The 245,858-nt window shown below is 38.5% G+C and overlaps 1 protein-coding gene across 1 annotated transcript; it reads left to right on the top strand.

The window, feature by feature from the left end:
* The first annotated feature begins 20,306 nt into the window (after nucleotides 1-20,306).
* Nucleotides 20,307-178,634, top strand: CHSY3 (chondroitin sulfate synthase 3). The gene is made up of 3 exons (XM_074166608.1): nucleotides 20,307-21,021; nucleotides 22,584-22,867; nucleotides 177,069-178,634. Exons 1-3 carry the CDS (start codon nucleotides 20,307-20,309, stop codon nucleotides 178,632-178,634), a joined length of 2,565 nt encoding a protein of 854 aa, XP_074022709.1.
* The last annotated feature ends 67,224 nt before the right edge of the window (nucleotides 178,635-245,858 follow it).

Raw genomic sequence — 245,858 nt, 5'->3', positions numbered from 1 at the left:
CATGTCTCTCCAGGTGCTTTCTTCCAGAGGCTTACAGTGTGGCTGTGGTCCCTGCCTACAGTGTAAAGCACGTTTTTCACATCTTGTCCTGTCTGGACTGGCCCAAGTATTACTGCATGAACTAGCTCCCATTAATTTGTTCAAAGGCTTGCTGCTGCCCTGATGGGATGCACCCACAAGTGCTGGGGGAGCTGGTGGATGTTATTGCAAAGCTGCTCTCCATCATCTTTGAGAGGTCATGGAGAACAGGAGGAGGTGCCTGAGGACTGGAGGAAAGCTAATGTCACGCCAGTCTTCAGAAAGGGCAAGAAGGAGCAACCAGGAGAAGCTTCTCTTTATCCCTCTTAGGAGAAGATTCTTTATCCCTTACTGAACAAGTTGATTTCTGCTTCCATTGCTTCAACTACAGGGGCAACTGATACAGTTGAGGGCTGGGTCTCTGGTTTAGCCATAACGTCTGTTGCTATGTTTTCAGATCCAGAGAACCTCTCTTCTCTTTGAGGGTGCTGAATAGTATTCATCCGTTTGGTAGCTGCAGGACAGCCCCCAGCACGGTGCAGTAAGTTGTGCCTCTTTGGAATAGCCACGCCAATATTTTTTTTCAAACAGTCTAGAAATTCACTGGGACCCTGCTCTGGTTCAGGAGTGAAGTTCCAGACCATTGGAAGTGTGATGCTTTCTAGACACTTGCACATATTCTCCCACATGCCATGCCACCCATATCCACACTGCCATGGGGCCTGGGTCATATTTCTAAATAGCTTGTTAACCTTAGAAAAAGTCAAAACAGGTATTAGGTATTTCCTAAGAAATACCAATAGAAGTATTTTGATTACCCAAGGATGTTGAAGACACTGAAGATTTATTGTAATGAGGGAGGAAACATCATAGAAGCAGGTGGTGAGGGAGCCATTCTGTATTTCCTCCACAAAAAAAAGCCTCTCAGAGCAGGAAGTGCAATTGTTAATTGACTCCATGAGCTGGTACCTAAATTACTATAATGGTTTCAGTAGAGACCCCAAATACCAGATTAAGCTCAAGGCCAGTGTTTTAATAATAAGTCTCCCAGGCAAAACATCGCTGAGCTCTACAGCACACAGGCAACTGCAAAAGTCAAACCCAGTTTTTAACATGTACAGCACAAAAAAAGTAGCATGGTACAGATCAGAGAAACTAATACCAAGAACAGACTAAACAATATCGTGACCAGCACCTGTGAAGAGATATAAATTCCTTCAAATACGCTCTGGTCAAATCTGTTATCATCTCAAATGGTTCAAGACACAAGTTTAGTGCCAAAAACAATTATCATGGTTTAACCCCAACCTACAACTAAGCATCATTCAGCCACTCACTCACTCCCCTCTAGTGGGATGGGGGCAAAATAGGATGGGTAAAAATGAGAAACACATGGGTTAAGATAAAAACAGTTTAATAATTAAGAAGAAATATATTTTTTTAAAAATTGTAAGGAGAAGAGAAAAAAAAACATCAGTGAAGTAAAACCCAAGAAAGACAAGTGATGCAAATGAAAACAATCGCTTGCCACCAACTGACCTATGCTCAGCCTGTCCCTGAGCACCATCCCCCCCACCAACCTCCCCACCCAGTTTTTTTGCTGAGCATGATGTAATATGATATAGAATATTCCTTTGGCCAGTTGGGATCAGTTATCCCAACAGTGTTACTTCCCAACTTTTTTTGCACTTCTGTCCAACTTATTGGCATGGTAGTGTGAGGAATAGAAGGCGTTGGTGCTCCATAAGCCCTGCTCAGCAGTGACTAAAACATCAGAGTACCAACACTTTTTTCAGCACAAATCCAAAATATAGTCCATACAAGCTACTATGAAGAAATGTAACTCTATCCCAGTCAAAACCAATACATCAGGAATGAAAGTTATTGGTAGCCCACATCTTCCCTTGGCAGCCCCTTCACAACCTCCACCAACACCAGGGCTCTGCACTTGCCTAGCCACTCAATGGTTCCAATACCCTCTTGTTTTAGCCAGAGCCCAGATCTGCCACCTGCCCACCCTCCCTTAGCCCCCTCACCACCACCACCACTTAAGCCATAAACAACAGTGGGGGTTATGATGGCTGCACCTGGTTTACACAGGACTTTGGAGGATGGATGACAATGTGGTATCCAAACGCTCTCTGGAACAGGGACCCAGATGTCTCACTGGTATGCAAATATGACTATAGGTCAACCATCTTACTCTATAAATAGTTGACAGCTCGGGGATTGTTGAGGTCTCCTGAATGACAGTGGGATGCATCCCAGGATCTCCCCTTGAGTAGGGATGCATTTCAAGGTTATGTCTTGAGGCTGAGATCTTCCTCGCTGCAACACATTCTCAGTAGGTGATTAATTGCATGCTAAATTTTGAAATCTTAGATATGTGATATAAAGGATAGACATAAACCATTGACCAAGTCTGGGACTAGGATTAGATCCAGCTGCACCTAGACTCCACTCTGAAGGAGTTCAGAAGGCAAGGGGCTTCTCTCTAAACCTTGACTCAATGGGAGGGTTTCCCTGACAGTTTTGACTGACCATCCTCTGTGCAGTAAATAACAAAGTGAACCTTACCATTGAATCCTGTTAGACCACTGTTGCATTTACTATCAAAATTTGTTAAATCATTGTTTTATATCAGTAAATGTATTACCACTTCTCCGCTGCAACTGAAGTGCATCACTACCTCCATGAGATTGTTTGGACCATTAAGTAGGTAGGGAAGCACAGAACCCCAGGGTTGGCGGTACGGTGAAAGCACTGCAAAGGAACAGTGAGGGCAAGCAACAGCTTTCACATTCTGTGTGGGATAAATCACTGGACACTTTAAATTTTTGAGCCCAGCTATGGCAAGAGGGATGGAGAGTTTTGGGACCATTAAGTTGTTATGTAAGAGCAGAGCCCCACAGCTGCTGGGGATGTGAAAGTGCTGCTGAGGGACAGTGAGAACAAGCAACAGCTTTCCCTCCTGGCACCTTTGGTGTAGGACCAATCACTGGATGTTTGCAACTTTTGAGCTTGGCTCTGACAAGAGCAAGAAATGTTGTTTTGAGGATTAAGTCACCAGAAAAATGTGGAGCCCCGATATTTTTGGGGCTCTGAAAGCACCGCCAGTGGATAGTGTTGGTAAGCAACAGCTTTTGGTCCTGGCAGCTTTCATGTGGGTGCAATTGTGAGACGATTTTAGTTTAGGAGCTGTGCCGTTGCAAGAGTAAGAAATACTGTTTTGACCCTTAAGGCACTAGACGAGCACAGAACACAGTGTTTATTGGCTCTGAAAGTGCTGCCAAGGGATAGTGATGGAGAGCAACAGCTTTCTGTAATGGCACCTTTTTTTTTGTGGGAGCAATCATTGTACATTTCCAATTTCAGAGCTGGGCTCTGAGGAGAGCGAGAAGTGTTGTTTTTACCGTTAAAGTGATAGGCAAACACGGAGGCCCAATGTTTGTGGGGCTGTGAAAACGTTGTCAAGGGATAGCCATCACAGCATTACTCATGTTCTTCATTCTGCTTTGTCCTTACAGCTCTTTCTGCAGCGTACCCCCATGACTTTCATCAGAACTGCGTCTTCTACCACGGTGCTCTGTAGCGCTGTTTTCCTAACACGGAGGCTTTCTTTCAGCAGGCATTATAATGCCAGTTCACATTTCCAAAAGAGTTTAATGTTCATATTGTACCCATATTCTTTCCCCAGAAGGATGAAATCTGCCCAGAGTGTACAGCCAGGCTCCCTTACTGCACTGCAGAGGTTTGCCAGAAAAAGAAAAAATGTTTCACATGCAATTTTACAAATGATTCTATAGTATTGCAAATGATAACTCTGGAAGGGGGCCTGTGTGGTAACTAACTGAAAATGAAAGCCAACTTCTGATCTAGCTTGTGCTTTACAGAGAGAAAAGAGAAATGTCACTGAGCTGCTGAGCTAGGACTCAAATTGGGTGTCAAGACCAAAACGCAGGGAAACACATTAGACCCATCACTTTGAAATCCACAATCGAAAGCAACTCCTTGAATAGTGATATCCAGGTGCATGACAACTGGCAGGAGAAGAAAAAGGCCCCTTCTTGGACTGTGCAAGACTATGATAGACACTGGCTGCACTCTTAACTTAGCCAGCCACAAAATGGTAACGCCCTGTTGCACCACGTTTGCACAAAGTGAATCACTATGAGCACTGTGTGTGTGTGTGTGCATATGAACCACTGTGAAGCCTGTTTGGTTCTTTTGTGGGATTCCAGAAGTAAATAATGATATATTTTCTGCCACAGACATGACACTAACATGAATCTGATCTGGAAAAGAAGTTTATGTATCTGGCTAGACTCCAGAAATTTCAGTTCTGCAGAACACCACCTCTGTGACTAGAGAAAGTCTTAAACTGCAGTACCCTGCTGCTCAGCTTCCCCATTTATATAGAGAAGAAGTATAAACGATGCTCACTTTGGTAACTGTTCATCAGTAACATCATCATTCTGTTATCAAATAACACACATTTTCTCAGCCTCATCCACACTATGCAGGATCCTGCCTGCTTGTGGGTTGGCACAAATTAGTTTTATAGTTGGTTTTATTTTTTTCATGCTGTTCCCTTTTTTGGAAAGAGACTCAGATCTGTGCTTATAAAGTGACATCTCTTCTTGAGAAGACAACATGTTTTCTTTTTTTTTTTTTTTTTTTTTTTAATCACATTTCAATGGCTGATGTCTTACATTTGGTTCCTAGCTGAAAAGTGTGGTTTCAGTTTTCCCTAGTGGAACATTTGCAGCACCTGGCAAGTAGCACAATCTATGTTGAAGTGAAAGTATCTTGTATTTGTGTTGTAATGTCTTAAATTCCTTAATCACTCTCTGATGATAGTCAAAATACATCTGGCTATGTTCTAATGATTTTTTGTGCAAGAGAGAGGCATTTTCTGATTTTTCTTTTAGGAAAATCCTAATGATCTACAGTTCTGGATGAGGGATATTTATACTCCCGGGTATGATACCTTGTTAAAAAAGAAAGGGAAAGGAAAAAAAGTATTCCAAATGTTGCCGAACCATCCTGCTCATTGTACTAGCTATTTGCATCCTGATTACCATAGTCAAGCTCAGCATTTTACTTGCTTAGGACAGCCAAATGACATTGATGGGAACTTTTTCAATAAATATTTTAATTAAGTTATTCCCGTCCATTTTTTTATTTGAATGCCAAATTTTGTCACAAATACATTTTGTTTGACATCACTATTTTACAATGTTCCTGTCCAGAATAAGGAATTGATCCTGAAAAGAGACAAATATTCTAAGCACAGCAGAATGTCTTTTTTTAAAATGTAATTAAAAAATAAAACTGTAAATATGCTACTTTTATTAGTGCCTTATTCTTTGGACTAGTGATTTGGGTCAGAATGTGTGGTATATCTGTACATATAGTATGTACAGATAACCAGCTGACTATTGGTTCTAATAAACGCCTACCATCCTCTTATGAAAGCTATTATTAAAATATAGAAAAGTGTGATAAAGATGCATTCAAGATCCCAAAGAATTCTAAAACCAAAATTTATGCATTACTTGGTGACTGAATGCATTACTGCAATGATGTAGCAGTTAGTGAAAATCTAGCCTAAATGCATAAATATTTTCTAATACTTTTTTTTTCAGAGAGAAAAATAAAAAAAAAATAGACCACTGAGCTTCTATCAAAAGAATTCCCTGAGACAGGGTTTCTTCATCCCTGTATCATGTTCTTTGAACATGTGGCATCTCTGTCTCTGCCTCTGGAGGCAACTCCAAAAGCTGGAGTACCAATATTTTTTTAATCTGACACACCAAAACCTGGAGCAAAATTGGTGAAGTACTGAACTGGAATTAGAACACACCTTAAAGAGATTAAAGTTATATAGCCAATCTGTGAAAAAGGGTCTTCGTAAATCGTGGGACCAAAATTAAGTTAAGAGCACCCAGACAATTAAGTGCATACACCTCAGAATAGTTCAGAAGAATGAAAACATGAAAGAAAATGACAAAATAAAAAGTGAGTGAACAGAGAGAGAAGAGCTTAAATTATTTATTTCCTTTCTGAAAAATTCTCTGAGTGCTACACACCTGTTTTATTTCTGTATGAGGGCAAGGACCTATGAATACTACTGAGATGAGGATCTCCCTCACACAAGAGAATCTAACAGATGCACGAAAGCTGGAAGGTTGGGGTTATACCAGGTCTAACCCTTTTCACACAAAAAATGCATTGAAATAGGCTAGGAATAGGACCGAGGCATGACCCCTCAGAATTCTAGCATGTGCCCTACTGACAGCAGCTTTGCAGTGCTTTAAATCAGGTCAGGATGGACTCGTTTTCAGCTACAGTGTTACAGTAAGATAAGTGCGTTTAATTCCTTCCTTCCTCACCCGGACCTCATTTGAATCTCGTTTGTTCCATAACTACTTGGGTCGTGGTCTAGCTAGCGATTTTTTAAACTTCCCGCTGGGGCTGCCGCGATGCGGGTTCCTTTGCTGACCCCTCGTGGCGGAGCCCGGCGGGCGGAGGGACCCGCGGCGCCGGCGGCAGAGCCCGCCTCCTGCATCCGCAGGTGCGCACGGATGCGGGTGGGCTGAAGGCTGGCAGGGAGGGAGAGGTCCCTTCGTTCCTTCCTTCTCTGCGGGAGCGCCTGCCTGGCCTGCTGCTGCTGCAGTCGCTGGGGGAGAGCCCGTTGCCTGCCTAAATGTGAGAAAATAAACAAAAATGGAATACTGCGAGGGGGCTGGGGGAGTGGAGAGAGAGGAGAGGAACCCAACAAATTGAGAAACAAAGACCTGTCTTCAAGGGACAGTGGTGGACCCTCGGGTCCTTTGTGCGATGTGCTTAGTCTAAAAAAAATTAGAGACACCCCTCCTTTAACCACTTGACACGATTTTACGTTACGGGTGTTGTACAAGAAAATTTTTAGGTTTTGGGTGGTAAGATTGCTTTGTGTTGCTGTTTTTACCATGTAATTTATCTTTTTCTTCATAATTTGGTTTTTTTTGGAATTCACTAGTGACAGGGACTGGAGAAGAAAAGTCATCACGTAACATTTATAAACTACAGTCAGTATTAGAGTTTGGAGAAGAGAATGTTTAGTGTATTCCAAAAGTGTTTTTAAAAATGGAGGAATAAAACAACTCTGCTAGGTAATGACATTAAACTGGGACATACGGTATTTTTGCCATGGTAAGTAATCTGCAAGATGTACATTCATTGACCTGGCCTGAGAGAATGCTTACACATACATTTCTTTTTGACTTCAGTAGGATATAAGCAGTTGCTTAAAGCCAGGAAAGTAGTAAAATTTGAATCATAACAGAAACAAATCTTGGCATAGGTTTAAATTTTTTATTCCAATGGTAATAAGATCAAATGGCAGGAAGTGTCCTGCTTGATAGTCAGTACAAACTCTAACGTATCACACCAAGTTGATACATTGATAACCTATCAGCACATACTCATAAGTTGTAGACCAAGGATATAGCTGCAGCAGAATACTAGCTTTGACTGGGAAAACCAGCATTTGCAGTGAGATGTAGCAGGAATTTGCTCTTAAAAACTGTACAGCTGCAACTTGGATGCAAATAAAGGCACTTATTTGTGAAGATTCTGCCAACTTAAAATTGTGCTGGAAGTTGCTGTATTTCACAAGTGATTTTAGAAAAATTAACTTCCTTCTCAAAACTATCTAAATGATTGAACTTCACTTTTTATTGCCTTTTAGTACAACTGCTCTTCCAAATCACTAGAGCATCTTGGAAAATTCTGATGAAGAAATTCTCAACCTTCCTCTTCCTTTGCTACACTGTTCCTTTCCCAAAAGTGTCCATAAATACACTACTGAGTTCTCCTGTTATTTACTGTTAGCCTGTGAAGTTCCTGAACACAGGCTCCGGCTTGACTCTGGCACTCTAACAGCTGCTGTTAGGGGAAATTACACTTACTGCTCTACTTCAGTAAAGTACAGGGCTGACACATTGCAAGGATCTTGGAGGGCTTCTTGCTTTAGCAGGCTACATGTTTCCACACTTTCCAGCTTGATTTCTTTTTTTTCTTCTGCCAATGCACTCATTGAACAAGGCAGGGTCTAAAAGAGGAAAAGGAGCAGGAAAGAGACATTTCTGACTTTGTCATGGGTAAAGTTACCTTGGTCACATCAGGATTTGAAAAAGAAAGTTGTAACGTGAGTTGTGAGATGTCTATGGGCAGGGCAGAAGTTACTCGTTCATTTTTGATGTTCTGGTATGTGAGTGTTGAATTAATATTTATTTGAACAATAAAGAACTGCAACAGCAGAACCTGTGGGGATGCTAAACGTCTCTGCTAACTATTACTCAGGAAGCTCCCTGAGTGACAAATTGCCCTACTCAAGGATAATATACCATGGGTTAGTTCAGAGATACTTTGGAGCAGATCAGGCTACAGAGTCCGCTCTAAGGACCTGGCTCTGCATGGTTATGCTCTTGTAAATGGAATAATTCCCTGAAATACAAATTTCCCTATCCCTTCCCCTTTCTCATTCCCCTTCCTCTTTCCTTTTCTCTTCCCCTCTCCCCTTCCCCTTCCTTGTTTTCCCTTTCCCTTGAGCTAATCTCAAACCATAAGCTTACTAAGCTAAATCTTGAAAAAGGCCAGCTGCCTACGTTTGCAGGTGCTCAGCTTCTCTGGACATGTCCAGTTGCAAACAGCAATGGATGGTGGTTGCAGCTATCCACATACAATCATCACAGGACTGCCTCTAGATGGATACTTCCTGAACACAAAAACAACCCAGGCAGATTTCTTCTGGAGAACAGATGTAGTTCAAGTTTGAATTGAGGTGATGCACACAGGGTTTAGGTAAAGTGCTTTTGACCAGATTCCCCAGATGGTGTGACACTGACTTCTCCCTTTTGGGGCTGCTTTTCAGCGGGCTTTTGCCTGGGAGCAGCCAGTCTGGTCAGTGGTGGTGGTGCATACTGACCAGCAACCCTCTTCCTGATGGAGGGACTTGTCAGGATTTTCTAGTCGTGGAGGCTGAGTGCGTGAATCTCTGCAGCTGGTCACATTTTGCAATGATCCTGATACTACTCTAATGCTGACCACGACACAGTGAATCCAAGAGTCAGAATATTTAGCTATGAATGACATATTGTTAAGTTTTTTTTTTTAACTCATCAGACCTAATATAAGTCATCTGATTGTGGAAAACAAACACTGGACATTCTGTCCTCAGAGATACTATGTTTTATTGAGGCAACCCAGCAACTAAATTCCTGTACACAGTCATGTTTTCAATGCACTACTGAAACAAGCTGGCAGACAGTTTTTGTATTACACTGAGGTAGGGGAATAGTTAATTCATAGCAGTATGACATGCTGTATTTACAGGAGAACACGCAAATCCTGAGTTGGTGTGCGTATTTTTTCCACCCACATACTTAGCTTCACAGGCAACCCAGCATATGAACCAGCCTTCCCTAAGAGTGCTTATTTCCCTCTGGGGTTTCCTCTGTGCAGATTGTGCTCATCTTGGAAATTCTCCAAAAAGCCACTTTCAGCTCAGAAACCAATTTGTTGCAGCTGCTGCAGTAAATTGAAACTCTTGTAGTTGTGAGTTAATCTGTGAGGATTCTCATTGCATGTGGTAAGGTTAATCTTGTAGGAGGTGAGCGGTGTGGAGCTTAAGGTGGAAGGCAGAGACTTTCATGACAGCACATAGTTGCTGTAACACACACAGCACAAACCTACTGTATCAGTTATCAAGATTATTTGCTTCAAATTTGGTACTTCTCTTTATTAATACCTGTGGGGGGGGTGGTATACGAAGTAAATGTTTAGCCTTTATATCTTCTTCTTTCTAGGCACAACTGAATAGTGAAAACACACATATAAACATACAGGCTGAAGCAGTGTTTTGTGTTCAGCTGTTTGGGTCTCTCTTATAAACAACTTGGTGCTTTCTCAGAAAGGGAAGTGATAAAAATGATCCATAGCGAAGATGACAAAGGATGATTTTGCTGTGAAAGAAGCTGTAAGTGAATAATGTTTTGTATGTCACTAGTTAGTGGTAAATTGTTAAGGGAAAGACTGCATGCCTTATAAAAGTAGCTGCTAGGCTAAAATAAGCACAGGGCCTTCAGTCTTTAAATTTGCATCAGTTATCTTTCGTTTTAATGAGCAATGTCATAAATGCTGTCTCATCTCAACGAGAAGTGAGCTAAAACAAGTATTTGTAAATTGGCATGTGGGTAATCTACATAGTCAGGTGCCAAAAGTGCTGTTTCTTTTTTTAATTACCTTTGATTTTAAGGCTGTTTCTTAAGAGTAAATGTGCTGAATTTCAGAACCATTTATGTCAGGTACATGGGGAAAATGTCAAATCGGGAATCAGAAAGCTCTATTTTGCTCTAAAATGGTCTGTACTGCTCTAAAGGTCTGACAAGTTATTGTATCTTCATTGCACCCCATAAAAACTTCTGTGATGCCTGCAATATTGAATTACCATATAGCACAGTTTTCAATACATTATAATGTAAAAGAACTTTTTAATCAGACCATTAAAAAAAATAAATTAAGAGAAAGGAAAGGGGAAGCCTCCTAATTTGTTAAGATTAAGCTGAGGATAAAGAGACAGCCATGACATTAAATCAGGCTTTGTCCCTGGTTGAAATGTGACACAGAAAGTGATCTATACTTAGAACAAGAATAAATCCTGAACAAGGCATTTAGAATTGAATGAGCTGATAGAACAGCAGCTCTGGTTTTGTGCATATGAGTAAAAATATAAATATAAAACATTATAAGTAATTAGGGCTGAAGTACGAGATTATGGAAAGCTCAAAGCCAGAGAAGAATGGGCTCTCCTAGCAAATGGAGTAAAGATACTGTTTGCAGCTGGGATGCCAGTGCATTAAATTGTCAAAGCCCTAGGCGATAGCAAACAAATGAATAAAATCTAGTGTTTCTAGCAGTAATGTTTTGTGGAAATGAATGTTGCAATACATAACAAATTGCCAAGGGACAGAAGAACTTGCTAAGAAGCTAAATGTATGATGTATGTCTGACCTCAAAGTGAGAAATAAGCTTCCTCGGGATTTTCTTGAAAAAGAAAAAAAAAAAAGGTGCGGGATAGTAGGATCTATAAAGTGACGGCCATTAAATTTTACCTTACTGACTATGTTTAACTGTATGTACCTTGGTCAGATACTTTCCCTAATGCTGTGTCCATACACCTGTGACAAGCAAGGAGTCAGTGCCATGGTTTTCTTAAGATAACTACCACCAAAACACTTACCTGCTACAGAAGTTGGTTCTCATTAGAATTCTTGATATTTTGCTCTCTTAATATTTTAGTACAATTCTTTATATTCTTAATTCAAACTTAGAAATTCATCTCTAGGATCGGGACGGAAAAGTTACATAATATACAAACTAAAGCTGTTTTTTTCTAGATTTATATAACAATTGCAAAACAATGTTATTGCAATATTTAATGCAAAGAGTGAGTGTTTTAAGAATCATTTGTCCTTCAGCCAGATGTTTCAAGTTGCAGACTAGAAGGACATTCCATTAGGTGACTTTGATGCCAAGTCTGAGGAAAAGTGATATTTAAGTAAAATTCCTAGTTAATTTGGAAGAAACTTCATTTTGTTATAAACTTGGTAATATCCTCTTCAACAATTCTTAAAAAAGGACTGCATCAAAGAAAACATTGTAGGAAATTCACCAAACCAACATGCCCGGGATCTGTAAAAAGCCTGTTTAAAATAATTTTGGGACCACAGTTCTCTCTTAATTTTTCCTTTTAAGATGTCACGTGGTTCGGTGACACTAAATGTTGTGTGTATGTGTTTATTGGCACTTTTGTTTTGGCTGATTTATAGTGGAAGATAACTATTTAATTTCTCTTCTGGGACTAGTAGCTACTTACTTCTATAAGCATCCTGCTGTTTCCTTTCTAGAGATTTCTTCTAAGTATTTGGTTTGTGTTTAGTTTTTTGGAGGGTTTTTGTTTGATTGGTTTGGTTTTTGTGTTTTTTGGGTTTTTGTTTGTTTGTTTGGGGTTTTGTTAGTTTGTTTTTCTTGTTTTATTTTGTTTTTTAAATTTAATTTAAATGTTTCTTTCCTCTGGCAGATTTTTCTTTTCAAATGGCTTGAACAAACTTCAGAGTTTTTGGCATCCACTTCTCAAGCAATGCCCTCTGCTTTCATAAAACAACACAATAAAGTGTATGCCATGCAGCTTCCTTGCATGCGTTGATTCAGCCTGCAGATTAACCAGCAATGTATCTGTGTACAGAGGATATGACTATTGCTATTAGAAATTAATCTTGTATTTTACCTTCTTCTGTTTCTTTTGTTTCTAAGGAAAAAAAAAAGACTTCTCATGGACAGGTTGATCAAACGGTGGTGTTACCTTTGGTATTACAACAAGAACATTTTCTGCCTTATGAATATATTTTTAAATTTTGGAAGAAAGCACTACACAGATTTTTTTCCTACTGTAGTTATTGTAGGGAGGTTACGTTAAGCAAGAAATGTTTTTTCTTTCAACCTCAATCTTACTGTGTACAGTCAGTTCTCAGAGTACACTGAACCAAATGTTTCTACTGAGGTCTTAAAAAGTGAGAGTTTCTGTTAAGCTCCTTATGATTGTAGCTACCTCTTTACGAGGATTGATGTATTTGACTTTCTGTCTCTCCTAAGCGCATATGGAGATGCAGCATATTGCTGATTTTCTTTTAAAGGGCAGAAATTACTCTGCTTAATCCTTCTTTCTGCCACTAGAAGACTAGGCAAAAAGTGTTATGTTTGACAAAAGTGTTAATACAGCAAACACCACTGCATCCTCTAGTATCAGAAATGCAAGAACCTATGAAAAACAGATTCCTTCTACCAACAGTTTCCCTGGGATGAACAGGTCCTCAATTCCTCTGAAATGTTCTCCAGATTCCCCTGCTTGGGATTCTTTCAGGTAAATTATCCTAATTGACCCAATAAGGCCAAAATACATTTCTTGGGACAACAGTAGCAGAACATGCTCCAAATTGGCTAGCTTCCAGGTTTTGCAGGATTTTGGAAAAGTCATTTTGCCTACAGCCTCTACCAGTGCATCCATACTGTGGCTCCAGACAGTGCTTCCTTGCTTCCAGGTAGGACTGTCTCTGTTCGTACAAGAGTTGCCCATGCACTGTACCATCTAATCCTGTGGCTTCAAAGGAGAAGATGCTCTACTACGGACTGGAAGGATGCCACAGTGCCCTCCAGCCACGTGCCTGATCTGGTGTTAGGATCAAAGCCTGTGCAGTGTGTTACAAAACATGCCTGCATTACAGGTTAGATGGCATGAGAGTCCACCTTTCCTAACCCATCTGAGTATTTCCTATGGAGGTCAGCACCTGTGGGGAGAAATTATATACAATCTCTCAAACCCATTGAAACTACTTGAGACTATGCCTTCTGTACAAGTCCACAGCTACTGCGGCATCTGAGAAGGAAAGACTGCTGTCCACTACATGGGACTGTTGCATCTATCCCACATGTAGGTGGGAGATGTTTATGGATGTCTCCTATTCCTAAGAGAGAGTGATTTAGTCTCGTTTGTTTGTATTCTAAGATGAAAGGGAAAACTACTACAAAATATAGAAAAATTAAGCTGTTTGTAAGTTTGAAAAATAAAATATGTTAAATAAAATTTACATACAAATTGCCAGTGCACACTTAGGTGTCATAATAATTCTTCATAAATAAATGTCAAAAATGTTAAATCTGAGAGGATTTTCGTAAGTATGGACTTCACAGCCTAGCCTATCACTCATATTATTTCAATTTGGCGTTAATTCAAAAATAAATTGCAGGAGTATGGAGTTCTACATTTATCTTTCATTAAATTGCAGATCAGGTACATTCATTTCATAAGTAATAGATGGTCTTGGTAATAGCTGATATTGCAAACTCATTTTGAATCTAAAATTCAAGTTACTGCTGCATTTTCAGAACTCCATATAATTCTGGAAGATACAAAGGTTTTGCTCTCAGTAATGCCTGTTACACTTCACTGATCTCAATCTGGAGTGAGACTGAGTACAAGGAGCTCCACAAATGGCTCTGTGGTCAGTAGCGAAGAAGTAAGGTATTGCAGTTGAATTCCTGCCCCAGTAGGAGTCATTGCTCTTCAAGGAAATGGTGGTAAGATGGTAAGTGCGTGGATATGGCTGAATATACATAACGAGATGATCTCCCTTGAAAGAAAGGGCCATATTTATCCAAGATTTGGCTGGGTCCAGTGCCCAGTAAAATCAACAAAATAGGCTTTAATCAAATTCAGTCAAATGGCTATGAGGTTTAGTAGGTTGGACCTGTAATTACTTTCTGAAATCAACTTGTATGGAGAAATGCAAACGGTGATAGAGTCAGGTGTTCCAGTAACACAGGCACCATGTGATAATGCCAAGTTCAGTGTAAACATCTTGGAGTTTTAGAACATAAGAGTAAAAATAAAGCCAATAGAACTATTTCTTAGTTAACATACCATTAATGCATGTGACTACCCAGACGTATCAATAAATAAATATTTGCTTATGAAAATGTTAAAGGATAGTTGGCAGTTACAACTTCTCTGTAAGTGATGTATATATGCCTCCACAATAATACTGAATGCACAAAGGGATTTTCAAGCTTCATGTTTTCAAAGTTTGCTCTACAAGACAATTTAAATGTTTTGTGTTTCGCAGGTGGCAGTGCTAGCTCTTTTTTTGTGGGGTGGACACATTACGGTCTATCACGTAGAGCCAAATGCTATAAATTTTTTGTAACCTCATACACTTAAAAGGGTTTTTCTGCTTCAAGGTGATATTTTAAAGAATGAAAAACAGTGAAAAAAATTTTGTTTTGGCTTCAAAGACTGAAACTGTACTGCAAAATTTTGAGACCTGTCTGACTAGCAATACTAACAGCTTCAGTACTTTCAGTAATGAATATGTCAGTCTTGAGTGCCTTCTTTCTTGTGTCAAGTAGATCCATTTGTCACCATTTTTTTCCAGGCTTATTTGTTGTGTTTGAAAATGGCATTCATCTCCATCCCTCTTTCTTAACTTCCTAACAGAATTTGAGTTGATTATAGCGGCTGCTACAACATAAATTGAAGCCATCCCTAAGGCTGCTTTTTGAATTCACACAATATGTTACCAAGATCTTCTGGAAAAGAACACAAAACAGATATCTGAAATTGTTTTCCATCTCCGAAATTCTCTAAACTTGTCCTTAATACCTCAAAATCTAAACAGAGAACGTAATTATTTGTTAAAGTTGATTTTGGTCTCCCCTGGGGGAAACATACATTGTATGACTTCCATACCAACGTACATAGAAACAAAACTCATATGGAAAGCTGAGACACTTATTGTACTGGCAATCCCAAGTGGTAATTGCTGGAATGGCACTAAGCTGCTTTATACCATAACAGCTACTCAATTTTTGATATGTGTGCCTGTATTTGTGTCTATATTTAATCTTACTATTCCATAAAGCTCTCTTTAGAGCAAAACCTGGCACAATTAAGGGTCAGGAGTTCTATCTGAAGTAACAGCTCTACTACAACTGGAGCAATTAATTTCTCCTCCCAGTTGTGCTTCAGTTTTCTTTTACAGCTGGCATGTTGCAACAAGTTTAGCAACTGGTTACTAATGCAGAAAAGAAATATTGCTGTTCTAACTTACCTGTTTGTTTGTGCAGGATATCTGGGGTTGAGTGGAATAAATCTGCACCAGAATTCAATTCAGTGGGCTCCTTTCTGACAGTGGAATCAACTCAAATGCTTTTTCTTCCCTTTTCAGCCCTAATGTGCTCTGGGGCTTGCTCTGTCTCAGCTCATCAGCCTATAATGTTAAAGCTTATTTCTTGAGATGACTGACACAGGACATGGGAGCAGCAGGATAAAAGACTGTGCCCAAAGACACAGTTTCATAGCTTTGCCTCAGCCTCACTTAAAGTGCAGCTAGCTTATTCAGTGCTTTTCACCTACGGCTGCTGTGAAGAGATTGTGAGTGGTGTTAGCATTATCTTGGTTTAGATGCCCCTTACACAATAGGTACCATCTCTAAACTGCAGCTCAAGTGTCAGCATCATATTCAGACATCTCAGCAAGCCAGTTGAGTGAAAACATCCAAGAATGCACTTGAGATTTATCTTCCTTTATTTTCTGTCCAGTGTTAAATTTGAAGCCTACTGGTAATTCCTAACAATCTGTCACTGGTAGCTTTGGACTTCAACCAAAGGAAAAGTAGTAAGACTACTACTAAAGGACAGGATAAAAAGTTTGGGAAAAAACAGTTCTGTTCCTCTCTGACACTGCAGATATGTTAACTGCCCCTTCAGTCCAAGGCTTTGTGCCTGTAGAATACAGAATGACTGGGTTCTGTGTGGCCAGAATGACTTTCAAAAAAGTAAAGTGGGAATGTGAAGTTGATAACCAGCCACTTGAACTCAGGCTTCTGCTGGGATCATTGTGTAAGAAAGATTGGCAACTCCTTTTAGAGCTCAAAAAAACAACTTATTTTAGTTTTAAAGTATTACTAAGGACAAGGATACCCTTATGTTTCTGTTGTTCTTTTGTTAAAGGCCATGTGTTGATCAGAGGCCGTAGAACTACCGTGGTGAAATGGGAGATTGCATTTTCCACATTTTTTACAAGAGAAAACCCAAAATGTTAAGAGTGTCCCCAAAGATTATAGTTAGAAACACATGTTACAGTGCACAGAAGGTGGATTTTCTAATTTCAAATGCAATTTTTGTTATAAAATTATCTTTCTAGTGTTTGAAGCTATCACCTGGCCCCAGCCCCTCCCATTCCCCCCAATACATTCAGCGTGACATTATTGTAATATTGTTATCAAATGTCTTATAACATGTAAAAATCCATGTATACATGAACTCACAATACACATCTTAACAAGTTGTTATATCAAGTATTTATGTTAACTGCAGAGGCACCCTGGGTTTCATGCCTTTTCCAAACACAGAGGACTGTTATTATTAACCACTAGGTGCCACCGTTGCTCCTAGAGAAGCAGCCCAGTGCGTGTCTTGGTCTGTCCATAGAAACCCACAAACCTTCAACAGATTTCCCCACAGTGTATGGAAATACTGGTAGAGCAATGAACTAAAAATATAAATGCAGGTACACGCTTGTAGTATTTCTGCTCTAAATATCCTTATACTCAATCCCTTTATAAACTATCTTGATAACATACAACACCTTAGGGTCCATTACACACAAGGTGTGTAAAAGGCTTTATGGCCACCTCTCACAGGTCTCCTGTTGGGTTTTTTTTTGACAAAAATAAGCACTGTCAGACCTGAGGAGTCAGCCCAGCTGACACTGACTGGAGTCATTTCAGCGTATGCATAAGCAATGGAAGTAGCTTAGTGTCATACATCGTACCTCTGCAACCCCATAGCAGTCAGTTGTCTGAAAATTTGGGACACTGTGATGATTGGGTTTGGCATAAAGGAGCCATTACTACTGGAGGTCATTCTGCACATGACTTTCTGGGACCCAGCAAACCCTGACTATTTGTGGGGGGTTGGGGGGAAAGAGTGAGAGTATTTTTAAGTGGAAGTCTCCTATGGAAAGCTGAGACACTCATAATACTGATAATCCCTAATGACATGGTAAGAGATTTCTGAAGGACAGCCTTCCCCTTAGCTTGTTGCCTGTTAGTAGCTTGATAGTAGCTTGATAGCCTGTTAGTAGCTTGATAGACCCAGGTTCTGCCACCTTGACGCTCACAGGACATCTTGGGTGGTATTTTTGTGCCCAAACACATTGCTTGGGCTGTTTTTAGTGGCGACAGCAGAATGAATACACATATTTGCTTGCTACATAATGCCTTGCTGCTTGGCAATATAGATGCTCCAGCCTGTGTGTACGTAGAGAGGAAATGAATGACAGGCTGCTTTGGAAAGGATGCTCAGCCCTAGGGAAGCTAGCGGGTATGTTTCCTGAGCTTGATGCTCACACATCTCAAAACCACAAAGAGCACACAGCCTGCTCACTGCATAGGGACAGGGAAAATCTGATCATTATTTCAATAAGTGACCTCTTTGTAGCTAAAGATTATGCAGAGTAGGCTTTTTTCTTCATTAGGTGGGCGAAGGAGTTTCTGTCTCTTCAGAAAAAGGCTTGAAATTTTACTCTCGCATCTGTTCCATTAATTTTGCCAGCAACACACAATACCAGCTTCCATACTCCTTGCCTGTGCCTGACAATTGATAGTCACATGAAATGACAGGCAATCCCATGGCCTTAGATACAAAAATAGGTGGGTTTGCTGACCAACAATTAAACATATGCTACTGGATCTGAACTAACTAGCATGTATTTCAGTGCAAGGACAAATGGATGTGAGGAACAATTTATGGCTTTTGCTGGAGATAACCATCTTGCACAATGAAATTAGGAATGCGCCTAGATAGATAGATAGATACATAGATAGATAGATAGATAAAGGGTCACAACAATCCCATGCAGCATTACAAGCTCTGGGAAGAGTGGCTGGAGAGCTGCCTGGCAGAAAGGGACCAGAAAGTGTTGGTTGACAGCCAACTGAACATGAGCCAGCAGTGTGCCCAGGTGGCCAAGAAGGCCAACAGCATCCTGACCTGTGTCAAGAACAGTGGGGTGAGTAGGACTAGGAAAGTGATCATCCCTGTGTACTTGGCACTGGTGAGGCCCCACCTCCAGTACTGTATCTGGTTTTCAGCCCTTCACTACAAGAAAGACGTTGAGGTGCTGGAGCGTGTCCAGAGAAGGGCAACAAAGCTGGTGAGGGGTCTAGAGAACAAGTCTTACAAGGTGCAGCTGAAGGAGCTGGGATTGTTTAGGCTAGAGAAAAGGAGGCTGAGGAGAGACCTTATCACTTCCTACAACTACCTGAAAGGAGGTTGTAGAGAGGTGGGGGTCAGTCTCTTCTCCCAAGTAACAGGTGACAGGACAAGAGGAAACGGCCTCAAGTTGCACCAGGAGAGGTTCAGACTGGATATTAGGAAAAATCTTTACACTGAAAGGGTTATTAAGCATTGGAACAGGCTGCCCAGGGAAGTGGTTGAGTTACTGTCCCTGGAGGTATTTAAAAGACGCAAAGACGTAGTGCTTAGAGTTTAGTGATGACTTTTGTCAGTGTTAGGTTGATGGTTGGACTAGATGATCTGAAATGTCCCTTCCAACCTGGGCAATTCTATGATTCTATATGGGGGATATGAGGGTGATCTTAAACTTCAGAATTAAAGCTGTCTCTGCAGGCACAGTGGCCTGGATGTTTTATTCCTGCTGTCAGTCTGGGCTGTGGACAGTGGAGTTACCCTGAGGTCAGGAGGATGAGGAGGCAATGCCCCAGCATCTTTGAGCTCGTGATACTAATAATAATATATTTGGGCTGCAGGAATAGGCCATAGGAAAAGACATGGCCAGGGAGGGCTATAGTTCTCGGCTGGGAAGTTGTTAACTGGGGCCGGGGAGCACAGGGTAGAGCAGTGGCAGAGGAGACGGCTTCCCTCCTCCTGAAACTACACCCCTGGCTTACCCCTCTACGACCACCCTTCGGGCGACAAACCAGGGCAGGACGGTCCTACCCTGCGTCCCGTGGCCGCCCCTGGACGATGAGAAGCTGCAGCCGCAGATGAGCCCCTAGCCTCCCCTGACGCGGCGGCGGGAGCGGGCGGCGGGAGCGGGACCGGCGCCAAGCGGAGCGGCCGGGGTACCCCCGCCCGGCAGGCGGCCGACCCCGGCCCCGGCGAGCGGAGGGGACGGCGGAGGGCGGCGGGACCGGGCTGGGTGGCGGGGCCACGGCGCGGGGGAGTCGGGAGCGGCACCTATAAAAAATGGTTTCCTTCCGGAGCGGTGGTGGCGGCCGCCGCTTCCCCGGCGCGGCTCGGGCACCGGCGGCGCCCTCCGGCGTGAGGCGCTCGGAAGCCGCGGAGGAAGGCGGCTGAGCATCCAGCGCGCCGCGGGGCCGCCGCCGCCGCGTGGAGGAGGCTGAGCGGTGGGAGGGGCGGGGAGGGACCAGCCGCCGCGGTGACAAGGTGCCAGCAAAGCGGAGGGGCCGCCGCCCTCCCACCCGGGGAAGTTTGACTCGGGAGCAGCGCAGCCGCCCGGGCCACCGCGCCGGGGCGGGGAGCCGCGGCGGGAGTCGCCTCGCCCGGCGCGGCCGCGGGAGCGGGGTCGCTTCCAGCGGGAGGCGGCGGAGAGACGCCGGCAGCGGCGATAGCGGCGCTCCGGGAGCCGCCCCGCTCTCGCCATGGCAGCGCGGACCCGGAGACCCTGGCTGAGCGTGGTGCTGGGGCTAGTGCTGGGCTTCACCACCGCCTCCTGGCTCATCGCTCCCAAAGTGGTCGAGCTGAGCGAGAAGAAGAGGCACGGCGCCAGCCTCTGCTCCTACTACGGCCGCTTGGCCGGGCCGGGGGCGGCCGGGGGCGCGGCGGCGCCGGGAGGGCAGCAGGCGCCGCCGGAGGCAGCGGCGGTGCTGGGCGGCACGAGTTTCAGGAGCAGCCCCTGGGAGCTGCCGCCGGCGGCGGCGGAGGGCACGGTCTCCAGCCTTGCCGCCGGCGGGGAAGGGGAGCAGGAGGAGGAAGAGGAAGGCGGCGAGAAGCGGAGCGGCCGGCCCGGCGGCAGCCGCAACGGGAGCGGGGACTGGGGTGGGGGGGCGGACTGCGCCAAGCCCCGCAACTTCCTCTACGTGGGGGTGATGACGGCCCAGAAGTACCTGGGCAGCCGGGCGGTGGCGGCGCAGCGGACGTGGGCGTCCTCGGTGCCGGGCCGCGTGGAGTTCTTCTCCAGCCAGGGCTCCGCCGCGCCCCCCGGCCTGCCCCCGCTGCCCGTCGTCGCCCTGCCCGGCGTGGACGACTCCTACCCGCCGCAGAAGAAGTCTTTCATGATGATCAAGTACATGTACGACCACTACCTGGACAAGTACGAGTGGTTCATGCGGGCGGACGACGACGTCTACATTAAAGGTGATTGGGACTCGTCTCGCCGGTGGAAGGGAGGGCAGCGGAGACCCGGGGTCCCGGCGGGGTCCCGCGGGGGGTGGGAGACTTGGTTCCCGCCCGCGGGGGGGAGCGCAAGGGGTACTGCGACCCACTTTGCTTCCAGCCCCCCGAGTGCGGGGCGTGGGGTGGCGTCCCGGCCCCGAGGTCCTGGTGGGAACCCCGAGGTGCCCCCGCGGGGTCTGACCGGGCCGCCCCTCGGGAGGCCGCGGCGCCGCGGCGCGTTGGAGGGCTAATGCGGCGGGCTGGACCGAGGCAAGCGCAGTGAGTGGTCCCTGCGTGAGCGTGGGATTCCGGTGCCGCGGCCCACGCGCTTGCTGCGGCCCTGCCCCGCCCGAGGGCTTCGACTCGTCACTCCTCGGCAATGATGTTTTCAGCACAAGCAAAAGTTCTCCACTGGCTCACTGACGCTTCGGCTGAGCAAATGCAGCCTCTGGAGGCTGCTTGTAAAGCTGGTGTTCTCGTTGGCGGCGTGCGTCTCTGAAAAGCGCCCGCTCTCTTTCCGGGCGAGTTTGATGGCACCATTAGAAAACGATGTTCTGCAGCCCGCTTCCTTTTGGTCTGTGCTTATTGCTGCTGTTCTTCGTGCAGTGTCCAGCTCATGGGGAAGAAAGAGCAGCACCCGAGGTTGTTAAGCGTAAGCCACGGTTGTGAGTGTGGTGTAAGCATTACACTGTTGAAAGCACTGTTGAAAGTTAATTGGAGGTAACTGTATACTTCCCAATTTGTCACTTGATTTTGTGTGAGTGTTTTAATGGGCTGCCTGCTTGTTGGCTGTCATTCATCTGTGAAATACTCGCACATGCACACGTAGATATGTGTATATATTTGGTGGCAGACAAAAAAGTTGCCACTGGTTTCTTTGGGCTCACTTGTAACGAACCTGTCTTTAATTGGTTCCAAGGTTCCTAGTTTAACCTATTCAGAAACTTTTTATTTCAAGTAAGCATGAATTCACAATTTCTTAAAAGAAATAGGTTTGAAGGATAAGTGTGCAGACATTGTAGCACTGGAAATATTTTGGAAGGAGACTGGGTTTTACATTGTTCTGACAATTACCCTGTAATCAAATATAATTATCTAGGTTAATTTAGGTTTGCTCTGGTTTTCTCAAAAATTAATCCTACTAAAATAATACCTGGCATTTCCCCTTCCCTTCCTCCCCAGCGTGGAACTACATAGGGAAATTGTCCTGCTTTAGAGACTTTTGTACTAGCGAGGGAGTGCTTTCCATCAGTACCAGTTGAACAGAACAAGGTTTACTGGTAAAATTAAGTTTTGATGGTATTCTGGCTTTTGGCTGAATAGATGTCATTGTAATGTTAATTCATTAAAAAAAAAAAAAAGTCTATGAAAGGAAAGCTTGTCCAAGGATATTTTCAATTAGGAAGTGATTGAAAGTGCTTTCGAAGTGATTTCTTGTGACAGTCTCAGGTGCCTGTTACATTTTTAAAGAAGCCTGATGTACAGGAAAAGAGACGACTGGCAGACTAGGCAGAGAAATAACCGTAATCTATTCTCCTTTACAGGTGAAAAATTGGAGGAGTTTCTTCGCTCACTGAACAGCAGTAAACCTCTGTATTTGGGACAGACTGGTCTGGGTAATAATGAAGAACTCGGAAAACTCGGGCTGGAGCCTGGAGAGAATTTCTGCATGGGGGGGCCGGGAATGATCTTCAGCCGGGAGGTTCTCAGGAGGATGGTGCCACATATAGGTGAATGCCTTCGAGAAATGTACACCACTCATGAGGATGTGGAGGTGGGCAGGTGTGTCCGAAGGTTTGGAGGAACTCAGTGTGTTTGGTCATATGAGGTAAGTGACAGCGTGAATTGCAATGTGCTGTTTGTTTACAGAGTTTTACATTTTGCAAATTAAGGAGCTGTATCCACAATCTCTTTGCACCATAATTATGTTTTAATGCATTCATCAGAATGTAAACTCCAGAGTGTAAGGAAGAGAGGAAAACATTCACAGTGTGTTGCTGCAAGCATGTTTATTTCTACTCGTGTCTTTCAACTTGCATCGGTGACAATTACTGCAGCCATGTTGTAAGTAATTCTATGCAGTAAGTTGCTAAAGTATTACCTTGCAGGTTTCTAGATACAATTCTTGACAGGATGCTGCTGTATTTGATGTATGCTCTTCAGCTTGGGTCTTTTTAAGAACTTGTTTTTGGATAAGCATGTGGTGTATCTAGAGATTTGGTCTGCATCGCAGGTTCTTAAAATATGTTGTGGCATTTGAAGAATTGTCTGTATTTTCTGTATTACTCACATGTATTTTAATGGAGTTCATTAGTGGCAAAAGCAGAAATAGGGAATAGGGTTGGTTTTTTGTTGTAGAGAAAATGAAGTTTGTTACAGTGCCTGTGGCAATGACACACTTTTAACAGTGTTTTTCTTAGTGTAAAACAGTGTTAAAAATCTATTAAGGACACGCACAGTGCAACAAACCTTCCTATGCTGAAGTCATTTTAGGAGCAAATGACTTTGTTCTGCAGTAGCATTTTCTAAAGTAAAAAAGATGTGTTGCAGTAGCCAAAAAGTTTGTTTGCAACACCATAACTAAAATTCAGACTGATTTCTCTGGAAATACTGTGGTTAGAGGCAAGACTATCTTTGTAGATAAAAATAGATACTAGCTTTGTAGATAAAAAGCGTCCAACTGCCCAAAAGGGTAAAGGGTGATAGCTAATATGATGAGTATGATTTTAGTTATTTTGACTGGTTCTTTAATATTTACATATGCTTGCCCTCGTGGCACTCCTGTGTTAAGTGGGAAAACTCATTTAAATGGGCTACTGAAAGATGTTATGTGCTATTAATGACAAAAAGACAGGAAAAATAATTAATTTTGTGGAAAAGTGGTTTTCTGAATGACCTGGGGAAAGGTGGCCATTTAAAAATGTCTTTGTTAGGCTACAGTGCATGTAAACAGATGAGCAAAAGTAAATTTTTGACTAGTTGATACTAACTAGGTAGAAATCTTAGAGGTGGAAATCCTACCTTTTACTTCACAAATATAAAGGTTCTTTTAGAGACTATTTCAATAAATGTTGTAAATGTAAATGTAAAATAACGCACCTATTGCACTAGTAGAGCAGGGAAGGCATTTATCGTGCAGATGGATATCGATGGAGGACTGGTGGTTCTTAATCAACTTCCAAACAGCATGCTACATGGGCAGCTTAATCTTATACTCTGATGTGTTTAGGCTATATCTCTACAAGGTTGTTGTTAAATCCTTACGGGTCTGTGATGCCTGCTGGTTTGTATCAGATAGCAGAATTATGATTCTGCCTTGACAGTTGTATCTTGGAAGGGGTTTTGCGTTTGTTTTCCTGGTTTATCTTCTTCGGAAGAGAAAAAAAAAACTGGTAATAGATGACATTATCATTATGGTTATCATTTATTTTGATGTTGAATGTCAGGAAATTTTGGCTCCAGACACTAAGCCTAAGTGAGACGGAGTGAAAAAATATATTTGACTTTCATCAGTTTTGGAAACTGAGCTATATGACTGCCCAGAAGCTCAGCTTTTCATGGTAGGATTGGGGCCTGGAAACATAAACTTTTTGGAAAAAATGTGTGTCTTGTGGGATCTGGCATAGGGTGAGACCAGTCTTGACTGTCAGTGGCTCTTGAAGTCCCTAGATCTATATCATAAGAGATGGAAAAAGAAAAATATCTGTTAGGCATTGCAATAGCAGGTGGCATTTCTGATCATTATTTCCGTCTGTTAGAAGAATCTTTGACATTGTTGCTGGTATAGGAGGTGCTCCAGAAGGTGCAGATGATTAAGACAAAGCTGCTTAGGATGCTGTCCCAGCATTAAATCTGTGTCGAAGGAAAGGAGCGAAATAGGGTGTCCAGAAAGAGAGAAGTTGCATTTGTGCTTTGGCATAGTTTGTGCTCTGTAGCCTGTTGTTTCAAGCAGTCTGATACTGCACCTGAATGGTACCTGGCATGTTGCAGGTTGGTAAATTAATGGGTGACCAAAATCGCTTTTTTCCTAGGACACTGGAACTTTTGCTGTGTGCTTTTTCATTCCTGCCTTAGATCTGTCACACCCTTTGTATGCTAGAACAGGAATTATTGTCTCAGATACACATGTGCAAAACCCAAGATTGGGACCAGGAATTTCTGCATAGCCAGTTGCGCTTTTGTCCCAAAGTCCTCTTGTTGTATGTAAGTATTAAACTGGGTCCTGTTGTGCTGCAAGATTTTTATGAACTTCACTGCTTTGACACTCTCCTGCCCTTTCATTCCTGGCTGAAGGTCACCATCTCTTTCTTCTGGTGCTCTACTGATTCAGCTGAAGCAAAGACATGCTCAGGTTCAGGTTTCAAGTGTCTCGCCCCTCCCTGCTCCAGCTCACCAGAGGGCTGCACAAGTCCTGCAGAACAGAACAGCAACCAAAAGGAGTGACGACACTTCATTGACAGGTGCATAATTTATTTAGTATGTGCTACTGAAGACTAATATAAACTGGAAACCATTCCTTTAAAATAAAATTCATACAAGCAGAAAAGCTCTAGAAGAGTTGAATCACTGTTACATCATTTTTTACTAGATTTCTTTTCTAAGAACTGGAATATAAGTCTCTTTGTGGATCAAAAAGATCAAGAGAAAGCCTGAAATGCTTGTCTTTACCGGGTGGCTTAACTGGTGTGGGTATGACTGACTGCCTGTCAGGGTTTATTCTGCTACCATTTAGAGTTAGCTGGTAAGCTGTGCTAGTTTATATGCATACTATGCTTACTGGCAAGGAGAGGGTTACGACTTATATATTTTTTTTTAATTTTCTTTTTCTTTGTCTTTCATAATGAATAAGAAAAGAAGAGGTGTACAAGCCTGCAATGAGCCACCCTTACTCCTGGGGCTTTCTAGAGTTTCATTCTTGTTCTGCTAGATTTGAAGCCAGGGCTGAAGGCTGTGTCTCCCACATACCAAACGACTAACGGCTAAGGTGATTGTGTCTCTCTGTCTCTGCTGATGGAGCTCCTCACTCTAAATAAAGAATCAGTCATCAGACTGTTGAGGGTGAGTCTAATAACAGGGTCTTTAGGGCACTTGTACAGAATGGAGGAGACAAAAACCTGCCCTCGGGCTGTAATTTGACAGTTGCTCTAAGCCGACACAAATAAGGGCTTTCAATGAAGTGTGGTCACTCCTTTTGGTTACTGTTCTATTCTGCAGGACTTGTGCAGCCCTCTGGTGAGCTGGAGCAGGGAGGGGCGAGACACTTGAAACCTGAACCTGAGCATGTCTTTGCTTCAGCTGAATCAGTAGAGCACCAGAAGAAAGAGATGGCGACCCTCAGCCAGGAATGAAAGGGCAGGAGAGTGTCAAACTGCCCTTCTTGGCAGCAGCTGATACTCAGATTGGCTGGAAGCAACAGATGAACTGCAGCCTAAGTCTTGTACATTTCCTTGCTACATGAGGAAGTATCAGCTAGAGGTGCTGTGTTTTGGATGGGTCATTTTCTTTCTACAGAAAGTCCACCCTTGTTCTGATATATTTGTCAACTGTATCGTAATTTGTACTCCAGTTTTGATGAGGCTGTAATGATTAAGGTATGATAAACTTGACAAATTTGTCTAAAATGTCTCTGTAAAAAGCCTTTTTGTTTTTATTAGAAGTTAGCAACTTCTGCTTCCCCAAATCAATACCAGTAGAGATTAAAAAGGGCCTTTTGCTTTTGTGCTTTCAGAATCTGCATTTCAAGCTGGCATTTTCTTTTCCACTGATTTTGAAGCCTTGAAATGTTTTTCTTTAAATGAATGAAGAGATTAGCTTGATTTTAGTGACTCATGGTTGTTTTATTCTTCAGAAACAAAAATACAGTTAAAAAACAGAGATGCTATGTTTTTCTGCATTTTGTTGTTTAGGAGGGACTTGACTACAGAGGGCCTTTTGGAAAAAGGCTTTATTGCTGCCTCTTCCCCCCTCCCTCTCCCCCCCCACCCCCTGCCTTTTTGTTAATGATGTTTGTGGTTTCAAAATACTATTTTGTAATTTTTAACCTAAGTTTATAATAGATCAAATAGTGTCGTTCCACAACAATTCAAGCAGAAATCAACCATTATCAGGCTATAAACACTGACTATCAGAGAAGGGTTTTCTTCAGGAAATGAAAAATTAAAAATGCAACATAAAAAGATTTAAAGACTATTCATCAGTGTATTTGTGACATTTATTCTAATGTTAAGTTTGTAAGGCTTTTCTTTTTGTAGCCTGTTTTTCCCATTCTGTGGGAGAAAATATCACAGGATCATAGACTATCTCAAGTTAGAAAGGACTCATATGGATCGTCAAGTCCAGTGCTGGCTATATTAATTTTAAGCTTAAAAACTACATTCATACAAAGCACCCCATATACTTTTGATCTTTTGGTAGTGTGTACATTGATATTGAAAGAACATATTGTACTTTGCACAATACAAGCAGTCCACATTAATAATTGTATCTGTTTTTCCATTTTTTTTTTTCCTTTTACAAATTTCTATGGCAAACAGAATACAGTCTCATTACTACAACTTTTTTTTTAATAATACAACTCTCTAATATTCTATTTGTTGTTGATTCCCAGTAGTTACAGTAAATATTTCAGTAAATATCCTGGGAAAATACCTATTCGGATCAAACTACACTTTCAAAAAGGTTCCCTATGCAGTGCACTGGTATTGTGACTGTCTTCTGAGATGCTGGAACCTTTGTAAGTCATCTTCTGTCTTCATGTAAAAATAATCTATCTTTTCCTTTTTGATGCTAGTTTTTCTTTCTGTTGTATTTTAATTTTTCATTTGAGGCTTTTTCTCTCTCCTTGGTGAGATGTTGGTGGATCACAACTCAGCTTTGAGTTCAGCAGTACACCAAACAGAAGCATTAGATGTGTATTTGCCTTTGATGATAAGAAGATGATATTTTGCTCATTCAGGTACTGGAATGATCAGTCTTGAAGCTGCAGTACTCACCTCCATTTAAGCTATTGCTTTTGGGCAGCTTCATTAGGTAGTTACATAAATGTAGCCATCGTATTAAAAAAACCATACAGTGAGCTATCAGTGACCCTAGGATAGAAATGCATGGAAGTCCGGATAACTAGAGCTGTAGCGGGGGCTCTGAGGTTATATGGGGTGGAACAAGATGACTGCAGAGGCCTCAGAACTGTTCGAATAAATGGCTGATGACTGGTACAGAATTGTGTATGTGTTCTCTTAGCTATTTGTTATTAATAGCTATCTGATTACAGCAATGTAAAAGGTAGTTACCAAGCTTTTTTACTTTATTGTGATTCTCACCTGGATGCAAGAGTGAGTTATATTTCCATACCATTGTAATAGAGTGTTTCTGTGTGTACACGATACTGAAAAAAATGCAAATCATTAAATGCGTATCCTGTTGCAGTAACTGTGGTGCTAAAATTGGGTCCTAAAATTCTGGTCCTTATTTGGGCCACCTGCCCCTCTTGTGCTATGCAGACTCCCTGCTCTTCTTCTGGCTTTGTAAGTAATCTGCTGTCATTCATTTGCTTTTTTACCTGGGGAATTTGAGGAGACTGCCTGGTGTCTGCATCTCTTGGGTTCACATACCATGGGGACTCCCTGTCGTCTTGCCCCTTTTTGATCCTGCAAGATCAGCTTGGCTGGGATTTGGGGAAGTTCACAGTGAAAAAAAAGAGTCGTCCCTGGTACTTGCATGTGATTGAGGGTCTTAAGAGTTTCCCCATGTGTCTCAGCAGGAGTGCAAGAGTTGGAGATACTTTTTTGGGAGGTCTTTATTGTGAAGGATTCAGATGGTATTCCCACAGCTACTGTGCAGGTATATGCCAGCACACACAAGCCCACAGCTGCGGTCCACTTTATGATGGCTTTTTAGCTGTGAAGCCAAGAGCTAAAGTGGCTCTTTCTCAGCTTGGTTGGGCGCTAGCTTTTTTCAGATTTCTGCCTTGTTTGCACATGGGGTGTCCTATCTTTTCTGCTGTGCCCTGAGAGGAAATACTGCTGTGTAATTCTGACTCCTGATACTGAGTTACCAAGGTGCTGGAGGACTCTGGGAGTGTGTTTTCCTGTCCATGATATGAAAAAAGCATGGATACACCTTCCTCTTACTGTGTTTTCTTTCAAGATGGCAGTAGCTATCTATGTGCAGGACTATGTGGTCTAGCTAACAGCTTCTTAGTCTGTTTTGAATGTTTGTATTTTCTTAAAGCAAATATTTCAAAAGTTTTCCTCTTTAAGAATAAGCTCTTGTTTGAATTATCAAAGCATCCCACAGACAAGCAAAAGAAAAGCATTAGGTTAGGAGAAATTCTTACATGATTGAAAATGTGTCTTTAGTTCTGCAAATGGGTATCCTGAACCATCTCTCAACCTGTATAGAAATTTAAACCTAAACACATTCAACTTTTTTCTCGTTTGCTCTGAAAGTGTTTTCTCAAGACTTCTGTGCAATTTGCGTATTTGAGGTGGCATTTCCAGAGAAGTCTGGTGCAGAAGGCTAGTGAGCTGTTGAAGTGTGTTTAAAAATAGTATTTGACATGAAACAATGCAATTGTGGCACAGCTGTTGTAAGACTCATCTCATTTAAACCCATCACATCATCACTCTTGGCAGTGCCTGTCACATTATAGAAGGAATAAGCTTGATTTTTAAATAGAGGCTTACTGATGAAGAACTTTACTGCTTTAGGGCCAACAGTGGATTCAGTGCTTTAAGTGGATCCATGAAAGGAAGCACAATGAAACCCTGATGTTTTTTACTTTTTACCTGGAAATAATTTTCTGTACTTTACCTTAAAATCAAGTAAACCAAACCACATGGGAAGCATTAGTTTCTATAGATAGCATGAGAATTATCTTTTTTGTTCAAAATTTTGTATTTCCTAGGTGTTCTGAAATAAATTTCCCTTTCACAAGTACATATTTAATCATGGTTATTGGTCATACTTTGACAAAGAGTTTTGTTAAACTCTTCTGCTTGAGCCTTTTTGAAGATGACGTGTGTGTTGCAGATTGCCAGGTTAATCAAATTGGATAGAGTTGCTCAAAGTGTCTATAATCTTCTCAAAGGCACTGATAGTCCACAGGTTGTTTCCTCCGGCTCCCTCCCAAGCCCCAGAGTTGATGGGTTTTGTATCTTTTTTTGATTTGTTCTTGGTATCTCTTCATGTCCTGACTTAGAAAATCTCCCAGAGGTAACTTTCACTTTCCAATTTCACATCTTTTGATGAGATCAAAAGACGTGCTTCTACTGAAAGAAAATGCTCACAAAGAGAGAAGCTGGAAGTTGTAAACAAGGAGAGTTAGAGAAATTGTTTGAAATAAGCATTAATTAAGTGTACTTATATTTACCTTGGTGTTTCATTAGGTATCAAAAATAGAGTATGTTTCCTTTTTTAGAAGAATAAACTTTCAAGCTATTCTTCCAGTTCTGTATGTTTCTTGGGAGTTTTCTGCAAGTAGACAAATAGTTATAAAGTGTAGCTGCATCATTTTAAGTCTTCAGACTTTATTTGATCTGTGGTTCTCATTACCAAAGTGGTTTTCACCTATTTTCAGTTCTTATGTGAGAAGGTATGTATTAAGTCATTGTCTGTATATGCTGCTGTAACATACACATACAGATGATCTCTATGGTCCCTTCCAACTCTAAAAAAAATTCAGTGAAAAAAATTCAGTGAAATACACGCTCAAATACGCTTTCATTTAATTATTTGATTTCATTATATAGTATTAAATATTCAAAGAATGCATACATTAATTTAAAGTGGAGTAAGAACTGAAACATTTTGAGGAGTTTATTCCATCTGAACAGTGCTGGCTAATGAGTTAAGCTCAAGATGAGTGCACAGGACGGTTACTCTTTATAACATATTTGGAACTGGGCAGCAAGTAAATGTGTAGTTCCATCCTGGCTGCAATAATTTTGGCTTCCTGGGTATTACACTAAGGAAAAATTTTTGGCTTGCTTTAAAGAATTCTTTTAAAACATACATATACTTTAGGAAACAAAGACCATCTAAATTAGAGGTGTAATTTTAGGAAATTCTGGATGAGGATAAGCAACCTGGTAACTGACACAGGTTTCTTGAATGCAGTGTTATGTATGATTTAGTCTTGAAATGAACCTAGGAAAAGGAAGGTTACTTTTTCATATATTTTTTATTTAGTGCTTTCGAGACATATTTTCCACATTTGCTGAAGTATTAGCTTTAGTAAACTAACCTTTGTGAACATTTAAAAATGAAAAAAGAACTCTAAAATTAGTTTCTTTTGGAATGTGCTGCTTTAACCAGGCAGTTAGAATACTGAAGATTAAAACCTGAGTTACTGACCAGACAGATTTTTTTTTTTTTTTTATTTTTAGTTTGTGTTAAAATATTTGATTTAGAAACTTGGAAGTATTTCTTTTAATAATTTTCAAATAGGATTGTCATTTTGTGCTTTCTTTTTTTGTGCACTTGATACTTCGATGGATTTTATATTTTCAAGGTTGTTTTAAAGTGCATTTGAATTCCTAAATGTTTTTGCTTTTTGTTTCCTTATTTTTTAATTTTTTTTTTTTTTTACAGCCATTCAAGGACTATAATTTCATCACCAATGACAATGCTCCTTTTGACTCACTTGCTGGTATCAGGGAGGTGTTTGTTCACGGAGCCCTTCCTGAGTGTGGCATGTGTGAACAAGCTCCTCATGGCACGAAAGCAGATGCACTAAAGAAATGCAGCATTTCTTTAGTTGTACACATGGCTGCAGTGCGGTGAAAATATGCGTGGCCTTAACTACTACGTGAGGCATACACTGTAAATCTGTGTGCATGGAAATGTGCATTTGTATGTACATATGCATATATATAACACTTACGCATAACAAAGTTGCTAACAAAGCTCCCAGAGGCATAAGTGAAGGTCCTTTGGAGCTTTTAAGCTGTGCTTCTAGGTCTTTATTGCACTCTCTCTAATGTAAAGCTTAAGAACTTAGCCTTCAGCTTGTTTTTCATTTATCTTATGTTATGCCCTTCTGTTCTGTATATACACATATTTTGGCTTCCAGCTTCAATTTAATGTAGCTTTTTGGCTTTCCATTTTCCTTGTAAGCTTTTTCTTTTCAACTACAGAGTGTAGCACACCTATTATCATAAAAACTTTTCAACACCAACGAGGACTTTCTTATGGACCACCTCTTGTCCTGCCAGAATTGCACAGCTTCCTGTTGTTGATCATGATAAAACACAGTGACTTTTTCTGTCACTTTTTATCAATTTTGAGCAAAATTTTCTGAAGTGCATGAGTCTCAGTTCCAGAAGTAAGGGAATTTAACTAGAACAGACATAGCTGATGACAAAGCTTTCAGGAAAGTGCTTAACTCAGCAAATGAAATAGTTTTGTTAGGTGCTTTTGATATTTCTAATTGTTGTTTTCAAATAAATTGTTAGATATAAATCTATCCTGCTAGAACGAATGAAAGCAGTTGGTAGTATTTTGGGTTCTTCTTCTACTCTAAATTTTTGTGGATGAAGATATTTTTCATCATGTGGTAGGGGGAAATAATTGCACCTAAGTGGAAGTAACTGACTGTAATAGAAAGCCTTGTGAAACAGTAAAAAGTATTTTTTCTTAATGTTTGGCTGTAGTAATTTTTGGAAATGTAGTTTTAGTGTATCCAAGAGTGTCATCCAAATATATGTATTTCTTTTGTAACATTTGATGCCTGAGGTTTTCTTAGAGTTTTAGAGCATGTCAGATACATCTTTGCAAAAATTGATTATTGTTTGTACCTTCAAGAAGAAATTCTGTATTGGAGCTGTGTATTGGGCATTCCTCCATGCTGGCCATGGTAAGGTGGTGCTCACTTCCTCCTTCCAAATCTGTTAGCCTTACTTTTTATTGTACTAAACCCAAGAATAAACCTACCTTCAGACTCTCTTCTTAAATTACTATGCATGCTGTGCTGTTGGCATGTATACTTGAAGGTGATGACTCTGTCATGGGAGGGAGATGTAAGAGCCCTGTGGTCTTTATGAAGCAGATAGACTTGAATGAATAAGGGCTAGTCTTCTTTCTTGCATGCTTATCAACTATCCCAGCCCAGCCTGATAATCCTAACTTGTCTCTGGAAAAATATTTTGAATAGCAGTGGCTTTATTATTTTAGCTGCACATAATACCAAAAGAGGAGAGGAAGAAGGTAGGTTGAAATAACTGACATCCCGTTGTTGAGTTTGGTGTGTTAGAAGACAGCTACTATGAATCAGCTGCTCATGATTGGGAATTGCATTGTCACAAATACAACTCAAATAATGAGTTTTTGTCTTAAAATAGGATGTGGTGCTGGTGTTCTCTGTGTGTAGGTCTGTATAAATGTGTGTGTATGTAAATTTTTAATAATCACGCAGTGTATTGCCATTTGTGTTTTTGCTCCACTTTGAACATAGGATAATCATAAAGATGATTAAATTTTATGTCATTTAGCTTGTTACCAGCTATTTCTGGAGACTGATGATTATGATAACAATTGTGCCTAGGACTATCTGTAGTTGTAGGAGCCTCACTCACATGTGAGAATCCACTGTCACAATATTGTTTTGTTTCTATTAAACATGCGAGTTATCTTTTATAGTACTCACCCACTGACTGTGTTTTGCTAGTGCACTGAGGGATGCAGAAGCACTTATGCTCCCACATTTATCTGAGTAGGACTTCCGTTAACTGTGGACGCTGTTCATAAAATGCTGATAAAAGTTCATTAGTTCAGAAGGGTAAAAAAAGTCTGAAGCCCTCAGAACAACTGTGTTAAAATACATCGCAGATGAAGGTTAGTTATTGACCTGATTAAATTGGAGCTTTCAAATTTTTCATGTTTCTGAATACTGGTGATATCTACTTTGGCACTTCAGTAGTAGCAGTCCTGAAGGTAAGTCCAGAACAGCAGGAGCTTCCCACTCACCTCAATTTAAAAGAACTTTGCTATTGCTAATTGGAATGTTTAGTTTAGTACTAAACTCATAATTTTAGTAAATAACTTAATTGTTAATTTTTCATTGCTAAACATCATTTGGAGAGCTACTGTTTTCCTTGGAAATGGACTTTGAAAATATTTACTTTGAGGTTCTGCCATAAATCTGTGGACTGGCCAATGGAAACAAATTAGCTGATGGTTTTACCGGTTTCCAAATCCATGTTACCTCCAGTGTAGGTACACTTTGTGTTCTTTCAGACTTGAAAGAAAATAAAATCATAGAATGGTTTGGGTTGGAAGGGATCTTAAAGATCACCCAGTTTGAACCTCCCTCTTCCATTGGCAGGGGCATCTCCCACTAGACCAGGCTGCTCAAAGCCCCATCCAGCCTGGTCTTGAACACTTCCAGGTATGGGGCATCCACAACTTCTGCGGGCAACCTGTTCCAGTGCCTCACCGCCCTCATAGTGAAAAATTTCTTCCTGATATCAAATGCAAATCTACCATCTTCTGGCTTGAAGGCATTATCCCTCATCTTATCATTACAGGCCCTTGTAAAAAGTCCTTCTCCAGCTTTCTTGTAGGTCCCCTTAGGATACTGGAAAGCTCTTATAAAGTCTCTCTGGAGCCTTCTCTTCTCCAGGCTGACCAACCCCAACTCTCTCAGCCTACCTTCATAGGAGAGGTGCTCCAGCCCTTTGATCATCTTCATGGCCCTTCTCTGGACCCCCTCCAACAGGTCCATGTCCTTGTGTTGAGGATTCCAGATCTGGATGTGGTACTCCAGGTGGGGTCTCACCAGAGCAGAGTAAAGGGGCAGAATCACCTCCCTCAACCTGCTGGTCACACTTCTTTTGATGCAACCCAGGATATGGTTGGCCTTCTGGGTTGCAAGTAAAGATTGCCAGATCATGTTGAGCTTCTCAACATTTTTCCCTTGGTAGAAGAGAGGAAAGGCTGTTGATGTGGTTTACCTGGACTTGAGTAATGCCTTTGATATGGTTTCCCACAGCATTCTGCTAGAGAAACTGGCTGTCCATGGCTTGGACACTTGGACTGGTGTACTTTTGCTGGGTAAAAACCTGGCTGGAGGGCCAGGCTCAAAAAGTGGTGGTGAATGGAGTTAAATCCTGTTGATGGCTGGTCACAAGTGGTGTTCCCCAGGGCTCGGTACTGGAGTCAGTTCTCATTAATATCTTTATCAATGATCTGGATTAGGGGATTGAGCGCACCCTCAGTAAGTTTACTGATGACACCAAGTTAGGTGGGAGTTTTTGCCTGACTTCCTCTTTGTCGGTGTGCATTGCTCCTGAGCTTGGAGAATGTGGTCCTTGAATATTAGCCAGCTTTCTTGGACTCCTCTTCCCCTCAGTGCTTTATCCCATTGTACTCCACCAAGCAGATCCCTGAAAAGGCCTGAGTGTGCTCTCGTGAAGTCCAGGTTAGCAAGCTTACTGTGCACCCTCCATCCATATCAATATCCATCCATATTGATAAACGCTACTAAGCTTTTATTTGGCAAGGTACAAGAATCCATGCTTTCTGTTCTTCTTGTTCTCTTAATCACCCTTCCTCTTATTTGCCTCGGTCCCTCCCCCTCCCTCCCCCTCCCTCCCTCTCCCTCCCTTTCCCTCTTTTTAAATGTGTGATCATTACTAGGTGTGGTACTGTATATGGGAACTCATCTGTAACTTCTACAGTGGCGCTCAATGTTCAGCTTCACTACTGCAGCTCAGAATTACATTTACAATTTCTACATCACACTGTAAATTTATCACCCTTTTGTTGTTGGTTTATACTACTAGGTAAGTGTCATCTTTGGCCACTTTCACCTATTGAACTTCCGACTGGCAGAATATTTCACTTCAAATTTACTAGCATAATAGTTGCATGACTAATCCTGTTGCTATTGGAAAACTGTGTTGTCCTAAACATGGTATCACAGTATCAGGTAAAAATTTACTTTTCCCACGTAAAGGGAACATGCCTGGTTAGCACGGTGTCCTCCACAGGAAGGGAAGATGCTGTGGTAGTAAGAGAGGGAATGCACTGTATTGCATGATCATATCCCATGTGAAAAATGCTAGCCATCGTTCCAAGTCTGCTGTACCACCTAGCAGACAAATGATTAGTGAATAGGAAAAAATTCATCTCACAAAGAGCTTAGTCATGCATGATGTTAATGGTTAAGGGCTTTCATTACAGCTAAAGGAGGCAATTCAGTGCATCTTAGAGGCAAGTTGCCTTTTGGTCTTTCAACTTTATAGTCTGTGATTTGCCATTTTCTCTTTGGATGTTGTTCATTGTGAAATTACTGCAAATAAACATGTAAAACATGAGAAAACCCCAAAGGAGCTCAAAGGACTGTCTTTGAACACTGGACTTTCTTTTTCAAGTCAGTTACTTGAATCCAGAGTTAAACATCTGTGGAAGACAAACATAGAGTAGTTTCCAGTTTTGCTCTACAGCCATTGTAGCCAGCACAAATACTGAATGAATGCTGGAGTCTGCTAGGAGAGTTGATGTTTCTGGTTGGAATATGTTGACCATGTACTGCAGATCTTTTTATGCCATGACTTCATACCTACTGTGGAAAAAATAGAAATCCTGTGTGTACTGCTTCTGAATGCTTTAATTCAGGAAGAATTGAAGTGGAAGACTCCAATTAATTGTTTAAGGAACTAAAGCTTGAAGAAGTGTGTATGCATATGTGTACAAATACACATGTAGGTATGTACGTGTGTGTGTGTATATATAGAAATGCTAGGAGAGCATGCCAGTACTTTTTAACGTGGCAGCTTGAGGCAATTTCCTTGAAATATCTACAATAAAACACAGACTTTTAAAAGAGGGTTTTGGATAGGCTGGAAAATATGTTCTCATGAAAAGCAGGCTTGCATAAATGCAAGAATTATTTCCAGTGTTAATAATTCTTCAGAGCCTTTCAGCTTCAGTAATAAGTAATAAATATATGTGTGTTAAATCTCATGTGTACCTATACTTGGTAGGCAGTTTAGATCATGCCTTGATCATGTGTCTTGAGGTTGGCACCAGTCCTGCAACTGATACAAAACAAACAGCTCAGTCTTCGCAGTGTACAAGTAGTCTGCTCCTGCAGGCTCTGGGAGTTTTCTTGGAAGAGAGATGTCAACTTTTGCAGAACTCATTCCTAAGTAAATAAATTAATGCAAGTTGTAGGCCTAAAACTGCCTCTGGAGTCTCCTTCCAGTGACCTGAGTGACATGCTGCTACATCTTTATGTATGAAAAAAAATCTGTTTTCGGTTCGAATGATGAGAAGAGCCAAAAAACTCTTGAGGAAGCTCTGGGGAGCCATAGCCCATGCAGGTGTTAAAGTTACTGTCCATGATAGATAGTGTGGGCTGAGGTGGAATCAGTCCACCTTCTCTCTATGCTTGGATCAAGATCCCTATCTTTTTATATCCTTTTCTTATAGCTGTAATGGGAAACCTGTGGCTTGTAGGGGAGATGCAGCACTTAAGTTTGTCATAGGCTGTAGTGGATTTTTTGTGGTTTGCTTTTGACTAACACAAAGCAAACTGTGTGGTAGCAGGAAACTTTACCAAAGTGTTTGGTTAAGTGCAGTCAGTCCTCACCCAGGGAAAGTTTTTCTCCTCTCCTACCTTACTTCACTTGCTGTCTTTATACAAGGAGAGAACAGCATTCATTCCTACTTCTAATCTCTTCAGCCTACTTTCTGGGAAGTCTTTTCAATTTAAAGTTCAACTAAATGTACGTTGCATACTGAATATAGTGACTTACTTTCTGCCATGAAATTGCCTTTTTGCTTACAGATCACACTCCTTCCATTCTCTGTCCTTTTCTGGGGCTTCGACCTTCATGTTTTGTGGCCACCTTGTTTCATTTGTAGTAAATTTTTTGCTCTGGCTCTTGTCTCGGCTCTTGAAGTAACATGAAAACCTATAGAACCATAAAGGATTGCTCCATGTTACTGTGGGAATGAAACTGTTGATAAAAACTACGATCTGTCTGTAAAAAGAAAAAATCTTGGTAATGAAATAAATGTGCACGTCAAACATTAAAGGAATGATGTGGGCTGTTAGAGTTTCACTGGTGTTTTGAACATATCTAGAAAGGGGAGATGTCATTTTCAGTGCATGAAGGATTAATAACTTTTGGAGGTTATAGAGGAGGAAGTACATTTTTTCTAGTTATTTTTTAATTATTTTTTTTTCTGAAGTCCCAGAAGAGTAGCTCTACTTTCCTGTGCTTGCTTAAATCAAGAAATACATGCATAGACACTTCTCAGCTACATTTTCTTCATCAAATCTTCTGTTGAAAAAGCTTTTTTTTAACCAATATGCACATTTTCCTAAGAATAAGGCTTCTATAGTCTTAAGTTTCCAGAGAAAGTCTTACTGTTTTTTAAAGGGTTTTTAGTTTTTGCCATTGCAGGAAGGTGTCATCTGATCTGGGATGTAGTTATCTGAGGTTGGGTGGGGAAAAGGTTACTGCTATGTTTATCTCTGGTGCAGTCCATCCTGGAATGGAAGAGTGCGAGTCACCACGTTTGTGTTTCTCACACAGTGATGAAAGCATCGACAATAGTGCTCTTCTTTTTCCTTCTGCATTACCTTGTAGTGCTGAGCAGCTGAGCGCTGTTGCCTGAAGTTGTGCTTTGACACCAGACATATTTTAAGATAAAACTCAGTTTCCATGGGGCTTCCTGTACACCTCTATGTCTTGAGTGTTTTTTTATTAGTAGCTTTTCTTCAGTACGATAGTTCTGTTGCACAGTAATACGAACTACTGCTGAACTCTTAAGGCCACATTGTTCATAATCACCCTTTCTGTTCACTCATTATCAAAAGTTCTTTGGCTATTAAATATTCATGATACATAGCATTCTTTGTCACAAATTTCCAAAAACTGAAGAATGTGATCATCATGGGGCACGTCTTCAACGTTTTGCCTAAACTGCGGGAAGAAATAGCTTTTAGAAAGTATTTTTAATGTTTAATAATTTCATACACATTGATACTCTAGTGTTCTCTAGATAATGAAATCTCCCAGCGATAAAAATGCTTTCAATGCGGTGATGTGTATTTGCATAGAGTTTTTCCTGGAGTGCCTGCAGCCATGTTCTGTGTTCTAAATCTTGCAGATTTAATCAGTTAAATGTGGTTAGTTCTCAGCATTATTTGGATGAGAGACTTATGAAGGATCTTAGGTATTTGAAAGAAATTGTCTTGGCAATACCTGGTACAGCTCTCACTTTCCTGAATCCACACTCAGTGAATGCCTCTAGTCTGTAGTGAAGAGTGGAGCTTCTGGGGTAGTGCTTGTTGAGATGCTGCCTCTATAAAAGATAGCAAGTTGTGGTCCTGGCAGCTAATGACCCAAAGAGATCCCATCTTAATCTACTTGACAGCCTTTGTCTAACTTTTGTGATTTATGGTCAGCGTATATAAATCTCTTTGCAAATTGTTACAGTACTGCCATGTGTTATTAGCTCATTATTGTTCGTTTGTTAGCCAGATGAATTCTTGCCTGGTAGAAGAGTTGAACCCCTTGGACTTCTATGAAATACAAAGGATTATAAAATCTTTTGGTGTTCAAATAGTTTACAACCTTCATGCAGGTTACTTGTCTTTCACTACATGTGTGCTCAGTGAGCAGTTTAAGCAATTGATGATACACAAAGCTGAACAGGTTGTTTGGATTGTGAACTGCTAGTGCATGCCAGTGGGTTGGCTGCAGAGTTTCTGTAACAGTATTGTAAAGTGTTCCTGAAACGTAGTTGCAGAAAAAAATACATAAACCTTTATTTTAAAGCTTTAAGAGTATGTACTCTCTCAAGGGATGAACAAACACAATTAAGTGCTTTTGAATGAAGATCATATTTTAGTACATGTAAATGTATGTATATACACATAAATAAACTCTTCTTGAGAAAATATTGAATAAAGAATATTTAAAGTAAACTTGTATGCTAAAGCCTATGCGGTACATAATTAAATAATTAATTATTTTACCAAACTGGTAAGCTTAGAAATAGTCATCAAACTGACAGGCACTGTCATTTGGGTGATTTAGAAGCTTGTACAGGAATTATAGTCTTCAGACCAAAACCTGTCTTTACATTTGTATTTACTGCTAGTAGAGGTTATTCTCTAAGCTGCTGAAAAATTGCATTGTAGCTGGGATGAAAGGAGTGCTGTTGTTTCCCAAGAGTTCACAAGACAAGACCCCGACCCAGTGGGTGACTCAATGCTAGCAAAGTCCTGCAGCAATGAACAGCTGGAAGGGGTGGGAACATCATGTCTGCAGCTTGTGCATCTTCATGACCAGTGCTGAAGACAGAAGGTGAGAAGATAGAAGGCAAGATTGTGGGATGTTGTTAGCAGGCAGAATGACGATACCCGAGTAGATGCCCACTTTGAAAGTTTTCTACAAGGTCTTGAGAGACAAAAAGGACAACTCCGTGCAACAGTCTCACCATCTTCTCCCATGTAGGAGAAGAAAGATGTGGCAAAGTGAAAGCTTGAAAGAGAAAAGCAGAGAGTAAGGTAAAAATACGGTAATCTAGGAACAGATTAAAACAAGTATGTCTATCTAGTCTAGGGTGACATGTGTAGCTTTTGGGCAGGTCCTTGAAGTTGAGACCTTTCAACCAAATGCTGTTAGAACTGGAAACAGAGGAAGGCTTTCTGTGACTGTGAATTACTTGTTTCCAGCAAAGGCAATCCATCTGGGGCTCCTGTATGAAGTTAAAAGGATAAATTGGAAGAACTACTAAATGCTTATAAGGTCAAAAGGCAGCTAGTTTAAAACATAATGGTAATGGTGATGGGATGTTCTGAGGGAAATTAGAATTTCACTAGTTAAGACATGACAGATAATTGGCAGAAGCAGCTAATGTGCTGTCTCTTATTCTTTAGAGTCAGCTCATTAAGGGTTTATACCTAACATAAATGAAACTTGAATGATGGGTTTAGTCAATTGTAGTTTTAATAACAAAAAAGTAAGTCATATCAGAGTCGGTATGGTAGGCTGATGATGTTATTCATCTTCATTTTCAGAATACACGTGTATCTTGTTTACTTGTTGAGTGCTGTATCGAAACACTGAGTTGTAGCACCTGGTTGCTTCATCGGTTAGATCAGACAGGACTGAGGGTGTCCGTCCTACTAGATCTGCCTCTGGTTAGGAACTAAATTTTTTCTTGTGTGAAAATTCGTAGTATGGGTCTAGTTTAAATGTGACACTGGGGGAAAAACAAGAACAAAATTGCAGGTGGCTCCTAATCAATTTATAGTAACTATTTCTAGGTAGAAGTTCTACTGTGTGGCCCCCTTTAAATACTTGGTAGGCTCATGTTTTCCTCCAGTTGTTGCTTTTTAGGCATTGGATAAAAAACTATCTCTTTTTCCATAGTCCAAATGCACAGTCCAAGTCAAGAGCATCTCTTTGTCCAGAGGCTCTGGTTCCTGCCATTTCAAACAGGCTTCCCAGGCTACATGGACCAATATGGGATTTGAACCTTGGATTTTCAAATTCGTGGGGCTTTTTTGCTCTCTACTCATTGGATGCTTCCAATCTTGCATCAAATAGTTTTTTGGTTTTTTCTCTTCCTATGGAAAATTAAGATAGAAAGATAAAAGGAGTGGAATATGTATTCCTGTTTATTCTGTCAATTTTACTATTTTGCCTCATGGGCAGTCTCATTATCAAACTTTGGTCAATTTTTCATTCTACACAGTGATTTTTTTGGACACTGTGTCTTATTTGTAAGCCAGTATATATTTTATGCTGCATACTATCCTTTTATGCAGATTATCAGTTGAGAATGTATACTTTGACTTCACTTCTGTCAACAGTTATCTTCAGTAAGCTTACTGCGAAGCAGCTCAGACTTCTATATACTGCAGTGTAGAGCAACTTCTGCAAGTGTGAGCTAAAGGTAAAATTCCGTCATCCTGGCAAATTGTCAAGTTTTGCAGACTGTGCCCTGTGCAGTACAGAAGTAGAAAAGCAAACTAACTTCAGAACAGTTATTGTGTAAAAATAGATTAATAGCAACATAGTTGATCTCTGTCCCAGCACAGTTTACAGACTTGCAGGGTTTTTAGTGACTTACCTAAAGACAGTAGCTTCATATAGTGTGTAAATTGTGTAGTGGTTTATCTTAATCAGTTTTAGGAATTCTGCTTTGCTTACAGGTAATAAAATGTTATTTCTTTCAAATGTTTGCTAGCCAGCTGGTGTAATTTGTCTGTTTTCCCTCCCAACACATTTCAAGGGAGTTCTACTGAAGATGGGAATCCAACATGAAAGCAAATGACCATCTCATAAAATAAAGCCTGTAAGGAAAGGGGAGATAAATTAATTCTGAGTGTTCTGATTCTTCTCTTTTGCTATAGTCCACAGCACTTCCATTACCACTGTCATCTATCAAAAAAAGCTCTTTGTGAGGATGCACTGTGAGAAAATTCTCCAATAGTGCATTTGTTAGTGTGAGAAAGTGGTGGGAGACACACAGAGGGGGTGATGAAATAGTGCCATGATCAGTTGGCTGAGGAATGCAAAAGAAAAAGCATGAGCTTTCCGCTTGGCAGCCAGAGAGGGGCAGGAACGAGTTTTGCCTTTCTGGGTGCAACCAGCCAGGAACTGGTATATAGAAGGTACAATTCAGGTAGTCTTTCTTCCCTGCATCCCCCTTATCAGCATCCTCTGAGACCCTCCATATGCATGGGAGGGTCTTCACATTCTGGATGGTCCTTCACTTGCAATAACGTAGGAGAAAAATAATGTGTCCCTGTGTGAAGGGAGTGGGGAGGACCATAAAATAGGGGCATTTCTGAAAGCAGTTCTCTTTATTCTCTGACTTTTCCCACTCCCAAGATTTGTTCCATAACAAAAAGGCAGATTTGAGATGGTGCGATTTGCCATGTGAATTGCCAGCTGTATAAGAATTAGGATTTTTTTTTTAATTCTAAATTTTAATCTCTTAATATTTTAAAGCATCTAAGATGTAGATGACACAACATGGCCATGCTGCCCCTAACTGACTTTCAAATGAATATTTTTACAGACACTCATTGCGCCTTTTTGTTCCACAAAGTTTAAAAGAATGAATCTTTTCTTGTCTTTAATTGAGTTTGTTTCTGGTGCACTGAGTTCATAATCGGTAAGTACCACATGTCTTTTTTCCTCTGCATTCTCTGAAAGATTTGGTGTTATTATGACAGTGTTCTCTAAAAAAGGCTGGCAAGCAAAACTATTTTCTTACTATTGTGACTTACAGAATCAAATGTAGTTGAATAAAAAAGATGGATAGAAAATAACAACCTATTTAAGAAACGTGTTGTGTATGATTCTATCTACTCTGGGCTTCTCACTTTCCTGATAACTCATTATACTCATGTGAAACATGCTGTTCGATGCAGATGCTTATGTTCTTCTGTTTGCAAGCCCTTATGTTGTATGAGCTCTGCTTCCTCTTATTAGTTATGTTACAGCTGTGCAAAGAAAACCACTTTTTAATGAGTATTTTTTAAGTGAAGAAATACTTAAATGCATGCACTTTTGATATATTTCTAGTTCGTTTATGTTATTGCTGCAGAAGATGGAAATACTATATGACAATTCCAAAAGAGTTAACAAAATTTTGGGAAGATCTCCAATACAGACTGAAAGTGTCCTTTATGTTAATATTCACTGTGTTCAGAAAGTAATTACGAGCGCAAATAATTTGCTTTCTCTATATCAGGGGAAAAAAAAAAAAGCACAGACCAAAGCGGGGGAGAAGCCCTCTTTCTTCCCAAAAGTCAGTTAATGTTTCAATTGGTTTCAAAGCATGTTATTTGTAATATCTTCCAGGCTCTTGCATTAAACATTATATCTGTTTGCATTCATTTGCATATAGAAAGTGAGTTTTATTTCAGTCCATTGGTATGGCACAAGAGCAGAATATATCAGAAAAAAATGCTTTAAATATTTGTTTTGAAGTGAGACAATTCTTATTGCAGGAAATACAGTAAAACCCCATGACAAAAACATCAGGAAGGACAATCTGTGCATTATGAGTTTTCTCCTAGTGTTGAAATAATGTCAGGTGATGCTAATACAGACTGCAAAAACTGCTTTTCCATTTTAAGTTCTGAAAAAAGGCAGTTTTATAAAATTTTTTTTACATAATTCTATTAATTTGTCCCTCTTGCAAATTTAGTTTTGTTGATATTTTGGGTTTTTTGATTTATTTATTAATTAACTGCTTATGCCTTATTTAAATGGCATCAGTAGCTCAAGTAATGAAAATGCCATTGTAATGAGCACACATTCAGAAAGATGTGATCAACATTCTAGTAATAATCTTTGATTTTTATCCTCTTTGTCTTATCCTCAAATCATTAGCTTCTTTGAAAATGTGCCTGAAGTTTTTTCCCTTGAGAAGTTCTTTCTCCTTTCCATTAGTCTTAAATAGTTTTTTGTGGCTTTGAGTAGTCTTTTTTGCTTATGTACTAGGTTTAGATGTGCTAAATATAAAAGGTACAAAAAAAGGGAGATGACTGAATTTACAAAGGTGTGCATGGCAGGAAGGAGTTCTCCAGTTGTGTTGGGATGAGCAGGTGTTATGCACTACTCAGACAGTCAAATCCTCAGGCATAACTGCAATACATTCCCTACAACAGGCAAACAGCAAGGCAAACAAGCAAAGGGAAGGAAAGTAATCAAGACGAGTTAATGTTATTGAGGCAAGCAATGCTTGACCAGCCTTATTGCCTCTATGATGAAATGTCAAACTTTGTGGATAAGGGGAGAGTGGTGGACTGAGTATACTTTCACTTTAGAAGACTTTGATGCTCCCATGTTACTCTCATTTGTAAACTGAAGAAGTATAAGCTGGATGAACAGAGTACTAGTTAGGCAGAAAAACACCTGGACTGCTGGACCTAATGGGTATAACTGATGATTCAATGTCCGGTTAATGTCTGGTGAAAAGTGGTGTACCCTTGGGGTCCAGTTCTGGGTGCACTATTGTTCAGTATCTCTATCAAGAGCCTGGTCGCTGAGATGGAAAGGAAGACCATACCCTCAGCAAGTCTGCAGAAAGTGTTAAACTGGGGAAGTGACACAGATGGAAGAGCTGAGGTGCAGTATGGAGAGACCTTTAGACACCTGAGGAGTGGGCCTTCAGAAACCTCGTGAGTTAAAGAAGAAATATTGGAAAGTTCTGCAGATGGGGTGACATAGCCCCATGCTCTGTATAGTCTGGGAGGGGACTGGCTGAGGAGCAGATGTGCTGAAAAGAACTTGGAGTTTCCAGTGGATGCCAAGTTGTAAAAGTCGAAAAAGTGTGCTCACACTACAAATAAAGCAAGCCTCATATTGGTCTGCATTAGGAAGAGCATGGTCAGTAGACTGAGGGAGGAGCTGTTACCTTCTGTTCTCTGCTTGGAAAGATTATGCTCAATTCTAAGGGAAATGTTATAGTGTCGTTTTAAAAATACTGGGACAGTTAAAAAGGTGATACAGCTGAGATCTTCTCAATAAATCTAGACAGTATACAAAGGGGACAGTTGTTGCAAGTTGTGGCTTGGGAGGTTCATGTTGCACATTAGGAACTTTTGCACAAGGAAAGCAGGGCAGTAGAGGGACAGGTTTCCCAGGGGGATTGTTCAGTCTCTGTGAAGAAGGTTTGGAGGCTGCATTCCAAGCCAGAGGCTGGATTGGGTGATCCCCTAGACCTCTGCAAATCAATGTGTCTCCGAAGAGAGGATGGTCTGAAGAATGAAGAAGAAACAGGACATCTTGGATGATGGTGGGATCTCAGCAAAGCTCGCTTGGGGTCCAAGTCTGTAACACAGCACACTTAAGGTAGCTCTGAAGTGGAACATAGTGGTCTTTTAGCCAGTTCTGCTTCTGTAGTATCTAAAGTAGTTAGTGTCTAAAGAAAAGAGTGACTATGAGATGCATTAAAAATTGCAGGCTTGTTTTTATATTTGCTGACATAAAAGAATAACAACTTCATTATACATCTGCAAAATTGGAGCAGAAGCTAATCCAAACACGTAATAGAGTCTCAGTGCATCAGTACAATGAGATGGCTTCTTTTTCACTGAAATTTTGTGTTAGGAAAATGCGAACCTAATTTTTTAATAAAACCCTGTCTTAATACTGATTTTCTCTCAGTACTAAAATACTGATTGTTAATATCAATTTGAAATTAAACTTCAGGCTAGAAACAAGTGTGGAAATATGACAACAGAATGGAAAGAGGTCATGATAACTCTTAGTTTCTAAGAATTTTTTTCTTTTATTTTTCAAGCCAAAGGTGACTTTTTTGTTAGTGCTTGACAAAGCTTACTTGCTTGATATCTTCTCGAAGTTTTGAACTGCCTAATTAATTGCAAGTATTTTTAGAATATTCTTTGTGTTATTAATATGTTGGGCTTGTGTTTCATGAGCTGTCAAGCTACAGCAGATTATACAGTTCACATGGAAGCATGATGCTAATTTATAGTTTACATTCTTTGAATAAGAATTGTAATGTTTGTATTTGATGAGGATAATGTAATGTGGTTCCTCTGCATTTCCAGGAAGCAAGTTTCTTCTGAAATCTCTGCTAAAAATGGTTTTGATATTGTAATGGCAATTTCTAGTCTCTGACAAATATCTAAAGAAAGATGGATTTATTTGGCCAGTGGATTTCCACATGGTAATTGAGGTCTGTATGCAGAAGGCAACTAATCCAATGCACTGTCTGTTACTTTCCTTGACCACAAAATGGCAGTAAAAATCTTCTCAGGTTAGTCAAGGGATCAGGGCTTGGTGAAGGCTCTGCAGGTCTGGTTGGTCTACAGAGGCAAAATGTTGAAATGGAAACAAATGTGTTACGGTTGTCAGCTTGTATCCTGAGTATTGGTATGGCTGTAGGGAGTAAATTAATCTTGTAAAAAGTGGTTTTGGCTGCACATGAAAGTAGGCTTGGTCCATGTGCTATCTGAAGTAGGTGAATGGGGAGAACAACAAAATAGTAAGAAAAAAGGGGAGGAAGCAAAAATATGTACTTTTTTTTTTTCTTCATAGAAGATACTAAATAGATGGAAAAGCCTATTCTATGGGTTGCAAATGCGGGCTTGGTATTTACTATTTAACCAGTAAAAAAATGGGAACTGAGTATTGTAGGTCACTGATGGTTTTTTTTCATAGTCTCTGGTTACCAGCTCTTTTTATTCCTTGACAGAGGAAAGACATCTGCTCTGCTTGATTACTTACTGGCCTAATAACCTGTATTTCTCTGTTTTATTTACTGTGACAAGACCTTTAGGGAAGGCATATTAAATATTTTATATTTGTAATTTGAACAATTTGATACAAATCCTTTCTAATAGTTTTAATTATTTGATAATAAAAAGAATATAACAGCTTTTTTCTCTTCTTTTAAATATTACTAGCAGTGATCTAGTACATCTGTACATCTCAGCAGAACATTGTCACCTCTACGATGTGTTCATTTATTCTTGTTTTTTTTTTTTTTTAATTTGATGTCATGTCGGTTTCTAGTTTTAGAATTTGTGTGATTATGTTGACTGGACAACAGACTGTATGTAGGAAATAATTTGGTTTATACCAAAAGGACACCAAGATGCTGACCCTTGCCAGTAATTAGTCTGTGATGCTGTATCGTACTAGGGAGATCTATCCAAGTTATGAACTGTTTGAGTGAAGTGTTATCACACCAATTTCATCTTTTGCAAGTTTGGATGACTTCGCTCTACAAATACAGCAAGCTATAGAAATGTCTGTGCAGTAGTAGGCATGTTTCCTTAAGTACATTTACCCTTGTGAAAAATAACTGTGGACCAAGAGAGGAATTTATTTGAAGAGAAAATAGCGGGGAAAAATGACTTTAGCACTTATAACAATAAAGTTATGGCACTAGAGTCTTCCAAGATTTGGCATTCATATGCCAAAAGTAGAGAGAAAAAAAAAGTGACTTAAGCTTGAGGAAGGCAGAATGATACAAGTCAATAGCTTAAATATTATTTTTAATCAGAGTGGAACCTTGTAAAACCACTGGAAAATGTCTAACTTTCCATGACAGTTTTAAATGGCATACATTTTTTGGTTGTATTGATTGGCCATTTCATTTTAATTTTCATAAACTTGGTTCAGGCATAAAGTGGGATTATCGTACCTTTCCAATGCTTGTATACCCCACTGAGACTCCTTGTTTCGTATTTGTACATCAAATTTTGCTAATTTTAGCTCAGTAAAAAGTAATGTTAGTTGTATAAACTCTTTGACTTGCACACTTTGATAATAAGCAAATTGTAGTAATATTCTGTCTTTAAGAAGCTGAACAAGGACTTTTCTTTGTCAGATTGGCCTTAAGTCACAGAGAGTTGGTGGAGTCACTTTTCTGCCCTTTGAAAATCTTTTTTTCCTCATAATGTACAGAAGAGGCTTATTTAATTTATGAGATTATTAGGACAGAACATGTTATATAATAACTTACAATTAGCAAAAAAAAAGTCAATGCATGCAGCAAACCCAACTGTATAAAAATATGAAAATGCACAGTTGTCATCAGAATTAAATTCTTTCTGTAGTGACAGCTGGTAGTAACGCGTTGACAGTAAAGGTTTGTGGTCTTGTAGTACTGATGACCACAAATTTGGCTAATAGCTATTGTCTCTTTTTTTAAAGACGTGAGCTTTTCTTTTCTGCTGATTGCACCAGAGTTGAGGTTAGTCAAAGAAAGTGATCCAGAAGACTCGACTGCATTTAAAACAAGAAAAAACCAAACTCACTATTTTATAATACAAGTAGTTATCCTTCCTTTCTTGCTTTCCTTTCCTTTTATAAGAAGGATAACTCTTAACAGTTTTGTTAAGTACAAAAAAACCCACGGCAAACATTACGTTATCTTAGTCGAGAATCGTAATCCACTTTTAAAGCTGATCTCAGGAGAATTTTGGATTGTGTCATTGTCCGTGTCTCTCCCCCTTACTACTCAGAGAGAAATAATAATATTGCTTATGTAAGTGAAAGATTCAAGAAACGTGCCTGCCTATTTATAATTGTATCTAGTGCATAATATGAATAAACAAAAATGTGTGAACAGGATGGTTCAACAGAAAAATATTTTTCATGTTACAGGAGCAAAATCTCCAAACATTAAATACGGTGCACACCTTGTTCTATAATATATATTGAAAAACCTCACTTGCCTATTCTGCTTCTCCTAAGGTAGTTGGTTTTCCTCTTTGAAGGAGAGGGGGAAAAGAACAAAAAGACATAACCAGGAAACTGTTTTTTAGGCATAATTTATAGTAATAATGTATTGTGTAAGTTGAAATCTGTTACAGCTTGATTTCAGACATAGGTCTTGTGAGGGGTGAGTGAGCAAGAAAGCTGATTATAGATGAGTCAGATTGCCTTTTTATGGAAATTTCTGTGTTATTTAAATTTAGTTATGCATTTTACAAATTAGTCTGAGGAAGCAAAGACTAAGAAGGGTTTTAAATACAGAAACCAGCAATTTTTCTGAAAATAAATTATGTGTATTTAGTATGTTGCTAGAAAATATGAATTAGTGGGAATCGAATTACTGCAAAAGCTTATGCTTGAGGCTCTTTCAAGGAGCACATCAAACCAGGTTTATCTTTCTCACAGCTGAACCCCTCTTAATTTGTTTGAAGCTGCTTATCTGTTATAGACATTGATGTATGCCCCAGGTGGATACTGCAAATTCTAGCTGTTGCTTTTTAAGTACAGACGGGTGATCCAACTTCTTCACCATAGGAAATTTATCAAAGTTACTGAATGCTTTGAGTAATACATTGTCTTTTGAAAATTCTCTAGTTTTTTTTATAAATCTTCATATTGTCCTTTGTTGTTCTTTGGTGACTGGTTAGCTGCCTGGGACTTGTATGAACAAAGATGCTGACCTGTTCGGTCTCTGTGCAGTGAGATGATGGCCATCATCAGCTGGTGCCAAAGTCCTTGGTATGGGCCTGATTCAGAGGTCTGGTCAGGTTCTGCTCAGTATGAGGGTAACATCTTTGTCTTATGCCTTTGTAGAAATTTTAGTCTGGCAAAAAACTGAATGTCCTCAGAACAAAAAAGAGTAGCAATACTGGACTCTTTTTAAAAATAAAATAAATGTAACTGTATGTATATGTAGTATTGATTATAAATTACTATCTATATGAAACTTAGAATAAGTAGTGCTGCCTAAGTGTAAGCACACACAGGAGCAGAGATATGATTCTTGTACTTAGTGCTGCCATATATTTCAAACTTACAGAAGTTTTAACACTCAAATGTTTTAAGAGCTGACTTTACTGAAGCAACTTAATATTTTTTGAAGCTTCTCACAAATTGGAAGTTCTTTGGAAGTGCTTGAAAGTTGTTCTATCCATCCTGATCGCTTTCTCAGCAAAAATGCAAAAATATGTTTCAATAAAATAGTATTTTTAATTGTTTCAAAAAGGATATAGTAGTCTGTTACAACCCCCCTGTAGATTAAATATAGTTACTGAGTATTACTGTGGTTAATTCTATTTTTGTTAGATCTGCTATACAACAGGGATATAGGTAATCTCCAGAAGTAAAGCAGAAAATACAACAGCTGTACAAACTACAGTAGCTGTAGTGGTAACCTCTCTGTAGAGTGTGGTGAGACAGAAGAATAAAATGGAGACCCTGATGTGAAACAATACACTTCTGAGGCCAGTGAAAAAATTAAGAGATTTCTCTCCCTTGTTATGGATTGCCTCTCCTTGTATATAATTCAATTAAAATAATCCTTCAGCATAAACTGAATTTAAAAAAAAAAGACCATTTAATGAAATGTGGTCAAGTAACATGACATCATAAGAGTTATCTGAGGTGAAAACAAAAAAGCAATGTAAAAATATTTCAAAACTTGGAGTAGCTTATTTTTACATTTGTGTATTTTATAATAAAATCTGGAACCTTTTTAGGAGAGGTACATCCTCCAGTATCCTGTTTAAAAAAACTGCCATTTGCCATTAAGCAAGCCAATTATATGTCACTTTATGGATCTGGAAGAGTAGTGGGGTGATGTGGCTGAAAGAGGAATTCAGAATTCAAGATATGATAAATCTTACTACCATGATCCTGCTCAGGGTTAGATAGTCCTGTCGCCTGCTGATAAAAATCTAGAGATGACTTCCATGATGGTGTTTTGCTCCCTGTTGGCAATGTTAGGTTTCTACCAATGCCTGGGACAAATCTGTGTGACAAGGCTTGTATTGGGTTGTATTTTGTTTTGTTTTGGCTTGTGGTATTTGTTTTTTTTAAACTCTCACTAGATTCAGTTATGGTATGTTTTGAAATTGCTGTCAGTACTGTGAAAGGAAACACCTGCGTGTACTTAACTGGACATCCTTCTGAAATCGTGTGGTGAAACTTGATTCTGGAAGCTGCTGAATTAGTTTTCTTTCCACAATGATTTTCCATTTAACAGTGAATTAAAAGCCTGCGTACAAAGCAAAGTGCTTTGTCAAGCACTTAAAACCTGAAGTACCAGGATGTAATTTAAGTGCATCTTGCTTGTGTTAAAATAGAATTTCTAATTACAGGCTTGTATGTAGGTGTTCTTTCAGTGGGTAAATGTAAAATTTTGCTTCAGAGAGTCTTCCCAAAATCATAACAGGTGGAGTATTCATTGCTGTACAGTAGCGTATAGTGACCTTGATAAGGTGGCAGATCATCATTTCTCATCTCTGATACACCTCTCATCACAAATGACAACAATCCTGTAAATGAGATAGTATAATGAATAATGGATTCTTCTTTCTAATGTGTATTCCTAATTCTTATGAATATGTTTTGTAGACTATAAAAACATGCTTTAAAGACATAACTATGCACTCCAGTTTACATTTTATGCACAAGAGAGCAAATAATAGGTAAGGCAGCCTTGTGCTCCATTTCAGTATGTGTATAAAGTCAAAGGTGTGTCTCAATTTGGCAGCATACTTGACAGTTTCATAGTTTTTAGTTATATGAATGGATGCATTTCTTCCTGTTCCCCCGCCATGTTGTGACATAAACTTTCTCTTAAGACTGATTTTGAAAGTCCTTAAATTCTTTTTAATGAAACATTAGTAAAAGGAATAAAGGAACAGGAGAGGTAAAATGTGGTATGGGTCATTTTAGTGAAAATGTTTGCCATAATGAAGTTTGGTACTGCGCTATTTCAAAACTTACTGTGATGCGGTACTATATAATAATACTCCAGCCCAAAGGGGTATTATTTTAGAAAATGGTATGGCACTGAAACTTTAACAAGACTTCATAATGAGAAAACAAAGTACTCTAGATGCAATTTTTATATCAGTAATACATCTTCACTGGACAAAACTATATTACAATGAATAGTGAATTCCAGAGTAGAAGATAGTATACACGGTAAGAAAGGTTATGAGAGCTGCGCGCAGAGGTGTGTCTGCACTGGCATCCCCTAGTTCCTTGTATAGCTAGTGCAGTTAGCAAGTGGGATGTGGCTCCATGCTTTTTGTGTGGTCTGATATGTTAGATGGTCATGGATGATCTTGGACAAAATTGATATTGCTCTGACTGAGAGTAGCTAGCCAGCTTAACAAAGCACACTAATGAATATGTAGAGACTTCCTAAGGTGGATTTGAGAAGCTCAGGATGACTCTGAGAGGAGGACCTTGTGGTAGTAGAGAAAAGTCATCTAAAGAGTACTTCTTCTGATATAGTGTAAACACAGCCACAATTTTGGATCAGTACTAGTAGGTAGTGGCTGATGATGCTTTGTGTTTGATGCCTTCTGAATAGGTTTGAGTAACTTAAAAGTCCGTTTGTGTATGAAAGAGTTCCCACTTCCCATCTATTTACTATAAGGAGGTCTTAGCGAGGTGGGTGTCGGTCTCTTCTCCCAAGTAACAAGCGATACAAGTGGGAATGGCCTCAAGTTGTGCTAGGGGAGGTTTAGATTGGATATGACAAAAAATTCTTTCACTGAAAGGGTTGTCAAGCATTGGAACAGGCTGCCAAGAGAAGTGGTTGAGTCACTGTCCCTGGAGGTATTTAAAAGATATATAGATATGGCACTCAGGAACATGGTTTGGTGGTTTTGGCAGTGTTGGGTTAACGGTTGGACTTGATGATCTTAAGGGTCTTTTCCAACCTAAATGATTCTGTGATTCTATATCTAGCCTTCAATGATGTTGGAAATGGGAGAAATTTAGACCCATCAGCCCTGTTTTCTGGACCATCAGTTATTTTGTAGTCAAGTGCATCTTTAAACAAAACAGAAAATTTGTGTAGTATTATCTAAATGTATCTTGTTAATTGCCTGTTCATTTAATTTGTCATGTGGTGAATCTGCATATTATATATATCTTGGCTTTGAACTTTGAAAAACAGCTTTGACAGGTTGATAAATCTAAAATTACTGTTACAGGAGTGTAACAGGCAAACCTTGCTGGCAGTGTAAAACTGAAGTTCTGCTGGTCTCTCCATCTCAAAGACATCTGACTACAATCTGCTTTGTCATTTCTATTTACCTTCAGTTACTACTGAGTTCCACTTCTGATAATGCTTCATAAGTTAGAGGAAAATAAGCACTGGTTATGACAGTACAGTTTCTCAAAGAGCTGGAACCATCCATTCAAATACTAGTGTCAATTTATTTTATTTAACTTCAAAGATCTGTTTATGTCCAATCTGGAACTATAAAATGATAAACTTTCTGATTGAGGTTATAAGAGAAGCATTACCCAGAAGTGTTCAACAAGACGAAAATATGTTCTTCTGTTTCCTTGCATGTGAGGTAAATTTAAAGATAGTTGACAAGGTTAGAGTTTTATTTCATCCTGGTTTTAAGAGATATTCTTAGCAACATTTAAAAACATGCAATGCTAGAAGAGAAAATTGCTGTTATTAACACTCTTTTGTGGAGGACTCTACAACGACTTTTCCACCTGGCTTATTTGACATGTGTTGCAATGTTAAAAGATGTAGAAACAGATAGCCATCCATAGGGTATTTGTGAGGATTTAATAATTTACTGGATGGTAGTTTAAGTATGGATCTGTCATTTAAGTAAGTGTCCTCTTCAGTACACCTGAGTTACTTGCTTTGGTTGTATTTGGACTGCAGCAGCAGGGGCAGCTGGGCACTTGCCTGAGCATGGTAGTGTTGACTGCCAAGATGAGCTTGGTGTTCTTGGCTCCCGAGAAGCGCTGGGTGCAGGAGCCTGCTGGGAGGTAGCATTGGAGGGCCCTGGAGCTGCACTGTGCCTCTGTGCTTTGTCAGTCCCTGCAGGCCTGCTTCTGCTAGCCCAGGGTTGGTCATTAGTGGGCCGTTTGCCCAGGCTGCAGCTCCACTGCAGGGACTGACTGCAGGCCCGCTCCATGGCCATCCTCTGGCCCAAGCTGGGAAGCAAGCTGATCAATCTACTCATAGCTGTGGTCCCCTTGCACCAAGTGCAGAAGCTGCTCCAAAGGCAGACTATCTATCTGCCTTTTCATTTTTTTCTGTTTCTCGCTATTCCATCCACTCCCTCCCTGCTCCCTATTAAATCTTGTGAGCTGGCCTTATCCTGTAACTTCTTCCAGATCTACTTGAATACAAACTCCTTTTGTTCCTGTATTTGGGATGAGTAAAACTTGAATCTAACTATCATGACTGCACACTGCTGAGTACCTCACTGATACCCAGTCTTTGTCTGCAGCTGTGGTCCTAGCTTGTTATAGAACCCGGTTTTGTGATGTGTTGCAAACCCATTACAAATATATTAATCTTAACACACTTTTTGTTGGGATATCTAGTAACAGGTTAGAGCTAGAAGTTCTTAATACATTACAATTTTAAAAATAAATTTTTACATACTCCCCCCTCTCACAGTGAGTAATGTTAATCTGTCAGTTGGTCATTTTTGTGATTCACAGGGAGTGTTTTCTGCTATGTATCAATGTTGTTGGCACTAGCACCATCCTGTGTATCTTCAAAGCAAGTCTTCATATTATAAAAGTAGCCATCATTTCTTCAATGCTGCTGATAATAAATAACTGAATTAGGTATAAACTCACTTGTGAGAGATTTCTTCTTGAATTTATTAACTGATACCATTTTATGATGCTTACTTTCTGCCAACCATTGCTAGTCTTCAGTTGACATAAAAATCTTCTATTTATTAGGACAAGCCAAATGTATTTGGTGTTCCTTAGCAAAAGGTTATTGATTGTCATTAAGACAGAATTACAGTAGAGACCTTTTAAGTCTTTATCTGCATCTCATTAGCTGGTTTGTGATTTTCTAGAGTGGCTATTAATTATACACAAGAAACTGGGTGAATATAAAGGATGATTCAAAGACATGCTGTCTTGACAGCTGGTTTTGTCCTTAGGCATTGCACGTTTTTGCTGACAGGTCTTAATTAAACTGAATGTTTAGATTTTGCTATGATAAAAGCCTAAAGGGTCACACCCAAGATCGTTGCCTGTATTTGGAATCCTTTTAATTTAGTCCGTTGTGAAGTCATTTATCCTAAAATCTTTGTTGGAAGCTTCTGATAACTGGAAAGCAGCAAATAGAGCTCAGGGTGAATAAAACTGACAAGAGAGATCCTTCTTAACGTGAAACCCTATCCCAAGCTGTAAATGATGATGACAGGCTGTTAAAAAGTGCCACTGTAAGTGATACTGTAATGTTACTGTGCTGTAAAGGCATGCAGTTCAGGATATAATTACAAGTTTTATGAAGATGTGTCAATGAGTATGCTGTGCCTTGTTAACCACATCATTTATGAGAAATTTTCTATTTTGTACTTGCTATCATTATATAGTTAAACTTGGCTATGACTACATGCTTTAAAAAGGAAACAAGGTGTTTTTTCAACAACCTAATAATGAAATCAGTGAAAAATTCGACTGTAACTTAGAGGAACCATCTGTTAAAGGCAGTTTTTCCTTTGCATGGGGAAATACTGAGTGATGGGATCACCACACTACAAACCTCATGGAAGGCTCAAAACTTCAGGTGGTATGGTGTAAGGGGAGAGAGGTGAAAGATTTAAAACAGGGGCAAAGGTAGCTTGCTACTGATTGGAAGCACTAACAAAAAATACTCTTACTGAAGGCCTTGACATTCTAATGCTGGTGTGTTTGAGGAGAGATTGGAGGAGATGTGAAATAAAGTGGACTGCAATACTAAAGAGAGAATGAATTAGTTTAAATTGTAGGCAAACTAGTTCTGTTGAAGACAAATGAAACAACAGTGTGGTCTACTAAAACGCAGTAAGGTTCTAATTAGTTATGCCCTGACTAAAGAAGTTGGGGAACTCACTATGTAGTGGATGATTCGCTACCCCTAAGCTTGAAAGAACATTTGCTAATGTTTTTGAAAGTTCCTATTGTACTAAGGATAAAAATGAGAAAAGTAAAAGAACAAAAAAAAAGTAGTAGTAGAAGAGAGTACACCCCTCCTTTTCCCTCCCATGTTATATTTTTTTAAATTAAATGAGGAGTGGTTGAAGGAACTCTTCTTCCTGCTTCATTTCTATATCTTGAATCATTATCAAGAATGTAATCATTTATATTACTTAAAAAAAAGAGGAATTAATGTTTTGGAAGAAAAGTAATAATGAGAATACCCCTAAGCAAAGTTCCCTTTTAAAAATCCTTTTGTATTTTAATCTATGGAGAATTCTGGCTCTTTGTGTGTGATTAGACATGTTATTTGCATTTAGTAATAGTCCTAAAGTTGGGCGGGGCAAGCGTAAGTCAGAACTTGGAGTTTCACCCAGTTTCTCAGTTATTTCTGGTTGTGCCCGGCCGTTGTTTTTCAGTTGCACATGCTCCTGCTAGGATCACCATTTTTCTGCTTTGAATTAGGATAGAAGCCCAAAAGCGTTAGTGTAGAGGTTGGGAATGCCAGCACTTTCTGTAATACAGAAGCTGTATCTGCCTGAACGACCACCATACCATGTGGTCTGAAAAGTTAGCAGAGAACTCTGGAAGGAATGACAGGATGGAGAAGTGGGCCACTGATTTTAAGGGCCTTGAATTTTCTGGAAGAAATAAATTTTTGACCCAGAATATTTGAGTGGATTTCATAAATGTTGCTAAATCAGTAACAGATTTTAATATTTATGGTAATTCCTGAGATGGAAAGTGTCTATCTCAGCTCTAAACCTAGCCTAATTTTCAGTACTTTCAGTTAGGAAAGCTTTTTGTCTACCATCTGAGCAGATTTTAGATGGAATCTGTGAGACAAGGTAAATAGTGAATACCCAAATGCTTTTTCTAGAGTCGTCTTTTGGAACTTATTTTTTTTTCCAAGACATATGTCTCTTAGAGGATTGCAATCTAAATTTTTATTTTTTTAATAATCATAATCCCGATTCACATGGTCTTCAATTTGCGAAGTCAATACAGAGTTTAGAAATTACTTCTGGAGTAAGGCTGATTTGGCTTTTGATGTTGCAGAAATTGTTTCAGTGGGCAGAATTATGTAATTTCTGTAGTTTCAGTTTGTGTGTATATCTCATTCATATCCATGAATAGAAAGAAAAAAAAAAAAACAAATCAAGTGATCTCTTTACAGTTGATGAATACCTACCTGGGAAATATAACTGATGAAAACTTAATGAAATGCATCATTGCATCACAATCACAATCTGAAAACATCTGTATGAACTCAGAAATCAAATAAGATCTAAAATTATGCCCAAAAAGAGGAAAACCAAAACATTTTAACCACTTGCCTAGCAGCCAGTATATTATTTTAATCAAAACTAGATCTTTTTCTATTAAATAATACCTATAAGCATATGACTACACACAGCAATTGAAATCAAGATTCCAATAAAGTTTTCTTATCCGACATTGTACAAAAGATCAGATTACTATAATACTTTTTTTGATGCTGTTACAGTTGTGATAGTGGCAGTCATAATGCTGCATTAGGGAGTTCAAGTAATAGTGTTAGTTTTGTTTCCATGAAGATTAAATGTATTCCCTGTGTACTGTATCTATGTATTTTCATGCTTCCTCTACATCAGTACATAATGTCTTCAAGATGTGCTTTCCAAAACTTTTAAGTGCAGTAACAGAGCAAATGTTCTTCTCCAAGTCAGTAGGAGATACGTTGATTTTCTGTATCAAAAATCTTGTATTTTTTCACTGCATATATGTGCGTGAGTACTCAAGCCATGACTGTTGTTACATAAACACATATACTTTGTAGTGTTTATGTTGTAACTGACCACAGAATTGTCCAGTGTAATTTTGTAATTGACCAAAGCAATTAGTTGTCTTTCTCAGGAGGACAGTTGCAGAGAATGACTTTTTTGGAGGTCTGTTCAAGACTAACCGTTTCCATTAGCATAAAAACTGGAATGTTACGCTCCAGTGCTCTAATGCAGTTCTCACTTGACAGTGAACAAAGTTTTAGAAGATAGAGTTTGGAGCCCATTCATTTTTTCTTAGTGTTCCTGTGTGAATGCTTAAATGCTTTACTTAGGTGCAAGTAAATGGGTGGAAGCTTTTAATCTGCTATATCACAGAATCACAGAATCTTCATTGTTGGAAGGGACCTTTGGGATCATCGAGTCCAACCGCAAAAAAACCCTAAAAAACAAACAAAAAACCCCACCAAAACCCACCAAAAACCAACACAAAACACCACACACCACACCCACCCACAAACAGACACAAACCAACAATCTCGGGCACTAGAGCATGCTCTGAAGTGCCATGTCTACACGTTTCTTAGATACCTCCAGGGATGGCAACTCCACCACCTCCCTGGGCAGGCTGTTCCAGTGCCTGACCACTCTCTCAGTAAAGGAATTCTTTCTAATATCTAATCTAAATCTCCCCTGCCGTAACTTCAGACCATTTCCTCTGGTTCTGTCATTATTCCCTTGGGAGAAGAGTCCAACACCCACCTCTCTACAACCTCCTTTCAAGTAGTTGTAGAGGCCAATGAGGTCCCCCCTCAGCCTCCTCTTCTCCAAACTAAACATTCCCATATGATACTAATGATAGTCATGTTAACTTGCTGGTGTTTGTAGCATATGAAAGTGTGCCCTGTCAAACAAGTCAAACAAGTTGAAAAAAAGCTTGGTAAAGCCCTGTTTGATAAAGCAAGTTAATTAAAAGCAGTCAAGGATAAAATATAAAAACACAGCCCCCAAAAAACAAAAGGTGACCATAGTGGAATACATGCTTGCTATCCCAAAAAAGTACATGAAGTGAATAGGGAGTGTACCTGCAGTTCAGGCCCTTGAGAAAAGCAGTAAAGTGCTGATACCCACACAGTCTGTGTCTCGCAGGCTTCAGCTTTATATGAAGTCCTGTGTTGCACTGACATATAAAACTTCTTATTTACAATAATGATTGTATTCCCTCTTCTCCGTTACCCTTGAGGAAAAGCACTGGTAGCCTGTGATTTAATGTAAGTAGCCTACAGAAATAAAGGCATATGGTGGTACCTCTTCCATGACATGTGCGTGACATGTTTACTCTAACTTGTGGTAGCCTACGCAGTGGTTCACAGAAACATTGCAGAGTTGAGTTTGTTGACTGAGAGAGGTGGATTAATGTTTCAGGCTTCTGAAATAAATCCAGATGTTGCTGTGGAGAAAAGCAGAGTACGTTTTATCCTTGATATGAGTTGGAGAATCTAGGGGTCTCTTTCAGCAATATCAGAGTGAAAACCAGAGATAAGATGTTCGAAATACATACAAAATACAAGATAGACTGTTAGTGTTGTGTTTGTCACAATGAAACAAAGTAATATTTTTAAAGCTTTTCTGGTACTGATTTTGACAGTTAAAGTATAACCTAGATGAAGCTGTTAATTTTATTTTTTTTTTTAATTATTTTTTTATTTTGGAAGAACATAGAGAACTTCTACAAAGTTGTTTTTAAGTCTCCAATCCTATTTTGCTAAGGAATATATAAAAATTTTGCTAAGGAATATAAAAGTATGTCCCCATTAAGGTGGAAGTACCTTTCCCTAGCTTGACTCTTTTCATTCCTGATAGCTAGTCTAGTCACTGACTCCTCAGATTTTGTAGTTTATTTGAATTTCCCTAAGCTTTTAAAGATGACTGCTCCAGCTTTGCTTTGCTTCTTTTCCCTAACAGTGAAGTAAGTGTTGTGTGTTTAGCATATTGTGTGTTTGATCCCATGGAAATTATTGTTCCCTATCCAAAAACTGATAAAGCATTAGACACACTTTTCTATCAGAGACAATGTCATCAGGCTGAGTAGAACATGACATTTTACACTGGGAAAAGCAGGTGTAACTGTGACAAGTATGCAGTGCTCATAAAAGCCAAGTACATAAGATCTGGGATTTTGTTGAACTGTATGCCTATAGGAGAGGGTGAGGTTTGAATCTTCATGGGATTAAACTTTCCTTTAGAAATGACTGTGAGAAAAAAACCCAGTCATCAAACTCGTTCCCTGAGCAGCTACAAGATGAAATGACTGGCATTTTGTTTGCAAGCACTGGCTTTAGACAGAAAGGTTATCCTGTATAGCTGAAAATAGTTGCTTCCTCTGCATTATCCTTGATGGGAAATTTACCTTTTGCTACTGACTGCAGAGGAAAGTAAATTAATCCCTGTAAGTATCTATGAGCTTGTGCCCGTTCTGAGGAGAGCAGCTTGCTACTGCAGTTGAACTAATGTGTCTCAACAAATCTATCTTTTGTGTATCTGTGGTTGCTATCCAGTGCTTGGTGCCAATTTGGTTTTCAGCAAGAAGAGCAAGACTAAAGAAAAGAACTAAAGATTTTTCTCTAAAGAAAAATCTAAGAAAAAGGAACACTATACTTTTATTGTTTTATTGCTGAGTTGTAAGGCATAGTCACTACCTTGTCACCTGCATCAAAATTAACGTAAACTGGTAACAAGTAGCAAACTTTCATAGCTGATGACAAGAGAAAGTTTCCTGGAGAGGATGGGAATGAGCATGTTACTGATCTTGACTAACAGGGATTTATTGCAAAATACTATCGAGTGCTCTGCTTTAAATGGTAAAAAGTATAACTGCAAGTTGTGGTTTACTAACCATGATTAATGACTGACTACAGAGGGAGTAACAGTGACATCTTTCAGGAGGGTGTAGCAGTGTTGGATGCCAAAGGATCTGGGTGCTCTAATTATGATGGCAGGAAAAGATTCCACTTTTTTGCATGAAAATAAGATAGTCAGATTTAAACAACTATGCTTGTAAGATTCTGAGGAGCTGTTTTAAAGATAATTTTATGTAGTCATTTATATCTAAAATTCTGTAGATTTTCTTTCATCTCTAGTCTACTGACTTTAATGAGCAGATGTACATTAAGGAAGTAATAATACTTGGGTACTGAAAAAAAAATGGCTCCTGTAACATACTTTAAAAATACTGCAAGTGTTTGTGACACTAGTGTTCTGTCCTGACAACCCTGAAGTGGTAGTTAAACCCCCAAATAATTATTGGAAAACTGAGCAACTGCCTGATCTTTCAAGTTTTGCCTACCTGTATGCTGACTGATTGTTAAGAGTTTTGCTTCTGTGCTTTTAGATAAGTGTTTCTGAACTTAGTTTTACTATTACTTCTATGAAGCACCTCCAGTTGCTGGTGACTGGCTCTGTATTTGACAGGATGAGAAAGAGCACTCACCACAGATAGGATATGTAAAACCTCAGGATTATACAGGGAGAAATGGAAGCAGGTATATTGTTGAAATTTTATACTGATTGTAGTACAATTATGTTTCAAGCTTATGTCTGCTCTTAAAAGCTTGGGGACTTTCCCCTAAATGCCAATCACAGAATATTTTTTGGTTGGATGGGACCTTTGAGATCATCGAGTCCAACCAACAAAAAAAACCCAACAAACAAACAAACAAAAAACCCAAAAAAACCCCCACCAAACAAAAAAAACCCCACACCCCAAAAAATCCCAGAACACCAACACCAAAACCAAACCTTTCTTGCTCTTAGCTGGAATGATCTGTGCTCACTGGTTTGTAAATCAATTTTAAATCCATTGTAATTTGGGAAGTAGAATTATCTAATCCCTTACATAATTTGGGTATATTCAGGAAGCACATCAATGAAAGATCTTTAAACCTTTAGAAATCACTGTGCAAAAGACAGCAGTAATTGTGTGAATCATCCATATGTTATCTTTTAAAGTGCATTTGTTATTTTTTAAGTGCAGATGTACTGTGACAGTTAGCTGCTTACACTATCAATGACAGCTTGGTACATTACCGCTTCACCATCAGTCCTTTGGGAACGACATCATATGTTGTTTTTTTGTGGGCTTTTGTGAAGTTATGCAGCACCTTCTAGGCAATGTGAACCTTAAAACACGGGTATAGTAAAGCTTTATGAAAAATTGGAAGTCAGTGTACCTTAATCCAAAAGTTTCAGTTAGCACATGCTGTTCCCTCCTATTCAAGTTGTGTCACAGGTCAGTTTACTGAACGAAGTACGTGGGGTGTAGTAATCAGAACCCAACTTGAATCTTTTCACTGCAATATTTAGCTTTGATATCATAATGTGGAATACTAAGAGGTTGATATTTTGAAACATTTAGTCCTGAGTTAGGCAAATGTATGAACTAAAGGAGGGAAAAAATATGTAATCAACTAGTCATATGATTCTTGGTATCTTGTCAAATCACAATTGCTCTTCCAGTGTTCATTCCAGAATGTTCATATTTGGTTTTATTTCTTATTTGTGAATTTTTTTATGCTTTTCTTGCGTATATGCAGAATAACATTGTGGCACATTCTTCTTTGTTGCTTTTTACAGAAACAAAACAGAATCTCTACACATATTGCAGAGATTTTGTTCTGATGATGTCTGCCCAGGATAAACAAAACAATGTTTTTATTTTGAAATCCTTGGCCTTTTACAGTTATTCAAGGCTTGTCTGACAACAGATACATCACAGCTGTTGGTTTCTTTTTGACAGACCTCAACACCAAACATTGACTCTCTGACTTACAGCAAATAAAACTAAGGTTCAGATTCACTGTGGGATGAACTTAGATGCTGAAGACTGAGATGTGCATTCTCATCTATCCTCCAAGGTCAGCAGAACACTGTAAGCACCTGGTATCCACGGCTTTATTGTTATTTATGTCCAGAACCATTTATTTCGGCAGACCTTAGCAGAGGTCATTTGTATCTGATGCTTTTTGGATTTAACAGTGTATTTTAACACCACAAATTTTACATTAGTTCTAATGCCAAGCTGGTTACAGAAGCACAGTTAGAGCTAACATCTCTATCTACTCAAGTAGGTATCTCCATCCCCTGGGAAACCACAGGCCAGTCAGTCTCACCTCTGTGCCTGGCAAGATCATGGAGCAAATCCTCCTGGCAACTCTGCTAGGGCACATGGAAAATAAGGAGGTGATTGGTGACAGCCAACATGGCTTCACCAAGGGCAAGTCATGCCTGACAAATCTACATGATGACCTTCTACAATGGGGTTACAGTGTTGGTGGATAAGGCAAGAGCAACTGATGTTATCTACCTGGACTTGTGCAAAGCATTTGACATTGTCCCACACAACATTCTTGTCTCTAAATTGGAGAGACATGGATTTGATGGATGGACCACTCAGGGGATAAGAAACTAGCTGGATGGTCGCACTCAAAGGGTCAATGGCTCCATGTCCAAGTGGATGCCAGTGACGAGTGTTGTTCCTCAGGTGTTGGTACTGGGACCGGTGCTGTTTAACATCTTTGTTGGTGACGTGGATGTTGGGATTGAGTGCATCCTCTGCAAGTTTGCCGACGACACCAAGCTGTGTGGAGTGGTTGACACACTGGAGGGAAGGGATGCCATCCAGAGGGACCTGGATAGGCTTGAGAGGTGGGCCTGCGAGAACCTCATGAAGTTCAACAAAACCAAGTGCAAAGTCCTGGACTTGGGTTGGAACAATCCCATGCACAAATACAGGCTGGGCAGAGAATGGCTTGAGAGCAGCCCTGAGGAGAAGGTGTTGGTGGATGAGAGGCTCAGCATGATTCAGCAATGCACACTTCCGGCCCAGAAGGCCAACCATATCCTGGGCTGCATCAAAAGAAGCGTAGCCAACAGTTCGAGGGAGGCAATTCTGCTATACTCTGCTCCGGTGAGACCCCACCTGGAGTAGTGTGTCCAGCTTTGGAGTCCTCAGCACAGGAAGGACATGGACCTGTTGGAACCAGTCAAGAAGAGGGCAATGAAGGTGATGAGAGGGCTGGAAAACCTTTCCTGTGAAGACAGTCTGAGGGTTGGGATTATTCAGCCTGGAGAAGCGAAGGCTCTGGGGAGACCTTATTGTGTCCTTCCGGTACCTTAAGGTGGCCTACAGAAAAGATGGGGACAAACTTTTTATCAGGGCCTGTTGTGATAGAACAAGGGTAATGGTTTTAAATTAAAAGAAGGTAGAATTAGACTAGATATAAGGAAGAAATTTTTCCTATGAGGGTGGTGAGGCACTGGAACAGGTTGCCCAGGGAAGCTGTGGATTTCCCATCCCTGGAAGTGTTCAAAGCCAGGCTGGATGGGGCCTTGAGCAACCTGGTCTAGTGGTTGGTGTCCCTACCCACGGCAGTGGTGTTGGAACTAGATGAGGTTTAAGATCTCTTCCAACATAAACCATGCTACGATTCTGTGATTCTGTGATCACAGGTATGGAGCTGTGATCCTTTTCTGTTCTTACCAGTTTTCTATTGTTTTTTTTTACAATGACACCTCACTTGCAGATCAAAGTCCTGGGAAACAGTAAGATTTCAGGCATATCCCTCTCTTAGGTGCTTCATTTGGCTGACTTAATCAGCATACTGATGCAGGAGGAGAGCAGAGATATTTTAGATATGGCTTTTTTTTTTTTTTGCGTTGTTTTTTTTTCCCCTTAAGCTCTGTTCCCTTCTGATGAATTACGCAGGGAACTTAACAAGGTAATTTGCAAAAACTTGTACTTTATGATGGCAGAAGCCCAAGAGCACCTCTGTGCTCAGTATCATTGTGTGTTAATATTATTTTTTGTATCTCATTCTGAAAGTGTATTTCTGGAAACTTGGTGACTAAAGCCTGATGTCAAAAGTATGTCCCTTGTCTTTCTTGTGTACGATATTAGTTGGCATAGTCTTCTGTACAGTTATGTTGTCCAAGAGTAAGTGATAACTGAGATCACAGGTGACAGCTTCTGGCATTGGAATGCAAGTCATAAAGGTGAGAAAAGAGGAAGACAAAGGGTAGGAAACAGTGTAACAACCTTCTTTCTACAAGGTGTAAGGCAGAAGACTCTTGGGTAGTGTTCCCGATAGGATAAGATACCGAGGAGTTATTTGAAATGACAAGATGAGTGTGCAAATTCAGCATGACATGTCTTTTAAACCTGGGCCTTGATGCTGTTCATCAAGTCTTGCAGAAGTCACATTTGTTTCTAACATATTTGGTTTTTCTCCAAAACTTCTAGCAGTGTGTTTTAGTCTGTTGCTTGCTCTCTAAATCGTGTAGTTGTTATGATTTTAATCGCTTTGGGTATCACTAATCGCTTCCTGAAGATTGTGAAACATACACCTTTGGTTTTCTAGATTTGCAGCTACTCCTGGTGGTCCTTCCACACTTAGTGTTGTGTTTTGTTGGGAAGACTTATATTTCTGGTGTGAACCTCTTCCATGGTGCATTTGATGGAGTTCTTACTATCTGGGTGTGTCACCTAGATACAACCTTTCAGGTTAAGCAGGCTCTAAAGCAATGACGTTTTAAGTGGCAGTCTTATGGCTATGTCTTGTGACTGGTGTGACTACTGATTGCTTGTATGATTTTACTAAGTAGTATGTGTATATCAGAAGTGCAGGCAAAAAAAAAAAAAAATTGCAAGGCAGAACATTAAAGTTGGTTCATGATGCTTGAAGGCAACTGTTGAGTGACAGTGAGTTAAGAGTGTCAAATTTTAGTTGTTCCTAAACTGTAAGTGTAGAAAAACTAACACAAGGGAAAGGAGTATCAAATGAAAGGTGTTTCTTCTATGTTGATGGCCGCTTCCTGGATGTGGTGTCTTGATTTTGCGCAGAAATATTAAGAAATTTTTTATTAAATAAGAAATTTTTTTTTTACTCCTTGAAATTTTAACTGCCATATGATTTTTTTTTTATTTTTTTTTTTTTCCCTTGAAGCCTTGTGCTTGCACAGGATTAATTTCTTTTAACATATGTCCTGTGTTCTCACTCTCTGGATGACATTGGGTATCACTAAACAGTGGAGGGCTTTTGCCAGGAGAAGACCATGAAGTCTGGACAGAAAACACAGGTCCAAAGCAGACTATTTTCCAAAAGTCCATGAGATCCTTGGAAAAAGGATAGAGGAAATTCACATAGGCCAAAATAATTTCCTTCTTGAACACTGGAGACACTTTGAACTAGAGAAGACACTTTGAATTGGAAAAATAAAATATTTTTTCCTTTACTAAGTAGCATTTGCCTTGATGATAAAATAGAAATCGTTTCAGTGTGATTTCATAATCACAGTAGTGCAATACAGTGCATAACTACTACTCAATTAAACTTTTAAACTATTCAATTAAACTGTTAAAAAAATCATCATGGAAGGGTATTTAGAAATGTAGATTTTTCTATTGCCTTTAATTTTCATCCATGCTAGAGAGTAGGCTATTAGAGCACAGAAATTTTAAGTCCAGCTGAAGACCTTGGCAAATTAGATTAGTATACAGTAATGGCAGATGAAAAATGAAATTTTCATTCAGGTCAAGAAAATAAAAATTCAGACCTTGAATTGTACTCGGCTTTATTAGCTTAGTATTAATTTTATTTTTTTTTTTAATAAGACTTACTAAGTTAACTTCTGTTTTAATTAAAGATAAATATATTTAATGGAGATTCAGGAGCTCTTTGAGTTTTTATGTAGGTGTATGATTTATTTTTTTTTTGAACAGGAGTAACAGTAACACTTTTCTACTTGGATCATAGCTGCATCTACGTGCATCATAGCTGTTGACGTAAAGGAAACACAAGTCTGATCCTCCTCTACGCTTTTCCACAGCATGTGATGTAATTTTAATTCAATATGTTGTTCTGTCTTGTGATAGAAGAACAAATTAACAATAATTGTCAATTTTTCAGACTTCTGCTTGACTTTTTAAATCAAGATTTAATTTCCAGAATACAACCTTTTTCCAGACTTCGAGTGCAAGTAGAAGAAATTACTGAGGTTGTAGTTTGAGTGAAGACATTGCTGAGTGGTAGCTTCTGCATCCTCTATTTAGTGCTTTTATCCATGTAAGAAACACTGCAATGTGGCTATTGAGAATATTAGAAAAAATTAAAATGTTGGGGTTTTAAACTATGTTAGAAATATAGTTTATTGAATCAGAATATAGATGTGAATTGATTTGCAAAATAGGTTTTCTTATTTTAGTTCTCATCCTGGCTTGTGGTTTTCATAGAAATATGAGTTTAACTGTCCAAGATGAAAGAATAAAATCATAAATAGAAGATATTTGAATATTTGTCTGACAGCAAACTCCCACTGAAAAGACTGGTACTAAGTCTGTCTAGCATTCTTCAGAATTTGTCAAGCCACTTCCTTTAGCTGTCCCTGATGTAAGTACAGGTTTTCTAATTCCCACTTTGGTAAATAGAAAGTTTTGTTTAGGTCCTAAGAGTAATATTGAGTATCACAGGAACTGCTGTTTGGTCTGTTTCAAAATTTCGTTGTTTGCTTTCCCTTGAACTTTATTTTGTAATTATAATCTTGCCTTCTGCCATTGTTGTATAAACAATTATGCTACAGCTATGCCTATGGCATTTCTCACACGAGCAGTGTGTTCGTATTATCTGTCCTGAGACAAACTGTCCTTGCTTTACTCGTACAAATACTCGTACAAATACTTATATGGAAATAGAATGGTTAACTGTTATTAAGCATTTCCTTGCTTGAAATAATTTCCCTTTTATTCTAATTACTCATTACATTCATTGAGGGATTGCTCTGAATTTTAGCAAACATTAGTAACATTTGTAGGAAATTTTATTACTAAAAGTTGTGTGAATGATTGCAGCATTTATTAAAAATGTGAAAAATAGCATCATTTTTCAAAAGCATAAACCACATTAGTAATAGGTTCCATCATTTCACATAGTCGATTTATATGAATAATGTCTTTGTGGTGCTGATTTAATCTTTTTTTTTTTTTTTAATATATACGTTTTAATTCATAGAATCATAGCATTGTAGAATGGTTAGAGTTGGAAGGGACCTTCAAGATCATTGAGTTCCAACCCCCCTGCCGTGGGCAGGGACACCTCCACTAGACCAGGTTGCTCAAAGCCCCATCCAGCCTGGCCTTAAACACTTCCAGGGATGGGGCATCCACAGCTTCCCTGGGCAACCTGTTCCAGTGCCTCACCACCCTCACAGTAAAGAATTTCCTCCCAATATCTGATCTAAATCTCCCCTCTTCCAATTTAAAACCATTACCCCTTGTCCTGTCACTACATCTCCTGACAAAGAGTCCCTCTCCGGCTCTCCTGTAGGCTCCCTTCAGATATTGGAAGGCTGCTATGAGGTCTCCCCGGAGCCTTCTCTTCTCCGGGCTGAACAACCCCAGCTCTCTCAGCCTGTCTTCATAGGAGAGGTGCTCCAGCCCTCTGATCATCTTCGTGGCCCTCCACTGGACCCATTCCAACAAGTCCATGTCCTTCCTGTGTTGAGGACTCCAAAGCTGGACAGAGTATTCCAGGTGGGGTCTTACGAGTGCAGAGTAGAGGGGTAGAATCACCTCCTGCGACCTGCTGGTCACGCTTCTCTTGATGCAGCCCAGGATATGGTTGGCTTTCTGGGCTGCCAGTGCACATTGCCGGCTCATGTTGAGCTTCTCATCCACCAACACCCCCAAGTCCTTCTCCTCAGAGCTGCTCTCCAGCCATTCTCAACCCAACCTGTAACTGTGCCTGGGATTGCCATGACCCAGGTGCAGGACCCTGCACTTGACCTGGTTGAACTTCATGCAATTTGCACGAACCCACCTCTCAAGCCTGTCCAGGTCCCTCTGGATGGCATGCCTTCCCTCCAGCGTGTCGACCGCATCACCGAGCTTGGTGTCGTCGGCAAACTTGCTGAGGGTGCGCTCTATCCCACTGTCCATGTCTCCAACAAAGATGTTGAACAGCACTGGTCCCAGTACTGACCCCTGAGGAACTCCACTCATCACTGGCCACCAATTGGACATTGAACCATTGACCACAACCCTTTGAGTGTGGCCATCCAGCCAGTTCTTTATCCACTGAGTGGTCCATCCATCGAACCCGTGAGTTTCCAATTTTGAGACCAGGATGTCTTGCGGGACAGTGTCAAACGCTTTGCATAAGTCCAGGTAGATGACGTCTGTTGCTCTGTCCTTGTCCGCCAAGCCTGTGGCAGTATTGTAAAAGGCCACCAAATTTGTCAGATTACTAATTACTAGATATAAGCCAGTTTAGCATTTCTGCATTTGGAGAAGAAAAAATGGAAATTGATAGGACTGAAGACTAACCAGAATTAATTCTATTACATTCTTTTTTGTATAGTAGTATAGGGTATAAAGGCTGGTGACATGTCAGTTTTCTTTGCTATTTATTTATTTCCCTTTTCACTGTTGTGTCATGCTAAAGAATAGTTAGTGTTGTTTTTTTTTTTCTGTGATGTTATATCCTTTTGGGTGGGGTTGGATTGGATTATGAGGAAGTTTGTGGGGTTTTTTGTGGGTTGTTTGTTTGTTGTTTGTTGGTTTTTGGTTTTTGGTTTTTTTAAATTTTATTTTATTATTTATTACACATTATTCTCAGTTATTTGGAAGATTATTTTAAATGACTGTAATGAGTTTATTGCAAAGGATCCCCAGCAGTGGCAGCTCACTGTACACCAGTAGTCTACTTGTTTGGAAGGTAATGAAAAGGTTAGCATTCTGCAAGGTCCCTAGGCAGTGCTTGAAAGTAGGTACTGAAGAGGTGAATTCCTATGTTACTCTTGATTTTGCTGTCTGGACAGCAACCTGAGTAAAGAGGTTGGTATCTACACCTCCTAGACTTAACTCTCTGATCTTGTGCTCCCTGTTTTTTCAGCCTTCTGACTCTCCATTCCTTTCTCTCTTGCATTATCTTTCTTGAGGGAATCAGGTTAAAAAGAGGTCTGTGGCTTCCTCCAGCCTGCTGTGTCTCAGTTATAGATACAGGACTCTTTAAAGAAGGAACTTCAGCCCTCATCTGGCCTGTGCATAGCTATGGTGGGTAGCTTACGGTGTAGCACTGGTCACTGTGTTCAGGAGAATGCAATATATCTTTCAGTCAGTACACTAACTTAATCTTAATTTCTTCTGTTCTCTTCCCCTGTGTAGAAATTAATCAGTTGCTTTTATCTTCATGAGCTGTTAAATTTTAACTGCGTGTTGTACTTAGAGTGGGGAACAAGTGAATATTCCCTGAATATTTATGTATTTATGTTTATTAAGTAGCTGCTGCTAGTTCCTGAAAGGAACTAGACCTTCCCAGCATCTTAATATCACCAGTTGGTCACTGGGTTTCCATTTTCAGTTGTCTCATGGATTAACTGATTCTGTAGGTGAGTAGTCTTTCTTAAAGATCAAGAGGTACAGATTTTTTTTTCATCTGTTTTTGAGTTTCTCTCTTTCAGCTGCTTTTCCTTTTTTTCCCCTTATGATTGGCCCAGCACCTGGAGTGCCTGAGTTGACTCTCTAAAATTTGGTCAGATGTCTTTTGGGACTGGGAGTCTGGGAGGATATTATCTGAATAGTCTTCACACTTATTCCATTAGATGCATAAATGAAGTTTCTTTTGAGACTCCATTGTGCATATTTGGCACAGACACTTGGATTTTGCAAACTCTGTCTGTTTTATTTTCAGGCATCTTAAGTATGTCTGTGCTGCTCTTATTCATCTGGGATGTGAGCATCTGCTGCTGCAGAAGAATGGTATTCTCCTTTCCCTTTAATGGTCTTTCACAGATTCCCCTGTGATTGTTATCTGCAGTCTTCTATCTTCAGAGTTATCCCATTTTAAATTATATCAAGGGAACATGTTGCCTCTGTTGGTTTTCCAAATTAATAAGGGTAAAGATGTTGCACATTTTCATTAGTAGTAATATAGTAAATATTAGAAGTTATTTCTCTGTTGTTTTTTGTTTGTTTTTCTGTTTGTTTGTTTGTTTCCATTTTGAATTTCCTTTGAATGCTCACTAGTTGGGTTAAAGACTGTGGTTATTTTAGCCCATCAGCAAATAGTTTATTTTAACAGTGTTTCATAATTTTGAAATATTATTTTTTGAATATTAGTGGCTTAATTCCTATTTGGGTAACTCTAAAGTAATTCTCTTATTTAATCTTACTGCAGGTTAAATATGGGTTAGAGTTCTGTTCTGACACAATTCTATAATTGCTATTTTTTGAGCATCTGAGGATTTAAATCAGTGCAAAAGTGTATTTCTTGCAAAGCAGTATAATATATATTGCAAAATTATGGTAATGACATTCATGTTCCATTCAAATGCATTGGTATATGGTTTTTTTCTGTACTGGAGACTTCAGGATAATATAGAGCTAGATGAGGTAGCTTAGGTAACAGAGGTGCAGAAGGCATGGCAACATGTTTGGGGGTAGCATAGTATAAAAGTAGAGTTATAGTAAACTGCAGTAAGAACTTGAGCCCTTGAGAAAAAAGAAGGTAGCTATTTTTTATTTTCATATCATTAGTGATCATTAGTATTTAGCTCCTATCATCTTCTTTCATGGCCAGTTCCAGGGCAGGGAGGAGAAGGAATTAAGATTCCTTCTTCTTTCCCCTTGGTTGCCAGCAGTAGTGAAAAGCATAGTAAACTACAATTTACAAGCAGTTAAGTCTGTAATTATACTGGTCCGTCTATAATGAAGGCATGAAACTCATTGTCTTCACATCTGATTTAGAAACAGTCCTGATAATTCTTATGGAGGAGTCACTGACAAAGGATCCCCCCCAATTTGTTTTGCTGCAGGGCATGCAGTTACAGTTGCACAGAAATGCGTAATGATGATTTATCTCCAAAACTATATTAGATCCAGGGCAAGATTAGACTTTATTAACTTACTACAAGTAGTGTGAAGTTTTAATCCTGGTAACAAGTTCTTCAGGTGTAATGTTACTGTTCAGAATTCAAGTGTAATGTTTGCATAGGCTTTTTAAGTTCATCTTTGATGATGGAAGTCATCATCACTTGAGTCCTTTTGTCCTCAAGAAGCTGCTGGTAGCCTCTAAACCTTGCTAACTTTTTTCTCAGTAGGATCATGTTGGAAAGGGGGTATCGCATCTTACAAGCATTTTCTGTTCCATCAAGACTCGACAACGTGAGGCATGTGTCATTAGCACTTTGTATGTTTCTTTTTCCTTGAGCGAGTTTAATGTTTTTTTACCTCACTGAACTCATCTATCACTTTCTGAAGTGGTAGTTCAGTGTAATGTTTTTGGAAACAGAAGACTTCAGAAAAGCCTTAGTACTAAGAACTGGCAGTCTGATCTATTTCTGCTTCCCCTAAATAATATGTAACATAGATTGGAGCTTCTGTATCTGAAACTGATACTTTAGTCTGTCGGTTCTGTAATTGCTTCTAGAAGATGAAGTTTAAAACTGCAGGCTATCAGTATCTTCTTCAGTGCCTTTTTACTGACTGACTGGAATTTAATCCTTTTAAACATGTACTGTCAGCATAGCACAACAGTATTTTCTGCTTAAACTCAGTAACAATTACCTCTTGGAACCTCATTCATTATTGGATAAACAATATACCATTAAACATGACTAACTAGATGTTTAAGTCTCTCCTTTATGATGTTCACTGAACATAAAATGCATTTTTCTGTAGTATATTTCCCTGCCAATCATCTAAGTTGCCTGTATTTATTCCAAATGTATTTCACTCAGAAGGGAAAAATGTTTGGTAGCATTACTTTGCCCTCTTTTGAGTCAAAATCCTAAAACATGGGAAATAAGGAATATAATAATAAATAATAAATTCATGTAATATGAATGGTAAGACCAGAAAAGTTTTCTAGTTAAGCATAAAATTATGAACATTATTTTTCAACCTTTTCAACCAAATTGATTAAAATATTTCTTCTTGTTCATATAAGCTCATATGGACTTTGGAGGCTTAATTTACTTCAAAATAAAATAGGTAGTTTCTTTATTTGTAGTTATGTCTTTCTCTAATTCACTGTGTGAAAAAACAGATATCTGTATACTTTATATAATAGGGAAAGGGTGAAGTGTATGATGGTGCTTCTTACAGGAAAATATTATTTACAGAATTAGATTTGATACCTTTTGAGACCTTCAGGAGATGTAGTTTAGTCTGTAATACATTGATTTACTATTTGAGAGCAGAGACAGAGTTATGATTTCTCCCCTTGAGACAGAATTTTCTAACATATCAAATCTAGGGAATTTTGTTCTGTTCAGTGTATTAATTTCATGCAAATATTTTTGTTCAAATTGCTTTTAAATTGTTTGGATGTTTAAGTGCTTGTTTTATCAAGTAGCTTTTGGAGCCAATAAGATGATCTTGTATCTGAAGACTTTGCATCAAAAGTAGTTCATTAAACTATGTGAGGATGCTCTTTTAAGTGACCTTCCACAGATCATTCAGTGGTCAGTGTAATCTCCAGGGAGAGAAAAAACAGTTTTTCCAGGTACATGCTACAGAACCGTTTAAAGGAGACCATGTCACTGTTAGAAAACTTGCAGCACTTCAGAGTGTTCTCATACAGTGTTCCCATATTGAACGGGGTGTTTGGCACTTGAGATCTTATTCTTCTCTTGTAGTGTACCTCTTTGTGGCAAAAGCTTTGTTCTATAGTGAAAAAATTTTCTATAGGAAAAATAGTGGAAGGTAAATGCTTTTTTACAGCTGCTCTTTTTCACTGAAAATGCTGAAGAACCATTCATTTTATTCTTATTTCTTTAGTAATGTGTGTTACTAAAAAGAATCAAGAATTCATTCTACAGAAATTGTTGGCAAAGTCAAGGGAAAAAAAAAATGTTGATAGCTATGGCATGATGTAAAGTCTTTGTAGTACTATTACTGTGACACCTAGTCTTCCGATATTCATAGATGGCTAAATTATTGACCAGCCTGCCGATGTCAGAGACAGGATTATGTGACCCTGTGATGTAAACCAGAAGAGCTTCTGCAAGGAGTAGATTGGAGTAGATCAAATCAAAGATGGTTCAAGGATTGGAGCATCTCCCTTATGAGGAAAGGCTGAGAGAGCTGGGACTCTTTAGCCTGGAGTAGAGAAGGCTGAGGGGAGACCTTATCAATGCTTATAAGTATCTAAAGGGTGGGTTGAAGGAGGAGGGAGCCAGACTCTTTTCAGTGGTTGCTAGTGGGAGGACGAGGGGCAACGGGCACAAGTTGGAACGTAGGAGATTCCACTCAAATATGAGAAAAAACTTCTTCACGGCGAGGGTGACAGAGCCCTGGAAGTGGGAGTCCCCGTCTCTGGAGATTTTCAAGACCCGCCTGGATGCAGTCCTGAGTAACATGCTCTAACATGCTTTAGGCAATCCTGCTTCAGCAGGGGAGTTGGACTAGATGATCTCTATGGTCCCTTCCAACTCTAAAAAAAAATTCAGTGAAATTCAGTGAAATGCTGCACTGTACTACCATAAAAGTAAGTTAATCGGAAGACAGATAAGTAAATAAAGGCCTCGTCTGCTAAGATCTGGGATAGTAGTCAGATATTCTGAACAGAGCAGAAACTGTGAAGGTTGTGTGAAGCTTGGCCCTTTTTGCTTGAAAAACTACTTACAAGAATGGCTACATTTGTTGCTGTTGATGTGATAAGGCGCAGAAAGCAGTACAAGATTTCAAGCAAGCGTGGAAGCCTGGGAGTAGTTTATAATTATCTGACCTTTATGAAGTAGAGGAATACTGAATAATGTGACATGAGGAAATACAGGTACTTCTGCGTCGAAAAGCCTATGGACTTAAGCTTTCAAGGCTCTTCATATCTTTGAGGAATCCCGCTGGTGTCAGTTAAGGCCAAAGACTAGCATTCTGTTTTTATACATTCTGCCGTTACAGATATCCAGCCATTTGTTTGAGTTTTTTAGGCAAAAATGGGATTTTCTTTATGTGAAAAGGCCAGCCTCTCCTTTAACATTACATGTAACTAATGCATATTTTATTTATCAAAACCTAAAATAGCTGAAATGCAAAATCACCCAAACACTGCTGTGTTAGTTAAGGATGCTGAATTTAACAGTGTAGTGATTTATATATTTAATCACTCGTAAATTAAGTCTAAATCTCTCAAACTAGAATTGCAGAGCTAGTGCATACATAGGATCTTAATCTATTCTTATTCCTTCATTTGTTAAAGTGGAAAAAACTTGCAGGTTTGTTCTGAGAGGGAGAAAGGTATTAATGTTTGTGAGACATTGACTGTAGCTATGATCATTGCAGAAAAACATATGAAAAACTAATCATTGTTACTTAAGAGCATAATTAAAGTGTTACACAGTAAGACCTTTGGAGAAAAAAGGCGTAGTGAATAGTTTTTCATTACATTGTGTGCCTTCATGAAAGTGTCAACCCTTTAGAAGAGATGTAAAACCACGATTGTGTACAAATACATGTGATACAAACTAAGGGTGCATTAGGAACTACATACTGGTATTTTTGCACTTTTGGAATGTTGGACTTTGCAACTGCAGTCACTTAAATGTTATATAAAATGTGTTGTCTTTTAATAGGGCTGTTTTGCACAATTTTTCTAAAAGGATAGCAAAAAGCAAAATCTCTTTCACTCAGTTTCTGCCATATTTCAAGTATCTGCTTTCTGCTTGCAACTTTGCCAGAACAGTTTTCAAGAATTTTGGGATGATCAAAGGGTGTTTTGTTTAGTTGGCATGACCTTGTCTTGCCTCCCTCCTTTCTTCCCCAGAAAACAACATTTATCCTGAGGTAGACATCAACAATTTATGTGCTGAAACTTGGTGGTAAGAGCTTGATAAAGTTATATTCCAAGGGAGGAAGGAGTGGGCAACCCCCCCTAATTGCTTATTAGTATTATTTGGTAATAAATGTGACTGGTCAAGTGGCATGACAGCAGCCAGGTGGCTGTATTGGCCTTTTGTCCACAACAAAACAGCATGAACCACAATATGCAATTCACAAATGTATTTCTAAACTATTGTGTAGCCTCAGCATCCAGGCAACATCCACAGTCAGCACTGTGCCCTTGTGGTGTGCTGGGCTGCATGAGGATTCGTCTTACCCGAGAACCTTGCAAGCCCACCTGGAACTGAAACTAGTGAGGGATGCCAAAGGCAACAAGAAGGGCTTCCCTAAATCCACAACTGGCAAAGAGAACACTAGAGAAAATGGGGGCCCGTTGCTGAATGAGTCAGGAGACCTGGTGATGCAGTACATGGAAAAGGCTAAGATACTGAATGCCTTCTTTGTCTAGGTCATTATGAGCAAGACCAGCCATGAGAAATCCCAGGTTCCAGAGATTGGGGGAAAGTCTGGAGCAAGGAAGATACACCCTTGGTGGAAGAGGATTGGCTCAGAGACTACTTAAGCAAACCAGACATACCTAAGTCCACTGGCCCAGAGTGGATGCACTCGCAAGTGCTGAGGGAGATGGCTGATGTCACTGCGAGGCTGCTCTCAGTAATCTTTAAACAGTCATGGCAGTTGAGAGTGCCAGCCAGGCAATCTGCAATATTAATACAGACTGGGGAATGAATTGATTGAGAGCAGCCCTGATGAAAAATTAGACATGAGCTGGCAATGTGCACTTCAGCCCATAAAGCAAATCATACCCTGGGCAGCATAAAAGGCAGCATGGCCATCAGGTCAGAGGATGTGATTGTCTCCCTCTACCTCATTCTCGTGTGACCCTACCTGGAGTCCTGCATCCAGTTCTGCAGTCCCCAGCACAAGAAAGACATGGACCTGTTAGAGCAGGTCCAGAGGAGGGCCACAAAAATGATGAGAAAGCTGGAACACCTCTCCTGTGAAGACAGGCTGGGGTTGTTCAGCCTGAAGAGAGGAAGGCTCTGAGGAGACCGTATTATGCCCTTTTAATACGTAAAGGACTTAGAAGAAAGACGGAGAGAGACTTCTTTAAATTGTTTGCCATGAATATGGAGGTTGTTTTGGTCCTACACACTTAATCAACCCGACTAAGAACTGAGGTAAGAAAAGGGGCGGCTCAAACATTCAAATCCCAGACAGCAGAGCTGCTAATTATACACATATTTTAAGGAATTTTTATGAAGCATGTTCATTTACATACTCACAGTATTTTTGATTATTTGTCTATTAAAAATGCTAGATTCTTACTGTAATTTCTCCAAAATATAAAGAAATGTCACACTAATATCAAAGTAGAGTGAGAAACAGAATATTACAGTTTAGCAACCTTTAAGTATCTCACTTACCTCTATTGATTAGAAGCAAATATAAACAAGCAATATTGTTCAGGGAGTCATAGATGTAGCAGATTCCTCGCATACCAGCTGCCGCTGTGTTCCACCCTGGAAATATTTCCATTTTATACCTTTCCTTAATGTGTGAACAATGCTATATATTTTTAATAAAAATTATATTTTAGGAGTTATTCCACACAGTGAAAAATACAGCAAAGGTTTCCAAAGGTGCAACAGCTTCCAGAAGCTGCGCTGTCAGAAGACCACTTTCTGGTTTCATTTATTTAGGATAGGGTAGAATAGGAGAGGAGAGAGTAGAATAGAAAAGTTTGAGTTGGAACGGACCTACAACAATCATCTAGTCAAGCTGCTTGGCCACTCCAGGACTGACCAAAAGTAAAGCCTATTATGAAGGGCATTGTCCAAATGCCTCTTTTTAAGGCACTGCCAGGCATGGGGCATTGACCATCTCTCTGGGGTCAGACACCTGTTCTAGTGACTGAACGACCACCCTCTCAGTAAAGAACAGTTTCCTAATGTCAAGTTTGAACCTCCCCTGAGACAGCTTTAAACCATTGCCATGTGACCCGTTGCTGGATCCCAGGGAGAAGAGATCAGGAGCTCCCTCTCTGTTCCCCTCCTCAGGAAGCCGTAGAGAGCGATGAAGTCACCTCTCATCCTCCTTTTCTCCAAACTAGACAAACCCATAGTCCTCAGGTCAGGGAAGATGGAGGAACTTGATGGGGGTCTTCACTGCTGCTGACATCCCCTGCATGCTCCTTGCACCCATGGTCCTGGGACAGGTGCTAATGGGAGCTGCAGCACCGTGCAGCCAGGACGAGGGAAGAGGAGTGCTGGAACGGGCTGCCTTTGTGCAGTGCCCAGACCTGATTTTCTCCCCCACGCCAAAGCTGGCAGAGCAAGCTGAAGGTCCTGATGGAGCTTTCACACCTTGTGTGTGCACCTCCAGGAACCCTGGACAAAATGCAGGGGGACAGAGGCTGTGACTGCTGAAAAACAGCAAGGTCAGGTGCTGTCACAGCCATTCCCCAGAGACATTAGAGGGGTGTCAGGGGCTGCCCCCAGCACCTGCCCAGCCAAAGGGGGAAAGCGTTTTCCAAAAGATATTTGCCACCTTCTCATTGCCTGGCAGGCAGTTTTTAAGCTCAGGCCTGTTGGGTTGTGTCGTAAGAGGCTGGTGCCTTGAGCACAAAGACCCAATAATGGGCAGCTCTGCAGATAAGGGGGGAGCCCTGGTGATCTTCTCGGTGCCAGTGGAGCAACCCAGCTTGTCTCCTGCAGGGACCATCATGGGAGAAGAACGCACCCCTTATTGCCAGAGGGAAAGACCCCAAGATGAGAGAGTGATTGAAGTTGGAAGGGATCTATGGAGGTCATGTGGTCCAATGTGCTGGCTCAGGCAGGCTCACGTAGAGCACATCACCTAGAACCACGTCTGGACGGCTTTAAAGATCTCCAAGAATTGAGACTCCACCAGCTTTCTGGGCAGCATGTGCGCTGTACTCAGTCACCCTCAAAGTAAAAAAGTCTTTCCTGATGCTGGGGAGGAACTTCTCTCCCATGTTTCAGTTTGTATACACTGATCCTGTCCTTGGGAACCACTGGAAATAGCCTGGTGATGTCATCTGCGCACCCTCCTTTCAGATATCTGTACAGCTTCATGAGATCTGCCCTGAGCCTTCTCTCCTCCAGGCTAAAACAGAGTGAATTCTCTCCACCTTTCCTCTTATGGGAGATACTCCAGTCTTATTCCAACACTTGGCTGGACCCTCTCCAGTAGCTCCATTTTCTGTCTTGTACTGGAAAGTTCAAATCCAGACACAGTACTCGAAGTGTGACCTCAGCAGTAGTGCTCAGTAGAGGGGAAGGGCCACCTCCCTCGACCTGCTGACAACACTTTTCTAATGCAACCCAGGATACCAGTAGCCATCTTTGCCACAAGGGTATGGTCTTGGCTCATGTTCAACTTGATGTCCACCATCAAGTGAACCAAGAGTTCCTGCTTAGGGGGAGGAATTTGCACTTCTCCTTATTGAAACTTCAGAGGTTCCCATCAGCCCTTTTCTCCAGCATGTTGAATTGCCTCTGGATGGCACAACAATGCTCTGTTGTATTAGCCACTCCTCTCAATATTGTATGTTTGGCAGACTTGCTGTGAGTGTACTCTGCCCCATCATCAAGATCATTAACAAAGATGTTGAACAGGATTGCACCCAGTAGTGGCCACTAGTTACTGACCTCCAACTAGACTTTGCCTCACTAATTGCTGCCCTCTGAGCCCAGATATTCAGCCAGTTTTCAGCCTTCCTCACTGTGTTCTCACTCAACCCATACTTTATCAGCTTCTCTATGGGGATCTTTCTATGGGGTGGCTGTCTCAAAAGTCTTGCTGAAGTCCAGGTAAACAATACCCGCTGCTCTCCCCTTGTCTCCAGTCATTGTATTTTAGAAGATTATAAAGTTGATCAAGCATGAATTCCCCTTAGTGAATCCATGCTGACTACTCCTGATCACCTTCTTGTCCTTTATGTGCCTGCAAATGGCTCCCAGGATTAGCTGCTCCATCACATTCTCAAGGATCAAGATAAGGCTGACTGGTCTGTAGTTCCTGTGGTCTTCCTTCTTGCCCCTCTTGAAGATATGAGTAGAATTTGCCTTCCTTGAATTCTCAAGCACCTCTCCTAGTTACCATGATTATTCCAAGATTTATCAAGAGTGGCCTCACAATGACATCAGCAACTCCTGAGTTGTTTTAGAGTCATTGTTAAAGGTATGATAACATTATTTCTTTAAGTTTCTTTAGGTTAAAGAGTTTAAGTTTGCTTTTCCTTTGAAAATGGAGGGAAACTCTATTCCTCTCTGTTTTCAACTAGAATTAAGTTGAAGCATTTAAAACGGTCTTGTGCTTTATACCATTACAGACCAAATGTTTGGTTGCACATTTGCACAGCTTCAATTAAAAGGTCAGCCCTCTGCCACCCTAGCAGGACAGCAGTCCAATACCCTCCTGGTCCAGTTCATGCTCCCCTGAGCCAGAAGCTGCATCTGCTCACTGAAGCAGCAATGACCCCAGAAACATTAATATTTTGAAATGGCTTAGTGCAGTTCAGTTGGCTTACCGTCTGCTTGAAACGACGTCAAACTTAGGCCAATATAAGCAGTGGGTATACACAATCAATAGGTGAGAGTGAGTCATAGAGGGAAAAGGAGAGAAAGAGCTCTTATGTTTGATGGCAGAAAACTGTTAATTCAGTTCAGTAGCACTGAAAAACTGTTCTCTAATAAATGAGTCTGAACAGGGACAGAATCGAAGCAGTTAAATTTAGGAAGTAAGAAGAATATGTAATGATTCAGAGAAGAAACAGAAGTTTTAAAGTCAGTAAGTTAATTATAGTTACAGTTCTTTTGATATCTTTAAAGTGATTTGTGTCTTAATAAGGCAAGTATGTGAGTAAGTACAGTAATAGTTTCAGGTATATTTCAGTTATTTTTGATGGTAAGTCTATATTTAATTTTATTTTGACAATGTTTAAACATTGCTGAGAGATGTTACAATGGTATAGTTTACTATATAATGAAGATTAAATAATTAAGGAGTTTTGTTTAATATTAACCCAGTTTTCAGGATTACTGCTTTAAAAGCAGCTTGTTTACTATATACACAGTGCAACGTAAATTACTGGCACATTTTGGATATGCAAATCTTCATGGTTGTGCATCAGAATTTGAAGTAGCAGCTCTCTTGCAAGTATCCTGGTTTTGTAATGAGGTGTTGGTTCACTTCGTTGTAGCTCAGTTTTACAGAGCATTGCTTTGTTCATTCAGCAGTTTAGTGTCTTGCCTGCCAAGATCCTGATGAGTTCCAGTTTTCCTTTTGAAGAACAGAAGCACTTCCAACACTGCAAAACAAACGTGCTTTCAAAAAACTACCACTAACTGCTGGCAGGATGTCTGTCTTCCTTTGTCTGATTCACTGCAAAATAGAGTGTGTTTATACAGAAGGCTTTCTATGGTAACTTTCTTAGTATCAAAGATGCAGGTAATATTTAATAAATGGATTCTCTACTTCACCATACCTGTGAACTTCTGTTTTGAAGAGAGGAGTGGTCATTTCTATCAGAGCACTGTCATCTCAGACAGTATTTCAGTATTCTGCAGCTTATAGAACACACATATAGCGCTGAAGATTCTCAGTTCTAACAGTCCAAAATCATCGTATTGGTTGGTAGTCATGAAGATTCATACTTTTTGTATTGTCGTGTTGCTGGAGAGGACTTTACAAAACACAAGGTTACATAATGAGACAAACTGTGAAGTTCAGACTTTGGCAATTGCAAGACAATGTTTCGTTTGTATTACTGCTTTACCACCTATCGAAGTTTTATATAAATGAGCAGTAAACACAGTACTTGTTGTTCTTAAAGGTGACTGAGGCAGTGCAAGCATTAGGCAAATATATGTAAAGGTCAGCGTAACATTAGTTTAAATGAACCTTATTTTGCAGTCCTTTATGTTATTTGAGCAGGCCACACTTACTTTCTTAGTTGTGTGTTATGCAGGAGCATTCAATTTATGAAGGGTTTTAATATTTTGATTCTATTAGGCACACTGGGATTCTTTTGTTTGTATACTGTCAAAAGGAGCCAGCCCTAGATAAGAAAATAGGCAGAACAAACTACAATTATATAAACAATGGTGCAAGGTTTTTTTCTATTTCTCCAAACTAAAATTGTAGGGAATTTTTAACATTACTTTATGGTGACTTTTTTGACCATAGTGCTTCCAGCTGTTCCTTTAGAAAGGAATGTGGGAACCACTTTAGTCTCACAGTACATTAATCACTAACACAGGGACCTTTTTCTCCACGATATCACAAACAGAAATATGGTTCTATTCCTGGAGGCAACACTGTATTTTGAAAACAAGATATTTGTGCATTCCCTTGGAGAAAAATGCAATTGTGTATGAAATTATTATGGCAAATATATTGCAGTTCGTTTTCAGCATTGAGTTTCTTGCTAATGCTGTTTTCCATATCACCTGTAGAAGCATGTATTATGACTTTAATTTCATCACTGTGGGATATCATGTGCAACAAGAAAAAGAAAACCAAGTCTTTTAATGTCTAAGTAATGTCTGTTGTGTTTTGTTCTTTCAAATGGTATTTAAAATAGCCATATTCTTAAGCACAAATTTGTGGTAGTTTTGCAATTCTGCAAGAGGTGCCTGCTATTTATTTGTAATGGTAAATGATCTAATTAAATTGATAATGCTTTATCCTTTGAATCTATGCTTTTATTCTTTTTCTGTGCATTATATTTATTTCAGTCTGCTCATCTATTAACATTTCTGCCTGAGAGAGGCCACCACTTTTGTTTCTGTAACATATGTGCTCTCTTCATCCTTTCTGTCATGTAAGCTAAGTGCTTTTCTCTTACCTATTAACTTTTTCTAACCCTTTCCTTTTTTTGTGTATGTTCAGCTGCAGTAGAATATCTGTTGTGACTTCTGATACTATTCTCTTTTTTAACATATTTGGAAGTCTCTTTAGTTCCTCCATGTATCCTTCTTTACATTCTAGTTCTGTCGGTTGCTTTCAGACTTTCTACCCTTCCCCCCCTCAATGTTGTTCATCAAGTCATACTTCCTACCCATCTCTAAATTATATCTACTTTACATCATTGTTTTACAATTATGGATATTTTTATCTATCATTGCTTTCTTCTGTGTAAAAAACATAACCTTTTTTTTTTTTTATTCTCATTTGGAGAAAAGAATCCTTTTCCTCGACCTTTTTTTTTGATACTGCATTTGTCACATTATATTGTTTTTATCAGAGATTGATGTCTGGGAAGAGCTGTTCAAAGTTGTTTTTCAGGTGTCCTTTCTCCAGTTACTTTCCCTGTTGTTCTGTTTATTTTTATCTTTCACTGTTATTTTCTCATTATTCTTGTTAAAAACTTGTCAATATTTGGTGTCTTCTGAGTTGTCCTCTCAATTCTCTTTATCTTGTGGTTTAGTATATTTTCTTTCTTTTGAGTTAAAAAATTGCCATTTTATATACTCTGTTTGTGGTGGTTTGCGTCAGCGCACATTCTGCTGGGATCACATTCTAGAATGGTGTTAGTCTTCTCTGATGGTGTACATATATAAACCTCTCCAATTCTAAGCTGGGGAGCAAAACCAGAAGAAAGACCTGTTCCATTTGTGATTTTTTCCTTTCTTTTTTCCCTGTTTTATAAAAAGGGAGGAAGATTTTCAATAACTATGTAACACATTCCTCATTCTGTACACTGACCACTGACTGAGACTACCTATATTCTTAGGCTATTTTTTCTTCCATGTTTTCCTAAATCCTGTGTACTCTCAACAGTCTTCTTTCTTTTCATTTCATATTGGTTGAGTCCTTTCTGTAATCACAGGCTATTTTCTCTTCCTTCTGTTATGTCCTGGAAAGTGTGTGCGTTTTTTTGATAGTTGTCCTTTAATATGTGTACTTAAGTGCTTTTTTGACTTGCTATGTCTAGGAAGACATTTCTTTTCTTTTCTTTTTTTTTTTTTTTTTTTTTTTTTTCCCTTTTCTGGGAGAGTAACCTTTCAACTAAGTCTTCTTCTGTGTTTTGTCCACTCTACTAATATTCCTTCCATAAAGTTAATGGGATCAGGAAGTGATCATAGATTTTTCACGTCTCTTGTGAATCTCTAATATTTTATGTATTGTGCAACACTGACTTGAGATTTGGTAACATGTTTGAACCAAAATTCTGATCACTGGTTGTTTATTCATGTTCTTGTTCCAACAGGATCTGGAATTTCAGTTAAGGCTCTGCAGCAGGTTGTTGCAGGGCTGCTTCTTTTTGGGTTTTGTTTTGTTGTTTCTTTTTTATTTGTTATTTTTTCAGCTGTATTTCATATATAATAGGAATTCCAAGTGTTGAATGTTTTTCTTTTTGTTGTCTTCCATGTGGTGATTATCACTGTTGGTTGCAATCACTATTTTGCTGTATATGAAGTGTTTGTTTGTGCAAAAGCGTAAATTACAATGAAATGGTATACCCATAATATATTTTTATTTAAAAAAAAAATATCCCTACAGTTCACACTGTGGCTATTTAGGTGTTTTGAGTTGGTGTGATTTTTTTCTAAATCTTAGCTCTGACTCATCAGAAAAATATCATCTGGCTGGCTGTTTCCTTGAAAATGTAGCTATGAGACTATTCCTAGCATTGTGCATATGTGAGAAACAGAGTGATTTAGTTTTCAGGCTGCCTCATTAAACATTCCTTTCCACCCCTTCTTCTGAGTTGTCCCTTTAATCGACTCTGCCATACTGCTACTTGTGGGAACTGAATCACAAAAATGTTGGCAATTTTTCTTCCAGTGGCTTAATCAGGGTCATGTTCTTCCCAACTAGCTGATGTCAGAGTGACCAAACAAGAAATTTAACAAAGATTATGCTCAAAGTTGGTTGCCCAGATGTTTATCAAACAAGACCATTCATGAGGATTTTAAAGGAGCTCTGAAGCCTATCAGTCTGAGCAACACACAACGGGAAAGTCATGGTTTTTTAAGAGCAGTTTCTGAATGTTCAAATAAGTTGTTGACAATGATTCTACAGATTCTTAACAGAGTCTTCTATCATACATGACCTAGTTTATTGCCCTGTGCAAGACACAAAAAATCTGTGACTAATTATAGAGAAGAAAAAAAAAAAAGTTAAGTATAAAAATAAAATATGTTGCTAATAATCTGAGGTTTATTCAGAACTGTAGGAAATCAGAACTGCTTAAAACTTTGTGGATGTGACCAAAAAGCAAATGTTTCCTACTGTTTCATCTCCTATTCTCTCCAGCAAGTTTGGATTGATAAAATATTGTGATAGTTAATGCAGTGCATAACATAATATTATATTGCTCAGTATTGTTTAAGTAGAAAAAATAAACAAGATTATAAAGATAGTGTTGAAATATCTTTAGTTAGAAATGTATTAAAGACTTCAATGTTCCACCGAAATATTTTGAATTTTATGTAATAGAATTCAGGGAAAGCAATATTATAAAAGTTTTTTTAAAGAGATTTTATTTTCGTTTTTAAATGTTTTCTCTAATTGCTAATAGCCTCAAATCTTAGCAGCAAAGTGCTTTATATTAAGCACTTTTATTGAGTGGAAAAAAGTCTCACAGAATGTATTTTAGGAAGAATTTTTGTAAAGCCTACTTTGTATGTATGTTTTACACAAATGTAAATTTGAATGCCATGTGGAGTGAAAGTTGGATTTTTACTTAATTTTCATTGCTGGAAATTAAGCTACAGCTAGATTTATTTTTTTCTTCCCACTATATTTGGTTGTTTGGTTATTTTATATGATTATTGTAGAGTAGATTCGTTGGCAGCAGAAAGGTGTGAGATGGCAGGCCTGAGGGTCAGCACTAAAACAAGCACCAGGTTGTTCAGGTCAGTGATCACCATGAAGGGAGATGCCTGCTCAGAATTTTCCTTAAACAGTGTGTAATTCACTTCATGGAGTTGTGAGAGGAGCCTCTAAGTTAGGTTGTGGTGCTGCTCAATAGCTGCAGTTAGTCATTTAATCCAGTTCTAAATCTTAAGAAAGGTTATGTATAACGTAAACCTAACGAACTGTTTCTGCTGAAGAGTTTCCTGAAAAATATATGCCAACATTTGTATTTGTACCTATTCTAAAATTTGTGGTGCTTGACGATTCTGTGTTTCCTGTTTTGACTATCAGAGCAGAGGGGACACTGCAATTACTGTTTGATTATGGAAAACATCTAGGCTTTTGTCTTGAATTTCAAGCTATGCTTATACCTTGAAAAAACAAATAAATAGTGAGAAGTATCTTACTCATGCTTCTTTCATTTTTTGTTCTTCTTTTTCTTTTAAAATTTCAATGTATCTTTCAAATCATAGGACAGAAAGAGGAAACAGAGGAGTAGAAAATGTTTTAGAACAAATGACATATCTGCTTGAATCCAGAATAAATAATTTTGTATGTTAAGAATGCTCTGCTTAAAAATGGGATATTTCAGAAAAAAAAAAATTCTCACTAAAGTAGTTTGTTGGAAACATTGAAACAGAGGTGTTTTTGTTGTTTTGATACAATTTGATAAAATCCTGATGAAGTCAGAAACTGACTGCCTCAGGTTTTCTAATTTTTAATTCCTGAAATAGTTTTAGTTTGAAATTTCATGTGTTCTGCTGAAAGTCAAAGGCTCTTCCTTGGTTTACATTTCTTGACTGGGAGCTTTGTTGAAACAAATCCACATTTTTGATAAATGTATTGAAATGTCCTCTAATAGTTGTTTGCCTCATGTGGACTCCGGTATTACTTCTGAAGTAATTCTCTTTTCTGAAGATTTTTAATTTCTCACACTATTTTGATAAATTATTGCAGGATTTTTTGAAATTTTTTTCAAGTACGTGTTACTAGAGATGAATTGAGTTTTTTGGTTTAGCCTGATGCATTCTGAGAACCAGTTTGGCTCTTTACATGGGTCACAACATTAGAAGGTTGAGGTCTGGGCCCTCTTTCATATCTCCTTTTGTCTAGAGTATTGCTTTAGTCAGATCATCTCATCTCTTCTAATTAATGTATTTCCTCTCTGGAGAATTATGTTGCATTGTAAAGGGTTTCAAATTTTCTCTCTGTATAAAATATTTGAAGTATGACTATTTTTACCACTTACTCTTTCTGCCCTCTTTGCTTGATATGTCTGTATTTTTTGCAGAGAGAAGATTTATTTATCCTGTTTTTCATCACTGTCAGGTTAGCTACAAGATACGGCAACTCAGTTTTGTAGCTATCTCTTTTGCAATCTTCAAGTGGTTTGTTTTTGTTTTTGTTTTTTTTTTTTTTTAATCTGGAACTAAATGGGGTTTCATTCATTATTTATTTATTCTGAAAGGCAGTCTGTAGATTGAGTCATTTCTTAAATACATGTCAACCCTCATCAAATTAAAGGAAAACTTCCTGTGGCTTAGTTGGGCATTTGGTGAACCTTAAAAGTATTAATAAGTACTTCAGATTTTTACATCTTGTTTAAGACTGTATTAGCACACAAAAGACACACCTGAGATTTTATGGCAGCTATAGGTAAAATTACTGTAACGTTCTCCTGATAAACGAATATGCAAGCAGCAGAGTTAAAAGAGCTGGCTGGAGAAGGAGAATGATTCATTCATCTGACTGTTGGATTGAATTTTACAACTAAGAAGTTGTAAAGTGAAGAACTTAGTGTTTTCATTTTCAGGCTTTTTCAATCTAATTTCAGCTTTTCTAAATGTATGTCCTTAGGGTACCCGTTTGCCTTCTTCCCCTCTATTTTCTCTTGGTTTTGTTTGTTTTAGTTTTTGTTTTTCCTGTTATGGAAAAAAAAAAACCACCAAACTTTTAAATGTTGTCCCTAAAAAACTGAAAGAAATATACTTAGTTATTAGCTGAAACGGAATATTATTTTTTTATTTTGCTTTGTCATTTGTTTTTCCAGGTGTTGTGGTTGAAGAATGTCAGAGGCAAAAGTTTTTACTACTTTTCAGTGAAATTACTGATTAGAAAGAGCGCTATTGCCAGTGCTATTGCCCTCAATTTGTGGCAGGACAGAAGTATCACACATTAAACTTTTGTTACTCTTCACTGTACCTGGCATTTTACTATAATATTTAAATATCCTAGAATGAAAAGTGATTTTACATGAGTCAAATGTCTTGTAGTAAAATCAAAAATGACACATGTACTATGTACTGTGAACTTATCTCCTCGGGAGTGTTCTGCTTGATCTTTAAATTTTGATTTAATCTTTATGGTATTTAATAATTTGGATTTCCTTTGCATCTTAAGTCAGTGTTTTAGTTCCAAAACACACAGGGCTTGAAAGCGTAGCTTTGCAGGAAGTTTGTATTTTTAGTTCATAGTTCTTGGAATACACGTAATATTACCAGTAAGAAAATACTGAAACTTGAAACTTAATATGCAATTTTGAATTGCAATTCAAATATTCATATGCAATATGAAACTTAATATGCTAATATTTGGTGTTGCATACTTACCCCAATTCTATTGTATTGATGGAATATACCCGTTGGGGTGAAACTTCTTGCATGGTTGAGTGATAAGCTTTCAAGAAGAATATGATTGTGCGACTGAAGTCCTTGATAACAGGACTATGAAGCCAGAACCTATGTTGTTGCTGGAAGTCAATGTTAAATAGAAGTGTTAACTGTACTCTGTGCTGGAAAAATATATATGAAATTCATTATTTGGAATAGTTTTCTATCCATCAGCAATCTGTTTTTAATACTAATATCAATCAATCCGTTTCTAATACTGGATCTTGTTCTGTGCAGTCAGTCTTACACAAACAAGACCAACCAACCAAAAGCTAGTTTATAGTTGATCTATGAAAACAATTACAAAATCTTCAAATGAAATATGTGATGTAATAAAGGTAATCTCTACAGAGATTATAGAAGAAGATGCATTTTGCCAAATCATTTATTTAATTTTTCTTTGCCAATATACTGTACCCTGCATAGATTTGACAGCAATTAGTGCTTCATAGCCTTTCATTGCATACTACAGCATGCCTTTATTTGTTGATGGTCAGCTGTAGAACTATTTCTGCTTTGTATTAATGTGTCAAAATGTCATATATTTCGTAATTTAGACTTAGTTTGGAGAAATTAACTCCTCTTCAGGAAAACTAAAGTTTTGTAATAGTTGAATGACTGTGAATGTGATTTAAAAACCATCAAGTTTTGCATCTGTATTCATTTAAGGTATAAAATAAGCAGCTAGTGCTACCATTTGTATTTTGGTGTACTCTTTAGGAATGCAACGTTTAACGCAGAGGGCATTGGTTGACAGGCTATGCAGATATTTAGGGTTTCCACTATTTCTCATTTCCATACAGGCAATTATGCACAAAATCGATTTAAGGACAAAATATTCAGAGACACATCCAAAATCCAATGAAGTGGATAAAATACATTGACCTCCTTTCTCAGATCCAAATTAAATTAGGAATATTAGACAAGAAGGAAATAACTTCACAGTACTTCTTTTTCATATCATCTATTAGTTTGTCTGGTATATTAAATAAAAACAGTTTATAAAGCACTCGGATCTCTGTTACTGCTTGGTTCTGGTCTTTTGAAGAGTAATAGGCACAGCTACCTAAATTTGATTCAGAGCAACTAAACAAGTCTGTTAAGTGTTGTTTCATGCTTTGAAAATGTTCTGAAATTTCAATATAAATACACTTCTCAGAAGAAACAAGGAAAAGTGATTCCTTTGCTTTTGACATAATTATTACAATTCATATTTTTAGGTTTTTTCAAGTTAATAACTATTCAGATAAGAAAATGCTTGCCTATTCTTTCTCCTATCAGACAGTTTATTTTTGTTACAGTCAACTTCCCTCCAGTTTCCACTGTCACTTTTGCTGGTTTTGGCATGTGATGATATCTGAAACCATTTCTTCATGTCATTATGTGAAAATAATTTTAAAATTTGTATTAAGATTTCTGTAACTATTTTTCAAATGCAGCCTGCTACTTTGGTCAAACAATTATTTAAATTGTGATTACAAGCCTGTGACTGAATTCACTTTAACACTGAGGAAACCTTAATGAATAGCAAGTCATTGACCCTGAGAAGCTTAATGTTAGCTGCGTATTGCTTCTTTCCACAGGAAATGTCCTCAGCAAACAGCTGTTCTTTCTGTCCTAATTGTGACCAGAATTAAGTTATTAACTTAAAAATAGGTGATTGGTTTTGCGAAGGCAAAACTGATTCAATTTATTGAACAGTTCTGTTTAAAAGGCTGGGATGGAGCAAAAACCTATTAAATGTACATGTCCTCTGAATCAGTATTGCTATACTGTTAACGAGAAATGAACCCTGACTTGGAAAAAATCTGGCTTCATATCAAAGATGTCAATAAATAGGAAGTTTCTCCATGTGAAGCTCTCTAATTATTGTCTTACTATCCTTAAAAAAATAGTAGACATAAAAACCTTTTGACCATATCTCTTATAACACAAAGCTCTTATTCAATGATACTTGTAGCTTAATTTTGTTTTGGGTTGTAGAAGCTTAGTCCTTCATGTTAACTGTGTGGAAGACACAGTAAAGTAAGAATTTACGTTTTCATCTTATCAAAATGTATGTATTTTGTAGATCAGAGTTGGAACTCTGGACAGTGTTTGAGTGGGAAGGGGAAGGAGCATCTGCTAGCTGCTTAAGCAGTATGTGTAGCCCCAGGGTTTAAGAGACACTTTATCGTGATTGTCTCCAGACAATATGTCAGGAAACATATACAAGAAATTTTTAAAAATGTTATAATTTATTTACTTGCCTGGATTCTTTTTTCCCCTTGAAAATTGTAGTTGGCCTCCTGAGCTCTGCAAATCAACTTGGCAGACTCTTTACACTGACAGAGTTTCATAAGATACATAGCTGCATTTATTGAATTATATTATACCTTCCAAATGTTTCTGGTAGGTTTTTTGGGGCAGCACAGATTTTTGAGTTTGGGTTTGGGTTTTTTTCAGTGTGGATGGAATTTCAGAACATTATCTCTGAAATAGTTTCTTTAAGTTCCTTTAGGAGTTGGGCTGCACATTTTGCATTTGTATTGTACTTGAACTCTTTATTCTGCAGAAGACTAAGCACAAGTTTAAAAGTTCCTGTGCATAATACTGTGTTCTTTGATGATTTTGCCGGTTTCATTTCGAAACATAGATATGACTCCTAATTGACAGCATCTGTAAAAACCTTAAAGATGATGGAAGACAGTGCATCTGCTAATGAAATCCTAGAAAAGCAATGCAGTAAGAAATGAGTATACTCAGAATCAGATGATAAGGACTAAAGTAGATACATAGATATATATTGTATATTAACCTGCCTTGAGTCTCACTATCTATTCATACTCGCATCTGCTTCCAGTTCTGGAAAAATTTATTACTACATTAAAAAATTAGCCCTGGTTGTTTTAGAATTGGGCATGACCACATTAACGGCAGTATTTTCTGCTGAACTTTCTATACATAAAAAGCTAAAAAGGAAACTCTGAACAATTAATTTAAATTTGCCTTTTTATATTTTAATTTTTTCCTTGATACAGTACTAGTTTAGAAGATTAGGTGATGTGTATTTAGTCATCCCAACAGTAAATAAACTTTAAACTTTATAATTCTGACTTGAGTTTGACAGAGTTCCAGGTAAATGCAAATCAACAGTTTCACTTTTAACAGAGGAAAAGAAGCTCTTCTCTGACTCATGTTTCTGAAATTGAACACCAGATTTGCTTAGCTATTTCTGACCTTGTTCAAAATTCCAGAGCTGGACTTCATCTTGCTTGTGAAAAATGTATGTGGAAGAACTGTGAGTTAGGTAATGCTGACTTCATTAAGCTGTCTTTGGGAAAAGAATAGGGGCATACATTATCTGTGTATATGGCAAGTGTACAGGGTTGCCCTGAGGAGAGGGGAACTTGGTAGTGGTGGTAGCTGAAATTATGGTTGCCATTTGTTGTCCTGACAAGTGCTGTACACCACCCTTCCTTTTTTTTTTTTCTCTCCTTTTTTTTCCTCCTTTTTTTCTTGCTGTGCATGGAATTTCTGACTATGGATACTTTAAACAACACATTATCTCTGAAACTTTTTAAACCTCTTGTACACACCACAACCTTTTGCTGTGGCAAAGGCAAACCCCAGCACAGTGAGCAGAGAGATGGGTGGCCCATCTGGAGATGTCGTGACTACACTGGGCCCTGGTTTTCGCTCTCAGTTGCCTTGCAGAACATGGGATACCACCAGTCCACCACTGTTCTGGTGGGTGCTCTTAAAATTTTAAGGAAATATAACTCGGTTTTGTGAAGAAATGGGTGAGCCAGAAAATACTATAGAATAAAATTATTTATGGTGCAGCCATTTTGAAGTACACAGATCAATTTAAATGGTCAAGGCATAACCTGTCCCCCCGCCCAGCATCGGCTCCATAAAGAAAGTAACATTAAAATGTTAAATTCTTTCTCCCATAGGCCAAAGGAGAGAAAAATATGTTTTTTTTGTTAAATACTTCTTAGGTGCCCTTGTAGATGCTCAGCGGGCATACAGGTATATTGGTTCAAAGTTCTTGCAATGTCTACATTGTGCACTGTCTTTTAAACATTGTCTTTATTCAGCAGCGAAAGTGTCTTCCTGTTCCTGACAGGAACCAAAACATTTCCATTCCTATTTCTATTTTATTTAAGGGTATTTTAATATTAATGCCAGTGTTTTTTATTCAAACCATGTTTTATTTTTAAGAGTGGGCTGCATTTTTTTCAGTAATCTGGTCTGGTCACACTTTTCTTTCCCACAGACTAGCTGAATGTGGAGACTGAATGGAATCTTCTTAAAAAATATTCATAACTGTGGAAATGAGTTGAAAAATCAAAATGAAAGAAAAAGGAAAGGAACTAAAACATTAAGATACTAGGGGAAAAACAAAAGTTTAAAATAAAAGAAAGAAAGAAAGGAACAACACACCCCAACCCAGTATTCAACTAAGGAGAATTAAATTTTTTCTTAGGATGAGTTTTGATGGTTAAAAACAAAGTGCTAAGAAAAAATAGAAGAATTTATGTTATTTTGTTCTAAAGGGGTAATTGAGTGTTAATTTGGATCTTCATAGCAGTTGTCTTTTTCAAATGAGTACAATTTTTTTTTATAATTATACATATGCCAGCTATAGATATCAGTATAAGATGATTTGTTCATAAGAGCTTTGAGAATAACTAATCTATATATTTTTCTTAGTCTATAACTTATTTTAGGAAAAAATGCTCTTTTTTAAAAGTATTTTTTGTTTCAGTTTGATTGACTTGAATAACTTAGCTACTTCAGACTAACTGAAAAGCAGAAAGAAAGTTTATTCTGTGAAGGAGGCTTTAGGAATCAGCAAGAAGCTGAAGCAAGGCTTTGATTCTATCAAACAATCTGGACGATGTTGCTCAGGACTATTTTTGGGAAGGAGCTGGCATCCAGCATTTGGCGGGGAAGAAAAAAAAAAAAGCCTTGACAGCAACCCTTCAAAAGTTACTTCTACAGAGAAAGAAAATTTTTATTTTGGATCTTGAACTTTTATCTTTTCCAGGAAGAAGGCAATTTCTGCCTTATATTTTTGGCCAACGTTCACAGAGTCAAACAGTACAGCAGGTTCTTTCTGCTTCTTTCTGTCACTGTAGCTATCACAGACAGAGTTCCCACTTCTACAGAACTATAAAGGCTTTAAAATATGTGTAGGAGTATGTAATAAATAGGATTTTAAAATAGTTTTTACAAATGTAATGGAATACGTTAGGTTTTTATTTTTGTGGTTTTTTGGGTTTGTTTTAAAAATCATTCAAGTTTCCTGAATCAGCATTGTCTTGTTGTAGAGGGACTCAACAATAAGGGAATGTGTGAAAAATAGAGAGATTTAAAACTTCCATCTTCAGTCAGAGAAATCACATTTAGAAAAGCTTTCCTTGTTTTATCTAAGTACTGATGGTCATTACCAGTCCCTGTGTTGAGATCTGCTAGAAAAATGGAATTTTATTTCAAAATTTACACTTTGTTAGTAATGCTTTGTTCTGCAGTTTTTACAAGGAAGAACCTTAAAAAAACCTCAATTATAATATTAAAACACTAGGTTTTTTTAGAAATAGTATTTCTAACCATGGACTTCAAAAGACACTTAGCAGATATTTCTGGTTTAATGCTGGAATAAAAAAAAATCAGGTTCTGTGTTTTCTTATTGCCAATGACGCTCTATCGTTCCTGAAAGGTGTTATAATATAGAGCAGAGTCACAACAAAAGAAGTATAGCAATACAGTAGAAGTGTATGCACTCTATTGTGATATCAGTGATATCTTGAAATTTTAATCTACCTCTCTTCAAAACTTATATTTGGGGATCAACAAGCTTTTGCAGCTTTGACAGATCCCTCCTTTTATTTCCAGCTTAGAAACATTGAAATTTTATTTCCAACTTTATAAATATTTGTATTTGAAATGCTCTACAATGCTGGTTTCTAAGGTTTGTTCAGCTCCTAGAATGTCTTATTCTGTAATACTCTAAATGATTTGGAAGCAAGCTTGTGAAGATTATCAAGATATACTTAATTTTCATCTGATGACCTGCTTACTATAATTAAAAAGTGCAAGATTTAAGTAGTCTTGTTTTTGCATTTATATGGTTTTTACTTTTTTCTTATTTTTGAGGAATCCAGCTGAATATTTATCAATAAAGGTGGATTTTTATGAAGTGACTTAACAATAACTGTGAAAAAAATCATGACTTCCAGTGTTTTTGGACAGTGCCCAGTTCAGTGGGGATCCAATCTTCAAGGAGATCTCTAGGTGTTACCAAAAATTACACAGTCACAGGTATATACTTCAGGGTATATGGGGGTGCTTTACAGAACTGCTGGCTGCAGTGAAGTTTCAATGAGTGTGGGTAGTAATAAAAAGGGAGGAGGGTGGCATCTGTTAGCCTGCATATGTTTTAAAAAGTGTGATGCCTCAGTAAGGGTAAGAAAATCCAAGGAGTAGATTTTTTTTTAACCTTATTTTGGAAATTCTGGTTAGCTGGAAAATGAACAGGCTCCTTTATCTTAGCTGTCAACAGCCAGACTGGGAAATAAAGCTTTCGATTGCATGCTTTGTTGAGGGATTGCTTAAAGTGAGACAGAAAGGATTTAGGTATGAGGACAGTTATTAGAGTCAGGTGTGAAAGGAACAAAGGGATTTCTTAAAGTCCAAGGAGGGAGGCCTGTCAGGCAAGGGTAGAATCCACATTTAGATGTGACAGTAAGTCAGAAGAATGAAGTTACAGAAACTAAATCAAACCTGAAGGTTTTGACCATGCCATGTCATATTATTAGTGTTCGTTCAGCAGAGTACCAATTTCAGTTTTCTAGGATATGGAATCATAAAATATATTCCATCCTAACTGACCTCAGCCATTCATATTATCAGTATGCAAGACTTAACCTGTCTTTTATACTTTAATCTCGCTCAATTTTATCCCCAGAAGTTAATATTTTTTCCTTCTTACTTTCAGGGAACGCTGTTGTTCATTTACATTTTTAAATCTTTATTTTCTGATTTACAATAAAACTTTTAATTTTATTTTTGGCTCAAGACTGATTCAGTGAACAAAGTGTGAAGAATGTATTCGTATACATACTGTGCATGTATCTATGTATATAAATGTAGTAGTTTACCACTTTCTAGAATGAAGTCGGTTATTAGTGTATCACACATATTTAGGACAGGAAATGGAAAAACAACTTTTCAGTTAAAAGGTAAAGGCTGATGCCACAGCATGTGTTGATTCAACTTGGAGTTGGGATTGGAGTACTACTGAGGTTTTTTACATTTAAAGGGGGGAGGGCATGAAAGGAGAGAATCTGTCTTTTAATTAAATCTGCTATGTAGTTGGATTAGACACACTGCCAATATACAGGCATACAAAATGTAGAAATTGAGTGGTAGAATTTGGTCTGAACATAACATCGAATGATGCTTACTGCTGATATGATTTGGTCAGACTTTAGTGGCAGCCTTAATTCCTGACTTTGACATCTATTTATAGAAAATACGCGATTTCAACATTTTTCTGTTGTAGCCATTTTTTGCCAAACAAGCATTAACTGAAGGAGGCTTGAGGGTGAGAAGGAATCCTTATATTGTACGTACATGTATGTCCTTATCCTCTTACTAAAAACGCTTTGAAGTTTCCTTCAGAAAAAGTGGGATTTTCAAGATTCAGATTTAGGTTCAGAGTTAGTAACGCAATGAGAGAAGCAGCAAAGTGGGGTTCTCTGAAGAACTATTTATAATATTGTGTGTACATCTGTGCATATATATATACACACATATAATTAATTTAAATATCTAAAAGTTTTTTGTAACATGTCCAAGCCAACGCATGCATCTTAAAACTGATTCTTGGATTCCTTGTTGCATACTTGCTTATTGTTTAAAAAAGGAAATAATTATTCAATTTTTGCCTTTTAATATCATTTGTAGGTGAAGATATGATGCTTACATATGAAATATTTAGCACTGAAATTTGCTGGTGTGGAAGGAGTGTAGGCAATGACTTCCTCTCGAAGCAAGAACCTATGTTCAACGAAGCTAAGTCTTGGGCTTCATCATTGTTAAAAAGAAAACCAGAAGTAGTTCTTTCTCTTTCAAACACGTACCTGATGTGTGTCAATGAGAAAAGATCATTAGCAGAGAAAATTCACAGTTAGATTGTTTTTGTTAATGGTAGATTGAAGATTCTTGCAGGCGTGCCTGTTAACATGGCCCCACAGAGCTGACTGTGAAACTAACCTTGCAAGTCAGGCGAACAGGATGGATACTGAGCAATTTCTGTGAAGCTCAGATGCATCAGGCAACACAATAATAGTGTTCTTGTCCATAGCTTCTGTTGAGCCATTCTGTAGAGATTCATGCAAAGTATACACAGTTTTATTAAATTTGATGGGTGTTTACAGAACAGAATGGTGTGGAAATGTAGTTTCCTATTAAGTTGAATATGAGTGTTCTGTAAGGAAAAGCAGTTTGCATAAAATGTAGGCTGGAGTTAACTGTGCATCTTAGAGAATAATCTGCCAGATCTTTCCTCTGAGGGGCAGTACACAGGGCTGTGAGTGTGTCAAATCAGTACTGGTTATACGTTAGCTTGTGACAAAAACGCTTTGCAGTCTGCCTTAAAATACTAAAGCTTTTGCTGTTTTTCTGGCCCTCTGAAGAACCGCGGTTGGCCTCTGCTGTTTTTCCAGAAAAGCAAGTGCCTGCCTGTGTCCCCCACTGTAGTTAATGCCCCATGAATTGTTCATCCTGAGATGCAGAGCCAGATTGGCACTGCTGGTCTCTCAGCAATGTGAGGGAGTTATGGAAACCCGCTGCCATACCAAGTGAGGTGTGCAGCCCTGGCAGCAGCGTTTTCTGCCTCTAGCTTCAGGAAGTAGTACCAAAGTAAGCACAAACCCACCTCCTTCAGATAAGTGGTAGCATTTCTTCTATATATCAACTGGATCTCATGGGCACGTGTGCAACAGAGTGGAAGAGAGGGAATATAAGATCCCTGTTAACTGGCCATTGATTAGAAATAGGCAGCGTATGAGTTTGTGGTGTTAATTCTTTCTTTAGAGTCTTTACATAGTCATCTGTCCAATTGTACTGTACCATTACATTTTAAATATCTGTGGTTACTACATTCTGTGAAACTGATTGTGAACCAGCAAATTTTTAGTATCTCAGATGTTGAAGTTTTGGTATATATTTGCAAATGGTAACTTTTATTAAGTTGCTTTCTACCTAGCTACGTTGTGTACTTAGCGTGATGCTTTGGATTGGGACAAGACTGTCTACCCTTCACTAGATTTAGCACCTGCTCTAAACTTTATTTGCAAAAATGTAATTAACACCTGCTATGGTAATCTTGTGATAGGGTTTTTTGTGTTTTATTTTGTATTTGTGTAATAATGATATGTTATTTTGTGAAAATTGCCAAGAGAATTCTGAAAATGCTTCCTCCACCTCTACTGTGTCTCCTCCTGAAGAATCCTACTTAAAGGCAGGAGATGGTCTGGACAATGAGATTACCAATGAGTGGGTAGTGGAGATGAACATCTTCATATTTGAAAATATTTCTAGTAAAGGGAAACTGAACATGCGGAGGTCTTTCCTCCTCATTATTTCCCAATTACCATTATGTTAAGAAGACACAGAAGATACCAACTTGACTGGTACCAAGGAAATTAAAAGCTTTTTCTCATGTAACTCAGTTCACCTGATTTGTAATTTTTAAAATCAACAGAGTACTACAACTAGCTTACAAACATAGCATAGTGCTTTTAGGTGGAATTAATCAAGGATAAGGATACCTTAAATGTATTAAGAATTAAAAAGAATACCTTAAAGAGAATGAAAGTAAATCAACTGAAGTTCCAAGTGAAGTCAATTTAAAATAACAGAATGAAAATATCCAGGGTTTTGCTAAATGTTCATTATTTCTCTACTTGTCTACAAAAATGTTCTTAATGTAAAAGGAAAATGGAAATGCTACCTTGCATGAAGTCGTGACCAGTAATTGTAAAATTACAAACGAGCTGGTTCATATGGTATTCATTTACAGGCTTCTACAATTCTGAAAGGCACAGGCTGAAGTAAGAATAAATAAAAATCATGCATTTCTTCCTATTTTATTTCTGCTTTTTCAATCTGCATCTGAGTTAGATGTGTAATTTCTGCTCCACTCAGTTAAATTGCTGCGCTCCGGGAGGAATTTTGATGATGCATAAGTAACAGGGGTTTTTTTGGTAGCAAACTGGGAAGAGTTTTTCTTGAAATATTAGTTGAAATTCATGCAGAGGGTCTACTATATTGCATAATAATTTCATTCTATATTAAAATTATTTGTGAGCCTCATATTCATGCACTTGCTATATTAAAATTGTATTTTGAAATCTGTAAGTGCACAACTGTGTAGAACTCCTTAGATGCTCCATGAATAGGTGTCTTAATTCAGCACATTTCTGCATACTACCCTAGAACAGATTTTAAAAAAAATCATTATGAATGTATGTTTTCTTGAGCCCAATAACATTTGGTTTGAGTTTATTGCAAAGACTTGCAATAAATTTAATAGATTTCAGGTTGATTGCTTTTGCAGTTTTCCTTAAATTGGATAGGCTTTTGCTTTTTAAATTTATAAATGCCAAAAACCAGCCTCACAGATTGTGCTCAGTTTGATTTTTAGGAACCAGATATGAGAAGGTGCTCTCTGTAAGAATTCTAATTTTCAAAGTTACATTTTTCACAATTCTAGGAAAGCATTAACAGGACATACATTTTATACTTTATACATTTTCTTCTGTGATTAGCAAACAGGTTTATGTGACGTTTAGATTTATTACTATTTCTTTTTCTTAGTGAAAGCAAGTGATTTTTTTTTTTACTTTTTTTTTTTTTATACTTTAAAAGACCTGAAAGCAAATCTTTATGTTTCCTAGAAGTATTATTTTTACATCTGTAGAAGAAAAAACATTCAGACGTAATTAGGGTAAGATAAAGGTAATTTTGATTGAAGCACACTAGATGAAATGCAAAATAACTTTTGAGACATCGATTTACAAAGCTATTAACTCCACCCATTCAGGATATTGCAGAGTAACATACACTTTTATTCTCAACCTCAGTCTATAATCAGACTTGAGTTTTAAATGGTACTGCTTCTGATGGAGATTACAAGGAGCAATACAAGTACAGAAGCTGCTAACAAGATACTTGCTACACCATATATAATATACTTAATGCATTTAATGAATCTTGTGTAGTATTTCAGGTATTATATGATAATTATTTATTTTTGAGTGACTGTTAGTCTTTTTTAGTAGTTTCCTTTACCAACACTCAGTGATAGATCAAAACAATAAACTAGTGTTTCTGTGTTTCTTCCTACACTGTCTAGATGGTTGCAAAGATTCCTCTGATAATTTTTTAAAAAATTGTATTTTGTTGTTGTTGTATTACATATTGGCTATAAGAAAATTCTTTATGGAAAAGTAAGTGCACATACAAGAAGAAAACATGCAACATTGCAATGAGTTTTTGAGCATTTATAATACCTATCCTTTTTTCTTGTAGAATCTGTCACACCATCTTTATATACTTATTACTTAAATAATATTTATCTGTGCACTACATTGGAAAAAGGGAAAGGGAAGATGAGTTCGGAAACTTTGTGTAAGAAACCTGTGCACAAACGTTCATTATTCATGTAATAATATTTGCTACTTGAAGCTTTTCTGTTATAGTTAACTAATAGAGCTCAACATCCTATATTTCTCAGAGACAAATATACATCAGCACTAGTAGTTTGAATAATCAGCTTCATGTCATGCTTAAAACTCTACATTGCTTTAATGGAGAGTGTAGGTTTTTTTTAAAATGTAATCAGAGCACATGCGTAAAATCCTTATCTGGAATTGTAGGAGTGGAATTCTGGTCCGGCTGTGGAGCTGAGAGCAAAACTTCAACTCAGTCCAAGGCAGAATTTAATCGTAAATGCCAAAGACTTGCACTCAGTAGGCTTTTTAATACTCTTAGGTGTGACCATATAAACACTGCTGGCAGGCCTGTTCACATGCTTGAAGTTGGACATTTTAATTATTTGAAGGCTTTTGTGTTTTTTAGAAGGACAGAAGGAAACATTATAGAGGATTTTAAATGTATTTTGGTGTCAACTGCTATTGTGTGTCCAATAATAATAAGTGATATTAAGTACAATGATACAGGTTGCAACTTTTGCTGGTTTTTTTTTTTAAGTGTATGTAAAAATTTTCCTTATTGAAATACACCATATTATTTAATAATTTCCCTCCAAAACTTAACTATAGTCTTATATTTGTGAGATACCGTCCCTGTGGTCAGACTAGTAAAGAAAGAAGTGAAACAGATCCTTTGGTAAGACTTGCTCTGAAGCTCTTCTTGCCATATTACTCTATCTCCTAGCTCTTCTGAAGTGAGAATCAGTCTAAGCACGAAATATTGGTGAATTAGGTCAATATTTTGACTAATTGCATTAGGTCAAAAGTTGCCATTTGAAAACTTTTCTTTACGCTTTGTAAGACCTTACTGGACTGTTATCTTTGTGCTGAGATGTGTTGCCATCTCGAAAATCCTGTGCTTTTGTTTTATTTCTGTGCACATCCTAGCTTCACCGCAGTAAATACAGCTCATTGACCCAAAAAACCTTTGACGGCAGCTACTGGGCTCTTTAAGCAAACGGTCTGGCTGCACCGGTTAAAGCTGTGCCCCATCAAAGATGAGAGAGAAAAGCCTGACAGTATGGCGTTCATGCAAAGATAAAGGATAAAAGATAGCACTGTGTTGCTTTCTGTGTTAAGGCTTCTTTCCTGCCTCTTTTTTTCCACAGATGTTTTTACTAATGTGTTTGACTTAGGCTATTAGCATAACAAAAACAAACACTCTTTCATACAAGGAATTACTTTGTGCTTTTAAAGTGACACAGACTGATAAACATCTGTGCTTAATATTTTGTAAGATTATTTAAATGACTACATAACAACAAAATAGTATTAATGATCACAGAAAAGCATACCTGTTGTCTTTTGCCTGTGGAAATTAATCTTACCATATTAGTATTAGAAACCTGAGCTCCCCCTTCATGGCAACCCCATCTCCCAGACACCCAAAGTAATATTTTTTCTAATTATTATATTGTACCTTAATAATGAACCGCTAAAGGCTTGATTCCACCACTATACGTACTCTAAGTACTCTATGGAAAAGCATACTCTCCAGTAATTTCAACTGAACTAAGCATGGGTTTGTGGAATGCACTTCTACTTGCACTTAGGTTTCAGCTTCTCAGTGTCTGTTTACTTTGTTTACAATACCGATTTATTTTTTTTTAATCATTAATTAAGTACCCACAATTGTTAAAAATATAAATAAAAGTGATGGTATAGCAGAAACTTTACACTTCCATACCACAGCTTCAGCCCTGGGCTACATGATAGTGAAGCTTCTGGGTTCTTGTACTTGTCCATGTTTTCTCTGTGCAGCTTCTGTAAGATTGGAATATACTGATTTTAAAAGGAACATTGAGATTTTTATAAATATGCAGGCTAAAGGCTATCACTTCCTATTGCCACTGTCATTCCAGGGAAGGTCACTTTTCTTTGCAACTGTTGTCCCTGGAATTGCACCCTGTCCTGTTCAGAATCACACACAGAATCACCTAGGCTGGAAGGGACCTTTAAGATCATCTAGTCCAACCTTAAAAAAAAAAAAACAAAACCAAAAAAAACCCCAACAACACTAAACCATATTCCCAAGTACAATGTCAACTCGTCTTTTGAATATCTCCAGGGATGGTGCCTCAACCGCTTCCCTGGGCAGCCCATTCCAATCCTTGATAACCCTTTCAGTGAAGAATTTTTTCCTAATATCCAATCTGAACCTCCCCTGGCGCAATTTGAGGCCATTTCCTCTTGTCCTGTCACCTGTGACTTGGGAGAAGAGACTGACCCCCACCTCCCTACAACCTCCTTTCAGGTAGTTGTACAGAGCAATAAGGTCTCCCCTCAGCCTCCTCTTCTCTAGACTGAACAACCCCAGCTCCCTCAGCCCCTCCTCATAAGACTTATTCTGCAGACCCCTCACCAGCTTCATTGCCCTTCTCTGGACCTGCTCCAGCACCTCAATGTCTTTTTAGTGGTAAGGGGCTCAAAATTGGACACAGTACTCAAGGCCTCACCAGTGCCGAGTACAGGGGGATGATCACCTCTCGGGTCCTACTCACCATACTGTTCCTGATACCGGCTAGGATGCTGTTGGCCTTCTTGGCCACCTGGGCACACTGCTGGCTCATGTTCAGCTGACAGTCGACCAAAACCCCCAGGTCCTTTTCTGCCAGGCAGCTCTCCAACCACTCTGCCCCAAGCCTGTAGCGCTGCCTGGGGTTGTTGTGGCCCAAGTGCAGGACCCGGCACTTGGCCTTATTGAACCTCATCCCGTTGGTCTCAGCCCATCGATCCAGCCTGTCTAGATCCCTCTGCAAGACCTTTCTACCCTCCAGCAGGTCAACACTCCCACCCAACTTGGTGTCATCTGCAAATTTACTGAGGGTGCACTCGATGCACCATCCAGATCATTGATAAAGAGAACTGGCCCCAGTACGGAGCCCTGTGGGACACCACTCGTGACCGGCCGCCAACTGGATTTAACTCCATTCACCACTACTCTCTGGGCCCGGCCCTCCAGCCAGTTTTTAACCCAGTGGAGAGTATTCTCATCTAAGCCATGGGCAGTCAGTTTCTCCGGAAGGATACTGTGGGACACTGTATTGAAGGCCTTGCTAACGTCCAGGTGTTCTGATGATAATTGACTGGATTCACTTCTACATTAGTTTAAATTAAGTAGCCTGACTGATAAATCAAGGGGCCAGAAGTCTCTGGGAGCTTTGAAGTGGTATTGCTGTCCTGTCTGCTGGAAGAACTACCCCTTTAGGGGAGTCTGTGGTCCAACCATAAGATGGCTGTTAGCTTTGTCAGTCACAAATACTTGACATAAAAATCACAAGAAATAGTTATACTTAGTTATACTTTTTTACAGGGTGAAACTGCTTATCAGATACTGATTTTCCTTTTGCTAGACAATGTGTAAACATTAAAAGTTTGTGCTTTCTTGAAGCTAGTAATACTGTAGCTGCTAATTTCTTCAGGTCAGAGCAGATAAAGTGAAGACTTTCATTCTCTAAGCAATCCTGCTTCAGCAGGGGAGTTGGACTAGATGATCTATATGGTCCCTTCCAACTCTAAAAAAATTCAGTGAAAATTCAGTGAAATTCAGTGAAATGGCCTCAAGTTGCGCCAGAGGAGGTTCATATTGGATATTAGGAAAAAATTCTTCACTGAAAGGGTTATTAAGCATTGGAATGGGCTGCCCAGGGCAGTGGTTGAGGCACCATCCCTGGAGATATTTAAAAGATGGTTTGGCATAGCTCTTAGTGACATGGTTTAGTAATGGGTTTTTTTAGGTTGATGGTTGGACTCGATGATCTTAAAGGTCCCTTCCAACCTAGACAATTCTATGATTCTATGATTCTATGACTTTGAGACTCTCTTAAAGCTCATTTAACCTATAAGCACTTTTGTGGACTGTAGCATTGAATAATTTTTTTGGAGAGACATTACATGTAGCTTGAGGTCTCTCATTTAGAAACAGGTCTCTAGGAAACCTGGCCATTTGGGGCTAGCAATAAGCATTTTAAATGTAGAAGCAACTGTAGTCTTCTTCCTTAGCCAGGAGCTATAAGGCAACTTGAAAAATTAACATGGGAAGTTAGAAATAACAAGCAGGACACTTGATGAGTTCCTAATTGCAATGAAGCCAGCTTTCCGTGAGTAGTAGATAAACACATGGTTCTTTTTGCCGTAAGCATCCATTAGTATTTATTTCTTAATATTACAAAGGTACTTCAGCATCTCCTTGTTTAGTTCTCAAATTATTAATTTAAAATCTCTATGTAATTTAATCCTTAACAACTGTCAGCTTGGATGTAGTCCTATACATTACTTATGATAAAAAATATTGTTGGGAATTACACAATATCTGTATTTGACAACTAGGTTGGATGGTAATTCTGGTCATGAATGTCTGTGGATTCTGATATATGGGTGTAAAATATGCTTCAAGAACTTGTCTGGAGTGGGGGGAAATCCCTTAACTCCTGCTGTTTGTGTGTATCTGTATTTCTTTTGCACTGTTTTAATCTAGTTCCAAAGTATTTCAGTTGAAATGAGAGTATTATTCATATATGTATACATGCCTGTGTATAATTATATAAAAATTGAGTTAGAACAACTCTTGCTTTCTAAATTCTATTTAATTCAATAGACTTGCGTAGGCAGGCTTTTATATATGTCCTAAACTGGGAATTCCTTCTTCAATGGAGAGGATCTGGTCAGTGTTAGCAATATGCCATTTTTATTAATTATTTGGCTTTATAGCGTGGCAATTATAAGAAGTGCAAAAATATTTTTGTGTTTTATGTTATTACTCTTCTGCTTTGTTTGAAATAGCATACACCGTTTTTATGTCCAAATAGCAAGAACATTGGCGCGAGTTTTGAATGTGGTTTATAAAACTACAAGATCTCAAAAGGTAGTATTTTCTGTTATTGCTTTCTTGAATTCTTTTGCAAACAATATGCAGATCCTGCTCAAGTACATTTTATTTCTAAAATATTTCATTTTAGATCTTACCAGCAGCCTAATTCAGTAAAAATCCATGGCTTCTTCAGTACAGAGCTATAGCTATGCTGGCAGACATTGCTCTGAAAAGGTGGTTCACTTTTAGGAAATGGCTTTACAAATGGAGTTCTTCTCATAAATGTTTTCATAGTCACCATCAATTCTAAGAAAAATTAAAGAGTCTGGGTTAATTTTAATAAAAGCAATTAGGAAGAGGCTGTATATGTTTAATAGTGGTATTACAAAGGCTTCAGGAATTCAACACAGATTATGTAATGAAACAGTGTCGTAATTTAAAAGCAGTAAAGTATTTAAAGAAATAACAAAAATAAATTGCAACCAATGTCTTTATGAACCACTTGGTTACTACTGTCTTCATCAGTATGATATCCTTGCTGTTTTTTTAAACTTGGAATGTAGCATAATTAACCAAAATGACAAAAAGCAGCAGTTGTTATCATCTCTACTGTAACAGCTAGTTTATCCTCTTGATGTGTAAGCTGCACATTTAGAACATAAAGAGCAAAAGCTGAGTAGATTGACCTCGCTGGGTAAATGATTAATCTTAAAATATTCTTAGAACTTCCTAACATAATTAATTTCTGGGTTTGATGCATAATTCATCACCCTGGCCCCAGTAATCTTGTAGCATTAAATTAAGGTTGTATTTTTATACTCTTGAGAAGAGTTGCTGGAGTCAAATGCCTTTCACATTAGGATAGATAGGCAAGTTTGGGATATTTTTTTTCTACCTAATAGCTCTTTCTTAAAGACCTACAAAGTAGTTAACTGCAAACAAACTAATTTGTTATGATGTATTAAAAACTAACATCTTTTCTACATTAAGACCTGTCAGTTTTTCCCTCTGCCTATATGAAAATATTCATAATAATGATAAGCTATTGTAAAGATATTACTCCTTGTTCATCCAGAAGTATGGATAGCTTGAGCTGTTTTTACAATAGAAAGAAAAGGAAAGTGAGAAAGATGAGGGTCACACACACCACAGCTTTATTATTTATTTTTCCTTCTGTAATATTAGTGAAAAAGAGACAGTAGGAGCACCAAGGCTGCAATTGTTTACCTCGTTGTTTTAATATTCATTTGAGTTAAATTGAAATGTACCAATTAAACTCCTAGGAAAAATCTTGATTGTCATTCAGAGGGCTTTGTTTTTAATTTCACGGTGACTCTTGTATAATGGAAATATACTGAAAATGTGTTCTCGGGATGAAATGAATATAAATGCCTGTGCTCCTACCATGCAGATTGGCAAATGATTTTGCAGTAATATTGGCTCTTTTTGAAGTTTTTGCTTAATTACAGACCTTACAGTCTAAGCAACTGCAGGCAGCAGAAGATAATTTATTAGCAGGTGGTGTAAACAAGGATGTGTATACCTTCTATTTCTCATAAACCAAGGAACATTGTGCAGATATGCTATGCAACTTTTTTCATTTTTGATTGATTTTCTTACAATGTGTTCTAAATATAACTTGATTTGTGTAACTTTTTTTGGTTAGCACAGCTTCAGTATTTGGCTGAAAACCATATATGTGCATTCCTCAGAATAAATGTGTTCTTCTTTGCATAATTTTTTTTTTTTTTGGCTTTAAGCATATTAAGATGAATATTATTTGTTTGTGAACTACAAGCTATTCTGTTATTGGCTGAGCAGCCTAGGAAATGTGTTTAGTTTATATCTGCTATGTTTCTTGTAAAATGCTTTTACTTGCAATCTTGGAATTCTACTTACTAAAAGTAAATGAACCATGAAAAAACACTAAAAGTAAAAAAACATAAAAAATAATAATAAAAAATAATCGTGACAACAATGACTTAAAATTGAGCAATTAAAGATGTTGAACGCATCCCTTTTTTGGGATACAACCTTGTTATGTATGCAGTTGAAATTAGTGAAAAAATATTTTATTTGAATCCAAAGTGAGTTAAGTGTTCCACCTTTTTTCTGTGCTGGTATGTATAAGAAAAGTTAACTATATTTTCCAGCTGCAGAGCCATTTATTCCAGTCATTGTTTCTTGAACCATTTTGTCCTTAGACTTAAAACATGTTGTATGTTGCCTGAACTTTACATCCCAGCCATGCCATATCCCCACACATGGGATAATTTTGTCAGATTTAGGTATCTTTGCATTTAGCCTTCACATCACAATTCTTTGATGCTTTGTTACTTTCCTTTTTGCTTCAGAGTTCATTTTTGTAAGAAATTCTTATTTATAAAATGGCAAGAAATATTTCATTTACATCACTGTTTAATAAGGGATGTTAATGTAACTGATGTTGCTGTAACTTCTGTTGCATTATTACTCCATGGAAGGACTGACTAAATTTTGACTTCTAGAAGTGAATGTTATAAAGTTTGGCTATTGAGAAATTTAGAATTCTTTGCCAAGATTTCTATGGTAATATTATATTACCTTTGCTTCACATGCATTCTACTAAATTTTAGGTTGATGATGTCTAGGTAAGTAGAGTGTCAAAGAAAACACATGAACCTAGGGTAGGGGTTTCAAAAGCTAAGAAACAGCACGTTACACAGAATTAAAGGAATAATCCTGGCATTGTATTCTGACTTGGATAACATACTCTCTCTATGGAATGGTACCTTAAAACATTAGGGTCCTATAAACTACACTTTTTAACATTCTGCAGAAACAGATCATTGCACAGGAAAGCTTCCAGCAATTGTAGCATACAATGGCCACATTTTGCCGGTACTTTGCCTAATCCTGCTGTGACTGAGTACAGGGGGAGGATCGCTTCCCTAGTCCTGCTGGCACACTGCTGGCTTGTATTCAGCAGGCTGTCGACCAATTTTCCCAGGTCCTTTTCTGCCAGGCAGCTCTCCAGCCACTCTTCCCCAAGCCTGTAGTGCTGCATGGGCTTGGTGTGACCAAAGTGTGGGATGTGGTACTTGGCCTTGTTGAACCTCATACAATTGGCCTCAGCCCATTTATGCAGGCTACAAATCCCTCTGTAGAGCCTTCCAACCCTCAAGCAGATCAACAATCCTGCCCAACTTGGTGTCATCTGCAAACTTCCTGAGGGTACACTCAATCCTCTTGTCCAGGTTGTTGATAAATACATTAAACAGAACTGGTCCCAGTACTGAGCCCTGTTGAACACCACTTGTGACTGGCCACCAACTGGATTTAACTCTATTCCCGACCACTCTTTGGGCCTGGCCATCCAGCCTGTTTTTTACCCAGAGAAGTGTGTGCCCATCTAAGCAATGAGCAGCCAGTTTCTCCAGGAGAATGCTGGAGAACAGTGTCAAAGGCTTTACTAAAGTCCAGGTAAACAAAATTCACACCTTTCCCTCATCCACTAAGCAGGTCACTTTGTCATACAAAGTCAGGTTTGTCAAGCAGGACAAACTGAGGTCAGACTGAAGGACCTGCAGTTCCCCAGATCCTCCTTCCAGCCCTCCTTGTGGATGGGTGCCACATTTGCTAACCTCCAGAAACTTCAGAGCCATAAAGCTTCCAATGGTACAATGCAGCTACTGCTACCAAAGAAAGACCTGCAAAAGAAATTGCAAAAATTTGGTTTTATTGATAATGGTGAGTCACAAGTTTGCCAAGTCTTATAGCCTTGTAAGAATCTTAAGAAGCGTTGTGTCTGGGGTATTTAGAGGGGAAACTTACAAGGCAGTCTTTTTTCAGAGATAATGGAAGTGGTAACAAAGCTTAAGAACCATTTTTACAATTTATATTTAAGAAAGTTCAGTTCTTCTGGACTAGTTATTTCTACAGAAATAGAGAGTTCAGATAATTGCTTTATGAGCAGATTTCTCTGTATAGGCAAAGCACTTCATCCGCTGTCACATTTTAGGCAGCAGATACAGCCCCTCATGTCTGTTCTTTTTGCAGCTTTGAATGACTGTTTCATGTGGGAAGGGACTGAAACCTTCTTGTTCTTAAGACAGAGATAAAAGTAATGAAGTTAACAATGTCACACAGGGAGGAATACATCAGATATTACAAAACAGATGTTTTTTTGAGTCTTAATGATAAATAATATAAACCTGTAGCATTTAATACACTACAAATTATCCTTAATAAATTCACATTTGACAAGATTATACTTTCTCTAAAGAACATCATCTTTCTAGTGGGTTTCTTAAATGGAAGCTATAAATTCTTTTAGTAAAAAGAATTCTTACTTAGATTCTTACTTGGAAGTAATGAAAATATTGAAAAAAATCCTTTCATAAAAAAAAAAAAATCCTTCATAAAATCAGATGGAAGGTTGTATTACATCAGTTGTTACTTTAAAGTTTTATCCATAGCCTTTCAGACTTGTGGCAGGGAAATACACAGAGAATACTGACTATTCCCTATCTCACTAAGAGGTCTGCTTTTCTGTGCAAGTCTGTCAACATTTGGTCTTAAAACACCTTGTAGAAAGAAAGTGGAGGAGCGTGAATTTTCCTTTTTTTTAGTGTTATGTATGCCAAGTAAAAAGAAACATATATCTGTAGGATGTCAGTTACCTTGTTTCATTTTGTAGTGTTTTTGAATTGATACGCTTGAAAGCTGTTGGAGGGAGATAGTTTCACCTGCATGCTGGCTGTTCTTGAACATGTTTAATGCCTAGAGTTGTTAACATTAGGTGTGGAAAAAGGATGGCATTGCTTTGCTTTTCAGTCTTTTCACTGGTTAAGAAACCTGAAATGTTAGTTTAAAAGTACTGTATTTGTCTTCTTGTTTGGGTGGAGAGAAAAGATGTAATAGGGAGAGTTCATGTTGGTTTTTGCTTATGAGAAATACCAGATATACCAGAAATACCATCTTTATTTGCCAATAATTTCAGTGAAACTCTGGAATTATTAAAATAGGATGTCATGAGACTCTGAAACTTGCCAATATAAGGAGGAAGAAAATTATAAGACTATTTTAAAAAAGGAATTTTGTTCACCACCTGTTTAACCTTACTGCTTTTTAAAATTGACCATTGTGCTTGAGCATACTCTAACATGAAGCATTTTGAATAGTATAGCTGTATCTTTTCATTTCTATAATGTTAGATAATAAGTTCAGAGTACTTTCGGTAGCTGTTTTTGAGAGGCCTTTGTTAAAGGTTTGTCTGAAAGGAACTAGATGAAATTATCCTTAATGCTTTTATATTCCAGATGATTCTATATTTTTATTGTAAAATACGAATACGCCTAACAAAAGGAAGTCCTTAAGCATATTTCAGAGCACTGTTACAAATCTCAAATACCTTCTTTTCTTCACTGCATCTATAAAGGAAGCAGTCAAGAGGAAACTGGTTTATAATTAAGTTACAGATGCTTATTGTTGAATTGTATTGGCACGGTTTTTCATCTATAAGCAATGCAAATGTATAATATTTAGAAAGTGGAATTGCTTTTCTTCTATCTTACACTATTTTGTTTATAAAATGGAGAACTTAATTGAAGCTCTTTCTGAATGCTGAGCTGTTGTACTGTATCTTTGTAAATTTCTTGTTGCATCTTGTTTTGAGTATTTTGGTTTGGGTTTTTTAAACTTAAAAAATAGCCATCTGTAAACAAATACTGTGTGATATACCCATGGGAAGAAATTAAGTTTCTGGTTTTAAGCTGCTTCTTTACTTCATGTTCTATTAACAGATCTGTTTCCTTATCTAAGGAGAATTACTTATTATTATAGTGTTACAGGTTTGTGTTGCACAAAATCTACCTATAAGGAACTGACATTTAAAAAGATGCTGAATATATGTTAATTCTTATACAGCAATTAATTATCAAGAATTATGATAGCTAAGTTCTATTTTTCTATTTTCCTTTTTTCCTAACCCTTTGAGAATCTTTCCAGTAGTGTTTGTCAACACATTAAACACAACAAAAAAAACTTAAAAAACCAAAAACAAACAAAAAAAAAATCCACCTTAGCTTTCAGCTGCAAATCCACTGCATAGTCCAGTGACATTTGTTTTTGCAAATGGATCCTTAGCGAATGTGAAAGGAGTCTCAGTTGTAGTGTCCTTGAAGTTGCTAGAACAGAACTTCAAATTTTCCCCTTCTCTCCATTTCAAATTAATTATTCACAACCTGCCAGTATTATCACCTTAGGATGGTGTGATCTACTGATGCTGCTACTATAGGCTAAAGAATATCCAGAAAAAATTAGAAAGCTGGAAAAGCTGACAATTCCAAACTTTAACCTTAACTATGCCATTTGTCATTGAATATTGATGTAACTCCTATAATCTTTTATATGAATCCCTCATACTGCGTAGAAAAGCAGAAAAAGAAACATTTCCACTATGTAAAGCTGCAGAACCTTCGTCTGCTGAATTCAACAGTAATCACTGGGATTCAAGTAGAATCTTCTTTAGGGAAAAAATGTTCCTTGATATAATTATTTTTTCCTCTGAAAGATAAAACATCAAAAGAGAAGACATACAGCAGTAATTATTGGATGATGACATTTTCTTTTCACTGTGGTTCATCCAACATTTTTGCTACAAGCCTATTGTACCATACTTTGGTCATACTAACCAGTAGTATAGAGATACAGTGCATATAGATAGACTTGGATATAGAAAGAGTACCGTTTCCTAATGGAAAATGTTGACTCCTTTTTACTTTAAACTGGCATTTAATAGAATTTTTCATTCTTTGAAGAGAGTGAAAAATGAGCAGGAAAATACAAAGGCAACTTGGTTTGGCTTCACTAAATTCAATGTTCTATGATTTGAAGTGGCAAATACACTTACATGTATGTGCACATATCTCCCAGTTCTTAGATTGTTAAACATAAGTGAAGATGATCTCCTCTATCACATACTGCAAATCAGAAATATATATTAAATATTTAAATTGTTGGTTGGTTGTTGCTGTTCTTGTTGATGGGACAAGGAAAGGCATTTTCAGATTTTCTTCTGATACTATTTGCTGCCAATGCAGCAAAGTAAAGAAAAAATAAACATATTTTGCCCATCAGGAAACATTTTACAAATTAAAATCTCTGTAGATTGTTAGGAATCTTAGCTATCTAATACACCTCTTGGAAACAGGACTTTTGGAAGGGAATTGGACTTGCAGAAGTTGGCTATCCAGTAGCTAGAGGATATTGTTATTTTTTAAAATTGATTAAAGCCAAAGTATGCTTTGTATGTTACTGAGTACACAGGTGCATTCTGGTTTCTGAATTACTTACAGTTTTTTTGTTTGTGATCAAGTTGCCATGTGAATGCTGCAGCTGCGCTGCATTTATGATAGGAGGCCTGGCTATTACTGCAGATACTAGAGTGCTTATCAATTAGGGTCACAGGCAAAACAGACACAACTTAGGGAAAATGAATTTTGTTTATTGTCAATTAAAAATACACTAGGATGGAGAGAAGCAAAGACAAAACTAAAAACACCTTCCCCTGCCACCCAGTCCCCTTTCTGCCCAGGCTCAAAGTCACTCCTTTGTTTCTTACTCTTCTGCATCCTCCTTTCCCTCTGAAAGTGCCCTGTAGAGAGCAGAAATGTTTGTGTTATGGCTATTGCAATTATGTTAGCTCCCAATTTTCTTCTGATTTAAAAGTAGACTATCTTGCTTTCTTAGATGTGTTTATTACTCTGCTGGTCACTATCATTTGCAACAAGTATACACAGTAGTCACATTGTGTGTAGAATAAATTATATATATTTTCGCTTCCATTTCTGGTGGGGGCTCTTTGTTATTTTTAAATTACCTCTGCTATTTCTCACATTAAGAGATTTTCCAGTGGCTGTTAAGTGAATGATTTATTAAGCTTCTCATGTGTGTTATTGATGCACAAATTGTCACTTAAATTTAATTATTTCTACTGCCAGGTTTTCAACACAATTGTTTCAGTATATTGTGAAATAACCATCTCAAAATCCATCATATTCTATTTACTGCCCAAAGTAGCAACATAAAATTGATATTATTATGTCACCTCTGTCACAGAACTAGTTACATGGGGCCTGGGTTTATTCTAAGTGATAATAAAACTTAGAAGTTTCCTACTAGTTTAAAAAAAATTGCAATGTAATATTTAATATTTTTCACTTATGCAATATAAAACATTCACATATAATCTGAATTCACATATAATGTATATATGTATATGAGTGAATTCACATATAATGTAATATAAAACAAACACCTCTAGTGGAGGTGTTCTTGCCAATGGCAGGGGGGTTGGAACTCGATGATCTTTAAGGTCCCTTCCAACTCTAACCATGCTGTGATTCTATGATTCTATGGTCATCCTGCTGTACACCAGGACTCCCAGGTCTTTTTTCACAGACCTGCTTTCCAGCAGATCAGCCCCCAACCTGTACTGATGCATAGGGTTATTCCTCCCCAGGTGCAGCACCCTACACTTGCCCTTGTTCTGTTAACATGCTTGGGTTTTCATTGACAGTGTATTTACTTTAATCTAGATACTTATTGCCATTTCAAAAATACTCAGTTGCCTAACTATTTTTAAATGCTGTTAAAGAAAGCCTGCATATTATCTATAGAAAATAGCCTTTTGTTTTGAGTGATTCCTTATTTCCATTTCATGAAATGCAGGGATATAATGTCATGTAATAAAAATGGTGTAATATATCCTATTTTTTTACCTTGCAAATGAAACTATTCTATGAGGTGCAGAGTACTATTTGAGTTTATATTATCATATATATCATGACTATGTATGTACTGATTTTAGTGAAAGATCTTGCACGATTATACCATAATAAAATTGCTTTATAGCTTTGTTTTAAGATATTTATACAACTAAGGGGTGAAATTAACTAGAAGAATGTTATGTGAAATTAGATATTCACATGCATTAGCAATTGTAGCCAGAGCAAATCCATATTATAGCCACATAATAAATATCTTATGAGATCTAGCTAAGTTGGCCACATAATTTTCTAGGAACAGGTGACCTTTGCAGTTTGCTCTTCAGGGTTATGTATCTTTCTTTTGTTTTTGTGTCACATTGTCTACAGTAATAAACTTTCTTTGCAGTGCATCTTCTTTCTGTTTTCATTTCTCTCTCTCCTCATACCTCAGTTTCTGGTCCTTTTGTTTCCTCTGTTATGTGATTGGCTTTTTCTCACTGTCATCCCAAGCTCTGGTAAATACACTCTTCTTAATGGCAGATGCTGGTCTTGACAAGCTAACACTTTTTTACATTTATCCAAATTATTGATCTCTCAATTTATTTTCCCAACATTCCAGAAACTCAGATTAGCCTCATCTCTTTGTGCTTTTTATTGATCTTGTGGAATTAATCAAAGAGCCTGTTTTCTAAGGTATTCTGTGTTTCTTAATTACCATAATTTGTAACCTCTCTTCCCTTACTTCCCTGTGGATTCTTTCCTTTGCTCTCACATCTTCTCATACTGGAGTTAATCTCATATTTTGCTACTTATCTTATAGGGATTATGTTATTAATTCTGCTATATTCTATGGGTATTTTTGTCTTGAACATTACATCAGTAAGCATCAACTGGAAACAGGGAATGATTGTAGCTGGGGATGAAAATTCAGTATTTATCCAGTACCTGGTATCTTATTCTACTTTCTTCACAAGTAAGAACTTTCCCATAAAACTTTCAAATTTGCAATACATTTTTAAATTATATATTAATTAAATGCTATATTTAATGTCTCCAGACAGGAGACTATTTACTTGGGAGGGCAGGTAGAAGGAACTATGCTGTGCAGGTCTTTGCTGCCAGACATGAAGGAAAAAATGTGTTTCCAAGGCTAGTCAGATCCATTAGCTTTCATATTGACTTCACACAACTACCTAAGAACCTAGAGTTCATATAATGTATTTTTTTCTTGTTCCAATTTTAGTGCATAAATTTCATTTCATTTCATGCTGTCTTTCCCAAATTATTTGAATGCATAGAATCCATAAGCATTATATTTTTATTAGCTGTCTCTCATTAGTATTTCCTGGTTTTTTGCACATCGTGAGGGATTATTTTCCTGTGTGTGCCTTGCATGTATTATATTGTGTTAAACTTAGCTAAACCGTAGACCTCATCTTTGCAACCTTCTTTATTGAAGAAACTTTTTTAAAAAAAGCTGGAACACACCTGCCTGTGTGGTGTTGGAAACAGTTCTGAATAACTGGATGAGAAAGGAATGCAAAGACAGAGAAATTTGGATGCAAAAGGTTAAGGTGAGCTGAATATTGGAAAACTTGTAGGGTCAGATATAAAAGGGAATGGGTTTAAGGGGGTCTAACTTCCTATAGGTTTGCTTTACAATACTATGGGGTAAGTGGGAAAGGAGGGAAGGGGGTTTGGGCTTTCTGAAAAAGGTGGTTCTTGCTTTGTATTTGAGTTTGCACTGTTTGCTACATCTGTGCGCATGATGGGCATATCAGGATGTTGAGAGCTTTGACTCTCTTTTTAGGAGGACCAGAGCTGAAGTGTTGGAAGAAAAGTTGTTTCAGAGATATGCGTCTTTACACATCTTCTATAATATGAAAGACTTTCTGACTTGAACAGTAGGAGTGCCATTAATAATGTGGCAACCTCCTCTAGGAGATAAATAATATATTTTGTTTTAAAATAGGATTATAAAATAGGATTTTAAAATAGGATTAGCTGATAACTTCAGATCAGGGGAGGTCCGGTTTTTATCTTGTGTAATTCCTGTATACTCTCTGCAACAATTTATTGTTACTTCAGATCTTTTTTTCTGTGACAGATTTGGAACCAATTATCTTTGCCCTTCAGTGCAATGAATTTGCAGTGGTATTGTGTTTTGCTTTCTAAATCTACCTTTCGATTATAATTGCTTGGCTTATCTGTGCCTTTGAAGAAAGAGAAAAAACAGAACTAAGTTTAGTACGTGCAGGAGCAGTAATTCAACATCAAAAGAGGAAAGGATAAATAATGTCTTCCTTTGATTCACAGTGGAAATTCTGCTCTCAAAAATACTAATTGAATTCAGCAATATGAAAAAAAAAATAGACACAAGCAGTTCTCTCTATTGTTGAAGAATTTTGTGAAAGGCATTTGATGTTAGGTGTACCTACACCTGAAGAATTGTGGTGTGATAGGAAACTTCTGCCATTATAATCCAAATTGATCTCACACGGTAACAAAAGCCTTTTTCCAAAGGGTGCTAGTGATACTTCTTACTCTTCTAGTGTTGTACATACACACATTTTACAGATTTTTGAACACTTTTGGAAAGCTGTAAGCACTTTTTTTACATGAATTTATCTTTGTTTCTTCTACCCATTTTGAAAGGTTCATTTGGGAAGAAATGTACCCAAACACATGCTTTAAGCTCTAAAAATGATTGAAATAGATTTTCTCCCTGAATAAAGATTCTTCAGTTTTCAAGATGTGACTTCATTTTTATTTCCTGTGACTGCTTTTAAATAAGAAACACAGATTGGAAAAAAAAAAAAAGAGTACATTATTTCCAGCAACAGGTGTTTCCAGTTAACCTCATCTCAGTAATTGGAAAAGTGAAATATATATAAACATACAGTAAAGTTATTATTCTTATATTTCAAATTATGAGTAAAATGGCATGTTTTACTGCAAGCAAATCCCATTAATTTCTTTGTAGGGATAGTGATGAGTACTGCTTCTGCAACCCAAAATTGCATCTGCAAATATGCTTTTTTGCAATTGTGTATTTCTCTCAATGTGATTCTCTCAATGTGTAAAATCCTTGTACCATCTCAGGAAAGTAGACAGCAGGCAAGTGGAATAACCCTTACAGAATCCTTTTTTACATTCCGTGTTATGTATAAAAGTTATAATAGTAATAAGCAGTTTTCTATTAATTATTTCTGAATGCCACTTAAGAAGTCTAACATGATTGCCTTCTGTGGTGAAACTTTTTTATGAGAGAAGATTCACTGTAAAAAGATCGATCTTAGTCTGTAGGAATATGGAACTGTTGATTAAAAATAATACACGGAAAATATCTCTTGTATGGAAATTAAAAAATGTTTCTCGGTGGCAGGAATACCAAATGTCAAATCTGAATAAAGAAACATAAATTTTATTTGTTCACATTTGTGAATAATGTCATTGTCTTAATATAACCTATGCTGACAAAGGAAGGTTTATTATCTCTTCCTTTGCAAATAAAGTTATTAAATTTTAGGGGATTTACAACAGCTATAGTGATGCTTGAAGCCACTGTGCTGGACAAAGTACACATTGGTCCAGCAGACTATGAAAGGAGCTGGGGTTATATAAACAATGAAGAATTCTGTGAGAGAGTTCTCTCTCTCGGGAGAGACTTTAGATAGGAGAGACTGAAGACTGCATGCAATAGCAGCATTTCAGATTTTCAGACTTGCGATAGGTATTGTTGTGATATAGTCAGTCTAACATACAATTTCTTCAGTATAACACTGATATCAAACCATATTCTCTTACAGTTTCATGACTACAGTTCCTTTCAATGCAGTTATCTGGCCTATGATTGGTGGGGGGTGAGTGGGGACATGACTGATGTTTTCAGTAACTTTCAAATTGAAGCACTCTTTCCTTTTTTATCTTTTTCTTTTCCCCCTGATATTTCCGTTTCAATTATATCTGTACTATTAACAGGAAAGGAAAATATGGAGTCTTCATATAAAGAATCCAAAAGGTAAATTAGTAGAAATAAGTGGAAGAAAAAAGGGTTTGCCAGGTACTTGTTCTAATAGTGGAAAATCTGGTAAAATAAGTTTCAGAGATAGAATTCATCCAGGTAAAAATAACAGTGAAAGTAATCAAGGGTGAGCCGAACAAGCAGTAATCTGAAACAAAAAATTTGAAACAGCAGGAGTAGCCTCAGGATAGGAAAGGCAACTGGTGAGAACAGAGAGAATCTAATTAAATGAGAGCACATCTAATGAATATAAGAGGAACTAGTGCAGGATGAAAATGCAACTAAATACTGAAATAAATGTCTTCAGATGGTTTTAAATAGAAATTCTTATGGTGAAATACACAATTTAATTCCTATATGTAAACCTTTGCTGATAAATATATCTACTGCTGACAGTTATGTTGTCTGTCTGTCAACATAAACATGCCAGTCCAGTAAGTCCATATCTATTATCAAGTGAATAGATTCCTATTTATACCATTTGTCCTTTCACTTTTATGTGAGAGGGTTTTACAGCTGTCGTAGACTGAACACAGCAATATTTTACTTTTCTTTTGGCTCAAAAAATAGTCAAGCTGTCCAGAATAAGGTGTGGGTTTAGGCTTTTTTTTTTTTTAAAAAAAAAACAGTGTAATCTCTATTTTCTGAAAACAGTGGCATATTTTTCTTCCAAATTATATTAGTTACACCTAGAGCTGTCAGTGTTTGATAGCTGAAGTGTTTGCACTGTGTGTTGACATGCTACTAGTGATGGATATGAACCTGATGATAGTGCTTAATGCAATTTATTTACAGGTTGATCAACATACTCTTACAAATTCTTCAGCTACTTTACACAGAAGATTTGTTTGACAAATAAGAGTTTTAAATAAGCACTTTCAAACTACGTCAGCCCAAATGACCCTCACAGAGCTGGAGCATCTCTATGGATGACACTTGGGCAGGAGATTATTTGTGGGGAGATTGTTCTGGAAATTTTTTATGTTTCATGAAGTTACTTTGATATTAAGTTTGATTTGATTTGATTTGATTTGATCAAAAGTGATCGATGGGGTATGTTTGTTGCAGCCTCACAGAGCACTGGAAGTACACTTTGACTATAACAGTGCAAGGCTCTTACCTTAGGTATAGGGGAAGCCATCCACCGGAGAACTTTACGCAACTTACTAAAATCATGAATTTTTATTCTGCTTTAGTGGTGACATGCAGTGACAGCATGCTGCAGTGGAGGTTTAAGAGACTACTGTTAGACAAAACAAGAATGACATACGTTATTCAGCATCAAAATAATACTAACACAATGGAAATAGCTGTTATGTGTTTGAGAACAGAAAAATCGATTGATTCCCTGTAAAGTACCTTGTGGCTGTCTCCTGCATGGCTCTTCTGGGTTCAGCCTGAGCTGACACAGCTGGTCTCTACAAGCTCGGGGATGGCAAAGTTCTTAGTGAGAACTACCTCTCACGTTCAGTGGTGTTTGCTGTGAAAACATGTCCTAGCCTATAGAAAGGATAACTGAGGCTTGTCTATAGGAATTGAGTTACGTGGGTTTTTAAAATTTATTTATCTGGGCACCATACAACACAGAGAAGTCTTGCTAATGACTAATCAACCTGTACTGTTCTCTTGGGCACCAGTGTTCCCTTCTGCTGCAATACACATCTGTGGACATGGACAGGCACCAGTACGCAAAACTTTCATGTCTCCACCATTGGAAAAGCCGAGGAGCCCCCCATGGGATGAAATTCATTTTCTGTGCATGAAAACGATGGCCTGGTTTTCCTCTTAATATGTTCTGCAATTTGTTGCAACCAGCAATTCAGAATATCTCGTGGTTCATGTTTCCTTGAGGGATCTCTTCTGTCTCAAGTGGGTGTTCAATTTTTATTCTTCAGGGAGCAATGCACATGAAAAATGTACTACTTTGATGCCTCATTTTAGAGCAACTCCTGATTAATGATTTTTGATGATTTCATATTTTAGCCGGACAAAGTGGGATGAATTTCAAGTAGGAACTTCAATAACAGAATAGTAGCGATTCTATTGTATATTTAGCTGTGAATAGTGTGTTATATCAATATATTACTAGTTATAATAATAAACAGACAAAATTCAGTAATTGGATTCAGATCCAATTCCTTTGTTGTCCAGTTACTGTTCCCATGAAGAAAAGCAGGCTGATATGAATTTCCTGGGATTCATTTATTCTGTGTTTGGAGGCATTAAAATGAGAAAGTTAAGATGTTACAAAATTTTAAAAGTTGATGCTGTACCAATATTTACATCTTTTACTGCAAGTTAAAGCTAATGAGGAGATTACAGTTTTCTGGGATTGGCAGTGAGCTACTTATATAAGAAGTAAATTTAAAAATTAAGTGGTTATTGTGGAAATCTAATGTAATTTCCATTGAAATTGACTTTTTAAAATGCAACATATAACCCATAATACTTTTCAGGTATTAATTTTAGAAGGCAATGATGATAGTTTAATGATTATATCAGAACTACAAGAAAATAAGCAAAAATAGCTGATTGCATTATAAATATTTACTTGTCGTGGTTTACATGTTATGTGTAACTAACATGCTACACATGCAGCACCAAATATCAGCACCAAACATTAAACTACAATATATTTTCCTGTGAATCTTCATCCACAAAATAATATTTCTGCTCTTCCAAAAATAATGATGAAACTTAGAATGTGATCATCCACAGAATGCCTGGGGTCTTTTTATTCCTGACCTAGAATGATTTATATTTTTTTTTTGTAAACTAGTTAATTGCTTTTATTTCTTTTTTTCCCCCTCTATAATAGAGGGGGATACCCTCTACCCTTGTGATACCAAATTGCTGAATTCTGGTGACATATCAACCAGAAGATATAGCATGCACTATTTGTTCCAAAGAAATAAGTTAGACTTTCTTTAATAAAAAGAAAGAAACCCTAAAATCCCTTTGTCCTCCAGAAAGAAGACATGGCAAAGTTTTGAAATTAAATGCTGAAGTCTTGGAAGGACTTCACTGCAAGACACTGTAGGACACCCAGCAGGAAGGAAAAAGACAGCTTATCGATAGGAGAGTAGGACACCTATTGTTTGTACCTATCTGCCTGTTTTCTCTCTGAAGTGAGCTTCTCTGCAGTGAAGACCTCAGCATGTGAGAAAGCAGAAGATGGGTTGTTTTGTATATTTAATATGCATGTAGGTCTCCTTTGGCAAGTTTTTCTTGCATGACATATCATTGCAGATATCTATTTCTGGCTGGCTTAGCGAGATTTGAATATCTAACAGAACAAAAAAGATGGAACAATGTCCTTGGTCTTCACTGTTAGTGCACACAGAAGAACAGTATTCTCTGAGGAGCAAGAAATTCTGTTGCAGGTTATAAAAAAGCTAGGAACAGGTTTCTGTAACCAAATAGTGTATCCAGAGTTTGGCCAGCTCTCACCCTTATCTAAGCTGAACACCTTTCCTAAAATCTTTTGCTGAAGGAGCTCTTTTATCCATTAGCCCTAATGGGACCTGTTGATGCTCAAAATGAATTCTGATCCCTGTGTGAAGTTAGGTAGCGCTGACACCAGAGTAATGGTCATTGGTTTCATTTTAGCTTTATTTGATCCTAAAGGTGGAAGGCAGGACCTGCTATTTTTACACTCGGGTCAAGCAAGTCCGCTCTCTGCAACTTATGGTAACATAGGAAGGAAGACAGAGCTCACAAGTGAAGGTCTTATGATCACTTAGAAAAATCTTTTTGAATTCACTCCTCTAAAAGTTCAGGCAGCAATTGCTTGCAAAATTAGTCTATGTCCTGGGTTGAGAGACACAGGACTAACTTTTCTTCTAATGCTGGGGAAAATTGCACTTTTAGAAGACTCTAGTGTCTGAATTTGTGAAAATATTTACTTTATAGCCAGCCAGGCTCCGTGGGATTCAAGGTTAGTGTTTTCGAGCCTTGCCAGGTGCAGGGACAAGGAGGAGCAAGGCCTGGGAATTTGACCCAGGCTGGCCAACAGGAGTATTTCATACCATGAACGTCACATCCAATATAAATTAGAAAAGTTTGCTGCGTAGTGGGCTCTCTCCCTGATGGCGGCGGTCCAGACAGCTCCTTGCCCCGGTGCCAGAGCCCTGAGACCTTCCCTTCCTCCTGAAGCCATTGTGCTCCCAGTGTCCGATACTTGCTATCCACTGCTGGGAGTGCACAGCTTCCTACTGATATAGTTGGCTGAGTATAATTTCTGTATATCTTATATTAGTATCGGAATTAATACTGGTTCTTTAGTATTATTGTTAATTATTTAGTCTTAGTCTATTAAATCTATTTATATTTCAACCCTTGTATTTCTTCATGTTCCCCGATTCCCCTTTCCAGGTGGGGAGGGGTCATCGGGTGATAGAATAGTTGTGTAACGACAATAGATTGTTATGGGTTCTCTCAAACCATAACAGTCTAGGACAACACACTCATAACAGCCTTACCAAACTGCCACAGGTAAAAGCTAAATTTCAGGCTTAGTGTGTTTCGGTGGGACTCTGAAAGATTCACTGCTGGTTTATTAATAGCATCTTTCAGTGTTTTCTTATAATGACAGGGGAGGAATGGAGGAGGAGCCTGGAAATATATTCTGGGAAGAGTTTTAAATGGCTTTAGGAACTATAAATTGTTACAATAAATAGTGCATAGTCCATTTCTTCTTTTCTTCAACTTAATGTATTGGAGTCATATTGTTTTGCAACAGCCTTGCCTTGAGAAACATCTTGCATAATAAAATACTCCATTCTGAAAAGAAACCTAAAGTGTTCATTTTTTTGATGCTGTAAATTGCATGTTGAGATCCACACGTGTGCATATGTAGTTAATGATTTACAGGACAAAGACACATCTGAGGCAAGACCTTTTTTTGCCCACTTGAACAGTAAATCTCTGTGTTTCAGAATGTCAGTATAGGGATATTGCTCCCTACTTTGTATTTCACCCCACAGAGGCAGCAAGAAACAAACTTTCCTGCTTGTAGAGTTTGCAGCATGTACGTAAAGTTGTACATTCAACACAGAAATGTTAGTTAAAAGGCATAGTCGAGAATTTGTGCCCAAAACCAACTCTGCAAACACACATGATAAATGTTTTCCTGTCAGACTCTCCCTGCAGCTCATCTGCTAGGCTAGTGTGCTGTATGCCTACATGCTAGCTGGGTTCCTGCCCTGTGTTTAGATCCAGGCAGCAGGGGATTTAGATGAGTAGTTCTTCAGACGAGTATCACAGAATCACAGAATCTTAGTGGTTGGAAGGGACCTTTGAGATCATCGAGTCCAACCACATTAAAAAAAAAAAACAAAACAAAAACACACAAACAAACAAAAAAACACAACACAAAACCAAACAAACAACAACACCCCCCCCCCCCCAAAAAAAAAAAAAAAAAAAAAAGCAGCATCCATCAACTAAACCCCACACCCACAACCTCACACACAACACCCCACCACAAACCAACAATCCCAGGCACTAGAGCATGCCCTGAAGAGCCACGTCTACACGTTTCTTAAATACCTCCAGGGATGGTGACTCCACCACCTCCCTGGGCAGGCTAGTAGTTAACACCACCACTGATTTTCTTCAAACTTGCAGTTTGAAGTTGCTGATGTGATTGAAACTTAATGGCCAAGCCCAGACTGATGATGAGCATTGACTGCACTGTGCATAAACTTTTGTATAAGGGGGAAGATCTTATTACTTAATCTATTAGCTGACAAATAATCAATTGGATGACACTCAATATTTCAACTTCAGCATTTTATTTCTTTCCTCTACTGATTGATTGCTTTGTTACCTTTGGTATGTCAAATAGCATGCTGCATCTGTATGTATTATGAGAAAGGAATGATGATTTGAGTTTGGGCAAAGAAGTAGTGAGGCAGCAAATACAGTTCTGAGCTGGAAGAAAGGTAGAGAAGATGAGAGTGGGAAAAACAGTTTGCAATGAGACAGAAACAGGAGGGTGAGGCAATTTATATTGCAAAAAAATGAAAACAGGACTAGTAAGAAGGAATAGTGTGAAAGTATGAAAACAAACTTCAGCATTGTTTATGCAATTTTATATGATATTAGAGTCAATAATAAGTGGTCAAAAAGCTTACAGATATACAAGGAATAATGATTAATTTGTCTTCAAATATTGTTAAATAGCTGTCCTCTTTCTATTCAGAAAGACTTAGTCTCCGGTAAATATTCTAGTCTTTATATCAGAATAATGCGACTGAGCATTTTTTTTCATGTGTTTTATTTTAAATTAGTATTTAAAACCTACATTATTATTTATGGCCATGGATTTTCTTTTCATTTTTCTCATGATCATGGAAGTTTTGGCTTTGCCTACCTGAATTTTCATAAAGATGCTATAACATCTGTGACTTTGTGATCCAGCTGCTTCTAGGTACCTTATGCCATATGTATTATAGTTATATCCTCATTTACATTCCTTATAACTATTTTTCTTGTTCATATCCTCCCTTCATACCTCTTCTTTGTGTGTCCACTTCCCTTCTGTTCTGCTATCTCCTTTTCTAAATTTGTAACTAGGCAAAGGCTAGAAGGTCACTCAGTGATTATGACAGTGACAGTTTCTACTTTCTCTATCCTTGTCCTTTTAGTTCCTAAAATTCTACCTGGTGTGTTTGACCACAACCTAGTACTGGGCTGAAAGTTTTAGTGGAGTACCTATTCAAATGCCAAGATCTTGTTTGTGGTTGTTGGTCATTGATTTGAAACAAACCGCAGCACGTGAAGGCTCTTTTCTGTATGATTAGAATGTTGCATGTTCCGTGATGAGCGACAGTCATATTATGACATTTTCACATCACCCTGAAAATGTGGATAAAATGGCTGAAACTTTTATTCATTTATAATCTGTTTACAAAAGAACTGAGTGGAAGGAACTCAGTGTGTAATTATGAACCCTGAGTTAGAGTGACAGTGGCACTAGACAAGAGTGGAAAAATTCATGAGATGGGGAGATTATAGTGCTGACTTCACAGGCGAGTTTTCAAGGTATGCCTGTTCAAGTGAACATGTTTTTCTCCACCCATGTTGAACTTAACAGTACCTCTCTGAACATGAGCTGCAAAGAGCTCTGACAGGGTGTCATCTCAATCCCTGGAAAGTTGCTGCTTGTCCTTGATACCATATTGGTTCTGTTCAGACCTCTGATATTTTACTGGTAGAAATATGTTGGAACATAAGGCTACTGCGCACATGCTGGAGACCCTGAGCTCTTCGACGTAATGTAGTCTTAGAGCCCTTTTGCTGTTTGATTATGAACGAGTTGCCACATGTTGTCGGTCCTTGGGAGTGTTTTAATAAGAAAACCTTGGATTTCTCCTTTTTACAAAGCAGTCAGTAAACAGGACCAAAAAAGCAATAAGATATATAAAAGAAATGTAAGTGCCTGTGAGTAGGAATTTTGTAGTTGTCTTCAGGAGGACAAATTTAAGGGAGAGAGACTTTGTTCTGCATGACATATATAAGAGCTTTTATGATTTCAAGAGCAGACACAGCACTTCTCAGTTAGTACCTGAAAGGCATTCCTCTGAGGAAACCATGAATGTTTTGACAAATCGTTGTATTTTAGAGTCAAACAGAGTACAGCCTTTGAGTTAGAACCAATTTTTTATTGCTGAGTATTGGGTTTGAGCAGGTTAGAAAACTCCAGGGTTACTCGAAGTCCTCAGAAAAAATATGGTATTTTTCCAGATCCTGATGGTCTTAATCAGATCTTATACCAATCATTCACAGGTTTGGGGTTTTTGCTCTGTTTTTGTTTTCTAATTATTGTTGATATTATTTAAAATTCAGAAGTTTTTATGAAGCTGTATATATATAAGAGTAGGTGTTTCTGGATATAAATCAATGAATCCTCAGACATTTTTAAAAAGGATAACTTTTTAACCTAGTTCACTGTTAAAATACATTTAGTTTCTGATTTGTTCCTTCTGATATGGGTACATAAATTTTTCATGGCTGCATTAAATTTGTAGGTTTAACATTTTCAGGAATATTTAGACACACAGAAATATAATTGCATGAAGGTCACCTGACCTCAACTGATTCAGTTCAGTTGAGGCCTGTTTATGCCTACTTAGACCACCCCTTATATAAATTTAAGAACATAGAAATATTTTCATAAAAGACTCCCAGGAAGGACACTTTAATATATAATATATATAACATATTATATATAACATAATAATGTCCTATAGTTTTTCAACTGTATATATAGAAAAAATTCCAGTTTCTAATGTATAGCAAAATAATCTTGCTGCCAAGTAAATCTCATTGCTCATATCCTTTCCCTGGAGGCCCAATAGACATGAAGAAAAATTCATAACCACGTTCTTGATTGTAATTTTTTTGAATACTAGAAGGCTGCTACCTTATTTTCGTTCATTCTTTTCTTTGTAGTTCGTTCTGTTTTCTCCAACTACATTGTGTTTCCAGCATGAGCTTTCCCCAACCTCTGTAGATTGTTGATATCTTCATTAAAAATTATGCCACAAACTGAAGATAATGTTTAAGGTAAGGTGTCACCATACCGAATATGTTTCAGAATATATTTTTCAGATACCTTTAGCTTCATTTAAACATTATGATCTGCACATATGGTCCGTCTTCTGAGAGCTGTATCTGTAAAAGAAGCAGCATCTTAGGCTATGAATTGGCTAAATTTAAAAAAACATAAATATTGACTTCTGTTTTGTCCTTTTCTTAAATAAGCAACAAGGATTCTATTTATGTGTTATCACTTCTTCTATGAGAGATGATCATCACCCATATTCACTGCTACGACCTTGGTAGAGGAAGCTTTTAACATTAACTCTCAGAAAAATCAGGCTTGACCTCACAAGATTAGTTAGTTCATGCTTCAAGGATCAATTCCTACGTTATTCCAGGTAAATTTTTGCTTAAGTTCTTTTTAGAAAAATGCTGTGAGGGGCATACAGTAACATCATTAGGAAGTCTATTTCAGTATTAACCAAGTTTCCTTTTACTACTTTTTTTCTCCTTCCCTTTCTCATGATGCAGTTAATAATACTTTCTCAATCTACTATGGAGACAAGGAACATCTCATCAAACAGCATATTTCTCGGTCTTTTCTAAAGTAGTGAAAAAGGCTTAAGTTTAAGGATAGTGTCTCAACTAGGATTTCTGATGGTGTTTTCTGTAGAAATTATTTTCTACTCTTTCTCATTTAGGCATTTGAATAATTTGTTGGAAAACAGTGTTATCAGTATTATCAGAAGAAGTAGATCATTGCACCTGGATCTCCAAATTGCTGGTTGCTTTCTTCTTCCCTTTCCAGTCTATGAAAGATTAGACACTGGGTTTTAGTACTGAGAAAGAACAAGGATGATGCATAGAGCTGATGTTATGTATTGGCATTTCTTCTCCTTTTGATGCCGTGTCTGTGTAACATGTTCTGTTTCTACAGCCTCTCCTCTGGTGGATGTCTACTACTCTTCTCGTTTACATCTTTTGTTATGACTTCCATTTTTCGACAAACACAAAGAACCTTGTTATCATTCTGTTCCCACTGGCCTAAGTGACTTTGCTAATGCTTTCTGATTTACATTGACTATAGCATGTTGAAAAGAAAGGTGACACCTGATCTTTGGACCTAGCTGCTCTCTGCCATAGGCTCATGTACCTCATACTGAGGAGAGGAGAGGAGAGGAGAGGAGAGGAGAGGAGAGGAGAGGAGAGGAGAGGAGAGGAGAGGAGAGGAGAGGAGGGGAGGGGAGGGGAGGGGAGGGGAGGGGAGGGGAGGGGAGGGGAGGGGAGGGGAGGGGAGGGGAGGGAGTTAAAAATGAAGAACCCATGTACCTCTACCTGCTCCCAAAGTCTGTATTCCTTCTTGATACCTTCACACAGTCTATAATCAGATTAGCTCCAGGGTACATACATAAAACACAGCTATTCTGTGTTGAAAATGAAAGAATAGGCAATGTTGTTTTGTTGTTGGTTTTGTTGCTGTTGGTTTTTTAAATCTTCTGATGGCAAATAAGCAACAGTTGTTTCATTGGGTCTAGAGCACTGAATGCATATAAACATTAGAGGATTTTTCTTTTCTACTTTTTTTGAGATGTTAGAATACCAGTACTGCTGAAGCTTGACTGAGTGAAAAGCTGTTTTCTAGAAGAAATGAAGAACAACTATTAGGTTTTTATCTGTTGGTTTGTGTCACTGAATTCTGTCTCTGAATAACGCTCTATAGGTTTGCATATTTTCAAGATGAGAATGTCAGCCATCACTCAAAAGGCATATTGAAAATTATGTAGACTGACTGTATCAGTTACATTTTTTACTAAGTTTCAATTTATTCTTTCATCCTAAAATGAGTGTTGCATTACCATTTTACCACTAAGCATATTTTATCAGCCAGATACTCAGTAGGTTGTACTATGTTCTAGTTACATTGTGAGAAATTTAAATCTTTGCTCAGATACAGCTGTTGGTCATGGTCTTATGTAGCTTAGTAAACCTAGGATGTATTCAGAATGAGTTCTGTGCTGGTGCAGTCTGGAATTCTGGATTCAAGCTTGTTTTCAGCTTACTGGCTCAGTGTTCTTGGCGATATGTATCCTGGCAGCTGTCTCCAGACAAAGTTAGAAAATTAAATCACAAACAGGCCTTGTAATGAAATATATTGTGTCTGGAGAGTAGAAGGTTTTCATGCCAAAAATCATTTGGACGCTATTGCTCTGCTAGTTACCCTTGCAAAACTGGAAGTTGCTTGTTAAGCATTTGACCCAGTGTGGTGTGCTAGCCTTGGCTAAGGACCAGACCTCCACCTGACTGCTCACTCACTCCCCTGCCTCAGTGGGTGGGGAGAAAAGATTGAGACAGAGAGATCACTTACCAGTTGCCATCATGGGCAAAACAGACTCAGCTTGGGGAAAATTAATTTAATGTGTGGCCAATTAAAAGGTCAACTCCTTCTCTGGCCTTGACAGTCTCTCTGCTGTTTCTCACTCTTTTCCTTCCCTCTTCCTCTCTCTCTCCAGCTTTTTTTGCCTTTTCTTAAATATGCTATCACAGAAGCACCACCAACATGGCCAATGGGTTTGGCTGTGTCCTGCAGTGGGTCTGTTGGAGGTGGTTGGATCCAGCTGTAACTGGCCATGACAAACACATGGCACTGCACAACCCCCTCCCACCAACACCAGAACATGAACACCTCGTACACCCAGACCATGGAGTCTGCTATGTTGTATAAAATGCCAGCTTGGCAGGAGCTAGAAGATACCTCTTGATGTAACCTAATCTCTTGATACAACACTCCAAATTTAAATATTACCTCTACAGTGCAAATAACATTTTACCTTTTCACTTGGTGAATTAAAAGGTAACAAATAACTGTCTAGGTACTGGCCTGAGCATGTAGAAATGGCAGTATTTTCACCCCATGCGTTTATGATTGAAAGAAGACTGCATGCTGGGTGGAATTTCCTTTTAGGTTTTGGGTTTTTTTGCAGCTTTTATGTGGGAAAAAGAAAAACCTTTTCTGTTTATGAAGGTACACTTGAATCTGTGCTTAAAAACTGAGCAATAATAAACTCTTGTTTTTCCTCAGCATAAAGATGATAAATTGATCTAGAGGTTTTCATGCTTTCTTTTTGTAAATCTATTTGCAGTTGTTGGCGTACTACTAGCAGTGGGATGGGTATTATTAGGATTTTCTCTACCAATATCATTGCTAATAATCCTATTCAGGCTCATTAGTATCTATGAGACACTCTGTCAGCCTATTTTTTAAGATTCTTTAAAAGTGCTTTTAAGTAGCTTAAGCTAATTGTTGTTAATAAGTGCAAGCTCTCTGTTCTCAATGAGTTGGACCTCTACATTGCACTGAAAGGCCTTTGCCTCTTCTGGAAGGCAGAACGAGACCTCTTTTTGTCTCTTGATTGTTATTTTAGTTCATTTAAATAATTGAAACTTCCATATCCTAACAGGGTTTTGGCATAGAAGCCTGTAGAGAGCACACTGAAATAGGCAGCACTTGCATCTCCAGCAAGTTGTCATCTACTGCCAGGATCTGCAGACAACATTGCTGCTGGTCACTCCTGCAGAGCTGCCTGCCAAGATGAATGAAAGCGTGAGGGAGGAGAACTGTGAGTGGCAGATGTTTGAAAAAGAATAGTAGCAGTAGGATTACAGGAGTTTAAGTAAGCGGGTCGTATCCCATAACATATAGTTGGCAAATGTATTTAATGTCATATAGTGTGTAGAGTGGGAGGATGTTACATGCTCTTTAAGCCACTTCAGTGATCCATGTGAATTTCCCCTCCTTGCTCTGAAACCAACTACTTTGTACATGAGAGCAAAGAAATGAAAAACATCTGGGATAAGCTGCTACTTATCTGTTGCATAAGGAATTATAGAATCATAGAATCATAGAATCATCTAGGTTGGAAGGGACCTTCAAGATCGTCTAGTCCAACCATCAACCTAGCTCTGACAAAAAAACCATCACTAAACCATGTCCCCCAGCACCATGTCAACCCGCCTTTTGAATACCTCCAGGGATGGTGCCTCAACCACTTCCCTGGGCAGCCCATCCCAATGCTTGAAAACCCTTTCAGTGTAAAAATTCTTCCTAATACCCAACCTGAACCTTCCCTGGTGCACCTTGAGGCTGTTTCCTCTAGTCCTATTGCCTGTGACTTGGGAGAAGAGACTGACCCCCACCTCCCTACAACCTCCTTTCAGGTAGTTGTAGAGAGCAATAAGGTCCCCCCTCAGCCTCCTTTTCTCCAGGCTGAACAACCCCAGCTCCCTCAACCTCTTCTCATAAGACTTGTGCTCCAGACCCCTCACCAGCTTCGTTGCCCTTCTCCGGACCCTCTAGGGGAACTGTATATGTGGCAAACGTGTGGTTTCTCTGTTTATGAAAATTCTGTTTGCTTGAATCATCTACTTGTAATATAATTGATTTTTGTGTAAATTATGCATATAATGCCCATTGTATGTATTTGACAGCAAAGCAGATGTGATTATCCATGGATCTGAGATGGAGTAAAAAAACCAAAACACATAGGATAGATCTGGTTCCTCTTACGGTGATGTATATAATGTATTGTAATTTAATGGCTAAAGTACTGCAATTGCAAAGCACCTATAGGTACATTCATACATTTTGGACTCTGGGAGCTCTTGTTTATGGAAAAGGAGCAACGTAAAAGAGGGTCATGTGTATTTTTTTTCCCTTTGAGAGTTGAATCTCTGGTGCCTAATAATACTACCATAAACCCAGCAGTCTTTCTCTATGCTTTCTTACCACAGTAGCTATATTGTTATAGTCAAACACTTTTAGTAGATTTGGATTTTGTGGTAATGTGAAAAGGTTAGTATATAACCTAGTCTTTTAGAGTCTGATATCTAACCAATGCAAAAGAACATCTGATTATATAAAGATTAGACTCCCTTGAAACAAATCTGGATGAAAAAGTCAAACTAATGACCATTTTTAATGGGACTGAAAAGTAATCAGTGCAGAAAAGTAAAATAAGTATTGAGGAAAAAATCAGCATTTATTTATTTGTTGCAACAGTCTCTGAAAAAGAAATAAAATATTTTGAAATGTATATTTGAGTACATTTACGCCTTTGTCCTTGTTGGATACTGATACCACTGGAAGTTAGATCCAGAGGAGATCAGTTATCTTAATTTTTAAGTCAAGGGGATTTCTTTACAAATTGTGGCTAGAGAGAACATTTGGTGGTAAATTCAGGCAGATGTTGCCCTAAATACTCTTGTTCTCTTTATTAATATGGTAAACGAAGAATGATAGATTCACCTTCAATCTTGAAAACTCTCTTGGAAATGAAAATACGACAAATTATATGTCAGTGTTTTCACGTCTTTCCAGAATATATTTTTATTAAGGCTGTTTGTTTTATTGTCCTTGTTTTCTGTGAAGACTGTTGTATACAAGCTTAAGACCTTAATACCGTCTTTTCTGTAACATGTATGGGTTTATATTATTCAGAGATATTTACATAATGTGCAGTAAACATTAATCTGGCTAAGCAGTATTTTACCGTCTTGCTGCCTTTTTCTTATTGCTATATTACTTTGTCGCTGACTCTTTTTTCTTTAACGTCCTTACTTGTTCAGATCCTCCAATCTTTTCTCATTTTAAATTCTCAGAATCTGAAGTGTTCTCCATGCCTATTTTTAAGAGTTAAGTCAAAGGAAAAAAATTATAAAATACATTTTGTAGATGAATCAGTTGTGCAGTAGACACAGATAGTCCCATATTAGGCTCAGTTTCCTGAATTCAGTGAGTTGTGATCCCTCTGTTATAGCCATTGATGACAGTTTATGGTATGTTTAATTTTTGTAACTTGCAGTGAATGCTGTATGCAGTGTACTACATATCAACAGAAACTATTCCTTTGATGAGTTGTGCAAACATTTATTAAAAATCACTTTTAGAGGGAGCAGCTAGCATGTTAAGAGTCTGTTCTTTTCATCACTTTGTGTGGCCCCTGGTGGACTGCTTATATGATGACTAAAGGTTATCTTTTGAGTCACACTTTCCTGATATTATCTGATTAATATATTCTATGCATTTAATGAATATATTCCTGTTTCATTGTAATTCTAGTGCAATTTATTTTAAAAAAGGAGTTGGTTTTTCTGTCTTCTCCCAGCTAACATATGCAGCAAGCACTAACTGTATTTAAACCATTTATGGTGGTTTGTTTCGTTTTTATTTTCTAGGTAGCATTTATCTGACTCCAGTAGTTCATTTTCTGAATAAAAATGAACTTTTATATGATTATATCTTACTATTTTATAGTATTCTGTGCATTTAATGGTGAACTATAAAACACAGGATAAGATTTCAGGACTTACCTTAGCTACAGACTTCTTGACAGTATGCTCACAATAATAGATTTCAGCCAGGAGTTTCAAGCATTAGCTCAAACATATGATGTAATCTGGTAATAGGATCTACAACTGTGAAAATACATAATTTACTGTAAAAGTGCAGTTAGACTATTTGGTTATTTTGGCTGCTGGCCTCAGACGGTTATATTCAGACAGAATAAACTTTGTTCACTTCAGAGGTTTCACTGTTGCAGTCCACAAAATGCATATTATTTTCTGTCAGGTTGTGAGCATTCTGTTAGCTCTTCTCTTTATAGCTCCCTGACCTAGATATTTGCTGATAGTTCTCCAGCCAAAAGTAAGAGATTACTGTGCTTGAGACTAGCTTGATGTCCTCAGTATTTCTGTAACCTTGTAGGTGGATTCTGTACTTAAGGGCAATAAGGAGAGGGATTTGGCTGAGGCAACAAAGAGTTATTTTCATTTGAATTCTTTTCACAGGACTTTCATATCTCTTTATTTAAAAAAAAATAAAAAAAAAGAAGCCGTTAGGCCTGCCATTGAAATAGTGGTGTGGTAAGACCTTACTTTTTTTTAATGAATAACTTTATGAAATATTTTGCTATATTAGATTGTATCATGTCTGTTGTAGACTGAGACAGCTGTTTTGCAGTTGCCAGATAACTTTCTTATATGTTGCTGGCAATTGCTTGTTTGCACGTCCATAGAAAAATTGTCTTGCTTTGTCCTTGTGTTGTGGGATGACACTAGGGAATCCTGTGCCCTACAGCCTTTTCAGGTCAAATTCATTTCAAAGTTTGGTAACATAAAGGAAATGGCTTGAATGTAGTTTGCTTTGTATGCTGTTTCAGAGGGATTGTGCAAGGCCATGCATTGACATCTCTAAATCCCTGTTAGTTCTTTCATCATGGATTGTACTTGTTCCGTAACTTGTTTCTATAAATTTATTCTGGAACCAGATTAACATCTTTAAGTTCAATAGCCCATTGTTAGTTGTAATTTTTGGAAGACTAATGAATTAGAGTTAAAAGTAAAGAACGTAGTTAATGTTCATCAGAACACTTACATGGAGAATAAAATCTGTCAGCCAGATTCAATTGCATCTCTTGGTAAGATTCAAGTTTGCCTAATAAAGGTAAATTGTGCAGAACTAATGATTTTTGTTAACTGTTTAATACTGCTTGGCATGATTTTTCTTTATAGCATTGTATGCTATTAAGAAGTACATGTTAAAGCCATTAAGATACAATTAACAGATCTTTAAAAATATTTGTCAGTTGAGAGAGATCATCAGCAGTTTTTTCTAGGAATTGCATTTTCTACTAGATTTGGCACAGATGATGAAAGGCACAATTGAAAGATAGGTTAAAAGAGAGGAGCATGATGGTAAATTTGAGCAGCATGTTGTTTTAACCAAGGCAAGTGAAGAGTGAGTGCTTTAGGAACATGGAAAAGAAACTATTCCTATAACATGTGGAGGGTGGCTTTTGTCCCTGAAAACAGGTTCATACAGGATTCAGGGGTCAGAGCAGAAAACGCTGAAGCTGGGCTTACAGTGTGGCCACCAGCGTTAGCAAAATCCTTGAAAATGAGGAAGAAGTAAATAGAAAGGAGGTGGATTTACTTCTACCAAAAATAGCTGTCAATGTTGCCTGAGGGTGTATAGCATTTGCATTTTGAATAATGAGAATAATTCAAGAGAATCAGAAAACTGTCCATGACTTAGAGAAAAATGTCAGTGAGGGTGAACATAGGAGTTCAGTGGTTTACCTTATAGGAAAAAGATGGAGACATGACTGGATTAGGTGAACACAGAAGTGAAAAAATTACTGCTACTATTCTTTTTTTAATTGAAATAAACCAAAAAATGCAAAGGGCTGAAAGTTGCAAACAGAGAAACTCAAACTGAAGATTTTAGTGTTAAAGGGACCGTGTTTAATTCCTCAATCAAAAATTGAAGGACACAGCAGATACTCTTCCCTTTGACACTGGTATGCCTTTTGGAAAGCTACTTCTTTGCCAAAGATTATAGATAGAATTTAATACCTGGTGTAACTGGAATATATGTGAGCACCTATGGTGTGTAAGCTTGACTGTGTATGTGACTGTACTGATGTACTGGTCTATTAGACTGCCCATTAGTACATGTCATATTAGTCCATGAAAATGGATGACCGCTTTTGGCTTACTTGCTTCCAGGTTGCTCTTGGATGTGTTACCTAGTTAAATTGCATTTCTGATGTCTTCCTGCAGTGAAATAAAGAAAATGGCAACGTCACAATGGTTCCAAAAATAATTGCAGAGGAGACAGAAGGAAAGCATGTATGATACTGTAGAAAATGAGGATACAGTGCTGGCATTAAGTTGGAGTGAACTAGGAAGGAGGGTGGGGCTGAGGAAGTTGGGTGTGATGGTGATGGTTGGTCACCTTAAAAAGGAAAGAAATTTAAGAGCTAGACTGAGTTCTTGGGAGTGATGATTAAAAGAATGAGGAGATAGCTATGGAGATTTTTGCTAATAGAAATAAGTACGGTAATAATTTTAACAACTGAAGAAGCATATTAAACAACTCAGCTGTATTATTGTAATGTCCTAGTGGGCTAAAATAATATGATAAGATAATTTAAACCAAACAAAGGTTGAAAACTGTCAGCACAGTGGGGAAAAAATTAACAGATTGGCACTTGAAACACAAGGTGACTATTGTTTGATTAGAATAAAGCAAATATGGCATTGATAGATCTAAGACTTTGGGAATGAGACCCAAACAGATGAGGTGACATACAAGAGAAACCTAGGGTAAGATCTGTCCTTTGGGTCCTGTGTGTGACTGTTATCACCCAAATGGGCAGCAGCAACACAGTGGGAAGTTCTTCAGTTGCAGAAGTAAATCCAGTTTTGTACTGGTGCATTCTTTAAATGTGTTTCCCTGGGTTTATGAACAGAGACTGACATCCATGCTATGCTGTTCACTGTTTCTAGCCTGAGCTGCAAAGTGCTTGGAACAGGGAATGTGAAGGTGCAGTGAGCAACAAGGTTAAAAGAAACTATAAATAAATAAATAGAAAATTTAATAGATACAGCAGATTTCAGCCTTTCTGTTGTAGGTACTCTAGCTCACAGCTAGTGCACTCACAGCAATATGAGAGACAGTAAGTGACACAAATGGACCCTGAATAGCAATAATGTATTCAGTCATTTAAAAAAAAAAACAAACAAACAACAACAACCAAACAAAAAAACCCCAAACAACTAAACCCCCAAACCTTTTGTTTTTTAAGACCATATTGTTCCAAATCAGAGTAAGTGCATTTCCATTTGAATTCATGACAATACTTCATTTATCACAGTATCTTTTTTGGTTCAAAAGTGTTTTACCAGACTGAGGTCCAAATGATCTACAGTTCAGAAAATATACATTAGATGGTACCAGTCTAAGAAAAAGTTAGTATATTTATTAAGCCACATAAAGACTCCTGTCATTCCTTTCTCAAAACTGGTGCAGAAAATAGGGGAGTCATTCCTCCCTAAATGCCAGATTTTCATACTGACTTCATTTCATCTCAGGAGCTCTTCATGGGTTTCCATACCACATGAAAAGAGAAACATGTCAGATTAGATACATCTGAAAGTGAGAATCTCTGAGGTTTGGTCATCTGTGCGGATATCAGATCTGCAAGGAAATTGTGGTCACCATTGTATGTGCTTTTACTTAAGCAGTCTTATATTTGCTATAATTTTAAGTGATGCTTTGGAGCATTAAGACACTGTGGTTGGATTTGTAGGGAAATTCAAATTCCTGTAGCATTCTTTCACTAACCATGCTAAGAACAATTATGTATTACATATTGTATATAAACTATTTAACATATTATATATACAATTTTATGTAAGGCAATAGATCTTTATAAAATACTTAAAATACTTTATGTATATGAAATCTTTACTTTGCTTCTCTTATCCACCCTGCACCCTCTTTCTTTTTCCCACTCTGTACATTAAAAGTTTATGTCTTTCCATAGCTTTTCCTTTAAAGGTGCAATCTGTTTTTTGAGTTAAGGAACAAACACATGATGGAGAAAAGGAAACATGTTTTGTTCACAATGTCTAAAGCTGTGTTTTGTTTTAACACCTTCTGATCACAGTTCCAGTTTACAAAGTTGAAAGAAATTATGTATCTACTAAAGATTCAGCATATCCAAGTGTCTCCGATTAAAGAAGGCAGAAACCACAGAAATGTCTTGCTGTGTCAATCCAATCTTTCTAAAGACAAAATTCCGAGAAGAGACAATTTCATTTTCCTGTTATTTCTATGACTGAGAATCCAGAAAAATATCTTTCAGAACAATAACACAAACCTTTATAACTTTTTCTTGATGAAGTCGAGGCAGTGATGAAATACCTAGCTATAATCAGGTTCACAGATGCTGGCAATTCAAATTTTGGTGTTTTTCTTCTGGAGATATATATTGCAATGGAAAACTTGATGCTGACGGTGCTGTATATAAAAAGGGACTAAATTGTATGGACTATTGAAGTGAAATATCAATTCTAAATTTATACTAGGTGACAATCTATGGGTTGTTTTAGGAATTTCAGCATAAAATGTGGTAGAATATGTAATATAGAAAGTCAAGGTAAATTATCATAATGGTACTTGCTGGCCTTGATATCCTTCAACGTGGATCCATTTCCATAACTGATCATGGTATATATTCTCATGTCTTTTCTTTGAGGTGCCCTGTTGCAGCATCTGAAAGTTCTTCAGCTCTGATTTGAAAACCTGTGTCATTGTCTTGTTGTCGCTCTACTCCCAAGACTATTGGCAGCAATTGCGTTTACATGATGGTCAGGGAGATTGTTAGAGCTGGCCTCAGAACTGTGAATTAAAGCACAGGGAGAACTTGCCTAGGAGGGTGCATAAAAAAAGTCAAAATACATGGTTCCAAAAAAAGGCTGTTTTGTTAAATATTGTCAGACAAACTGACCTAGAGAGAGTGTGTGAGTTTGACTTATGCCAACTACTGCAAATGTAGTGTGAAATCATGTCCAAGTATTTAGTATACTTCAAACCATTGGTTTGTAGAGCTTTTTATGACATTAGAACAATCTGATTAATTTCTGGTGATAACTGACAGATTTCTTGTGCTTTTAAACAAGTCTCTCCCTAATACATTGCAAGTGTCTAATTATTTTATTCTAAGCATGTTAATTCTGGTAGACTAAATGAACTCAGAAATTCAATTGTATTAGTATGATCATCTCACTGACAAATACTAAGCAGTTGTACAGGGTTTGGGATTTCAGACACAGAGACTAGTATCTGTCAAATAATTGCTACTTAAACATTTAAACACTTCATTAAAATACAGAAAGGAAGAAACCACTAAACCATTTGAAACACAAAATTTTAAGGAAGGTTTGCATTTTTTACAGTCTCCTTTATTTTCTTTTTGTTTAACAGCAGATAGTTGTTGTTTGTTTTTTTTTTTTTTTTTTTTTTTTTTTAATGAGAAACACTGCTCTTAGTATTCTTTCGGAAGGTTTTGGAGATGGGGGGGTGACACTTCATTGAACCGACCTGTGCTTTAATCTTACTTCCATGAATATCCCTTTCCTCTCACCCCAGAACAGCAGTCAGAAAGAAAAAGAGCCCTGCATGGTGGGGAAGAGAAGAACAAGGGAAGACAGGAAAAGAATATAAAAATAGAAGTCTCACATTCCTGGAGGTGGTTTGGATTTAGCAGAAATGCTTGCATGAGCTTGAGCTCAGGCGTTTGGGACTCAGTCCAGTGGCACCCAAACAGTATCATGGTGTGTCTAAAGGTGTATCCAAACTCACAGCCAGTGCCTGTTGTTGCTGCTGTTATTTATAGAATTGTCTGTGTTGGAAGGGACCTTGACAAAAAAACATCACTAAACCATGTCACTAAGCACTATGTCTACCCGTCTTTTGCACACCTCCAGGGATGGTGCCTCAACCAGTTCCCTGGGCAGCCCATTCCAATGCTCAGTATCAGTGTAAAAAAATTTGTCCTAATATCTAATGTGAACCTCCTCTGGAGCAACTTGAGGCCATTTCATTTTGTCCTATCGCCTGTGACTTGGGAGAAGAGACCGACCCCTCCTCACTACACCCTCCTTTCAGATAGTTGTAGAGAGTGCTAGGGACTCCCCTCAGCCTCCTTTTCTTTCTGAACAACCCCAGCTCCTTCAGCCTCTCCTCATAAGACTTATTCTCCAGACCCCTCACCAGCTTCGTTGTCCTTCTCTGGACCCGCTCCAGCACTTCAATGTCTTTTTTGTGGTAAGGGGCCCAAAACCGGTCACAGTACTTGAGGTGGAGCCTCACCAGTGCTGAGCACAGGGGATGATCACTTCCTGTGTCCTACTCATCACACTGTTCCTGATACAGGCCAGTTTATTGATTTGCCCAGTTTATTGAATACCTTTTTGCAGTCGGCACTGCTCCATGCAAGCACAAGGCCTGGATGAGTACCTGCAAGTACTGCCTTGGGTATATGCAGGTGTTAGCATAAGCTTTAAAATTAATTTCAACCAGACTTTGGATTCTCTGTGACCAAGTCTCTGTTTAGTGCCTTCTTGCTTACGTCCTTTAGTTTTTTCATCATGATCAAGGTGACTTATCTCAAGTGTCACCAGTAGGTTTGTGGTGGCATAAAGAACTGAATAGGTGTTCCTCAACCTGCAGTGGTTGAATCATGGAACTGCCATGTCTTTCATTGCTATTTATCTACTCTTATTCTCTTTGCTTAATTAACATTTGGGGTACAATAAAGAGGAAGATCTCTATTTTTACAAGTATTATGTCCGTCTGTTTCTGGCATGAATACCCCTAGTTTTCAAAATGATGAAGACGTTCTTTCTTCCTGTTAGAAAGAAAAAAAAAAAAGAAATAAGACAACATTCTATGCAGCCATTAAGCAATCTGTAGCAATAGATCTTGCGGTATTACATTTCTGTGGACCCAGAAAGGTTTTGCCATCAGGTCTAAAGCAAACAAAAGACATGACTGACTGTACAAAAGAAGCAGAGGACCAGTAGGGAGCATGATAAAATGTGCTAACGTAGCAGCAAGGTTTCATATTTTGGCAAGCACTTTACAGCTGCAAGGTGTTCCCTAATGGAAACATGAGGTTAGTAATTCTTAAGCAAGTTTGGCACACAAGTCAGATGTGCTGGAGAGTAGTTGCAGAAAAAGCTAACTTTAAGTAGATGCCTTGTGTTAGAAAGTTGGCAGAGAGAAGCTGAAGTGTTCTCTTTCCAGTGAAAAACTTTTTACATCTAAGCTTAATGTGGTGTGTTTTTTTCCCCTTGCAGAATCATTGAAGTCCTTTTTCTGTGTATGTTTTTTGGCATGTCTAGAATAGGAGTTAGTGTTACATGATTAGTTATTTTTCACAATTTCATTTGTGACACCTAGTATTAGAATCCTGTGGGTGAAAAAACCAGAAGGTAGATGATTATAAGCATTTGGGGAGTGTGTGTGTCCAGATTGATTGTGTCTTTTCCGGCTGCAAATGTTAATGGAAGTAAATGATCTTATTTACACTACTGAAATAGTAAAACAGTATGTGGCTATCTGTAATGGAAATAAATTTCCATAGATTATAAAGGACATTTGAGAAACTCTGTGCATAAACACTTTATATTCTACTCTGTGTTGAAAAAGCACTTGTGAACTGTAGTAGAATGTGAGAGCTAAAATATATCTCTTCATGGTGGGTTTGGTTTTATGTATCCTGCATTCTTAATTGTAAAAGAGCCATCTTCAGTCCAGCAACCATAATGGACAGCCATCACTTCCATTAAAATATACTAGCATCTGGGGAGAGCTAGGATTTACAAAGTATTGTTTAACACATTTGGAGGGAAGAGTGATGACAGGAATGGTTCTAAGTAGTATTTCTGCAGTTTGAACACTGGAAATAGACTTTGGATTATACTGAAAAAGATATTTGCCCATCATTATGTTACTTTAGTGCTGCATCTTGATGGTATATGTAGTTGGAGAGCTGAGTTACTGCAGCAAACTTACCAGGAAAATTGAACAAGTTTCTTCTCCAACATAAATTTAACTTTGGATTGGCAGTGGACATAAACAACAATCCATTGGGTTTTTTTCTGATCCCTATTAAGGTTTTTTTTTTTTTGCTGGATTCTCTTCTAATTAACGATGGTTCATTTAGAATTTTTTTTGTCTTCAAAACTGGAATTTGAGTTTCAAAAGACAGGTCATAAAGATTTTGATTCCTTTGTTTTATGTCAGATGACATAAGAAATATTGGAGTAATCCAGAAAAAAAAAATAATTACTTCTCCTTTTATTCCCTTCCACCACGTATGTGGAGGTGACTGTAATTAAAGTGCAGCTAGTATACTACTACAGTTTCATGGTGAAAGCAGGTGATGAGATAGGAGGTAATGGGACGTAGTTTCCTCTATGCTCATGGTTGGTCACATGTAACTGGGACCCTTTTGCTGCTGAAAGGGTGCATAAGTGCCCAGAGACTCACTGCAGAATCATTTAGCTACATTGCTGTCCAGCAATGTTATTATTGTTATTATCTTGCTTTCTTTTCTTTTTTGACTTCAGGATTGAGGTTGCTAAAGAATCTGACAGAAAAGGTATCTGTTTTACCTCTATTTAGGGAGGGAGAGCTATGATATCCAGGTCTAGGGAAAGATGAACTTCAGTATGCTTTTACACTAGCTAATACAGGAAATCCAACCATATAGCTTTAAACAGCTAAAATACCTAGAAAAAACCAAAACATATAGCTTTAAACAATTGAAATAAATAGAATATGAATGAGAACTTTTTGGGAATCAGTATAATTAAAAAAGTTATGCATGATACAAAACTCAATTTAGCATTATAGTACCCATCTTTTTCTGTTGTTATTGTATCTTTTGAAACTTAGATTGTTTTCATGGATGAAATGCTATTCACATCCTCCTTGGAGCAGAGGCATGGCACAAGGGTGATTATTATGCGCTGTTTGAAAATAATATCTGTTTTTCTCAAAGATCTAGCTAATTTTAAATTCCTTACAGGCTAAGAGGAATCCTCATTTCTGAGTAAAAGCATCATATGCAAGCTACTGACCTCGTCAGTTGAGGTATCCTTAGAAGGAAGTGTTTCATATACATACCAATAGCCTGATTTTCTGTTTTGGGGAGGGCATACTTCTAGATTGTAGGAATTCATCAGTATGTTGATGCTGTGGGTATGCAGTCGCGAAAAATTAATGTGCTTTCGGCAAAGACATGTGATGGTGAAACTAATTGAAAAGTTTGCCTATGTGAGATAGCGTGGGACTATAGTGCTTATCATTCTCAGTTTCTATACATACATACAATCTTCTATAAGTAAAGTAAGAGATGTTTAAAAACCACTTGAAAACTCAATGGAAATTGCAGTAGACACAGCTATGTGTAAGAATCTCTCCAGCTGTCACACCAGAAAGATCAGAGAACTCATTTGCACTTTGCAGCTGGTAGATGTTGTCATTTCCATTGCTGAGGCAGCAATTAACAAAGAACACACTTGCAAGTTTTCATATACACATAAAAACACATTTGAACTTGGGTTAGTGGTCTACAGTCCTTCAGAAATCAGATTTATAATGGTCACTGCAATAAATGGTGCTTCTGCAAGCAGCAGGAGATGCCAGGTCATAGTCTTGTGTGAAGGTGGTGAAGCTGGCATAGAGGTCATCTTCTCTGTGCTCCCAGCTCTCTTGTGGGATTCTTGAATTAATCAAGGCTGGATTATTTGAGATGCAAAATGAGTGGGGCACAGACAGGCATGCAGAGGCTGGTCCCGTGCCAAGCTGGCTCAGGGCAGGCAGAATATATTTGCTCCACTGCCTTCTTCACAGATACAGCCCTGTGGCTCCGAGGCGGAGAAATGGTACAGCTGCTTGAGGGCAATGCAGTGCTTGGCCTGATAAACCTGCAGCAGGCAGCACATAGACCCACGCAGAAGCACAGCTACATAGCACCACTGGCAGTCCAGTACCATTGCTGTCTAATACTGTGTGATATGCTTTATCCCATCATGGCAGGAGTTCTCTTTCTCCTTTCTCCCCATTGCTCAAGATAACAAAGGGGGACTAGTATTGGTCTTGCCTCTTACTCATTTTCTGTACAAAAATCCTTGATTTGAGTTAAGTGGTGATTTAAGCTGATGTCAGGCAGCCCAGGTCATAGTGTGGAAGGGGACCCCTAAAACCCATGCTGATAACTGAACAGTAATTTAAGGGAGCTGTGGAAGCTGGAGTTACAGAAGTGCTCAAGGTCGCAATCAATCATGCTGGCATCAGTATTGATTCATAGGATGACTGCTTTCACTTGGACTAAATTAAGGAAAGCAATTGAGGTATAATAACTTGAGCTAGCTACTCCAGTAAAGCCCTCACCCTGACTTAACAGGACCATATAAGGTAGATTTGCTTGATAAATTATTTATTTTGGAAGACTTTCTAATGCTATATGATAACTGGTAGATATGAAAGTGTGATCTGAATCTAAAGTTTTGATCAAGTGCAATAAACTACAGTTTTGAAGTTTTTCCTTGGTAGTGACTATAGTGAAAGGGATAATAGTTTAGTTAACATAAACCCTGTGTTCTTGGTCACTGATGGGTTTCGACGTGTGGAATTTCTCAGTTCTTAGAGAAGGATCTTCTCACTTGTTTCTCTTTCTAATAAAACACTTCAGCTGTCATAAGGTTGTTAGCAAGTTCTTATATTTCGCAGCAGCTCTGATATAAGTTAAATGCAGCTGCTGTTGACAAAGAGTGGTAGCATTTAGGTTTTGCTTTCTTCTGTCATTATTATGGTATCAATGTGCTTATTGCTAGGCCAAATGTAAAAGATGCCCTTTCTGGGTACAATTTGATCCCGTTTGTATCAGCCTGTTGAAGAGTTACATGCATTCTTAAAAGACCTTGAGAGTGTGGATTGATATACATATTAGCCTGTGGCAATATTACTGGTATTCTGCAGGCTTTGTACATCATTTTGCCTAATCTAGAATGTCACCATTGAAATGTACAGTTATTTCTTGGCAATTCCTCTTGGAGAGAAATTGATTTATGAGCTGTAGTGGTAAATGTTTATGATGTTTTACACTCCATTTGGTTAGAAGCATCTCAAATGTAGAAAAGCCAGGATTAAAAAAAAGTGCTGGAAAATATTTAATCTGTTAAAGCAACCATGCTAGTTTTACTAATACAGGTAGTCAGATCTAAGGAGTTAACCACATTATTTTCCTAAATTTTATATATTCACATATGTAACCTCCCAACTGTGAATTGTGAACCAAATTGTTTCTTTACCGTTGCTCTGTTTCCTTATGACTGTTAAAGCACCTGTGCCATTTTGACAGGGTTATATTAAAATCTTGAGAATGTTCGTAACATGGCTCACATTATGTTTTATGGCTTTACAAAAAATAGACATTCTCAAGGGGAGAATTACATCAAAATCAGAATAAGTCTGTTCAACTTCGAACTGGGATTGATACTAATTTTATATTAGTGCTTACATTAAAAAGTGACAGACTTTTTCAGAGACCCTGAGATAGAGTTTGTGGATTTGCAGAGACAATTTTAATGCAATTCTGGGCAAGCTTTATGCAAAATGAGGTGGAATAGGACATTGAATTAGTGTATATATTATTTTGTCTCATCAACAAAACTGGGTTTTACAATTAGCTGATAAAATATCGGTGTTAGTAAAGGAAATGGAAGATACACTTGTTACTCCCTTCATTTTGTTTAGTTATTTGTGATGATATGTCCTATTCATAAGGAAAATGAAGTTATTTGCATTCCTCACTACAGACATCAATTAAGTATACAGAGATGGATATCTTACTCAAAAAGGGAAATAAATCAGTAATTAAACTGTACAGATGGAATAGAGATAATTAAAATATATATAAAAATTGGCTTTACAAGCCATAAAAGCAAACCCATCTGTTTTAAAAGAAAATATAACCAAGTATAAAATCAGCTTGACTTCTTGAACATCTCTGCAGAGAACTTCACTAGTGTAGGTGATGGTGGTTTTGCTTTTATCAGCAAAGATTTCATTCATATGAGTAGAAGGCTATAAATACAATACACACACTGCTGAGACCACAAGTGTAAGTTGGACTGATTCCATCAAAAGTTTGTTGCAAGGGTACTGCGGTTCTGGTTTTAGGCTTTTATTAGTGCAGGCTCCTGTCTTCATGTTGCATCAAGCTGGAAGGTCAAAGAAACAGTCATGGTCTGCGTGTGGGACTAGTGGAAAACAGTATGTGGGAATTCATTCTGTGAAATAATTTATTGCATTACTTTCCCTTCCAAATTTTGGATATATTCACACAGCAACACTATACTGAATATTGCCTTTCTTATTTTTATTTTTTAACCTTTCAAAACTTAAATTTGTCTGGTCCATAATGCAAAGAAGTCCCCTTCCATTTTTTCACTTGTCAGATTGTGGGGTTTTCCTCTACATTTTCAGCATAGTTCAAATCTGTGGTAATACATTGCAAGAAAAATTCTTGAACTTCAACCATGTATTTAGTGCCTGCAATACCAGATATTCACAATTCTGAAGTACCAAATGCACCTTTGCCTAATTAGGAACTTAGCTGGGACCCAGAACGTCTCCTCTTACAAAATGCATGTCCAAATCTGAGGAGACCTAAATTTTATAGTTGGCTATTATCTACAGTGATGTCCAGCGAAAATAGTTCTTTGGGCATGGAAAGAATACCGAAGAGCCTTGGGTAAAATACAGTGTTTTCTGAAACTGGAAATCTGAAGGAGCAGTTGCAAATATCAAACTTTAAATTTTTTTACTAGCCACAAATATAAAAAGTATTGGCAAATCTCATCCAAACATACAGCAGCAGTTTCCTTCAAAATTAATTGACTTTTCTAATAGGGGGAAATAAATGATCTGTTTTCTTATCAAAACTTTAAAAATATCTGCTGTGAAATGAACATTAGATTGATCTACATTTTGATTAATGCCAGGGTGTATTGTTTCTCTAGGTGGGTAAAAATATCTGCTATGACTGTTGTTAAAAGGTGATAGAAAATAATTTAAAAACAGAGAAACATATATAAGTAAAATGATAAAAAAGAATGAAATAACTCAATATTTAAATCTCAAGCAAAACTTTAAATCTCAAGCAAAATACTTAAAATCTTTTCACAATGAAATTAGTACTCAAACAGTTGCAAATCTAGCCACAAACCCTGAGGAAATAGACTCATTGATCAAGCACAGATACTACAGTAATAGAATGAATAGGGATTTTTGGATAAAACAGTATGCATCATGTAAACATGCCTGGGCCTTTGTTCAAAGACCTTTGTTTTTCTTCTGCTTCAATGAGCAGAAGGAAAACCTAATTCTGTGTGAGAAGCTCAGGGTTGTCCCTGTTCTACTGACTCTGGGCTAATTCTGCTGCTGTTAATTATGGGCTGAGTAAATCTTCCTAGAAAAGGGCTTACTTTTTTTTTTTTTTTTTTTGTTATTATTTTTCCAAACTTGAACCATTTGTTTTGAAATTTCTATGCCATGAGCAGATTTATTTAAACTTTGGGAAAAATTTTGCTGTCCTTTGAAGAACAAGATTAGGGAAACCATATTGTTGATCTGTATTAAGGAAAAAAATAATGCCTTCTTACTGATAAATTCCTTCACTTTCATACTTGTGAATGACTACTTGAAAGTTAATGGGCTGCTGACCAAGGTGAAGATGTGTACTTACCATCACTGTGAAAATTCACCTCCAAACCGACTGTGGTATTGTAGGAAAGACGGAGACAATGATGCTCCCCAAAGATCTACGGGAAGAATGTTTTGCCATCTGACAGTTTCTGTCTGCCAAAAAGACTCGTTAGTCATTATCCCAACAAAGCACATCAATTCAGTGACTCAAGGAGGTAAACCAGAAGCACCCTTGTGCAGCAGCAGGGTATGGGAATGTACACAAAATTACACGGGGGTGCAGATAAGAAAGGGATGGGGAAGTGTACACTGCAACTGGCAGAGGAGCACTGGACAGGACCAAGGCTTTAAGGAAAAAATATACTAGGAGTGATCACAGGTACCAATGGGGACAGAGACAGAAGAATCTGTAGGTTTTACAGCATGTGCCTTTTGGAGCTGACAGCAGGAGTTCTCATTGCTACACTCCTTTTTGTTTAGCAGTAGCAAAAAGCAGACTGGGATTTTTTTTCTAATTGGACTTCATTATTTCAAAGGATGAAGTGTGTGCTGAGGATCTAGGAGATCAAACTGATTTAATAGTAGCAGCCAGGAACCAAAGTGGCCCTACCTGGCTATTTCTGGCCCAGGCTTGAGACTTTGTACTTTGAACTCTCCAGTCTTCCAGCCCTAGGTTGCCATGTCCCATACCTTTATCTTGAACTTTCTTGTGAAGTCCAAAATTGGAGAAGAGCAATTATTTGTGTAGTATGGATGGGATAGCGGTTACTTGTTTTTAATTTTTGTTTCTTGGCAAGGAAAAGGAAAATCATATCCATAATTTAGTAAAGAACAGAAACATTGAAATCTCCTACACTCAGAAACTGTGGAAGGTCAGGCTTAATTCTTTCTATGCATCAATGCTTTTGAGGTTTTTATAAGAGAAAAGGTGTGTAGGGAAAGGAAACATAATGGTGTTTATTAGATCTACTTGATATAGGTGGAAAAACAGGATTTGGACCTACAAGCCTTCTTTGAGTCTGCAATACAGCATTCATTTCCAATTAAATGCAACTTGAAAATAATTATTTGACACTTCACTATATGAAATCACTTAGATCACCTGAGGAAAAACTGCAGAGAGTGGGAGGAACTGTTGACAGGGTTGGAAAGGTGATGAAGTCATTTATTCCAATGGGATGCTATGCTATGGTAATCTTTTTGCTTGCAGAATAAGGGAAGTGAATTATGTTTTAAGCCTTTTAAAATACAATCACTTAGTATTTTTCTAAAAGGCTGTTTCCTAACTTCTGAATCTTAGTTTGCAAACTTAAATTTATTGTAAATTTGGGTTGTAATTTGAATAGTGTTTCTGGGAAATGCATATTTTAGCTACTTGTATTACCAAATACTACATTTATGCAAGATTTCATTCCTTGCAACTTTGTTCACTTGGGGATATTGAGCTTATTGAATTTATAATCCATCTCTGGAAGGTAAATGTGTAGGTAATGGAGGGGGTTTTGTGGCTATTGACATGCTTACTGTAATTCTCAAGTGGCTGTCAGCTTTTGAAAAATAGTGTTGGTATCATGAGATTTCAAGTTAAGTATTCTGAAAATCTATTTTTTTTTTTGTTATGATGGTGAACAACCTTTACTGTAGTGTCTGAACTGATAACTTCTGGGTCATTTTCACTGTTCCTGAATTGGAAAGTTACTCATGCATTTCACTGATATCTTTCATAGCCTTTATAAAAAGACCCGTATAGTGCTTATTTGGAACAAGAACAATAAACATCTATGTTTTGTATACACCTAGATATAGTAGAATTGGCAGGCAGGTCTGTTGCCTGTACATACAACTCAATAAGCATGTAGAAAATGTTTTCTAAGACTAATGAGGACATTACATTAACAATTTTGTAAATTACTCATCTTTTGTGTTTATTTATACAGAGTCAGGAACAAAGCTGCCTGGCACTCAGTGTCAGTTAAACTAGTCATGTCACTAGCCTATGGAGGGATGGAAGGTGATAAATAGAAAAGGAATCAAGTGTGAAATCAGTTCAGTTTGTATCTTAAAATACAAATATTCTTTTAGCATAAATGCTAGCCTATTTGCAGAAAACTACTTTTTCGGATCCTGCCTTCTTAGTTTTGATGGATGTGACTGGTGTCCAAGACAAAGGTAATATATGTTTCAGCTGAGAAATACTGATCCACTGTTTCTGTGATCTTACTAAATAAAAGTTGTCATATTTTTTGGTGTTTGCTAAGTTGTTAAACTTTTTAAAAAGGAAGGCTTTTCCAGATGCTAAGTGAAGACTTTGGAGGCCAGCAGAAGCAGGGGCCTGTGACTCTCTTACACTAACAAAAGTTACTTAAAGTGCCTTTAAAAAAGTTACTGTGGGTCAGCTTCCTGCTAAGTATCAAATAAGGTATTTCAACTCCTTGAAGGCAGAGTTACATGCCTAAGTTTGTAGGTACTTGAAGCCACTGTAAAACTGCTAATCAAGGATCTCCAGAAACTGTATTTAGTAAGAACCAATTTGTTTTGGATCATTTCATATTTTAAGTGGTTGGTTTTTTCCTTTCATGTGTTTGGTTTAAGTCAACTGTATGAAATTAATATATTGGACTGCACGGAAAATATACCTCCTGTACCAGAAATTGCCCATGTTAGAGCAGCGATTAAGCATAATTGTCTGTGAATGTTCCTTGCTCTGTGTCCTGCATCCAGGTTTTTCTTTCTCTTCCAATTCTTGTATGGGAAGGATTTCCAGGAAAGAAATAGATGAAAATTCAGTGATTATTATTCTGAATTTATTTTATACAAAAATAGATTTAATGTCATTATGTGTTAAGACTTCTAACGTGAGCATTTTAAAATTTAGGGTTAGTAAGGAATTACTTTGTAGACACCTATCTTGGAAAGAGAAGTGAGGACCAGTTCATATTTGTGCAGTTTGTTTAAGCTGAATGAGAGAAAGAATAAAGTTGTGAAATAGAAAAAGAGGTTTTTCAGTTTAAGTCAGCTGATGCAAGTTACATGCTTCCTAATTATGTAAATACAGAAAGATCCTTTTGGCTAAATGCAGGTGTTTTTCATTGTTGTAGTGTTGAGCTGTTCTATGTCACCAGTGTAACTGTAATTCAGACTGATAGTGTTTGAAATACGTTAACATATAGCAGCTGTTGCATAGCTAGGCTAAGTAAATAGGAAAAAGCTTAAATCTGAGTTACTAACAACATTATTTTTCCTTTTACAAACAGATTAAATACAACATGCCTATATTTGGTGAAAGAGGTCACTGCAATTCCAAATAGTGCCATATCTGTAAATTTAGACCTCTTCTTGAAAGAAACTCTTGTTGGTGATACATGTGAGGAAAATAAGTTGATAGATGTTTTAAATGTTAAAAAACCCAGCTGACGCTAGAGAGAAAAGACCAAAACTAATTTCCAAAGTGAAGACAGCTGAATTTGCTGCTTCCTTGCTGAAACCTTTCAGCAAAAAATTGATCAGTTCAGCATATTGACAATAGTGGTAGGAACAATAACCAATTATGTCTCTAATTCCTAGTCTTAGTGCATTTTAGCTTATTAGCAGGAAGTTCCAATACATTAGTTCTTTCTTCCTTTTTGATAAGATTTGTGGACTCTGTATGTGAGTGAGGTCATTTGCGCATTATAGTATATAGTTTTTCTCAGAAGGCAAAGTCTACCTAGTTTTGAGACAGCTACAGTGACATTTCAACCCAGCCTCCTAAACCCTATTTCAGTGCAACCTGAATGTCAATACCCTTTGTGCCTTACTGCTTGTATCCCTGCATTCCACATCTGTCTTCGGTCACAGTACAGGAAAAAAAATTCTGTTGCCACATTTTGGAATGAACTTATTACTGTTGTCATCTGTCTCTAAACTTCTTAGTTGTTTTCGCCATTTTGCTCAGTATTTTAAACAAATATTTTTGGGTTTTACTCTTTATAGGAATTGGTAGGCAGACTTGTAACAGAAATAACAGCTCACTGTAGGCATACATCCAAGTAAACATTTAATAATCCTGTTAGGTGGGTTTCAAGCAGCTCTGTAATTTTCTTTCAAGCTGATCATAAAATGAAATTGTGTAAGAAAGAGTCTTTATCTTACTATATGGTGTCGCCATCATTATGAAATAGAACTATTGTCCACCTTGACAGAGGAGTCATTTTCTTAATATTCATCCTATTAAAAATAAATGTAATGTTATCCCATAGAAATAGCTCCAGCTCTCTATAGTTCTGGTCTCGTTCTTTCAAGGTTTTATAATATTTTGCAGTGAGAGACAGGAGAAAATTAAAATGAGCTATTGAACTTGGTTTGATTTTTACTTCTTTCCCGGTTTTCTTCTGCCCTGTGTACTCCATACAAAATACAAATCAAGCGAACCAACAATTTAATAAAAACAAGGGCAAACTCATTTCTGAATAACTTAGGTCAACTGTACTGGTAAAATCCGAAGTCCTTCATTTTTTCCTCTGAATTGTTTTCACCAGGAATTTGCTTCTCTTGAGTATTTCTCCAAATATATCAATCCCAGGCATTTGTACTACCCTGTTTGTCATCTTTTTTTGTTTGTTTGTTTTGTTTTGTTTTGTTCTGTTCCAGAATCTTTATAGTAAGGTAACCATTTCTAGAACTGCTTTCTGTATATTTGATTATGCTGTGACAGATTTTGTATTATGTATTAAAAAAATTATGAGATATAATGTTTTACAAGACACAGTGCATGCAGATTATTAACTCCTTAATGAGTTAATTGCCAAGCTAGACATGCTTTTGTGATTTGTAAGAAAATTGCTAGAGTTTATTACTGAAGAGCCAATGAATATGCAGGTCTTACCTGAAAAAAAAATCGGGTTAAATTCTATGACTTGGTTAGAAATTGCCATTAGGAGGGTAATGCCACTTTTTTTCATAACATAAATCTTCAAATGTGTATTAAAAACAGTAATATTCTCTGCCATAAAGACATATGAGGCAGTATAAAATGAGTTTTAAATTACCACTCTAGCTGGAAGACTTTTCTTTTTACTAATCAGCAGCGCTTCCCAATTCAGAAATTCAGAAAGTGTCTCGTTAAGGATATTTTATAATAGTGGGAGGATGAAGAGTCACTGTTCAATGCAACATCTCCAGTCCCCATGCAGAATATAACTGAGTAGACTTGGATTTTGTTTATTTGTAGTGTAAGACTAATTCTCAGTGATGTTGTAAGAATACATTCATGTTAATTAATTCAATATTTCATAGAATCATAGAATCATCCAGGTTGGAAGAGACCCTTTTCATCCCATCCAATCAGAAAGCACAGTTATGCCTGTAGAAAAGCATAATGGCAGTATAATTAGGATTCCTTCTAAGAAAAACATTATAACAGACATCCTGCCATGCTTATGTTATTCTAATTGGATGTGTAGCTCAAGGGCAGTTCATAATTTATCATAAATTTTAATGTTAATAAAATCAACTAGAAGGAAGCTATACTTAATCTCCTTGATTACACCGTAAGAAGAAAAATCTTAATTTGAACTTTTTTTTTTCTTTTACTGTCAAAGCAAGAAGGGAAAACTAGGTTGACAAAGAGATCATGCTGTTCACTTAGCTAAGTAATGGCTTATTGTAGTGCAAGCGTAAAAAATCAAATCAAAAAGTGATTAAATCTGGCCTATCATGCAGGCTGTCAGTATCCAGACTGATGAGTAGCTTTTAAGTCAAGGGAATGAAGAAGTATAACAGGAAGTCTGACTGTACTGATTTTGCCTGTTGTTTCTTTGGGAGAATTCTAACTTTTTGGGTGCTCTGGTTCAGTCTTTAATTCTTCAGTGGTAACTTCTGGGAAACGACTTTTAGTACCAGCCACCAGAACCAGGTTTCAGTCATTCCCAAATTTTGTAAAGGTTGATATAAATTTTATATTTAAGTTTATGTAATAAGGGAACATTCAATCAGCAGAGACATAACAGAGAGCCTTGGGCCATACTAGGACTGCTTATGCTTCTGTTTTCTTACTTAACATGAGAACTGACAATGTGACTTTGCAATATAGTTAAATGTTACTGAGATATGCTTACCAAGTTAAAAAAAAAGTTCTGTTTTCACCAGTCCACATATAATGTTTTATTGTCCAAATGTATTGAAAGTCCTGTTTTCAGTATGTTAATGCGATATGATGTATGTAAAAGTGCTCACATTCTCATTTTTTTCCTAAATAAATTTTTTGTGGAAGAGTTATTAATATTACATACTGTAGGCTTGCAGAGAGCTCATGGTGAGGCCTTGCAATGGGCCATTATTGAGCTACCAAATTGCTTTTGGCCCAGAGCAGCAAGGGTTCTCACTGCTGTTGTCCCTTTTAATGCTGTCTTGGATGTTCTTGTTATCTGTCTGTTTAATACTTTTAACTTCATGCTAAGTTCTGAGCTTCAGTAACGTTAAGAAACCCTGACTTCCTTATGTACTTTATCACACAGGCTTTTTCCTTTTCTCCATTTCACACCTGCTGACTTTCTGTTTCTTTGTCCTTCTGTCTTCATGTCCTTTTTGTGTAAAAAAGACATGTCTGATTTCCGTTATCTACTATGTTATTGTAGCTGCATGACTGTATGTTTCCTCTGTAAAGTTAATATTCCTAGCATTAGAAAAATCTGGCTGGAGGCAGGTTTCAGTTCCAGTTATCTTTGGGGCTCTGCTTTGTCCTGGGTTGAGAGACACAGGACTAACTTTTCTTCTAATGCTGGGGAAAATTACACTTTTAGAAGACTCTAGTGTCTGAATTTGTGAAAATATTTACTTTATAGCCAGCCAGGCTCTGTGGGATTCAAGGTTAGTGTTTTCGAGCCTTGCCAGGTGCAGGGACAAGGAGGAGCAAGGCCTGGGCATTTGACCCAGGCTGGCCAACAGGAGTATTTCATACCATGAACGTCACATCCAATATAAATTAGAAAAGTTTGCTGTGTAGCTGGCTCTCTCCCTGATGGCGGCGGTCCGGACAACTCCTTGCCCCGGTGCCAGAGCCCTGAGGCCTTCCCTTCCTCCTGAAGCCATTGCGCTCTCAGTGTCTGATACTTGCTATCCACTGCTGGGAGTGCACAGCTTCCTGCTGATATAGATGGCTGAGTATAATTTCTGTATATCTTATATCAGTATCGGGATTAATACTGATTCTTTAGTATTATTGTTAATTATTTAGTCTTAGTCTATTAAATCTATTTATACTTCAACCTTTGTGTTTTCTTTGTGTTCCCCGATTCCCCTTTCCGGGTGGGGAGGGGTCATCGGGTGACAGAATAATTGTCTAACGACAATAGATTGTTATGGGCTCTCTCAAACCATAACAGCTTCCAGTGCCAAACTCAATCACCTGCCCCAGCCTGGGAAGGGTAGACCCTGATTGAGTGAGCAAAGAGGGGAACCTAGAGATACCTCTGCAGAAAAGGACTGACTTTTTAAATCTCCTTTCTTTTGGTGATAAGGCATCACATCTCACTGAACACTGTATTCACACCTGCATCCCCAAAGGTGAGCCTAAAAGTATACAAAATATCTGGACACAGCAGGCAAGCCCTGTAACATGGCCAAAGTCAAGTGGAAGAAGAAATATTTCCTCCCTGTTACCTCATGCAGATAGAGGGACATGGCACCCTGAGTGGGGCATTTCTCAGTGGCTTGCTGTAATGATGCAATTCATGCCAGTGTTTTCAATCATATAAGAAAAGTCAAGATTACTAGTCAGCAGCATTTCCTGCTATGGGCAGCCCTTTGTCATAGCTCTAAGTCTCCCAAGCCACTTCTATATAAATGTATATAAATAAATTAATTCATGTCTGAGGGCTTAAACACACTTCAGTGCTTACGTCATCTGTCATTTTTCTGTCAAGCCTAGATATACTGAAATCACATGAAGTGGAATGATATTCATGGTCTCATATCCAGACAAATGTTTGCAGAAGGGTTTTTAGCTTCTATCAGATTAAAAAAAATTATTACCTCTTGCGGGGGGGAGGGGAATTTTTTGTTGGGGTTTCCTTCCTCCCCCCCAGATGCTGTCTTCCAGGATTCTTGCTCCAGTAGGTGCATAACTGAACACCTGCTCCACCCGACAGCTTTTGCAAGATGTCTGATTTCAAGGGCAGTTTGAATAAACATGCAGGCTTCAAAGGAAATCAAATCAATTTGCTTAGAGTTTTAAACAGAAGATTGGCGTTCTGCTGATTATTATGACATTGTGTGTCTTTATATTAACATTATTTTATTATTATTATATATTATTATTTTTTATTATTGTATTATTTTTATATTAACATTAATTTAATATTATGTTCTTCCATGTAAGTCTTAGGTACACAGTAGCCCTGATTTGTTTCTCTTTTTAGTTTGCCAATTTCCATCATCCTCTATCCCTTTTGATATCTCAGATTTTGTCAAGATGCTGCATTTATTACCAGAAAAACAGAAGTCCAAACATCATGGCCTGAGCTTGAAACAAGGAAACTGGTTAACTAAGGTATCCAAAAGGCTTCCAGGCAGCTATTTAGGTCTCTAAATTTTCTAAGTTTTCTTCCCTGAGAAGCATGTATATATTGTCCTTTTATGCTGGTTAGTTTAAAAAACATATATTACCTCTATCTCACATTCTTGCCTCTGTCCTTGGACCAGCAGTGCATAAAAGATTGCAGTGAGTTCTTATCTGATGCTGTCTGGCTGAGTGTAATTGAAAATGGATGCTGCAGATTGAATTCTTTTCCTCCGTCTTTAAAAATACAAGCAAGTATCACTCCTATGCTAAGCTTTTAAGTTTTTCAGTTACTTATATCTCTTTATAATGTTTGTCCTTACTCTTGTATTTTGTGTGGAAAATCTATCCAAATCAGGCTAATGAAATGGGGAATTTAAATACTTAAACTAATTCTTTGTGAACTATTGCAAATAGTGAATGAACAAAGACATTCAAGGCCAAGTGTTTTCCTACACTAGTTTTGTTGTAGATATTTAGGCATTAATGTAAACAAATGTGTAATATATTCAGACGATTTGTTTGATTGATGAAGTCTTTAGACACAAAACTCATGGCGTTGCTTAATGGAAGTTACAGATGCTGTTCTTCATACATCATTTCAACATTATCTGATAGTGCTGGAATATAAATCTGTGCTTAATTGGTTATGCAAGCATTTATTGAATTTTCTTCTAATAATTAAAGGCATCAAAAGTTTCTTCAGAGGATAAAACCGGCAGTTTTCTGAAATGTATTACTAGTGGAATGATAACTTCTTAAGATAAAAAAAAAAGAGAATTGTAGTTGGTGAACAGTAGAGATGAAAACAAGCTGTGTGCCTGTGCCTCAAGAGAAATCAAATTTTAGATGCATAATTATGGATTGTGTTGAAATACAGATACAGTTAAGGGATTTTTTCTCAGCCAATCTCATTTTTTCCTGAGGGCCTCAACAACTTCTTAAACAATTTTTCTCATTTCAGTGCCTGAGTTATTTTTTTGTTACTAATCTGATTTGCTGTTATGAATATTTTCAGATATGAAAACGCTTCTATTCAGTTGTGCACATATTTGAGGAGAAGTAATTTCCAGAAATGGACAAGCCACAGAAAAGGCAAATGCAGCATTCTGTTATATTTCTTCTTTTACAGATCTATTCTGATCTCTGATCTGAACAAACTCTGTGTTGAGAAACTCACCAAACTCCCTTCTGTTTGGTTGCACTCTGAAGAGAAAAGCAAACTTTAATCCACTGGCATTTTATTAGGGACCAGCACTGCTCTGACTAGCAGTCCCAGGCCCCTTTGAGGTTGATCTTCTTTCTGGAAACCCGTCAGTAGTAGAAATGCTGCCTTTTTCATGAATCTACTGCTTATTTCTCATGGTCACCTGTATTAAATCTCTTAATTCCAGCTGTGTGAGCATTTCTGGTATGACTTAACTTCCCAGTGGGAGGAGAAGGGCGTAGGCAAGACTTCCATTGCAGTGGTGTTAGGAGCATACCATTAGTATTCACTTGTTGACATAAAGAATACATGGTTACTGACAAACCAAGCCCCATGTGCAGTTCCGTACCTTGTTGTCTTTACTGTTCAGAAGCATTTTGTTATCAGAGAGGAGATCTGCTGGTACACTGCATTCTTCTATATGGGGCAAGATATGTTCTCTGATAGAGAAATTCCTTCCAGTGTATCTGACCTTCCCTTTCTTGTTTGGTTGTCTAAGTGAATTGGTTCTCACTACTCCCCAGGATAGGGTTGGTGTTCCATGCTCATCTTCTTGTGATGCTTTCTTTTTTGACTTTCTGTTTTGACTTTTTAAAATATCTGTTTGTTGCTAACTTCTGTTCTCACCTTCATGGGCCTTTCAGAGGACTTTAGCAAACTGATTTTCATTTGCATTTCATTCAGATGTAGATGTGATAGATGTGCATACAGTCTCATTAGCAAAAAAAAATCCATATTCTTCATAATGTGTTATACAACATACTTCACGTCATCAACTGCATGCTACTAAAATATCAGGCAGCTTTTTTAAGTCGCGTGGAAAATCAGCTGATGAAATTGCCATTGGTGTCATTTTGTTTAGCGGGCCATGTACAGTACCTTTTGTTGAGACTATGCATTTCATATTCAACAATGTTCAGGTATTCTTCTCATAGGGCTCCTGATACATAATTCCAGACCTATTAAACTGTTTAGTTTTAGACCTAGTGGGGAAAAAAGAAAGAAAGAAAAAAAAAAAAAGCCTTAGATAATCTGATTAAATGGAAGTGTGTCAACTAAGCATTATTTTTTGCTGTATCCAAATCCTTTCCAGAAGTCTGCAGAAGAGAAAGACACCCCCAAGAGAAAAGGTAGGTGAAAAAATGATCTGTGAGTAAGATAAAAGGAAAAATGGATAAATGAACAGAGGACGTAGCATCTGTTTTAGGCTGAGTCACTCAAAAAATGTTTGCCTCTGCGTATGTGCCATATAACATAGGTCATGTATTAACAAGTTAAAAATATTCTGAATTGTCAATGTTTCCAGTCTCCCAAAGTTTATATTTTTGTGAAAGTCTTTTGGAGGATGCCAGGTGCAGATTACCTAATACTAATAGCACAGTAGAAATTTCTGCCATATGTTCCTCTTCGAATTATGTTTCATAACATCAGAATAGAATTGTAGGGTCACAGAGTAATGTAAATTAAGGAGACCTTGAAGATTGTCTGGTCCAGTCTCTAGCTCTTCAAGCAGGATGGGCATCAAGGTTGAAGATCAAAGTTGCATAAGGTTGCACTGGATTAACATTATTTAACAGGCTCCCAAAACTCTTTGCAGAAGACAATGATTATAGGCAAATACATACTAGTTGCTTGATGCACAAGGCTCCAGAGGACATCCACACTATGTCACCAGCCTAATGTTTCCTAATTCTCTGCAATAAAACACAGGATCAGAAAATAAAAATCTTGAAAAGCCCAATTTATCAGGAAAATAACAGACTTATGCATGACCTTTGTCTATATAACAAAAGGGAAATAATTAAAAATTTCTTCTGGCGTAATTCTGTAAAGTGGGATATGTTGCTAGTCCAAATATGATATTGCCCATAATGCACAAAAAACCCAAGTTTCCAGTTTCTCTATGATTTGTATATGTGGAATCAGCTTTTGTGGTATTAATGCATTTAAAAGAATAATTGTATTGTTCAGTTTTTTGGTCAGATACACAGATGCACAACTCCATGATTTAGAATGTTTATCATTAAACAGATATACTGGCTTATTTGACAAGACCCACTGAAATGATTCATAAAAGGTAATCAGTCATCAAATCACCATTTCATCTTTTTCCATATTCCAAAGGATAGATTTTGATACTTCTGACAAAATATGTGACCTTTAAAGATTTTTTCAATTTTTTTTTCTGATGCAGATGTTGGAGGCTAATAATTTAACAGATTTTAACATTTTTACTTGTATATAGCCAAATCTGTCACACAGTGAGAAAGGGACAGTTTAAGATCAAGAAGTAAAAATAATTACTCACTTCAAAATACACCCATTATATAATAGATTTAATTGTAGCTTTCACTTATTGTCGTAAATAATTCCATATCCATAGTCACAACAAAGCTTTTATTATTTTTGCTAAGGGAAAACTTGATTTTTAATTTTATGATATAGTGTTGATTGTAAAATAATATCAGAAATGGTCTATGCATAAGGGTAGGATGTTGGCAAAGTAGCTTTTCTTTTGCTCCTTGAAGTTAACAATTAAGCATTTTTCTCAATGGCATATTAAAAAAGTATATGTTTTGTAGGCAGAACTATTTTTAAATGCACTGATGAAGTGCTATATGTGAACTTTCAGGATGTCTTAGTGACTTGCACTGAAGATAGTTTTGGGTTTTTTTCCCTGTCAATGATTATGGATCACTTTTGTGATCAAATTTTGCAATTTAAAAAAAAATAAATTAATTCTGTAAATAATAATGCAAGTACATAAAAACTAATTTTTTTTTTAGAGTGTAGTTGATACAGACTATAGGTAACTACTAGACCATCAAAATGAAATTAAGCATGCTATTTTAATGATGAAATATTTTAAGGACTTGATACAGATGCTGAAGAGCTCATTTTTTGATTCTAGAATACTGAATTAAAGTTATGAAATATATCTTAAAATCTGTGAAATACCACTTATTTATCAACTCTGCACCTGTCATACTGTATATCTGAAAGAGAAATCATTGAAATCTAGGTCTTAATATTTGGAATGAAATTTTATTTTCTTCACCTTGATCACCTCAAATTATTTTAGAGCTTGGCATTTTACTATACTATTTGTTGATCCTAGAGCAATTGTCATAGCATTTACAGTCTGAAGATAGAATTTCAATATGTAAAGAAGTGTGCTTTCTGAATTATATAGATACTACTGTAGCATGTTACACAGCTTCGAGTTCTCTGAGCTGTATACAGTTATATAACTGTATACAGTTATACAGAAGAGGCAACAGATCAACTTGTGGCTCCGGGACTGGTGTTACAGGCAGGGCTTTGGGTTTTTCGAACATAGGTGGCTATATGAGACACCTGGCATGCCATTGTCAGGTGAGACACAGCTGTCCCAGAGGGGGAAAAGAATTTTGGGGCAGGAGTTAGCAGGGCTCATTGACCGGTCTTTAAACTAGATATGAGGGGGGAAGGGGAGATAACTGGGCCTGTCAAGATTAAGCCTGAGGAAAGCATGCCACGGTTTGAAGGAGGCCACATTAGTGAGGACTCACACTCTGACATTTCATCAGAGAAAGGTGATAGACGTTTAGAAATTACTGCTAGAGAACAATGGGAAAACCCTTTCCTAGAAGGGGAAAAGGGTACTAGGCTAAGAGTTAACAAAGCTCACGGACAGAGCTTTAAGCCGAAAGTTAAGGGGGATGGGGATAAAACCAGGCCTACTGGTAATGAACCTGAGTGTCAAGGGCCAAAGATGGGGGTGAAATCAGTAGCCCAGGTCAAGTGCATCTACGCTAATGCACGTAGCATGGGCAACAAACAGGATGAGCTGGAAGCCATGGTGCGGCAGGACAACTATGACATAGTTGCCATCACGGAAACATGGTGGGACGATGGTCATGACTGGAATGCTGCAATAAGTGGCTATAAGCTCTTCAGAAGGAATAGGCAAGGAAGGAGGGGGGGGGGGTGTGGCTCTGTACATTAGGGAGTTGTTTGACTCTATAGAGATAGACTCCAGTGATGAAGAAGTGGAGTGTTTATGGGTAAGGGTGAAAGGGAAGGCTAACAAAGGTGATTTTGTGCTGGGAGTCTGCTATAGACCACCCAACCAGGATGAGCAGGCTGATGAGGTATTCTATAAGCGGCTGGCTGCAGTCTCGCAAACGCCAGCCCTTGTTCTAGTTGGGGACTTCAACTTACCAGACATCTGCTGGAAATATAACACAGCAGAGAGCAGGCAGGCTAGGAGGTTCCTCGAGTGTATGGAGGATAACTTCCTGACACAAATGGTAGGTAAGCCTACCAGGGGAGGTGCCTTGCTAGACCTACTGTTCACAAATAAAGAAGGGCTAGTTGGGGACGTGGAGGTCGGAGACAGTCTTGGGCTTAGTGATCATGAAATGGTTAAGTTTTCCATTCATAGTGAGGTAAGGAAGGGGATTAACAAAACCTCCATCTTGGACTTCCGGTGGGCAGACTTTAACCTGTTCAGAACCCTGGTTGGGAGAGTCCCGTGGGAGGTAGTCCTGAGAGACAAAGGAGCCCAGGAAGGCTGGACGCTCTTCAAGAGGGAAATCCTAAAGGCCCAGGAGCAGGCTGTCCCCATGAAGCGCAAAATTAAAGGGCGGGGAAAATGGCCGGCCTGGATGAACAAAGAGCTCTTGATGGGACTTAAGGAAAAAAGGAAGGTTTACCACCTTTGGAAGAGGGGACAGGCAACTCGGGAGGAGTACAGAGATTGTGTTAGGTCATACAGAGAAAAAATCAGGAAGGCAAAAGCCCAGCTAGAACTCAACCTGGCCATTAATATAAGGGACAACAAAAAAAGTTTCTATAAATACATCAACAAAAAGAGAGTGACAGAGAATGTCCATCCCTTACTGGATGCGGGGGGAAACCTTGCAACCAAGGATGAGGAGAAGGCTGAGATACTTAATGCCTTCTTTACCTCTGTCTTTAATAGTCAGACCAGCTACCCCCAGGGAGTTCAGCTTCTTGGGCTGGAAGATAAGAATGGAGAACAGAACAACTCCCCTGTAATCCAAGAGGAAGTAGTTAATGATTTGCTTATGCACCTGGACACGCATAAGTCTATGGGGCCGGATGGCATTCACCCAAAGGTTCTCAGGGAGCTGGCAAGAGAGCTTACCAAGCCTCTCTCCATTATTTATCAACAATCCTGGTCAACAGGAGAGGTGCCAGATGACTGGAGGGTGGCCAATGTGACGCCCATCTACAAGAAGGGCCGGAAGGAGGATCCTGGAAACTACAGGCCTGTCAGCCTGACCTCGGTACCGGGAAAGATCATGGAGAGGATCATCCTGAGTGAGCTCTCAAGGCATGTGCAGGGCAGCCAAGGGATCAGGGCCAGCCAGCATGGGTTTATGAGAGGGAGGTCCTGCCTGACCAACTTGATCTCTTTCTATGACCATGTGACCCGCTTTCTCGATGAGGGGAAGGCTGTGGACGTTGTCTACCTGGACTTTGGTAAGGCCTTTGACACCGTCCCTCACGGCATTCTCCTGGAGAAACTGGAGAATCATGGCATAGACAAGGGTACCCTCCGCTGGATAAAAAACTGGCTGGATGGCCGTGCTCAGCGAGTTGTGATTAATGGAGCAAAATCTGGTTGGCGGCCGGTCATCAGTGGTGTCCCTCAGGGCTCAGTTTTGGGGCCAGTCTTGTTCAATATCTTCATTGATGATCTAGATAAGGGGATTGAGTGCACCCTCAGTAAGTTTGCGGATGACACCAAACTAGGTGGGAGTGTTGATCTGCTTGAGGGTCGGCAGGCTCTACAGAGGGACCTGGACAGGTTGGACCAATGGGCCAAGGCCAATGGGATGAGGTTTAATAAGGCCAAGTGCCAGGTTCTGCATTTCGGCCACAACAACCCCAGGCAATGCTACAGGCTTGGGGAAGAGTGGCTGGAAAGCTGCCTGGCAGAAAAGGACCTGGGAGTGTTAGTGGACAGCCGGCTTAACATGAGCCAGCAGTGTGCCCAGGCAGCCAAGAAGGCCAACGGCATCCTGGCCTGTATCAGGAATAGCGTGGCCAGCAGGAGCAGGGAAGTCATCGTGCCTCTGTACTCGGCACTGGTGAGGCCTCACCTAGAGTACTGTGTTCAGTTTTGGGCCCCTCACTACAGGAAAGACATTGAAGTGCTGGAGCGTGTCCAGAGGAGAGCCACCAAGCTGGTGAGGGGTCTGGAGAACAAGTCCTATGAGGAGAGGCTGAGGGAACTGGGCATGTTTAGTTTGGAGAAGAGGAGGCTGAGGGGAGACCTCATTGCCCTCTACAACTACCTGAAAGGAAACTGTAGAGAGGCGGGGGTTGGCCTCTTCTCCCAAGGGAATAACGACAGGACCAGAGGAAATGGTCTGAAGTTGCGGCAGGGGAGGTTTAGATTAGATATTAGGAAGAATTACTTTACTGAGAGAGTGGTCAAGCACTGGAACAGCCTGCCCAGGGAGGTGGTGGAGTCACCATCCCTGGAGGTATTTAAGAAACGTGTAGACGTGGCTCTTCAGGGCATGCTCTAGTGCCTGGGATTGTTGGTTTGTGGTGGGGTGTTGTGTGTGGGGTTTAGTTGATGGATGCTGCTTGCTTTTTTTTTTTTTTTTGGGGGGGGGTGTTGTTGTTTGTTTGGTTTTGTGTTGTGTTTTTTTGTTTGTTTGTGTGTTTTTGTGGTTTTTTTTGTTTTTTTTTTTTGTTTTTTTTTTTAATGTGGTTGGACTCGATGATCTCAAAGGTCCCTTCCAACCACTAAGATTCTGTGATTCTGTGATTAAAAGGAAATTAGGAAAACTCCAACCACAACCAATTGATTGGGAATAAATATTAACTGTCAGCAAACTCAGACAAGAAAAAGACAGTCAAAGTCAACACCTTTGACACAGTTCTTCCAGATCTCAATTTTTTTTAGAGCTCACTGGCAATTAGTGAGCAGCTTTCAGCTCTCCTTTCTTCCAGAGGTGGAACAGTTTACTCAGAAACCAAGGCAACAATCTCTTAAATCTTCAGATGGGGTACTGACTATCAAAATACTGGTTATCTTTCTTTACTGCAGGAATAAAATCGGAATCCCTGTTTCTGGGAGAGATTCCAAAGTACCTGAGGGACAGCCACCACCACTGAGCCTGGGGGAGAGCCCTGGGGAAGGGTGGTTGCATCAGGGGCTGCAGCAGCCTTTGCAGAATGGGAGGAACCTGGGTGATATCTCATTTGGCAGTACAGCTCTGAGGGCGTGGGAGGTGGCTTGCACGAGGGTGAATTGCCCCTTCACCTGACTTGGGGGAGCCCAAGAACAATTTTATCATTTGAAAAGTTTTTAACACAGGCCTGTTGCCTAAGGAAGTGCATGTGTCCTGCCAAGATCTTCAAAAGGACATAAGATAGATGCATGCTTAGGACTGTCACCTGGATGCAACAGGAGGCAGTGCTACTGTGATAAATCACCTTCAGTAATGAGGCAAATGAATGGCAAAACTGCAGATGGATTTACCTGCTGGACTGCAAGTATATTCAGTTCAGCTCCCAAGTCTCGTGTTGTAAGCGTGTAGCTGGTCCCAGTGCACCTGCCAGTGTTTCACTGTATAATTCCAAGAGAACATGGATGTGCTTTCATCTCCTGAGCTCTCTCAATGATGTGAGGATAGAGCAGCAACCACAAGTCTGAAGATCACCAAATTAGACAAAGCTTAAGGTATGATAGGAAAATCAGTTATACCTTCTCTGTGATCACTTCTCCTTTTTCATCCAGAATAGGGAATGAACCAGATCTTCAGCATCACCAAAACCTCCAAGCCAGCCTTTTGCCTGTTGCCTGCCACTGGAAAGAAGATTGTCAGTGAACAGAATGCCAGTGAATGTTGTTCATTGTCACTGTTGTACTGTTACCAATTTGTTAATCCCTCACCTCTTCCTCATTACCTGTGGTGCTCCTACTCTGAAGGCTGGTTTGTGCCAAAGAAGGGGACTAGTGATACTAGGCAGACCAAACCTGAGCAAGCTGAAAGGGTGACAGCCTAGTTTCCTTAAACCTGTTGGCTTCTGAAATGCAACCTTTTCCACAAATGTTCCACTTAGGTAATGCAGAGGGTAATTAAAACACTTTGCTCTTTTCTTGCATGTATGCTACTGTACTAACATGTGAGTGCTGTTTAATTTTTCTCTATTTATAGGCTAAATTACAAAAGTCCAAGTATGGTAAACATTTTTTTCTAGTATATGGGGTTTTTTTGCCTGTACAGATTTGTTGGATTTTATTACATTGTGTGCTTGGTGGAGTATTCCTATAGCAGGACAGTAGCTAGAATGATATACACAACAGCATGACTTTGTAGATCCCTCTTGTATTATCTGTCCTACATCGCTGGAAAACTTTGGGATTTGGAATGGGGTTTTTTAGTTTAAAGCTATAAAGAGGTGAGATGTCAAAAAAGTTTACAAATATTAACAGAGCAGCACTGTTTCATGAGATCTTTCTTAGCTTTTCTTGATATCCCTTTGTTTACAACATTCTAAGTTGATTTCAGTTCAATGGCTTGAGTAATGTGAGAAAGGAAGTGGGGGGAAAATGATCCTAAAGGGTTTGCTATTAACCTTTATTTATTAATTTCATTAATGTGAGGGCCAACAGAAGAGTTATAAATAATTAATGCACAGTTCTACTTTTAAAGAGGCTGAAAAAATTAGCTCTTTTTATTTTGATCACTACATGTCATACCTAGCTAATCTGCAAATAAGAAGTTAGATCCCTTTCTATTGAGTGAGGTCCTAATATTGAGGAAATTGTTAATTGAATTCATAGTGTGCACTTGTAATTTTTCTGCTTACTAACCCCTACATACCAGAGCTGATTTCAATAGATTGAGTTTTATTCATCCTGGGAATGATGTCAGCAGGAAGACTATTGATTCTGGTGATTAAGTTATTTAATGTGTCTATTAATGATGTTTGAAACAGAATAGTATGCAACACTTTTTTCTGTGGCTCTGTTGCTTCAAACTTCTTTCTCTGGAAAGAATTAGCAGATATGCCTTTCAGTATGCAGCAAGAGGTAACTCTTGTATACATGGCATTTTACTATCACTCATAGATTATAATTACACTCCAGTTTTCCCTGTTGTCTCTTGGTGCATCATGTGCTAAAGTGATGGACATGATATAAAGACAGCAGCAGGTTTAAATCATTTAAATAGTGAAACATTTCTGGTTTTCTGCATTTGTGGCAAAATGCTTGACAACATTGTTACTCAGATGCATTATAAACTACAAACAAATGGTTGTGTTATATAGCTATTACATTACCAGTCACTGTTTTTACAGATATAAAGTTGGTCCGTTAAGCATTACACTAAGTGCAAACATAAGGAACTACTACTATTGGCTGAGGTCTATGAATAGAAAGAGGATGTTAAGTATTTTCAATGTAATATCTGTTTGTAGGAAGGTTTGCTGCTGCCAATTAATAATAATGTCATTAATTCTTACTAAAATCCTAATACTGTATCATTAGGAAAAACTGAATGGATCTCGCAAGTAATTGATTCCCCTCTCACAAGCAATCTAGTTTTTCATAACCTGATTGAATTGTATGCATTACTTGTATTGAAAGCCTGATCTAAACCATTGCCACGGAGACCAGCTTCAGGGCAGGTAAGACTGCGCTGGGGAGGGATCTGTAGCAAAAAAGGCCGACGAGAAGCTCTTTTTGGGGCTTTTTGAAGCCGGGACAAGCCCTCTGCTTGTGCTGGGGCTGACAGCTGGTGGGAGGTGCTGCTGAGGGAGCCTGGCCACTGCCACCCTCAGTTCACCAAGCCACCAGGTTATACGAAGCCTCAGGGAGGGCAGGGACTGCCCACAGAGCGAGCACCCGGTGCTTGTGTGTGTGCCCCGGCGGGTGTCGCAGCCGGCTGCAGTCTGTACGGCAGGGTGCTGAGCCTCTACCAGCGTATGAGGTAAATTCAATCCCTCTAAGTGGCCAGAGGTCATCCCAACTGACCTTCGAGTCGCAAGGTGTCAGTTGCTTGTAGAGATCCAGCCATGGTTGCTACCCGGTCAAAGACTGTTAAAACTGTGGGCACCCAGACAGAGGCCTCACGCAAACATGTGGGCGTTCAGGCCTCTGGCTGCAGAGAGTGCCGGGGCCTGGCTCTTGCGATGGAGTGTAGGGGAGACAACACCTGTATCAGATGTGAACAGGTGAATGATCTGCTCAGCCTGGTGGCCGAGCTGAAGGATGAGGTGGAGAGGCTGAGGAGTATCAGGGAGTGTGAGAGAGAGATTGACTGGTGGGCCCGCTCCCTGAGAGTAAGGGAACAGCTTGAGGCCCCACATAAATCAGAGAACCCCCTCCCCTCTTGTCACCAAGCAATAGGAGGAGATCTCAGAGAAGAGGGGGAATGGAAACAGGTCCCTGCTCAGGGAAGAAGGTGAGGCCCTCCCGGCCCCTCCCACCTCCCCAGTTACCCTTGTGGAACAGGTATGGAGTCCTGCAGGAGGAACTGGCTGTTGGAGAGGAGGACGGTACACCCAGGCTGGAGAAGTCAGATAGAACAAGTCACCATAGACCTGGCATCACTACTAGCTCCAAAAGGAAAAGCAGATGGGTCATTGTTGTGGGTGACTCTCTACTGAGGGGGGCAGAGGGACCAATATGCTGCCCTGACCCACTTCACAGGGAAGTCTGCTGCCTCCCTGGGGCACGGGTTAGGGACATGTTGGAAAAACTTCCTGCCCTGGTAAACCACTCTGATTATTACCCCCTGTTAGTATTTCAGGTGGGTAGTGAGGAAGTGGGTAGAAGGAGGCCAAAATCAATTAAAAGAGATTTTAAAGCCTTGGGACGGCTGCTTAAGGGATCAGAAATGCAAGTTGTGTTCTCCTCTACCCCTTCAGTGGCAACTATGAAGGAGGAAATTAATAGGAAGAGGCAACAGGTCAACTCGTGGCTCTGGGACTGGTGTTATCGGCAGGGTTTTGGGTTTTTTGACCATAGGCAGCTATACGAGACACCTGGCCTGCTGGGGGCAGGTGGGATGCACCTGTCCCAGAGGGGGAAAAGAATTTTGGGGCAGGAGTTAGCAGGGCTCATTGACCGGTCTTTAAACTAGATATGAGGGGGGGTGGGGAACTAACTGGGCCTGTCAGGATTAAACCCAAGGGAAGCATGCCAAGGCTTGAAGGATGCTGGGTTAGTGAGGACTCTCATTCCGTCATTTCATTTGAGAAAAGGGATAGACATTTAGAAATTTCTGATTACGAACAATGGGAAAACCCTATCCCGAAAGGGGAAAAGGGTGCTAGGCCAGGAGTTAACAAAGCTCATGGACAGAGCTTTAAACTAGAGGTGGAGGGGGAAGGGGATAAAACCAAGCCCACTGATAATGAGCCTGGGGGAAAAGGGCCAAGGACGGGGGTGAAATCGGGAGCCCAGCTCAAGTGCATCTATGCTAATGCACGTAGCATGGGCAACAAACAGGATGAGCTGGAAGCCATGGTGCAGTAGGACAGCTATGACATAGTTGCCATCATGGAAACGTGGTGGGATGATGGTCACGACTGGAATACTGCAATGAGTGGCTATAAGCTCTTCAGAAGGAATAGGCAAGGAAGAAGAGGTGGGGGTGTGGCTCTGTACCTTCGGGAGTGTTTTGACTGTATAGAGATAGATTCCAGTGACGATGAAGTTGAGTGTTTGTGGGTAAGGATGAAGGGGAAGGCTAACAAGGGGGATACTGTCTTGGGAGTCTGCTATAGACCACCCAACCAGGATGAGCAGGTTGATGAAGTATTCTATAAGAGGCTGGCTGAAGTCTCGCAATCGCCAGCCCTTGTTCTGGTTGGGCACTTCAACCTACTGGATATCTGCTGGAAATAAAACACAGCAGAGAGCAGGCAGTCTAGGAGGTTCCTTGAGTGTATGGAAGATGACTTCCTGACATAGCTGGTAGGAGAGCCTACCAGGGGAGGTGCCTCGCTAGACCTACTTTTCACAAACAAAGAGGGACTAGTGGGAGATGTGGAGGTCAGAGGCCATCTTGGTCTTAGCGATCGTGAAATGGTCAAATTTTCAATTCTTAGTGAGGTAAGGAAGGGGGTTAGCAAAACCTCCACCTTGGACTTCCAGAGGGTGGACTTTAGCCTGTTTAGAACCCTGGTTGGGAGGGTCCTTTGGGAGATAATCCTGCGGGGCAAAGGGGTCCAGGAAGGCTGGACGCTCTTCAAGAAGGAAATCCTAAAGGCCCAGAAGCAGGCTGTCCCCATGAGGCACAAAATTAAAGGGTGGGGAAAATGGCCGGCCTGGATGAACAAAGAGCTTTTGATGGGACTTAGGGGAAAAAAGGAAGGTTTATCACCTTTGGAAGAAGAGACAAGCAACTAAGGAAGAGTACGGAGATCTTGTTAGGTTATACAGAGAAAAAATTAGGAAGGCAAAAGCCTAGCTGGAACTCAACCTGGCCATTAATATAAGGGACAACAAAAAAAGTTTTTATAAATACGTCAACAGAAAGAGTCAGGGAGAATCTCCATCCCTTACTGGATGCAGGGGGAAACATTGCGACCAAGGACAAGGAGAAGGCTGAGATACTTAATGCCTTCTTAGCCTCTGTCTTCAATAGTCGGACCAGCTACCCCCAGGGTGTTCAGCCTCCTGGGCTGGAAGATAAGGATGGAGAGCAGAACAACCCCCTCATAATCCAGGAGGAAGTAGTTAATGATTTGCTTATGCACCTGGACATGCATAAGTCCATGGGGCCGGATGGGATTCACCCAAGGGTACTCAGCTGGTGGGAGAACTCACCAAGCCTCTCTCCATTATCTATCAACAATCCTGGTCAACAGGAGAGGTACCAGATGACTGGAGGGTGGCCAATGTGACGCCCATCTACAAGAAGGGCAACAAGGGTGATCCGGGAGACTATAGGCCTGTCAGCCTGACCTCAGTACTGGGAAAGATCATGGAGAGGATCATCTTGAGTGAGCTCTCATGGCAAGTGCAGGGCAGCTGAGGGATCAGGGCCAGCCAGCATGGGTTTGTGAAAGGGAGGTCCTGCTTAACCAACTTGATCTCTTTCTATGACCATGTGACCTGCCTTCTCAATGCGGGGAAGGCTGTGGACATTGTCTACCTGGACTTTGGTAAGGCCTTTGACACCATCCCCCACAGCATTCTCCTGGAGAAGCTGGCGAATCATGGCACAGACAAGTGTACTCTTCACTGCGTAAAAAACTGGCTGGATGGCCGTGCCCAGAGAGTTGTAATTAATGGGGTGAAATCTGGTTGGCGGCCGGTCACCAGTGGTGTCCCTCAGGGCTCAGTTTTGGGGCCAGTCTTGTTTAATATCTTTATTGATGATCTGGATAAGGGGATTGAGTGCACCCTCAGTAAGTTTGCAAATGGCACCAAACTAGGTGGGAGTGTTGATCTGCTTGAGGGTCGGAAGGCTCTACAGAGGGCCCTGGACAGGTTGGATCAATGGGCCAAGGCCAATGGGATGAGGTTTAATAAGGCCAAGTGCCGGATCCTGCATTTCGGTCACAACAACCCTACAGGCTTGGGGCTGAGTGGCTGGAACGCTGCCCGGCAGAAAAGGACCTGGGGGTGTTGGTGGACAGCCGGCTTAACATGAGCCAGCAGTGTGCCCAGGTGGCAAAGAAGGCCAACAGCATCCTGGCCTGTATCAGGAATAGCGTGGCCAACAGGAGTAGGGAAGTGATCGTGCCTCTGTACTCGGCACTGGTGAGACCTCACCTTGAGTACTGTGTTCAGTTCTGGGCCCCTCACTACAGGAAGGACATTGAGCTGCTGGAGTGCGTCCAGAGGAGAGCCACTAAGCTGGTGAGGGGTCTAGAGCACAAGTCATATGAGGAGAGGCTGAGGGAACTGGGCATATTTAGTTTGGAGAAGAGGAGGCTGAGGGGGGACCTCATTGGCCTCTACAACTACCTGAAAGGAGGTTGTAGAGAGGCGGGTGTTGGACTCTTCTCCCAAGGGAATAATGACAGGACCAGAGGAAATGGTCTGAAGTTGTGGCAGGGGAGGTTTAGATTAGATATTAGGAAGAATTCCTTTACTGTGAGAGTGGTCAGGCACTGGAACAGCTGCCCAGGGAGGTGGTGGAGTCGCCATCCCTGGAGGTATTTAAGAGATGTGTAGACATGGCTCTTCAGGGCATGCTCTAGCGCCTGAGATTGTTGGTTTGTGTCTGTTTGTGGGTGGAGTGGTGTGTGGTTGTGGGTGTTTGTTTTGGTTTGGTTTTGGTGTTTGGTGTTCTGGGATTTTTTGGTGTGGTTTTTTTTTTGTGTGTGGTTTTTTTTTGTTTTTTTTTTGTTTTTTTGTTGGTTGGACTCGATGATCTCAAAGGTCCCATGCAACCAAAAATATTCTGTGATTCTGTAAACCCTTCTTCATCTGACAGCTAGAAATTTTCCTTTAATTTCCTGCCCAGGTAAACCTAAGGCTAGTTTGCTTTCGTTATCTCTCTCTTATTTACTCAGTGTATTTAGAAACAATATGGTTCCTACCCTTCATTTTGAAAGGTTAAACAAGCCAAATAACATTAACCTCTTCTCATAGGATAGTTTCTGATCCTGGAAAATCTCTTTTGCATTGGTTTGGTCCCACGCATTTGATAAAGATGCAGGGTAAGAAGGCTCTACAGAGGGATCTGGACAGGCTGGATCGATGGGCTGAGACCAGTAGTATGAGGTTCAATAAGTCCAAGTGCCGGGTCTGGCACTTGGGTCACAGCAACCCCACGAAGCAATACAGACCTGGGGAAGAATGGCTGGAAAGCTGTCTGGCAGAAAAGGACCTGGGGGAATTGGTCGACAGGTGGCTGAATATGAGCCAGCAGTGTGCCCAGGCCAACAGCACCCTGGCCTGTATCAGGAACAGTGTGGTGAGTAGGACTAACGAAGTGATTGTCTCACTGTACTCAGTACTGGTGAGGCCCTGCCTTGAATACTGTGTTCAGTTTCAAGAAAGACATTGAGATTCTGAAGCAAGTCCACAAAAGAGCAGCAAAGTTGGTGAGGAGTCTAGAGCACAAGTCTAACAAGGAGCAGCTGAGGGAACTGGGGTTGCTCAGCCTGGAGAAAAGGAGGCTGAGAGGAGACCTTAATGCTCTCTACAACTACCTGAAAGGAGGCTGTAGTGCAGTGGGGGTTGGCCTCTTCTCCCAAGTAACAAGCGACAGGACAAGAGGAAATGGCCTCAAGTTGCACCAGGGGAGATTTAGATTAGATATTAGGAAAAATTTCTTCACCAAAAGGGTTATCAAACATTGGAATAGGCTGCCCAGGGAAGTGGTGGAATCACCATCCCTGGAGGTATTTAAAAGATGGGTAGACGTGGTGCTTAGGGACAAGCTTTAGTGGTGGTTTTATCAGCGTTAGGTTGATAGTTGGATTTGATGATCTAAAAGGTCCCTTCCAACTTAGGCAGTTCTATGAATCTATGATTCTCTATGCATTTCATAATTCCATTCTTTATCTTCTCCAGGCTTAGTTTTTCTTATAGCACTATACCAAATAACTTGCTGAGACCTGTTTTCTTATCTAGAAACTCATGATCACCCATAGCTTAGTGTTGTGGTTTTTTATAGTACATGTAATTGAGAACATCCTAATCTGCTTGTAGTCACCTGAATTTTTAATTTATTCTTTTTTAACTCATCCTTCAATTAAGGTACTCAGCTTGCTCCCGTTCAGCCAAACATTATCATCTCAAACATAGCAGATTTTGCATGTGTTCTTCATATGGGTGAAATGCCCTTTGAAGTCACCAGAAACAGTGAATAAATCTTTGTTTTTAGGAGAGCTAAACTGTGAAGAACAGAGTGAAGAATGACCATGAGTAGTTTCTGCTCATCTGATTTCTAAATTTAATAAAAGGCCAGTTTAGATAAAATGGTCGACAGTTTAGAAGTACTGAAGATTAGGAAGGGCTGGACTGGATAGAAGATTAAGTTCCACGTCTTCTCTGTTAAATGGAAGAATTTGTTCTTAAACGATTCTCAAAGAAAAATTGTGTTAATTTAAGAATCACCATTTGTATTCAATCTTTTAATATGTCATAGCCTTGCAATAATATAGTAGATTGGTTTGGGCTTTTGTGTATATGTAATAAGAACTTCCATTTTTTATTACATTAGTAAATCACAGAGATTACAATGATTTCAGAGCTTGCAATGCAAATTACATGGTGCTTATGTACTAGCTATTGTATTTCTCTGCCATGATAATAAAGCATCTAATTTGTTTCTTCTAATTTTTTTATTCCTGCTTGCAGTTCAGAGTTTCTCAAAGCACAATTAGATTATTCATGTTTCTTGCCAACTTCTAGTTTCAGCTGGCATGAAAGGAGGCAAGCAGAAGTCCTTGCTGACTCTTGGGTCAGTTCTGCTGTAAGAATTGCTCAGAAGACAGTAAGCTCTTCAGAAAAGTCACAAAGTCATGCAATATGAAAAAATAAAATGTTGTATCTCCATGTATTATGTTGAGTTGAAGGTAGCTTCTCCCATTCACTGCTTTCAGTGAAGGTAAAATGGTTGTATCATGTCAGACTAAACATTCCTTTGAAAAAACATCCCCTGTCTGCAGTAACTAGAAGAAGATAAGGCAAGGGTGTAAGACAATAAAAAACATATTGTGATACAGCCTCACCTGGGCCTCCAGGAGTCTGGAGTACAGCCATGTTGTGGAGAACATGTACCTTTGTGTTTAACATAGCAGTGGTGGAAATCTCCCACTAAGATGTTGGCTCACTCTTTGAAGCCATGCAAAATTTTACCATCACCAGTTCGCTGTGCCAGTAAGTTCTGTGGCTGAGCTACATATTTCCTTTTCTGTTTTTGAATCCACAGAGTATCATTATAGGTACCATAGTTCTTTATGTGAGAAGAGATGGTGACTATTCCTATCCATTTCCCTTATGGTGCTGCTGACTTTATGGGTCTTGAGGTTGGCGCTCTTTGGATTACTCCCTTTCACACTAGTCATTTATTCATCTAGCAACCCACATGTATGATCATCTGGTGGCCTTGGTTAGGAACTTTATACTCACATGTTGTCGATTTCAGAAAGGGCACCATGCACTACGGACATAACCATATAATGATGTTTTTGATTCACTCTAGACCTCTAGACTTATCCTTATGCTATTCGGTTTTCCCTTTCATCACTACTGAATATTGGCAAGACATTTGCACAGAATTGCCTAATGTGTAACTGGGTTCTCTCTCCAGAGAGCTAACAGCTTGCACACAGTCTGACACTCCTAAGGTATGATTAGGACTGCTTTCTTCACATGGACTTTGCATTTATCTACGCAGAATTTAATCTGCCATTTTATTACCTAGCCATTCAAAATCATGAGAACTTTTGCAGGCAGGTTTTCTTTTACCATGCTGAATAATTTTAATTTCAATTCAGTAAATCTTGCCACCTACCAAATCACCTCCTTTTCAAGATCACTTATGACTGCATTGACCAATTCAGGCCCTTCCACAGATCCACTCTCCAGGAAACTTAATCATGTTTCCCTTTGCCTCCTAGGCTTGACCACCTTGCTTAGGAATTTCAAAGCAAAGTTAGGGTCACATTGAATTGCTTTCATCTAGATGTTAATAATTTGAGTTATAAGAAGACATTTTTGTCCGCCAATATTGAAAACAAATTTCTGTGTGGCACCAAGATCAAAACCTGTTATCTTCAGGAAGAGTTTATGATTTCAGTGTCATATTTTTTCTGAACTGTTTTCTATGTGCCGAGATCTATTAAAAGTGTTCAGTAACATCATTTAAAATGGATTAATACAGTTTTGTGTGGGTGTGATAATATTGTTTTACTTAGTTGATTCAAATTCTTTTTTCAGTGTTGCTGTTAATCTGTTGTTGATTATCAAAAGCAAAATCATTAGTATAATGGAGTACATCCTCTCACTATGATTTCATTGGAGCATATCTAATAAACCAAGGCATCTGAAATTGGAATGTAATAAAAATGCAGTATTTATGTTAGTAGAATATTCCTGCTAAATGAATGCTGCTAATGAGTCTGCTGTGAAGCTGATCTTGTAATAAGACAAGGGTTACAGAAGAATTTGCCTAATAGGAGGACAGCATTTAGTTTTACAGCAATAGTTTGTCATCTGTTAAAAACCTTCTGGATAGAATACATTATACTACTTTAAATAAAACTTACTGTGAGAATTCAGGTACCATAAGTAAAAAGTGTAAAGGTTGTTTCAGTTATACCCAAGTACCATTCTTCACTGTGGATGAATAAAAACTCAAGTGATTTGTTACGATTAAAGGACTTGGGAAAGAGTCGAGTGTCAGGGTTTGTGGGGAATGATGCTGATACCACTCAGCAACCATCTGCCTCCCCTTCTTTCATTTGTTTTCAACGTTACACATTTTCTGTTTCTTTATTTTCCTATATGGGGATTTTAATGTGAAATTCTAAATGTGAAAATCATGGATTCAACTTTTTCGAGAAAAAAAAGTAGAAAATACAGAAGCACAGTTGCCTTGCACAGCACACAGTAGACACGTACAAATAAAAGGGGCCAGGAAGGGAGTGTGGCTTATAACCGGAGAGATCGAAATCTCACCGGATTACCTGGTGTATTTTCATTATACAAAAGGTAAATTGTAGGGGGAGAAGAGAGAATTGTTCTTCCAAAGAGCATCCCTTTCCCAGGCACTTTTCTCTGGGATTCAGTCTCTTATCTCCCTGTGCTGTCAGTGTCCATCTGTTGTCCTGAAGGAAGCCATATTTCAGTTTTGCCAGCACTTCTGTTAAATGCTGACTCAGTATTGATGGTGTTGGTTCCTCTTCACTGTGATAGCAAGGAAATTGCCCAAACACTCATGTGCCTGGTTCATCTCATCTCATCTCATGTGACAAGGAAAATACTCCTAAGACAGAACAAATGTGCTCTGACAGCTTTAGGTAGGAGTTCTGTGAATAAGGAGTATTTGAGTCATTTTGTAACTATATATTTTTTTTCACACGGACTCTCACTTTAATATAACAGACAGACCTGTTTTATTAAAGGCAAATTTAAGATAAGGTAGTCCTCAGCATTAAGCTGTTGCTTTTCTCCATGTTAGATGGAGTAGTACAGTAAGTAGCTATGTTTGCTCAAGCAGAGTCATTTGGGGTATGAATGGGGTGGGAGGGAGATTATAGAAATTTTGTATTAATTTTCTGGTTTTCTAAATATGACAGTGTGTATTTCTCATACATGCTAATGGATTTTAAATAATTGCCATGGTTCTTAGCTTTGTTAGGAGTTATTTTACATTTATTGCCCTATGCTTAGTATTATTTCTGGGAGCAACACTTCCCCTCTGGAAAGAATTACAATAAAATGAGCTAAAAGTTTTGAGTCTAAGACATTGTGTCATCAGACCTCATCTCTCTTAATTTCCTCAGTGTATAAAAGACAAACTTCAATACATATCTCAAAATCTGGTTATAGCTAAAGTTTACAACACCTCCTTGAACATTTTCTAATTAGCATATTCTCCTTATGTATTAATTACAGACCAGTCTGTTTGCAGATGAAAAGAGCAGCCTCTTCTCCTTTATCTACTAATTATGGGAAGTAATTCTGTTTCTCTGGAGTTAGTAGGTGTTAGCTTAGCAAAGAGCGGTGGGTCTTAAATCTATTTATGATGTTAGTATTGTACTCCTCCATATCACTTTCCATTTAAGAATAAATATTCATCACATTAAATTAATATTGAGATAGATTTTCTTTTAGGGAGGAAACTAAGTCAAAGAAAGTTTTATGATTTTCTTATAGTTTAGCTGTTACCTCAGAAAGATGTAAAGGCTGGATACTTTAAACCCTAGACCTGTGCTTCAGCTGTAAAATGTATCTCTTGACTATTTAGAAGATAGAACAATTACTAATTTAACAAAAGTAGAATGTCTTTTCTTGCCGCAGAAATACATTGGAAATTACTCAGGGTGAGTTATGGTAGCATGATCTATAGCTTAATTGGTGTACTCTATGTGTCCCTTCCACATGCATGGTTATATTTCAGTTACTGAATTCTTTGTCTGTATGGAAGAAAAAATAGTTTTGTTGAAATGAAGTCCATTCAGTTTTCAATGTTAAGTAGTACTATCTATTTGCATATGACCGTAGGAAATACAAGCAGCTTTGTGCTCCACAAACATAAATCCAAAGTCCTCTTAAAAATCATCATCAGTGTTGCTAACATTTCGGTAAGGATCTGTGCTAATAAGGGTTTAGATGTAGGTGAAGACTTAGTGTTTCATTCATAGCAGCATTCAGCCTGTACCTAGCAACTCAGAAATATTAGCTGCAGACCTTCAGTTAAGTGTTTCAGTTAGTTTTGCAGTTAGATGAAGTAGATAAACCCAAGATGTCTCCCATTCTGTTTAGTTACAGGACAATATTTAGTTACTGTGGACAATCGTGAAACCGAGACCAAAACAGTGTAAATAATTCCTACTGAATTCTATGAAGTTCTATGCCTAATAATAGGCATAATCTATAAGAATTATTAATGTTCAATAGTACCAATGTGGGTCCTTTAGTGGATAGAAGCACTTCCACATTAATGTCTTTTTTATTTTTTTCTCTCTCTGTCTCTCTTTGTAGATGCAGCAATTGTTCCATGAAAACTATGAACACAACCGCAAGGGTTACATTCAAGATCTTCACAATAGCAAGATTCACACAGCCATAACACTTCATCCAAACAAAAGACCAGCCTACCAATACAGGCTGCACAACTACATACTGAGTCGCAAAATTTCCGAACTGCGTTATCGGACCATCCAGCTCCATAGGGAAAGTGTCCTGATGAGCAAGCTCAGTAACAGTGAAGTAAATAAGGAAGATCAGCAGCTGGGAGTGATGCCATCTTTCAATCATTTCCAGCCACGTGAAAGGAATGAAGTCATCGAGTGGGAGTTCCTGACAGGAAAATTTCTTTACTCGGTGGTGGAGAACCAGCCACCACGTCAGAGCCTGAGCAGTGTCCTGCGGGCTGCACTGGATGACACTGTGATGCAAGTCATGGAAATGATAAATGAGAACTCTAGATCTAGAGGAAGGCTCATTGATTTCAAGGAAATACAATATGGCTACCGCAGAGTGGACCCTTTGCATGGAGTGGAGTACATCCTGGATTTACTGCTTTTGTACAAAAGGCACAAAGGAAGAAAAGTTACTGTTCCGGTGAGACGCCATGCTTACCTTCAGCAATTGTTTAGCAAACCATTCTTCAAAGAAGCAGAAGAGCTGGATGTAAGAAGCCTGCTGGAGGATACCAACGCTGACGCTCAATCGTTCTCTTTTCTTTCGAATTCTTTAAAGATTTTTTCCTCATCATTCCAAGGCACTAAAGACATTGGGGGACACAGTGACAAGAAAATACATATTCTTGTCCCGCTCACAGGAAGATTTGACATTTTCTCAAGATTTATGGATAACTTTGAGAAGACCTGTCTGATTCCCGGGCAGAATGTAAAGTTGGCAATAATTCTTTTCAGTTCTGAGTCGGGCCAAGGCTCCAGCAAACACATAGAGCTAATGAAAGAATACAGTAGTAAGTATCCTAAGGCAGATATGACCCTGATTCCTATGGCAGGAAAGTTTTCTAGAGGTTTAGGTCTTGAAATGGCCTCATCTCGATTTGACAATGGCACTTTGCTGCTGTTCTGTGATGTTGATCTGGTATTCACACCAGACTTCCTCCAGCGATGCAGAGATAACACTATTCAGGGAGAACAGGTTTACTACCCTATCATCTTTAGCCAATATGATCCAAAAGTAATATATGGAGGCAACCCTCCAGCTGACAGTAGTTTTGTCTTCACAAAAAGAACTGGATTTTGGAGGGAGTATGGATTTGGAATAACCTGTATTTACAAAAGTGATCTACTTACTGCTGGTGGATTTGATACCTCAATTCAAGGCTGGGGACTTGAGGATGTAGACCTCTTTACTAAAGTTATAACATCTGGCTTAAAAGCTTTCAGAAGTCAAGAAGTAGGAGTTGTCCATGTTTTTCATCCAGTTCAGTGTGACCCCAATTTAGATCCGAAACAATATAAAATGTGCTTAGGGTCCAAAGCAAGCACATTTGCCTCTACCATGCAGCTTGCTGAACTCTGGCTACAGAAACATTTGGGTGTCAGGTATAATCGAACTCTCTCCTGACATCTTAGCTGATTTGGCCTTTTTAGGGGAGTTTACCTCCTTATTGTTATTATTTAATTTTACTGTCGTAGATTTAAACTCCCTTCTTGTCTTCCAAAGACTGTTGACCTCAAATGGGATGAGTCTGCTGTTCACTGATGTTTCTTATACCTACTGAACTGGTGAAGTGAATTCCTTCATATTTCTTTTATTCAAAATTCAGTCAAGTCACAGCAATCATATGATCCCATGGAGCACATCCATCACAAGAGACTGCATCAGAAGAATGTTGTCTTTCGGCTTTGGGATGCAGTATCATCTTTGTTGCTTTTCTCAGATTTGATGTGATACAAATATTTACTGGTGAAGGTACCACAAAAGTGCTTTATGCTTCTTCTGGGGATGGAACTCTATAAGATAAACTTGAGTTTTATAATTTATATGATGACTTATATGTATAAATGCTACTTTTCTTCATCTTTAGAATTTTTAAAGTAAATTAATAACTATGATTGTACCTTTATTTTTTAAAAAAAAAAAATAAAAAAAGAAAAGCTGAGGAGCTACTTGCAAATACAACTGGTACTGGCTACCAAGGTCCTTTAATGTCTTATTATAATAACAAACTCCTCATTGTTGTTCACTCTAAGTGTAAATGAACTTTATTTTTACAAGGAGCAGGATTTAATAAAATGCTCATATACACTTTAGAAGATTTGTGAACCAACATCCTTCATTTGCAGGCAAGAAGAAACTATGATTAACATGGTTATTTATGATAACGTGCAGGCATACAGTATTCTTTATTTGAAACACATAGTATAAGTTGCTGTTTCTCTTTTTAGAATGAATCTCTATACATAACTTTCTCTTATATTCCTTTCATAAAGCTGAACTTGATAGAGTGTTAAAGTTAAAGCAGTATCTTTTTTTTTTTTTTCACATTTTCCATGAGTATTGGTACTTAGTAACAATTTGTTGTTAAAATTAAAATAATCATAGAATAATTATTTAAGTTTCAAATTTTACTATTGCTGGTCAAAGTTCCTTGCCAATATATTTATATTAATGGAGGTTATAAGCCTGTGTTAAAATTTAACTCTCTGGGCAACCTGAAGTTGTCATATTGTGAGTCACAGAGTAAATGATTTTAAATGATACCACCATAAGAAATAATAAAATCAAGTTCTGTATTTTAGAAAAGTGTTTATATAGGGATATATATGTGTGTGTGTGTGTGTGTGCTTATATCCCTATATTTATAAGTATATGTAGAGAGTAATTTCAAAATACATTACTCTTTTCTGTTCAGGCAGCAATTTGTTATAATCGTTTATTTTTGCCACGTGCTTGGAGCATTTAATGTTATACTGTGGTAAGAGCTCAAAGGCATCCAAGAAACCATCAGAATCCAGCCAAACTTAAATTAATACAGCAGGTACATTTAATAACCACAGTACCCTTGATTTCAAACTATATTTCAAATAGATCTGGGCAAGAAAAAGTAAGCAATTACTGAATTTGAGTTTTCAGATACTTAAATACATTTTCAGCTGTAACTGACTCCTCCTATGTTTTCTTTCAAACACCAACTAAGAGACTGGAATTCCCTGTCACTTCTATCTGTATGAAGATATCCTGATAAACTTCTTAAGGCATCAAGGAGGGTATGTAAGTCAGTTAACATCTCTTACCTGTGGTTTTCTGTTCTGGATTTAGAATGCAAGGAAAAAGACATTCCTGAAAAGGGATGAGTAAACTCAGAATTAAAAGGCTGGCCACAGCTTTTTATATCTTTTAAAAAAGACCATCCCCATTGCCTTGGAGAAGGTAGCAATTGTGGTAGGTGTGAACAGACAGAAGGTAATTCATGCTTGTCTGCCCTCTCCTGCTCCCCAGGAGAGCTCCTGGCTTGTTATTCTCCTTGAGGCTCTTGACTTCCTAGCCCAGTATTGTTAGCTCAAACGTCTGGAGAAAGCAAAATTCAATATTACTTATGAAATAATTATCAGAAACCTCTCTTTAAATTTAGTGCAAAGGTCATGCTTTGTTCAACGAGAGCGCCAAGAACAAGGAACTTAAAATTTATTTGCTTAATCTTGACTAACTGATGCAACTCAGACTGTAAATATCAAAAACTGAATGCCTGTTGATCAATGTTGAAAAATGAAAAAAAAATTATTTATAAAAACATCTAAGGAAATCATTGTCTGCTGGGATGTATTTCAGTGTTTATTTCAATTATATAACTTAGTGGCCAGAAAGTATTTGCTCAGCTCAAAGTAAAATAGTAGATTAGAATAAGAAATGAAGCCAATCATTCACTGGGGATAAAGATGTATACGGAGGGCTTGCAGGATCAGGTCCTACGTGATATAAGCAAAATTCTAGTGTTTACCAGTACAAATATTTATTTAGTGTCTGACTGATTCATTTGTTTATATGATGAATTACTTTGTTAAAAACTTGATTATAAATGTTTATTATGAAATATTGCATTGTTTTTTGAAATAACTATCCTGAGATAACTTGAGAACACGTGTTAGTTTGTTTAAGGAATAATATGCCTTCTAAGGAGATCCTATTAAAAGAAAAAAAAAAGCACAAAAGTGTTAGAGTAATGTTATGGATGTATAGATTACAATGGGAATGTTTGTGCTAATCAACTGTTTGCTTTTGTCTAGTCTGAATCATAATCTTGATTGTAAAATGAAATTTCTATGTGTATGATGTCCTTTTGTAAATGCATAACTAATGAATTCAGAATAGATTAATGACCATTTTTTCCAAACCCTCCTTACCCTGGGAATAGGTTCCCTGGTTTCATGGCTGGGAAGTGGGTTGTGAACTGCTTGCACTTCGGCTTTAGACACTGTGTTTCTTAAAAAAAGTATATAAATCTCAGCAATTCCCACCCAGAAACTTCAGAAATCCCCATATCACCTCCATCCTGACATGTTTTCACATTCACAATACTTAATTTAACAGAGAATTTGCATCCTCTGGATGAAGGAAAAATATTAGGTTGTGCTTCCTAAGACTTGCTGAGTATACTCTGCATCAAGGTACTGGTTCTCAAGCAGGAGAAAGGCAGAGGGTCAGGGGGAGGCGTGAGGCTCAGCCGTGGGAATCAACACCTTCTGCCCGAGTCACAGTGCCTTACTGCTACCAGCGCTGCCAGATGTCTCTCCTTGAAGCCGCTAACACACAAGCCAGTGCAAGAGAAGAGCTGTGTTTGCTTCCACCAGCTGCTTTTGGGAAGCGAAAGGGCCATTTTAATCAGAGGTTGGGAGGAGTGAAAGGAGGATGCCAAACTGGGAAAACTGGGTTGGGGCAACAGGGTATCTTGTGCAGATCCTGTGTCTCCTTGTCCCCAGGTGGAAAGGGAGTCTGATCCCACGCCTCTTCTCTATTTCCTCTCAAGGGGTATTGTGAAGGAATGGGCAAACCCAGCAGCCTTTCCACTCAGTGAGGCCGGTGGACCTGGATCACAGACTTGGAGTCATCCCATATTACGGGACATGGGGGGAAATGGCTTCCGAAAAAGCAGTACAGAGAGAGGCACCTTCTGCACTCACCAAAGACCAGAAAGATGTGCACAAAAATGTCTTTTGGAGCCTTTGTACCAGTGTGTGCTTAATAGTGCCTCAAGATGCTTGCAAAAATTTTAATGCTGGTAAATGGCTCATAGGCATGTACTGCAGATCCTAAGGAACTTTGGAGACTTCCAAGTAGCATGAGTTAACAACCGCTTTCTTTAAACAGAGCAAATAAGCACTTTAAGCTTCCTTTCATTTTTTCAGAAGTAATTCTACTGACTAGTTAAGACATAGTTTGCCACACAGAAGATTTTGCTAGAAGAAGAACAATGCTAGCTTTAAGATACAGGCAAAACACATGTGCAGTTTACGCCTGATTTTCCTGCAACTTAAAATTTTTGGAAAATATATGGACTAAAAATTGGTGAGCCACAGACTGGTGTAAAGTTACATGTTTCTGCTCTGTTTTTAGAAGATAATCAGATGAGAAGAAAACAAAAAATACCTATAGTAGATACACACAGAAATCAGCCATGATGTGAGGGTAACAGTGAATATTATGGTCCCAAATTGAAGCACAATAAGATGTTTCAAAAAAGTCTTAACTATTTACAATAACTGGATATCACTGAAGGTTATGTCATAAGACTGTAAGTGACATATAAAGTTAAATCAGTTCATTTTTAATTCTTTAATTTCTTAGAATACTTTTCTTTCCTTTTTCTTCTGTCATCATTTGTTCACTTGATTAATGAGCTGGCTTTTCATGACTCTCTCCTTCCCATTTTTCTTTTCCTTGGGTCTTCCCATTTTTCTTTTCCTTGGGTCTTCCCATTTGCAGTATATATTACTACAGTATTTTAAACTTTATGAGCTAGCATGGCATTTGTGTTATGGTTTTTTGATGTCACTGCTGTAGAAAACTGCTGAAATAGACTATTTTGCTGAATGATTTCCCAGTCCTGCTTAAAATTGTTTCCATTTGCCTGTCACTGTAAGTTAAAAGTGTTCTGAATATTATTACTTCATCCCTTGCTCTAGTCTACTTCACACTGGAATCCCACCAGGCAAGGAAATGCAGAAATTTTCCCATCTTTAAGCCTAGGAAAATTAATAGAATCTGGGGATTTTCTTGATCTCTTTTTTGTTTGTTTGTTTGTTTGGGGGTTTTGGGCCTTCAAACCTTTTATCTACAGTTTCAGAAGCATATTTATCAATTCCATAATTTTAATAAAATAAGAAATGGTCATTAAGATGTAAGACAGCACATATATAGACTATATGATTTGAACTGTAATTTTACGTCCTTATTTTATGGGCATCTAATTATTCAACAGATGTTTGCCATTTATGAGAACTTTGAAGATAAATTAGAAGCATCCTTGCTGATTTAGTGTTTATTTAGCATTAGTGGAAAGCTTAACCATGTAGACAGACATCAAAAGATGTGCTATATACTACAGGCCGCTGGGTTTTGTTTCTTTCATAGTGCTGGTGGGAAGATCTCCTCAGCTCTTCCTAGGATGCCTGTAGTGTGGTAGTGTTCTTCACAAATCAGCTGTCTAGCAATAATTTTAAGTGACTGCAAAACTATGGGCATAGCATCCAGCTTCATACAGCAGGCAAGACTTATAGGACTTACCTAAACTTGTGAGAAACTGATGCTCAGATTCAGAGATACTCTGGTGTGGCATAATCAGATGGTAGGTACATAGGTCAAATACATCTACTGCTGCAACTTCCGGCCATACCCACTGAAGGCATCCCTTTAAAAAGGAGGCCCCAGCATTGCAATGGGTTCTGTGAAGATATTTCTAAAAGAGATGTATGCTAGCTAACATAGATGCCAAATTCTTTTACTTAGAGAAAGTGAATTTCCTTGAGGTGAGTTAATCAAAAAAAGGTTAGAAAGAATAAAATGAATGATGAAAAAAAATATGCTTGTGCTTAATTTCTATTTTTCGTTGTTTGGGAAGCCTTCATAAGTTACCCCTGCCCTTCCCTAGGGCAATATGGAGCAATAAACTATGCTTTTTTTACACATTAGTCTATACACTGCTGACTAAAGAAAAGACGAACTGGCTAAATGCTTTGAAGATGGTGGTTGAACCATGAGTGACCAGAGAGAACTGCTGAGCATAGTTCAACCTGAAAACCAAAACTCTGATCTACTTCCCGGTAAGGACAATTCTCCTAGCTGGCTGTCTTGGACGGACATAAGAAGTAGAAGCCCAAGTTTGTACAAAGCATTCTGGTATCCAGGGATCCACCTTCATGTTTCTAGTGTCTGATTGCTGGGAGCAGGCACGAAGTCCAAACACAGTTACAGAAGTCCACCAGTTAAAGAAAAAAAATGAGGAATGCAGTTAAGTGAGGAATGCAGTAAAAAAGTCTCATAGATGACAGGATAGAAAGGAAAGATGTAAAACCAGAGAGATGTGTGTGTTATGTTAAGAGTGGGGAACACAAAACTTCTTTTAAAGTAGAATTCAGCTTTCCTGTCTTCCTGAAAGTTTTCCACCTTACTTTGAGTTCCACTTTTACGTGCAGTGGCAAATGCTGAAACCATCTGGATTAATACCAAAACTGTAGACTTTTCACACCTGGTTTGTTCTGATCAGCAAGACCAAGTTCACTAAAGTGATAGTTTAACTGGTAATTATGACTTTTTCCTGTTCTCTTTTTAGATGTGCACACTTTGTTGGTATTTAACTGGGAGTGAGATCTTTGACAGCTTTGTTCTATTTGTGCCTAAGATGCTGTAGTCTTTCCAACTTCATATATTGCACTGTTAGTGTGGGACATAACTGCTTTAATTTTTTAAATTTTTTTTAAAATTAATTATTGAACTGTTGTGTGGGACATCACTGCTTTAAATGAGATAGAGTCTCTTTAAGCAAAGGCTTCTCTACAATAGCACGCAGCTGGTGTAATCTAGCAACCACAGCTACCAGGTTGAAATTAAGTATATTCACCTATGGTCTTTTATTTGCTGCATTACAATAGGTTTGCTTGATGAGAAATCCAGAATGAATATGAATTATGGCTGAATATTTTCTGTTGTGAAAGCTGAGCAAATTTATTTAAATAACTAGGGGCAGCTGATGAGGCATGCACCTGTCTTGTGCTGATACTGGAGGGTATCCAGAAAATACAGGTGCTTTTAACAAAGCAAGTTATAGGAAGATGTCTCTGATAAAACTGAATGAGAAATGCTGTGTTTTCCACTGCAGGACTGCCAGTAGCAGACCATCTGTATTGCTTGTAGAATTATAACAGTCATAACTTCTGCCATGATCAATAGGTGTTTAAGTGAAGGACTCAAGGGTAGACCCCTGGATCTTGCCCTTATGTATGAAAGAGACCAGAGAGATCAAGATTTAGCCTATAACACCCTTAGAAGAGATCCCACTCTGAGAGAAATATGAGGCTGGGCAAAAGAGGGAGCATACAAGGAACCAAAGAGATTCCCTTTTCATCTTTTTCTTTGTGCTTGACATGTTGCTGTGCTTCACAGGGAGCTACCAGGTCTGCCTGAATGCAGCTCAGCACCAGGTGGGGAAGCCCATTCATTAAGCCTTGTGGAAAGAAAGCAAAAATGCTGCGTATGTGACAGGAGCAGACACGGGTGGGTGATGGGAAAGAAAGTGTGTGGGAAATTATATAAGGAGCCAAGAAAATGGATTTTTTTTAATTTTTTTTTTTTGCTTGTGAAGTTGAACTTCAGCCTATGGATAAGCAATTTTGCTAGCTTTGATATGTAAAGGTAAAAGCTAGAGGGAGAAATAGAAGGACATAAATTTGAAAAGAAGAAGATACAGACACAGTGCAGAAAACAGAATACCTGTGTAAACACAAAATTTAATTAAGTAGAAGGAAAAAAATAGCATAAGAAATTGAAAGAAATCAACTGCAGGAAGAAAAGAAGAACTTAGAAAGGTTTAATAAAAACAACTGAAGGACTAGTGTAGATGTAACCGTTGAGCTTTGGGTACAGAATGCTCTGTTGTGCTGGTTGAGAAACATGGGAAACATCTCTACAGCACTGCACCCTACTCCTTTACCTGGGGGTGGCTTAACAAGCAAATACTAAGCTAATATTAAACTATTCCTATTTTTGTTTGCTTTCTATCAGAGCCTAAAATACCTGCATTTCTTTTAATGTTTGTTTGCCCCAACAATGTGTGGTAAATATCTATTCCAATGCTGTGTTACTGGGATTTTCTTTTTCTCAGCAGAGTAAATAAGATGGGAGAGCTGTCTTTGGTGCTAACAGTTGAAGCTTAGTAGTAGAGAAATGGTAATACCAATGCTACAGTCTGGCACTTGGAGGGAACTTCCACAGTCTTGTCCTATTTTCCTTCCCCTTCCTATTCCACCTTCAGTTTCTAGCTTCTGCTGTACCTAGGTACTGATGACAAACTTAGAGTACTATCTCCTTTCTAGTATCGCCAGACTGAGGAATTAAATTTTGGGCACAAATTTTGTTGTGAGCTTATGCATTTAACCCAAAATTATATATTTCATGTAAAATTATTTTGAAACACTGCAGCAGTTTATTCATACAAATATGATTAAGTTAAACACTGTTATGGTATCACTGCTGTGTAAAACTGCTGAACTACAGCACTTTGTTGAATTAGTTCCCAGCTCCTTTGCAAGCCATTTCCATTTGCTTGTCACGCTTTTTAAATTATCCTGAATTTTAGTACCACTTTTCTCAGTCTCTTCTCATGACATCTCAAGTTTCTTGCCAGGAACAGGAACACAAAACCTTTCCAGATTTTAAAATGGATCTCCAAAATTAAGGCTGAAGCATACAACACTGATTCAGCAGATGTTAAAGGGCTCAGTGACGTAGAACAGTGAACCTGTGAAAACGGAGAGAGAAAATGTTAAAGCAGAAGGTGCTTAGCTCCTGAGATATATATCAGACCTCATGAAGTCACATTTTTATAATAATCTTTTTCCTACTAACACTCATGACAACTACATTACTTTATTACTTAACTGCTAAGTGTTGTCTGACAGTAGTATTTGTGAAGTGAATTAAAATATCAGGAAAAGTGCTTGGAAGAGAAACAAGGAGGAAAATTGCACCCATACTTCTCTACTGCAAGGTGCTCCCAGAGTGCTGGGATCAGCAAAACCTCTGGAAGGAACCCTCTCTTCCAGAATGGGGCTGGATTCCCTGAAGATGAATAAACAGTTTACTGAAAACTTTCGTGCTTGTATACTGGACATATTTTATGGAATCACACACAATCACAGAATTGCAGAAATTGAAAGAGACCTCTGAAGATTGTCTAGTCCAAATGCTTACTCAAAGCAGAATCACCTAGTGCAGGTTGCATACAATTGTGTGGTTGGGTTTTGAACATCTGCAGAGATGGAGAGTCCACAGCCTCAAAGGGCAACCTGTATCCATTTAACCAGACCCACTGGGCACTACTGAGAAGACTGTAGTTCTTGTCCTCTTTATCTCCCCCCATCAGATATTTATACACAAGGTTAAGATCCCCATGAGCTTTCTCTAAAATCCCAACTCTCTCAGTCTTTCCTTGTATGAATGATGCTCCAGTCCCTCAATCATCTTTTGGCCCTTCACTGGACTCACTGCAGTATGTCTTTGTCTCCCTGTACTAGTCTAACTAGTGCTGATTAAAGGGGAAGGATTACCTCCCTATTCCTACTTGGAATGGTCTTTCTAATACAGCACAGAAAGCTGTCCTCTTTCTTTGCTGCATGGGCATATTGTTGGTTTATGATCAGCTTGTTCTCCACTGGGACCGGAGGCCCTCCTCTGCAAAGTCACTTTCTAATCCTGGTCAGGTCATAGTGTGTACTGTTGCCTAGGATTGTCCCTGCCCAGAAGCAGAACTTTGCACTTCCCTTTGCTGAACTTCCTAAGGTTCCTGTTTGTGTATTTCTCCAGTTTGTCAAGGTCCCTTTGAATGGTAGCACCCACCTGCTATGTTACTTATGCCTCCCAGTTTTGTATCACCAGCAAACTTGCTGAGTGTGCTCAGTCCAATTGACCGGGTCATTAACGCTGATGTGAAACAATATTGTCTCTGGTATTGACTATTGAGATACACCACTAGTGATTGGCCTTGATATGGACTTTGAGACATTGATCTCCAATCTCTGGGCCTGGGCTTTCAGATAGTTTTCAGTCCACCTCAGTGTCCATTTATCTAGACCGTAGATCTTCAGTTTGCTTATGGGGGCATTACGGAAGAGTTAAAAGCCTTGCTAAAGTCCAAATAAACAACATCCACTGCCCTCCCCTTACTCTCCAAGTCAGTCATTTCATTTAGAAGGCTATCAGGTTGGTCAGGCATGATTTCTTCCTTGAAAAATCCATGCTGACTACTCCCAGTCACCTGTTTGTCCTTCATATATTTGGAAATTATTTCCAGCTTTATTTGCTCTGCCTCCACCCTGGGATCAAGGAGAAGCTGGCCTGTAGCTCCCTGGACATTCCATCTTGCTCGGTGGGATGGCATCTTGAGTGTCAGCACTTTTCAAAGATGATCAAGGGTGGCCTTGCAGGGACATCAGACAACTCCCCAAGCACTCATGAGTGTATCCTATCTGGACCCATAGACTTGTATCCAGCTTGTTCAAATATTCCTGTACCTGATTCTCCTCCACCTAGGGTTTTTGTTGCTCCAGACTTTCCCACTGGTGTCAGAGGCGTGAGATGCACAGAATCTCAAAATTTGTTGAAGTTGGAAAGGACCTCTGGAGCTCACCTGGTCCAAACCGCCGCTCAGCTCAAGAAGAGACACCAAGACTTGATTGCCCAGAACCATGTCCAGACACTTTTTGTGCCAGTAATGATTCCTGATGTTTATATGGAACCCACTAGGTTTCAGTTTGTACCAGCATCTTTGTACCCTCTCTTCAGGTATGTATATACATTAATAGGATCCCCCCTAAGCCTTCTCTGAGCTAAGCAGTCATAGCTCTCAGTTTTTCCTCACATGAGAGTTTCTCCACTCCCTTCATCATCTTTGTGACCCTTTATTGGACTGTCTCCAGTAGCTCTATGTCTCTCGTACTGGAGAGTCCAAAATTGGACACTGTACTGCAGGTGTGGCCTCACCAGTGCTGAGGAGAGGGAAAGGACCACCTCCCTTGGCCTGCTGGCAACACTCCTCCTAATGCAGGATGCTGTTAACCTTCTTTGCCACAAAGGCACAGTGCTGGGCTATGTTGAATTTTGTGTCCACCAGGACCCCAATTGTCTTTTCTGCAAAGTTGATTTCCAGCTGAGTGGCCCGCAACATACACTGCTGCATACGGTTGTTCCTTTCCAGGAACTGGTATTTCCCCTGGTTGAAGTTCATGAGGGTCCTGTCAGTCCATTTCTCCAGCTTGTCAAGGTCCCTCTGGAAGGCAGCATAACCCTCTCATGTGTCAGCCACTCCTCCCAGTTTTCTCTCATCAGCAAACTTGCTGTGGATATACTCTGCCCCATCATTGAGATATTTAACAAAGGTGTTGAGCAAAGTTGGACCCAGTAGTTGGACCCAGTGTAGATCCCCGAGGTACATCACTAGTCACTGGCCTCCAACTAGACTTTCTGCCACTGATCTGGCAGATCCCTGGACTAATCACCCTCTGGGCCTGGCCATTCAGACAGTTTTTAATCAATCTCACTGTCTGCTTATCCAGCCTACATATCAACAGTTTGTCTATGAAGGGAAATTCCTGAAGGCAACTCTTAAGAGAGTCCTTATGATTCCTGAGATCAAATCTTAATAGTGAGATGTAGCCAAAAAAGTGATCAAATAACTTGACCCTTTCCATGTCTTTTGTCAAAATGTCTCTTGCCCAATTCAGCAATGGACCTATGTTTTCCCTTTTCTTCCATTTGCTGATGACATACCTTTAGCTGCCCTTTTTATTACCTTATGCCACTTGCCAGGGTCAACTCCTGGTGGCTTTGGCTTTCCTAACCCACCTCTGAATGCTGGGATACTGTCTCCCTATTTCTTATAGGTTGCTTGTCACTGCTTTCACGTCTTGTAAGCTTTGTTTTTAGTTTTGTTCATCCATGAAGGCATTTTTCAAAGGATGGTATTCAGGCAGCCTTCCAGTAGAAACCACTGATTTCTCTCTGAGTTAGTAGCCTGAATGCATTTTAAGATTTAATTCATACTGCTAAAAAAAAATCTGTTTGACTGTTAATTGAAAAGCATCTGTGAATACATAGGTGCAAAACAACTACTCCAAGCTTCTGACCAGGACCAACCTTGTTCTGCAGTGGTAAGATACTCAATGATACAAAGAGGCCACAGGGAAAAGACCCAGGGATCAGCAGGCAGAAAAGATATGGACTATATTAGCGAATTTTTTTATTGATATTTCTAAGATAAAATGCAGTGCTACTGTTGTTAAGAGGGAAGTTACCTTCTGAACTGAGACAGTAAGTTGACCAGCATGGCCAGATATATCTGTTAAGTGCTATGATATTGTATTGATAAACTAAATCATTGCATATTTGGGATTTGAAAACCTGTGACTGCTACTATAATCCAACTACTATTAAATAGTGAATTTATTTGACCCTTTCGTGTTCTTTTATAATAATGTTCGGTATTCATAGACAAAAGTTTGGTTAAATTTTGGTTTCTGCAAACCCAGTCTAAAAGAGCGATAGTAATACCCTGATTACAAAAGAACATACACTAAGACGAATGTCACTGATCCTGGTAGGAAACATTCTGTATCTGTTGCTACCTATTAGGATTAATGAAATAAGAGAATCTGTATTTTATCAGCTCTTGATATTTTTTAAGCAGTGACATTTCCATCTATGAAGGGGAAGGAATGGCTCCTTCAGTTACTGCTCTGTATAATCTCTTTCTTTGTCTATTCTGGGTTGCTTAGACTTGCTAAACATGGTGGTCATTAGTAGTGGCAAAAAGCATACACTAAACTGGTCTCATCATAAGGCTGTCAAAATAAATTTACCCACAAACCAATAAAGGTAAAAACTCTGGAGAGCAGCAAGTGACCAATTAAGTTATTGCAGTTATTGCTGGTGGCATTTAAGAGTTAGGAGGAAGAAGAAATACCTGTTTTGTGAAGCTATTAAGAAATACCTCTAAGATGGAAGCATCTGTTAGATGTCAATATAAAAGTGCTGTAAGGTTTCCTACAACTAAAAAGCAACTGATATTGCAATGGCAAGCTGTGCACTCCAGATTACTGTAGCAATTTCAGAATTTACAGAGGAATACCAGTAATACAGATAGTGAGTTTTACGCGTCTCTGGAATTACAGGGCTTTTCTGTATAAATAAACTCAGTGGCATACTCACACCATCTTTCTGGCTAGTTCACACGCCTAATTTTGGCATGAGTCAGACCACATTAAGCTGCAACCTAACTTCCAAACAGTCTTTGAGAGCATGCCAGCACTAAAAGAGGAGCATAAAGCTAATATGATTCTTGCCCAATATGCAGGATAAGAAAGCGTGGCAAAGTTTCTGTTACTTGAGCTTCTGCTCAAGTGGTGTTACAGTAGTCTTGAGTTTTCTCAGAGAATAAGCGAAGTGTGTGGGTTGGCAATGGCTTGCCACTTGTAGACTGTGTCAAGGCAGCCATTCACTAAGATCACATTTGGACAGCACTCAGGATCTGGTTCTGTATCTACCTTGCAATGAAATAAAATTTTGCTTAGGAAGCAAGTCTTTCAACACTGCCAGCAAAACATTTTTAGATGTTTTATCTCTATTATTCTTGCAAAATCTTTTCTTTCTTTTATTTTATGTTTTTATTAATATTTTTGAACATTAGCTCATGATTATTTAGTATTTTGCTGGCATCTTGTTCTCCCAGAGAATTTGATGTGAACCAGAGCTGCCTGTTCTTTCTCACCCACATTAAATGGACGAGTTTTGTGGGGTGTCTGGAGACATAAACTAGCTAAATTACTTGCCTTTTCTGAAGGCTCTTTCAGTTCCTGAGAAACTGGATAGCAATCCTTCAGAGCAGGACATGTTTATCCTCTTTTGATACAGAAGTGAGCTTTTGTATCAAAGAAAGTCTGTATCAAAGTGAAGTGATTCAGACTTTTTTCACCCAGATAGGATTCATAAATCAGACTGATAAAACAGATTACAGCAGGCCATTTTTTACATAAACCATATTTTTGTGTTGTAATATATCCATTTTTTAAAAATAAATTAACTTTTAGAATGGATTTTTGAAATCTGTACCACTTTCTTCCAGCCATCTGGGTAAATCATAGTCACCTCTTCATTTGCCCTCACTTTGAGAGTAAGACAGAAGGAATTTCTGATGTTTCATGGGCCATTTATAGATGAAGCCATCTTTACAGAAGGTTTTGATGTAGAATTTTAAACATTTTCTGCAGGGAGCTTTTTTATTAAAATGTATTTCTATAGGGAAGGGGAATAGAGTGAAGGATGAATGTCATTTGGATGACATTATTTGGATGATTAAAGCTACACTAGGCATCACATGAAATTCCTAAATTGTCTCAGAAACTTTGCAGCATTGCTATTGTGGTAAGGGTAAGATCAACTTTTGGAAAAGTGGTGTAAAAAACCCATCATCTAGGAGAAAGCGGATAATGACAAATGCAAAAGATTGAGATTACTGGACAAAATTATACGTAAAGCTGAAATAAATGTAAAGGCTATCTTCTATGGGCTCTATCACTCTTTATAAAGCTTCAGCCTGGTAAAAGTGTTGTGATTGCTGAGGTTAAAAAGGCTGCATCCAGCTTCAGGAAAGCAGGAGAGAGGTTGCTTGAACTAAACAGGTTTGGAAGCAGCAGGATTCCTGCATCTTTTGGAAGAGGACTTACTATTCACTCAAGTAAACTTCATTACTGGGACTACAATCCACACTGTAAAGATTTTGAGACAGAGAAAGAAAGATTCACAGTGCTCAGAAAGAACAGGAACAATGGCGGCCAATGGCCCACAGCTGGACTGTGAGAGGTTGTCAGGCCTAGTTTCAGTTTTTCCTGGATGGAATGGAAGCAACAAAACACTGTGAAGATGTATACAAATGGTTGCTATGCTAGTCTTACACAGTTGATGAGCACACACTGCAGCAACCATATACCTGCTCTAATTTATACCAGGACTGGTTGGGTCACGTGAGATTAACTGACAGTGACTGCTTGTGCTGTTAATACCCCACAGGCAACTATGACACTATATTTGCAAATAGGCAAGTTGTGCTTCCTGCCTGGAGAGAAATACAAGACATTTTGAGGAAGCACAGGATGACAGAGAGAAATAACTGTTGTGGAGATATTGTGCCACCTCTTATTTACCTAGAGAAGAAAAGGTTGATTGGATATGGCCGAATGCCACCCAAAGAAAGGACAATCTGGCTTTCAGACTTGCACATTAGACGGTGCAAGAAAAAAAGAAGAGTGGAAAAGATGCTGGATATGAGTTCCGAGATGAAATTCCCAGTGGCTGGAGAAGCATAATGACAGGGTGCACATAGTGCCTACCTCCATGGGGCGCCACACCCAGACCCCCTGCATGCCATGGTTATATAGATAAAATGAGAAGTCAGGAAGAAATTTTCTGCTTAATCTGGAAAATAGCTTGTTAACTTGTTCACAGGAGAAAGCAGGATACAAACATCAGTGAAACTAGGGAGCTTTGTGGATGAGAAACTCAACGTGAGTCAGCAATGTGCGCTGGCAGCCCAGAAAGCCAACCACATCCTGGGCTGCATCAAAAGAAGTGTGGCCGGCAGGCCGGGGGAAGAGATTCTGCCCCTCTACTCTGCTCTGGTGAGTTCCCACTTGGAGTTCTGTGTCCAGCTTTGGAGTCCTCAGCACAGGAAGGACATGGACCTGTTGGAACAGGTCCAGCAGAGGGTCACAAAAATGACCAGAAGGCTGGAGCACCTCTGCTATGAGAACAGGCTGAGAGAGTTGCTCCAGGGAGATCTTATAGCAGCCTTGCAATACCTAAAGGGGCCCTACAGGAGAGATGGTGAAGGACTCTTTATCAGGGAGTGTAGTGATAGGATGAGGGCTAATGGTTTTAAACTGAAAGAGGGTAGATTTAGATTAGGTATCAGAAAGAAATTCTTTACTGTGAGGGTGGTGAATCACTGGAACGGGTTGCCCGCAGAAGCTGTGGGTGCCCCATCCCTGGAGGTGTTTAAGGCCAAGCTGGATGGGGTTTTGAGCAACCTGGTCTCGTCGGAGGTGTCCCTGCCCATGACAGGGGGTTGGAACTCGATGATTTTTAAGGTCTCTTCCAACCCGAACCACTCTACGATTCTACGATTCTATGAACTATTTGATAAAGCCCAAGCTGTCAGAGCTGAAATGATTCAGAGGACCTTGCTGGCAGAAGCTGGTGGAAAACTTCTCCAGTCACAGGAGCTGTTCTTGAACAAATGCCAAAGAAATGAAATGTGAATTGCTTTGTCAACTAGTATTTTTTTGATCATGAGAACAATCGGTTTGCAGCTCAAAGTTTAATTAAAGCAATGCAATTTGACAACCTGCTAAAACCTATGAGATCAAGACACCTGTTCTAGAAATAGGATGTCATTAAATGTCATCACCACCATCATGACTGAGCCTTTAGAAATCCTCCAAGTTTCAGCATTATCAGTTTCAATTAACAGTAATGGTTTGTGGAGGGTACCTGTCTGGCTTGAGTAACCTTTGACTGACTGACAACACGTTTCATTTTGCATAATGCAGCTTCCTGAAGTTTTATTACAGATACTGTAACTCACATGAAGTGTACATTTTTGACAAAGGCTATTATATTTGTTGTGTGAGGACAATTTTGGCAATGTCCTTATTTTTTCCTTGACAAGCTTAATAAATTGGGTGGAAGCCACGCTAGAACTCAAAGTTAGGATGAGAACCATTACAAAACCAGGCAAATCCAGAACAGAGTATGCAAATATTTTTTTAATTATGTATTTTGAGTAAACATAAGTTAGGAATTCAGCACCATGCCAGCCAACCACCTTCTGTATTCCCTAAAATGAATGCTGCTTTTCTGCACTTCTGGTGCTGAGCTCACCTCCATAAACACGATCTCTCTTTCATCGACAACATGAGATACTGCTGCCAAACTGTTGTTAATTTCTTAACAAACATCTTATACAAATGCCTGGAGTGGATTTTGCTTGCCATTGCTGACTAATACAGCTTCATTTTGCTCCCTTCCTCTCTTTTTTGACACATGGCTAGTGGGCCTCTGTGGTCCTTTCCACTTCTTAGCTTCTGTTTGTACTGTGTACAATAGACCACCAACTCTCTTTGTGGGCTTCAGTGCAACCCAGTAATTAAAAAAGCCTCATATGATTTTTGCCTTATATTGTATTTGGGTTTCACCCTTTAATAAAACTATATAGTGATTTAGGATCATGTGAGGCCAGCTTGGCAGAGATAATGCTGTTATCTGTAATATGATAGCATACAATCTCTTGCTGAAACACTGGTCATAGAAATACGAACTTGAACATTACTGAAATTTCTGCTTATACTAACTTCCATTCACTTTACTTCAAGTATAAATGCTTCCGTTGGTAGAAATACTAAATAGCAAAAAATGAATGAACAGCTCTACATACATTTGTAAAGAAACATATTTTTCTAGCCATGAAATTCACATTAAGATGAGTAAGTTCTGCAGCTAAGTCCCCTTGAAACTCAAAGTTCAGTTGAATGGTTCTGAATTTAGAAGTTTATAGCTACAGCACTTAATAGCAAAAAATGTATCTTCCAGAAAGCTGTTTTCTGTATGTGCTTACAGAGGCTTACTCTAGGACTCTGTGTATATTCCACTTTAAGTGCCCCTCTATCAGGCTAAAGAGTGCAATTAATTCAGTCTTACAAAAACTTCACAATCATTTATCTTTGATGTCTCTTGCCTGAAAAAGAAGGGAGAGAAACACTGCCAGTAAGAGGGAATTTGTCTCCACTAATTAGTAAAAAAACAAAAACAAAAACAAAAACACAGTTGTCCTATAAAGGTCGACTTTAGATAGGGTCACCATATCTTTGAACATACTTGTTCTGAAGCTGTCGGCTGAAAGTTATCCTCAGAACAATACTTAAGATTGTAACTCTGTTCAGCATCTTGCTTTTGACAGCTGGGAATGAGTCACCTCTAGTCCATCTCTGTAATGTTATACAGCTAAAGCATATTCCTGCTGGCTGCTGGCACTGGCAAGCAGGCAGGGACATCTGATGTCTACTCAGAAGCAAGCAGCAGAGAACTGTCCAGGAAACTGGACTGAAGCCACAACCAAGTCCAGACAAAATGTAATAAAATCTGTTTTGTTCTCCTTCCCTTCGTCACACACTGGACATTGGCCTTTCTTTAATTTACATCAGAGCCTTAGCTCTTGAAATAACCACGTGAAAGTGGAAGGCATGATGTGGGTACATAATCATTTGTGTGTGGTGTGGTATTTTAGTCCTGATTTAACTCCATTTGCAACTGCTGGAGTTATCCTCTTCAATTCAATAGGATGAAAACATGAAAAAGGGGTGCTGCGTGAGATTATCAAAGACTGTAGAACAAAATTACAGTAATTAAGGGCCACTGATGAAAGAACAAAGTGTAAAACTAATGACAGGCTAATGCAGAAAGGCAGTTTGAAAGCATTTCCATAATCTGAGATGAGCTGACAACTGTGATAAAGTGAGAGGGAGAAGGGGAAACTTGTTAATGGACACAGCTCCCTCCTCTGTCAAGAGTCCCATCTTTGTCTCATCTCCCACACATTTTCCATGCTTTATGAAGTGAAGAAACTGCACAGTTAACACAGCAGTTGTTGTGTTGTACTTCTGAGTCACTGTAAGCAACCAGAAACTCTGACGGGGTTTCATTATGAAAATTGATGGACTACGGTGTTCATCTTTCTTTGTATGAACCAGTAACTTTCCCCTGGCTTTCCCACTGCTCTTGCAGTGATTTTTGAAGCCAATAAAAAAGTAGTTGCCTTTGATTGCTAGTTAGTTTTCAGAGAACAAAAGCATAAAATTTCTCACCATTTTACCACTGAAGTTAACTGTTCATTGAACAGTATGTGACTACATAAAAATGAGTGAGCTCTTTTCTGGTCACTCGTGTTCATCTTTTTCTTGTCAAAAATTCTGTCTCTGTCAAGAGATGTGTATGTTTGGCCTTACAAAAGACATTCAAGTATGGGAGAAGTATGTCTGAAAGCTATATAACTAGATGGTAATATAGTATTAAGACTTGAATCAGGTACCTAGACCAGGTGAAGCAGAGCTAATTTCTATTATAAAGTCAGTGGTCTTCATATTTATTTTAGGTTTGATTCTGACCCAGCTTACACTCTGGGACTTTGGAGCGTCTCGTAGGTCTGGAAGGACATTCAAGCCCTCTCCCAGAACCCAGTGCAAACAAGATTTATGCATGCTGTGGTTCCCCATCCACCCTCACCTATGAGGTCACTCCAGGGACCTGCTCAGGCTGTGATGTGTGCGAGGAAAAGCGAACACTGAGTGTAGGGCTGCCCTTTCCTCTGGTCACCTTACCACCTCTGTGAACACGGCAGTTACTGCCAGCAGCAACACTGATGCTCTCTGCTCTACACCACAGGGCTTGATGCTTTATCAGTCTTCATTTCAACATCCATTTCAAGCAGTGGGGAAGGCTATCCAAAAGTGGCTAGCAATAAAAAACTGTAAGATTCTCTAATTCCATTATTTTTACATCCCATCTTAGATATTAGAATAACTCAGGTTTTTAGTTTTACCGATGGAAGTCTTGATATCAAGAAGAGACTCTCAGTGTATGCTCTTCCATTTGGTTTAAAATTTTTATTGCCCTCTTCCCCAGATAAATCTTTCTTTCTTTTTTTTTTTTTTTTTTTTTTTTTTTAATTCTAAGTCATCAAAGAATGTGTTCTGAGCCTCTTGAATGTATCCTTGACATTCCCTTGTGGTTGTTTCAATGGATGACATTTTACAACCTTTTACTTCTCCACATAAAATTTTGCTGTTTGCTAATTTGGAAATAAAACATTTTAATAGCCAGTGAGACAAGCATGAGTTGAAGAAAATTGCTGTCTCCTTTCCAAACCACATTGCTCAATTATACCTGCAAAACCTATCTGTAGAATATTTTCACTTCATATTTACAATCTTTCATGAATTTCAGACCTGAATCAGTTTGTGTTTGAGATCCCTATTTGGATTTAAAGATTTTCTGTGAAAAAAAAAGTACATATTTTAAAATATTTTCATTATAAGTAAGGTATATAAAATGTTATTAAGTTGGGTTTTTTTCTCCAGAGAAAAAGGGAAATGTAGACCAAAATGTCTAATTTTAGCATCAGAATTTTCAGAGTTGCCATAGTAATTAGTGCTAGCCTTTTTAGTATTCGCATACTCCCCTTCAATTTGACAGCCTCTGTGTTTACAAGAAGTGAGTACTGAAAAGTAATGTGGTTACGACATCACAGTCTCATTTGGCTGGTGGTGTCTGATAGCATTTGGTGTAGTTACAAAACAGGCTCTCAGAGGGGTAAGGGTGGAAGGTACACCTTCAGCATGGTTTTTCTGCAACCACTTTCTAACTAATTATCAACTTATTTATGTTTGTGTGTTCATATGCTGGTCCTAAGTGATAATGCTGTGTCATATTTTCCTCACAAAGTGAATAGAAATTACTGTAGCATTTCCAATATGGTACCTTGACTGATCTCCTTGAGGGGACGATTCAGAGCTACTTGTATTGGGAACTAGGGAAAAAATAGAGATGTAATTGTTTATTTAAAAATCAGAATGTCTTGACCAATCCCTATAGTCTGACAAACAAAGTTACATTTTTTCTTTTTAGGAATCTAACTGCAATTATATTAGAGCCTTTGAATGCGCAGTTTTCCAATTAATGAAACACAAGAAAATGTGTCAAGAGCATTCGTTTGCAAACTAGATTGATATACCCCTGCTGTTTTCTACTTTGACAGGAATGCTGTGAAGAAGTCTATGCAATTGTTTTGTCAGTCAGCACATACTAGAGGATCTGGGAAAAACGCAGAAAAATCTCCACATGAACAATAAAAACTAGTTTGCAAAGGGAAAGACAAAGGATAATAGAAACTTGCTTCCAGAGTTGCCCTTGTAGCTAGAGTCAACAGTCCCTCTTCATTTTAAGAACAACAGCTTGAAGAGGATTAGGTCTCTGTGTACTTATCAGCACACTTCTTTGTATGACTAGAGTAATGTTTATGGCTCAGGTTTGACACTTTTCATTATGTTACACTGCCAGAATGTTAGATTTCCTGGAGATAAAATATAACAAAAAAGACGTTGGGGCTGCCCTACATGCAGTGTGCATAGTCTTACTGAATTGAGTGATGATCACATTTCTAAACAACACCGGATTCATTTTCAGGACTTGAAAAGAACAAGCTAGTGTGACTCAAAATTCATACTCACCCTTTTAACACTTCAAACCCCAGCTTAAGTAATTCTTGAGACAACAGTAAACAAATTTAAAAATTAGATAAATCAGCATAATACAAGCTATATTTATTTGTAATTCCACTGACCAAAAAAAAGAAAAATAACCTTACAGACACTGACTTGAGTTCTAGTAAGAAAATGTAGGCAAATAGATAAGGGGGTTTTTCAGCACTGGCTTTGAGTGTTCAACAATCTTTACACCTTTTTCCTGAAGGGAATAGCTCTATGAAAGAGTTAAAGGGAACTAAATCATCTTTCTGTCTGCTCATAAAAAAAAAGTGACTGCGGGGAGAATTTGTGACCAAGACGGCAAGAACCTGCTACAGTGGGCTTAAACTCTGAGTACTAACAAACAGAGGCTTCTGACATGTATTATGCAGGCAGGGACTGTATATGTTAATTCCACTTTTCCCACATTAGGAAAATATGAGAAAATCTAACACATTATGAAAGAATTTGAAATCAATTTCCCATTGTTTATTTATCACGAATTATCATCTACCATGCAACAGAGAGTACCTGTGATACAAGCAATGTTTCTTTCCTCTTTATGCTTTGCCTTCACAACACCTTATCTTACTTTCATATTTCTGTTTTCCTAACTGTATACTCTGCCTTATTTTACTGAAAAAGTGGCTTTGTACTAAAAAGTTATCTACATATTGGAGGGGCTCGACATAAAGTCTTAAAATTGCTGGGATACTTCTGCTCTCCATCAGGTTTTTTCTGCCTCAGGCTGTATCCTGAGGATGCACGTGTTTGGACCGTGGAGAGCACAACACTGCAGAGCAGGAAAAGTGGAATTTCCAAATTCAGTGGAAGAATATTACAAAAGAAAATATTATAAGAAAATGCCAGCATATGTATAGCTTCTTCAAATTGTGGATCCTGAAATCAATAGGATTTATTACTTCTATTGTACATAGCTGAAAGGCAAGGGATTAACCCACTTACTCTCTTACGGTTGATAGAAAAATAAACTAAAAGTAATATAGTCCAATAACCTAATTACTGTCAATTAATTTGGTCTCTTCAATTTCTCAAGTTCAACATAGTCTTTCAGCCCATGTGAGATGTCTAAATAATCTTGCAGACATGTCAGGGATCTTCAGTGTCATGTCATTCCGTAGAAAACTGCTGAAATTTTGTAAACCCTCATCCTCCTTTGATTTAGTGAGGTTTTTTAGTTAGATAGATCTAAAAGTGTGTTTGTATGGTTGGAAACAAATTAAGTTTCTGTTGTTGATTTAAGGAAAATTGAATATAACTGGAGAAACAATAGATGAACACCCATTTCTTTATCGTCTCAGTGAACTCAGTTTACTAATGAGGAATATATGTTCATTCTTTTGCATTGAAAAAAAAGCATGTGATCCTTCTTCTCATGTGCCACATCAGTTACATCAAATGGTAACATTTTCAAACCCTAAGGCTCTCAGAAGCAAGTTCATACTTATGCTATAAAATAATTTTCATATGATGTTTCAAGTAGGACAATACCAAAACTGTTGTCTGGCAAAGAACAGATTCTGATTTCCCTAAAGGTGGAGAAATTGCAAAGGAAAATTCTTAAATTTAATTGCTCTGGGTCAGACAATGAAGACCTGTGCATATGATATTTAAAGTTTAAGACTAAATTTTCATAGCAGATTTTCATAGACAAACTCTCACCAGCTACAGTTGAAATATGGGATAGTCCAGGTCTAGTTTCCTCAGCACCAGAATTAGCAGAGGACCCAAACCCATGGTGGGATAAGAATGTGCTTCCCCTCGTAACAAAACTCTACAACAGTCTTTTGTAGAAATGGGGTTTGCTGTCCTTTCTCTTGCACACTTTTAGGTCTTTACATTGGTTAATTGTTAATTACTTTCTATGTAAGGAAATACAGTAAAGTGTGAAATAGTTAGAGGTATGTGGCAGACATGAAGCTTTTGCATTGGCTGCTGGTGATCTCATCTATAAGATCTCCTAAACTCACAGCCATGTTTGATTGCTGCACTTCTTTTTATGTACAAGGTCATTTTCATAAGGCTCTCCAGGTAGCATGTTTCTGAGCCATTTGACTTATGCTCCCCTGCCTTTCACTATGACTGCAGGCTTGTTATATTTGCCCAGAAATGCATTGCCTGATTATTGATTTATTTCTCTGTAAGATGTGGAAAACCAAGAAAACATTGGTTTTCTTTGCATGCAGATTTTCTTGTGATATAAACAGAATTAAGAGCAATGAAAATGGGAACAAAGAAGAGAGTATTTGCCAATGTATGTTCTCAGTTTACAGGAGAGCTGGACCTGAAGTGATACTTCATATGTTTTTCCTTTGTAGTCATTATGGGCTGTTGACTAATGAGGCAATCTCATCTCAAAATTCTAGGATGTGCTCTATTATGCATAAACTGTTTTAAAGCCGTCTTTTCCAAAAAGTGAACAATGAAATATAGCAAATGAAGGCCCTAGATAAGAGATGTGCCACTTAAAAATAACGTGACAATATTGTGATGACAATGATTTTAAAACTGTATGTTTCTTCTGTTTGACTTCTTTATACCAATACAAGCTTAGGTGTAAAACTCCACGCAAAAAAAAAATGTGTGAAAGCTATGCCTCAGCTGCTGGCTATGGCTTTACAATTAGGAAATATCATCAGAATCCTAAAGAATTTTATAAACAACCAAATGTACTTCTATCACTGAATTAGTAATTTGTAGTTAATTTCAGTCCTCAAAGATTGCATATCTTCCTTTGATTAAATTGTACATTACTTTGTAAATAATATTTGTCAATTTGTCAAGTCTACGGATGTGGCTTTGAAAGCTTTGTATTTGTGAAAGACCAACTTGAGTCTTTAAAATCATTGAAGGGAAAGCATTTACTTCAACTACTCAGAGAATAAACACTTTATGGTGTTTCTAGGCACATGCTGATCTGCTCCAATCATTTTGGTTGAAAGAGGGAGATATCACCCATTCATTCTAAACATTTGCGCTAGAAGAATAATAATCTGAGTATTGCAACAACAAAGAAGTCTACTTTTTAAAGGCATTATTTGGTGGGGTAGTCTGTTAGCATGCTGGCAAATGCTATCCCCTGTGAATACAGACTATCTATCAATACTTTACCTTAAAGAATTCATCACCACATGTTACTTTTGTAATAAACACAGCAGGAAGAAAAAGATAGAGTTTGTTCAGAGGCCTCACAATGTATGTCAGAAGTGCTTTCTAGAGCTTTCAAGAGTCAAAATGCCTTGCTCTGTATTTGTGAAGAATCCAAAATACCACACATATATACCACCATAATTGGCACATTTGTTAACCCTGCCAATTTGTTAAGAAAACTCCGAAACATTTATTATTCTATTACAATACTCTAAATTCCCGTCACCCAAAACATTTAGTGAGATAAAGCAGTGTACTGTCCATGTTACTTTGCCATGAAGCACTGCATCACAGCCAGCACCTGCTGCTGGACAAAGCAGGCAGGTGAGTGTGAGGTGCTCTATAGTTCAATAGCTCTGAAATGACCACTGTGAATGTGGGGAGGAGGAGTAACATTAATTTTGAATTCCATGAGAACCTTTATGATGAAATATTTAGGCTTAAAGGATGATAAGTGGCTTAGTTCAGATGCTCTGTTGTCTTTAGATCATGAAAAAGACAATGTGGGTTCACGTAACATCTTTTAAGACTGCCATTTCTTATGTTGTAAAGCATTTTTCTTTGTCAGTGCAAAAGATCTGGTTAAATGACAATGGAAATAAATAATTTGTTGTTTTATGAAGACAAGCTTATGAAATTCGCTGGATATGCACACAAGTAAAATGGTGAAAGTTCTGTAATAACCTTTATTTTTAGCTCCTCAGTGTAATAAGAAATGTGCCAGAAAAGTGATGATTCAAATGTCTGCCAGACCTTTGCAGAGTGGTAGTTCCAGTTACTCTCCAGGTATATTTCTTGGATGTATAAGTAGCTTAAGCCCTTGTACCCCCAGTGCTCCACAGAGTTTGTATTATTAAAACCAAACAGTCCCATGAAGAAGAACAGCAAGTACTGGATGAGAAGTATTTTGTATTTTTGAATGCAACTTCGTAGCAGATTCAATCATCATTTAAAAGTTACCATATTTTTCTGGGTACACATCAGAGGCTGTTTGTATGTGTCACTGATGATACGATATTCTCATGATAAAATTATATTCATAAACTCTCCAAATCTGTTAAAACTGATTCCAATCTGAGACGTGTAAATTTTAAGTCGTTTTGCAGCTCCTCTGGCCAGAGATCCCACACAGGATTTCTAGATAAATTAATTCATTTCACAGTCATGGTTTCATTTAATATGTAATCATAAGGAAGAGAGAACAGTGAAAATACTGGAGGAGATTTGTATTGAAACAAAATTTTCACCCCAGATGTCTATGAAGTATTAATTAGCACTCTTTGCTTACATTGTTCACTGCTGTGAGGCTACAGTGCGGTAAAGCAGTCTAATGTTAAAGCTTAGACTAACTGAAAGATATGCAAAGAATTCAAAGCTTTCCTCTGTTTGTACAGTGACAATGGCAATTTTGGGACTTACCTATAGAACACTGGGCATATGCAGGATCTTGAGGAATTATACATACAAAGGTTTGTGCATACAAAGGTTTTTCTGTCTAGTTTACCCTCATGTTGCCTCACTTGAACAGCTGCTGAGCTTGCAAGCCTTTCCCATCAAATCCAAAGGAAATAAGTTTCAAGCAAACGGCTTGTGCAGCTTTGAATACTTGAGATAATCATACATCCATCTCTAAGAGAGAGAGGCAAAGAAGGGAGCTAGGTTAAAAGCAATTGCAGAGTTAAAGAGAAAGAAAAAAAAAAGTGGAACGGCTCAGCATCACGCATCTGTCCTACAGCATGTACCTGCTTAGCAATGAGCAAAGGCCAGTCAAGTTCTCTGAGGTCTCTGGAGACAATGTTCTGCACCAGAGAAAGGGACACTCTTCTTTTGGCATGCCCTGCTCTGCATAAGGCAGCTCCTGCAGGATGCAGAATGAATGATGACACATATCATAGGGCAACATCTTGGAAGGCCAAGGAAGGCACTGGCTTTTACATCTTGTTTCATCATCCTTCACATGCCAGGATAATGTAACAATTATAATTTTTAAGTGCCAGAAGCAAAATCCACTATGTACAATATAAAAAAATATAGACAAATAGAGATGAGACAAATCAGCCCCAGCTATTGGTGGATTCATGCCAATTCAGTGTCTAAGTCCAGCACATCCACAGTTATAGCGTCAGTTTCTGGCTATTAACATTTTAAGGACTCCCAGGCTGCAAATGGGCTAAAATACTGTTGAAGTTCAGATGTGAACTGTGGGATTCACAGGTCTGACTACTAAGCCAGGGATGGTTCTCAATGCCTCTAGAGGGCAAGGATGACTCAGGGAAACAATTCAGAAAAAAATAATATAAACGGAATGAGTTTACAAAGAGTTAGAAAAAAGTTTATTACTGTTAAGATAAAGTAAAGCAGAGGAAAAATGCTACAGTTGCTCATTAGATGTAAAAGAACAAGATGCTAGTTATTCACAATACTAATTTGCCTGATATTTTAAAAAGTGGTAAGCTGTGATGAACAACCTTCAGAAGAAATACAGAAACTAACTATCCCATATTTGTCTATCTTCACATCATTGTTCAAAGCTCCAGGAAACTTTACAAAGTTTAGTGCAGACTGAAACCCCCATGAGTGACGAAAGTGCTACCATGTGGTTCTCACTTAAACAGCATAATTCCTCTAATGAGGAGACAACCCATGGTTACTGCCACAAGGTGACTGGATGTTTACTGCTACGTTATTACTGATCTTAGCAATACTCTGGATTTCATAACTGAGGTATGCTCTAGGCTATACTTCTATGATTTCCGGTGTGGCTCCAGTGGCCAGGGCTGAAGAAATGACTGCGACCTCTTGGAGGATATCTGGAAGGTTGTAGCAGAGGAGATCTCTTGGGGATGTTGTGCACAGAAATGGATGCCTGATCTTTTATAAGTCAAATGTATGGAACAGAATTGTTAATGAAAAACTGAACTTGTACTAATATTTTGACAGCACAAATGTATCTTACCTTTCAATCTTTATTTACCATAATGAAAAAGTTTTTAAAGGAAACAGAACTCAGCTCCTAGGCATTTTTGTGCACTACTTTAAGGAAAGCTGCTGTCTTTAAAATGTTTCCCTTTGAAAAGATCCTAAAATGAAAACTGGCAAAGAATAAATTATATATGTTCAGCTAGCTGAATTTTCTCTATAACAATAACAATTCATTTACCAGAAAAATCCATTAAAATTAAGGTGTTTCTCTTCCTTCCCCCTCCCCCCAGCTTTGTATATTTGCAGTGATGTCAGAAGGCAGTGATAAACCTGTTTTTCTTCTCTTTACAGCCCTGGCATCCACACAACATAATCTGCAGTGTGCTTGAAGAGACATTGTCAGATACTCCTGCTGCTGCTACCCAAAACAATGCCTTTGGACACCACCCATGTTGATCAGCGCCAATCCCACCTGTTTGTTGTTCTTCTTGTTTTCTTGAAGCAGTGTTATTTAAGACTCCAAAACCACTCCAGGAAAGACTCTAATATTAACTCAAGATGTGGAACAGATGGTTAAGAACAAATTCCACTAATTGAAACACAGTCTGATCCTGTATTCATTTCACAGCCAAAATTCAATTTCTACAGAATTTTTTCTAGGTTGTAGTTTATCACTGAATTTGATCCACATTGTTTGAAAGCTTGGTGATAACAGGCCTTCTCTAAAGGGAGATCAAAACTCAAAATATCGAAAAATGCTAACTGATACATATTCAAACTTCTTTTGACTTTTTCATGTATGCTTGGTTGTGAAGACACATATTTTATTTGTTCTGTCTTTTCCCTAATTAATTATTGTGTCAAGTATAAGCCAATTTCTTATTTCCTAATGGCATTGTGAAATTGCTTTGATTTCCTTTCTTTCTTTCCTCCTTTTGTCTTTTCTCCAGAAAATGATTTGGCCTCCAATCTCTTGCCTTATTGCAAAGAAAATATTTATAGTTTACAGGTTTACAAGAGACCTCGGTCTTTCACCCTTTCCTTCTTTCCTCCTATAAAGTGCTGTCATAAGAGTACCCAAACAATTATCCAGAATTAAATTCAGTTTGCATGTCCCGCTTGCTGGAGCGTAAAGGGAAAAATGGAATACAATGAAAGACCCTATAATCTAGTGCAGTAAAGCCTTTTGTTCACGATATAAACTCAAGCAGCTACATATTTCTGCTTTTTTTCCCCCTAATAGCAATATTCTTCTCAAAAAGCCTGTAGTCAGTGACCACCTTGTGCTACATTAATATGTGATGTGATGTACCAGGAAATGATACTAAGCTGCAAATCAGTGTTTCATAAAATAACTGCTGTATATCACTTTGGACTACCTTAGGGTATATAATAGACTATTAGATATGCTACATACTGGTTGAAAAGAAGAAATTGCACTGAGTCTGCTAGTAAGGTGCAGCCTGTATGGCTGGAGAATGGTTTAAAAGTCTTAAATATGCAGCTGCTTAGTATATTAATGGCATCTGAAACAGAGCTCTTGAACAGTACTGAGATTACTATTCATCTAAAAGCCACCCAAATGGCTAGTCGCTTTATCCTTCCTCTAAAAATTTATTCCTCTCTCAGTTTGGATGAATCATCAGACGTCTTAATTTCAGTTGCATGCCTAGAATCTGTGTGAAATGCTCCTGTAATTGACTGAGATGATTTTGAGATGGATTTGTAAAAGAGAGTCAAAAGCAGCTGCTGTGACTTTGAGGACATTGGGATACCCATTTCCTGAGTAAAAGTTGATGGTAAAAAGCAATACAAAAAGCTAATGTCTCTGCAGTTGTGCTTCACCTCTGACCAATGACATGCTTCTGTCAGTGATTTACTGTCTGCCTATGGCATTTCTATTGGGTAGTCAAGGTGGGCACTGCACTGTTAGTGTTTGCTTTATGAAGACAGAGGATGGGGCAAGAGGAGGAACTATTGAGCTCTTCTGTCATTACCTGCCTCCCAAGAGGATGAAGCAGTTGATGGGACAGTTTAGCTTGCAAAACTGGGAGGCGCTGGACATACGTGTTTCTAAAAAAAATTTACATTTGGAAAAGTAAATGACTTTGAGTTTCTTTTTCTTTTCCCAGTTACACAAGCACTATGATAAATGCATAGAAGATGCAGCAGTCACTGAGCTGATTAGCTTTACCAATACAGAGTAAGGATGCAAGAAGACAAAGGATGCAAAATATAACACAGATGTTAGGAGTTCATTTAGTTATGTATTTATTGGCTAATCTCTAAGCTTTTGTTGTTACTTACCTAGCTCTGGGTAAGCAGCACATCAGGACAAAGAGAATAAGGAAATGAAAACCTTAGGATTTGTTGAGGTGAAGAACAGATGATCTCCTAAACTAGACAGAATTTTGTTGTTGTCTACGTGATTCCTTCATGTGATGGTGATTCTTTTTCTTCTCAAAATTGCATGGTAAGCTCAAAAATGAAAATCACCCTTCTGCATCTTTATTTAGTGAGAATATAAATGAAATATGCCATCATGGGAAGTCTTCAGTACCTTTAATCTCATTTCTTTTATAATTTCTTTCCACACTCTCAGCTGGATTTTTTTTTAAAGAGAAAAAAGTGACATTGTTATTTGCTACAATTAGAGCTACTGCTGCTAAAACAATTATCCCTATAAATTTAAAAAAAAAAAAAAAAGTCAAATCAAACACCAAATGGCATTAACATTTCAATTTCAGTAAGCCAAGAAACAAAATTCACACAAAGGCTGCTACTCTATCCTGAAGCTGCACCTTTGTATGTTCCATGAAGATTCTGGGGGTCTGACATTATTCACTCTCACTGTACACATCTTGTCCTTGTTGAAATGAAAAAAGAAATTCCTATTCACTTTATGGAGACAAGTGTATTCTCACTTAATTACATATACCTTTTGTCACAGTTTATTTTAGATTTTTGTTTCTCAAACATGTATCACATGAGAATAACTAAATTTGGACTTCCATTATTATGATCCGATTATGTATTTATTGTATTTTGTTGGTATATGTGATGCTGGTAGTTAATGATATTGAATGTGATGGATGAAGCTGATGTAAATCGTATAAACTGTCAGTCCTACAATTACAATCTTACACCTGCAATTTCACAGAATTACATAGTGGTTGATGCTGGAAGGAACTTCTGAAGATTGTCTAGTCTACCCCTCTGTGCTCAAAGCAGGGTTGCCTAGAGCAGGTAGATCAGGGGCCTGTCCAGTAGAGTTCTGAACGTTTCCAAAGTCAGACAGTCCACAAACTCCAGTAAACCCTTTCCAATGTTTCACCACCCTCACAATAAAAAAAACCAAAGTGTTTTCTTGTGTTTGGATGAAATTTTATAGTTTGGTTGGCTGGTTTTTTTTTTGTTTGTTTTCACCCGTTGCCTCCTGTCATGTCAGAGGGCACCACTGAGAAGAGTCTCTGTCTTTTTTATCCCCCTCCCATATGTGTAAGATCCCCATGAACCTTCTCTTCTGCAAACTGAACACTCCCAACTCTCAAACTCTTGTTGTATATCAGATGTTCCAGTCCTGTAATTATCTTTGTGGCCCTTCACTGTATTCGCTCCAGTGTGTCAATGTCTCACTGTTCTGGGGAACCCAGAACTGGACCCAGAGCTGTCTCACTAAAGCTGAATAGAAGGGAAGGATCACCTCCCTCTTCCGATTGGCAATGGTGTTCCTAATGCAGCGCAGAAAGCTGTTGACCTTCTTTGCTGCATGGGCACATTGCTGGCTCATGGTCAGCTTGTCCACTGGACCTGAGGTGCTATTCTGCAGTTGCTTTCCAGTCCTGCTCAGCTTCTAGTGTGTACTGTTGCCTAGGATTATCTCTGCCCATGAGGAGAACTTTGCATTTCCCTTTTCTTAACTTCATGAGGTTCTTGCTTGTTCATTTCTACAGCCTGTTAAGGTCCCTCTGAATGGTAGCAAAAGTATATTACTTATTCCTCCCAGTTTTGTATCACCTGCAAACTTGCTGAGGGTACATTCGGTTCTCTTCTCCAGGTAATTAATGAAGATGTTTAACACTGTTGGTCCCAGTATTAACCTTAGAGATAGACCACTAGTATACCACAAACTGGACTTTGCATATTAATCACCACCCTCTAGTGGTGATCCCACCCACCAGATGTTCAGCCTGTTTTCAATCCACCTCGCTGTTCACTTATCTAACTCATAGTTTGTCCTGGTGTCTTATGAGGCCATCATCCACCAAGCTGGTCACTTCATTGTAAAAGGCTATTTCATTAAGAACAATTTCCCCCCTGTAAATCTCTGCTGACTACTCACAATCACATTCTTACCCTTCAGGTACCTGAAAATGATCTCCAGGATTATTTGTTCCATCACCTCTCCAGAGATCAAGGTGAGGTTGGTCAGCCTCACTTCTCTCTCTTGTTGCAACAGTAAAAACTCTCTGGCATCTCTGTCCTCGGATAATCCTTCTTTGCTCCTTCCAAATACCCACTGTATTCTGTCCCTGTCAGCTAACCCCATTCTTTTCTTTTTCATTCCACCAGATGTATGCTTATTAAAAATTGTTCAGCTTTCAAAAGCATGTCTTTTCTAGCCAGAATAATTTTCCTGAATTCTACTGACTGTATAATGCATAGACTGAAATAAAGATTTTCTAACACAAGATTTTCCCTTAAATATTTCTCTTATGTCCCCAATGCAGTCCATCTTTCCCCAAACTTGTGTTCCCCACCATTTGCTCCATTTCCCTACTATTCCTTCCCAAAATATCTGGAAGTAAATAAAATACACCATGTCCTGAAACATGAGTCTGGAATCCATACAGACAGGATTTATTGCAGGTTGCCCCCAAATGAGGCATACAAAATGGCAGAAAACTGGGGTGGAGGCAGGAGGAAATAGGGAAGAGAAAAGGATTTCATCAGAACTTTTCCATTCCAACCTGGTCAGGACTTGGAAAAAGGGTATATGACCAGAATTAAAATAAAGGGTGCAGGTAGAATTGATAATGTTAAGTTTAGGATATGCTTAGTTTCCAGTAAAGGAAACTCCCATTTTATTTCAGTTTTGATTCAGCCTTCACTGTTATAAATCCATGAGTGGTGTTGAGGTGGGGAGAATTCATATGAGCCAGCAGTGTGCCCAGGAGGCCAAGAAGGTCAACAGCATCCTGGCTTCTATCAGAAGTATTGTGTCCAGCAGGACTAAGGGAGTGACCCTGCCCCTCTACTCAGCACTGGTGAGGCCACACCTTGAATACCGTGTTCAGTTTTGGACTGCTCACTAGAAGAAAGATATTGAGGTACTGGAGCGTGTCCAGAGAAGGGCAACGAAGCTGGTGAAGGGTCTAGAGAACAACTGAGGGAACTGGAATTGTTTAGCCTGGAGTAAAGGAGGCTGAGGGGACACCTTATTGCTCTCTACAACTACCTGAAAGGAGGCTGTAACAAGATGAGGATCAGTCTCTTCTCCTCAGTAACAAACAACAGGACAAGAGAAAATTGCTTCAGCTTGTGCCAGGGGAGGTTTAGATTGGATATAAGGAATAATTTTATTCACTGAAAGGATTGTCAAGCATTGGAACAGGCTTTCCAGGGAAGTGTTTGAGGCACCACCTCTGGAGGTATTGAAAATACATGTGTCCTTGTTGTGGCAGGATAGGGTTAATTCTCCCCAGGATCTAACAGGGACACAGGTATTCCATCCCATGTGAGCCATGCCCAGTCTGTAGCTGGGAACTGGCTGGAGGAGGGGGCAGGAAGTTGCAGCTTGGGAGTGGGCTGGGGCATCCCGGGTCCAGTGGGTGAATGGTGGTACCATAATTGTGTTTGTACATTCCTCTGTCAGTGTTATTGTTGTTGTTTTCTTGTTCACTTTGCTGTTCTGTTAAACTGTCTTTGTGTCAACATACGAGTTTTGCTTTTTCTTCCAATTCTCCCCCCATGGCTGTGGCGGGGAGTGAGAGAGGAGCTGCCTGGTTCTTTGTTGCCATCTGAGGCTAAACCACAACAACATGTAGATGTGGCATGTAGCGACATGGTTTAGTGTTGGACTTGGTAGTGTTAGGTTAATGGTTGGACTTGATGATCTTGAAGGTCTTTTCCAACCTAAATGATTCTATGATTCTGTAAGAAAAGCACTAATAAGACATTTCTAATGCAACTAGATTACTCCATAATAAATGTACCTCATCTTCTTTTTCTCATGTTCAGAATTATAAATTACGGTCATTGTATTGAGGGTATACTCTGGGAATAACATAGCTCAGAAAATCTGCAACAGTCATCACTAAAGTTAGATACCCACATACTTTCATTATTCTGTCAGGTTGACAATGGAATTCTTTCTTGTCACTCTCCTTGAATTGCTTTGCCTTTTGGCTACACAGGCCTCAGAGGTTTCTGATGCTGCAGCATGGCTGAAAAGAATCCTCCTCCAGCCTTTCCCACACATGTGTTAACTTCAACAGGTTGTAACAGCTGGTTTACAAGAGGTAGTTGCATTCAGTAGCTTTGAAATAACTTTAATCTGCTATCAGACTGGAATGGCCCTTTTCAGGTCTAGGCAGGATCTGGTTTGTGCAGGGAGGACTTGAGTCCTTTGGCCCAGATCAAGTGAGTTGGAAGCTTTCATGCAGCTCCAGCACCTGCTCGAAATCTACGCATGGTCTTCCTCCTGTCTCCAGCAAATTCTTCTGCCAGAGAAGGGTAGTGAATGAGAGAGGCCTTTTCCTCTATATCTCTGTTGTCCTCCTCTGGGGAAATATGTTGAGTAAGTGAAATTGCCTTAAAGTCTTTCTTCGAAGTAAATGCACTAAATTACTTGCACTATAGTGAGCAGATAAATTGAAGCTGGCGGATTCATATGAAAACAGACCAGTTCTTTTTCCCCTAGGAATAAGAGAAATATCCTGTCAGGTTAACTGAGCAGCACTTGAAGAAAGGAGGGGGCAGAGGAGGAAGAGAGAGAGAGAAGGAATTAATTGTTATTTCAAGGTGTCAGTCTCTCAGACAGCTCAGGAGCCTGAAGCTACATGGTTATGTTTGGAAGAAAAATACAGTGGAGTGCAGCCATGCAGGACTGCAGTCTGACAGTCAGCCATGGATGCCCAGGAAGCATTTTGTGTCCTGCTCAATGACCCTGAGGGGCAGCATTGGAAATGTAACATCGAGTCATTATGTTTCAAAATACTGGAAAGATTGGTAAGTCAATCTCTTGGAAATTATGAACTATGAGAATTAAAGTTGGTAATATAATTGATTCAACAACTCTGCCTTACTTTGAAGTGCTGTCTTCCTAACATGGTTACATGTTACTTTTTTTTTTCCACTGCGGCTCTTTCTACATTTCTCCATGCACTTTTGGTCATTTTTAAAGCCTTTCCTTTCATGTTTTTTGCTTAAAAAAAGAAATAGAACGTGGCAGGAGAAATTTACATGTGCAAAAATAGAAAAAGGTAAAAATTTGTAAATTCATAGTCAGACAGTCTAAGCAAAATATTTGTAAAGTTGGAATGAAAGAGTGAGTTACCTATGCCTGTTCTACCAACCCATTTCCTACATTTGGTGGGATCACCTGTTCTGAAAAGTAAACTCAGTACTTATTTCAAAGTCTACAGTTCCAGTACTTAGGTAGCTGGGCACTCCGATTCTTAGAAGATTCATTGTTGTGTTGCCACTATTTTCCTGTGGGCAAATCCAGTGTTGCTAGGGTAAGATGACTGATTTCAGTGAGGGTCTCTGCACTTAACTGGGTTTACACCATCTGGCTTAGCCACTGAGGTAGACTAGTAACAGCTCAGACAGAGAAGCGGTACAGATCAGTTTATGTTAAGTTGGATGCTTATCAGAACATGAGCTGACCACTTTAATGCTGCTGCTAGAATGTAGGGATAAGAATAACATAGTCAAGAATTTTGCATATATAAAATTATAATCTTTCCATTTAAATGAATTTTTAAAATTTTGCCTCTTTTTTTGGCTTTTCTGGTAAAAGTTTAAATTTTGTTGTATTGTACTATGGTTCTTAGAAATTTTTGACACATCTTCAGTTCATTATGTATATGAAGTAAAAGAAATCATTCTGGTTTTCCCACCTGTAATAAAAGAAGACAGTTTTTTAATTACTTTAAATTACATATTAAGAAAAAAAACTTTAATTGCTTTCCAACATATACTGGAGAAACTAATGTGAATCTGTCAGAAACACTGTGGTTTTGGTAACATATGATATTCCATCAGGTTAAAGATAATGAAGATCCTTCTTGTTTATGAAAGGGCATTTAAATATGTTAGATGTGTGCCTTTTACTTTCTGCATGCTTTTTACATGTTGATACACTTTGGTATCAGGTCAATCTATTTATTTTATAAATGGCAAGAACATCCTTTGTGAAATGTGGTGAGGTTGTTTGGAGTAATTAGCCCAATGTTAATGATGTAAAGTCTTCTTTTCTCCTTGAAATGCAAAAGGCTAGTGTGGTGCTCAGCAGCTTTAGCAAGGAGGAGCAGGGTAGACTTTGTACTCAAAGCTGGTCACATAATGTGTTAAGCTTTGCAGTGGAAAGGAAATAGCTTTTTGGGAGTAAGGCAGGGTAATATGTAGAATAACTCATGTATTTTAGAAGTCCCATTAAAATTAGTGAGAGAGAAGGCTCTGTACCCCTTGTTCACAACCAAAGCTGTCCAGAGATGAGGTTATGGTGCTATCTTCTTTTACCTTTCACGTGGTAAGGCTTCAGTGTCAATGCTGATAAAGTCCAGGATATAATTCCCTCGGGCCATGCTATACTTGACAGACTAGGGTGATTTTGCAAACATGCAACAGAATGACTTTTTCTGGATGTTAACAAATGCTTCCTCATTGGGGAGCTGCAGCGAGCATGAACACTGCTGCACAGCCTAGGAACAAACAAAGCAGTTTTAAACTCCCTGTGTTTTAACTATTTTAAGAGTGGCCACAGGAAGGGTGAGAGCAACAGACGTCATCTACCTTATGAAAAGCATTCGACACAGTCCCACATGACATCCTGGTCTCTAAACTGGAGAGACAAGGATTTGATGGATGGACCACTCGGTGGATCAGGAAAGGCTGTATGGCTGCACTCAAAGGATTGCAGTCAACAACTCAATGTCCAAGGGGAAGCCAGTGATGAATGGTGTTCCTCAGGGGTCAGTACTGGGACCAGTGCTGTTCGACATCTTTGTCGGAGACATGGACAGTGGGATAGAGTGTACCTTCAGCAACTTTGCCAACAACACCAAGCTGTGTGGCATGGTCAACATGCTGGAGGGAAGGGAAACCATGCAGAGGGACCTGGACAGGTTTGAGAGGTGGGCCTACATGATCAATCAAGCCAAGTGCAGGGTCCTGCACCTGGGACGTGGCAATCCCAGGCACAAATACAGGTTGGGCAGACAGTGGATTGAGAGCAGCCCTAAGGAGAAGGAGCTGGGGGTGTTGGTGGACAAGAAGCTCAGCATGAGTCAGCAATGTGCGCTGGCAGCCCAGAAAGTCAACTGCATCCAGCCCTGCATCAAAATTGTGGCCAGCAGGCCGGGGGAAGAGATTCTGCCCCTCTACTCTGCTCTCATGAGACCCCACCTAGAGAGCTGCATCCAGCCTTGGAGTCCTCAGCACAGGAAGGACATGGACCTATTGGAACAGGTCCAGTGGAGGGTCATGAAAATGATCAGAGGGCTGGAGCACCTCTGCTATGAGAACAGGCTGAGAGAGCTGGGGTTGTTCAGCCTGGAGAAGAGAATGTTCCAGGGAGACCTTATAGTGGCCTTCCAGTATACCTGAGGGGGGCTTACAGGAGAGATGGGGAGGGACTCTTTGTCAGGGAGTGTAGTGACAAGATGAGGGGTAATGGCTTCAAACTGAAAGAGGGGAGATTCAGACTAGATATCAGGAAGAAATTCTTTAGTGTGAGAGTAGTGAGGCACTGGAACAGGTTGCCCACAGAAGTTGTGGATGCTTCATCCCTGGAGGTGTTCAAGGCCAGGCCGGATGGGGTTTTGAGCAACCTGGTCTAGTGGGAGGTGTTCCAGCCCATGGCAGGGGGGCTGGAACTCGATGATCTTTAAGGTCTCTTCCAACTCTAACCACTCTATGACTCTATGATTCTATGAAAATCTAGTAGAATGAGAGAACAGAAAGGGAAAGAAGAAAAGCTGGGGGATATTCAGTTGTCTGTTAATTCATTTATTTTTGTTGAATTTTTTAGGCTTCAGTCATATTTATGCCACCTTACTAGAGCTGTATCTGCTTTCAGAGACATGCTCATTGTGACACATGAAATGGTCTTAGAGCCTGAGCACTTTCCCATCACTATCCCCTTTTGTATAAATTACAAATAACTGAGTGGGGAGCTAGCCAAGATGCTGAGAAGGAATTCACACCACCTCCCTGTGTATAAGCCTTTTAAATGGTGTCCACTGCAGTTCAGAACAGCTCCTTGCAGACCTGAACCAAAAGGGAGTTCCCCTCCCTGAGACAAATGTGTCATTGTTGCACTAATACTTCATTCCTTGTCTCTTGGTTGCCCCATGTTTCAAACAAACTGAGCACTGCCAGGGCAGTACCAGTGCTGGGGAGGCATATCTGGAACTGATCATTTTGGGGACTTTAGTTAGTATGTGAGATTGCTGCTGAAGGGTTGGTGCTGGCCAAGAAAGGGGGAAGAAGAAGTGGCAGAGCCCTTTCTGGAATGGCAGGTTGGCCACAGTCGCACTTGATTACCCATAATTTTGAAGATCCTAATGGTTAAAAATGGTACTTTATTTTTTCTGGGCTCTTGCAATATCAACATTCAGTTAACTTGTCAAGATTTACCTTGCCACTTAGGAGCAAATTAGGAAGTGCAAGGGAGCACTGATTATACCTGTAATGGATGTGATACATGGAAATAAATGGAAGAGGAGCACTTCTAACTTGCTATTGTAATTATGGCACTGATGACCGATTTTGGCAGGTTATTAAAGTCAAAGAAATATCTGGGTACGGGAAAGATAGCCTTCATTTGCACATATTTGTTTTCGTTACCAACTTGTACTGAGGCAGAAAAAAAAAGATTATTGCCTCAAATGTATGAAAAGGAATACAGAGACTCACTTCAGGTCATAATGATCAGGTCGTTTTCCTCTGAGACCCCCATGGAGAAAAGCAAACAAATGACACCTGAGAGCCTCTGAAGAACCGTTTTGCATATATACCTCATTTAATACTAGTTGTAATCTGTTTTTTGATGTTCTCAAAGGTCCTTTCTACAGGAAAGTAGAAGAAAGAGAACAGAGGAATTCTGCCAAAAGAGATTTTATTAAATTGATCCTGAGCATATTCAGATGCACTGAAAATGGAGAGAGCAATATATAGAGAGAGCCAATTACATGTGCCTTTAATTTACTATGTTTAATTACACTGAGTGGCCCAGCTGCCTTAGTGACTCAGCTGTAGCTATGAAAATTGACTTAAGGTCTGCACACTAACATAATATGATTTCAGCATATCTCTGTTTGGCTTACCACCTTGCAGCATTCTGGCACATGTAAATTAAAACATGAATGAGTTTCATCTTTTCAGTCTCATTTCAATGACTTTACAGCAGAGGTCTGAAAACATGAAACTGAACCTGGAATAACAATTGAAAATCCATTTGCTTTGGACAATGTCTTAAACCATCCTGGTATTTTTCTTGGTTAACTTTTATTGCAACTTTCTTCTCTTTGTTGTAAGCCTTTATTTCCTGGGGCTGTGACAATGAGTTAAACTAAATGTGCTGAAAATACCTGCTCCAAAAGTGAACACACTTTTTCATTGAAAATTCGGTGCAGCTCCCTCTGCTCTCATTGCTTGTCAGATTTTCTGGGAATAGCAGTGGTGAGATTTAATTCATAGGGTGACATAATTGTTCCCTTGAGTTGCTCAACATAATTATTCCCTTGAGTTGCTCTCAGCCAGCTTTTGCAGTTCTTCTTCAAACAAGAGAGGCTGCCTGGCACACCATTAATGAAAAGAGCCAAGGACAATGCAGTCTGTTTTTAATGAAAGTCATGTCTAAAATGTCCAAAACCCATTTCTATTTATATTTGTTTACTAATAGAATCTTCAGAAATCCCACTGAATTGTCTTATCTCGGTGAGATGGGATAATATTTTTTTTTGTTTTGCCTTGTTTTTCTTTATAAATAATAATTTTTTCCCTTGATGTCACATAATGGGATTTTGCTGTAAACAAAGCTCATCAGAAAGAAATCTAACCTTTCACACCATGGTCCCAAATTCTGCATGACAGGTAGTTACAGAGGTCTCCCAAATAAATGTCAGAAAGTATATCTGAGAACATCTCATGTAGCTGGAACATATGAACTAACCTGATAACAATATACTAAAAGTCAGGCCAAGAAAGGAAGTGGGAGCATTAAAAAAACAGAAATCAAGTTTTGACTTTTCCTGAGAACATTCTTGTACATTCACCAGACATTATCACAGGGGTGAATCCTTCTCCATCTGAAAGTCTTGGATGAGCACTTACAAGCAAGGAATAAAATCACTGTCTCCCTTTCACAGTTCAAGACTTTAAGCAATTTCAAAACATAGGATGAAGCCTTCTCAGAGAATGATTATCTCCAAACCTCCCTCCTCTGTGTCTCGTTGCACCTTAACTTTAAGGTTAAGGTGTCTGCAAGCTACTGGTCTGACCGCTGCTTCCCTAAATTCTATTCAATTGGTTTGGGTCCTGGGTGTTTTGTTTTGGGTTTCTTTTTCTTCCCCCCCTACAATACTTCTGAAGCCAAATAGCTGAACTGGCAGTAATTAATTTGGTTTAACTACATCATTACTATTTGTGCAAAAAAATTTCCTGAAAATTCTAGTGGAAGCCTATATTGAGTGCTTGACGTTGCAGCAGGGTATCAATATGTGAATTCTTCCTGGGATCTACATCTCGGAGGTTTTTAAAATTAAGGGGAGGGGGGAATAAAAAGAAAATCAGAGGAAAACATTTTGCTATGTTTTGAAATCCATTTGTGTTTTGGGGTGGGTTTTTTTAATAATTCTTTGCTGAAGACTCTTAGATCTCATAGCTCTACTGGCAGGATTAATAGAACTGGAGACTGAAGGTCATCAACAGATTTACACCTTCTACATCCCATAATACTATGGTGTTTCAGCTGAATTTTGTTGGTTGGGTTTTCTCCATGAAGCTGAACACCTCCTGGTTCTCCAAACAGCAAGCACTGAGCATGAAAATGGCTTGAATGATAGAAGAAAACCTTTGTTCATTGTGAAGCAGATAATTTAAACAATTATTATGCTGAAAATACTACATCCTTGATAACAGCGTTCTCTATGAAATACGCTACTTTCCTTTTTATTGGAGTTTCTAGTTTCTGAGTGATGGGTTTGTCTGAGCATGACGTTTCAATTTGGAAGATACAAGGAGAGAAAAGTTTTCACTGTAATATACCTAAAACAAACTACATTTACTCAAACTGTAGAAAAAAAATGTTTTAAACAGTCACCAAGTGTGGGAACTGTTGGTACCAAAGACATGCGTTAGGGAAAATTAGGAGACGCTGAAAAGGGACAAACAGAGTAAGTATCCCTTCAGCCTTACTTGCTGTGGTCTTCTTTAGAGTGGTAAAAAGTTGTGCACAAAAGAACAATAAATATATATTTTTCATTTATTTGTAGGAGCACTACTCTCCATCAGGCTACTATATCTTATGTCAATGCATTTCATTATGTGACAAAGAACAAAAACTCTTACTTTCACAGAATCATAGATACTGTAAAAGATGAACAAGACCTGTGTGATTATGGTTTTAATTGCCATGTGGCTATGGGGTTTTCATGTGCAGTAAACATAAACTGGAACAGCATCAGCCTCCCAGGTCTGGGGACGTACATTGTGATTAACTTAAAATGAAGAAAACTTCATATAATGAGCTGATTCTTTTCTTTTCAGATTATATTTAATATTGCATAAAGGCATGTTCTGTGGTTCAAAGTGTGTTATAAGACTACAGTGCATTCCAACAGGCATATTTTCTTCTGTCAAAGTGCTGCTGGTGCATTGTCTTTGTCTTTATTAAAATTTCATGTGTTATGTGCTGCTCTAGAAGAATAGTTCTCGACATTGGTCTTGTTCAAAATATTGAAATAAAGTGAAAAATGATGATTTGAAAGTGGATAGGCTTCTTGAAAACAACAATCACAGAAAGGTAATGCGGTTCAGGTTGGAAGGAACCTCTGTCGACCATGTAGTTCAACTCCCTGCTTAAAGCAGGGTCAGCTACAGCAGGTTGCTCAGGGTTGTGTTCTGTCAGGTTTTCGTATCTCTATAGGTGCAAACTCCACAACCTGGCTGGGCAACCTGTGCCAGTATTAAACCACGCTTACAGTGAAAAAGTGTTTTCTCCTGTTTAAACTACTCCCAAACACCTGTTTTCCTTCAGGTGTCTGAAACAGCTTTCAGCGTTTTGCCCCAACACCTTCCTAGCGATCAAGGTTCCCTGGGTCCTCCTTGCTCTTTTTCAAGACAGGAGTGACACCTCATTTCTTCTAGTCCTCAAGAACCACCTCCCTCCTCTGATCCTCTAATCACTATCACTTTTCAAAAAAGATCAAGACTGGTCTCGTAATGTCATCAGCCACCTCCCCAGGCAGTCATGGCTGCATCCCATTCATGGGCTTATACATAAAAATGTCTAATTTGTTTGTATGTTCCCTAGCCTGATCCTCCTACATTGAAAGTAAGTCTTTCTTGCTCTAAACTTCCCCACTGGTCTTGGGCATGGGATTCCAGAAAGCAAATCTGATACGCGAAGGTGTAGGCAAAGAAGGCAATGAGTACCTTGAGCTTTTCCATGTCCTCTGTCACCAGGTCCCCTGCCCCATTCCACAATAGATCCACATTTTCCTTCATCTTCCTTATGCTGCCAATATACCTGCAAAAACCCTTGCTGCCTTTCACATCACATGTCAGGGTAAAGCCCAGGTGGCTTTAGTTTTCCTAGCCCTGTCCCTGCACTCTTGGACAGTGTCTACTTATTTCTCCTGGTCACTTGTCCCTACTTCTAGTTCCTGTATGTTTCCTTGTTATGTTTGAGTCTAGTCAGGAACTCCTCATTCATTCATGCAAACCTCCTGCCACTTTTGCTTGATTTCTTGCTCATGGGGCTCTTGAGCTTGGATAAAGTGATCTTTGAAAATCAACTAGTTCTCCATGACCATCTCCCATGGGATTCTTCCAGGCAGCTCCCTGAAGATTGTTCTCTTGAAGCCCAGGGTTGTGGTCCTGCTGGTTTGCATTTTTTCCATCCTCTCAGGTTCGTGGCATCCAGCCTCCCTTGGTTGCTGCAGTCCATGCGGCTCTTATATCCCTGACCAGTTCTCCTTGTTTGTAAGTATTAGGTCCAGCAGAGCACGTTCCTTCATCCACTCTTCAGTCACCTGTCTTAGGAAATTATTATTCAATTAACTTCAGATATCTCCAGGACTGTGTGTCCTGCTGTGTTGTCATTGCAGCAGATTATCTGGGTGATTCAAGTCCCTATGAGGACCAGGGCCTCCGAATGTGAGGCTTCTTCCAGCTGGCTGAAGAAGCCTTATGTTCTTCTCTCAGATCAGTCAGTCCATAGCAGACATGCATCACAACGTTGCCATGTTGGCTTGCCCTCTAGTCCTGACCCTTAAACACCCAGCCAGCTGACCACCTGTCCCAGGCAGAGCTCCATGTGTTCCTATTGCTCTCCCACATTCAGGGTAACTCACCCTTCTCGCAGCTCCAACCTGTACTTTACAAAGGGCCTGTACCCATCCATTGAACCACTCCAGCCATGAGAGTTGTGCTTCTGTGCTTCTGTGATCCCAGTGGGACTGTAGCCCTGCAGTGGCATACAGACTTCCAGTTCCTTCTGTTTGTTCCCCATCCTGCTTGCATTAGTCTGCAGGCACTGCAGAGGGGCACCTGATCATGCTGAGTTATCAGATAAAGTAGGAGACCTTCCCTCACAATGGTCCATAATTACTGCAAAGAAAAGTGGAACCAATTAAAAACTGATTTGTTTTTCCTTTAGTCTAGAGGGTCATTCTTGGATTCTACTTACTGGCATGTATTCCAAATGATGCTTTGAAAGTCATGCAAGTTATTTCAGGGAGAATAATTAATATTTGTCTTTGTCTAGATAGAAGATATTCAATAAATCATAAAATAAGTAACTGTGCCTACTTGGCAGTCTTCAAGGGAAACCGATTTTGATAATTTCTCTGTAATGTATGTATATTTTTACCCGTAACACACGCACACACACACAATAGAATCACTGAATGGTTGAGATTGGCAAGAATGCCTGGAGGTCATCTGGAGGTCATCTCTTCCAATCCCCTGCTCAAGCATGGAAACCTAGAGCTATATACACATAAAAGTATGTATATATCTTTGGTCTGGCTTCTGATGAAGCTACTTACATGGCTATTGCACTTAAATTTGAGAAATAAGTGATTAGGAATGAAAGCACTTGAGAAGATCATGACTAGAATTCTTATTCTACAGAAAACTTACTAGCAACATTAGGGAAAAAATCATTAGGATAGTGATAGAAACAGGAACAGTACCTTGGTATGAAGGGATTTATACAAAACATCACTCAGAGCACTGACGGATTTATCTTATGTCTCTGATTTTTCCTGAGTAATGTCCTTCCTTATTTCAGGAATTAAGAGTACTCCCTGAAGAGTAAAAATAGTAAAACAAATAAATAATAAAATAAAAGACTTCCTGAAGAGTAAAGAAGCCAATAAAGAGCATAGACAATGAATAAATGAGACAAAGAATGATTTTCCAGTGAATTCTATAGAAGTTTCCTCAGATTCATGAAAATCCTTCATCTGCTGGGTTCAAGATAATAATTTCAAGGAGATCTAGGAGATGTAACAAAAGTTAGACAAATACGGTATACAGATTATGTAACAAAAAGTTATGAAACCTTTGTATCTAAATGGAGTGATAGAAACAGGGAATTTTTTCATCTGGAATTTACTATAAATAAAGCTTTAAAGAAAATGAAAAATATGAGAGTAAATTGTGTGATTGAAAAGGCACAGTATATGTCTTTGAAATAAAAATCTGCAGCAAAAAATCGGAAGTCAAAAAGAGACAAAATCACCATCATTTTGGCACATTTAGAAACAGAACAGACCTAAGTTTACAAATTCATCAGAGGCATCTTTTTCAGGGCTTGTATTCCCTTATAATAGAATAAGCTTTCTCAATCAAGTTCAGTATCTGCCAGGGTCTAGGTTTGTGCTTGGGTAGAGAAACCTGAGATGCTGGGAAAACAACTAGACAGATTCTGCACTAGTTCTTTGAAGGCTGAAGGTAGTACTAATTTATCCAAAATAGTTACATTGAAAGCTCCCAGGAAGAGCTACAAAAGGTTCTTTAAATGCTGCATGACTTCATATAATAGGGCTAATGTTATTCCGTATCAGTCACTGCAAAGTAGTACATGCGGGAAAACCTAACCTTATCTTCACTTCTTAAGGTGCTCTAACTACTTATTACTTTTAAGAAAGAAACCATGGGTCCATTATGAACAGTTTTCTAAGGACCAGCTGCAGAGATGGTTAAAAGGACGAAGAGAACATGGGGAAGTTTCTTGGGAATGGAGAAGAGACCACTTAAGTGAAGAATACTGTGGTGACTGTATACACCTACGGATCCTACAAAACTAGGACAAAAGCTTCAGTCATTAGGCTGTGGAGGGAAAGAGTACAGAATAGTTTGGAATAGTGCTTGGGCAAAGTAATGGAGGACAGTTATGTTACGTATTAAGTGTCTGGATGTATCTGTACTTTCCCAGCTGTTAGAGCCTTGGAAAATATACCTTGTTGCTCTCCATTGAAGCTGCAATTTTTTTAGGCATTTTACCAAAAATCATGGTGGTCAGAGGCAGGGTACAATAAAAAGCTAGGGTCCCTATTCACAATATCTCCAGAAATGTTTTACTTCACATACTGAATTGGGAAATTCAGTATTACCTCTTCAATCAAGAGCAGGCCAGGTAGCACATCATCATCCCACTTTTTCCCCTCTTCCAAGATACAAGGTCTGTAGGTTGTCTTGCAGAGATGGACACACTTGCCCTCTTCATTCTGTTAAAGATGAGGTGAGGGACTAGCAGTATAGCTGTGAATAACTCCTCTTTTCTGGCGAAGAAAAAGGAAGGGCAGTAAGTTTAGAAAGAACAGCAAAACATAATTCAGTACATCAACCATATATAATGAAGAACATAGAAGGAAAGTGTCTAACTGCTTTAATAAGTTCTTGTGAAAACAGAAAGACGAGATTTCAAGAATTTTTATTTGTGAAGACCATTTCCTTCCATGGCTTCCAAGTTGTTAGTTTACAAATTCCTTCCCTAAAATGTCACATTTGTTTCTGAAATGGCTTTGATGTGGGACATTGTCTGTTTGGATTTTTCTGTATTATGGTAGAGTACTTCATTTAAAGTAATCGTATCTTTTGATGTTCTGTGATTTTGCATAATTTTATTAGCCATGGACTAAAACCATGGAATTAAAAAAACCTCACCTTTGTGAGGCCATCTGACTGCTAATGTTGTCTATGAAAGTTATTGGTATTTTGAATATAATATCATGCCTGCAATGTTCTGCAATTCAGAATTGTATTAAAATTGTATGTATTGAGTGCCATGTAGCAAGTGATGGCTTGATCCACTTTAACGCAGTTTTTGAAATGGCAATTAAAGAAGTAATTTTTCTGACCTGCTCATCTGAAAAACAAAAACCAAAAATATGCTGTGTGGAGGCATTAGAGTACTTAATACAATACAACACTTAAGAGATTGTTCTGCAAAGGAAATGGTGAAATGGCTTTTCAAATGCAGCAGACCTTGCAGAGGGAATAATTTTTAAAATTCTTTGAAGTGTAGCTCCGGGTCAAAAAAACCCAGAAAGATTAGTGACTGCTTAGTAAGTTGAGGCAAGAGTGTAGTGAAAATAAGTAAAACAATTGCGGTTCTCCCTGTCTGTGGTGTCCTTGTGGGTATTTTGATATTTCATTCCTGTTTTGCACTAAACAGTCCTAAGAAATAAAAACCAAGTTCTATAGTACATAGCCTTTGCAATAAGTAAAGGACAGAAAAACCTCCAGACTCTGCTACAAAAACCCTTAACACTCTGAAATACTTTTAAAACGTGTCTTCCTGGCAAAGCAATCTAATTGTGTTTCATTGTTGGTCTTTTTACCCCAAAGTATATGGATATCTCTTAGAGCAAAATTATGTCCCCAGGAGACCGTTATTCTTCCACGCAAAGAAAAGTCCCACTTAGGATATACATTACCCCTTTACACCACCTATGTACTTGAGGCATCTGCATCGGGAAATCCCACAGGAATACATCCTGAACATTTAAAGACAATGTTTAGTGAAAATAAAAGATGTGCTGAGGGTAGATTCAGCAGAAATTTTTTGAGTCTCTTACCCTTTTGAAATCCAGTTTATATCTTATCACCTGTGATCAGCTGCATCCCATATGTAACATCTTTGTGCACATTTGGCAATAACCACTGAAACAAGTGGTTCTGGCCCCCTGCGGCTTTGCAGCAGGATGCTAATCCACCCAGGCAGACAGTGCACTCATTTTCAAGAATCTTAGCATCCAGAGTAAGCAGCACGATTTCATACCGCCAGAAAATAGATTGTTTTCTGCACATGAAATCAGGCCATTTTCTATACCTGCAGTTATGTTTGGCTGTATTTGCAGCAAAAGCCTGATAACAGAGATACTGAAATGTATCAAGCTGGAAATAAAACAAAAGTCCCCGAAGCATTGTCGTGTTACATATGAATAAATAAAATTTAACTGAGAAAAAAAATTTAGGAAGATGCCATCTCTACAGCTGAAAAAGTCTTTAGTTCTAAGAAAGGCATAGATGCTGGAGACCTAGTCTTAACATTGATGTAGAGGACAAAATTATACATATTAGTTATGTGCAGTTTTATAGATATTTAAGTGTTCAAAGGCAGCAGCAGTTCCTGTCTATAAATTTGCCAAATAAATTCATATAAAAGATATACAAATTCAGTGTGTAGCCCTTTGCTGACTTCCTAGTGAAAATCTTGGACCTTTGAAGCATTGTAAATTCTTGTATCTGGGAAAATAAGGCCAACCTAGGTCAATTTACTTTGAGTTTCACTGCATTTGATGGGTTTTCTTCCTTCAGCTGCCATTCACGGATTCATGAATATGAGATGCTTGGCAATGAATTAATAAGAAATTAGGTTCGGAGCCAACAAAAAGAACCACAAATATACATGAAATGCTGAGTTTGACAATCTTGCCTTCTAGTGCTAGATCAGATCTTTTGCTATACCAATCATCAGTTTCCAGTGAAAATGCTCTGAAACTATTCTTACTTCCAGTGAAAAAAGTTAACATATATGAAAAGTTTTCTTTTCTTGTCCTCATTAGTGAAGTGTTATGCCACTTTTTCATCTTCCTCATCCTAAGTTGTATGTTCAACCTTCCATAAGAAACAAATCTTGCTAAGGCAAGGTATTCAAGTCACATTTGGTAAACATAAACAGAAAACAAAGCAGAGGCTGCAGCATGAATATTTAACAAGGCTAGAGCAAACATAGAAAGGCTGATGCGGTCTTCCTTATGTAGCAAATTCCCTTTATAATGTTGCTCTTCACTTATTCAAATTTTTGCCTTATAAAACTTTGCGAATTACAGCTTCCACACCATAATATAAGAAAGCAAATTCTCTCCTGGCTTAGTGGAGCTGCTCAAAATCTGAGACTAGGTCTTTTGTGCTCATTAAAGAAGGAAATTTATCACAGTTTGGTTTCCATATGAAGTTTAAAAATAGTTACAGTGTATTACAGTACTGATGTCTTCACCAGTTAAGTGTCTAACCTAAAGTAATACAACATTGATTTTCTTCTTACTACTATATTGAGTTTCTCCTTATTTGTAAATGCATATAGTAAATCAGAATCAAACAGGTAATTGCTAGAGACTTTTTATCATCCCATTCATATATCTTGAAGCAGCCAGGGTAAATTTCTATGTATTTGTTGAGGATGATTTATACTGTTTGAAAGCACATTGCAAATAATTTTCAAATAATTTTCCCATCTAATCTATCCATCTAATATCCAAAAAAAGCAAAGTGTCCAGGCATGTTGATGTTAACACATTATAGCTTGCAAGCTACAGGAACTGCTCTGAAAAATCTCTACATTAGCAAAATCCAGGTCAGAATAGTTTTATAATCTCAAAAGGAATAGCACATTGACCTAAATCTAACAGCTTGGTAGCAACATAATGTCCTGAATGTTTAAGACACCTTGGATTTTAGGGATAATTAGGGTTTTTCTACCAATCCTATGTATTTTCCAATTTCAAACTGGCAGACTAAAACAGTTCATTTTCCAATGACAGAGCAAGACTACATGCAGTAAACTATGATCATAAAACGACATTTTGTCTCAGAATTCTGACCAGTCCCAGAGAGGGAAATGAGGTAAACTATTTTTATTAAAGTCAGAAGGCTCCATTTGTGGTGAAGAAATTATTAAATGGAATAATCAATGACAGCTTGGGCAAAATCCAACCATTGTGCTGCAGTGACTTGGGAGCAGAGAAAGGAACAAATTTCCTTTTCTCTTTCATCACACAAAATGCCCAAACCCAAAACATGATACATGCTGATTTTGCACTTGTGGCTGCTGGTGAAGATGGTCAAAGCATCCTGCAGGCCTTGGTAGGTTCTGTAGCGCTCTAGCAGTGGCATTTGACATAAGTAGGAGTGGCACATTCTGCCCTGTACGGACCTAAAGCACCGAGTGAGCCACTTTTTTTATGTATCCCTACTAACTTGTGATAACACCAAGCAAAGAACACGTCCCTCAAGTTAATACACTGAAATAGAATTACAATAAATATGAAAAGACAAATCCATGGATGAGACTGTACTGCTAGGCTGCAGTTCTCAGGTCAGAGGAATCACCCAGTGACAATATTTTCTAAACAATCTTCACTCTGATATTTCCCGTCTTTCACACAACATCTATCTTTAGCCAAAAAAAATTAATTTTAAATAAAATGCCAATATCGGTTTTGAGTAACAATAACGTGTGCCAAGCTCTAAATTTTAAAACAAAGTCCGTCCGAATGTTGCAAAGCTACCCAAAGTATTTATACAGCAGGCTAGGAAAATGTTTACATTAAAGGAGTATATCACACCTCTTGAAAGTGAAAATAGCAGTTTTCTCAAAAAAAAAAAAAAAAAAAAGTAGAAAAGAAAATAATCAAGCCATTCTATATGGAAACAAGATGGAAATTTAGATGAAGTTGGTGACTGTATGGAGATTATAATTGCAAATTACAGGATCAAATATCTTCTATTTATGCAAAGGGGTTTGCTCTACATACCTGCAAATGGAGGTGGATGGGACACATTCACAGTAAGGCAAAATTACACCAAATAATGCTGTTTAATTGGCAAAGATGATTAATGTCTTTTTCATTAATTCTGATTTGGTGTCTGTTGTTTGGGTTTTGTCTTTTCTTTCATTTCCTTCCGAAACCTCTGCTAAATTTTCAACAGTAATCATACTTAAACCAAGAGGGATGTGGAGATTAAGAGATCTTTATTGCTCTATTAGATGGTACTAATGTGCATATATAACAAAAAAAGAAATAAAAATAGAAAAGCAGGTGAGATTTTTAGCTTCTTTACCACCCAATATCACTACACAAAAATTTGATTAATCTCTTTGTATTTACTAAATATGCAAATAAGAGAATAAATAGCTTAATAATTGCAATCATTAGATATAAAAGACATTTCAATGGTGTCCCTGAACGACCCTAAAAGGCAAGAGGCTAAGTCTTAGTTTTCATTTCAAGATGATTAAATTTATGTAAAATATTAATTTTTTGCTATTTGGTTTTTTTTATGTGGGGTCCCTAGGTAATATAGTTAAAATTATCCTTTGGCCATTTACATGGAAAATTACTACGATCTGATAGATAACTTCAGAGAGGAGAGAATTCAGATTTGGGGCAATTATGCCAAATATCATGAAAGCAAGGTGTATAGATTTAACATTTCTGTATGAAAGTGGAAAAGAAAGAGGTGCTTTCCTTAAAACAAAGTAGAACAAAATCCATTGTATATCGGAGACCTGACCCATCTACATTGACAGCAAAATTTCTGTTAGCTTTCAGAATAGGGTAAAATGAGGAATTTGTCTTCTTCCTTTCAGTTTTTTTTCTCAGGTAGACATTTATTTAACTTAAATACTAGTTCAAGCTGTGTTGCAACTCAACATGTAACCAGCCACTGTAACATTATTCAAGTTCTGAAACTCTTCTAGGAGGAATTGTTTGATTTAATATCAAGCTTCAGCTGTCTTCTACAATATTACATAACCATGCAAAATATAGTCAAAGCTTTGCGCTGACTGATCTTTGATTTTTGTTGTTTATTACAGATGCCCAGAACTACAATGCTGAAATACAATATTGGAAGTGGAGAAAATTATATTTTATCCAACTTTGGGGATTAAAATCTTAAATAACATAAGATTAGCATAATAACAAATCAGTATTAACTCTCAGCTACACTATGTTATCTGTGACACTGTATGTAATACCCATGACATCTGCAGAAGTTTCCAGCTAAGCATTCAATATCCTCCCTTCTACTAAAGTGAGCACATCCCAAGATGCATTTGACAGTTTCAAGGCCAGGACTTTGATATTCCAATGTGGTCTGATCTTTGAACTGAAGTACTTTATTTCTCTAAGAGAAATTAGGTGCCATTGTGCTTTAAAGAAGCTGAATTATATATACATATATTTATACACATTTTACACAAACGTACATTGTACATATACATTTGTCAATGTATATATGTGGAAAATGTGAGGTTAATTGCTCTGATTCTCTCTACATTATAGTTTTCTTAGCACAATTTGCAGTAAAAGTATGTCTTAATGGTGACTATTTTGTGCATATTTCTGATTTTAGACAGTGCCTTTGTATTTAATAAACATTTCCTACCATTTTAAACTATATTTTTTAGTTCTTTGGTTTTTTTAAATATTAGGTATGCTGACCAATGATTCTGCACGTATAAGAGCATTATCTGTGCATAGCAAGGAGGGAAAAATGTTCTTAATGTCTGCAATCTCATTTTATGTGCTACAGCATAATTAGAATTCCTGTTATTGTTAAATGCTTTAATATGTGTTTGTGTAACAGCAGTGCTTTGAAAATTTGGCTCTAACTGAAACTCAGGAACCTGACAAGGAAATTTTTATGTCCCTGGCTTACATCCATTCCTAATTCCTATTCAGAAATGTGTATTTGAGGAGCTGGTTAACTTAAAATCCAGCAAATTGAAAAGTCTCCTTTTTTTCTATTTTTTTTTCTTTTTTCTTTTTTTAATTAAGACTTGATATTCTTTTAGTTAATCTGGGTGACTGTGTGATCTCTCAAAAACTACTGGTGGCCTATCAGAGGCATGGCTAAAGTGAAAAAGGGCATCAAGCAGTGACCTGTCTCGGGGCTTTTCATGGGTGCAAAGCCACTCACAATACCCCAGATGGCATTTTTGGTGATTTGGAGAGGATGGAAATGCTTGAGTGATGGGACCTGGCCTGTAGGAGTGCTTGCAGCATGGCAGCTTCCACGTTTCTGCTGGAGGTGGACACTACATACCCAAACATGGTGCAAGCACAGTTTGGGACATCATTTGCCTCCTTTCCCTCCCCCTCAGCATACCCTGCCTCATGCTTGCTACCACATCACCCCTTTTTGGGAGCAGGGATAGCCAGCTGGACCGTGCTGGCAGCTGCTGACTTAATTAGGCTGTTTAGTGGAAAACAGGGGTAGAAACTAGAGCAAGGTGTGGGAGACTGGAGGGGTGGTACCATTTCTCCTCTTTGCTTTTGTATGGCTGTGTGGGTTCCAGCATATTGGTCTGAGAGTTCATCCAGGATAGGAGAAGTGGAATAGGAACTATTAAGGTTGAGCAATGTGGGTTAGGAGAAGTGGCAGAAAGTGTCTTTCACATCTCTAGGAACAAGTGCTTGAGTAAACCAAGGCTGTAGCTTGCAGCAAAAGCCAGAAAATGCAACATGGGCTTTTGGGCATAGGCTGAAGATGAAGATGTACTGGAGGAAAACACAAATAAAGGTAAAATAAAATTTCTACTGCCTTTCCCAGGTTCAGTAAGAGTACTTTCCTTTTCCTTAACTCTTACTTCTGGTAAGAGGATTGTACTGTGGGGAGGTGCTTGCAAAGCATGAGGCAGTCAAAAACCATAGGCAGTTCAGAGGATAAGCTGAGCCCTGTCCTGATTTATTTTCCAGCATGGTCAGAGAATAGGACTATAAATTCAGAATTGTTTTGAGTAAGGGAGTGGAGAGAGTTTTTTTTTTTTTGCCAAAGGATGGTCTTAGGAAAATATCAGTAGGAATACTAGATCTCATCAACAAAGTCATTGAATCTTATTGTAGACAACAACTTCAAAAGAAAAACTGGCTTAATTGTCTCATACGTTCTTCACAAAGAGCATGACACACATTTAAATGACTGCATGGGTGAGAGAGAGCAGCCAAGCTGCTCCCATAGCAAAATCTGAACAGATGATTAGCATTTCCTCAGGCGAGGAGTAGTAACTTGAACACTAGTAATTTGAACACTATTAATAATGTTATAATTGCCATTGGCACTCAATTCTTAAGTTGATAACAGTTATGTTACCATTAACAAATGGCACTTATAAATACAATGTAGTTTTGGTGTGGAGCAGCTTTTTCGTTGTTCTTGTTTTGTTGTGTTTTTTGATATTTTTTTTTTTAATTTTCAGTCAATGGGCTTTTAATGTTGTATCTAATTAAGACAACCTTTGAAAAGAATAATTTATCTAATTTTTTTGATGGCTTAAGGGTAAGCAAGAGAAATACTTGTGATGGTAGTAACAAATTTGTAACACTTGAATAAAGCAAATAATGCCTTTTACCTAATGGTGAAAGAAGTGATGGGTCAAAACAATATGTTATGGAGAATGGATTGTTCTTTGCAGTATGGTTTTGAAGTGAGTTTTCCATATTTCTTCCTGCATGTCATGTCTCTTCCAGTTTTCCTAGGCATTTTACTTACAAAACATCACTTACATACAGTCTGTGATGTCTGTATTAAATATGTTTACAGCAGGAAGTTCGATTACTATTAAAGACTGTGGAGGAGTTAAGGCACATCCTTGTTTTGTCCCTTGATGATATACTGAACATTTACAAACCTAAGTGAACAACTCTAGAAGACTCATAAATAAATACATCATAAGAAATTTATTGTGGGATAAGAGACATCACACACAGCCTGCTTGCTTGGAATCTGCATTTCTTAGAGAGGCTTTAAATTTTTTTTAAAAAAAACATTGCTTAGTCTAAAGCATTAAATACTTTTGAATCAACAATTGGAATTTATTATTGTGTTGTTTGTTGTTACCCTTTACAGATGGTAGGGCTATACTATTTATATCAATAGACAGGTATAGATTTATGGATAAATAAAAGGAGAAATATTTCATATATGAGAGACAGAATCAAATCTACAATTTAGAAAATAACTTTGAATGGGTTTAGACCATTTCTTTACATGATTTTAGTGCCTGACTATGCAAAAAAGGCAGCTACTTTACAAACATAATCATAAATTTGATCCCAAAACTGGAATTTTTCTTTTTAAAATGTGAGCTCGATTGAGTGTTCTTGTATGCAGAAGGATGGGCAAACTGCATTCCTGAGCTCTTACTAATAATTCCTTTCTCATTTCCTCGGAGTTAGTAGATAAATGTCCCTCTGCAGAATGGTTTATGTTAATAACACTGTAGGGTTTGGATTAAGTGAATTATAATGAATTAGCAGTTTTGTGCCTCGATCTGAAATTCTGTTATTCCATGGTATTTTAAGTTATAAAATGACCATGATTTTATAATTTAAAAAGCCAAATCTGATATAAATCCAGAAAAATTAGAAATACATTTTAGGTAGTAAAGAAGTTACATTTTATCTCAGTTAAATTATCAAAATATCTTTGCATGAATGCATGATCTCCATTGCACATTGCTTTGCTTTATGTTGGTCAGTGGCGTTTAAGATCAAAATAGTATCTAGCTAAAGGCAAAACTTTTTATTTTAGATTGAAACCACACTCTTATAAAACGGTGTTATTATGGCAAAATATTTTTTACAAAGGCATCTTGCTCAATATACAATACGGAGGTGCCTTGTTCAGAGGTGTCCTGTTCAATATATTCATCAATGACCTGGATGAGGGGGCACAGTGTACCCTCAGCAAGTTTGCTGATGACACAAAACTGGGAGGGGTGGCTGACATACCAGAAGGCTGTGCCACCATACAGCGAAACCTGGACAGGCTGGAGAGCTGGGAGGTGAGAAACCTTATGAGATTCAACAAGGACAAGTGTAGGGTGCTGCACCTGGGGAGGAATAACCCCATGCACCAGTACAGGTTGGGGGCTGACTTGCTGGAGAGCAGCTCTGTGGAAAAAGACCTGGGAGTCCTGGTGGACAACAGGATGACCATGAGCCAGCAATGTGCCCTTTTGTCCAAGAAGGCCGATGGCATCCTGGGGTGCATCAAGAAGTGTACGGCCAGCAGGTCGAGAGAGGTTATCTTCCCCGTCTACTCTGTCCTGGTGAGACCCCATCTGGAGTACTGTGTCCAGTTCTGGGCTCTCCAGTTCAAGAAAGACAGGAAACTACTGGAAAAAGTCCAGTGAAGGGCTACAAAGATGATCAAGGGACTGGAGCAACTCCCTTATGAGCAAAGGCTGAGGGACAGGTCCTTTTTGTCTGGAGAAGACTGAGGTGGGATCTGATCAATGCTTATAAATACTTAAAGGGTAGGTGTCAGGAGGATGGGGCCAGTCTCTTTTCAGTGGTGCCCAGTGACAGGACAAGAGGAAATGGGCACAAACTTGAACATAGGAAGTTCCACCTAAACATGAGGAGGAACTTCTTTACTTTGAGGGTGGCAGAACACTGGAAGAGGCTGCCCAGAGAGCTGGGGGAGTCTCTGTCTCTGGAGATATTCAAAACCCACCTAGACATGTTCCTATGCAACCTGCTTTGGCAAGGGGTTTGGACTGGATGATCTTCAGAGGTCCTTGCCAACTCCTATCATTCTGTGATCTTACATTGGGAAAATAATTTGTGTGCTTGTCTTGGCCATGTCTTTCACAGTGTTTTAGAATGTTTTTCTGTTACTCTACACTGTGTTTCTGCTCGAGTTACGGTTTTCTGGCTCATCTTGTTCAGATGATACCACCTAGAAAAGCACTGGCTTTGGGTACTTTTCTCCATTAGACAACCATTGCTGAAAATGCAGATTATAGCTTTCTGTCAGGTAAATGAGATGATGTCTTAGAAGGTCTAGTACTCCAGAGAGCTTTGCATCCAAACAATAGACACCTGAGGGACAGAAAACACAGTGTCCACACAAGTATCTTTTAAAGATACTTTAAAATTATTGTTTTAATTTACAAATTAAATTGTATCTTACAATTTTAATTGTATTTAGCAATTGCAAATTCTTCAGGCACTGACACTGACACCTATACATAATCACCTACAGAGGCTGGAAAGAGGAAGAGGTACATCTCACTGGAAAGCTGGTTCACCTAGTAATAGTCATGATCTGGTCCCTACTACTTTTATTTTTGTCTCTCTCTCTATGTGTGTCTTTCTGCTGTTTCTGGACCTTCTGGTAGATCCCTAAAAGCAAGTCAGGTGTACCTGAAAAGTTCTCTTGTTTTCTCAGATATAAACACACAAGTTTGGAAGAATATAAACTTCTGCTTCAATAGTGGGCGTTTGCCAGTATTTCATGGAGTGTTTTGGGGGTGTGGGTTGTTTTCTTTTTCCATTTCCTTAAGGATCGGTAGTGTTAGAAATCAATACAGAAGATTTTCTTGTTTTTTGAATGATAAGTAGGCTCCTATTTTTGAGAGTTTTTCAGTTGAAATGTGATAGGAGTCAGTAGATGACTAATAATTCAGGCTATTTGTTTGCTAAGCACACGTGGGTTCAGGAGCTTTCCCCTAACATCCATTATAGACTGCATTTCCACTAATCCCTAAACTGACCTGCAATAGTAGAAAACAAACTCGGCCTTCTAGACTTCCCAAAATTGCTTTTGTATGTAGGGACCCAAAGGGATTATCTGCAATGCTGCAAAGAATCCCATCAATACCTATGATATTTCGCTGAGTTCAGATTAAGTTAATTTCTTATTTTTAAATTTGCTATGTATCTACCCTAACAAAAGAGAGGCTTAAATTCTTGATTTTAAATTTGAAAAATGTTTCATATATAAAAAGAAAAAGCAATAAGGTCTTTCACAGTGACATTCCCCCTTGGCTGGAATAAGGCCCAAACTGTCTGGCAGGGTGGTGGTGGGGCAGAAAGCTTGATGAAAAAATATGTTTTCCTATCCCTCCTGTATTCGTGGTGAAAACTCTTTTTTTTCTCTCTCTCATATCTCCTTCCGCTGTAGTCCTGCTGGTTTTACTACTGGGCAAACTGAATATACCAGGAGACTGAGCCCACTTTCTGTCTTCTCTAGGAGTTCACCTTCATTCTCCTCTGAGCATCACTTAGCAAGCTCCTTGTAGTTTAAAGACCTCTTCTGCTGTCAACAGTGTTTTCAAGACTGTCCCAACACCTTATAAATCGTGAGAGAGATTCACCAGATTTGCATCTTATTAAATTGACAATCTCTAGCTTGCCATTTGTTCATTATGGAGCTCATGTGTGATCATAAAAATGTGATCATAAAAATGCCTTCTCTGTCATTTGTATTAGTTTTCTAAAACTTCGTACTCCTCTTTTCCTACCCGTCCTTGTCAGGAAGTTGTGAAGTTATAATTTATAATCTCAGCCTCGAGGTACTATCTGAAATTAACATGAACTATTACCAAAATTTCAAACAGAATTTTTGCTTCAACATCAAAAAACAAAAAGCATGTAACATGCAGAATGCACCTACCCAAAGTATCTTCTACAAAGATGCTTACCCCTGCATTTCCAGCTTTATTGTTAGAGATGAAGTTAATGTAGTCTGTCACTGACTTAAATGTTTTTTCATTCAATTAATTAAATTCATAATTAGGTAGTTTAATTTCACTGCATCGCTAACATTTCTGAAGTGCAAACATACCTATGACTTAAGAGCCAAGCAGAATATATCACTGTATGTTTCCATAGTTTGTAACAGAAAGATGCTAACCAACAGGTCCGACAGCTGGGTCAGTTTCCACCTGTGATGCTTATTTGCCATCTGTAATAACTCCTGATACTCTGTTTTGGTTTGTTTGGGTTTTTTTGTTTTTTGGGGGGTAGGGAGGTCAGGGCCGTGTTTAATGCAAATTAAATACAAGTTCAGTTCATGAATTAGTTACTATATTTTCAAGTCCCTAAAATTTGGAACAAATAAACTGCAGATCCTAGAAGACACATGTTTGAGTAAGAAATATCAAATAATACTTCTTTTAAAATAGCAGCTAGGATATTTTGGTTCTTTTAACTAGTTCATTTTTAATCCTTGTTTTCAGGCATAACCATCAAGGCTGATAAAGCCTTCCATTTATTGATGCTACCAAAACCAGTGCAAGCATTGACAAAGTGAGGCCCTTAGTCATTCAAATACCAGGGACAATTAAATTTCAATGGCAGTCTTACCACTAAAAGGTTCATTTTCCAACTGTTTTTTAGCTCCCTGCTGGAAGGTCAGAATGACTGAATTCAAACTGCTTGTAATCTTGAAATGATGCATGTTTTCTCTCCTAACTGGTCATAGAATACACACTAGAGACTGAGATGCTTCAAGGATATTAGCAGATTAGCATTGAAAATTGATGTATCACACAGCAAATCTGTAATAACCACTGTACTTGAATACTATAGCAAATCACAGTTGCAGGCAAGGTCATACTTTCTTTTACTATAAAACCACCAACTTACTAGTGTTAATTTACTTCTGTGTTACAGTGGGTTAGAAAGGCATAGTCTCTAAAGAGAAAGGGGTTCCTGTTAGTAATTTTTAATGGGGACACTGGCCCTCACAGGAGGTGTCTTTTTGGTATTTGCTTCTTGTAGGAATTGGTCAACTGTTATGGTGAAGGTCTATCTCATGTAAGATTATTAAATCTATACATCTTCTTGACATATCGAAAAGGGTTCAGGGATAGCTTTCTAATAGCTTGAATCTGTGTGCAAATGAGATGACAAATTTTAGAATGGAGTTTCAGTGATTCTCAGGCTGCAGCCTGCTAGAAACATGAAGTCTGCCTGTGGCGAGGGTTGCACGGTGCTGTGGTGTTCCCCCAGGAACTATTGTGTGGCCCTGGTGGTACATGTGTGTGACCAGAATTAGGGATAGGTTAATGTACTTTTCAGGGCATTTACCTTTTGCAAATGTCTAGAGTGGTGGCATTTGCTGTCCTGGAGATACCCCTTTAGTGCAGCTCTGCAGTTATACGTAAGCACTGCCTATTTCCTGTCAAATTCTCTCTGTGCAATTTTTTGGTGGAGTCTGATATAAATATTGAGGTGAGGGAAGTGTAAGACAGTAGGACTCTTGCCTGCTATGTAACATGCAGCTGGACAGTTTTTAGGGGAAGTCGTGTTAAAAAAATGATTGTGCATTAGTCCTCCAAAACAAGCAGGCATATGTCTCCTGCCGTGCACACAGGAGCAGGAGATTAGGTAAAGAAGGCAAAGGTATAGCTGGGAAAAGACCTTTGTGTCCCTACTCCTGAAGACATACTTTTGTTTGACACAAGAAATGGACAAAATATTCAAGAATAATTAATCTTCTAGAGATATTGCCCATGTATTGCAACCAATGGTATTGAATTTTTTAACCACTGTGATTCTGAATTTATGATAGTCAAAAAGAACCTGATGTGAGCAAATTCACCCTGTGTATTTGGATATTGCATAAGAGATAAAAACTCTCCAGTGACTTCAGAGAGATTATGCCAAGTTTGTGTAATATTTTGGGTTTCAGAGATAAAACCATTCTCTAAAATTATACAGATTTATTGATGCCTATCAGGGTAGATTAAGGCATTAATTACATTAACCACTCTTTTCATCAAGGACACAGTAGACGTAAATTACATTATCAGTCTATTAAACTTACTGTTTTCCTTACAGTGTACACCTTGAAATGACATTGCTGAGACTAAGATTAGAGCATGTAATGAGCAAACCCACATGACGTTTTGCCTAGATGCTATGGATAGAGGGTGTTGAGTGTAATTTTTTTTATGTTGTTTTGTTTTCTCTTCTAGTTTCACATAAAACCAGTTTGTATTAGCTGAAATGTACTGTCAACCAGAGGGCTTTGAAGTTATACTGCACATACCAAGTAGTAAAGAATTGGGTACTTCTTCTGAATGAATCATTCACTTTACAATATATGCTCAGGGATTAAGTACCAGGGTTTTTTTTTCTTGTTTTTTGTTTGTTTGTCTGTTTGTTTTTTTGTTGGGTCATTCTCTTTTTTTTTGGTGGGAACTATGTGGGGTTATGTCTCACCATTGCCTATTTCTATAGTGTAAAGCAAAATTAAATAATTTTTTTGGGTTAAAGACCTGAGGAAATATGAGGCATAACAAAAATGATTCTGTGAAAATTAACTGCATGATATTTGTGCTCTTCAGCTTGTCAGGATGAATTGACATGAAAAAGAAACACAAGTAAAATGTGTAACTGAACAAATGTAATCACTTAAACTCAGATGCAAAATACTCCATGCTTCCATAGCCAAGTAGAAGCAAAGTGTTTGTTTAATTTTAAATGACCTATCAGACTACGATTCAGTGGGCTTCTTGGTTGTGTCTATCATGTTGTCCTTCCTACAGAGTCCAAGGGCAGGGTTATAATGTGCCCATTTCAGATAAAAGATATATAAACAAGCAGTGCACAGGCAGATTCTAGCCTCTGTAGTCTGCACCAGCCACTTGCTAAACTGTTACTGAAAAAAGGATAATAAACCAATCCACATACAAGCCAAAGAAATAAAGAAAATTCAGTGACTTCACCCACATCTGTTTCTTTAATGTATACCATGCAGCATATAATGTTGACTGACAAAATCAATTTTGCAACCAGAAATTATGTCATCTGTATCCCATTACAAAGAAATTATTACCTACATGCTTCTGAGTCCATAGCCTGTATTTGCCTACTCAGGTATAAACTGTGAAAAACTGTCAGGCAATTCAGTGTTAGAGATTTAGAGAAAACTGATAGACGCTTACAATGGCAGCATCTTACAAGCAAGTCTTGTCAAGACAGGCTATTTTAGTACAATCTATTTTATCTAGTATCTCTTAACCACCTCAGCTTCATCAAAATAATGGAAAATAAGATTTACCTATCCTTGTTCTGGTATATTCTCTAAATCTATTTTAGCTCCACTATCACTTTTGCAGTTAAAGTAGGTAAGTCTTAATTGAATCTTGTGATTACCATTTTTATTGATTTTAAGTTTTTAATATAGAGTCTTTAAAGATGAATGGGGGAGAAAACTGGTTAATTCTATGGTGTAATCTGACTTAATAGCAGTATTTTATTCCTAGCAGAGGTTTTAGACCGAAAATCAGCTTAGAGATGGCGATTAAAGTAAAAAGGTACCAGTTACTTCTGCCTTTTGTAATATTTTCCTCTTGGAGTTTTTTAATATGAAAAGCAGAGGAAAAAAGCTTATTTTATTGTGTCATAAGGTTTGCTGTTTTATGCAGTTATATGTCATGACTGGGAGACACTAGGATTCTTTTTCTTGCTGTAGCTTTAAATATGTAAGCAACAATGAGAACTTCCCTGGACTAAAGCCACAAAAATACCTTTGCCTTCAACATGGGTTTCTCTTTTGACATTTTAGCTTTAAATCTTGCCAAATACATATGAAAGGATAAGATATCTGCTTGCTGATTTCACAGAATCACAGAATGATATTGGGTTGGAAGGGACCTCTGGAGATCTAGTCCAACCCCCCTGCCAAAGCATGTCCACCTAGAGCAGGTTGCACAGGAACGTGTCCAGGTGGGTGTTGAATGTCTGTAGAGAGAGGGACTCCACCACCTCTCTGGGCAGTCTGTTGCAGTGTTCTGCCACCCTCGCTGTAGTTTTATACCATAGAAACATGGTAAACTACATTGTTTACCTTGTAAACAATGAATTCACTAGACTGGATTTACTAGGCTCATGAGTGAGATTCTGTTTCAAATCACAGCCTTACCAGGGTTTTTGATTGTTTGTTCCTAATTATGTGGATGGCAAGTCAAACCAGATTGACATCGCCTTCCGACACTTAAAGGCTTAAACCATCCACAGATTGCTCTTGTAGCTATCAGGGCTATGGATAAGCAAACCATGTTGGCTACTTGGTAAATGTTAAAAAAGTAGCCTAGTAGAGTCCCACCAGGTAGTTTATCCTTGAAAGACGTTTGTGAGAAGTGTGTTCCAAAGGGGAGTGTGTGCATATGAAGATATAAAGATGTTAAATAGGAATTGACAGGAGGAAAAAAAGGCAGCAGACATCTCTAAGGTGTGATGGAGAAATTTGCTGAGAAGACCCTTTGAGGTAATGTTTAAAATAATTGATTTACTGGTAGAGTAAGCATCCTGCAACTGGATTTGTGGCAGAAGAGTGAAGGTCATAAATCATATAAAGTGGGGCTTACAAGAAAAATCATTAGACAAAATAGTACAAAACCAATAAAAGCAATTCAGTCTGCAAACAAACAACATAGCAATGAGGGAGAGAAAGCACACAGCAGAAATACTGCTCCTTGTTAAAGGAAACTGCACATAATGGATTTTCAGAGGGAAGACTGGCCCTGCTTGGCCTCTTTGTGAGATATGTTGAAACCGCTTTAGATCACATCCTTTCCAGCCAGCTATTATACTGTAAAGGTGCTAGGCTTTTCTAAGTCACTGGTAATGCTGGCAGAAATTGGACCCTGTTAAGAGGGAATATACTTCTCCTAAATTGTATGTACAATGTACAGCTAAGACACACTGTTAGCAAAGCCACTCTGTCATGGCCCTAATACAGCACCAGTACAGGCATAACAAAGCCCCTGCGTACCACCGTTCTCTATCTAGTTCACCATATCATGCTTTCGTTTCAATGAGGGATTGCAGAATCAGGTCACTATAGCTCCCCTGGGTTTTTCACTACGGAGAGGAAATGCTGCTTGCATTTTGGAAGCCTGCAGGTTCTCAAGAAGCTCTGGAACTGCTTGTGGCACTGCTGGCTCAATGTCAGGCACAAAGCTCTTGGAGTCACACTCCGAGCCAGTGATGCAGCAGCTGGAGGAGGAAGGGGGAATAAAAGCTCAGGTCAACAAGGACTGGGAAGTCTTCTGGAGGCATAGAGCCAGTGGGCAGTACTTTAAAATGGTTGACTCTCTAACATTACCTTCCCCACCATGCTTTAATCCTCTGGGGCTTGTGCGTTTATTTTTTTCCAGTTTTTCTGTACTAAGACATAATTGCTTAATCAATAGAATATAATAACATTATAGAAACCCATTCCTTTGCAATAAAGAAAATTTTCCCCATGAATATTTTTATCCAATAGCACCATTTGAAAATGAAAAATACGTTAAAATGATATTGAGTGTGAAATATAAGGTGAGGGATATGTATAACGTGTAATAGGAAGGAGTAAAAAAAATGTTTTCTTAAAAGTAACAGGGATTCCATTACTATAAAATAGATGGAGAAGTTTTCTTGGCATATTCAACGTGTTCAATGTTAGATGATTCTGCATGTACCCTGCTAGTAATTATTGCTATGACTAAAGCATTCAGTTAAGCTTCATATGGAATTTCCAAAGGTGCATGTGGAAAATAGCCCCCCAAATCAGCAAATCCCAGGAAAACGCAGATATCCCCTGTCCTTGTATTGTGAAAATTCCAGGTGTTGGTTGTCTCTTGCATGGACACACAGCCTTTTGAAAATGGAGCTAGAGGTTACAGTATCTCAAACGGAGAACCCAGGATCTCCTCTGTTTAAATTTGGGGGTCACAACTGTACTGGCATAGGCCCAACAGAGCAATCTGGTGCTCAACCGCTGGTTTTCATAGGTAGGAACTCAGTCTTGAAAGAAGTCTTTTGAACTCTGTGGAAGTACAAAGCATCCAGTATTTGTTAGCTAACACTTGAAAGTTTTGCAGAATTTTCTAGAAAAGAAAGGATTTATTGCAAAATGTGACAGATGCATACAAGACCTGATATGATTAAAACAAAAATTGATTATTTCCATTTGAGCTGAATCTTACTTCTCAGCAGCACTTAAAAATGCTATGCTTCTCACTTAGTAGTTAAAACCACTTCCTCCCTGGGTTTTTCTGTGTCATTTTAAATATAATCACAAATCTAACGTCCTCAACCAAGAGAAGTGACAATAACTTTTCATTGTATTGGCTAGATTAAAAGTATTGGCTAGATTATAAAGAAAACATTAATAAAAAAAATAAACAATGTCAGCTGGACACTGACTTTTCCTGAGAAGTAACTAAGACAGCTGAATACATGCAGGAACCAGGTGGGTCAGTGCTTACAGGAGAGAGATGAAAACATCTTGCTTCGTGAAGGCTTCTGTATGAAAGCACATTTGAGCTTGAAGCTGGACACCAGATCCAAAGTGTATTACCGATCAACACAAAGATTTAGGAAGTGGTAAGGGTTTTATGCTGGTTTTGAAGGTGAAATTTCTCTCTTTTGTCCCGATGGACTGCCTACATTATATTCCCATGACCTTTCTCCAAAGCACTGGTTGAGCAATTTCACAGGCACCACAATTAAGGTCCATTATTAAATGACTTAGAAAGGGATAATATTTCAGCTTTAAAAAGTGACAAAGTTAGTAAAGGCCCAGGGTGTTAATGGTTCTTTCTCTGACTAGGTTTTTGTGTTGATTGGGTCTTTAATGGGTCGCTGCATTTGAAAAATGACACAACTTGTCTGTAACAGGCAAAAGGTTCTTTGCTGAGTCTGCTGGACATAATCAAGATTTTGTGACTCCATTTGACTTGTACTTTCTCAGATAAATGCTTGGGTAACTCTATGGCAAATACTGTCCCTAAATTTATAAGCAGTCATAAAGCAGAATGTTTACTCTGCTTCCAGGCTCATCATATTACCTGCTATTTGGAAACCACCAGCAGAAAGCAGAGGTAGCAAAACACTGATACATTACAAAAATGAAGATAATTGCATGTGAGGGTTTGTTTAATTTAAAAAAAAAAAAAAAAATCCCCTATGATCTCCAAGGACAATCTCAATTAAAGGTAACTTGCTGTGAAAAGGACTAGGTCAGGTACAACAGGGCATTATCATCCTGTTCAATATGTCTAGGGTTTCAGAATTTTATGTACGTTCAGCAGAAAGTACACTAGGAACAGATCAAAACAATTGGTTTTGTAAAAAAAAAATTGTAATATTCTTAGGAAAAAAAAATCTTAAGTTTAAATGCGTGCCAAAACTGAATTCATTTCTTTGGAAAGAAAACTACCTTAACTGCAAAAAGACCATATTTTAGAAATGTATGTGTATTCTTTGTAGGCAAAACTGGCTATGCATGTAAAAGTGAGTAAAAAAAGATAGTTCCCATTTTCTGACCAAAGATTGACTGGACCAGTTATTGAGGCAGAAAAGGCACCAACAGTTTGATTTTCACTGGCAAACTTTTTTCTTCCCAAGAAGAACTGTTCAGTGTGGGATCTTTGTCAAAGTATTTCTTTTCCATCAAATCCCACTCCAACTTTCTCTTAGTACTGTCAGTCCCAGAGAAAACTTTGCAGAAAATCTTCATTGACACAATTTACCTGAGAAGATGCTGCAGTTGGAAATCACTTAGGTGAGGGAAAAGCAAAGTTCTAAGCTGCTTCTTGTTCTTAATCAGTGTGTCCCACTTGCAGGATACTTGTCACGGTGATCTTGACATTGGCAGCACATTGAGAAAATGCTAACAAAAAAAATAAAGGTACACATCCTTTTGTTGACAGCCTTCTGTCTTAGGAGCTGGCAATCAGCTCAGTGCACTTGGTGCAAAGCCCTATCATCTCTCTGATGAAACGTCAGTGAAGTTTCTAGGATCTTGCTGGATTCGATGTAGCATAATTCATGGAGTGAAAAGTTACATCTCCTGGTCATGTGTGAAATGGATTTTGCCCTGGTTTCCCCTGGCCACGTGACCCTGTCAGTAGAGCCGGTCAGCTCCAGGGTTGTCCCTGGTGGAAGCTCCAGCGCTGAAATCTGAATGGACACGAGGTCTGAAATGTAGTTCTTCCACTGCAGGGGAACTGTAGCTGCATAATATAGAGAAACCACAACAGGCACGTGGTGCCTGCTCATGACAGTAACAGAGGAACTCCAGCTCAATCTATCTTACACGTTACCAAATGGTCCATCTTTGTGTGTGTAAATATCCAACGAGTCCTTCGGAGTAACACCTACTATTAGTATTAGTTGTTACAGTGTAGAAATAATTTCAGAAATTTAAATTAAATATGCTGTTATTTTGCCATATTTTCTTCTACCTCCCAAAACTTACTTGATCTAATTTTTACCCCAAGCCTATTTTATATAAAAACCTTGTTAAACTGAAAACTGCTAGCAGAGAAATGTAGCAGATGACTTGCTGATTTCAACAGTGCTATCATGATTATGATGAGTGTTTCTCCTTTGAGATTAAATAGCCACATTAGAATTTTAAAAAACATAAATGAAGGTGGGGCTCTGTTTTGATTTTTAGCATGAACTGCACTTTATTCTGAAGTCTTCTGACATCCATGTTTCATGCGACCTTCGGATGTGATAAACAGTTCAATTAACTGCTTTCCTGAAAGTCATTCAACACAAGAACAGAGCACTTATCTCTATCCCATCTCATTTCCATAATCCTTTTTAACACCTAATGCATAATAGAAAAAAAAATTTCAAACAATTTATCTAGTCATATAGCATTCACCCCCGCCTTCCTCCTTCTTGGTCTCATCTTACTGTTTTTCAGGGATGATTTATCCTCTATCCTCTATGAATGCCTTACGCTTTAATTACTTTAGTGGGAGCTTAACAGAGATATGAATAATCCAAAAAAAGATAGTTCCATTCCTACAGCTACTTCCTTTGTTATCAGTGTTCTAACTGGTGTTCTTGCTGATGTTAGAAGGAATTTAAGGAAAAAATAATCCCAAGGTAAAATCTCTCTGTCTCTATAAACACCAATTTACTACAACTTTTAAAAGGAAAACCCATCTGCTTCCTTATTATTACATTACATGACACCAGAGGAGACACTTAATATTTACTTTGATACAAAAAACTTTTGGGAAATAAGGCCAGAGGAATATTGGGCAAGTCCATCCTCCAGGATAAAGCTTGCCTTTAAACATCATAGTATTTTATTCATAATCATCTTAATTTTTATTATTTAAAGATGTTAAAAATAAGTCCACAAAATAGTTTGAAGCATACATTCAAGGAAGAATCATCTGATGTATTGATAATAAAATTTAAAAGTCATCAAGAGCAAGAAAGTTATTTATGTTTTAATATGAAACAAAACTTGATTACAAATAGTTGAGATTTATGCTAACAAGCAGAGGCTTCTGCTTAGAATCATAGAATATCCTGAGTCGGAAGGGACCCATGAGGATCATTGAGTCCAACTCCCGACTCCACACAGGGTAACATAAAAGTTAAACCTTAGATATAAGAGCATTGTCCAACGGTAACGTTGGACACAGGGGCCATGACCACTTCCAGTAGAGGCGAGCTTGTTGCAGTACTTGACCACCTTCTCAGTAAAGAACTTGTTCCAAATATCCAATCCAAACTTCCCATAATGCAACTGTAAGCCTTTCCCTTGTGTTCTATCACTGGACATCAGAGAGAGGAGATAAGCACATCCCTCTCTGCTGCCCCTCTTGAGGAAGTTGTAAACAGCAATG

This window comes from Numenius arquata, chromosome Z (assembly GCF_964106895.1).
Source record: "Numenius arquata chromosome Z, bNumArq3.hap1.1, whole genome shotgun sequence".
Taxonomy (NCBI): domain Eukaryota; kingdom Metazoa; phylum Chordata; class Aves; order Charadriiformes; family Scolopacidae; genus Numenius; species Numenius arquata.
This window is presented reverse-complemented; position numbering and strand designations above follow the sequence as displayed.

What these genes read in the sequence shown, in the direction of transcription:
- CHSY3 (XM_074166608.1), top strand. Translation starts at nt 20,307, where the DNA reads ATGGCAGCGCGGACCCGGAGACCCTGGCTGAGCGTGGTGCTGGGGCTA. An exon ending in CGACGACGTCTACATTAAAG is followed by an intron (nt 21,022 to 22,583) that starts GTGATTGGGACT and finishes TCTCCTTTACAG; the next exon opens with GTGAAAAATTGGAGGAGTTT. An exon ending in AGTGTGTTTGGTCATATGAG is followed by an intron (nt 22,868 to 177,068) that starts GTAAGTGACAGC and finishes CTCTCTTTGTAG; the next exon opens with ATGCAGCAATTGTTCCATGA.